General features: G+C 40.7%; 1 protein-coding gene across 2 annotated transcripts; it reads left to right on the top strand.

Moving 5' to 3' along the window:
* Positions 1-55,313: 55,313 nt before the first annotated feature.
* SLC2A13 (solute carrier family 2 member 13) lies at positions 55,314-211,315 on the top strand. 2 transcript variants are annotated; one of them, XM_082774947.1, is made up of 11 exons: positions 55,314-56,421; positions 85,773-85,932; positions 91,881-92,089; positions 124,734-124,842; positions 166,097-166,260; positions 170,480-170,600; positions 181,205-181,330; positions 203,446-203,567; positions 203,700-203,852; positions 204,997-205,125; positions 207,644-211,315. In XM_082774947.1, the coding sequence occupies exons 1-11, from the start codon at positions 55,866-55,868 to the stop codon at positions 207,661-207,663; spliced, it is 1,869 nt and encodes a 622-aa protein (XP_082631073.1). In that variant the 5' UTR covers positions 55,314-55,865; the 3' UTR covers positions 207,664-211,315. The 2 variants fall into 2 exon arrangements, with proteins under 2 accessions (XP_082631073.1, XP_082631072.1); XM_082774946.1 differs by having other exon boundaries at positions 204,997-211,315.
* The last annotated feature ends 31,878 nt before the right edge of the window (positions 211,316-243,193 follow it).

Here is a 243,193-nt window from a genome sequence, read left to right as displayed (position 1 = left end):
AATGTCACTTGTGAGTTTTAGAATCTCTGCAGCTGTAAGGTACAAGTAGTGATATTGATAAAAGTTGTATTAATACGACTTCCAAATCATACTCTTAAACTGAATTTGTGGCTGCTTTGACCATTCAGCAGAGCTTCCTTCTGGATGCGCTGCTGCTCTGGACTTCTTTGCAGCATATTTTAAATAAGAATGCACCAATACAGGTTATGTATTGGTGTTTCAGTGGATAAAAGTGGAATAAAGTTGTGGATTTCCTGAAGGAAAATTGCAGACACCAAGCCCTTCTCCTAAAATAAGTTGGGTTCTCTATGTCCTTGATGCAGACCTCATGAATGTGCTGCATTTGGAGCGTTGTGTGTGTCAGTTTTTTTCGGGTCATTTCTCACCCAAACACTTTCAGCTGTTTATCAGATTTCAGGCCCAGGTATTAGGTAGCTAAGTGGAAAGAGGAAGCAGAGATTACAGTTAAAACGTAAACTTGATTTATACTTTCAAAGATTTTTTGTTTGTTTGTTTCTCAAGAGATCTGAAGTGCAGTTCTTCTGTATGTCCTATTTGTGTACCAAGGGGTTTTGTTGTCACTCCACCTCCCTTGTAATTCCCTACATTTCAGGCAATCTTCACTTCCAAACTCTCGTATTTACTTGAGTGTTCTTTTCATGGTGGGGTGTGTGGTTTGTGTGGTTTTTAGTTTTTTTGTTTTTAAGAAATTCAGAATTGTCACGCCTGGCTCTATCTTGAGGCTGAGTGCTTTAGGCCTACAAGAGTTATTTCCCCTTTTTGTTTTCAGTGAGATTGGCAGCTATCTGCCCTGTATTTATCCTCTCCCACGTGGATGGGGCTACTAATATTCATTAAGTAATATATCATCTCTGCTGTGTCAGATATGAGCAGATAACGTAGCACATTAACATAGAGACTAATACATTGTTCCACCTCCAGTTTTTGCATTCCTGCATCAGCTGGAAAATTACGTGGCCCCAGACAGCCCTGGAGATCTGACACTCTAGTTTGAACAAGCTCGGCAGTTGTGGAATCGATGGGATAACCACGGTTTTAGTTCACCCTGCTTTTTCTTTCCTGCTGTAGGTTACGAGCACCTTGGGGCACCACAGAACTACGTGCAACATTAAAATTAAATTGGAGACTGAAATTGTGGGTTTTAGAATTTGTGACAATGTGAGTGCTTGGATTTGGCCTTGACCATTGCCTTTTAAACACATATATTAGGAATTCTGCTCTTATTTGTCACCTAATTTCAATGGAAAGAATAGCAACCTGATCATACTGGTCACCCCAAAGCTGTGGGGCTGCATTTCCCAGCTGGTGTGTCTGAACCCTGCTCTTTCTCCTGTGACTCAGCCCAGCTTCAGCTGTAGTTAGTTACCTCCTCTACATTTTGGGACTGATTGCCTCTGGGAGGCTGGGGCTCCTTAGGGATGGGGCTGGGAGTAGTCATGTTGGTGAATGCACCTGGTGAGAGCTTGTTCAGGTGGGATCCAGGTGTCTGTTGGGCAGATTTCTTTTCTGGACAATGCATCCAGGTGGCTGAAAGGCAGACCCAGGGTCTGATGCGGGGCTGTGTAACAGGGGGCCTGATGCGCAGCTGGCAAGTTGCTGAAAAGAACTTCACCAATGCAGATGTAAAACCTGCCAAATATAGTAGAAGAAAGCAAAAAATGTTTGTCTGCTCTGTGTCGGGTGGGTAATTTCCTGTAAGAAGCAAGTAGCCGTTTCCTTATTTTGTTTGTAGGTGGAGCTATAACTGAAAAAGAGAAGACCAGATCAGTGGAGAAATTTTTTTTGCATGTGAGCTTGAATCTCAATTTCATTGTAAAATGGGTTGTCATGGACCAAACTGCAAGTGTGCATGTTGGGGATGTATTCCTGGACTGATCAAGTCTAAGCTGTTACCCGTAGAGTGGGATATGCTACCCTGGCTTGTGTTTCTTCCTCATTCTGTGTCTGTGGCAAGAAAAATTTGGCTGTGAGAGCACAGGCATTAAGACTTATGTCATACATCAGCCCACTTCTCATGTGGTGTTCCTCTGCGGGCACTGCCCTGTGTTCCTCTGGTCCTGTCCTTTGGCTGTGGCTTCAACAAGCACGCGATGGCATGCCAGGTCCTCCCTGTGCCTCCTGAGAGCCTGCTGCTGCCCTTCAGTGCAGTGCTTCTGTCCTGGGCTGAACAGAGGCACTGTGCACTTGTGTGAATTAAATTATTTCAGCTGTTTCAGAAATTTTCATCTCAGAAGACTGGGAAATGAGAATACCAGGCTTTGTAGTTGGTCTGACTTTTGTGCAACCGTGTCTGTGGTGGCCTGTGCAACTTCTTGATTTTGTCCTGTAGCTTCCCAGAAGCCACAGGCCTGAGTAGGCAAAGCATTGTGTAACCTGTACGCTGGTTTGGTTTTCAGTGTAGCCTGACAAGTCGACACACCTCCTTGCATCTGCTCACAGACCTTGCGCCTTCCTCGGTCTTATCTTTCCTAGGTGTCAGCAGCAGCAGTGATAGCAGCCGCGTGTCCGAAGCCTGGAACAATGGAGCTGGTAATTGCAATGATTTCGAGAGGCATCTTGCAGAAAGCACAAATGGGAAAGTCAGCAGAGGATACACCAGGAAAATGTGATGTCCTGTGCAGGCCAAAAGAGATGTGCATCACATAGGCTATATAGCCATTTCCCTAAAATGGGAATGGTTGGTCTGGTTTAGAATATAATAGTTTTATTTTTTTTTTTTTTACCCTGTCAAGCAGAATATAAAGCCTGTGAAAATGGTACCACAAATACCGCAGATAAACTGTGGGAAGTGACTAGCAAAGATGGATTTCCTTTGAGTGTTAAATTACACTTAAAGTCAAAAAAAAAAAAAAAAAAAATCTTAACTGTGGGAAAAAAATATATTTTAGAGCAAACTGACTTGTGCTTTCATCCTAGGTCAGCTGTGCAGTGTGGGTAGAAGAGATTTGGCTTGGGGAAGACATTTTTCTTCTCCTGGAGGAAATCCAGTAAGTATGGCAACAAAGTTCTTTTTAATGAAGTCCAGCTGTAATAACCAAAATTGCATTTATTTTTTTAGTCATCTGATTCTTGGTGGCATTCACCATTGGAGTTAGTTTGGCTAAATCACTTCTGGATCCTAGTGTCAGAGTGACGGAGCATCGGCCAAGCGTCATCGACTCATGTTTCTTGGCTAAATATGTTTGCACCCTGATATTTTGCTATACAGCAAGGGTGCCTGTAGATGAAGTGCTTTGAGATGCTTTAGCACTGATACAGACTGTGATACAGGTGATAGGAGACCTGCTTCCAGCAGTGATCCAGCTGGTTCTTTAGTCACTCTTTGCGTTTATGTTCTGGGGTGTGGCCACAATTTTGTGCAGAGTGTTTAAAACAAAACAGTGACAACAAAACCAGACAAAAACCAAGGGACCCAAATGTTAAAGTACATGTTAACAATTTCATCAGGGTGCACACAAATGACAAGGTTTCAGTCTCTACCTTGTTGCTCAGGAAATCCTAATATCCTTAATTAGCCCATCTTTTCCCAGAAAAAAGCAGCTAGCTATGGTTTTGGGCAGCCACCTTGAAGAATATTCTGATCTGTGCCTCAGCTGCGTATCTGCCGAGGACTACGTGGGACACTGGATGCAGAGCGAGACATGAAGCCATGGTTCCTGCAGATATTTTCTGGTTGCTGTTTCTTCTAGGCTGTTGCCAGCGTTTTGCAGTTGTGTGTTGCCTGGCCGCAGTGATGCCTCAGGAACGTGCGGTGAGACTTGAAGCTCTCCAAGATCCCTTTGGAGATCTGATGCAAGCTGCGGTGTGGCTGCGCCTCTGATGTGGTTACGTGCAGAGTGCATGTCGGGGCTGTGACCCGTCTGCACCTTCTCATCCTCTCAGAGCTGCCATCTTTCAAAGGGAGCTGATAAATGTGTGCCTGGTGGATGCCCGGGTAGGCATCTTGGGGAATTGCTGGGCGTGTCGCTGTGACCTGGCAGAGAGAGCTAAGGAGTACGGAATTAATTCCACTGAAGAGGATAATCTGTTCCCTCAGGGCAGTGTGACACCTGAATAATAACGTAGGCATCTAAATTGTAGCTGAAGTCATTTTCAGAGTTGTTGGTGTGCTTGGTTCACTGAGTCAGAGTGGGCTGGGCTGTGGTTTAGGCATTGCTGCAGGCAGAGTCAGGAGCAGTGACCAGCATCTGCCCTAGCAAAGCAACAAGGAAGTTTCTTACCACGATGGTACGTTTCTTGGGCTCGTGCTTTTGGGCAGTGACTTGTGACAGAGCAAAGTATGGAGCAAAGATGCAGATACACTACGACTCTTGCAATCAAGCTTGAGTCCACTAAGCAAAAATGTGTATATTCTTCCAGGCTTTGCGGAAGAAATCTTAAGTCAGGTTTTCCATGAGTCTCAACTAAGGCTTTCTGCTCTTTTCTCTAAAGCAGAATTTCTTGTTGGCCACAGGCTGTAACTCCAGATCAGCTGGGCTTCTTATTTAATATAACAATTTCCATGGCCTTGTCACCCAATGTGTAATGAATAATTATGCTTTCTCGCAATTTATGTAATGTCACGCAGAAATAAAGGATGCACTGAACCATAGAGCAACTTCCTAAATTAATGCAATGATAGATTTGAGCCTACTGTAATTGATCCTTGTTTTAACTTTACACAGTGGTTGATTTAGGATAGGAATTCAGAAAACATGCAGAAAGGTCATCTGTCTTGCTTGTACCTGAGAGCACAGGGTGGTAACCCCTTCAAAATCTCAGGTCCTGGTTTGTGATGGCCAGAAGCAAAGATTTTTAAGGAGCCATTGCCAAAAAGCCAATGCCTGCACAGTGAAACTTTGACTTTGGAATCCTGCTCCTTACAAATGTAGATAAACAATTCTTTATTTTCTGCTGATTGCCTAGACCTGTGCCCATGTAATCTATTTCTCTTCTGACTTACATCTGGAATAAAAATAGTGATGTTTGCTTGGAATTCTTACTGATTATTGGGTTATTGTGTCTTTACTGTACGAAGTTCTCTCTGGGGACCTCCAACCTGAACCTCTCCTCTTCCCTACAGGCCTGTGTGGCTTGGCTACGGAGAAAGTTTTGGAAGAGGTCCACCAACGGAGAGAATGGATCTTCTTCCCCACCTGTAGAAACCAGTGTCTGAGGTATCAAGGAAAGTGTCCTTCTGTGAAAGGAACACAGAGTGGGAACACGGCCTGTGCTGCCCTGTGGTTTTGCCAACGTGATGGTGCAGAGGATGGGAGAGAAAAGGACGGAAAACTGAGGCGGACACTTAAAAGCATTGTTACACGAGTTGTGAATAAAAACAAAGGGGCGGGAAATGGGGTTGTGTGAGAAACGTGCTGCTCCAAATGACACAGGGCAGTACTTAGAGTGGGCTGGTCCCCAGGGAAACGGCTCTGTGCCACTTAGCACGCAACACATGGAATCTTTTGGAGGAACTTTCCAAGTGATGTCACCACCCCGGATGTCATTCTGAAGCAACGCGTCTGATGGGGACCAAGTTCTGTGGTGCACAGCCTATCCTAAGCTGCAGTTGGAATCTCAAGCTGTCATCTCAGCTTGACTGGCTCCTGAAGTTGGAAGTATGCAGAAAAAAATCACCCTTTTTTGCCGTAAGGTCTAGTCTGTGGTGGTTTGCAAAGGGGTTTTGTGCCCTGGCAGGAATACGCTGAGGTAGTTTTCTGGCAATGCGATGTAGTTTGGGAAGTTGTCTTGCCCTCTTATGCATCTGCAACCTCCTCCCTTCATCGAGAGGAGACATCATGAAGCTTGAAGCTACGAATCTCTCATGCAGAATATGAGCCCCACAAAGTCTTGGAGGGGGTACGTCTGAATGCAAAACTCATCTTTAGGACCCAAGCAAGACATTAAGCTCTTTCTTCTAATAGGAGCATGAGTTTTTCTGCCTGGAACACGATTCAACAGAGCAATCAACCATTTCTTTAGCTTTGAAGATGCGGAAATGGATGCTGGGTTAAAAAGAACCAGCTCCCAGCCTGTCTCTAAGAACAATTGCTTAGGGCCAAAATCTGAGTTTCCTTTCTGTTACATGAAGGTCCAAAGAGACTCCTCCTCCCTTCTCAGTTGAGTTCGGTGCTGCCTAGTCTTAAGATTTTCAGTACTCAGTGGTACTCTGTACTCTGTGTGTACCTCAGACCCTCATATTTTGAGAGGGATTGCACTCCCCCTAAATAATATGGGAATCCCGTTTTTCTGTCTCAAGGGGGAACAGTGTAATCATTGCAGATTGTGGTTGTAATCAATTGCCATGTAAATTAAGGCCATGCAAGTACCTTGTAGTGTTTCATCTTCCCTTTCATTTGTAGTCTGGTTGCTCCTAAATATTACGTATCGGGTGAAATGTCCTAAGAAAACATTACTTTTTAATTTGAACAACCATCTTTTTTTTCCACACACCCCCCCCCCCAAGTCTGCCAGGAGCTGACATGGTAGAAAGATGTGCTTTTCTCTTTCATTCTCGTGAAGTTAGAGGCAGTGCCAATTTAGACTGCGACTGAGGCTCTGCAACGATGCAAGTCTATCTTACTACTTCAAATTCAGTGATGCTACCTGAGTGTCCATTAATAAACTTTCAAGGATTCAACCAATTTAAAGCTTTTGGACAATGACAATCATTTGAAAACATTCCTACAGGTTTATTTTCTTCATTTACATTTGTTTGCTCTCTCCATCCCATTCAAAGCAGTCAGGACTGGCTTGCTTCTCTCTTCTCTGGAAATTTGCACTAGGACCCGTTGTTAGAATCAGAATCCTGTTCTAAGAGCATGATGAAAAATGTTGCACTCCAAGTTGGAAATTGGAGAGGAAAATGTTCCTGTAGACGTAAGAATTGTACTCAAACAGCTGATTACACTTTTTCTTACCCCTTAACAGATACTTACACCTTTTAACTTTAAACCTGAGAAGCAACGGGTAGTTTCCACGTTTCCCTTGAGGATTTTGTACTCTTTGGTATTTTGCTTCTCTACAAACAGTTCAAAATTTTAAAGTCATGTTGTCAGTCATACACCCAAACAACCTTGCACGGCATTACATGTTCCCACCCCGCAGCCCACCCCCAGACAGGTCAAGTCCTGAAGGCAAGACCAGACAAGTAAATAATGTGAACATATAAAACTAACTTGTGAATACATTATGTTTTGGCAGTTTATGATGCTATGTTTTCTCTTCTGTTCAGTGGCAGACCATAGGTGATAAGCTGCTGTTTTTTCCAAGCTGGAAGCATTAATGAAATGTGCTGGAGTTCCAGATGTCTCTTGGTATAGTTATACTGGGTGGCACAGACAGCTGCTGAAGAGCTAACAATATTTGACCACGGGAAGTTTTTTTTATTCTCATGATTAAATGGTAGTCAAATCTGCAGTGCACATGACTGTATGACTAGTGGCTGAGCAAAGCTTCTAGTTAGGTTGTCTTTCTGGAAGCAGCTTGTAATGGCAAGATCTTTGATCTCTTGGTTCACGTCATCGTGGAATACACAGAACAGAACTTCTCCTGTGTGCAGCAACCACCAGAGGTTGCTTTCACTTCTGCGCAGACAGAACTGGTGCTGGTGGTGGGTTGCAGTCTGCCACTCTGCTGATCTAAATTTGTTTTTGTGAAATCCATAGGGGAGTCAGCAAAGTAAAGACAACTGCTTGTGTTGTCATGCTTTACTCATCAGTCATCAGTGTGGCCACCTGACCTCTTGTGACAGTTGAACTGATTCTTTTACTTCTGTTTATTAATAATTTGCATGACACTCTCATCCTGACTTTCTCACATGCAAGAAAAGGAAATTGTTTTGAAGGCTAACTTTTCTCTGATATTGTAGTGATACTTTTCCAATACTGAGAACTGTTGTAATTCCCACACATTTAATCAGACAATGTGGCGTTGTGACTTCAGCTGCTTTTTCACTGTGCTTAGGTTTTAGTTGTATGTAAAATGGATCAGGAGGCTTCTTTTTGGCCTTCTGTTTGTATGTGCTTATTTCAGATTAAAACACTGCTCTTACTTCACTGCCCAGACAATATTCAACAGTAATTAGTCTAAAAATCAGAGAACACTGGAGACTGGAAGAGACTCCTAGAGACTGTTAAGTCCACCCTGCTGTTCGGAGCAGGGTCACTTAGTGTGGGAGGCTCAGGTCTGTCTCCAGTTGGGTTTTGAATATCTTCATGGACTGCCCATTTGGCCACTCTCCCATGAAGTATTTTTTTCTTCTTCTTAAATGACATTTCCTGTATTTCAGTTTGTGCCAGCATGCATAACTGAGAAGAGTCTCTCCTTACTTGCCCCTGTACACATGGATAAGATTCCCCTGGAGCTTTCTCACCATGACGCTTCTCAGGATAGATCCCAATACTTTTTCATGTGTGCATCTTCCCCCTGCCACACTGAGTTCCAGTCTTGCCCATCTTCAGTTGAGTGGTTCTGCTTTTGGCTTGAATATTCCTATCTCTATGTCTCTTATCTTTGTCCTGATTGTTGCTGTCTTCTCATTCCTTCCCAGCAGGGAAAAGTAGGACTTAATGAATGAATTCTAGGAGTAAATGTGATTACAGACACTTTCTTAAAAAAATTATATGCTAATGTATAGTGTTTTGGTGAGCACGAGCTAAGAATGAAGTAGCTGTTATAGCCTTTGGCATTGCATACTAAGAAAGCATTAAACTTTGCTGTATAAGCAACCAAATAAAGTCCACAAGGCATATCACCTTTAAACAGCCAGCTTTCCTATCCACCTCTACATTCTTGTGCCTCCAGTGTGAAATCCATGGCAAAAATCTCATTTGGCTTTTCTGTATGCATTCTGTCATAGGACAATATAACCCTACCCTGCTTCTCAGCTTCTGGCCACAGGCATGAAGCACTGGTGCTGGGTTTTGTCTGGGATCTGTTCACAACACATTGTGCACTTCCAGCCTTTATACCTGTAATGCTTTTCCACATAGGCCTTGCACTGATCACAGCAATAAATATAACCTGTTTTGTAGTAGCAAAGGCCTCGTTCCCTTGTGAATATTCCTCAGGCCTGCCTAGAGACCTCAGCTGCTCCTCATACGTCTTCCCCTCTAGGCCCTTCGCCATCTTTGTAGCCTGTCTCTGGACAGTGAGGTTAGGAAGGGAACAAAGTCTAGAGCTCCACTTAGACTATGAGTGCAAAGGAGCCAGCAAGAGACTTCCAAAGAGGGGTTGAGGCTTCCAAAAGACCTCTCCCCTGAGAGCTGTTTTGCCTAGGTGAGGGCTGGAGGCCGAAGCTGTGAAAAAGGGTAGAGTTAGGAGCAAGGCTCCTCCAGCTCCTCATGGTGTGGGCTGAGAAATGCTGCTATGGAAAGGGTTGGGCTGCCAACAGGCCTCCCAATGAGAATGGTTTTGTTGGGGCTGTTGCTGGGATTCTTGGCTTAGTGCTCTGGCTGTGCCAGTCCTTAGGGTTAGGACCGGGAGAGAGACAAAGCCTGGAGCTTCAGCTGGAGGAGGGCTGCCAAGGGACTCCTGTATGAAGGGGCAGGCTGCCAGCAACCCCCACCCCTGAGGAGCTTTGTGTCTGGGTTATGACTGGCCTCTGAGCCTAAGGCTCAGCCCAGTCCTAGGGTTAGATTTAAAAATGAAATCCAACTTGGAGCTCCAGATTAGGGTTGTAAAGGGACTGTTTGCCTTCTGTTATTAGTTATTTCTGATGGTTCTTCTGCAAGTCATTTTGCTGCCTTGGTTGCTTTTTTTCATCTTGGCTACGTTCATTATCATGTTTGTCGTAGAATTTCCCACTTTGTTTGAATTCAGTCTGTCCTTGATGTCACTCATCTCAGGCCTGCTCTTGCCATCAGCTGTGTGGTAGTTTCCTCGTTTCTTTCTGACTGTGCTATTGACACTGCCATGGGTGTTTAATGATCCTTATCTTTGTGATAAGAGATTAGGAAATGCAGACAGGTGGTGGGTCAGTTGTGCAGACTGTTGCCGTGTGATATAAATATATTTTGGAATTGGAGCTTCACCATTTTGACAGAAGAGGGAGACGGTATGCAAGGGAAGGCTCTACAGGCTGTTGGAAAGGCCTTGCTGGAGAGGCAGGTGATTTTATGAAGCAGTTGTTCTTCTATTTGAACTGTTTCTAGTGCTTTCATCTTCCTGCTCTCCTGTTTCCTTCTTTGCAGTGCTTTACATCACTGGCAAGCCTTCAGAGGCTGCATGAGGTATTACGTGGGGACTCTCCTTTGCAAACTCTTTCAGACCAAGTGCAGTCTTGGGTCCATTTTTCCACTTTCAGTTTTGTCTCGTCATACTTTCCCTAGAGAGGAATGAAAATTTAATTACAGGAGGCCTCATAACCACCTTTTCTGTTTTTGAAGTCTGCTTTGAAAAGCCCATGCAAATTTATCACTGAAGGCCCAGTATTGTGAATAAATACCTTTCCTTGTGCTACATTCCTGTTCTGTATGTATTAAGCTCTGTGATCGGAAAGGAGGTGTTGTTATTTGAATGACAGAAAATACTCAGGGCCTGTTCAGAAATGAGATGAGTTCTTTGATTGCCTCCTGGCCAAAATGGTTCATCTGCTTTTATCTCTTAGTCAGCAGGGACTCGGGTGTTAATGGAATCACTGCCTCAGAAAGTAGTGTTGGGGCAGGTATTCTACCTCAGACTAAAAGATGGGATTTTCAGCTTATGTTTTAGTCATCAGGGGCTTTGGGTTTTAAATATGGATGAAGTACTGTTCGTGAGCCTGTGCCTGTTCTCTGCTGTCTGTACAGAAGGCTTGTCATCACCACAGCCTCTCTTTGTTCAAGCAGTTTCAAAAAGGTGCTAGATATTCAATGTTTTTATGCAAGTGTCATTTGGTTCCTTCCTTAAGGGCAGCTTAAGAGTGTTTCATGTGCATGTTTCAGAAAGGACTGATACTCTTATTAAAAATGCTGAATATTTTCATAGTATGGTATAACGAAGGTCAGATTTTATTTGTGCACATATTATATATCTTAAATTGGGGTGACACCTAGTGGTGGGCATATTTATAATACAGGAATAAACAGTGGTATACATTCTATGGATCCTTTTCTTGTGGTTTCTCTAAGTTAAGGCTTCTTGAAACTATGTTTTTATCAAAAGAGGCCAGAGCAGACCTGGGTTTGATTAAAAGAGGGGCTGTCCCTGGAATTCCTGCCCTCCACTCTCCTGAAATTCCTGTCTTCCTCCTGCATGCTTTTCCCTTCTGGCATCCTTTGGGGTGCGCTGCTTTGCCATCTATTGCCAGATCTCTACGTTAATGGAACAGATCAGACTATGGTAGTACTTCATATAAGTTTTCCTGCTCTTTCTTGTTGAACAGCTGATGATGCCCTTTGTGTCTCTAATTTAGAAACTGAAGGAGATGTTCAGGATGTTTTCTGTCAGTATCCAGCTGATTAAACAGTCTGTGTTAAAGAGGTGAAGCTTTCACTTGATCAGACCCTTAAGGAAAAAAAGTCTGTTTTTTAAGGGGGTGTAATATAAAGCCTAAATCCCTGGGCACGGGCTTCGAGAGTATCTTGAAGAGGGCTGGGGGGAGGAGGGTTAAGGCCAGTTGATCCAGAGGGAACAGCTGATCTGGGGGAGATGTAGCATACTGATAATGTGCTTGCAAAGGGCCACAGGTTTAAAAAAGTAGGTCCCCACAGCTGGGAATCAAACAGCACTGACAGCTGTTAATCTGATGGGTAGGGGAGAATGATCAATGGAAAGAGACCACCTGTTTGCCAACGACAAGTGAATGGGCACAGCACTCAGTTCTGATTTCCAGGTGATTGTCTATCCATGAGGGCAAATTCCTCCAATAAATAGCAAAGTGATTTGTTGGTTTCTTCCTCAGGCTGGATCCAGTGGTGTTGGTAGCAAGCTCAGGATCCACTGTGTCAGTTCAACAGCTCTGCCCAAGTTGCTTCATCAGCAGGGAGAGGTGATAGTAGTAAGCAATGCAAGTAACACAGCATCCATCTATGGCTCTCGTTATGAATCATCTCCTACACTGTTGTGATAAACTGCTTGAAGCATCTTCAGATAACCCCAGTTACCCAGAGAGGCATTAGCAAAGCCAATCCACAAAGACAAACAAATAAAAAAATCACAAACATCATGTTGCCTGTAACTGTAGAGGAGCATAGAGACAATAAATTTTCTCTGAGTGATTCCAAATGCTGAGATGACAGGGACTGGCTAAGAAGGCAGGATTACATTATGGGGGTGGGATAAGTCCAACATCAGTGCCAATAAGGACCTTCGATCTCAAGTCAGTCACTTTTCTTTATGAATAACTAGGACTCCTGTAATGACTAAAGATATTCTGCATTTCTTCTTTACCATTCTGTGACTATTTCTGTTCTCAAGCATGCAAGTTTCAGGCATTGTTGCTTAAATAAATTTATGAATTGCATGACAAGTGTGAATGTACTGAATATCTTCAATGTGTAGTGACAGTGCTTGAAGTTTGGTTAGGTGAGGGCATTGTGTCCTTCCCATCCAAACAAGCTCTCTGAAGTACGTCAAGTGATCTTCAATGGAAAGGAATTTTTGGCCACTTACCCATGTTTATATATTGAAGCTTACTGGTGTTGATTTTGGTGCAAGTTTTTGGCCTTTAATTTCTAGTAAAAAAGAAACTTGAGTTCTTAATTCCAAGTTGTACCTTGAATTTTGTTGAAAAAATCAGTCTGGGTTTTCCGAGCATTATGTAAATAACAAAGCAAGCAGAGCTTTCAGGGAAAGGTGGACATCTTTTCTTTGATCTGTATTTTTCAAATGGTTGTATTGTGGTCTGGTGGCTATTAACAACTTTTCATCTAGATGACGTGGTAGCACATCAGTCCTTCCTATGAAGGAAGAAGCAGCTGTAGTTAGAAGCTTGAGCTGTAAAGACTTGATCCCTTGATCACTGGAACAGGTTTAGTTCCAGTTCAAAATTTTGCTGTATTTCCCAAATTACTTACCATATCAAATGCATTTATGATATATTTTACATATATTTATATTTTATTTGTGTAACAGTATAATGCTAGAATTGAGTAATATTTTAATTTTGTTGCACAACTTCTGTAATTCTTAATTTGTGTTGCCATTAATAAATTGGGCTGAAACGGGGAGTGAAAGGGAATGATCCTCTGGTTTAACCCAAGTCTAATTTTCAAAACATAAGTTAGCATCCGTCTTTTTCTATAAAGATGGACACTGTATATTTTCTGCAGCTTAAGTTATGCTGTTAGTTTTTCCAAATGGACTTATTTGCTTGGAATTTTGTTTTGAGTTACAGGCAAATTCTAAAATCTTTTCCCTTAAGTACAGCTTAAGATCAGATCATGTCAGATAAGTATGGGGAGGCTTGAAGTTCATCTCAAATTATTTGAATAACAGTAATGTGAAAGTCCTCATCTACAAAAAGCAAAAAATTAAATTTCTTTCACTAGCGAATTAAGCATATTCAAGGCCTGTGCTGATATCAAAAAATTATAATGGTGCTATCAGGTACTGCGATGGAGCATGGAACTGACCTGAAATGTGTTGCTGAATGTCAGCTTCCTAATGGTGCGTCTCCAGTTGGTGTGGATAACTGATGGTCACGCTGAAACCGTATTGCACCTAGCAGAACACAATATAAAGTAAGGCAGTAAATGCATTGCCAAGTGAGCAGTGATGCTCAACACGCTGTCACCAACACCAAATACATAAACAGAGCACACCTACGTACATGTAGTTCTATACTGCTTGTGGTGCTGTGGAAGCCTTTGTCATCTATTTGTACTGGCTGATGTTATGTTGGCAGTAAGGTAAAAGCCATGAGAGGGTTAGTCCCATATGTCAGCTAATGTTCACCGGTGTGTCAATTCCTCCATGCTCCTCCTTTCCAAGGAGGTTAAGTGTGTCCAAGTGCTCCTGGGGAAGGCAGCAAAGCCTTTGGCTCAGGGTGCTTCCAGTAGCACAGCTGCTTGCTGTAATGGGCATTTAATCTCAATGTTATCGCAGGAGTGGGGGTCAGCTTTCTGGCAGGCTTCCTACTGCATCAGTTGGTGATGTTTCAACTCTGGGAAAGAAGGGGTATGATTTTACTTATTTTCACAGAATCACAGAATTTCTAGGTTGGAAGAGACCTCCAAGATCACCGAGTCCAACCTCTGACCAAACACTAACCAGTCCTCCACTAAACCATATCCCTAAGCTCTACATCTAAACGTCTTTTGAAGACTTCCAGGGATGGTGACTCCACCACTTCCCTGGGCAGCCTGTTCCAATGCCTCACAACCCTTTCGGTAAAGAAGTCCTTCCTAATATCCAACCTAAACCTCCCCTGGCGCAACTTAAGCCCATTCCCTCTTGTCCTGTCACCAGGCATGTGGGAGAACAGGCCAACCCCCACCTCGCTACAGCCTCCTTTAAGGTACCTGTAGAGAGCAATAAGGTCGCCCCTGAGCCTTCTCTTCTCCAGGCTGAACAAGCCCAGCTCCCTCAGCTGCTCTTCATAAGCCTTGTTCTCCAGACCCCTCTCCTTTTTCTTTTACTTAGTGTTGCAGGTGTAACCGAACATTTCTTGGAGCTGATCCATCATTCACTTTGGTCACCAAATAACACTCGACATCATGTGCAGTGTTGGTTGCCTACCCCAGTAGTGGGCCTGTCCAGCTACCCACAGCAGGGCCTCTTTTGTGGCTATGTCTTTAATGGAGGAAAATAAATAATAAACATTTATTAGGGGAAAATATTAATTTAAACTGCATCTTGGCTGAGTTTTTAAATAGAAAAGAAAATGAGGACCCCGTATGTGCTGTTCATTGCCCTGCCTAGTTGGACACGGTGATGTCTCAGGAGAAAGTGTCCCCAAGTCCTGGTCCAGGTGGTGTCTGGGGGTAGCCAACAGCGTGGAAGGACCAACGAGGTTTGGTACTGTGGAAACTTTGCGCAGAGGAGAGGGAGGCAAGCCTGCTGGGAGGATGGCATTCCTTGCAGAGGGCTGGAACAATGTCATGTCAGGGCCACGTCGCCCTTCCCTGCCGTGGTCTTAGATGAGTGATCACAATCAGGTGCTGCTAGTCTACTGGGAGGTGTCTCTGCCTATGGTGGAGGGCTGGAGTTAGATGATTTTAAGGTCCCTTCCAACCCAAACCATTCTATGATTCTATGAAGTACCTTCCCTTAAGAGTGAGAGAACATAGAGGTTTTCCTCATACTACCACCCATGCCCCCCTTAGAAACAGCAAGCCTAGATTTCATCTATTTTCAGGCATATTTTAATGCACAAAGCTAAGCGGTGAAGTCCACCTGTAGGCTGCCTGAGATGTTTCTTTGAAATTGCTTGAATAATTAATCTTGTGTCTTTTAACATCCCTGGTGCAGAAGGAATGTCTCTGTATAAAAGAATACTGCGCTGGTGGCGTTGTCTCCTGGGTAGTCAGCCAGCAGTCCCACACAACGTGAACTGCAGCACTTCATTTCTCAGTCACAAGCACTGTATTTAATAGTGTTATATCTCAGCTGGTTTTGTCTGCTGCACAGCTTGAAGAGAATCTCATACGAAATACTCATAGACTTCAGTTACTAATCAAAGCTCAGCAATTTCCCTGAAGGGTTTATAGTTGGGTATTTGATACCTTGCATTTCACATTTTGAGCAGGTCTGTCATCCTTCTTTCTCCACAGGATAAATTAAGATTTGGTTCCTGCAAATATATTCTACAATAAGACTTTTAATTTCTTAAGATCTTTGTAGTCTGTGAAGTAGGACCTATTCTTGTGGCTATATGGCATCAATGTGCTGTTCCTATGCGTCCCAAGGCTAAAATCAGTCCCTGGTTAGGTGCATGAGTTGGAGTGTAGTGACAGGAAGGAACACTTAGGAACTGCAGGAGTATTCCAGCTGTTTGTGTTGTCAATATGTTGGTGCAACTGTGCTCTCAGTAAGATAAACCCTCATAGCAACTCTCAGATAACACCTCATTTTTCATTCCCAGAATAATTTTAATCCTGACAATATTTGTCTAGTGCTGGAGAGCATCTTACATAGCAGCCACATCACCACATTCCTCTCTTCCCACAACAAAAAGTTCTGTTGCTCTCTTAAGGCTCATTTCCTAAGGACAAATCTCCTACATACATGTTCTAATAAAGGAGTTCAGTGCCATCCTCAGACTAAAAATTCCTGGCCTTTCAATAGTTACTTGCATTTCATTTCCCATCTTTCAGCATTCATGCACACTAGGACATCTGCCCTGCCCATGTACTTTTGGATTCTCTTGTTTCATGATAAAATCTGGGTCAAAATGATCATGAGTAAAGATTTTGCACCTAAAAGATAAGTATAAATTGACAGAACTTCTTAAAGTGTCAGTGAGGCAGAAATAAATGACATTTTATATTCTATTGAAATACTGATGAAAGTCACTGAACAAAACATTCAGTTTTTAAACTTACTTCATGTTAGTGGCTGGCACACTTTAGTAAGTCTTAATTCCACTTATGTTATACTCCAGGTCTTAGTATCATTTCTCAGGTCTGCGTACCTTGGTGCTAGTCATCTGAATTCCATCTGAATTTGCAGCCAGGCAACAGTTCCTTGGTCCAATCTTGCTGAATAGCATTGCTGATCAATCTGTCACTGGTTTCCGTATATTGTGCAGTCTTTAAGTTGGTCCTTCTTGGTAGGGAAGTTGTTTTGCTCACTTCTTTTTGTCATGCATCAAATTAAAGCCTTGTTTTGCACTGGTTTTGTGCAGGTTCTTGCAGTTGTAGTTCACTAATTCACTTCTCCCACAAAATAGTGGATAGCATGTGGTGTGTCGCTGGGTTGACCATGACTAAGAAGTCATTGAAGCTGAGAGTTAATTTTAATACTCATTAGCTGAAATGATTTCAGCACTACTTTATTGGAAGAACATTTCTTTATGTGAGGATATTGCTTGCTCCTATTGAAATAACATTAAATTTCCCTTTATTGCTGTTATAGCTGTCCTTTTCTGCCTCTAATCATATTGGTAGGAAATGGCTGTAGATAAGTCTTGTTCTTATTTGGTCAATTATGCTTTGATTTAGTGTTTTATATGGGTAAAAAATAAAGTGCTTTGAGCTATTTTGAAGTGTGTGCACTGGAAGGTTTTAAATTCAGCCAATTTTGGTATATCCTATTTTCTGTTTCTGTCTGGATATCATTCAAGGTTTTTACTGTGCAATTACATTAGATTTTTGGCTTTGGACAGAGCCATAAAGTGAGACTGAAGCATTTTGTAACAAAGCCAGCTCCTCCAAAATATCTGTTACAGAGCTAGTTTAATTTAAGAAACTGTAATTAGCTGTCTTTTTCATCATTCTGGTGCAAATGGAAATTTTTGATAATTAAGTATAAAATGCAGAATATTTGTAGTGGAACATTGACTACAGACAGATCCAGATCTGGATCGTAACACGTGTGAATCTGATCAATTTTCCTGTTAGCATTCAGGAACTTCTCAGAATTCAACTTGATTTTATGACTTATCACAGACGAAGTGCTTTTTATCCAGCAGTGTTTGTAAGTAGTTTATTTCAGGTATATCATCACCCAAATCAAACTGCAGGCAGTAATTTGCTCTGACACTGGCAAAAAGACAACAAATATTAAAGTAATTGGATCTAAATCGCAGGTTGTAACCTTTATATGTAATAGTATAAAAATATTTATAATAATACTGTATGCACACATCTATACGTCCTGAGATGAGTTGTGACACACGGATTCTGACCTTGCCTCTCCAGACTGAGGTTTCCAAAATCATTTTGTCAATTAGGGCTTGTGTCAGTGAAAGAGATCCTCTTACAGGGTATGAGTTCACCCTTCTTTGTCCCAAAGCTCCAGCTCTCAAAGGCCAGCCCAGATGTAGCTTGAACATAGCTCAAGGTTTGGTTGCTGTTAGATCTTTTGCTTTGAAGAAGCCTTTGACACTGCTGCTAGGTAGGATACACACAGTACAGTCTCCCTTCTGTGTATCTGTGCTTGGCCAACCTGTGCCTGAAAGCAGGTTTTTATACACTCTGGCCAGGAAGTGACCTTCTGACAGACTCACAGGCTCTCAGAGGGACCTAACCCTTTCAGTTGCTTTTCCTCATGCCAATGAAATAGTGCCAACATTTGCAAATGTTCTTGCTGTTTTGTAATTATTCCCTGGCCGTTTTGATGCTGCGTTTTGTCTGTCTGCCATAGCTTCACACCTTCTTTGAATACAAGAAACCGAACAAAAGCTCTGTGATGTAGCACTTCTCCATATTTCCCCTGTGGCCTTCTCACTGGGCTGCCTTCCCAGGTGGCTTTTTGCTCTCATGGACAGACAGGATGAAGATGAGATGATTTTTTTTGGAAAGGATTTGGATCCACGGTGGTGGTGTGGGCTGGTCTTCTCATACTCTGCCAGGCGCTTGGCTGTATACCTGCGTATCCTGTGGATCTTCGTAGTGCTGTCTTATCAGCTCAGCTCATGAATAGGTGCTAGTGTAGAAATTTGGCCCTCCATTACAAAGGGCGTGGGGGGAAAGTCCTTCTCCCTCACCACAGCTTTTTTTCTGTAGTGATTATATTTTTATTAAACTTTATTTGAGGTGGAGGAGGCAAAAGAAAGCTGTCATCATGAAACCCCAGGCACCGATTTCCAAACTCACACACAAAATGTGGTTTAGAAATTATACATGCGTTGAGATGACTTTTTAATTGCTCTCTTGAGACATCTGGGGGGTTCTACCCTGCCAGCTTCATTCTGAATTACAGCTCAGCTGAAGGGTTATGCCTGAGGACTGAGAGCTCTAGACGTTCACATGATGGATATGGCTTGGACCTCACCCATTTTCTCTGGCATAGCTCTTACAAAAGTAAGACACCACCTAAATGGAAAGGGTGGTGGCATCAGTCTCACAGCCGGAGGACACATTGTGCAGCAGTGAGATGTTCATTGCCTCACCAAAATTTATCCTTGTTCCAGTCCTCCAGTATTCACTCTGGTTTTAAACTTGGAAAGCATGCGCCTTAACTTGTTAGGGTTAAATCAATGTGTAACAGATGTCTTTGCTGCTGCCCATGAAACCTAGTTACAGCCATAGCTGTTTGCACAAATACTGAACTAACAGTCCAAATTATCTAAGTCTATATAAAAGCCATACATTCAATAAGTTCACTCAAATACACATACAAGAATAAGCTCAGAATTCAAGTTTTATGTTTAAAACATCCAGGGCTATTAGAACAGTTAAAAAAAATATGGTGGTAATTTGCCATTATCATTGTTTGTCAGAGTGCTTCTCGTCAGGAATTTAAAAAAATAGCTAAAAGTTTGCTTTTGATAAAAAGCAACAATGATAATTTCAATTTGCTAACTGAAGATTTCATAAATGAGACTCAAAAATGTGCCGTGTTCCTATATGCCCATTATCCTGTTAGAGCAGAGAAGTCTGACAAGAAAGTTGATGCGATTCAATCTCATTCACTAGCCTTACTACACTCCCTGCAATAATCCTTGTATTTAATGTTCAGTCTTGCACTGTTTTTTCCCATTTCCTCTGCAAATGTCACGGAGGTTAACCTGGGGTTTTGTTTTAAGCATGGTTCTGTTTTGTGAATGTCCTTTTTGTGTTTCACTTCTTGTGTTAGACCTGTAAGTGTTCATTAGGGCACAAACGCTCAGCATGTGCACTCCTTAGATGTTGCTGAAAATAATGTGAGTATTGCTTCCTGTTATTGCCATAAAATGTTGATCTATCTTTGGAAAATCAGTCATTGCATCAATGGCATGCATCATATATTTGATGTCAGGCCTGCGTTTCTTGCTGATGAATATGCCTTTGAGTAATGTGCACTTGTTTTGGAGGTATACCATGGAAATCTAGTTGCTGCTGTTCTGTGCTAACGTGCTGTTTTTTTTCAGGCCCCAATTGCTTTGGCAAACAGTGAAAGCATAGAACTGAGGAAGGTAACAGTCTGAAAATGTAAGGTGATGCACCGGGGCTGAGGCAATCCCAAACACAAATATAGCCAGGGTGGAGAATGTATTGAGACCAGCTCTAAAGAGAAGGACCTGGGGCAGCTGGTTGATGAGAAGCTCAACATGAGCCAGCAGTGCGTACTTGTAGCTCAGAAGGCCAGCCATGCCCTGGGCTGCATCAAAACAAGCATGACCATCTGGTCAAGGGATGTGGTTGTACCCATCTACTCTGCTCTTGTGAGATCCCACCTGGAGCCCTGTGTTCAGCTCTGAGATCCCCAGCATAAGAAGGACATGGATCTGTTGGATTGAGTCCAGAGGAGGGCCACAAGGGTGATCAGAGGGCTGGAGCATCTCTCTTATGAAGAGAGGCTGAGGGAGTTGGGGTTGTTCAGCCAGTGCCTAAAGGGGGCCTGCAGGAAAGCTGGGGAGGGACTCCTTGTCAGGGGAAGTAGGGATAGGACAAGTGGGAATGGTTTTAAACTAAAAGAGGGGAGATTTAGATTAGATGTTAGAAGAAAAATCTTTACTCGGAGATGGTGAGGACCTGGCACAGGTTGCCCAGAGATGCTGTGGCTGCCCCATCCCTGGAAGTGTTTAAGGCCAGGCTGGATGGGGCTTTGGGCAACCTGGTCTGGTGAAAAGTGGGGTTGGAACTGGGTGATCTTTAAGTTCCCTTCCAACTCAAACGATTGTATGAAATTAAGCTAAATATCCAGAGAACTTGAAGCAAATTTATTCACAGCTGCCCAAAGCAGAAGAGCACACCTGGTACTGGGATCAGATCACAATTAACACTGCCCTGCAACTCAGAATTAGTTATGCATATTGCAGTAGGGCCAGCATATATTCCTGTTAAAGGTCCTTCTAACCCAAAGCATTCTGTGAATGTGGAATTCTTATATGAGCAGAGCATCCTTTCTTGTAGAGCCATGATAAGCAATTTTTGAGTGTTTGCCACATTTTAAGCAAACCCAATATTGTTATTGACAAGAGTAGCCAGCATTTTTGTAAGTGATACTTGACTTTTTTGCTGTGGTATAGTCCAGGAGTTTTCATGAATACATTCCCAAAAATCTGAAGGCTTTTTGCCATCTTCTTTATGAAAATAATAAGTAACAGTTAATAACATTTCTTCTCTCATCTTTGGTGCATCTATGCTGATAAAAAAGGACTATAATATATGTTTTTTTCTGTATGGAGAGGCAAAAAATTACTCAGACTTTGCATGTACACACTTTACTGTACACATGCTGGAAAAGTTATCGTAGCTGTAATTTTTGTTTCCATGGTCTTGTACATCACCCCTGTGGCAGTGACTTATCTCATGAATGGTTAAAACATTTTCTGTAGATGCTACTTGTTTCTCTCTTTGCAGCTGTTGTTTCTGTCACAAGAGTCCTTTTCACTGCCTTGTGTAGAAATGTTTCTCTTCCCAGGCTTATTCACAGCTCTAAAGCCATCATGCTCCATTGTGAGGCTCAGTAGATGCAATTAACATCATCTTCTCTCTCAGCAACATCCTTTTTTGTACTCTTTTCTTGAGCTGTTCATCACTAAATGGTTATGTTAATGTATAATCTGTGGTATGCTGACATCCTGAACATTTTATAATTGGTCCTCCCATCTCAAGGAGAACATAGTAGGACTGGAAAAGTTCTAATAGGTGGCTGGTTTTCTGACAGCGATCAAGGAATGAAATTATTTCTGTACAAGGATTCAGCAAACTATTCCTCAGCCATACTGTCTGGTCCAGAAAAGAGAACTGATCTGGGTTACAAGCGCATAAAATTGTGAATAGCACACACTGTGTAGGGAACTTCTGTCCTTTTTCTGTGCAAGAATTAGTGGGTGTCAAATGAAACTAGCCAGTAGTATGTCCAAAACAAATGCAAAAGATAATTCTTCATAACATGCTGTTCAGCTGTAGAACTGCTCATCGCAGGGCATTGTAGACGCTAAAGATTTACTTGTTTTCCAGAAATGATTTGATTAAATCATGGAGGAAAAATGTCAGTGACCAACTTAAATACAAAGATTCACTTCTGCCTGAGGAAGTCCCAGAGGTGCTAATTCCTGGAAGTAAGCTGAAGCTTGGACTGAGCTGCTCAGATCAAACCTTGACATCTGGCAGTCTGTTCCCACTTGCTTGTGCAGTGCTATAATCTGGCACTCAAGGTTTTAATTTCATCTGCTGTGCAAATGCTGGGGAGAAGTTTGTCCTGAAATACCTGTGCAGCTGAGGAAATGGAAGGCATCACCAAAATGAGAAATAGTCCTGATGGTTCAATGAGACTAAGAAATGTGGAAACCAAAGAAATGGGGTATAGAGCCTGGCTTCATCTTTGCAGCCTCCCTTCAGGTATTTATTTACATTGGTCAGATCCCCTTGAGCATCCTCTTCTCGAGGCTGGCCAGTCTTAGCTCTCTCAGGATTTCCTCATATGTGAGGTGCTCCAGTCCCTTCATCACGTCAGTGACCTTTGACTGGATTCTTTTCTGTAGCTTCATGTATCTCTTGAACTGGGGAGCCCAAAACTGGATGTGGTATTTTAGTTGTAGCTCCACCAGTGCTGAGCAGAGGGGAATGAACAACTCTTGACTTGTTGGCAACATTCCTCCTATGGAAACCCAAGATACCATTAGCCCTTTTTGTAAGAAGGGCACATTACTGAGCCATTAATTAAGCTAAAGAGACCTTTTGGATCTGAAATGCCAATAGCATCAATGATATCTATGCACTGGGTGCAAAATCATATCAGTACAAAAGATGGATGTTTTTGCTAGTAGTACAGAAGCTGTCGCTGGTACAGAATATATATATTTCCACATGAAATATATATTTATATATATATAAATATATTTCTGTGAGAAATATATTTGCAGTTGAATTCAGAACGTGTGGCTCAGCACTTGCAGCCTTTTTCTGATCCTTGCTTCCTGGAGACTCGGTGTTATTTATAGAAAACTTCCAAGATTTCTCCTAGCAAGGCTAATTTCCTGCCTATGCCAGAATAGTAGAGGTGGTATATGGTAGCTTTGTAGTTTGCTAATGGTTTCATGCGGACATGTTCTGCTTATTGCCCCTTCTCCAGAGCTAATGAATAGTTAAATACAGCAGTCAGCTGAAGAGACATGATTCTATCTATTCTAATTAGAGCTATTTCCCTTCAATGATTGTATGGATCTTGGACATAATCTTTAGCAGCTGTAGCAGTGGTACATGCAGCCTCATGGGAGAGTTTTTATGCCTGTCTAGGAGACAGATCCTAGAGGGTCTAATGTCTCAGGTAGTGATGGGTGGGCAACATCTCTGACTGCAGATAGAATAGTTCTTAAAATATTAAAATATTTCTTTTTCCTGTTCTCCTTTCCCTGCACATGCATTGTTCAACTGTGTATCCCAGTCTCTACCTATATGTTGTTAACTCACTGAATTCTTCCTTCTCAACCCAGAAAATATTTGTATCAAAGTCATTAAACAAAACACAATTAAACAAATATTACTATTAATCCAAGGCAAAATGGAAGCAGCTAGCAGCTTGGTGACATGGCAGTGAACACCACAGTCTGGAAAAGTAGGGAAAAATAATTAAACTACATAAATATCAAGCAGGAGTTTGCAGTAACTTAATGTGTTCTTTGTCTTCTGTGCAAAAGAAAAAAAGTGAACATATCCAGACTCCTACTAGTGACTGAACAGAATCTGATTATATAATTTTTATATAATTTATATTAAAATTATATATATATATATATAATTTTATATATTTTTTTCAGCAAATATAATTTGAAAAAAATGGTATTGTGGCTGCTCTGTATAGCATAGACCGATTGAGACATGATCTAGTCAATGCCAAAAGCTGGCAAATGCCAGCAGCTACTTAATATGAAATGCTCCACCTCTCACCCAGACACGCATTTTTTTTCCACACAGATGTTAACAGCAATCAATAACAAGTTATGGCATTATAAAAATTGAACTTAAATGAAATTGTTGATGAAAAAGCAAGTTGGAACACATTCAAGGCTATGTTGTCTATCATGAAGGTTTTATCTTTTATGCTGCTCTGAAATATATTTTATATTATTCATGCTCTTGCAGTATTTCTGTCAACCTGCTGTGGTGTTACATGATTTTCGACAAGTTTGTGCTGCCACCTCTGTGCCATATTGCACACCACATGTCAGGATAAACCTTGCAGCGATGATGCTCTGGAATGTAATTGGTTATTAGAAGATGAAGCCAAGATGTTTGGGCCAGCCTCTATCTGAAATGAAAGGCTAGAAACAGCTCTGTCTTCTAAGTTGAAGCAGGAAACAAGCAACACTGGAACACAATCAGTGCTTCCCCAAGGCTCAACCTTGGGTCCGGTGCTGTTCAATAATTTTATCAGTGATCTGGCTGATGATACTAAACAGGGAGGTGCTATTGACTCTCCTGAGGGATGAGAGGCCTTGCAGAGGGATCTAGATAGATGGGAGCATTGAGCCATCAGCAATGACGTGAAATTTAACACGAACAAATGACAGTTTATGCACTTGGTACTCTCTTCCTAGAGAGGTCATTGATGCCCCATGCCTGTCAGTGCTTGAGACAGTTGAAAAGCTCTAAATGATAGGTTTTAAGTTTGGGTCAGCCCCAAAGTATTCTGACAGTTGGACTCGATGATCTTTGTAGGTCCCTTCCAACTGAAGCCTATTTTATTCTAGTCTAGTCTAGTCGAAATCTAAGGAGTATGAGATTACTGATAGTGGCTAAAAATGGCAGACACATAACAGGTTGTACTGGTGCTGAGCAGTTCAAGTTGGAGTGGGTCTAATGGCAAAAATGTGGTGATAATGCTGAAACTGATACAGAAGTCAAGAAATGGTGTCAAAAACACTGGTAGTTCATCAGGTAGAGGTCCTGGTTGTTAGTGAATGCATCGGTAGCTAACATAGAGAAGAGATGGTAGCCACCACAGAGAACCCTCACAGTTGGGTTATTTAGCTAGATTTGTATGCATGAAGCGTGGTGTTGCCAGCTGCAGCATGTTTGATTTCAAAGGACGGTGCAATGACATGCTGGAAGGAAAGGCTGTCCTCTTCTGCTCATCAGCAGGCTTCAAGTGCAGCTCTGGACTTAGAGAAGAGGTTTTATTACCAGAGTCTCTGTCTAAGCTCTCTAATCCCTATTCCCTGCCAAAACCAAACTCAACACAGAAATCTGTTCAGACAGATGGAGGCAGACTGTCATTTTATACAGTTTTATACTGTTGATATTCTGAGCATTATCCTTTGACCTGCCTGCAAACAGCTCACTTCATCTTTCCCCTTCTTAAATTCCCCTGCCCCAATTCAGTTTTGTGTGACAACACTGAAAACTGAAACCACAAAGTGATTCTAATCCTCTCCCTCCAGCTTTTGCTCAGGGTCCCAAGCATCTGACACATTTGAAATCTTTCTTTAAAGAAGTGTGCTTTCTCTGCTTCCTCAGCTCTGCTAGCGCTGCTCCCACAGGGGCGTTCAGCTGGCAAAACAAGAATTTGCATCACCCGTTGACATGTGTTAACTCCTTCCTGACTTCACAGAGGATGGCCATGATCCTCCAGATGCTGAAGAACTGGGTCCACAAGTGTGAAATCTGTAGGTTGTTAGAATTGTGGGATATATCCACTGACTCCAAGGTGCATGAAGGAGGGCACATTTGGCATAGAGGGCTGGCTTCTCTTAGGCAGGTATTTTTAGGACTATTGGAGAAGTGTAGCTGTGATCGTGTCTCTTCAGGGTAGCTGAGCTTGAATTTGTAGATGTTTGTCAAATTAACTACTTCAGGGACTCTCGGCAGAGCAGATGCTAACTTCAGGCACACCATTCCTCACTGTCATTCTATTCAAGTACAGAATCACAGAATCATCCAGGTTGGAAGAGACCTCAAGATCATCGAGTCCAACCTCTGACCTAACGCTAACAAATCCTCCACTAAACCATATAACTGAGCTCTACATCTAAACGTCTTTTAAAGACCTCCAAAATGGCAGAGTTGGCTCCAGTTTTGGTCATGAATTCCTCAACATAACTGACAGAATATTTCTGAGATCACGCATCGCTGTGTGGACACTGGGGTGATCCTTGGATTTTCAGTTCTTCGTCACTATAAGCTCCTCTCTGAGGAGGTGACGGCTGCTGCTAGCAGAATGCCTCCAAGCATGGAATCCACCCAGAACTGTGACTTGCAAGCATCTGTGTCAGCTTTCTGCTTTCAAGTCAAAAATGGTGACTCCTGAGAGTCGTGTTCTGTAGTTACTAGGATGTTACCAGAGTTATTTGTATCTGCCTTCCTGAAAAGCAGATCAATGTGTAGCAACATTACTAATGGCAAAGAGTCACAATCGGTGAAAATTTCTTGGAGCTTAGATGGACAGGTTTTCTTCTGAACACCCAGGTACATCATGTGGTTCTCACAAAACATCCTTTGCTGGTTTTAGTCAATAGAATTTATTGCCAGTACGTTTTAATGTTCCTTCAGTTCCCAAAGTCATAATTCATGGTCACAGTATCAATTGCTTCTCATTTCCTGAATAGCACTGATATTTTTTTGCTGAATTCCATTAAAAAATGTAGCTATCCACTGCAGGGCTCCATTGGTCAGCATCAGTTTGCTTCATTCTCTTATTAACAAATCATTCTCTAAAACAGATGAAATATCTGTCACCCGTCTTATCTGATAGAGAGAAGTTAAAGGGTACACTACAGGATCAGAGTTTTACCAACATGTACATGGATGCTTCAGTCTTCTAAATGATTCCCAGCTGTCTCGGATACCCACAGAGTTTGGAGCCTGTGGATGTTTAACTTGAACATCAGTGTCACTGTGAAGGGATTATCTAGGCTGGTAGATAATGCTCAATTTGTAACTAACGGGGTTGTATTCTGCACGAGAACATCTAGCTGGAGCCTCTTCAGCTGGGAAATACTGGTTCTCAGCACCTCCAATTGATATAATAAACATAACCTCAACTTTATTTATTTATTTATTTATTTATTTATTTATTTATTTATTTATTTATGTGAATGAGACAACAAATCTCACCACTGGAGTTTTACCTGGTTAGCAAAGGCGGGTGGTTGCTGCTCCTTGATGCATCACTGCTGTGGGAGCACAGCAATCGCTTCTCCTGTGCTGACACCTGCATGTGCGACAAAGAGAGGAGCAGGACTGAGGAATGGCTGTGGTCTGGGGATTCTGGATCTTTCTGTTGGCCCCTGACTTTGCTGGACTGTCTCATGTAAATAGACCTGGTTTCTGGGCAGGTCACTTGGCTGTTCAGTTATGGTGGTATTTATATTTTTTTTTATGCAAGGTATTTTTTTATGTAAGGTGGTGTAGTTGGGAAAGTCCATGAAACTTTTCCACTGTGTAGTTTCTTAACTGCAAATTACATAACGAGGGATGTCTCCCTTTTTGGGACCAACACCTTGTCTGCACACACTGTTTTCTCAGTCAATATGTGAGCTTCTTGTTCTTCAGCTGTTCACTGAGAGAGCTTTAGGTGCTTTTGTGGCTGTTCCATGGGCTCTGCTGGCTCAATCCATCTCGAGCTCATGCCCTTCCTATTTCCTTCTTCATTGGCCAGATTCAAGAACTCCTTTAATTGTTTTGCATTTGGTCAGAGTCAGCTAATTGTAGGCAAACTCCTTGGCTTTGTCATGGATATGTGAAAACACAGGCAAAGGACAGTTCCCAAGTGCCATTTTTGGTGGGAGAAGACTATTTAGCTGTAGGGGCATGAGCTGTATGGTGCTACTAGCCCTCAGGGCCAGAGAATTGGTCCTGGCCTTTTTTAGTACCTCATGTCTGCACAGGCCATTTGTTCAACTTCACTATTTCTTTACCCACAGATCTCTGTAGCGATGTCTTCTGGCTCTGACTGTAGGCAGAAATATAAATATCATCTCCTCAGGACTGGCAGAATTCTTTATGGATTTCACAGACGTCAGTTACTAATGCCAACTGGAGAGTTCTTACCCTTCAGGGTACAAACTGCACCCGGAGCTGAGCCCCTCAGACTATCGTGATTTTTTTTTTTCTTTCTATTTTTTTGAAATAGAAATGTCTATATTTTAGAATTTCAGAGTTATGTGCAAATGGATCTTCGCTTGGTGGCATTGACCTGTGATTAAAAACAGCAGCGATTTCCTTTAGGAAACTACCTGAGGGCCTGCTGCAGAACTTTTGTATATTTGGGGAAGCAGCCACATTTAGGGCTGGGGTAATTGGCGTTCACCCAGTCCCTGGAAGTTTGCCATCATGAGCTCAGCTGACAAATGCAGACACAACTCAAGGTCCTGAAGATGGTCAAGGCAGTGGCGGTGTCTAAGTGAATGCCTGTGTGATAGTGTTAGAAGGGGATGCACAATATCTGCCAAGCCTTACACTGGTGTTTGAACTTTGGACAGGCTGGTATCTGTGCCTGGAAAAGAGGATCTTGGTTTTACCTTTCTGGTTGAAAGGTGATCGCATGGCTCGTAGAAGGCAATGGTAACTCTTATTTCCAGCAGTACTGTATCCTGGGAGATGGTTTGTTATTGGTGAACAGTGAATGCTAGGTTCTGTGGTATCCAGAAAGCTGTTGTGCTCCTGCTGTTGTTCACCCTGTATGTATACATCAACTGTTCCCATCAGAAAGAGAACCACAATGGCTCAGGTGAGCTTGCCAGCCACAGCAGTACCACATACCTGAATGGGCAGCTCAATGTCCTGCTTAACCTGGAGTAAAAACAAGGGTCTGTGGGGCAATCCTCGTGATACATCTGTAGGAAAAGCCAGACCAACAAACTAGGGAGAAAAGATTATCAGAGGTTCTCTGACAGGAGCACAAGGAGCAAATGCAGTGGATGTGGAGGCATCAAGAGCAGCACATGCAGATGCCATTGTAAGGAGTGCTACACAAGGGTAGGAGCCATCCTTAAGGCACCTGTTACTGGGATATAAACGGGCAAATAGTGCATTCAGTGCATAATTTGTAATAAGGAAGTATGTAGGTGAGGAGATCTAAGATCCCAGAATGGATACTGAGACCTCCAAGTGCAGTGTGGATGTGATGGAGTAGATGTGCTCTGCTTTGTACTGCCTGGCTGCAGAAGGGAAACTGCTCCCCTGGGAAGATGTTTTTGTCCACGTAAATGTGACCTGAGGTAACTGTAATGCAGTTTCTGGTACCTAACCACACACAGCTTAAATATGCATTGCTACTAAGTTAAAGACGTTTTATTAAAAGCCACGTGTAAAGAAAAGCAAGAGGTACCGATACAATTTGATCTGCAGGAGGTTTTTTTTTGGTTTTGTTTTGGTTTTCTGTTTTTAACTCTAGCAATAAACCATATGTTTCTGTGGTATGGATAGATTTCATACCTTTTAGGTAAAAATCTACATTGACAAACCCAATGAACCAGGTCTACCTTAGCAGCAATTATGTGGTAATTAGTCCCTTTTTTGGGAACAATCAGAGCTCCTCCTAGTGCCTTTGGAGGAATACTGTAGGAGGAGCTGTACCGATTACGCTCAAAATACCTTGTAATTTTCACAGAAATAAAAAGTAATTAGAAGCTTGTCTTAGTGTTCTCATTATCTAAGCTGAGAACTGTTTCAGGGCTAGGATTTTAATTGGAAAATGATTGGAAAGCTTTCCCATAAGAACCATTCCTTTTTTCTTTGTATCCCTACACCTTTACAAGATGACTGTATAAACAGATTTTAGAATGCTTATTTTTTATGATCCCACTGCTAGGGAAAACAATTACTCCTCTGCTTTATTATTGTCAGGCAACTAAGAGGGCTACAAAAGCCTTTACATTTTCATGATGAGACTGTTTAAAATTACACATCAGCATGGGTAATTATTTTCAGTTTATATTATATTTTCAAAACAGATGTAAACTATAAAGGATACTAGCCAATTAATTGTAACTGGAATCTAAGCTTTGTATGACAGTAAATCAAAACAAAAGGTAATTCTTCTAACTCACTTTATTTTATAGTCGCTTTCTTCCTAGATTTTGAATTGTTTTTTAAAGCAAAATTTTACTATACTGAAGACTTACAAACAGTATGTAAGTAAAACTTCTGTAATATGAGAACACTGAGATTTTCCACAATTTTGTAAACATAATTATATTAAAGTTTTATGTGATATAGTCAAAGCACAATGTCAAGGTCAGTTTGGGAAGTTCCACTTTTTCCTTGTGAAGGCAGGAAACATATCAATAATTACTTTGGTCATGTTAAATTTACGCTACTACCAGGAGGCAGCAGCAATTGCTTTTGGTTTGATGCAAAATCACATTTAGGTGAAGTAGCATGTGGGCTTCAGTCAGGTGAAAATCTTGGCATTTGTTGGCTGAAATGTTCTGGAGCTTGATCAAAAAATCTGGCATGCCATTGGGTACTTTGACTGACAGTGTGGTAGAACTATTCAGCTTTAGGAAACCAAGACGGTTGGGCAATTCAGATTAGCTGAAAGAATAAAAGCATTTGGAAAGATTTAGCTTCTCAGGAGTATTGACTGGTTTTGTTTCCTTTTAGGTGCAAATTGAGGACATCTAGATAGCTGAGTGTAATTGTTTAGACATTTTCACCATGACTTCATCATCCCAATCCACACTTTTCTACTTTCCTGTAATCTTGTGAGAGCAGTTTTGAAAAGCATGTAATTATTCATTCTTGAGAGAACAGAGGATGCAGGGCTCTTGATGAGTTAGTGGACTCATTAGGACAGTAACAAATTATACTAATGAGTGGGGTACCTGCTGTCAAGTGTGATGCAGCACCTGGTGCTGGAGGCCTGTTGAGCATGGGATGAAGTTTGACTTTCATTTTTTTTCAGCTTGTTATAAAGTTGGCTTCAGAGATGACTTGGATGGTTAGTACATTGAAAGGATTGTGCTTATGGCACTAAGGACATCAAATTGTTTTCAGAGCCTGTTATTCTTCTTGCTGCTGAAGAAGCACCATTGATATCTAGGACCATTTTAGGTTGGTATAATAAAATCTTGCTTACCTAGGGAGGTAAAGAATGGGAAACTCTAAGTCTTGTAACCTTTGAGTGCTATCTCATTTTCTCCCCTTACCACTCACTGGTAAGCCTCTGGTAAGCCTTCCTAGCCTTTGGAAGGAGCCCAAAATTGACCTGGATTATGCAGTCCTGGACCAAACTCAGCAAGAAGAGAAAGCATCTGCTTTGTAAGTTACTGCAGAGATGGCATATTAAAAGTGCATGTCTCCAAGATGTGTCTGTTTGATTGATGGTAGTGTTCATGGCCATGTCTGTCCAAGCAGGATTATTTTACTTGCCAAACTAGTCTGGTAATGAAACAACAGATTTATCATGGAGAAAAGAGTCTACTAATAATAGGCAAGTGGTTTTGCTTCTTAAGGTGATTTCACCAGGACATTGAAGAATATTTAAGAGAAAGAAAATATACTTCTTAATGCTTTAATTTACAATATTTTCAGATGATTGTTTGTAATTACTCTTTTTGAGGAAGAGTAAGAGGTTTTCAGTTTTGGAAGTAGTTCTTCATTTTCTTTCTTTCTCTTTCTTTTTTTTTTTTTTTTTTTTTTTTAAGAAAAAAATGAAAGCAAAAGTCCTTCTGCTTTTGCAAAGTGACTGGTTACAAGAACTGACATACGAGTTATACTGCAGAACGGGTTGAACACTGAATATAGATAGCTGGCAACTCCTACTCAGGCATGCTTTGAAGCTGCATGTGGGCCCTTTTGCTGTTGGGAGGGTTAAAAGAAGACTAAATCTGCAGCCTTTCCGTTCAGATTCTTATTCAGTACTGGGCATTGCAGGATATATTGTCAGCTTCCTCCCTACCATCCCATTAATGAGAATCTGTAACAGAAGCTCCTCAATCTTATTTGATCAGAAGTGGACAGGTTGAGTCCTGGTACCAATCTACACAACTTGTACCTACACAAAACTCAGATAACTCCAGGTGTTAATTTTTATCTGTGTTTCCTTAAGTGAGTTTTTCCTTTGCTGGTTGTGCAATTACTTACTGGCCAAGCGTTATTTGTCCTGCTGGGCTGAAAAGCAGATTTTAATACGATGCAGAGCACAGAAAGTATGCTGCCTAAGCAATGAGCTGATGATAACATCTTCATCATTACCAATTGCACCATTTGTGTAGGAGATAACAATTGGTTTGGCTGAGTGAACTGAGATATTTCTGAACTGACTTGGACATAATTTTTGAAAGATGTCTGTTGGCTTGCAATAGTTTTATCTGAGACAACAATCAATCACAGTTGAAATTAGAGCCATATATCTCAAGCATACATTGAAATTCTGCATCTCTTGAATCTGAAGCTGTCGTAATTCTAAATAGTTTTATAACCTTCCTGTTTGAATTGTGGTTCAATGCTGACCATTGTAAAAGCAATCACTTCTCAGTAGATATAATGACAGTATTCCTATATTTGGGCATCCACTTCACTCCTATCTGCGTTTGCTTAGGACTTTCTCTGTTTCCTTGCAAGCTCATGCTTTCTGACCATTGCCACTTGAACTATTTCTGTATCTGTTGGCAGGTGTGCCTTTTGATTAAGTGAATGGAAATAAAATAGATCAACCTTATGCTGTGAAAGACTCCAGTACTTGCAGACACATTATATCTGTCATGTTTAGAATGATGGTTTATATAAGTATTGAGAGGAAAGCAACACTTCCATTTCATTTTTTTTTTATTTTATTTTTTTCCCATCAATTTAAAGTCTGATTCAAGGATATTTGAAGTATATATGCTGATGGAGTTTTAGTTGTATACTATAAAAGATCTCAGATAATGAAGCCCATACTTTTGCATAGGATTTGTTGGACAGGGAACAGTGAGGTGTTTACAACGCATTAGCACAACATATTAAATTCTGAAGTACAACATTTCTTTCAGGTAATTTTTATTGCATAATTTCAATGGTGGCTTTTTGGATCCTATATAAATAGCATTCTTATCAGGTCAAATTCAGATCATTAATAGTCACATAAGACCTTTTTGATTGTTGTTGTTATAGTGCTGTTACACTGAAATTCCCTTTCAGTGAAGAATTTTTTTTCCAAAATCCAACCTAAACCTCCCCTGGCACTTGAGGCCTTTTCTTCTTTTCTTACCACTTGGTGCCTGGGAGAAGAGCCCAATCCCCACCTTGCCATAGCCTCCTTTAAAGTAATTGCACAGAGCAATAAGGTCTCCCCTGAGCCTCCTTTTCTCCAGACTAAACAACCCCAGCTCCCTCAGCCACTTCTCGTAAAACTTGTTCTCTAGACCTTTCACCAGTTTTTGTTGCCCTTCTCTGGACACGCTTCATCACCTCGATGTCCTTCCTGTAGTGAGGGGCCCAAAACTGAACACAGGACTCGAGGTGCAGCCTCACCAGAGCCATGTACAGGGGGACAATCACCTCCCTGGTCCTGCTGGCCACACTGTTTCTGTCACAAGCCAGGATGCTGTTGGCCTTCTCGGCCACCTGAGCACTCTGCTGGCTCATATTCAGCTGACTATTGACCAGTACCCCCAGGTCCCTTTCCTCCTGGCAGCTTTCCAGCCACTCTTCCCCATCCTGTAGTGCTATGTGGGGTTGTTGTGCCCCAGGTGCAGGACCAGCGCCTTGGCCTTGTTGAACCTCATGCAGTTGGCCTCGGCCCATCGGTCCAGCCTCTCCAGATCCCTCTGCAGAGCCCTCCTACTCTCAAGCAGATCAACATTTGAGCCTAACTTGGTGTCATCTGCAAACTTACTGAGGGTGCCCTTGATCCCCTTGTCCATAAAAGATAAAGATATCAAAGAGAATTGGCCCCAGCACTGAGTCCTGAGGGGACACCACTAGTGACTGGCCTTCAGCTGGATTTAATCCTATTCACCTTTGAATGGACTAAAACTTTGTCATAAATTTTCTTTGCTACTACTGCTATGGAAAACTTATTTCCTAACTGTATTCTCTGGATGCTTAAAATTATCCTAAAATGTGTCAGTGGCAGAAGAAAATCCATTCAACAACAGCCGGTGAAAATCTAAAAGCTGTTTTATGCTAGATGTTGCCCACATCAGTTAGTATACCAGAAGTGTGAAACTAGGCTTGAATCATCTTGTAGTCTTGATTAGACAATGATTTTATTTATTTATTTATTATTATTATTTTCCATGTACTAAACTGTTCTGGAGTAAGATGGAAAAGACTTGTGCTGCATACATAATTCCTGTGCATTTAAACTAGCTCAGGCTATGACTGTGCATTAAAAAGTAGTCAACAAAATATATTATATTTCAGTTTTCTTTAGTTTGCCACTTCAACTTCTGAAAAGCTAGTCGCTTTCTTGCTGACCAACTAGGTTTATAAGCTGTTAAACTTTTTAAAACTTTTAAAAAGTGTTTGTTTTCTTGCACAGCCATTTCTGTAGCTTTAAAATCTTAGTTTGTATCTGTTATTCTTAATTTCCATGTGAATAAAATGAAGTCTTGAGGCTTTCTCAAAGCCAGTATGTGACAATACCGTAGTATTGTATAAATATGAAGTGACTGGATTAGCAGAGAATGTTAGTACCAGGAAACTTTCTGGAAGATGAAGTGCTTGTTGGCTTGGTCTCCTACTACCAAGCAAAATGTGTTTGGAAAGCATATGGTGCTCCGTGTTAAATTACTGAGGGCTGGGCTGTTTGTCACAGCAGGCATTGCTCTGTCAGGACTCAGGTGCACCTCTTGGTTCACGTACTAAGAATTTTTCCTAATCTTCTGTTCAGACAAGTCAACTGTAAAATTAACCTTTCCATCTGACACTGAGCTTAAAGGAAAACATACTTCTTCGGGGTTAGTAGATACCGTGCTTAATCTCCATTGTTCCAAGTAGCTCTGGCAGTGACTAAGCCCACTTTGCTTCAGAACTGATGATTAACATTCCCTGCAAAGGTGAGTTTCCAGATGTGGCCAACCTAGCAACAACAGAAAACAAGTTCTTCAATAATAATTAATAATATAAGTAATTTGGGAGGAATTCCTGGGCGGTTTGAGATAAATAAGTAATGAGATTGGATTAAAGATCTGGGTTCTGTTTCATTATGTTTTATTTTTGAGATTAACCTTCTTTTGTCAGTCTTTGTCTCTATTTTTATTACCTTTTATGTCATGTGTTTTTTATGGTACTTATAAAAGTTAGTGATTGATAAACTTTACCAGACAGTGAAATACAAATTCAGTTCAATATACAATATAATACATTACATGTTTATAAACATATTTCTGTGACTCTAAATTCAGTTAAAAAGACGTTAAAAAGCCAGACAAGTCTCTGGGCACAAAGGAAATGCATCAGAGGATGAGCTGGCCTTATAAACTTGCAAATATAGTTGCATTAGGCTGAGCTAATCACTGCTGAGGCAAATGAGCACCAGACTCCAAATACTAATAGTAGGTTCTGGCCATAGCCTGTGGTTCAGCCACAGGGGGAAATCTCATTATTTGGGGTTGGCAGCCCGGGACCTGTGGCTGCCAAGTCTGAAAAAGGAGAAACAACTACTAAAAATGGGAATCTGAGAAAGAATTTAGAAATACACAAACAAAAATCAAACCCAAACAAGCCCTACTGGATGAGGGAACGGACTCTTGGAATAACACTTGTGTGTGGCTTAGGGCTAAGAACAGAAGGTTCCCCTTGTGTTTATACTAAGTCTTTGCCAAAAGCCTGAGTAAAAGGACTAGATTTGGTTGAAAGAGCATGTCAGCCACTTGCTCATACTTAAACAAAAGAGGTCAAGGAGAAATTGATACAGCCTAGTGAGATGAGGAGGGGGCAGTGTCAAGTAGTACATTGGGGGTGATGTTGCTACAATATATTTCACAGTGACATTAACATGTCTTTCACCACTGATTTGTCTTGAGCAGCATAAGCAACCCTGAATGACAGCTTAGTCCATTTTTCTTGTTGCACAGATTAAATTCCTTAATATAATTTCAGAAAAAGGTTGAGGTTAAGAAAGCCACAGGCAAGCATTTGAGGACTTGCTATCTGCCCTGATGCAGTATTTTCTCAGGTACTTAAAAAAAAAAAAAAAAAAAAAAAAAAAAGAGGGAAAGAAAAGAAAAAAGAAGTGGTGTAGTGGTGTTTATCAAAAACAATCCTGAATACAAATGCTGTCATCATATTGTGTACATCATTGATCCTTGGTTGGTAAGTAAGGTTATTGTTGCACAGTAGTTGTGGTGGTGTTATACTTGGGAAGGCCAAAGTCTATAGGGAAAGGCAATGTATATAGGAAGAAATGTTATCTCTGTGTTATTAATGTACATATTATTCATTTTATCTTTATTTTAACCAATTAATAGAACATTGAAATTGGGCCCAATTTTCTGACTGTACCACCGCACAGCATGCTTTATCCTGTTTCAAATTATGACCATTTTGAAACTTGTGGGGTTTTGCTCACCCCAGCCTCCAGTGCCCTGCATAAGTCAAATATACAATTATCTCCCAAATCATGCTCTTTGCTAAGCTTGTGCCCCTGTCAGTTCAGTGATTTTCTGTATAAAGTCCCTGAAGTTGTCTGTTTGGTGGAAGAGGATTAAGCTCCTGTTGTGAACATCTGAGTTCCTTCCTCAAGGTCTGCAAGAGCAAAGGCTTTCCCTATTTATAGGATAGTCCTACATGTTCAGGGAGTGGTCTGTAGCTCTTGTATTGAAGCATTTGGTGGATAAGTTTTGCATTTGGCTTTTCCTCCACCTTTATGATTTTGTAAGCCTGGCTCATGTGCCTTCTCAGCATTTTTGGTTCTTCTTGCAAAGCAGCTGATCTCTCTTTCATCATTTTAGTTGCCCTTTTGTGTTATTTCCCTAACTCTGCTATTTCCTTCCTGAGATGGGGGGAGTAGGGCTGCAAATGAGTCTTAAGATGAGGGCTCAGCAAGGATTTTCACAGAGACAGAACAGTGCCCTCCCTTGCTTTAAGTGCCTTCTAAGCACTTCTTCTTCTTGCCTTCTGTGGAAGTGACAAACTTCATCATCAGCTGTTCAGTGCTGCGAGGTGCAACCCCTATCCCAGCCATTTTCCTGGTGCATCTTCCAGATCTTTAGGTCATGTCATGTACTCCCCAGAAGCACCCTGGGGACAGTTCTGACACCTGCAGGTGAATCTTGCTTCTTTTAGACAGCTGCAAATAGGGCTTACTCCTCTTAACAACTGGAGGCTGACTGCCCTTCCCCATGGTGTGGTTAGTGACCAGGATGATCTCCTGATGTGTTTGTGGTGCCCACCAAGCTGATGTCTCATTCCCCCTTGTCAGCAGGACAGGGAGAGAAAACCTGATGAAAAAAACTTGTGGGTCTGCTGCTCCTTCATGGTCACTCTCTGCCCCTGCTCCATGTGGGGTCCCTCCCACGGGATGCCGTCCTTCCCAAACTGAGCCTTCAGGGGCTGCCCACAGGCAGCAGCTCTTCAGGAACTGCTCCCACACGGCTCCGTACCACGGGGTCCATCCCCCAGGAGCAAACTGCTCCAGCACGGGTCCCCACAGGCGGCAGCTCCCCCCAGACCCCTGCTCCTGCGTGGGCTCCTCTCCATGGGCTGCAGCCTCCTCCAGGCCACATCCACCTGCTCCGCCGGGGGCTCCTCCACCCATGGGGGGGCTGCAGCGTGGAGATCTGCTCCATGTGGGACCCATGGGCTGCAGGGGGACAGCCTGCTCCACCAGGGGCCTCTCCACAGGCCACAGGGGAATTTCCACTCTGGCACCTGGAGCACATTCTGCCCTCCTGTCCTGACCTTGGTGTCTGCAGGGCTGTTTCTCACTCTTCTCTCCAAGCTGTTGCCAAATATTTTTTTTATCCTTTCTAAATCTGCTCTCCCAGAGGCCCAACCACCATCACTCACTGGCTCGGCTCTGGCCTGTGGCGGGTCCCTTTGGAGCCGTCTGGAGCTGGCTCTGATCTGACATGGGGCAGCTGCTGGGCTCTGCCCCCAGGGGCCACCCCTGCAGCCCGCACCCAGCCATCCCTGTTGCTACCAAAACCTCCCCACATAAACTCAATAAGGGTTATGCTGGCACAGACCAGGGGCACAGGGTAGGACCCTTCAGAATCCTGTTTGGGATGGCCCTTGCCCACATAGGGGCTGCTCACACTGCTGGGTAGGGAGGAAAATTTCCCATTTCTAGCAATGAAGGTTTGGCTGTACATCAGCTCCCACCATTTATTTTGATTTCCAGATTTTCTTTCATGAAATGTTCAATTCGTTTGCATCACAGGCTGTTTACCACATTAGCAATTCACTGTAATACCAATTTCTTTCGAAACTGTCAGATTTTGAGAAGTAACTGGTAGGAGTAAAACAGTTTACGTGACCAGAAAATGAAACCTACTCAGTCATTTCTGCAAGATTTTCGTTAAAATTTACTCACAAAGAGCTATGGATATTTTATTTAGAAGAGAATTGTATTCCCAGAGCCATATTGCTGGGTAGTGAGGCTGTACTTCTCAGTGGGGCTGATAAGGAGTCCCTGAGACTCCTCGTCCCAGATGGTCCTTGGTGTTCTTTCTCCCCCACTCCCTGCCATGGTCCAGTTCTGTTTGTGTCAGAGGCACATAGGCAAATGCTCCTTTATGGAGGCAGACACTGAGAATGGTACCCATTTCATTGTGGGTACTGCTGCTGTGGAATTTCAACATAAATTTCCCTAAATGTGATGGGAACAGAGGGTGTGAACGCATCTTAAAATGCATTGTTTTGGTTCCAATTTATTTTGAGGATGGGCACTCAGAAGCTGCATCTGTGCTGGGCCCCATGTGGTACCTCTGTGACTCAAAAGCATTATTACTATTGTTCATGTCATTTCAGTTCTAAGTTTCCTGATTTTCTTGAGTTTCTTCTCAGTTTGCCAGGCAACTACATCTGCAAGGTGAAGTCTGCTTTCTGATTGCTGACTATTAACCAGGTTGTTGCTCACGATCCCAGCTGCATCTAAAGTGCTACTGCAGATTGCTTTGAAGAAGGACCCTCATTATGAAACCTACCTTCTCTCAGGAAAAAAAAAAAAAATAAAATAAAATAAAAAAAGCTCCCAAGAATGTTGTCTGGGCCCATATTTGCCACCATTACAGGAATGTACTAAAATATGGGCTGCTGACAGATGCTGCTATTGGCCCCATCTTCTGTCCTAAGAGGCACACTTGAGCTGGTGCCAAAGAAGCTACTGGCTCCTTGGGATTTTGGAAAGTCTGTCCAGAATTAACTGTAACTTGTGACTTTGGTCTTTCAGTCCTTGGGGAAATAAAGAGCTGAGGCCTCTTTCTCTGAATGGGTGTAGCATCTTGTGCAGCCAAGCCGAAGGTTGAGCTGAGGAACTCATGTTGTTCTGTAGCAGAGCTCATGCAGATACTGGCTAGCTGATAGAGAAAGGGCTACTGTCCATATGGTCTGCACAAATGAGCACAAAATAAACCTGTAGCAACTGACAGTACAATAAAATTGCAAAAGATGCCCCAGACATGTACAGACATTTTACTCAGATGCCTATGCATGCCTGGATGGGATGATAGTTCTTTCATGGAGCATGTACTGGGGGTTACTAATGATGTTAGCTCTCACCAGAACATCTAGCCTACTTTACACAGGCATTTCCATCTCAATGGAAATCAAACCCATCCTTTGCTTTCATAGGGCCCCTTCAACAGAAATGCTCATATTAATATAGCAAATGGCAAAAGACTGGGTCTCAAGATATACTGCAAAGGAAAAGCGTGCAGGGACTCCTGGTAGGAGATGCAAACCCTGGTCTGAATACACCGAGCTGATGCACTGCATGTGTCACCACAAATGCCTCCATGGGACATTTACCTGTAGTGAATCAACTACTGGCTCCTGTGAGACCTTGTTGGGATGCCCTCATCAGTAGTCTTTCCTGTGTTTCCAGGATGCTGGGCTGTGAGGCATTTGCACTGTTGCCGCCTCTCTATTTCTCTGGGCTCCCAATGCTCAGAAGATGAGGCAATCAGAAAGCACAGTGTACCATTTGGGGGTGAAATGGGCAATCCATGTCTAGTGTGGCATTCTTTAGAGGAAAAAATATTTGAGAAGTCTTTTTCTCAGTATTTTATCCCTTGAGAAAAAAATATTCCATTGGAAATGGAGGAAGGAACATGTCTTTTCTTTCATACATGTTTTTTGTTTTTATGTAGGTCACCATTCATAGACTCTGCACATTAGTCAAGAGCCTGTTTTTCTTCCTAAGGCATTTTTGTAGCTATGTGATGTGAGCAGTAGCTGTGTCTGTCATCCCTACACAGAAGGTGGAAACACCTACAAGGCACAAGGAAGCTTTTGGATGCGTGGTAGGTATCGGGTCTACAGCCTGAGGCTGACAAGGACTAGTTGTCACTAGTAACTCCCTATAAGAAGCTAAGCAAGACTGAGAAAAGGTAGCATGTGAACTGTAAGTTCAGCAAAGTGCTTGCTCCAAATAGCTGGAGAGAGCGCAAACAAGACAGATGGTGTTCATCTGTGAGATCTCCTTGTTTGAGATGTTTTGGGATGATGATAAACCACCCTCAAAAGTAGAGTTAGAAATCATCTGCCCTAAAAGAGATTAAACAACAGCAGGTCTTCCTACAAGAAAGAGTTCTATGGTTTGAAATAGATTCCTCAGCTTTTCTGCAAGAGCCAGATATGTCTGTCTTCTGAACACACTGTAAAACCTGCTTCAGGAGGTTAGGAAGTGCATTTATGTGACGTGAAGATGCTTTTCTTTGTATTGGGTGGGTAGAGTTCTCTGATGTCTGAATATTTGTTATTGGGGAGTCTTTGCTTAAGTACTGGCTGGACAGAAGGTCATCCTATTGACTTCGGTGTAAATGTAATGCTTGTATGTTCAAATGCTAAACGTTTTAGAACATTTATTAAGGAAGGGAAAGGAAGAGGAGTGCAGATGGGGAAGACTGGTATCAAGAAAAGATCTAAGAACCAGTGTTGCCTTTTCTTTAAGAATCTCTCTCAACTCCTCGGTTTGTAACAGGTTTTTGATATCCATCAGGGGAGATACACCGGGCTTCAGAAGCATTTCTTCTGCATAGCACAGAATTCTGATCAGCATTTGCGCAACTGTAAGCCGCTAATTGCTATCTCCTTTCACTCTCTTTCAGTCCTCAGGATAATTTTAGCAACTGCACAGGAATGCTCTATTTTGCACAAGCATGAAGCGTCCCTTGTTCCCAGCCCACCAGCCACAGCAGCTGTGCTGAATAAGTTGCAGGATAATGTGTGAAATGTGTCTCCTTTAAGGTAAAGGATATAGAATATAGTTATAGGATGTCCCTTTTACCTTCAATTCCAAACTTATAAGTAGGTCCCACGTCTGTTGGCTACCTGCCTGTGGGTCCTATTTTGAGCTGTCTCACTCCAGGCTCTGGGAAGCAGTGGGAACTCCAAACTAAGCTGCTACACTAGCAGCCAGCCAGCACAGGTAATTTGAAGGCTGTCAGCTGTGGTGGTAGAGGTTCAAGGCAACAAATCTTAATGCTGATTCCTGACAACAAAAATGTTGCATCTGAATTTAGCACTCTTTTTTACTCTTCTACTTGAAATATCTGTTTTAAAAGGTGAAGTGGAGCACACATGGGAAAGATTTAGGTGCATCTTGTTGGACACGATGGTATTATATTCAGTGTATGTCTTATCACAGTTTTTTCAATAAAGTCCTTAATTCCTACATGTCATCTAGAAATATAAGTAGTGGGGAAAAATGTGTATGCATGAAGAAATACATCCATGTGTATTGCATGAAAGCTGTGTCATTGCCCACAATTATGCCAGAAAGATAAATAATAAGCTGTAAAATAGATCTTCCAATATGAAATATAAGAAGTGTGGTCTCTTCAGCTCTGAAGGTGATTGATGATGTTACATAAATGCTTACATGTGGGAATGAGAAATGAAAAACCTCAGTAAGCAGTGGAGAAAAGTGTGTATACGTGAATAAATACCTCCATGTGTATTGAATGAAAGCTGTGTCACTGCCCACAATTAAAGCCTGAAAAATAAATAAGAAGCTGTAAAATAAATCTTCCAATATGAAACATAAGAAGTGTGGTCTTCAGCTGTGAAGGTGATTGATGATGTTGCATAAATGCTTACATGTGAAAATGAGAAGTGACAAACCTCAGTGCTTTCAAGAAAAGCAGAATAGCTTCAAGGTGAAGTTTCCACGAAGCTGTGATTTGGAAGGTGGGGATTTCCACACGCCAGGTAAATTTGCTGATATGCCCAGAGCCACATCCAGCCTTGCTTCACCTTACACTTCTTATTCTTCATACACTGCAATATTCAATAAGCTCTTAATGCTTTTTTAATTCACTAATATTCTATAAATTCCAGCAACTGGCATAAACTAGGTTAGTTTTTGTTTTAAGATCAAAATCTCCATAAGGCATCGACAGATGTTGATATCAAAATAGCAGCTGTAGAGAACCACATTCTTGCATTAAACTAGGAAACAAAATGTTGTTGTTGAGAGTTAGTGGTATGTTTGTGTCAATATTATTAGACAGAATGAATATTAACTCTTACTGCCAAAACTTCATAACCACTTTTCTCCAGATCTGTGTGCCATTTTCCAAGTGTCACATGCGATGGATTGCAGCACACAGGGTCTATAGCAGTTTCCATGTTTGAAACTCCTTATGAAACAGTTTGCAGAACTTAGCTGATAAAGCTGCTGACTCTTTTGGGTTTGTTTTAGCAGCCTGGGATGCTGGAGGATAATTAGGTTTATATTTGCCCTACAGCTTTTTGTTTAGAAATCCCAGAAGAGACTGACTTCCATCACAACCTAGAGTATTGCTTAACATCAAAAGTAGTGGTAAATTTAAAAGCACTGGTCAGATGAACTTCAGTGATAGGTTTAGACCAATAAGTAGGTTCAGACAGGGAGATCATAACAGCAAGAATGAATGCAGGTTATCGGAGAGAAGCTAACTGGTGCTTTCATCAGCCAACTTCAGTTAAGGAAAGCCAGAAGCGTCCTACCACATGCTGCAGCTACAGGAACGTGTGACCTCAGGTACCAAAACTGCCTCCACTTTACTGCCACCTTCTCTTCCCTTGGTCCTGGCAGTTTCAGTCCCATCTGAAGGATGTCTGGATAATGCTATTTTCCAGCCATTTGGGGAATTATACAGCAATACACTCTTTTTTGGGGGGTCTTGTTCTTTTTGTTTCAGGGCCCCAAGCATGCTCCCCACTCCTGGGGTTGTGTGTCTGTGCGTGAGGTGAAGGTGCTGCTGAGTGACCCTGGTGCTGGTGAACTGTGTGAGGAAGAGCTGTGTGAAGAAGAGCTATGTGAGGAGTAGCTGTGTGAGGAAGAGCTGTGAGAAGCAGCCTCTTCACTCAGCAGCTGTGCTTCAGCTCAGGCCCCGGCCCATTTGGCCGTGCCCATGCCTGGCCCCGTACCCTCTTTGTCTGCACCCTGAGCACAGACTCGACTCCCTGGCACAACCAGCCCCATTAGCCCCATGTTATAAAAGGTCAATCCTCTTTTCAAAACGGAGCTGTACTCCATCTTGCTATATGTGACTTCTGCCCCTGTGGTTACTCGCCACAGAAAGTTCTTGCTGTAGACCTTGTTGAGACACTATACGTTGTAACTGTTATCCGCATGTAAGAGTAATGCTGTCTTATCTAGTTTTCTTTGGTGAATGTCTATTTTATGAAACAACGTAATACTTTCCTTTAAAGCAACATACTCTTTGGTACATTATTGTTTTCAGGGGTATTTTTGAACATTTACAAGCTTCACTTGAAAATTCAGAGCTTTTTTCTTGCTGGATAGCACGTACAAGCAAGCCTGACCCTTTAACTATTTATATATAATAAGTAGAATCCCTTGAACCCATTGTGACCTCTAGGTTGATTTTTTTTAAAGGATTCACCCCCAAGATAAATTCATGTTGCAGAACACAACTGGTGTGGCAGTTTGCTGCTGTACCACCACTGCTTACAACAGATGTAGTCCATTATGCTACGAAAGTGTTTTACTCTGTTTCATCAAAACCAGACAGTTTGGGGACACAACGTTCTTAATGATTGAATAGGAAGGAAATAATAAATGATTCTTCTGGCACAGGAGAATGTGAGGTCCAGCTGTTACCATCTTCAGTATATATATATGAAAGAGTTTATATTGCCTGCATGAAGTTGTTCTTTATCAAACGACTTGGGTAAGTGCAATAAAATGGAAGGCTGTAAGCCAAAGAGTGGTGCAGATGTGCTACTGAATTGTCAAGAATTCAGTGGTACCTGGGCTACCAGTTCAACACGGCTTTCATTAATGCAATATTCAGCACTACACTAGCAAAACCTGTGCTTTTGAATGACAACGCAGCCTGAAGAGATCTCTTGGGTGGCTAGGTGTACCACAACCTGCTCTAGTTCAGATACATATTCTTGAAGCTGCTGCAATGTGTGGTGCATAGGTACTCTCAATTCTTCAGTTAAAGTTGTTCAATTCTTCCCATTGGAAATAAGACACAGTTCTAACTTCATTAGACTGCAGTTTGTCACTTATCTCAGTCTGCTTTTTTTTTTTTTTTTTTTTTTTCTTATGGTAAATAACTAAATAACGGTAATTTTTTCTAAGGAATAAATGATGAAAGAACATATTGGTTTGACCACATCAGTAACAAAATATCCAATTCTTATTCTTTGTATTGAGAAGACCCACAATCTCATTGCTTTGGACTCAGGAGACAATGATTGCTGGGAAGCAGAGGGGCTTGGATTCGAATGTCTGTTTTGTGATTTCTAAAAAGAGACATTAAAACCTTCTGGAAACAAACAAACAAAACAAAACAAGAAAACAAACAGGTTGGGAAGCAGATCTCAGTAGAGACTTGTGAGAGAGTCTCAGCTGTTCAGAAAATGAAGCTGAAGTGAATATGCCCCACTCTGGAAATGCTGGTCTCAAGCAGACATTTGTACTGGCCTTGAACAGCAGGTCTCCCTTTGTGCCCTTCTTAGCTTATTTGATTTCTTGAAGGGTTGGATGGAGTCTGTCTAGAATGGAAAGTCCATCCCTTTCATCGAAGGGGAGACTTAACTCGCTAAATGACCAGCAATTAGAAAATAAAAACAGGATAACGTGGTGATTCTTAAAATTGCATCACATTAGAAAGATGGTCTGAACTGAGGTGCCCAGAGAACAGCAGCTTAACCTTGTGGGCATCTCAGGAGCTGTAGGTAGCATCCAGAAGAGTTGCAGCGGCATACCCAATTTAATCAGGAATAGAAGCAGGTCCCATCCCAGGGTGCCCATTGGAAACATGTTTGGGTCTGGTGGGTGGTGATGCTAGGCAGCATCAGGAAGATCCCAATGGTGGCAGCTGACATGGCCACAAAGAAGGTAACACCCTGGAGGAAAGAATATTGCTACACTTGTAACTCCCTCCTTCCCCCCATCCCCAACAAATCAATGCTCTATTTAAAAAGATTTATTTTCTTTCATTAGTAAATCTTTTCCTCAGGAATCTTAAACATCTGGAAGGATCCTTCCCTCATCTCCTCTCTTACCCTAAATCTCATACACTTTCTTTGATGTCTGTTGGTGAACCCTATTTTGCAACTAGTTATGAGAATCTGATGACTAAAAACGTACTTTTTTTTTTTTTTTTTTGTCCTTTCACATAACTCCCAAAGCAATGGCTGATGCAGAAATTTCAAGCGACAAGCACTGATGTATTAATACTAAGGAAAGTTCCAGGGTAATTTGTGACACTACAGTGCCCTGCCTCTCTTCCCTGTTCCCCTTTTATGGATAAATTTGAGGAATCATCATGCCTGTAAGAAATAATCCGTCTCCCAGCCTACCTACCTTCCCCTCTTTCTCTCTGGTGGGCAATAAAAAGGACTGTGCAGCTAACATAACAGCAAACTGCTCGCGTTATATATCATCTCCATTTTCACTATATCTAGACTTACAGGGCAGGATCTGTTTCCTAAGATTGCTGTTTGCTCAAAAACCTAACATTGTTTTGAGGCTCTGCTGGCCCCAAAGCACAATGTAATATACACAGCAAGATTATCAGGGAAAATAGAAAGATCGCTGTGCTGCTGAAGTAATTTTTCCTGTTCAAAGAGAGCTGGTCAACACAGCAGTTTCTCTAAGTGTGCTGCTTGGAGGAATAGGAGAAAATACATTGAGAGAGGACATTTGTGTGTGGAGGGCAGCAGCCAGCCTGGTCTGCAGGGACCAAAGCAGGGAGCAAGGCTTGGAGGATGTGAGCTGCAGGTGAGGGAAGGTGTCTGTCATGAGGAGGCTGAACGCTGTGCAGGAGCCAGAGGCCAGTTCACAGCCATTTTCATGGGGGACAAGCTCGTCCTGGCCTCATCTGTGTGTCCATGATGAATGACATAGTTGCAGAAATGCAAGCCTTTCCTGGTTTGGTGGCCACTTGCCGTCCTCCAGCAGCAAGGGAGGGCTGGAACTGCCAGGGAACCGGGCCCGCCTGCATCTTCTAGTGATTGCAGCCTTTGGGCATGGGTTGAAACCTCAGGGCACTAATGCTTTTGCTGAGGCAGGCTAAGTTGGCAAAGGCTGATTTCAGAGAAAGAAGGCTACACGTAGAAGAGAAGCCCATCCATTCCCCTCGTCCCCACCTCACAGAGAGGCTGGGTGAGGATAAACCTTTTGGAGAGCAAGCAGCTGTGTTATGTCCTGCAAAGGGCCTCCTCCACAAGAAGCTTGGGCAGGATCCTGCCAGAGAATCACCTGCAGGTCTGGGTATGGGGCTGAGGCTTGGAGACAGACCAAGAAAAAAAATAATAATATCAAGGCTCATGCTTCCTGCAAGGAAACCTGGTAAAGGTCTGTCTTGTGCTTCAGTGGAAGTTCCTGTTAACAAATAGCAGCTCCTTGATGCACTGCTTCTCTGTCAGACTACAAATGAGGCAACTGGGACTTCAAAACAATGTCAATCTCAAAAGTGAGAGGGAGCACAGGGAGAGATAGTGTCATAAAAAGGATTGCTCGTTTACTCCTTTTCTTCCAAATATCATTAATGTTCTGAATTTTTGTCTTAAAAGCGGCTGCTTGATGATCTCCTGACCTAACCCAGCTGGAACCAGTGTCTAAAACTTAGATTTCCATCTGGTTACTCTCTGCGTCTTTTTTTTCCTGTCTGTCTCTTTCTCCATCTTCACTGCTTGAAAGTTTCCAAAAGGCTACAAACCTATTTATGTATTTGATTCTGACTTTTCTCTACTGTACTGCAATTTTTGCTTCCCCTGCCAATTTATTCTCTTCTGTTTCACTCTTTTTTTTTTTTTCTTTCTTTTTTTTCTTTTTTTTTCTTTCTTTCCTCTCACTTATTTTATGCTATCTGCTGTGGTGCTATTAAAGCTAACACTGGTTCTCTCCCATTCTCTGATCTCTAGTTGCCAGTTTTGAAGAGCTGAGCATTAAGAATAAAAGGACAGCATCACTTCATGATTTGTCATTGGTGCAGAGCAACAGCCACCCCGTTGTTCACAGAACTGTATTTTTATGTTAGTGGTTAATACATTCACTGTCATGTTCCTCGACTAGTTCTTATTCACCTGTTTACTGTTAGATAAATATAGACCAGTTAAATTCCCACTACTTAATTAGGTGTTTTCCTCTGAAATTAAAGTTTTCATAAGGATTAGCATACAGTTGCAGAACTGCAACAAATAAAATGGAAGTTGTGTAGTCTTGATTGATAAGAGTAAGCACACATTTCAACTAGCCCAACCTCTCACACTTTCTTAATCTGTTTATAGTCTCATGATCTTCTTGTGAAGATTATCAGTCTCACTGCACAACTCAAAATGTAATCCTTCAATGTGTTGTCTCCCCATGCCCTTACATTTACATACCTCCGTGTGAGCTTTTGGCTGTGTTTCACAGAATCACAGAATCATTAGGATTGGAAAAACCCTCCGAGATCACCTGGCCCAACCACCCCCTGCCACCAATGCCACCACTAACCCATGTCCCCAAGCACCACGTCCAACCTCTCCTTGAACACCCCCAGGGACGGTGACTCCACCACCTCCCTGGGCAACCCGTCCCAGTGCCTGACTGCTCTTTCTGAGCAGAAATGGCTCCTCGTTGCCAGCCTGTACCTCCCCTGGCACAACTTGAGGCCATTCCCTCTGGTCCTGTCACCAGTTCCCTGGGAGAAGAGGCCGACCCCCAGCTCCCCACAGCTTCCTTTCAGGTAGCTGTAGAGAGCAATAAGGTCTGCCCTGAGCCTCCTCTGCTCCAGACCAAATACCCCCAGTGTCCTCAGCCGCTCCTCACAGGATTTGTGCTCCAGGCCCTTCACCAGCTTCATAGCCCTGCTCTGGACATGCTCCAGGGCCTCAATGTCCTTCCTGTAGTGAGGATTTCCTCATCCTTAGGATAAGTAGTTTCCTTAGGATGTATTCAGGATACCTGCGCTATTGATTAGCAGTAGTTACGTGCTGTTTCTGTGCTAACTGCACAGTTAGAGTCACCTAAATTTGTCATTGTCAGAGCTGGAAGCTGCACGTATCCTACACTGCATTGCTAATTTCTTAGAGTGAGACTGAATACTAAATCATCTTTATTACCTCATATATTTCAAATTAGCATATTAATAAATAAAATGCATATTGCTTTATTTCTCCACTGACAATACCATATGTTGCTTTCTGTAAGCCAAGACCTCACATTTATGTCTGTATTACGAGGCTGAGCCTCTCAGGGACCTAATTGTTTTCCATAGTAAATGTGTTAGCACAGGCAGCATGCCCAGTTGCCTACATTGAGGTGGGTTTTCACACCATCTGCTTTAAGCGTGTAAGCAGAAATGAAGAGGCAGGAGCTACAGCTCCCTACATGGTCAGCAGAGAGGGTCTTTGACCCTGTTAAATGAAACAGTTCACCCCAGCCTCCATTTCGGAGCAAACCACTCAGCTCTGAGACAAAACCTGGGGATGGGTTGCTGCAGGGACCATCCCTGCAAGCAGTGGGAATGTGACTGCAGCAGTCGTGGTTCCCTGCCTCGCACAGCCCTCCAGCATGGGCCCAGGACCCCTCGTGCCACTACACCCGTGGTGCCCAACAACCACCTCTTACATGGAAAGAAAAGCTGTCTTCTTACCCAGGACACTCCTTCAGATCAATGTCCCAGGGATAACATATACCCTGGTGGCCAGGTGCATAATTTGCAGCTGTAGAGGGAGGCAGGTGTGCAATTTTTCCATAATTAATGAAAACAGACCGCTACCTTTGAAGGACTCTAGAAAGAGACCCTATGGGTTCAACTCCCACCCCTCCTCTTTCACCTAGAGTACCAGGCCAGAAGTGCCTCCTAGATGTGTCTGTGGCCACCTGGCAGGGCCAGATTGTAAGCAGGAGTCCCCACCGAGCCCAGAGAGGCTTTCTGAGAACCAGAGGTGTCATTCTGCAGTGAGTATCAGCGACTGTTCAACGCTTCCTACTGACAGCATTAACCTGCCCATGAGATTAGCATATACGCAATATCGGTTGCTTTGAAGGGGTCAAGAATCACCCGTAATGTAATTTTCATGAGTGGTTAAATTCATGTTTAAAAATATCACTCTGGCAGGTGTGATGCTTGTCAGGGAATTTGTTAAAATTTCTAGAGGGAGTTCCATAAAACAGTTCACAGAGGACCTACTTAAAAAGTGCAGCGGATTTTAATGCCGTCAGTCTAACAAATTAGTCCAATAGATTAAAAAAGATGCCTATCTGCAGTGGTGAAAGAAGGACTTTTGAAGTACAGGCACAGAAAGAAATAAGCAAGGAGGCAGATAAAAGTCTCAGCTTGCTGCTGTTCCAGCCTGTTTCCCCACCACGGAAAGTGCTGGCTTTCATCTTTCATGTGCCAGGATGATGTTCTGGCTCCTATCAGTCCATTTTAAGCACCCTACGTGTCTACTTTGCCTTTGCGCAAGGAATTCATGTGGTCCAATTTCCTTTTCAAACTTGCTTATCCCCCATTGTACAGTTCCGTCAAAGAAAAACCACCAAACACGTTGTGACTGATTCGCCATCTGTCAGATCCGGAGGCTACGACCAACTCACTGAGTCAGTAACTGAATTCCTCCCAGCCTCTTTTCGGTTTCATTTGCAAACCTGGGATACAGCAGTCCTGTACAGCATCCTGCTCGGCGGTGATGTTATGTCAGGGCCGATAGCAGAGGCAGCTCATAGCCTGCTGCTTAAAAAATGCGGTTTCCACTTCGTGGGACTCTAATTTGAAGCTTGGATTTTACTCTGATGGGGTGGGAGCTTATAAGGCAGTGAACTCATACGGGGTCAGCCGCTACTTTTTATAGGAATGCAGAACAGTGTGGAGTGATCCATAAGCCTAAAAGCCTTTCCAATTTATTTTTTGGTTTTATTTCATTAACTGATGGACTACTGATGCGCCAGTCTGACATAACCTGTGGGAGGATTTGGTTTAGAAGTACTGTCTACCTTTTAGAGAGATAGGTCCTCAGAAATCAAATTTGTTCAGTGGCCAACAGAATCAAGGGCTTTTTACTAAAACTGACATTTTTGCATGTGGTTCTCTTTTTCCTGCCCGTGTCTTTCCTAGGTGATAGAGATGATCATCTTCAAACAAGAGCTGGTTACTGTATGATCCCAAGAACCTGTGTTTGTTGAGAGATGAGCTGCTGTTCTGGGCCCACCTGCAGCTCTTGAAGAGGTTTCTTGTTGGCAGACAGAGGAGCCATTCCATGTTGACATGTATTAGGTTGAAGACATGGTGTATTGAGAGCAGTGCTTCTCTTGTATCTTGTGGAAGTCCTTGATTTTTATGCTGCCAGGTGTTGTAACTACATAGCTACAACTTCTGGAGGGTAACAATGACTTGATAAGGATGGTAAGCCATCATTTCAAGTACATGAATGTAAAAATTCCCAAACTGTGCAATAGTAAAAGACTCCCTCCCCCTCCATTTTGCACGGCCACTGCCTTTCAGCATACGTGGGGCTGCTTTTTGAGGCAGTGCATGCAAGTGGGCTGGCCACGTCTCACCCTGGGAAGCCTGCAGAGAGCTCAGTGCACAGCCATCGGTGCACCAGGGCCTCAGACCCACGCAGGGCACACTTGGGTTTAGCAGCACTCTTACACATGTTGCTGCTGACTATCAGAGGCTGTTTCAGTCAAATCTTGCTAGTTCTTTCTTTTGACAGCCAAAGGCAGGAAGGAACTGTTCTCCTGCCAAAAATCCCGTCCCCACTCTACAGCATGAAAAAGCTGGAGGTCTTAAAAATAGCCAGAAAAATTTAACTTCAGAAAACACGTGTCTCTTACAATTGCGTTTTCAATGGGTCTGAAGTGGGTTTGCTGGGATTTATATATTTAGCATGAAAGAGAGAGCAATTATGCAAAATATGAGCTCAAATGATTACTTTGGTAAAGTTATATGGAATTAAAAAAGCTTATGGTGTGAAGTCTTCGGCAGCCATAGCTCCAGTGCTGCCAGCGCTGCCTGTCAGGCAAGGAACGTGTCATCCCACAGTTCTGTCAGCTTCATCCTGCACTCACCATCCACTGCTAATACTGCAGCTCCTCTCACTTGCTCAGCAAATTATTTCCAACACTTGACCAGTAGGATTAAATGTGCGGTGTCAGTAGGTTCCTTACTAATAACTTCTGACTTTAATTTTGAAAGGGTTTTACAGAGGATGTCTGTAGTGTTGCCCCAGATTCAGGTAACTGAGGTGGAAGGTAAATTATTGGCCTAAAGGCATCCTGCACACCAGGACACCCAGAAATTTAAAAGAGTAAATTTAAAATGTGAAAGAGTTAAATGGAAGAGAATGTAAATGAAGAGTGACTTTTCTTCAACTATTGATGTTGGGAACATAAAGGAGAACCCAAAGCAGGCACGAGAAGGAAAACTGTGTTTGATTTTTTGAGAGGTAAGGGTAGATTCAGATAAGTGAACAAAATGAGTGTGTCAAAAGGGTGGAAATGGCTGGACAAGGAATGCTGTATGAGGATCACAAAACTGTTCTTCTTTCCAAAGAAACCAAAGAACGTTGCAAGAACAGGAGGATTTTGGAACAAATGAAGTTTTAAGGCAATACACAGTTTATTTCAGATTATATTTATTCTTAAGTTCCTATTTACATTCTCCGTTTTTCTTTTTTAAACTACAGCCTTCCTTACAGTCCCAGCCCTCTGTAACCAACACATATTCACAAATTCAACCAACTGATGTGATTGAATCAGGATCAGGATTTGTGCCTTGTCAGAGGGCCGACTTGTAAGAAGGTACCCAACTACATTCCTTGGCAAACTGGCAATGTGTCATTCTGTGTTCAGAAGATTTCTGAACCTTGAGAACTACATACAAACATAGAAAATGTGTAAGAGAGGGTTTTGACATTACTAGCAGTGAACAACAAAAGATCATTGCTTTTCCCGTGTTAAAGACATTAGATAAACTGCTACTGGAAACAGTATTTGCTAATTTATTTATTTTCTTTTTCTTTTTCATTTTTAGCTAGGTGATTTCCCTCAGACCAATGCAGTGATAGATATCTCTAAACTTATGTAGCAACTCTGCTGATAGCAAAATATTGTGAATATCAGAGGGGGTTTCCCATCACAGTTTAAGGCATCGTAACCTAAAGAACATGAAAGTAGTTTTGGAGCCCAAAAACTCAAGGAGTTGCACGCTGTATTGCTAAAGCTTGCATGAGGCTAAAGACCAGCTGCCTACCCTCAAAGCATTGACTGAGATGGAAAGAATCCTTTACCTCAGGATCTTTTTTTTTTTTTTTTTAAATGCACTGTCTGCTTCATGTACAAAATATAACCAGCATTGAGAAGGCAGAACCTTCTCCTGCCACAGTCAGATCATCTTCTACCTCGATGTCCACGTAGCTCCATGGCTTTACATTCTTGCACAGCAACCCAATTTCTGCTAAGAAGCCATCTTTTTAAGATGGGTTCTTTTTTTTTAAGACCACCATCTTTTTTTTAAGACCACCTACAGTCTTCTTGGGAGGTGCGAGAGACATTTAAATCCTCTTGGGATGAAGCAAACCCATGATTCAGGTGTCCTGCTTCCTAGGTGAACCATTAGGCTGTAAAATAAAAAACCTACTGAATCTCACTGTGCATCTTGGCTGGATTGAAATAGCCAGGAGATTTAGGCACTGATCCACCTGCTTTTGAATGCCAATAAATCCTGAGACAGCAGCTAACTCCCAGATATTCAGGCCTTGGGGAGTTCTGGGCCATGTACTAACAATATATAAGCAGTAAAATCCTGTAATTATTCCTACTGTATGCTGAAATGGAAAAAATCATGTGGGGGTTTATTAAAGCTGGACAAGTTCTTTGACCTAGTTCACAACATGACCTTGCAAACAGTTGTGCAAACACACCTTGAAGGGAGGGATGAACCGGTGCAGCAAGTCTTGAACAGTCTTACAATTAAACATTTACTCTCCTGAAAGAATAACGTGGCTAAAATCCACACAAATCCTTCTTTGGATCTGACCCCCACATCTTAGATTACTAATCACACCCATGACATATTGCACTACTGTGAAATCATTTATAAGGCAGCTGCTATCACGAAATCCAGGTGCTACGGAGAGATGATCACAGTAATGAAAATCTACACACAAGACAAACAAATCCTCCCTCTTTCTCATGCAGTCACCCTTTAGTGTAGTGTATCCTGCAGCTGAACTTCTTTGTTGTGTTTCTTCAGGGAATACTTTCAAGAGAGAAGCTTGACAGCATGATCTGAAGAGAAATATGTCTATTTTTGATTGTGTTGGGCCAGCCATGGAAAAAAAAAAAAAAAAGCTTTTTTTGTTAGCTCTCTTGAGTCCCTATTGACTATAATGTACAGAATGCCTCCAGCTTCTGAGATGGCTGTTAAAAAGACAGGTTGTTTTTGTGACAGCCAGCTGCTGTGACAATATGCTATGAGAGTATTCCTTCTAGCTGGCTGGGGATTTGGTGTGAATATTTTCTGTTTAATGCACTGTGTCCCACATTTTATAGTTGGGCCTTGCACATACAAGTATTGAGTGCTGTGCTTCTTGGGTGCGTCGGGAGGTTTCTGGAACATTACAGATCTCTCCACTGGTGGCATTTTAGAAATGTGAGCCAGTCTGCTCCTGGAGAGCTCCCGGACCTGAGGGGGTGAGAGTTTCTTGCAGCATGCCTTTATTCCTGATCCTACAGCTTGGATGGGCTGCCTGGGTCTTGCTTGAGTGCTGGGCTGGGCTGTAACAGGCTGTAAAGGAATAAGGAACGCTCTGTGGCAATTACACCATATCATCCAAATCTCGATTAAAAGCATCAGAATGTTAACATGTAATTCTTACCTAGGTTTCTCAAAAGTGGAAGCTGACCTATTATATTTAAAAATCCTCTGCCACATCTGTCACTAACTGGATTCACTGCATAGACAGCTGTGCGTATCTTGTGTTTAGCAGCCAGAGCTAAACCTGGATGGAGCACAGAGCACCAGCCTTTCACAGCTTGCCTCAAAAAGGCAGAGGCAAAGCACAGACATGGTTGCATGCAGCAGGCCCTGTAGGACTCTGCTCCCCTTCTCAGTTAATAACTGATGTGGCTGTGACTAGTACTGCTCACAAGGTGTGGGCTGAGAAGTGCTGATCCGGTTATTACCAAAACTTTCCATCTATGGGCCAGGCTCGTTACGATGACCTTTACAGAAGACATTTTAGTCAGTAGGAAAATTGTGTTTATTTATTTCAATACGTGCCGTTGGATCAGGCCTCAGGAATGAAGCACATCTGGTGATATTCTGCTATGACTTCTGTCAAGGTTTGCCTTGCACCTAGGAGGCTCTGCCATGGGTATTGGCCGGCAAAGGCTCCCGTTTCCTCTGAAGGAAACACGCACTTTTATTTCATGTACTCTCCACCAGGAGGCACAGTTTTCCTACCAAACCACTGGAAAAAAAAGATTAAAAAAATGAGTTATTCCACTGTATTCCGTCTGATTTAAACCTTCATCTTTATCCCGGTGAGAACCCCAAATAAAAACGCTTGAAGATGGGATTACCAAAACGCTGCGCTTTCATTTTTGCGAATAAACATGAAAAAATCCCTAAGATTTTTTATTTTTTCTTCCTCTTTCACGCTAACAAATCTGTTCCTCTTTGACACTAAGGATTGCCCTAGATCTCCCCCCCACCACACACACACGCACACACTTTGACCACTCGGCGCTTTACAACACCACAGGTTTTGTAAAAAAAAAAAACAACTCTCAATTTAGCTCCACAAACGGCCGACTTTATTGATTTTAACCGCGGCTCCCCAGCGGGGGCTCCGTGAGGCGGAGGCACCGGCGGACCGGCGCTCGGCAGCGGGTCCGAAAGGCGCGGCGGGGAGGGCGACAAAATGGCCGGGCGGCGGGACGGGGCGCCTCACGGGGCGGCTTCTCCCCGTCGGACCGGCCATGAGGGCGATGATGGGGGTGAGGGAGGCGCTGGGCGGCGCCATGGCGGCTCTCAGTGCGCGGGCGCGGCCCCGGGCGGCTGCGCGGAGCGGCGAGGGGCGGCCCCTGGCTCCCTCCGGGCCGCGCTGGCCGCTGTCCCCGCCCGCCCCCGCCTCCAGCTCCGCCCGGGCGCTGGGAGCGGCGGCAACTTCCTCTCAAGTGTGGCTATGCGACCCGGCTGAGCGCTGGCCCGGGAGGGGCGGGCAGGGCCAGCACCGCCACCACCGGCAGCAGCCCCTCCAGCCACCGCCGCAGCAGCCCGGCAGCCGCCCGCCCGCCTCCCCCGTCCCCGCTGCCCTGCCCCCGGGCGGGGCGGGACCCGCGGCGGCCGTCCCATGTCCCGCAAGGCCAGCGACAATGTGGAGTACACGCTGCGGAGCCTGAGCAACCTGATGGGCGAGAAGCGGCGGCGGCAGCAGGCGGAGGGGGCCGCCGGCTCGGCGGCGGCGGCTGCTGCGGGCGAGCGGAGCCTGATCGCCGCCGAGTCGTGCTCCAGCCTCAACAGCGCGGCGTCGGGCGCCGAGCTGGAGCGGGCGGCTCGGCGGCAGTTCCAGCAGGACGAGACCCCCGGCTTCGTCTACGTGGTGTCGGTGTTCTCCGCCCTGGGGGGCTTCCTTTTCGGCTACGACACCGGCGTGGTGTCGGGGGCCCTGCTGCTCCTCAAGCGGGAGCTCAACCTGGACGCCCTGTGGCAGGAGCTGCTGGTCTCCAGCACGGTGGGCGCCGCCGCTCTCTCCGCCCTGGCCGGCGGCGTCCTCAACGGGCTGTGCGGCCGCCGGCCCTGCATCCTGCTGGCCAGCGGCCTCTTCACGGCGGGGGCTGGCGTGCTGGCAGCCGCCCGCGACAAGGAGACCCTGCTGGGGGGACGAGTGGTGGTGGGACTGGGCATCGGTGAGTGGCCGACCCGCCGGGACCCCCCCTTACGGGCTGCTTGCGGGGCGCCGAGGTGGACGCTGTGGGGTTTTGGGGGGTTCCTCCGGGGTGCTGTGGGGTTTTGGGGAGGCTGCTGGAGGAGGGGGGGGTCCCCATCTCTGACGGTCCAGCCCGGGGGGTCACGCCGTAAGGTGGGTTTGAGGGGGGCTGAAAGCATGCCCGGCTTTCTTGGCCCTAAATACCTCTCGTCCCGCTCCCTGCGTGGCTGTAGATGCTATGGGGCACCCAGGGGATGCTGTGGGGACAAAATCAGGTAGTAGCGGTGAGGCAGCAGCCTCTCTTCAAAGACATCTGCTTTGGGAGGCTTTGGGCTTTGTTAAGGACATCAGAACACGCTCACCTGTACCCGTTGTGTAACTCACAAGGAGTTGATTCTGCTAAAACTTTCGCTCTACTTGTCCCAGAGAGCTTGAAGCGATGGGGAGCATTTCCTCCGAGCTTTCAGACTCCTTTCTGCTCCGAGTAAATCCTAAATATCCCCAGGATTTTGGTTGCTCTTCAGCTGCCTCCCAGTCAGGCTGTAGTTTGGGTGATATTCATCATCAGGGAGAGGCACTGTGAGGGTGTTTAAAGTCCTTGCAATATAGTATCTAAAAAAAAAGAAAGGAAAAAAAGAAGTAAATCTGTCTGGTTACAGCCTTGCAGCCCTCCCTATCTAAAAGCATGAGGACAAGTTAAGAATTAGACTGGTTTCCTCTAGTTAACTGTGTTCAGCTCCTTAACCATTGAATGATTTTTTTGAATCCTCTGGCATGCTGTAAACACGCTAGCTGGGATGCAGCTCGTAGTCTTATTAAGGAAAGAAGTTAGTGAGTCATAATAAAGGCTGTCGGAAATAAAATCGGCTCCGTCCTCAGAAGGGCTCCTGCTGGTTTTCCTGTGCCGTAAGGGACATCTTTCACTTGCGGTTTTCCTACCCCAAACTGGGGGCTTAGTTCTTCCTTTTTTTTTTTTTTTTTTTTTTTTAAGTGCTAACCCCCTTACCCCCTTTATACTTTAAATCCAGGCTTCAGACTGCCAAATGTTGATAACCTCTATAACGCTTAGGAGACAAGAAAACAGAATTATGATGTCAGGGGGCAGAATGGGTTCTTTGAGGGTGTCCTTATGTTTAGTGGTAGCTACTGAAATACCAAATGGGACCCTCTTGTGCACTTAAAAAGCTTCTCATGTTATTTGTTGATCATAACCAGTTACATTGACATCTTTGGAGGTGGACGGAGTGGAGAGGAAAGGGGATGGTTTGCTTGACTTTTGTGAATGTATGTCTCAGCAGGGTGCATGGGCCTGTTTGAATTGTTTTATGGTGGCGCAAATAAATGCCAGTGGTGTCCTCTGAGGGATGTCAGGCTCGGTGCTTAATGTATAAAATATCACAGTGGAAAGTGGGAGCTAAGGGGTTGCTGTTTTGTAGAGCCAAGGACCTCATGTGTGGCCTGGGGAGAGAGATCTCTGTTCCCTACACACATCAGGGAGAGAGGTGGTTGCTTGCTGGGGTCTGGAAAGCTGATGTAAGGACCGGGAACAGTCCTGAGAATTTTGGAGCACAAAGACACTAATTTATATACAATAATTAAAAAAAAAGTGCTATTTCCTCCTTTTTATCAGAGGTTGCTCTTCTTTCTGTGTGGTAGAGCTCATGGCTGAAAACAAAGCATTGCCTTAGAGTGCTGTCACTGAAACACCACAAGAGTCAAATCCTAATCAGATTTATTTTACAAAAGAAAAAATTGGGGTTGAAAACTGTTCTCATGCAGCAAACGGCGTTCACCGTTGTTAAATGCTGCACTAAATCCTCCACCAGAGGGAGCCTGGATAATTTCATGAAGGCGTTAGAAACTGAAGGAACTTTTAACCAGTTTTTTTTTTCTCTCTCTCCTTTGGCTGCCAACAGCAAGCAAGAGCCTCCTAGCCCTGGTTTAAGGAGATCCCTCGGTGAAGCGTCGCTTCGGTTGCAGTGCCAGCTGCTGAAATGCAGAGGCAGGAAGGGGTAGGGGCAGGAAATAAACTGCAAATCAGTAAAAACTGTTGTGTATAATTTGAGAAGTTTTCGAAGTCTTTCTTGTAGCACTCTATGAATTGCCCAACAAGAGTTGCACTCCATACGTGTGCATTTATTTACTGAGCTACTGTGTTACGTGCGGTACTGGGGAGCTCTGAAAGTAGATGGAGTGAGTGGTGGTTGCCTGTGTGACTTTGTTCAGCCCTATCTGGTACAGCGTGGATCTGTGCTGATTGTGTCTGTGGGAGAAAGCGGGCTTTTTTCCTGCGGCTGTGATTTAGAAAGGGCTGTGGTTAAACTGAAGGATGAAAACCACAGGGCATGGGCTGAAATGATCAACATCTCTCACCTGTCTTCTCCATTTCTTACCATTTTCCACAGAGCTATTTGTAGACAGAAGAGCTCTCCTTTTCTCCCCAGCACTTAGAGAAGATATTTCTGGAAAATAAAGACCTTCTCTCAAGGACAAACAGAGTCCTCATATATTGCATATTGCAAGTGTTGAGCAGGTCTTTATGGCTGGAAGCAGTCATGTTGTGTTGTTCCTTCCCTTCCCCCCAGTTGTAAATTCAGAATATATGGAATGCCAGAAATGGAAACCACATCCAGCATGATGAGTGAGCTAATAAGCTGAGGTCTCTTCAAGTCTGTTTTTTTAAATGCAAAGTTCAAGAAATGCAGTGGGTGAATGTCCATCCCAGGCTGAAGTTCTTCAGAAAATTTGCAGTAAAACAGATCAGGAGCAAGGCTGCAGCCATCATTCCCTGCTTCCCAAGCAGCTCTGATGTCCCTGACTCTTCAGGAATTTGGCTGAGCCTGCTCTCAGGAATGTAACATTTGGAGGGATGTTCGTTACAAAAAACGTGGGCGAAAGGCAAACATTTGAAAAATTGGATCGCAGGGGCTTGGTAGTGCTTCGTGTGAGCTTAGCTGGGAAGAACTGCGTCGGTATGGAGCATACTTGGACCTTTTGCATCTGATAATGCAAAGTTAAGTGCGCAGCTGATGAGTGTGGGTGTTGGCATGGTGTTTCAGGTAGCCTGCTGCCCAGATCAGGCTTTCAAAAAAAACTTAGATACCAGCTGTGGAAGCTGTTGAAGCTACCCAGAGTTTAGGAAGTGGCAGAATTAAGCTCACTTGTGCAGTATTGGTTGCTGTCATAATGTACAATCATCAGTTGCATGATTAGATTCCCCTGCCTCGTTCAGCATGCGGAATAGCTGGTACACAATTAATGAGCAGCTCCTCAGCATTTTCTCTTGCTCAGTGCATAGCTTGCTGTTCGGGGCGTATCTTTGCAATGCAAGCCCACTGAGCAAGGAAGCTCACTGCTTGCTTGCTATCCAAAATGTCTAGCATTTGTTTTACATGCTGTATTTGACCATGGCATAGATAGTGTTCCTGGAGCATCTTTTTATTGTGTATGTAGGTCACTTCCCGAGCAGAGGTAACAAGGATCTATGCAGAACCGGGCAGGAGGGGAAATGGCTGGCATATGGTGCAGGGCTCCCCTGATGGGACTGGCTCCTGCTGACGTAGGGCCAGGAGCAAATAAAAGTAACGGAGTATAACTAAAGTGCTTGCATCAGGTAAACACAGCTCTATATTATTTTTACAGTGGTTAAAAAAAAAAAAAAGTGAGCCCTGTCATATGTGGTAGTCCAGATGATGTGGAAGTATTGGAAAATAACCAGTGCGATCAAGATGAGGGAATGCTTTTTGTTGTTTTACTTCTGAAGTGTACTACAGAGCTTTTTTCAGGTGTGTGTTTTTCTCTTGGAAAATTGCAGGTTAATCTCCTCTTCTTCCCCCCCTCCATCCTGCCATGGGAAGCTTGAAATCTTCAGTCTGTTTTTATGAGTGGACTTCAACCAGTTTTAAAGGAGTTTATTTCTTGGTACATTTTGGAGGAGAAATACACCCTCAGCTCCCAAATACATTGTGGCAGAGGCCTGTAATTTTCGATCCAGAGATTCACAGGCTGTTTTTTGACTCTGGAGACAATGGTTTGTAAGTATAAGGTTGCCGTGGGGATGGTGGGGAGTGGCAGACAAGCGGCCTTGCTGCTGGGATGGGCTCCGTGCCGCCACTGACCAGAGATGCTCCTCCGAGTTTCCAGGCTCCGTAGCTGCCTAAATTCCTGTGTGTGCTCAGGAGCTGGCTCTGTGCATCATAAAAGCTCGATCTGTTGGCTCTTGGGCAAGAAGATCTGGTTCATTACTGGAAGGGTGCGTTAGCTTCTGCCTGCAGCTGCGATCTTGCAGAGTACCAGGGATATATTAGGATGAAAAACCTTATCTTTTGAAGTCCTCTAATGCTGTGTGCTCTGGAGCCTATGCACAGTGCTGCGATGTGCAGCAAGCACTGGCTCTGCTTCTCTTTGGTTAGATGCTGCATTGTTGGTGGTGTAATACCAAAAAACCAGCAATTTATACATAAATATTGCCTCCTTTGGCAAATATTTGGAGACCATTTCAGAATAAGGCTGTATACACAGTGAGTTATAGCTAAGAGAATGTTTGGTTCTTATCTTTTGGTTCTTCCAGAAATTGTTTAAAGTTATAAGGGTGTTTCCTGTGTGTGCATGTGTTTCTTTTCCTTTGGGGCTTTTTGTTGTTGTTTTTATCTAATCGAAAGAAAAATAATAAAAATCCCATACTTCATAAACCTTGAAATTGAGGCATGGAAATCTCGTAAAATAACTTTCCCTGTACTTGGTTAAACTGCTACTCTGCTATCAAGGCATATTCCCTGCTGTATTTTAACTATTTTTTGTTCATGCTGAAACAACACATCCAGTTCATACGTTGCATAAATTGCAACTTCTGTGGTACTCTTACTCTTCGTAAGAAAGGCAGCTTGAAGGAAACTTACGGGGTTAAACACAAGTATTTCCTTACGTGTCTTGAAAAACCCACACGGATACCCACAGGTGACCGTATTTCCAAAATGCCTTGCTTGCTGCAGGAAGAAGAGGATGGTGCCATCCACTTACCAAGTGTGATGGTGTTAAATCATTTGGCTGCAGCTCTTGGCTTTAAGTAACTTGTTTGGCTGAAGCCTGTACCCAGCCCCATCGCAAGAGGTACAACGGAGGGCATCTGAGGACAGCCCAAGCAGCAGATTTCAAATGCTAGCCGCTGACTTCTGCTACGAGCCCTTAGAATATGCACTTCATTTTTATTCTGAGCATACTAGTATGTACTTACTCAGTTGCATCCTGAGAAGTGATGGGAAAAAAAAATAGAAATACTGAAAGTGGGTGCTGAAACAGTTTTCTTAATGATTTTTTTCTTATTTAATTATCAGTATTTGTATGTTCTTAAATGTTGTTGTTTTTTTTTCCTTTTTTTTTTTTTTTCTTAATATATTTATAGAATATGTTGGATTTCTAGGTATGTTAGTTTCTTTTAAAATGGGGCATTTTAGAAATCTTAGGGATTGTTCCATCAAAGTACGGTGAGCTTTTGTGTTTCAGGAAGCCCCGAAAATCAATTATTTCTACCTAGAATGGCTGAACTCAAACCAGACCACTGTGACTGTGGTACCGTGGAAATGTAACGGGCCTCATGAACAGTTTTGTCGTATGTGGTGAAGAGCTGAGTTTTTATCAACTACTGTACAGTTGGTGTGAAGCTCCTGAAGAGGCCAGATCCTGTGGGACACTCGCTGCTGAAGGCCTAAAACCATTGACCACTGAAATGCAGGAGAGTTTTCCTTTCAGTTTCTTTACGTGATGGTTATGCCTATGGACAAAGAGCAAGGCAAGCAGTAGTGAATGTGTTGTGGAGATCTCGGGCAACACAGCTCTGGATGAGGGTTGCAATCATTTCACAACTGTAGCTAACCTGTCCTTCTGTAGGTCTTACATTGTAACTTGAGTGTAAAATGCATTTTGCTTATGATATTTGGAGAAGAAATCAAGATTTTAAAAACCCACCTTTCTTTTCTCTCCATTCCTGACCTTCCTGTGTTTTGTGGGAGGCTTTAGGTAAGTGTTTCTATTAAGAATTCAGTCAAAGTGCATGCCTCTTCTGAAGGTGAGTTTTTCACATGTGGTTTCTCGCTCTGAGTAGTTGTATACCCAGTCACTGAAGTTGGGTTTCTCAGCTCAGGGACTTGGTGCCTTCTTCCTTTGCAAGTCACGTTCACTTACATCAGTGAAACGTGTGTGCTGTTCTCTCAGCCCCTGGCTTGGCTGCACGTGGGCCATGATCAGCTTTGAGCTGTGCCCTTAGTAAATGTGTTCCCTCCTCTTTTTAGGCTCTTATTTAGCTGGCTTTCATTTAAATAGCAAGGATGTTAAAAGCCTTTGTCTTCTGCAGCGGGGTTATATAGTCTTGCTTTTCACTCCTGGTGTCCTCCCCTTCAAGCAGCATCTCCTTGCCACCCGTGCCCAGGGATCGCTCCCATGCCAATTTGCTTAGGAGCAAAGTTTTCTTCTTTTTGTGTGGCTGTTGGGTTAGGAGGCTCAGACACTGAAGCAGTTGTGAGGATTGAAAAAGAAAAAAAAAAAAGAGTATTTATTGATACAGCCTTGTCCTTTAGTGATCCCTCAAGCACCCTCTCCATCCTCCCCAGAGGTGGGTTTTCCAGCTGCTTATATCCAGGAGCAGTCACCCCAGCTCTCCTGGTTGAACTCTTCTCCCCCTGCTCTTGATTTCTCTGTGTAATTTGTCTGCTGAGTCCAGGGAGTACCTCTCTGGAGCAGGTTTTCCCTCTGTGGCTGATCCGAAAGGCTTTTTGGCCCTCATTAGAGCTGATGTTTTCCAGCAGCACCTGGCAGCAGCCTCAGAGCTCGTCGTTCACTAGCGAGCATTTCACATCAGGGAGTGCTCGCGCTCCTGAGTCCTGAGGCATTTCGGGCAGGCTCCCCCGCCCCGCTGGTCCCTGAGGTCTGCAGCATGGGGACTGAAAGGTCCTCTGCAAGACCCAGCAGCCTGAAGGGAGAAGCAGGGCTTCCCCAGGAGGCACTTTCAGGCCTCAGGTCTGGGCCTTTTTGGTCTCTTTTCATATGTTTGAGAAGCCCTGAACTTCCACGGGGCTCCTGCCAAGCAGGAGCGTTGAGGGGCTCTCTGATGTAACAAGCAGCCAGCTGAGCACCTGCAGCTAGGTAAGTATGAAAGTGATGGTTGATCTAGGCACACGCACACAGAAGTCAGAAACGGTGGCAGACCTGCTGTGCAGAACAAAATTTGTGCCCAAAATGAGATTCACCTGGCAGTAGCCCATATTTTCATAGTCTAGACAAACTTAAATATTCTACGAAATCTACACTCTCAGTGGCAGCCGTAAGGCAACAGTTTCCAATCTTTTTCAGAAGTGGGAATTTTCTGCAGGCTAACCTTTTCTGTCTTGGGCAGAAACATGGAGTTACAGCCCTTCTGTTTCCAAAATCTCATTTGGCTTGGGGCATCATGTGCATGATTTTCTCCACTGTAGCTTCTGCTGTGAGCTTTCAGGAAGGCAAAGCCAGCAGCTGTGGTTGTAGTGAGCCCATGGACGTAATCGCTTTGGAAAAGGAAGGTTGAGTTTTAGGAACATCTTTGTGCGTGGCCATGAATCTTCTGCTGTCTTGTCCTGATTTGGAAGCCCAGTCCAATGAGTTTCAAATTGAAAAGGACTGAGAGCATGCCTGGTATCACACACCTCGTATTGCCCGTACGATCTGGATTGCAGTCTTGCAGTAAATTGGGAACATGTTCCAGCAAGTGCAGCCATGAGTGAAACTCATCCGAAGAGATCACTGGCACGTGTCAATAGAAAAAGGACTTTAATTTCTGATTGCTCTTGAGAAATTCTCCATTCTGCAAATACTCAATCTGTACGAGAATGACAACAAGGCCCTACAATTCCTTGAAAAATCTACTTGCAAATCTTTCTCATATTAGTTTTCTATCCATGTATCTTTCATTATTCATAACAGGTCTAGTTCTCAAATTTCTTGGCCAGGATTTTCAGCCAAGAAGACAAAAATAAAACAAAAGAATATATATATATATATATATATATATATATTGAAAACTAGCCCCACCAGGGCTGTCTGGAGTGCCCTGAGAAATCCTAAGGGAACAACTTCCTCCATGAACATGGAGAAGCTGGATATCCTTCCATATTATTACCACTTTTTTTTTTTTTTTATTTTTTTTTATCTTGCTTAGTAACTTCTGGTAGTTTTCTAGGTATATTTTCATAGTTGTAGCACTCCTGCTCTCGGTTTACCAGGTATGACCTTTGAACTTATACATAACTGAAGATGTCAACAGCTTGAAATTTAAGCCTGTCTTGGACTGACTGCACCATTAATGAGTAGGGGTGTGTAGGATTTTTTTTTTTGTTTTCAACCTGCTGGTTGATCTCTATAGTTTCTGTCTCACCGTTTTCTTCTCTTCATGCTGATAAAGTCATGAAAACCTGTAGGTGACCCTAATGAAGTGTCATTTAATGACTGTTACAGTGGCTGATGCATTGCTATCAGGTTAGTGCTGCAATTCTGAAGCTATAGGTTGCATTGATTGTAATCAAACAGAAAAATTTACTAGGTATTGGTAGTACTTGAAAATGATGGTAGTCATCCTGGTTTGTGCCCTGCTCCGAGCTGCCTATAAGGTTTCCTTATAGGTGCTTAGAAATGTTTGGAGGGAAAAGCTAATAAATATGTTTAATAAATGACTTACTCCTGATGAGCTTTTTTTTATATATATAGATACAAAAGGAGAACTGGTAGAAAACTAAGCATGTTAGTGAGGGCTGTGGTAGTGAAGCTGGAGCAGCTTTGGAAATCCAGAAATAAAACTGAAGCATGGAGCTGCTTGTGTGATGTGCTGGAAGGTTTTTGCTGTCGGTCTGAACATCTGTCTGAATTGCAGTAGGGAGCACTGAAAATGAGGAGCCTATGGTCTTGGATAGACGGTGAAGAGAGACCCACGAGGAGGATTCAGGATTCTGAAGTTAGATGCTTCGAGTCAGAGGCAGTGCCACTGTGGAGTCTACCTACTTGTGGAACGTATAAGAATAGGAGAGAAACGCTTTGTTAACATTTTTTTTTTTTTTTGTATAATGAAGTTTCAGGTCAATGTGCTACATTCATAAATCTTAAGCCAGTTAGGAATAACTGCCTGATTGTTATTTCTACCTTAATTTTCTGTTTATAGATGTATATTTAGGAAGTTTTGTTTAATCTGTGAAGCTAAGGAGAAAAAAAAAAAAACAACAAGGGAAGTTGCCACTAAATACTTGCTCCCTTGATTTGGCTGGTGAATTTTTTTAGGGTTGCTGTGATGGATCCTGGCAGCCTGACATCCAGGCAGGGTGGTGTGGCAGGAGATGAATGAGGCCACCAGGAGCATGGAGGACGTACAGGCAGACACCAAACCCTTGTACTTCAAGCACGCGCTTCAGCAAATATTTACATAAAAGTGACCTTTTTTATTTGTTTACAGGTCCTTGATTACTGGACTGTTGAGGTCAGTAGTAGCTATATCAGCGCAGGAATGGGGAATCTGCCTGAGGGGAAAAGGTAAGTCCAGTTTTATTCACTACTGAGCTCACCAGCTGAGAGTTTTGCCTCACAGGCTCCCTGCTGCTGCATTAATCATAGGTGCTGCTGACCTCACCAGTCCAGTTCACATTGGATCAGCTCGGATGGAAAGTCAGAGACATCTGGACAACAGCTTCAGGATCTTGAAGAAAGGGGTGGAAAAGGCAAAATGTCGCGCATAGACATTCAGGATGTTTTTAGCCCAGGGATTTGGTCACTGTGGTAACATTTAGAGCCAAATACCAGGGTCTGGTTTTGTGCTGTGTATTGTTCTTGAGTAGGAGGAGGAATTGGGCACAGAAAGTAGATTCTTTCTATTGTAATGATTAACTGGAACGTTCCTGGGAAAAATTATTGGTGTGTGTAGCAGAAATCAGCACAGGAGCTCTCACATAGTGTAGAGCATCACACAAATAACACCGACTTCTCTTTGGTTTCTCTCTTCTAGTAAACGGGAACGTGCTTACTAAATTATCTGAAAGCTTGGCTAGAAAGGTGCTATTTATCCTAAAATTCTGGCTTCAGGGGAGGGCTGCCTACACCTGTACACTCTTTGTAATTACCTCTGCGTGTCCTAATGTCCTGAAGGTTCAGTGCTTCCCTCCTCTCCTGCTCCAAGCCTGCCGTTTTAGTAGGGGAGGACAAACAAAATGTTAACATGATCAACAGCTTGTGTGCTTCTCCTTCTGCAAAGGCTTTGGTTTTAATGTATAATTTTTAGGTCAAGCTCTGTTGTTGTTTTTGCTTTCATTTGTGTCTGCTGGTGGTGACTTGTAAAATAAGGAAAGATGCAGCTCGTGCTTTGGCTTTGATTCTGCTTGTCCCCACCTATTTCTGAATCTTTATTCCCTGGAGCCAAAAGCTGCCTGTTGTATCACTCTGCAGGGCCTCTCCCTGACTCAAAGTTAATTGCTTTGCCTGACACCCAAGTGCTATCTGGGTGATTAATCATTATCCTCTTAGATGTGGAGTGCTCCCTTGCTCAGAAGGAAATGCTGCTCTGAGCTAACACACACAGCAGTGCAGAAAAGATTTTACTTGGTAACTTAAGACCAGCAGGGCTTTCTCCTCGGTAATATCAATCGTATCTTTAGCAAGATCTGAGCCACCTGTTTAGAATACTTATGTTTAGTGTATTCAGAAGTTAATTCTGAGCAATTTGCCCTATAGTAGTGAAACTTCTTCGGCACCTTGTGTGTTTTCTGTTTTTCCTTACCTAGAATCTTAACCTGTTTTGGGCTAGTTTAGTAGTCAGCCAGATGCTCACGGTCATATGCTGCCTTACATCTTTTGTCTATGAATATGGACATCTTTTGTCCATGAGTGGACATCTTTTGTCCATGAGTGTGGATTTGTGTGTGTGAATGTTTTCATTGGATGCTTTGCTGAGGTGTAAGTACTCATGGCTGTGGGCTGGCTGGCTGAGGGCAAGCATGCCCTGCTTGTTAGCCTGCTGTCTTTTGTGTGGATTCTGCTTTTCTTCCTCTTTCCAGGGTACCTGAAGTGAAACTACATGCTAGGTGTGATGAGGACTTCTTATGGACCACTACACAGTAAAAATACTCAGCTTTTCCATTTATCTCTGTCTTGTTGCCAAAGCTTCTTTATCGCCAAGTTTTGCCAATGAGGGAACTTCATTTGGACGGGGATAAAAGGGAACCGTGCCTGCTATGTTGGCCTGTAGAAGGGAGAACTGGAAGTGTGAGTGTTGAAGCAGCAATAATTGTACGTCAGTAACCCATCTGCCAACTCTGTATTTCCTGGCCTACGTTGGTGAGAAGGGATCTGTGGTCCAGGTGTCCTAGGCAGTCATGTTGGGAGGCCAGAATCCAGACATCCAGAGAAGCCTCTGTGCCAGCATGCACAGGAAGGATCAAGGCATGGTATGCAATGACATTGGGGGATATTCTAATTAGGAATTGGTTGTGTTTCTGTGGTAGGAAAAAAGTGTAATGGAAGGAGGCTATGCAAAAGGATAACATAAACCACTTGTGCAGGTGGTCAGAGTGATTGCTTCGGGGATGTATTCCACAGCTGGGCTCTGGAGGACAGAAGGTATGAAGAGCTGCTTTGGGGTATGGAGCAGTTTTTTGCTTCTTCAGATTTTTCTGTAGTGGTAGCATATGTTTCTTGGCCTAATTCTTTCCCCTTTGTTAATTTTTTATCACGTAGGGATGTATGTTTTTTGGCTTAGATAACGTGGAGGTCTAACACCTACAGAGAGTAACTGGTTTTCATCAGAGCCGTGGCAGTGAGTAAGAGAGAACTTCAAGAGGCCTAATTCAGCACTCCTTCACCAGCCCTCAGCCGGCGTGATTCCACTGTCATTACTGCCACATTAATTACTTTGTCTCACGATCTTGATAAACTACTAATTAGTACAGTACTTTACAGGAGATGTGAATCTGCTCATCAGGTAATCGCAGGTTCTTAGGAAAGTAAGGTAGATACGGATGTCACACTGAGCTACAGCTGAAAAATACAACTTCAGAAAGAATTGTTAGGGAAGTTTCTAAGACTTTTAAGTTGGTATTTGAAGATGAAGTGTGTAATATTTCTTTGGAAATGCTTACATTTGTCTTCTATGACATTTTGCTTGCGGAAATGCTGTTTCTTGCTTAAACTAAATGATTCAGTAAGTTGCAGTAAAACATGAAAAAAAAGCCTGTGTGCTTACTTCTCAGTCTTGTGTAAATATGTTCCCAGTGTAGCTGAATCATTCAGAAGCAATATATTTCTCGTTTTGGTTTAGATTTCTATTTGTTATGTGTTATCAGCACTAAAATACATGTCTCCCTAAAGCAGTAATGGACCGGGAAGTGTTCGGTCTGCTGTGTCTCCTTTACACCATTGCTCTGGATTGGATTTCAATTTGCATTGTCACAAAAATACATACAACCCTGAAGCAATAATAGACTGAAATGTGTTTGGTCTGCTGCATTTCATTTTCACAACTGCTTTGTGTGTTCTGTGCTCTGGAAATTTGTCCTGTTATGGGATCTATAGCCATCTAAGTTTTCTAAGTCATAAAAAATTTTGCCAGTGCAAATGCCAGCTTGGGTTGCCTGTCTTAAGAGCTGGAACCCACCCAGTGATGCTGCGTGCTGTAGCAGCAATAAATCCTGAAAAAGAAACATATTTCATGCTGATGCAAAGGACAAGAGACATATGCCCTTGAACTCATCAACTCATCTTTGCAATATTTCATGTTGTGGCAAGATGTTGTGCAGTGTCATACAGTTTTATGGTCTTGAGGTTGAATTACAACAAGCCGTGTGTTATGTTAAATAAATACACATAGACAGCTGTTTTAATTTGGCACTTAGTAAGCTGGTGAACTTAAGGCTTGCAATAAGAAAATGCCTGTTATACTGCTGAAAGGCCTCACTTGTGCTTTGCGAGACCCCAAATGTCAAATGTACTGGCATTTGTGAAGTGAACATGAGATTGGTCTGTAACTCCTGGATCTGTTGCTGCCTGGTGACCTGACTTCAAAGTAATAGTGGCACTTTGTGCCTTCAGGTGCCATTCTGTAAGGTGGGGCTGATTGATGTTTGCTTGCATTTTTGGAAGGCATTCTGGGAACTGCAGGTGAACGACACCTTATTTAAAAACTAAAAATAATAAAAAGAAATCTGTAATTCCATCAGTGATGATCTGTTCAACATTATGATTTATGTGAATGCACTTTGTAGATTTTCCATTTCTCAGACTTCTCCTACAGTCAGACCTCTTCTCTCTGGCTTCCTCTCCGTCCCATGTGTTTGGCAGGCAGTACCCCCAGTGGCAGTAGTCAGTGCTGTGCCTGGTGATGCCTGATGCTCTAGCTCTTACTGAAATGCTTTTAAATTATTTATTGCAAATCTTACAATTACTGGTTGTTATATAATTCCCACTTGGCTCTGTAACTGTGTGCTGTTCTGTTTAACTGGAAACACAAAGCATGTGTTCATTGATACATATACAAATTGTCAGATACTTGTCATTGCTCAGAAAAGATACCTTAAATCAACTCAGGTCTATAAAAATGTTTTTAAGATGCATCTCAGTGGAGTTACGTAGATTGTAATTTCCAGAATTTAACCTGACATGCTGTATCATTAACTGCTGTAATTCTTCAATTACTCCCATGAGCCTTTTCTATTCCTTACAAGCAGTCAGCACAAGATTCATTAAAGGACTTTGCTACTGAATGCTTGTGGTACTTTCCAGCTAAGCTTGAGTTTTTCTGCTGTGGTGTGCTGAAACAGTACGTGAAGGGTCTGTACGTCTTGGCAATTAAAATCCCTTTAAGCTAAGAAAGGAGAGCAACATAATCTCAGAGCGAGCGGATGAACGTGGATGTAAACTTGACCGTGTTGGAAAGGTGGGTCACGCTGCACCTGAAGGTAACGAGCAGTAGGCATCTGCAGTGCTGAAAGCAGCTGCTCTGCATTGGAAACAGATCCTGGGAAGTTTTTCTTGTCACAGTACTGCAGGAGGTCACAGGCATTAAGGACTGGGGTTCTACTATTAAAGGAGTCATCTTCAGTCCAAGAGTAGCAGCATGCTGCTAGAACAGAGACTTCCTTCAGGCCTTATCTACATATAAACCTGTCAGCAGCAGCTTTGCAGTGGATTATAAAACTGTTTTTATAGGGAAAAGACTCTGGTATTTTATTAGTTTCTTACTGTGTACAAATATAAATGGTATTAACTGGGAAGGTAGGAGAGGGTAATAAGGAATTCAGAAATCCAGTCACCCATGAGCTGTTTGGTCCTTTGTTGCCAGTTCTTGGTGCTTTATTAGAAGCTCTCATGACTGGTTTCTTTCCTACTCACAGTTACTCTTCGTGCTCAGTTTAATGAGTTCTTCTCCAGTAGATAATTAATTCTGCCTCCTGATGTTGCCCTTTTTGCAGTATTGTTAGCAATCTGTACTGTTTTGATTTGGGGGAAAAAAAACAAAACAGAGATGTTTGAAAAAATGTAAAGCAATTTTTCCACATTTGAATGAAAATTCAATTATCTGTAGCTAGATTTTGCTATAATTGATGTTCCAGTTAGATCTTGCTTTATGAAAACTTTAATTAAAAGATCAGGTGAAATATGACTAGGTTATAGGGAAAAAGAAGATGAGACACAATCAGTACTTCATAGAGTTACCTCACAAAGAGCTCGGCAAGGACTCAGAGCTCCCTCTCTGCTCTAGTGTTAGGACTGTCAGTTGTCCTCAAATATGAAAATTTCTTCATAACTTTTCTCTGCAAAGGCAGAGTAATGATGCAAGTGCAGAGCTTGTGAAGTTTGTATTTCAGAGAGATCCTGGCCTCAGTCGTTTTTCTTGGTGGTGGTTTGTGGCAGGAGTGTTTTCATTTAAGACTTGAACCTGACATTAGAATGTCTTCCCCCTGCAAAAGAGAAAGTGGCTTTATTTTTACCTGTAAAGCTTTCAGTTTTCAGGACAATCTGTGTATCAGCAGAAGCAGGCACGAAGGAGGTTCATAAAATTAACAAGAGACTGTAGCAGCTGTGATTCAGAGTACAAAAAAGATGAGGCACTTAAGGCTGAAAGTTGGCACACTTAAAGAGGAGCACGTTTCGTTGTCTGTTTAGTCATCTTACGACTTACAGTGATGTATTACAACTGGAGCAGGACAATTCACAGGAAGAGTGGATTTTGTCTTAACAAGGATATTTACTGCATCTGTGTTAACAGGAATGAGATTCTGTCAGATTCGCCATGTTGAATGACAACTCTTAATTCTTAAAGCTGCTGCTTTTCCCTTCCCTGCTGCCCACATCCAGTAAGGAGGACACTGCCAGATGAGAGAATCGGTACAGTGCTCAGTGTTGCAGAGGGCATTTTGGATACCTATCTTTACTTCCTTTTCATCGTTAGGGAGCCTGAGTTTCCAGGGTCTTGTAACAATTAACAAAACTTACTGAGGTCATTAGGATGCCTGCTCACCTTTGACTGCAGGCTGGCTTCCAGCCCTGTCTTAATTCTCCACCACTAACGTGCCCTGAGCACAAACACGGGGAAGGGAAGAGCCTCTCTGTGGGGGTGGCCCAGGAACTGTGCTCCTCATGCTGTGAGCTGGTGTTTTGCATCCTTGTCCTCTGAGCACTATTATTAACAAGCTCTGCAAGGTTCAATTTTAAATAAAGCAATCCTGTTAGCAGGATTACATCTGCTGCTTGGAAGATGTCTGTCCATCAGGATGTGTCTAAGAGACTGCAAGTTGTCAGAAGCTGAAAGCCGTGAAGGTAACATCTCCCAGGCTTTCCTGGGATTTTCTGTCTACCACCAGTCTCTCCCTCAAGGCCTGGAGGCTTGTTTTTAGGAAGCTCTTTGGCAGTCCACTGCCCTAAGAAATTACTGCCAAATTTTCTCCCCGCCTGCTCCTGATTAGTTTTGAGACTCCTCAGCTTTTGCCCTTTAGATGTTGATAATGGAGTAGCTGATCTGTTCCTTTTTTCCCTTCAGCGCTTGACAGCTCTTGTTTGTCATCTTCTGTGGATACAGCAGCCTCATTTTTCACATGTAACATCTCTCTTTTGCCAGCACAAGCAACCAAGGGAAGTAAATGCACACCAAAACAGGCTGAAGTACCCTTGTATTCCTTGACAGCTTGAGTGAATCATCACCTCGCCCTGCAGTTGTGACTGCTGGTCTAGACCATCACAAGCCACTTCTAGGAGTAAGCCTGCGGGGCCTGAGGAAGTTCAGCACTGGTTTGATGAAATTTCCATCTAATGAGGACACTTCAGTGCAAGGTCCTTGTAGCGGCCAAAATCCTTTCTGGGACTTAACCACATTACGTGGGAGATCCTCACCTGGGGTTCTCCATCTTGTCAGGTCCATCTCCTGTTACAGTCACATTTCACGGGCACCAGGCAACTGTAATTGAAATGGGAAGCTCCAGACCCTGGGGAGGACTTGCCTGGCAGCTAGGTATTTGACAGGCCACTTCTCATAAAGCAAGGAAATGTGCAGTGCCTGGACTATAAACTCACGGTGTTGACTTAACCTGTGTATACTGGGAACACCCTTGTTCTCCCTAGCATGCAAAACCTGTAGTTATCTTGAGGAAGAAGTTTTACATTGATTTCTATCCCCCCACACCAATGTTCAGTGTTGCAAATGAAGACACCATTTTTTTTTTTTTCTGTACGGTCAAAAATGTGTTTTATTATTTCTACATGGATCACTTGTTTTAAATGTAGCACATAGACACAACACTGTGAATGAAATATCTACCACAGAAAGAAAAAACATTCACTGTGACATATTTTCATGACAATGATACTTATGCTTACATTCACAAATGCATTATACTTGCATTATAATGATATAATTGAAACTTATTTTTGAAAATTGTGTTTTAGGTTGTTAAAGGCTAGAAAGGCTTTTTTTCTTTTTTTTTTTTCTTTTTTTTTCTCTTCAGAGTAATAGCTATAAAGCCCTGTAACTGATACCTGTCTTCCTAGAAATGATCCTGTGTCTTGCATAACTGGGTAACTAAATACAGTAATTTGTGTTAAAATATGGTTTTCTTCATTGATAGTTGTGATGTATTTACGTGTTGTAGACAAAGAATTACTGGGAATGTAAACTAGACAGAGTATTTTTATAAATATTCTGGCTTTCCAGAATAGTGTGTGAACACATTCAATGTTACTCCATAATTTTTCTCTAAAATACTAAGTTTGCAATGAAATTACTCTTTCTAGATTTGTTTTTGAAATTAATGACAAGTGGTTACTAAGAAACCACATTCTTTTCTTCATCTTAAGCTACGTGTTTGGAGTCCATTGCTGGATTTTCAGTTAACTGAGTGAAACCTAAAGCAGTGAACAGAAAAGTTAACCGGCTCAATTGTTTTAATAATTGCTCTTGTAGAAACAGACAGAGTTAAAACCAAGTTATTTCTTAGTTGAAGATGTAGGGCTTCCAGTTTAAGTTAAAGGCATGCTTCTCAAGTTCAGCTTCTGACGCTTGCCTCGTTTGTTTTAAATATCACTTCCCTTAGAGTTGGGTAAAGCTGGGTACTTCCATAAGTTGGATAAAGCATCACTTTACTAGGACAGAAAAAGTGGCTTATAAACAGAAGTGCAAAGTTGGAAATGGGTAAAAGGGGTATTCATTTACTGTGTAACTTCCAAATCCTAACCTTGTCCTCTAAAAATAAAATTTATCTGCACAGAAAATCTTCCCTAAGCCTTGAAATGTTCAACTGCTGTTGTCGTGGGGTTGTGTGTATGTAGGTTTTCTTCTTGTGTGTTTTTTTTTTTTTTTTTTTTTTTTTTTAAACAAACATGTAAGGATTGCACTGTTTTAATGCTGGCTTTCTAGCATAAATGAATGGTTATGCAGATGGGTTCTGCCAAGTCTTTCAGGGTCACTCTAAGGCAATGCTTCCTGGCTGAAAGTTGCTGTTTGCTGGGCTGAGTCAGCAGAACCAGCTGGACGTCTGCTCTGTTCCTGCTTGTGCTGATCCCGTGCCTTAGCACAAGGCCACGTCAGCCACCAGATGACAAGGCCAGAGTGGGAAAGGAGCTGCTCGGGTGCAGATCCACATCCTGATCCTCTGCCTTGCTGGGAGGGGAGGAGCGGCTGGCTGAGGAAGCAGCTCCTTATCTCTCCCTGTGCCTTGGCCATGCTCACCTGCCTGTTTTTCCCAGATATAAGTGAGCAGCTGTACTATGCAAGCTCTGCACATGCTAACAGAAGTCTATAGCAAAGCACTGCTGATACCAATTGCTATTTATTAAAACTTAAAGCTTCGCTTTCAAAACAATGAAATAAAGTCTGTCTTATGTGTTTATACAAGCCATCATAAGGAAAACTATGCTGTATTTCTGGTTTTTAAGTGGAAGAAAAATAAAATGCTCTTATTTTCCTTACGTGAAAAGCTCAGTACTATGGCTAAAAAAGAAAAGTTTCACTGAGTTGTAAGTAAATATATGCTGCTTCACTGTTTCACAATGAAGTATTTTCCACAGCTTAAGTTCACAGAGTCTGTCTACCTCAGTGCTTTTAGTAGTTTGTTTGTTTTTTTAATAGCTTTTTAGGGCTAATAGTCTTGTTTTCTTTTAATGGTTCTGAAACATACTTCATCACAATTTTTGGTACGGTACCTGTCAGGTGTAGAGAACCATAGCAAATCCAGTATTGAAAATCAGTGATACTCTCTTCCCTGCCTATGTGCATATATGTATATTTTTTGAAAGAGCTTTTCTTCCCCTTTGGGTTTCATAGAAATGCTGTTCCAGAAATAACAAATCTATTCCTGCCTGGTTCATTGTAGAAAAAAAAAAGAGAAAATCCATTTCAATGTTGAAAACTTCAAATTATTAAATACATATTGATAGCTCTGTAAGTGACCCCAAAAAAGACATATCACAGAATCATGGAATAGCTTAGACTGGAAGGGGCCTTAAAGCCCACCCAGTGCCACCCTCTGCCATGGGCAGGGACACCTCCCACCAGCCCAGGTTGCCCAAAGCCCCATCCAGCCTGGCCTTGAACACCTCTAGGGATGGGGCATCCACAGCTTCTCTGGGCAGCCTGTGCCAGTGCCTCACCACCCTCTGAGTGAAGAATTTCTTCCTTATATCTAATCTAAATCTCCCCTCTTTTAGTTTAAAGCCATTCTCCCTTGTCCTATCGCTACACCCCCTGACAAAGAGTCCCTCCCCAGCTTTCCTGCAGGGCCCCTTTAGGCACTGGCAGGCTCCTGTAAGGTCTCCCTGGAGCCTTCTCTTCTCCAGGCTGAACAACCCCAACTCCCTCAGCCTCTCTTCACAGGAGAGGTGCTCCAGCCCTGTGATCATCCTCATTGCCCTCCTCTGGACTCAATCCAACAGATCCATGTCCTTCTTGTGCTGGGGATCTCAGAGCTGAACACAGGGCTCCAGGTGGGGTCTTATGAGAGCAGAGCAGAGGGGCACAATCCCCTCCCTTGCCTTGCTGGCAGTGCTGCTGTTGATGCAGCCCAGCACATGGTTGGCTTTCTGGGCTGCAAGCACACGTTGCCTACTCATGTTGAGCTTCTCATCCACCAACACCCCCAGGGCCTTCTCCTCAGGGCTGCTCTCAATCCATCTTTGCCCAACCTGTGTTTGTGCTGGGGATTGCCCTGGCCCAGCTGCAGGGCCTTGCACTTGGCCTTGTTGAACCTCATGAGGTGCACACAGGCCTGTATTTTGTCTGCATTTAATTAAATCCCAGTCTCTCCTGACTTTGACACTCACACTAAATTTTCTCTTTACATCTTTTTGGACTAATGTAACATTGAATAATCTTAAAGTGACTTTGGATAAAATATATATGTTTAAATTTATGCCCCAAAGGAACTGTTCTATAGTACTAACGTTGAGGCTGAGGTTGAATGGGAACCCTGTAATTGAAGTGGTTTCAGTGCTTTTAAATATTAATTTTCATCTGACCTTAAAAACTTTCTCACTCCTATTTGCTTTTGTGAAAAATTCCCTTCCTCCTATTGTGAAAATTGTATTTTCCCCCTCTAGCTCTCCTACGTATTCTCTAGCTGTCCACTGATTGTGGCATGTCTTGTATTGCCTTCAGCATGCAGATGGTAGTTGATAGAACTGAATGCTTGCAGTTCTCTGGCTGTGGATAATATTTACTCTATGTGAGTTATAAAAGCCACTAAAGATTCCTGCAAATTTTTATGTCTGATTTCAGGTTTAATTTTTATTTTAGTAAGCTAAGTAACAAACTGAACAAACTAGGTTTTATTTTCATAAACTTTCGTGCTCTAGCCTGTAAATGGTAGGCTTTTTTCAATCTTGCCTGAAGTGTCTTGGCTCATTTTTTCCCCATTTTGTAACCATTTGAATAGTTCCTGTGATGAATAGTTCCTTCATGATTACTGGGTTTGTTAGATAGTCGTGTGTCTGCTATGATAGGTGGTTTCTTTATACTATTCTTGCCATATACCACCCTGGAGATGTTAGAGAAAGATCTTAGCACTTTTGTTACACAAGAGTTGTACTCGGCATCTCTCTCTTTTTTTTTTTTTTTCCTCTCTCTTTTTCTTTTTTCCAAAGATTTGGGTTTGCATCTGTAGCTTTTGATCAAAGGAGAGTTTATGCATGTGATGCAATTCACAAAGATTAATGGTATCTCAATTGGTTTTGCATTTACAATATGACAGTTGTGGTTATTTCTAGTGGCACACTTATTATTTTATCTTTTTATCTTATTTTTTTTTCTTTCTGAATAATGATTCTATGTTCCTGATCCCTACTGATATCCATGACAATGATGAGTCTTCAAGTGGACAGCAGAAAGAGTTATTCATTCTGTCTCATTAAGATAAGGTTGCTGTATACAGTTGAAACGATATCAGTTAGGTAAGAGTTTCATTTATTTTCCTTCAGATTCTTTAGGGAATTGGACTCCTTCCAAGTTGGACGCTATATAACAACACAGGTTTTTGGCACTAATAATAATAGTCAGTCTGGTTTGGGTCAGTGTCTGGATAAGAACATAAGCGTCAGCAACAACTTTGTGTATTAGATGTTCAACAATACAGTTTCTCTAAGATGAAACAGCTCATTCTGCTTGGATAAATTAGTGTTTAAGTAAAGTACAAGACTTTGGTGAAGTCTGCTGACGTTAGACCCCACGTCTAGAGGAGCTGCGCTTAAATCTGCTGGTTACTGAGATTTGTGTTCTCACAGATTAATGTGCTTTCAGTGCTAGTGTTTTGTCCCACTGAGCTGACGTATTTCAGAGCTCTGCTGTAGCTGAGTTCTGCCAAACATCCTTGATACAACTTCCAGTAACCATTTTTAACTGCTGTTAATGCCTTTACTAGATACGTGTGGTGGGTGGAGAGCTTAGGTATTAGTGGGGACATGAGCCTTTCCCTGATATTTGCTCTCAAATAAGAGCTGTTTCAATGAAGATTTTAGCTTTATCTGCTAGGCAAGTGGTTAGTGTACTAGAACAGTGTACAAATGTGCTGCTTTCTCAAATATTTCCCATTAGCTTGTTTAATGAGGCACTCTAATATCCCCTCAGGCTGACTGTCATTACTGAAAACTGAAGTGTTAACTGTAACAAGGACTCTACAAGACTACAGAAAGGCTTAATTTTTGTTTTGGTGAATTCTTATAATTGGTGATGACTTTACAATATGCTTCAGAGCTGCCTGTAGAATAAAGGTTGGTGACTGTTCCAGCTCACATATGTGTTTTTGAAAGCTAATGGTCTTTTAGAATAAATACCCTTTGTGGTTAAAACGTGTCCTTCGTTAATGATAGACATCCTTCTTCCCACAAACTACTTAAATGGTTCTTCTTGAGGCTGACAATCAAGAATATAGGATTACTGTGGAACTCACTGCTACTTTCACAAAGTTAATGTGTTTCCTGCCCTTATCCCTTTGAATATTACTACTCAGATGCGAGAAATGTTCTGAAATTATGTAATGACAAGAGTGCCCTTCTTGTCAGAAACGAAGTATCAACCTTATACTGTAATTTGTGGGAATACTGCAGAAAGAAAATTATTGATGAAAGTGTCTGTATAATCTGATCTACTTCTGGAATCAGTAATGTTTAAAGACATTAAATTTAAATTGTATGTCCAGTGTCCAAGACATAAGAAGTTTATCAGATTTCCTATTTAATTAAAATCAAAACATTTCACCCACCTTGAATTCCTATTCCAACTTTCTCATAGCATAACATCTTTTCAGCTGTTTATTAATATTTCATTGCTGATTCTCTTCTCCATGAACTCACTTCTTTATCAAGTGGCCTCCACAAATCCTCCATCTGGGGAGCCATTTGCTACAGCTGCTTGGAACCCTTACAAGTAGCATAAACCACCACAGGCAGCTTCTTAATGAAGCGAAATTTAAAGTTACTTGCATTAAAGTTTAACATTTTAATGAAAATTTGCTCTTGACAGTTCATCTTAAGATATGTGATAGAGAATATTTTAACCAAGATAAGAGTTATGTTTTTTTTAACTATCTCAGTGCACCTTTATATGTCAGCGAAGCATGCCTTCCCAGTGAATGAGGCATTCCCTCCTGAAATGAAATGTTTCAGTAATTTCTGTTTCTGCTTATTTATTTGGAACCTCTAACAACAGAAATTTCTGTAATGAGCTCTGACTGTTCTTTGATGTTAATGGAGATTAATGGCTCTACTACTGGACTGTGAGAGCACTGAAACAGGATGGAATATCTTTGCTATTTGTATTTTTTTTTTTGTGATTCACGTCCTGATTTTAGTTTGGAAGTAGATGGTGTGGTGTCCCAAGGTGGTTTAGGCCAATCTCTGTTACCATGCGTGGTTCTGCCAATGGGGCCAGTACAGGCTTTGGATCTTGTGGTGAACTATTTAAGGGAGCTTAGTGGTATAAAAGCCTGTGTGGGCAGGGGGATACCCACACATGGTAACAGAGCTGGTTTACCAGTGGGTTCAGTTGTGTTGGTGCAAAGGATTGGTACAAGCTGGTGGGAAGGAGAGACAGAATGACAAAATGACACACAGGCACCAATTCCTGTAAGGGTTTCCTTAGTGCTTCATATTAATGATCAGCCTTTTTTATTCCCCAAGCACGAAAGGCTGACAATTATGAGTTGTGGGATGTGTTGTTTCTTTGTTTTATGAACCTTTTTGGTAATCAATACAGCAACACCAAAAAAATTGCCAAGAATCCTTCCCAATCCTTCCCAGTATTTTTGCTGCTGCTGAAGCTGGTTATTTGTTGATGCTGTTGAAATGATAGACACTTACATCCCTGGTACCTTAGAGCTTTTTTATTACGTTAGGAGTAAAAGTGCATCTCATTCAATATCCTGTCTCCAGCTTTTGTTGCTCATCTGTTGTTTATATGACGCACCTTCCCTCCTGTCTGCTAGATATGATTTGAGCTGTAGTGGAAGTCCTAGTTGTTACAGGATATGTTTATAATGTATTTATCTGATCTTGAAAAAAAAAAAAAGCCTAAGTTACTCCATCTCCGTAGTATTTTTTTTTTATGAACAAGAGCTTGGATTTTGTTTTTATTCTTTTTGTTTTGCTACATTAATCTAATTTCTTAAAATACATAATTAATCATTCTAATTATCTTGGGGCTTCTCCTTCACGACCTTTTTACGGAATCTCGGAGTGGTTGGGGTTGGAAGGGACCTCTGGGGATCATCTGGTCCAAAGACAGACACCCAGAACAAGTTGCACAGGATGGCACCAGGCAGGTTTTGAATATCTCCAGAGGAGGAGACTCCACAGCCTCTCTGGGCAGCCTGTTCCAGTGCTCTGTCACCCTCACAGTAAAGAAATGCCCCCTTATATTTAGCTGGAAGTTCCTGTGCTTCAGTTTGTGCCCATTGCCTCTTGTCCTCTCACTGGGCACAACTGAAAAGAGACTGGTCCCGTTGTCTTGATGCCCTCCCGTCAGATACTTATACACATTGATCAGAGTCCCTCTCAGCCTTCTCTTCTCCAAGCTAAACAGGCCCAGCTGTCTCAAACTGTCCTCATATGACAAGTGCTCCAGTCCTCTAATCATCTCTGTAGCCCTCGTCTGGACTCACTCCAGTAGCTCCATGTCCCCCTTGTACTGGGGAGCCCCAAACTGGACACACTACTCCAGGTGAGGCCTCACCAGGGCTGAGTAGATCACCAGGGGGAGGATCACCTCCCTTGACCTGCTGGCAACACTCTTCGTAATGCACCCCAGGATACTGTTAAACCTTCTTGACCACAAGGGCACACTGCTGGCTCATGGTCAGCCTGCTGTCCACCAGGGCTTCCAGCTCCCTCTCTGCAGAGCTGCTCTCTGCAGGTCAGCCCCCAGCCTGTGCTTGGGGTTATTCCTCCCTAGGTGCAGGACCCTGCATTTGCCTTTGCTGAACTTCATGAGGTTCCTCTCAGCCCTTTCCTCCAGCCTGTGGAGGTCCCTCTGAGCGGCAGCAGAGCCCTCAGGTGTGTCAGCCGCTCCTCCCAGGTTTGTGTCAGCAGCCTTGCTGAGGGTGTGCCAGATCACTGATGAGTAAGTTGAACAAGACTGGACCCAGTACAGACCCCTGGGGCACACCAAAAGCTACAGGCCTCCAACTAGTCTGCACTGCTGACCACAGCCCCCTGAGCTCTGCCATCCAGCCAGTTCTCAGTCCACCTCGTGGTCCACTCGTCCATCCCACACTTCCTCTCATCTCCCCTCATCTACCCAAGCCAGCCATCCCATCATTTCTAACTCTCCTGTCAGTAAGTTTGTTGACTTCATTCCTGAACTTCGTAATGAACTCTTTAAAATGCGTATGTGCTCATACTGAAAATACCTTTCTGGATGGTAATGGGATTCTAAGATGCCTTTTCACACCTGGTTTCTATTGATTGTCTTAAAATTGGGCTGTGTGCTCTCTCTCGTCTCTGCTTTGCAGTGGTAAATCTGCAGATTATAGTAGCAGTTCTAGTAATTAGTGTCATAAGTGACTATTTTAGAAGTGGAAAATACATTTAATATGATGATTTCAGTCCATCAAGTCATCTGACGTTTCCTGTACAATAATTAGCTGCATCTTGTGGTTTAAATTTAAAGAACCTTCAATTACATTTTTTCTGAACCATATTCTTTACCGAGGTCAGGAGGCTAATGCCTTGGTTACTCCAGTGGATAAAGATTGGGGTTTCTGCTGTCCCTTCTCAGATTTTGTAGCTGTGGCACACAATGTAGAGCTTATAGTTTCTCTGACAGACTTCCAGTTAATTGTTTTCATTTTCTTTTCCTCACATCTTGTCACTTATCAGCTTTATTAGTTAGGTAGTAATATACTTGCCTGCAGCAAGGATCTTTTATTTGGTGTGAGCACTTTAACAGTGAGAGCATATTAGAAAATGTCATCTAAGTGTAAATGAAAGCATTCTCATATGAAAGATAAAGAAAAGATTACATTGCAGCCATATTTACTTTGCAAGGAAAGCTGTTCTTTGCTTTCAAATTTGATTAATAACTGTCCATTAAAATAACTACATAATGAATACTGGTTATGTATTTTAGATGTTTTTATAGTTGATTAACATTTAACTCGCTCTCCTAGACTGTAGCGGGTCTTCAGTTGAAAAAGAAAAATCTGCAGAATGCATTCTGAGGTGGCTGAAAGCAAAACTGTAGTGTGAATAATGTTATCAAATCTAAAATATTGCTTTTTTTCCTTTAAAGTGGTATGAATTCTTCCTTAATTTGGTTTGTGTCAGAATAGCATATATATATATTATTTCTCTCTCTCTATATATATATTTCTTGGTGATTTTTTTTTTTAGAAATAACTTTGCTTCTGTGTATGGGTGCTGGCTGGATGGCAGCCAGTCAAACTGGGGAGGCTTTCCTAATCACCTCCCCCCATCTCCTGAAACCGGCTGCTCTCTGTTTCAGGCTCAGAGATGAGATATTTTTTTTCTGCTGAACTGAGTTTTCAGTTTCGATGTTTTGAACCTGTAGGTTTTGGGAAACCCAGCAGAGGCAGTAAGGTCAGAGAACAAGGCAAGGCAGCAACGGTGTGAAGAGTGTCACGGGGAGAAAGCTCATGTGGAAGCTGCAGAATCACAGAATCGTGCTGGTTGGAGATCATACACCCACAAAGATGGTTAAAGAGTAATAAAGCATAGGCTCCTAGGATGGTTTGGGTTGGAACGGACCTTTAAAGCCCTCCTAGTTCCAACCTGCTGCCATGGGCTGGGACACCTTGCCCTAGACGAGCAAGGTCCTGGGCCAGCTGCACCAGATGATCTCCAAAATTTCCTGTCAACCTAAACAATTCTATGCGATCCTGAGCTACTACTCTTAACTCCGTAGGTTTTTCTAAGAAATCACGTGCTGTTCATTGCAGGTTTGAAAAGAAATCCTTACAACTGTTGTGTTAATGCCAGCTGCATACCTGCAGTCCCTGGGTGGCTTGTGACTGGCCTGCTGCGTGTGTGCGGGCTCCCCTCTTCCCTGCTAAGTCCTGTAGCCATTAACTTTCTGGCGAGATCACAGCAGAAACAGTGAACCTGCTGCTCTCAGCTCTTGTTCAAGACACTTCACAAAGGTGTTTTAAACTTCGCACGACCCTTATGTTACAGCAACAGGCTTTAGGTTTTCAGTAAATGGCGAGTGTTGCCCACAGCTATCAGTGGTTCCAGCAGTGCTCCAGGGCTGACGGTGTGCTCCAGCTCTGGCCCTAACTGTTGGTGCTCTGTTCAGTGGCACGGCTCTGCTTTTGGGATGCCTCAGAAGCAGATTTGGCTGGTGTAATTTGAACAAGATTTCTCTGCAGATCCAGTGTAAAATCAACCATCAGAAAGAACTGAATGGACTAAAATGCCCCTCAAGTATGAGTGTGTAAAAGGTAGCTTTTTTACAGGTTATCTATTCTTCTTGATTGTGCATGTCCCTCTAGCTACTTTCCAGTAAAATCCGTGTACAGACCTTGCCATCGTTATCTCTTGAAGTAGCTTCACTGGAGGGTTATTTCAGAAGTAGCCTTCTTGGGAATGGTGTTATTTTTCTAAAGCTTTTAATGATACCCGTATTTGCAAGCCATGGGGAGGGTGAATACTCAGGACTGACTTCCAGTAGCTTCCAAGAGAAAGATGTAAGGCCGGTTTTCTTCTTGTCCCTTGAAAGAGGGAAGCAGAACAATATTTCTCTCCCCAGTCCATATTGCAAGACCAAATCCTGTTTCTGTACCTGCAGCCTCCTTGTTGGCAGAACTTGGTCTCCTACATCATTCCTGCTGCTCTGAATTCAATCACCTTTCATTTCCGTGTCACTCTCGTAGTCAGCGGGGAAGGTGGTTATGGCCCATCTGATTAAATAGCCACTGGCAGGCAAAGTGTTTTCTTTCCAGCTTTGAGGCATTGTGGCTTTTCAGTGAGGATTGCTCTGAGTAGAGTAGTGGAGAGAAAAATATAAATGGACTCAAAAAAAAAAAAATCCAACCAAACAACCAAAAAACTGAAACCCTCCAGAGATATCAGACATCTCTAGTCCATGAATTGTCAAACCTGGTGATTACTGGAAACCCATTTAGCGTGCTGCTTGGTGCTTCTTCTACTGCCGAGCCTTTCCTAGGTCTCTGTGGCTGGTCCTTGGTTGATGGTTTTTGTTTTGAGAAAGCAGATGTACTCCTACGCTTTCCTGTAATGGCATTTCCATTATATGTGTGCTATCTCCATTGCTGCAATTGTAATTAGTGAAAACACTGATGTGAAAGATGCAAGAGAAACATCCCTAATGGTGAGGCGTGTTTGAAAATTTGCTTCTATATCGCAAGAGGCCATCTGAATGCTTTTCTCTGTGGTGCCTTCTGGTTCACTTTGAAAAAAGGTTGAATAAATTTTTAATGTTTTTTTTTTTCTTTTTCTTTTTTTTTTCTTCTGACATTTTATGTGTTTTTTTTGTTGTTGTATGTGGGTTGCTGAGTCAATAGCAGCAGGAGGCACCGGTGTGTCCCAGGAGCTCTGCCGGGAAGTGGGCTATCGCACGGAGCGGCTGCTGCAAGCATCTCCCTATCAGAACAAAAAATCTTCTGATGCTGTTTTATTATTAAACAATTTGTATTCCTCGCTCGAGCTCTGGGAGGCTCCAGCAGCTCTGTCAGGCTAACCTTGTTGCTGCAGGGGGTTTTGTGCTCTTAGTCTGGTGAGCCAGCTGGGCAGTGGGCGCCTGCTTAACCCTCCGCCAAGTATTCACGCCACGAGGCTTTTCTGCCACTGTGTGTGGTGGAAACCATCCCTGTGCTTCAGGAACCTGTGCACCCAGTGAGGCGACCCCAGCTTGTGGGGTGGCGTTGGCCTGTGCTGGTGGAGGCGGTGGGGCTGCCTCGGGGAGGATGAGCGAGGGGAAGTGTTGTCCCCACTGCTGGTCAGGTTGCGTTCACTCTACTGAGGTGGTATCTCAAGTGGCTTCAGGAGAAATGGGCTTCTGAGTGCATGCCGCCAACATATTTCCATTTTTTTACCAAAAAAATGTTATATATATATAGTTGGATGTCGCTCTTGGTTCTTCTAATGAAAAAGGAATACAAACTTCCTTTAAATGAGCATGAATTTGTTGGTGGATATGGCACCCATCGTGTGCTGTGCTCAGCTCTGCTCTTTATACGTCACCGGACATCTGTTCTTACGGCTCGTGTATGCGTGCGTGTGTTTGTCTTCCACGTGGGCATTTCTGTCTTTGGCACAAGTGGCTCATTTAGAGCCAGCCCTACATTCACAAAAATTATTGCCAATATCAAGACAGAAGAAAAGACATCCGTGCTTTAGCTTCAGTCCTTGCCTCCTTATGGTGGTAGAACTTTTAGTATGGTGTTTGGGGTAGTTTTAAACTCCAGAAAAGTCCAGAAATAATCGATTCTGTGTAGCAATAACAGAGCTGAGAACTCTTTGCGTCTTTTGATGTAAAACCTTTATCTAGCCACTTTCTGTTAAATATGCTTACTGGGATCATAGCTTCTTGTTATCTCAAAACTGTAAATATATTTATGTATTTTATTTAACTTCAGTGTACACACAGTGTGAATTAGTGACTTATTCCTTGCATTGTTGCGTTAATCCTTGAACTTGGGATGCAGTCACTAGCAGCCAGTGTGTGTGCCCATTTGCTCTGGATTTTCTTCTGGAGTTCATTAGGTGTATTTTCTTCCTTGTCATCTTCTGGAACCTGGACAATCCCAATCTTAGTATTTCACGACAAAAAAGGATGTAATATCTCTTTCAGTTTCATAAATGCAATTTGCTTTATTCTTGTAGGTGTAGCATCTATGACAGTGCCCGTGTACATCGCAGAAGTTGCTCCACCACACTTAAGAGGCAGATTAGTCACCATTAACACTCTGTTCATCACCGGAGGGCAGTTTTTCGCAAGTGTCGTGGACGGACTCTTCAGCTACCTCGCGAAGGACGGATGGAGGTTTGTGCGTCTTCACTGCTATAAGGAAAACTGGTGTAGTTATGATTTGGGCAAGGCTAGGTAAATAATTGAAGGAACGTTTAGTGGTTGACAGCTATCGTAATTTGTGTTAGTTAAATAGAGTTCACATAAAAACTGGTAAAACTGCATACTGAAATGGGACTTTAATAATTAACTTTTGCTAAATGATGTACAATGGTAAGCTTTCACTTAAGCTTAACATTCACAGTATGTTTAGGTTTTCTGACTTAACTAAACTCTAAAATGGATGAGCAATAAATATGCATCAACAAGCTTGTATGATTGTCATGACGTTTATAAAAGTAGCTCGCCTTTTGCATTTAGAATAATTACATCCTGATTTTTCAAAAGGCAAATTTCCAGTGATTGTGGTGCTGCGTGCACAAAATAGAGGTGTAGACTGAATATTCTTAACTTGAGCAGTAGCAATCTAATGAGAAATGGAATGACAGATACTGTAGTATACCTTTATAGTTAAAAGTTTGGGTTATATAGAATAATAGGAATCTCTTTTACTCTACTTTCTGGATGTGTTCTTTGTATAGACATTGCTCAGTGATTCTGGACTGCACCTACCTTCTTTATGCTGGTGTGTCATTTGAGTGATTAGACATTTCTGTGGCTCAGTATTTTACTTGCAGTGCTGATGTGAAAAAATCATTAAGAGAACTGTGTGGGAGGAATAACTTATACTACACATTCCAGCTTCTGGAAACTTGTGCTTAATTATGTGTGCTGTTCTCTTGAAAGTCTCTTGGGAAAGAGGTGCATGTTGCTGTAAGGTCTTCAATTTCTGTTTGCTACAGCCTGGAATTGTTTTGCTATTTGAAAATCGTAATTTGAATGATCCTCCAACCTTCAAAAAGCTTGCAAATTAAATATTATTATTTTCACTGGCTTCTGATGGAGCTGAATAAGGAGAAATCCTTAGGTGGACTCATGTTTGTTGTTGAAGTTATGAACAATTCATCAGGGACTTGGTATTCAGAAGTGCTTAGAAGCTGATCTTTCTTTAGTATGTAGAGAAATATGCATTAAAACAAAAGTAATGTTTTCATGATGAATCTACAGGTTAGTCTGTGTATGTCTGAAGATTAAAGAAGTTTGAGGAGTTTGCGTTTTGTCCATACAATTGCTTCCTTTGCCTCTTATGTAAAAAGATGCCATATTTTGACCTGAAGAAAAAAAAAAGTCACTTCATGCTGATTTTATTTAATATAGTCAATTCTAGTTCTGCTTTTTGCTTTCTGAAAATGCATTGTATACTCTAGCTGAAATGGAAATAGCATTTCACATTTTCACTTGACGCTTCTGATGACCTTTTTATTGCTATGCATCCGCATGCTTCCACAGACCACGTGTCCGGTTATGGAGGATTGAGAAACAGCCTTCACTGAAAGAAATGTTTTATAGGATTGTTAGTAGTTGTCCTAGTTTTATAGGATGGTTAATCCCTTATTGCAACTAATGAAATACAGTCAGTTTTTAGAAAGGGTAATCATGATATGCACTAATGCATGTCCAAGTAAAATAAACTGAAGTATTTGACCCCCAATGCCAATTGTCCCAGTTGTTGTGTTGTTATTTTAAATTCACTTTTAGCTTAACTAATTTGCTAACATAGGTCCCTGTGCATGGAGCTGGGTGTTGACAAATGGACAGGAAAGATATTTACTTAGAAATGGAGCTCTGGGTCACTGTTACTGTTACAAATGTCTGTGTGCTTTCTCTTTGGGCAGATTTTTGGGGGTTTTGTTTACCTCACGGGTTAGGGTTTTAGCAGGGGAAAGCTTTTGTGGATGTATCTGTGTTTTTTTCCCTTCAGTGGGCTGATACATATGAGATAGGGATGTGTCTGAAATCCGTATGTTTCAGTAAATGCCACCATATTGGAAGAAAAATCCACGTAAACACAGTATCCAACAAGTATTGATCTTATTGGAGCTGTTCAGATAAATTAAAATCTGCTAGCCTGAATTTTTCATCTAGAAAAGAGGGAGTTGTGTGCGAGGCCAGTGGTGAAGGGGAAGGAAATGTTACAGCTTTCAAGGTAGTAGAAATAAATTGTGGAAAGCTAAGAATGGATCTACTGTGCATTCTGAATCATAGAAAAAAATGCGTTGGAAGGTACTCCAGGGTCTCAAGGCTAATTTACAGCTCTTCAAGCAGGGTTAGCATCAAAGTTAAATCAGGTTGGATTAATTTACTCAGGTCTTTGTCCAGCTGATTTTTGAAAATCTCCACAGGTAGCCATTTCCACTTCTCAGGACAACTCACTGATGTTCGATCACTCTTACTGTGAAGAATTGTTTTTCCTCAGCTTTGATCTGAATTTTTCTTGTTGCAATGTGTGATTATTGGCTCTTGGCCTTCCACAGTGTACATCTGAGAAGTGTCTGTCTTCATCTCCTCCATGAGCTCCTTTTCACATGTGAAAGATGCAATTACATCCCCCCTCGATTTTCTCTTCTCTGAGCAGCACAGACTAGGTTCCCTCAGCCTCTTTCCTCGTGTGTTCCTGTTGCTTTTTCGTCTTATTGATCCTTTGCTGAGCTATCCCTGGTTTGTAGCTCACTCTCATGTTGGTGGTCCCAGTCTTCTGCATGTGGCGTGGTGCTTTGAGTAATGAGGAGTAATTGTTTTTGCAGCCTGCTGGCTCACACTGGATATCTTTTGCTAATGCAATAACGCTGTGTCTTATGTACATGCCAAGCACTGTTCTGCAGGACTGAGCCGAGCTAAATGAGGTGAAACTGTTGAAGATGCTTTGGGCAGAAGCTGAGGCTGGGCTCATGGTGAGGTATGCAGGGATGCTCAGCTGCAGTGCTGGAGCTGTTGTTTGGGGGTTGCTTATTCTTCTGTCCTCAGCTAGTTTACTGCAACCTGAGGCTGAGCAGAGAAGTGTACAGATGGTCTGTCACCTGGAAAGAGTGGCCAACGTGCACATGGCGAGACATCCCAGATGTTCACTCCTGAGTCATCCCGTAGAAGAAGGAAAATTACAGCAATTATCGTAGCTGTTAGTGACTGAATGGCTGTGCATTGGAGTGCAACAAAAACCAAGAAGGAACTTTACTTCTGGTTGGTCTTGGAAATGCAGGATATTAAATTAAAAACAAACAAAAGAAAACAAATATTTAACCTGACTCTTATGTCAGGTTAGCTTTATAAACCTTGGTAATGCCATCTTAATAGTATTGCAGCAGTATGTCTCGGAAGGAGAAATGCTACAGCAGCCTTATTAAATTTCATGCTGGATTTTTTCAGGTCTGCTAGACATCTGGCTTCGAATGCAAAGTCTTGTACTCTGTATAGAAAAGAACTATATTAGATTTCTGAAGGCTGGCTCACTGCATGTAATGTCCAAAATTGCCTGCTTTTACTCTAAATTGGTTATATCAAAGTTGCTTGATCTGAAAATTGCAATGACTCGTGAACTTGCAGTGGATGTATGCTCTTAACTGAACATTTTCCTCCTGCCCTGCTCCTTGTACTCCACTTTGACCAGAAACATGTCAATTGGAAACTGACTGTAGTGACTGAGCTCTTTGCTCATCTTTTCTATCTTGTTTGTGATAAACAATCCAATAGAGTCCAACTGGTAGTTTTAACAGGCTAGATCTAGCTTTCACGAGCCTCCATTGAATTTATTTTTTTTTCCTTCCTAAGATGATTGCAGGTACCCAACTGCTTAATTTTGGAGGTTCTGCTGCACTTAAGGGAGTGAAGGGCTTTGGAGGAACAGAAATGGGGTAATTTGAGTGTAAAGGACTATATCTGTTTACTTAGATGTACCAAGAGATCTTCTTGCTTGCAGTTTGGCAGAATGCAGCAATTGTGCTTTTAATTTCTATGGCTTTGGTCTCCCTGTCATCTGAAATAGAAGAGGCTTTCTGAATGGCACACTAATACAGATATTGAATATACTGTTTGTTGAGTTCCAGCGGTGTATATATTAAAGGGATTCTGTATACAGCTTCCAAAAAACTGTTTGTGGAGAGGGAGGAGCATAGGAAGAAATGAGGACATTGATGAATGAGAACATTAGTGAATGAGGGATGAGAACATTAGTGACACTTGTTAGATATGGTGGCTGACGACTGCTTAACTAATAGTCCTTCCACAAGCTTTGCATTTTGAATTTATTTTCTTTTTCCTGTTTTCATTTAAAAAAAAAACAAAAAACAAAAACTAACAATGAACTGTATCATTTTTAAAATGCTAGAAAATGAATGACTTGTTTACAGTTTTATTTCCAGACCAAGATGTACTGGTATGACCTTTGGAAATTTTTGCCCAGTTTAGGACAAACTTGAGGGCTTGGCTTGGGGATGGGAAGGCTGGCCTTACATGCACGTTATCCAGGGATGGCCATATTCTTTACATTGCGTTTTGTGTGTTTGTCTGTTTTTTTTTTTTTTTTTTTTTTTTTCCTCCCCATTCTCCATTTTTTCTGCCCTGTTATATTACTCATGGTTTTCTTTGTTAGATCTGCAAATATTATTCTAAGTCTTTTTCCATTTTCACCCAAAATGCATTTGGACTTGTTAAATATGGCTCATGTGGCTCATTGTCCCAAAACTAGGTTTTTGTTAATGGTTGTGTTCTCTCTCCTACTCTGTTGACAACCTCACTGCATAGCAAGCTTATGAAGACATCCATGGGAGAGAATTCAGAACCATTGGTGTGAAAACGTGTACTGAGGATAAAAGAGGAGCTAGAGGAGAGCTTTGCTAATCCCCCTCATTTCCTGATTGATCTTAAGGTGTGAACTTATTTATGAGTACAAGCTGCCCCAATATTCAGTCTGAGGGCTGGTTTCTGGAGGTGCTGTAATGGTTGGAACAGCTGATGTGAAACTTGTGTTGTTTGCAATAATGCACAGGTGACACCAGCTCCATTTAAGGACTTTAATGGAAGCCAAAATAATGTGTCTAGCACAAATGGTTTATCAGATGTAGGGAAAAAGATTTAAAAAGCGGAACAAAATTACATGGTATTCCGTAATTCTTGTTATTGAAGGAATACAAAAATGTGAAGTGGGTGGATCAGAACCACCCATGAAAGATGGGGGTACGCTCATCTTCCACAGCCTTTCGCCCTGCTTTAGTCTGAGCAAACTGTGGTGTCTCTGGGTGTTGTCATAGGTGTCAGTGCTGGCTCCTGGAAGCGCAGCTCTCCTGCCAGAGGTAATTCTCTGCTGAACAGAGAACTGGCATTAATGCTGTCTGTAGTAAAATCCCTCTGGGCACCTAAAATGCTGTTTTGATTTAAAACAACAGTGCAGCTGCCTGAAGATTTAGGAGAGAGATCTGAAAGATCTAGTGTAAATGGATGCAGTGCTGGTTAAATGAACTTTTTTCAGTGTTTCTGTCTCCAGTCAGAAACAGGCATCTCCTTACACAAGAGGCTTATTCCCTGGCAATGCGTATCTGTATACACGTACTTACTGATCAAATTAAGCATTTAGGGCTGGCTGGTTTGGAGTTTATCATTTTTTATACGTCTGTAAAACAATTAGCAGGATTTCAGTCTCATTTTTGTCATCAGCAGCACCCAGCTGTTCTCTCTGTCTTTGCTTTCTTATTCTGTTATTCTTTTCTTATATTTTCATAAAAGGGTTTATCAGTTTTGAAACCACTGGAATGTTTGAGTTTTTATTTAGCCTGATTGAATGTCCTCTGAAGCAGTGGCTGTTGGGTCAGAGACAGCAGAACATTCAGCCCGTCCTGAGACACACTGGAACCGAAAGCGAAGGTCTTGTTTTCTACAGTACTGGAAGAATAGGATTCATGCCTGCTTAATTTCTGGCAATAAAGAATATGAAGGGAGGAGGTTTGGTCTTGAGCTCGTCTACGCAAGTCTTCTCGTAGCACGCTTCTGTAGCCAAATATGATAAGTTTGTTTTTTTGTTTATTTATTTCCAGGTACATGCTGGGGCTTTCAGCCGTGCCGGCAGTTATACAGTTTTTTGGTTTCCTGTTTCTTCCTGAAAGTCCCCGATGGTTGATACAGAAAGGCCAGACTCAGAGAGCACGGAGGATTCTGTCTCAGATGCGCGGCAACCAGGCAATCGATGAGGAGTATGACAGCATCAAAAACAACATTGAAGAAGAAGAAAAAGAAGTTGGAGCAGGTATGCTGAATGCTTGTTCGCATCTCTGTGTATCAGTGAGGAGCTAAAAATCAGACAAAATGGTCAAGCTGTAGACTGTGAGAACTGGATTGTTTGCTTTTCTTGACAATAATGCTTTTATTTGAAATATTTCATATACTGGTAATTTCTGAGGTGAGCAGATGTTTTTATAGTCCTACAGTTTTAAATTTAGTTCTGATTTTTTTAAACGAGGAAGAAGTAAAGTTGTGTAGGATTCTAAGTTTATACTAGCTACAGCTATGTGAGAATTGCATTCAGAAAATTACTCAGTTTAAGAGTGCACATCTTGAAGAGTGGAAATAAAATGAAGTTTGGTTTCTTTCCTCAGTGGAAAAGACCAAACAGCCATTAGGGAGATCAGAAGGCATTTTACATTTATTCACATTACTCATTTATCCAGAGTTTATATTCTGGCTGATGATAATTCCAGGTAAGCAGACTTTGGAAAGATTTACAAACCTAGTCATGTAATATAGAAATCATTTTTCAGTGAAGGCAACTTCTGAAGTCTTTTAGGTCTGCCCAAGAGAACGAAGCATCTAAATCAAATACTTTTGCACTGTTTTTGGATTCTTATGCCATAATTGCTCAGAACTTTCTGTGTACTTCAGTATGTATTTGTGAAGCAAGACTACCATTCCATTGACTATTTTTATTTTTTGTCTACTAAATATTTTTTCTTTGCTATGTTCTGGAACTGTTAGGGTAGGAATCTTAAGTCTGTGAAGTAAGACTTGCCTTAGTTCTTGCTTCCTTAAATGTTGATAGCATGGTTCTGTAACTTCTCAGAGATAGCGGAAAGAAAAATGCAAGTTATTTTACAGCTGTAGGAATTGAGATTTGACATCTGATAGTACCTAATGTCATTGCCTCATTGTAAGCTCTAAGGCCAAACTCAGTAAATGAATACTTACTTATCTGGAAAAAGTTATTTGGTGCATTCTAGTGACAAGATTTTTAAAGTATTCATCACTGATTTGAAGTAAAGCTGGATTTTTCTCCCATTATGTTTTTGAAGCTTTTGGATGCTTTTTTTTTTTTTTAATTATTATTATTTTATTATTTTCTTTTTATTTTTGAATCTTCATCGGGGAAAAAAAGTAAGTTTCTTGAAGTCAATTTGATGAAGAGCTTTAGTGGATTTTCATAGAACAGGTTGGGTCCTGTTCCAAGGTTCTTGGTCATAGTAGTCATTGGGCTGTTTGATTCCAGGGAGAGCCATTTAATGTCTGGTATTAAAGTTTTTTCTGCATTGTAGAAATAAAAGGAGCAGGTGTTTGACCCATTCTGTTCTGTATTTGTAGTCCTTGGGCTACACAGTGTGGCATTCATATTCTCTCTCTCTCCTCATTCTGCTGTTTCACTATTTGCAAATTAAATATATTTTTGTTGTAAGACTGCAGTAGGACTGACTCCAGCTCAGTTATTAAATCAGTCCTCAGTACAGCCATAACTTGGACTGGCACACTAGATATGAGGCTTTCTGGTCTCTTGATTCTTTTCCAAAACACATTGTCTTGCTGGAGTTTAGATAAGTCAAGCACATTCCCATGGAAAAGCTTGATTACAGAGAAATCAGCATTTTCATTGTAGGCAATCCAGAGCTTCATCATCAAATGGCATTAAAAAGTGAAGGTAATTATGAGTATGTGCTGTCCCACTTGTTATAAATGCTTAGGAAATAGACATATTAGATAGTTAAGGTCACTCTTGATTTTGATAATAACTTGATTGTAATTGCACTTCATCCCATTTCAGCCATAGTCTTCATTTTTGTCAAAAGGTATGTTGTATGTCAGCATCAAGACATAGGTTGCTATTGTTACCTGTCTGTGACTTCCACGTGGTATTTACAAGCAGTGTTAAATTGTAATTAATTTAATTTCTTGAGGCATTACCTGGTTAGTCAGTATTGAATTTGGTATGTGTGGTACAGGAGTACCACAATGTGTGGTACACGTTGCTGTTCAACGTGGAATATGTGCAATTCAACAAAATACAACTTTGTAGATCAAAAATCATCCTGCTTACTTTTAGGTAATAGAGTCTGTTCCTTTCTGTCACTTTCTCTCTTGAAAAAGAACAGATTTTCATTAACTGATACATAAACATCTTTGCCAGTTCGTCAGGGCATCACTTTCTAATTGAAAACAAGCCTGTGTTTGACTCCTTCTCTACAAGGGAGTAACAGAATGCAACCAAAACATATTGTCCAGTCCCACACTAAAAACTGTAAAGCCTTTTATAACTGTTTCATCAGCTATTCTTGTCACTGAAATAATGAATCACAGGGGAGCCTCGTCTGTGTTGCTTAAGCTACTTCTCAAAAGGTTTAGTTTTAATGTCTGTCATAATACCAGAGTTTTTCATTGCAGTTTCCATATGGTCATCAAGCAGCTTCTGTAAAAAGGAAAAATGTCTTGAGCAACAACTTTGGTTTCAGAAGTCTTTGGTGACGATACTGCTTAGCAGTTTATATTTTAGCATTTCAGGTTGGTATCAGGAAGAGAATGCATCTTTGTGACACTTTCCCTGTGAGTGGTTATGCAAAGGCATTGCATTTGCACAAGACAAGTTGAACCTTGGTCAAGTCCAATTGATCAGCATATTTAAACACCTTCTCAGATGTCAGGACTGTAGTGCAAGAGAGGGCTCAGGCGTGATTCTTCCCTCCTAATCCTAGATGTTTAACAGATGTCCAACATTCAAAGAAAATCATGGAAAAGTATCAATTTGTATTACCTTTTTTTGGATGAAAGCACCTGTAAGTTGCTTGTTTTTTCCACACGCCCCACTTGTGTCAGTCTTGACCTGTGATGTGCCAGGATGCCTGGTATTTCACACAAAATCAGTAGTGATGAGTATAGTACTAACTTAACATCCTGACAAAATAAATATCATTTGCATTAAGACTAGACTTTTATTTCTGTGTAGATAAAGTGTGTGTAGCCACGGATCATAATTACCCAAGGAGAGCAGTGTAACCTCCCCCAGCCCTATTTAGTCCACATTTCTCAAATTACGGTTGAGACTCTTGACCTTCTCCGCTCAGGTGGACCTTTCCGTTTTATAGTCTGTTTTTAAGCATATAAGAGAGTCAACTTCTGATCGTGAAGATGTTTTTGCATGTTATGCTTTGTAATTCTCTCCATGTAAAAGTTGTGCTGGGCTTAGTGGTGTGTGGAACAGTGCTGCTTCCGTTGAAGTCTACTAAGTGATTTAGAAAATTCATCATTGCACTGTGGTATTGTTTAACCTGCCATTCTGTGTCCGTACCAGAATGTTCTGTAATTCTGTATTATTTTTTTTGAGACCAAGAACAATGTATTCATACCACTCTTACCCTTTTACTCCTGCAGTATTCACTTGCTTTACTTCTTTACTGAATTTGCCATCGGATCAGTGAGTCAGTCTCCTTTTTTAGGTTTTGTATTTCCCTGCAGGAGATAAATGTGTTGTCATATAAAGGAAAAATCACCTCATTACCATTAGTTTTCAGCTTATACCTTTATCCAGTTAACTGTCAGTTAAAATAGGATGTTATCAGGGAAGAGAGCTGTCCCCTCAGTTCTTCCTGGCTACAGTATATTTATATTTCTTTCAACTTTCCTTCGTAAATAATATTTTAACTTGTCAGTATTTCTGCCTATGGCTTTGGCTGCAACCATTTGACACTTGCCTCTCTAGGGAGATACTGGAAGCTTTCATTATTTTCAGTCTTAATCGTAATATTCTCCTTGCTTCTGGGAGTCCTTTTTATCCTATGCAATTGTCTGACATGCCTGGAATTCAAAAGGATATAGACATGCTTATTGTTATTGGATGTCAGCTAGAATCTATTTAATGAAAGTTGGTAATGCTGTGATGCTCTCGTAGGGTTCTGCAGAGCTCTGAACCATTCCAGCTCTAGGGACGCCAATCCTTATTTAAAATGAATCCCTCATTCGTGGGAACGAGTGGCTGCTGTTACCTGTAACCAAGAAATTAGGTGGAAGTCTTTCAGGCAAAAGGAATAAAAGAGTTCAGCCAAGGACATGTCCAAGAAGACCCCAAATCCCATATGGTTGATTGTCATATCAGCCAGAAATTCTTGCTTGTGACAATGCCAATGCAAGGGTCAGATCTGGGTTGGTTTTGACTTTAGATTTCGTGGGGAGTATGGCCAGCTCGTGAGGTACTAGAAAGGAATGGCCTCGTTCCATTCTCTTATTTTAACTGGTTGAGCAGCAGAATTATTTCCTTGTCTGTTCTTTTAAGAACAGAAATTCTTCTTGTGTGGGGGCACGTCTTCACTGGAATTTGTTTTGTTTTTACTTGAAGCCATAAAAACAATCTCCTGGCTAATTTAAAATTTAGATAATGCAGGCAAGTAAAACATGGAGACATTTGATCTCGTGAAAGTACACTAACTCAATTCAGGGTATGATCAGATAATGAGGAAAAGCCTTCTACAGAAATCACCAAGGAATATTGAAAGTATGAATTACTGTACTAAACAATTGATAAAGACAGATAAAAAGCTTTTCTGGTTCCCCTTTTATCCTTAAAGCCTTTTAAAAGGCTGGCTAATTCTCAGAAGTATGACCTTTGAAAAATCTATAAAGTCTATATGAGTCTATAAAAAAAAAACAACATTTTTTTTTTCCTGCCATACCTAGAAATGTAGTACTATATGTTAAAAATAATAGTTCATTTCTGGTAAGTTAGAGCTCTGTTCATCCCTTCAGGTTGCGGATGTAGCCAAGAGTTTGTGAATTCCTGTGTGCTTTGAGGGACCCCTACAGAGTTTATACCTGGCAGGACGTTTGGAGTTGACCTTGCTTGAGTGGCTCGTAGCCAAAACCAATCCCTTCGTCCATCAATGTGCAATGGGTTTTCAATGTGCCTACATAAATTAAACAGTTACCTGGAAATGGGCATTAATTGCCTCTGAAGTTAAGCTATTTTAGGGTAGACTGCTCAGGTGGACATACTGGAACAAATTCTTTACCTGAGCTTCAAGCAGATTTTGTATAGCAGAGTCCTAAAGGGAAGGGAAAAATGGAACTGCATGAAACTGCATGAAAGCTTAGAGAACCATTATAAGGGAAGAGGGTTGTTGTTCTGTTTTTTTTTTTTTTTTCTTTTTTTTTTTTTCTTTTTTCTTTTTTCTTTTTTCTTCTTTTTTTTTTTTTTTCCCCATTTCAGATTCATTCTGAAGTTTCTGGAAGTAAAATTAACTTTCCATTGGCAGCGTTGTTATCTTTGTATTAGTCCGGGGGTTCTGCAGCTTACAGAAAATCAAAGCTGGAAGTCTGAAAACTGAGAAATCTTCCTTTTCATCTCTGTAGTTGAAAAATATATTTGCACCTAATTATTTTGTTTTAGGCCAAATGACATTATTCACAGATTGAAGCTGAATTTGCAGATGTTTGGGTGGTATTAACTGCTGCTCTTCATCTCAGGTAGCCTGTGGGCCTGGGAGTCTGAAAGCAGATCTGGGTGCTGCTCCAAATCCGAGTGCCTCGCTGGACGCAGCTGCTCCCTGGGTTTTGCTTAGGAACTGTTTAGGAACAGGTTTAGGATCAGGTATTTTGTTTAGAAACAGGAACAGTTTTTGTTAGGAACTGGGGCTTTGGAGGAAGTAGTGCTTAGCTGTATAATTTGACTGGTTATTAAAAGTTTGCTTTATAATAGAATAAACTTCAAACAACATTTGTGACTGCACAGCAGTTCCTCCCCTGTTGGTGCAGGTGAAACACACAAAAGCAGGGTGGCGCGGGGTAAGTTTTATTTTAATGAAGCTGCACGGAAAGATTCCTGGAGGAAGTGAACTCAGAAGATTTGGGGAGAACATTCTTGGTCAGTAAAAAGAAAAATGGGTGTGCACTGAATGGGTGATAGTAAAGGAACAAAGCAATCAGAAAATACTAGAAATAATAATAATAATAAAATAAAGAAAGAAAGAGAGATGTGGAGGTGCTGGTTATTGTACTGCTGGATGGAAAGCCTGTTCATAAGAGTACTAAGGCTGGTTTCTTACCCAGTACAGAAATGTGAGAAAAACTAAATGGTGGGAGACACCTATAAGCTGTCTGTAAGACACAAGTTGGGCTTTTCAGTCTGAGGAAGTGAGGCGGGCCAGAGAAAGAAGCCTGTAGTGGTGAAGGGTGGCGTGGGATGTTAATGATGGGTAGGATGAATGGGCAGCACATGTGTTTGTAAAGGAAAGTTACAACACTTGGCTCAAGGCTTAAGGCTCCTGGCAATGCACCAGCCGTGCCAGCCATGGCCTCCCAATAACATCACCTTCATCTTTGGACTGGATGGAAAATAACTGATGGAGGAGTGCTGGAGCTATCAGCTGAGCATGGGGAGCCATCAGGCTGCTGGGCACGCCAGCTTTGCCAGAAACAGGAAGCATCGTGTCAAATTCCCTGGGTATACTTCCATGAGGGATGGGCACACACCATGCTAAGAGCAGAATTCAAGAGCTCACTTAATTTAAAAAATAAAATTAAATGTATGTATATATTCACCGTTTCCCTGCTGGATCCAGCATCTGGTCTGAATCCGCACTTCTGAGCTGGATGCTCCAGCTTGAGCTGCCTGTTTATGTGCGTCAGGGATTTGGACAAAATACACAGAGTTGTGTGAAATTGTTAATGGGCGTAGTGGAAAACTTGTTTTTAGGCTGCTAAGGAATAATTATAACACTTCACTAAGCTTAGTAATATGATTAATTATGTAGCTCTTAGAGCAGGGTCTGTAACAGAATTTGGAGACAATCTTGTAGCTTCTCTGCTCCCTGACCTTGTCAAGATGAGTGGAAGCTCTAAAATGGATTTAATGGTTTTAATAACAACACAACCATGTGAATACCACAAACAAGTAGCTGAGCAAAGTTAAACTGTTGATGCCATTTTAGCCTTCTCAGTGTGATCATTACAATCACTAAAAATTATTACTAATATTAAAATTGCTTTTCAGTGTGGTAGGAACCAAGAAGGTGCAGGGCTGACTCTTCCTCCACTGCTGCCACTGAGGTGAAGGGTTTGGTGCAAGGGTGGAATTTGGTACCCCTCATTGGATGTCAGCAACTCTTCAACAGCAGTAGCTTTTCTTAGGGTCTGTGGACCCTAACATGAATGCAGTGTTTGCACAACCTGTTGAAACTGAAGTCCTTTGTTAATAGGAAGAAGCCATTGGGGAGCAAAAAGGGTTTAAAACTGTTTGACTCCATTCCTTTTATGTAACTCCATATCATACTTATCTAATCTTTATTCTCTTTGGACACCTTCACCAAAACATTGTCTGTGATTTTGTCCAATGCTAATCTCTGCCTGGCTTTTTATCACAACAGCATTTTGTTGGGTTGTTTTTTTTGGGTTATTTTGGGGGATTTTTTTAAAATCTCTTCTGTTTTCAAGATCCTTTATTCTGCTCTTCTTCCTGAGGGGTTTGATTCAAAGTAAGCACCTATCCTTCCATGTCTCCTGATAGTTAATACAAAATATTCATGCAGTGAGCATTTTGGTAAATCTTGTCAACCAATTTGAAGTCTATCATGACTGTCATGCTGCAATGTGGTGTGGGTTGTGTTTCCTTTGACTGAAGATGGATTAAAAAAAAAAAAAAAAAGAATAGCTTAAAGTAGTTGGCTGTTGTGTTGCTGCTGTGACTCACAGGCTATGCATTTTGAGTCCTCCCTTAAATAATTTTGAGCTTTCCCTATGTCCAGAAGGCAAGCTGCTGGAATTTTGTCCTTCTGAAAATGCATGAAAAATGATACAGTGCTTCTATGCTGACTATTTGATCAGAATATAGATTTAGATCCAGTGTTTTTACCCAGTAAATAAAAAGAAGCTTCTCCTTTTATTTTATGAGCCAATTCGGAGCCATCGGTGTGTCAGCCTTGACTCAGAAGCAAGGTGCTGGGAAGGAAGGAGCAGGATTCCTCTCTGCATTATTTCATTCCTGAATAGGAAGGGGGAGCACCACCTTCTTCTTTTGTCACCTGGATGAATGAGGCCGTGGGCTTACTCTTTTCATGGGCTGTTTTTTGGCAGTAAAGCGCTTTCTAGGAAGCGTATTGTGCTACTGGAGCCTTTTGTGTGCCAAGATATTGTTGGCCTCCTGGAAAATGTCAGCGCAGATTAGGGGGTTTTGTATATGGTTGAAGCGCGTGTGTCTGGTAACTAATGCAGCGTGAATAATTCACAATGAATAATTTGTCTAATTAATTTAGACTTCCTTTCTGCTTGTCAGTTGTCTGTGGGGAAACTGCAGTTTCCTGAGACATATTTGTTTGGGAAGTGTTACAGTGCTTTGGAATTTTTCTGTGTGAAGCTGTAACAAATGCAGTGAATACTTAACATTTTCAGTATAAACTCTTTGGAGATTGTGTTTTTGACAAATATTAAGCTGTGTTTCAGTCATGTTCTAGAAATGCCTTTACAAAGAAAACTCTAAATTGCTCAATTACCAAACCGAAATTTCTTAGAAGAATCAGCAAGACTGTGATTTCCTCTTCCCTGTGTTTTCAGGTTTCTGTTTTGTTAAAAAAAAAACACAACCAAACCCAGTTCCTTGGGGAACTTTCCTGCTCTGGCACTCTGAAATGAAGAATGGTCTCCAGAAGTCATTAGCACTCCTTTAGCACTCTCTTTTTTTTCCAGGAAACCACTGTCCTGGTAAATTTCTCTCCCTCGGTCCTCTGAGGAAAGGGTCATCCCAGTGCTCTAGAAGTCATCAAATTGTGTGCGTTCTTTTCCACCGAACATTCAGAGATAGACGCTGCATTTCTGTGTAATGGTCATTTTCAACTTTTTTGTCCTGATTCTGGACACACTTCTGTATTTCTGTTTCTGTAGAATAAGAAATAATGTTTTCAAAAACAATATAGTTCCCTGTCTAAGTATACTCAAATATTTGCCAAAAGTCATACGGAAAATGTTTTTCTCTAGTCAATGTAAGTGATCTGACCATGCAGCTGTAGTGATCGATGAATGAAGAAATCATTTTTCCTAATATTGTGAGTTTCTTTGGTTACAGAATACGTTTAAGTGTCTTAGAAAAATGTCTCCTTTTCCCTGCCATGCTTAGCGTGCATCCAATTCACCCATACAGAGTCAATTTTAGGCTAATATTTCACATCATCAAACCTAGTACGTTATTATTTTTCCCCTCTCCTGTTGCAATTCTTGTAGAATTGCTAGCAGAATGCCAAAAGTTCAAGTAGCTGGATTGCTTGTAATTACTTCTCTATGTTTAACTGAACATGCTGCATGTTTATTCTGTCCTTTAATAATGAAACAGGCATTTTTGCTGTAAAACAGGGTAGCCTGGACCCGCCGGCAGCTCTGCTGGTGGCAGCCACATGGTTTCTGTGGGGCTGTGTTTGTGTCCCCAGTCCCATGGGAATTGGGGTGTGAGGGCTTCCAGGCACTTCTTTGCTCTGACACCTTGCAGAACACTTCTTCAGGGCAGAAAGAAGGTTGTAGGTCTTTGTTTTGGTACTTAAACTGCATGAATATATGCATACACACATAAATATACACACATGTATTTTCAGAGTGCTGAAAACCTTTCATTTCTGTCTGCATTCTCCATGGCATCAGTGGTTATAAAGAGGACAAAAATAGTTTTCTTCAGTGTGTTTTGACCTGTTTGCCATCGTTTATTGAAAATGGAGAAGTTTAATTGCAAATATTGAATCTAATGGTGTGCAACTGCTCTAAGCATCAAATTATTATTGAAGCAGAAGTCATCTAAAGCATACTTGAAATTCGATTGAAGAACATAAATAATTCTAAAAAAAATCTGTCCTTTTGTGATGATATGCAGTGGATTGCACTAGTTTGATTTCATTTATATATAAATGCATAAATATATTATAAAACACAAAATACATGCAATTTTCATTGCAGTTGAGGTGGATCTCACTTAAGAGAGTGCAAGTATGGCTATAGATGGATAAATTATAATACCTTCTGTAGTGTATGATATGGAAAGTAGCCTACTGGCTCCGAGCCAGTAGACCTCCTTTTTAGTTAAAGCAAATATACGTTTCTATGGCAATAAAATCAAATTTAAAATGTAGGTGGTTCTGACTGTTGCTAGTCTAAAATGAAGGTGGCAGTTGCAGAATAGTTCATTCCATAGCCAAAGGAAAATAATATTTCTATTAAAGAAAAATTGATCTAAATTGCCCCATACTTGACTTTAAAAATTTTGGAATTGTAAGCTCTTCCTGGTATTTATTTCTTTCCCCATTAAATTCTCTTTCTTTCTTTTCACTATCTAGGAAAAATAGGACTCTGCATATAAATGTTATACAAATCTTTTGTTATTTTCAAATAGATTTAAACTTCAGTGGTGATTTGTATTACCTTTTCATCTTTCATGTGTGTTGGGACTTTAAATTTTTAATGTTTTGTTAAGTGGTGATTATTTTTAGTGGTACTTGGAGACAAGAGGCTTAAGAGCCTTGGAAAGGAAGATAAATTAAAGCAATATTTACCAAAGAACAGCAGATTGGCGGGGTGGGTAGGGGATCACAGGCTGCAAATAAATATAAGAAATGTTTATCCTACTCTAATTGCAGCGCGGGATAACAATGGAAGAGGTCTGAGACACCATTTCATCTCTAGATTGGATTGTTGTGAGCTTTACATGCCTAAAACCCCGCTGAAGCACATTCCCAGAGGAATGATCCATTGTGGAATATCCAAATACCACCTATTCATAAACAAGTGACCTCAAATTAATCATCCTGCCCCCATCCGTCATAGCTGGTGTCCTTCAAGCTGTTTGGTTGTTTGGTCTCCAGGTCTTCTGAAAATTGGTAGGACAGACTATAGGAGTCTGAGGACTCCTTATTTTTTTTATATATATTTTTTAATAAAGGAGTATGGGCAGCTTATTTCATGTGTAAGATGATGTTTGAAGTCCAAATTTGCAGTTATTTAAGCATAGCGCGTGCATCTGTAAAAACCAAATGGTATCTTGTTGGTCACTCACACTGATGTGTCGTGGGCCCTAACAGACCCAGACCTTGTCAAACACCAGAAACGTTCACGTGCACTCAGCAGGGTGGGAGCGTGTGGTAAAAACCGGATCCTTCAGTTGATCTTAACATCAGATTTTACGAAATCTTCTTTTGCCACAATAGGCAAGAGTTTCTCAAAGTTATAACCTGAGAATACTTAATGTGTAAATAGCAACTTAAATTTGCAGAGTTTCTGGTATTATCCATGAGGGGCACACTCATTTCCCTCCTTGCAGTAGGTCCTCACGTGGTTGTCCTTGGTAATTCATGTAACTGCGGTTAACTACTCAGTGTCAAAGACAGCGAATGAAATATAGCAAATAATGTAAATAGTTGAGATATAAGGAAAGGGATTTGGGTTGCTGGGCTGTCAGTGAATCTGCTAGTGTTGGTGCATTAATAGGGAAAAACTGCCCAGCTTTATATAAATCTGTGTATAAATGGAACAAATTATGGATAATGAATAATCTTAGGCGCCTGCAAGTAATATATGTACCCCCGTGCTGCATAATGATAGTGTTTTAAAATATTTCTTGACATAAAGTATTAGTTGATGTAAATCCCTGAAATAAACAAAAAGGGACATTTTAAAATATAGCTTAAATTTATTCTATGTTTGAATAAACAACCCAGCAGCATTACAAAGGAGTTACGGGGTGAGGGTTTTTTTGGTTGTTGTTTAGTTATTTTGAGGCAAATAATTTGTATTTTACCAATTTGGGAAGGTTGCTCAGTTTAGCATTTTGTTTTCAGCCAAGAAACGTTCCCCACCATCTGCAGCCAAATGGTCTTTGGTGCTTTGTATGCCCTGGCTCCACGTACAAACCATCAGCTGCTCCGTGTAGCCCCCCAAAACAGGGCTGGGGGCTGTCATGACATTCTCTGTACAGGTGCGGGCAGATACTTGAACAAGCGAGCTCTGGAAAACCTTCACGGGCCTTTCATGGATGCAGCTGCAGTTTCCTAGACTGTGCAATTTATGGTATGCCAGGAGATATGACATGACAAAAGAACTTTAAAATACGGGCTTCTGATATGCTTTGAGTTTACAGGTTTTTTTCTTCTTATCTGCTGAAACTGGTTTTCAAACTCCACTGAGGGTTATTCTGAAATGTAGTTTTAATAAGCTTGCACTCTTCTGCCCTGCTGATAAACTTTTGTTCCTTTCTTCCCTAACTCTAGTAGAGATAAATTAACCTGAAAAAAATTGTACATGCCTTTTTGTATTTTTGATAGGAACCTCATGAAGGGCTGTCTTCAATTTTAGCATAGCAGTTTCAAAGCAGTTTTCATTTATCATGACTTGGATAATTTAAAACAATCCTCTTTTCCCTCCGTGGCTCTTCTTAAATGCATTAATTTTGTTTGGTGATAAAATTTCCCCTCTATGTTCTTCAACCGCTTGCAAATTTGGATGTTGGTTTATGCTGGTGTCAGTATTAGACCTAATTTTTGTTTACATTTAGAAATAATGAAATTGAGACATTAGTGTTACATTAGACAAATTGTGAGAGATTTCTAATTGTAAAATATAACCATTGCAAGCTACTAATCAATTTTGTGTAAATCCTGCCCAGCATCATACTCAAAGTGTAGTATTTTGTTGCCGTGGTGATGAGCACAGTAGGGTTTTCTTCAGGATTCTTTCCAGCAGCTTACGATAATTGAAATGGCTACAGAGAGAAAAAGTATCAGCTCCAGCCTGAGATGCATCGAGAGTATAAGCCTTCGACGACATAAAACTATTTTTACTCTATGTTACCATTAGGAATGCAGTTGTAGAAATGCATCCCAAACTTTACCTGTGGGGTAAACTTGGATTTAACACTTAGACTAATTCAAGAACATTTAAAATGTACTTGTTCAACTGGAAAAAACAACAACAACAACAAAACCCACAACATTGCTAGAGACTTAAAGGATTTAATAATGCAAACTGCAAACCTTTGTCCATTATTGAGAATCTGCATGGTTGTCATTTTTTGTTTGTGCTTTTTTTTTTTGTTTGCTTGTTTTTTTGCTTGTTTATTTATTTTCTCTTCAGTGATTTGTTCTTCTGTGTTGATAAAGCAGACAACAAAAGATACATCTTATCAGGGCTGCATATAGTTTTTCTGTGTCTGTAATATTTCTTAGCAAAAATTTGCAAAAAATATCTACTACTGCAGTAACTATATTACTCCTGTGCTAATACATCACAAACTTCTTGTGTGCTTGGTAAAATAACTTAAGTAACTTGTAATTTCCCCCAAACAAGATTTTTTTTTTTTTTTAAACACAAACAAACCATCTATTGTTGAACTGTAAAAATTGCAATGTGTTCCTGCACTGCTGGGAAGCACAGCATGGAACTAAACTCCATAAAAGCTCCAGCTTTCATTTCTCATTCAAAGCTCACTTTCTCCTCTTTTCCACCATTTGAAGCATTTTGGGCAGGAGCCTATAAGGTGGACTGAAGATAAAGGCTTCAGTTCCTCTGATAACTTCCCCACTATTAAGATGCTAGTTGCTGGAGAGCTCAAGATCAATTCACTGTTTTACAGAAAGAATAGCTGAGGTGGTCTGACTTAATTTCTGGCAGAACTGAGAACAGACCCAAGGTACCAAGTGCTTTGCCTACAGCATCTTTCTGAGCCACAACACAGTTCCCATGCGGTATGTGCCACCTGTGAAATGCGCGTCTGCCATTTACTATTCAGTTTGTTACTTGGCATCTCCTAGTGATAATAAATCTGCTGCTAGAGGATTATTCTCGTCGCACTTCGTAAAGGTATGTATGGACCCGAGAGGCTGCAAACAGATGGTTGCACTATTTTTAATTACCAAAATACATGTGTTGGTAACACCAAAAGAACATTCAGCAGTAATATTAGAAGGACATGTAGAAGCAAAGAGAAGCATTTACACATTTGTGGAAGTGAAAGAAGTAAGTTGCCTGTAATTTTGCTTACGTGTTTATTCCTGTAATTCCATTAGTCTCGTCTTGATCCAGCAGACACAAACAGCAAAAAAACAGGAAGAGTAAAGGAAGATCATCAACTTACATGATATTTTACCCAAGTAGTCTTCCAGTTTCTGATCATTTGAGGTTTATCACCCATGAAATTGTCTGATCTCCCCACGCACACTTTTAGTATGTTAAGCATACTTAAACTTTAACTACAGACCGGCCACAGAGTGATTAATCATGGTTTTAATTCTGTTACTTTCTGTTTTACGCTGAGTTTTCTTTCAGCTTTTCAGGAGATGTTCTTGTGCATTTAGATGTGTGGTTTTCAGGTTTACTGTCTGAAGTAGGAAATGCCCTACTACAGAAGGTGTGCAACTCTTGTTCTCAATAACCGTGTTTTCAAAACCCATAATGGAATGAAGTGCAGCTATTCCCATTCTGAAGAGAGAAAATGGGATGGATTTTCACCAGAGGAAGTTTTGAAGGATCCTGTGAGGCTTGTAGGGGGATTCATGTCCCACAGCTACCCATGGCAACACTATACCATCCTCAAAATGTTATGCTAAATTACATGAGTACCTATCTGCACCCTGGGGTGAGGGGACAGCAGATGTCAGCCATGGGTGGAACTTTTCAGAAGCTTTAGGCATGAGTATTGACAAAGCTGACTTGGTACTGACACTGCTGTCAAACGTACCAAAATGTGTGGTGCTAAAACAAGCAAGTATTCAGGCTTTTATTCCATAGCTTATCGCATCTTGGTCCTTGAATACATTTCCACTTCCTAAAGGATGATATTCTTTTGTATATCCTTCCTGGAAGGTTGGTTGGAATATTTTGTATGTGTGTAAAATGACGACAAAGTATTGCTGACTTGTACCATTGGATCCCAGTGGATCCTGGATGTGTGTGGGGAGGATTTCTGTGTGGTCTATAGGTATCAAGTAGACAAACACGAAACATTCAGCAAATATGGTGCTGTGAAACAGGGTTTTAGAGATATCTGCTTGAAGCCTGGTGCCTGGCTTGTGCTTTCACCAAGCTTGGAGTAGCATGTTGCTTTTCTTTTGAGCTGTTCAGAAACCTTACGCCGTCAGTGGAGCCTGTTCCTGTGCTCTCATTACACAAGCTGAGCTGCCATGTGCAGACACACAGTATCCCTCTCACAGTCTCTTTAAAAATTAATACAAAGCAACACGAACAAGAAATTTGAAAATGATTACAAAAAAATTGTACCTCCTAGCAAACTAGGGTAGTGCATCCCCAAAGACAGATGTGGACAGGCAATCTATGCACATTACATCTTGACTGGTTCGAAGGTGAAACATCCATTTGTATGAAAAGCTGTCTAGTCAAAACTGTAGTCAAAAATTAAAGCCCTGATGCTTTTTTGAAGTACAGGCCCCCTGAAAAATGAGCTTTGGGCAGTGCTTATTGTCCTAGAGCTTTTAGTTGGTTCATATTTTCTTCATTTTCTTAACCTGCTTTTATTGCTTCTTGAGATCTACCATTGTCTGTTGATTTCCCTAATTCTTGTGGTACCTTCTGGGGATAGATGCTTCTTTCTTCTTCTATTATAATGCTGTTTCAGTAGCAATGGCTAATGAATTGGTATCCACAAGGAATACTTAAGAAAAATTGAACAGAGACTTGATGATTGCAACTACAGGTTTTGCAATACTTGAGGGAAATCAGGATTGAAATTTTGACCATGTTTACTGTTGGTCTATGTCTGTCTTGTCAGCCTGCCTTAAATGAATTTTCTCTTATTTTATAGCCTGTTTACTAAAGTTGTCACATCTAGAAAGATACAATGTCTTGCGAGCTAGTCCTTGGAAGAAAATATCCTAAACTTTTCCTATATGTCAGCAAGAAGTTGGGATCATCTCTGGTGATGGATATTTCATACTTTCAGTGATGGTGTTATTCCATCAGGTGGCATTTGCAATAAAACAATTTCCATTAGTGCAGTGCGTCACTTGTGAGCCCGTGGCTCTGTGGTGCATCTCAGCAATGTCCTACCCAGAGCTCATGTACTTTCCAAAGGATCCATTTGGAAGCTTTGTATGTGCTATTTTCATTAAAGTGTCGTGACACTGGAATGAAAAACAAACTTGGGGCTGGTAAAGCCACAGCTGAAGCTTCCCCAGTAATTCTGAGAATCTAAAATATCAGTGAGAACAACTGACTGTGAGAAAGAGCTGTGAGAAAGAAGAAGAAAATTGCTTTCTTACTTGTTAGGACGGTCGTGTTGTAACGATGCTGGTTGTTCTCCCCCCAGATATACATTATTCATAAATTCTGTCCAAACCCCTTGGCCTAACCGTGTCCAGAAAGGTTTGTTACTTCTGGGGGCAAACAAGACCAACAGAGGCACGTCTTCAGTGTACCTGGAAGGGTTGGCTGAAACGTTCATTTTGAGTGCCTGTCTGCATACATTTACCCTTTTCTTCAAGTCTTGAAACTGAATATGTCCATTGAATGTAAGAAAGATTCTTTTAAAGTATATTCTATGGATATATTTTCCTCTGTTTTGTATATAAAACATGAAGTGCATTTTAAGGAGCAACTGAATTATTTGTATAGTTCATTCTGAGAAGTCTTGCATTATTCACTTTACTTTTTCCTTTGATTTCAAACCACTGGCATCACTGCAGTGTTCTCAGAGAAAACACGAACAAGCAAAAATTCATAAACATTTGTTCCGCTCTTATTAACTGAAAAGCCGTTGTCATGCCGTGATTAATTTTGGTTTTCTGCTCTTTGGTATCTACATGTGTTTGAGGCATGTTTTCCAATTGATATCAGACGTGAACAGTCAAAAGTGTCACTGTTTCAGCAACAGATTAATGTCAGGTTACCTTTTTAAGTATTTATTTCCATGCATGTAAAGTAAGGGGGAATGTTGGAGACCCAGATGTTACATCTGCATCACGCTGCTCAGGAGCTGAATTACTGAGGTTGTTTTCGGTGTTTTTGACCTAGCACTGCCAAGTCCACCATTAAACCATACCACTAAGCTTTACATCAGCATGTTTTTGAAGGCCTTATTTACTATTTGAATGTTATACAGCTTGTTTGTGGAAAAATTACAACTGGTACAGTCTTTGGAGTTGGCCCTTGCGATGAAATGTCATAAGGGCCTATGGGAGCCATAGGCCAAGGACCAACTAATGGGAGTTGGTATCATCAGCAAGTTTGGACATTATAAAGCAAATACCCAGATTTTGGGAGGAACAAAGTGTAAGTAGGGTGTGGTGTTAGGCAGGCTATTAAGAGACCTGACTTTCAGTAAGAAATCAGCTAACAAACACCCAGTGCAGGGATCAGTCCCGTAGAGCTTTGTGGGAAGTTCAGCCTCACCTTGCACAGAGGAGAGGGCTCTCTGGTGTTCGTTTGGTATGCTGCTGATCTGAAATGGTTACATAAAGCTTGATGTCTCTTTCTTAGGTGGAGCTCAGTGTTTTTGCTGTTGGTATGTCAAACACAGTTGCTTCTGGGAGCTTCTCCTTGCCCAAGGCCTGGGAAGCCGCGTATCACGTCGGTGACATTTCTGATCATTGCTTCTGTCCGCTGAGAGTAGAGAAGCCTCCCACTTCAAATCAGTGTCATGGCAATGCCATCTATCAAGACGTGAATGGCAGAGCAAAATACTGCTCTTCTCAATCACGGGATTGAATTGCTGTCCTTTGCTGGGGAAGGTCACTTGTTTCAAATCTGAATTCCTGTACTGTAGCAGAACGGGGTGACGCTGCTTTAATTTTCTCTATGCTTAGCCTCACAGGTTGGTTTGCCAAGTGAATTAGCTGGAAGAATCAATGCAAAAAACGTTCAGCCTCCCTTTCCCTATAAATAGCATCACTTATCACATCTTTTGAGGCTTGCACTTCCCCTGTAAAATCATGTTTCTCCGAATCTGTGGTGGAGGGTCTGAGTGCCCGTCAGCAGGCTGCAGCAGGGGGTGGCTGGGTGTTCCTGAGGTAAACCCTTCTCCATCAAGCAGCAGAGGACAGGTCCCTCATCCTTGCTTCTTCTCCCTTAGTTCACTGAGAAAGGTGAGTTACAGCCTAGCTTCAGGGTTTCTCACAGGAAACTGTGGGCTATTCTTTAGCAATAAGTAATATTAGACCACTAAGTAATATCAGACCACTTCCATATCTTGCTTTATAGATGATGTAGTGTGTCGTGTTTCTACGAAACGCTCTGTTTGGCCCCCCGGGTGTGACTGTCACCTGGATAGCCTCGTCAGCCCTCTGCTGCCCATCTGAGCAGAACTGGCTGCTGGTGGACAGTCCCGTGCCTGGCCGAGGGAGAAGCAGGAGCAGCCTTCCTCCTCACAGGTCTTCAGCACACCCGAAAACACCTACTGTGAGTGCCCTGGTGGGTTCATGCAGGGGAGAGACCTGTTGTGCTCTGTGGCACATCTAAGAGTTTTCTCCTAAGCATTCTCATCTATAGACAGCAGCAAATTGTTTTCTTTAAAACTACCTCTTTGAGAAGATCTGTTTTTGTTGTTCTTTCTTTTGATAAATTATATCCAGAGTCACAGCCCCAAGTTTCTGCTTTCCTTCTCCACTCATACCTCATACCCAGCTTCTTTAAAAATCTTGTGTTTTTTCTTTTTCTTAATGCTGCAAAGGTTGGTTTGAGATCAGGGGAAGAACCACACCGCCTGCCGATGTCAGACAGTTGCTCTCTGTCAGGCTCCTGCCTTGCAGAAGGTGTGTGCGGGTCAGGCCAAAGCTGTGGTGGTGTTTAAAAGCAGAAAGTACAGAGTGATTCGTGTTTGGTGTGAGGGCTTGGATCTGAAAGCTTTAGATTTAAAATGCACTTAAATTGTGGCCTTCCCTGAGGTTTGGGCTATGGAGACACATCTCAGTAACATCGCATTAATCTCTTTGGTATCTAAATTCACGTTGGCTTAGGGATGATAATATGCACCTAATTTTGTTCCTAATGCACAAGATTGGGTTGACATTTGACCTGAAAGCTTACTTTTAATTTCCAACAACTTTTAGCAGCAATATGGTATACACTCCTTTAAATTGATTTTTAAAAGCGAAAACCTGCTTATTCAACTTTTCCATACCTCTTCTGACAGATTTATTTTAAAATCTAAAGTCTCTTCCTTTTGGTTGTCCTGAAAATCCAGGATGCAGGCAAAGGGCTTAGGACATAATCAGCTATCAGAGCTTGCCTTTACTGTGCCCCCTAAAGCCCCACCACACATTTTTTATTGTTACTTCCTAAACTTGTCTAGTAAAAAGACATAGAGCCCTGCGGGAGGGCATAGGACCTTAAAATTATGTTGCAAAAACAAAACAAAACAAAAACCAATTATTCTGGAGGGAAAAAAAAATCTGCTTCTTGCCAAAAAATGCCAGCAATAATGGTCAAGGACCTGCGTTGACTCTCAGCTTTTAGTAATAGAGGGGAAGAAAAAAAAGTAAAAAAGCTCAAGCCCATAGGCAGCTGCTGCAAAATTTATTTCATTGAGCTAGCATTACAAAATACTGAATTAATTTTGTCGTAGACTTCTAAAATAATTTTGAATAAAACCTAATAGTTTACAGGAGCAGCTCATTGCTTTTTTCCTGGTTTGGTTTTATGCAAAACCATTCCAGTTGCTGTCAGCTGCTAAAAGATGCATTGACTACATCTGCATTTATGTTTCGTCTCTGAACGGCGGTGTAGCTCTGCAGTGAGTCTCTTCTCGTCTCCCATCGTCACCCCATGTACTGCCTGTTTGGATGGTGAGGCAGTATTAGGGCCCATGGAAAAAATGCTTTTGGGGGACCAAAACAAGAGGTCCACTCCAGGGATACCCTCAGTGTTCTCTGACCCTCTTGGAGATGTGAATGCTCAAATCAATGACAGGGTCTCTGGCAGCTTCTAACGGCCCGAGTGGCAATACTCTGCCTCGGGGACCAGACTATACCCATTCTAGCAGAAAACCTACAAATCATGGGCTGTGTACATTGATGGGCCTTGGCTTCAGACTGCTTCAACCTGATGATCCCCACCTGCTGCTTGCATGACTTGCTGAGATGCACATGGCCATGCCTGCTTCTTAAACCGTGTGTTGCCCAGTGGAATTAATTTTCTTTGTAAATGAGTGAACTGTTTCATTAAAGCATGTTGTATAACAGTGTACAGGGAAGTCATTAACTTTTTAAAGCAATTGGGGTTGGTTGGGTTATATGTATCCGCCCCTTTTGCCAATCAAAGTTAGCACTTCTCCAAAGAGGGAAGGACCTCACAGTATTGTCTCTCCTTAAGGAAATTCCTCTTCTTGGTGGAGGAATTGATCTCAAAGCTGCCCTGCTGTGCCCAAACTTTCCATCCCAAGTCTTGCTGCTTACTCTTGATGTTGGCTGTGGATTTACAATCGAGTAATGTTTGGTAACACAAGTGATTCGTTTGTGTTTTATTGTGTCAGATGCAGAAATAGAGACACACAGATAGCATGTCTCGGTGTTACTCTGCATTTTTTACTATATTTGATCTTAAACATCCACCATTTCCTTCAGGTGAATGTTAAGTGCTTGAATGAGAATTCCTTCATGCATTCATAGCTTGGTAATTAGGCAAAATACTTATGGAAATTGGTTTATGACTACAGGCATATTGGCTTTTTCTTTCTCTGTTGGCGTTTCTACGTAAAATTACCAATGGCTAGTGTGGAGTACCTTAGTGGTCTCCAAAATAGAAAACATCCTCTGCTTGTCTGGTTGTCCAAAGTAAACGTGAAGTTGTGAGCTCATCAAAGATGGTGTTATTTCTGTGTTGTAAGCTTGATTTTTCCATTCAGTTCATACTTATTTAATTTTATATTTGCCTTTTTTCCCCATGTGTTGTAGTCAGGTTGTTCTTACTTCCACTGTCCACTTTCTCTGCTTGTCTGCTGGTGTCTTCATCTCAGCTGTGTCAGTAGAGAATGTCTATAGATATATCTACAGGGGAGAACATAGATAGCTGTATATAGGTAGAGAATGGAATTAGTTTCTCGGCTAGCTGCACAGCTTGTGTGATCAGAATCAGAGATGTTTCTCAGTGACTAAGTGGCAGCTCAGAGAAAGCCAGCAAATATGAGGTCAGTGAATGGAGATATTTGGAAATCCACCATGAAACGTAGGTGGTCCAAACGCTGCAGCTTTCTTCCAGCTTTGCTCTCCCTCTGGTTTTGTTTACAAGTTTTCCCCCGGACTTCCTGCCCAAGAATTTTTCCTTTCAGCCTGCTTAATAGGTTGGTGACAGTTGGCAGAAGGCACAGTTGGGCAATGATGCTCTTTCTGTGAAACATGAAAATATTTTCCTGGTATCCATATAAAGATGCAGATGCTTCTTATATCTAACACTGGAAATGAACTTTCGTTATTTCCTGACGCAATCTGAAGCCAACCATGCTGCTGTAAATCCTAATGTTTTGAAGCAGATTTGCTGACACCTTCATGTTTGTCAGCCCCTGAAGCTGATAAATTCTAACTGCAGTAATAGGAGTAGGTTTTTTGATATTTTTTTTTTTTTTGGTTTACAGGAATTAATACTGCTCTTTTTAGAGCTTGTCTTTAAAGCATCTGTTTCTTCTAACAAGGTGTGTTGCCTCTAGGAAGAAGTTAAGCATCCCGGAGTTATTCTTTATTCTTTAAGTTACTCTTTATTATAGAGGACATGCATGGCTGCGTGAACTCCTGCCCCTTCTCTGAACCACAACCTGATCACAGTCTGTGAAGTTTGCCCTGGAGCTATGAAGATTAGCAAGGTTACCTGAAATTCCAGCCACACTAGCGATACTTTTTTCCTGAAAAAAAAAAGAAAGGAAAGTAAGGAAAACCTGGGGAAACTGAGATGTTATTCAGTATCTGCTAGTTGCTGAGCCCATGCTTTCACTGGGATGTTGTGAATCACTGTGGGAAGTTTGTCCGGCTTCATGCTTAGCTTTAGCTAGTGCATGTATGCATCTGAAGCCCTGGATAAGAATTTGTACTGGTCCTATAATCGACTTCTCCCTTAGCCCAGTTGAGGCTCTTATTGCCTTTAAGAATGGAGTTTAAGTCATTTTGAAATAGCGTTGCAGCTGAGAATGCTTGCTGCGTTTATGCAAGTCATAATCTTAACGTTGAAACCCTAAAAATGTCAGTGAGCTTGTAATGTGGATATTTTTTCACTAGGCATTCCTTCCGAACTCCAGCAGACTTGGTCTGGAACTTGAACAGACCAAAAATATTTGAATAGCACATTTTAATAGCATCTTCTTTGTGCAAGAATTAGCCTGAAGTGTGTTTTCCCGTATTTTTTATATATAAAATATATGTATTGATTTTGCTGTATGTGTCCTGACATTGCCATTGCTGCTAGCTCTGTTTCCATCCTTGCTCTTTTGTCTCCCTGCAAAAAAAAGAGCATTAACAAATGAAATTAGGAGGGAGCCGAATGTGACATGTTCCCATGTAGCATCTTTGAGGACAGCTGGGATGCTCAGGAAGCAGGTTGCTGGCACAGATGTATAGACACAGGGACATGGCTTTGGGGAATTAGAGCTTAGAAAAAAACAAAAACCAAAGGAAGCTGAAGAGATTTTTTGTTTGTTTGTTTGTTTTTAGTAGATCGTTATGCTTTTTGTAGTATAATAGCAATTTTCTTTTGTTGGTCAGAGGGTGGATATAGACCAGCTCAAAGCAAAGTATTGTTTTCCTTCAAATCCATTTTTTACTTATTTTTAATTTAGTATTCACTGGTAACCAGAGCACGTTCCTTTGTGTTGTCTAGTGGTGCAGGGCGGTTCAAGCTGTGCAGGGGAGTTTTGCTCTCGTTTGGAGCTGAAAACCAGAGCACTGGTGCACGGGGACAGGGTGAGCCCTGATTCTTCTTGACCTTCAGCCGTGAAACAGGGAGTCAGATAAACAGACTTCAGTTCTGTGAGAGTGCTCCCACCCCCGTGCTGAAAACAAACCCATAATTTTTACGTAGTGCTTTAAATAGAAGTTGGACGTTTCTATTCCTTAAAATAGTGTGGAAGTGAATCAAAGCAGCCTCTGTTCTAGATGTTCTTCCAGTATGGACACATCTGTGCCTATCCCACTAACCAGGGCTTGATGTGGCCTCCGAGGACTGCAGCAGGACGACCCTTCCCCAGGCAGGACTCTGCACGAAGCTGAGCAGTACCCGATGGTGGGAAGAGGCAGGCGACCTCTGTGCCTGCTCCCTTGGTCAGCACGGCCCCAAGAATGCAGCTCTAGGATGATCTCTGGTGCTTTGGAGATGCTGCCCTTGCACCAGAGAAATGGGGGCAAAATCAACTCTTTCCAAACAAAATCATCTCTTCCCCGTAACTCCTCTGGATTTGTGGTAGTGTCTCTACCAGCTCTCCTGCTACCACACCCGTGTCCTTCTGAAATATCTCTGCATGTCCTGGGAGTCAAAAATATGCTGGTGAAACTCTGTACTGTAACCACTAACTAAAACCTCACATCGATCTTTTGATGTGCGGTGGCTTTCTCAGCCCTTTGTTCTTCTTTGGAAAAATGATATTAGACATCACTCTGTGATAAGCTGGGTTGCTTTTACTGTGATAATGTTTTGTGGGCAAAATCACACAATCACAGAATATCCTGACTTGGAAGGGAGCCACAGGGATAACCGACTCCAACTCCTGGCTCCACACAGGACCACCCCAAAACCAGACCATGTGTCTGAGAGCGCTGTCCAAACACTCCTTGAACTGTGGCATGCTTGGGGCTGTTCCCACTTCCCTGGGGAGCCCTTCCCAGTGCCCAAGCAACAACTGGAAGCTGTAGTCCTACAGCAGGTAGGTGAGGTGTGTGCACGCTGCCTTTTGGAGGGGAGCATTCTCAGTACAAACTCTGCCCTCCCCTCTCCTTGCCTGGGTGGGCTTGGAGATCACTCAGTCTTCCTGCATCTCCTACTGAGTGTGGGGTAGTGTGACTCCTTGGTAGTTACATCAAAACACATGTATGTTTTTTGAAACATCCCAGTTTTCCTGTGAGCCTCACGTTTGTTCTCACTGGCTTGCAAGTCACGGCGTGCAATGCTTGCTCTCAGTAAATCCTGGTGCTCCTTTTCCTTTTTCTTCTGAGACAATAATCCTCTTGTGACAAATTTAGAATTGGTATTTTAATATTTTTTATTGGTACCTATAGTGGAAAAAAAGAAATGTCTTTCAGTGGAAACTGAAGTGGCTCAGATCACTGCAAATGTCTGAGAAATGTCCCTTTGCTTAAATGTGCCCCTTTGGAATGGCAGCTCTGTTGAGGCTTGGACCCGCTCTTAAAGGTTTTGTTTTACTGGTGTGATTGGAGCCGTGTTCCCTAGGGCCAGCTGTAAGCTGCTGCATCAGAAACACAGGTTAAAAAGGTGACATCTGTCAAAACTTAAAGTTTCACCTTAAAATTCTAAAACAGAGCTCAGCACAGGAGCAGGACAGCAAACAGATGAAAACATTTTCTGCACAATATCTATCATTTGGATATTATTCTTTATTTCAACTTGCTGAGGGTATGAAAGCAGGATGAAAACCTACCTACTGAAATTCACGAGGAAATCTCAGCATTCCTGTATCCTTTTGAAAAATAGGCCCCAGGTTTTGAAATAGTTTAATAAAATCTTTATGATCTTGCTTTTTATCTGCTAGATCTGCAAAGCTGCATAGGAGCAATGAGAAGGAGCAATGAGCATGCTCACATGATTTTATCTTGTAAGACAAGCAAGCATTAATATACACAGTTATATACACAGTTAATTACGTATGATTTAGATTGATACATATATTGATTTTTTTGAAGGAAAAAACATGCTTTACTGGGGAAGAGTTATCAAGTATCATCTTACACTCCACTGGATTTTCAAGATTTTTTTTAAGAACTGCCCTTTAAAGTATTTTATATGTATAAGGAAACTTCCTATAAACATGGCATTTAGGCAATGCCATTCTGTCTCCTTTATGCTGAAAATGATCAGAGGGGTTTCCACTCAGTATAAGCTAAGCAGCTCTCAGGTTTCATGTTGTTCATAGTATGTGAGGGACCTTGAAGTGTCTGTTACATAATATTAATTCTATTTTCCCTAAAAACAGAATCATGACATGAGAAGATACCTTTTGCCTGCTGTTCTGTGCAGCATTATCATATATTTTCTTTAATTCTGTTTTATCTATGAGCCTTTGTTCGGTGATTCAGTCCCAGCTGATGATACAGGACATCTGCACGTAAGGTTTCAAAATTACTTTTAAGAAACATTTTAATGAAAGCAAGACCCACAGTATGTTCTCCTATTAACCAACAGGCAAAAAATATTTCAGCTGTCCAAACAATTGCATATAGATCCAGCTACTTGCTGCCAGTCTCACTGACCTTAGCAAAAACTGCTCTTGGAGGCATTCTCTGAAGTTTTTTGCAGAGGAAAGATCTTGTTAATGCTGGAAACCAGAATTAACAACAGTTAATTTCCAATTAATCTGGAAACTGTGTGGTGGATGTACATTAAAAACAATCCGTGAATCTTTCTGGATGAAATTTGTTGCTACCACTGACAGCATTATGAAATAAATGAGAAAAGGTTCCTAATCTGGCTCTCCATAGAGTCTTTTTTGTGCAAAATAAACTGCCTCCATGCTGGTTTTGTATTGATGCTAATGATTATATCTGATGCGAGATTGTCAAGAGTCATACTTTGTTGTGAAGTACTTTATTATGTCTGAAACTCCAGAGTGGCTCAAATTTAATTCGCATAGGCTGTATGTGAATCCTCCAGAAATTGGAAGATTTGAAAACTGTCATGAACGTCAGCTTTTCGTAATCTTTGGTTCTCATGATAAAAATACTTCTTAAGATCATAGCCCAAGAGATTGCTATCTGTTCTCTGTGTTTTTAATTGCAAATTATTACTAGTTCAGCCAGTGACAATACTTAAGCAGGTAGTTGGTTTGGATTTGCTGCTCCTGTGAGATCTAATCTGCAGTAGCAAAAACTTGGCTCTCTTCTCTTCTCTTCTCTTCTCTTCTCTTCTCTTCTCTTCTCTTCTCTTCTCTTCTCTTCTCTTCTCTTCTCTTCTCTTCTCTTCTCTTCTCTTCTCTTCTCTTCTCTTCTCTTCTCTTCTCTTCTCTTCTCTTCTCTTCTCTTCTCTTCTCTTCTCTTCTCTTCTCTTCTCTTCACTAACGTTATCTGAACTTTAAAAAGAGAAAAAAAATACAGTAGTTTTTCAGATAAATCGCACAGATAAATCCCTTTTTCCCCTTTTAAGGAGAAGGTCTAAACTAAATACACTATTAAGACAGTAAGCAAAAGAACAAGCGTGCAACAGATCGTATCCAAAAGTTCCCATTGAGACTTTCATTGAGCTCCAGAATTCTTTTTCCAGTTCTACTAAATTTCCTTTTTTTTTTTTTCCTTCCCTCCAGGAAGTGTCTCCCTGTGTTTAATTTGTTTGGAGTGCAAGGAATGGAAATCTATTTCCACTGTTAAAAACACTGATCTAGGGCGGGAAGGCGAATATTTCATTTGGAAACAAAGGACAGAGGATAAGGGGGGGGGGGGGGAAAGGCAAAACCCTAACATCTTGAACATCTTGGCAGAAAAATTTGCCAAAAATGTAAGGCTTGAATTGTGCCATGTTGGAAACAAAATACAATATCAGTATGAGTGTTAATACAGTAACAGCTGGAAAGATCAACTTGATAGTAGATTACTGATTAGGTTAGAGGGAACTCTGAGTCATCAGCTTTTCTTGTGCTTTTTTAATTAAAAAGTAAATAAATCACTCTCGAAACTGTCCTCACTGCAATTTTCTTCTAAGTGTTTTTCCTTGACTTGAACTGAAAGAAAAAAAGCTTTCCATTTCCAGATTGATAAACGCTCTGTGCTACCATTCATTAGGTGATGAGAGTGTGGAGTGGGAAGATCTTCAGGCTGTTAAAATGCTTGGCTCCTTTCGATTATGCCTGCGTAAGTCTAGGTACATCATCTTATCTTTCCTCATCTGCTTTCTCCAGCTGTGAGGATCGTGTTCCCATTTCCTATGTAAAGCACTTCTGGAGCAGACTATGAAAAGAAAACCACACTGCAGGCTGTGGGTATGTCCAAGTCATCCTTAATGCCTTTATTTCCAAGGTACTTATCAAGACAGAAGCAAACCATAATGTGACACTTGCTTTTCTTTGTCCCTACCCCAGTCTTCCTACCAAATAAACAGGAAAAAAAAACATCTCACTGCCCTCCTCCACAGGTTTTGACAGTACCAGGCTCTGGTCCAGCCCCATGGTCATCACCTCTCTTTGGTCATCGTGAGCACTTCTCTCAGCTCCCATTGGCATCATGTAAATGGTGCTGTTACCTGCTTTGCCATGCTTTCTCCAGTTTGAACAGATTTCATTACAGTGGGATCTGTTTTTTATAAAGAACATGTAATACAGAGCCAAAATGAACTTTTTTTTTTTTTGCTTCCCAACTTTTGACTGCCTCTCATCCTATTCAAAGGCATTCTTAACTGCTGCTTTCTTTGTGCCAGTACTCAGTCATATAGATTTTCCATCACTAGAGCTTTATGTCAAAGAATGTGTTATCAAGGGAAAGATGTTTTTTTTTATTCCTTTTACAAATAGAAGAAAATTGCTTTGTTTTCATGATTCCCAGAAGACTAACAACTTTTTGTCAAAACAAAAAGAAAAAAAAAATCTTTGTTCTGAGTGTTTCTGTATGGATTAAAAAGATAATTTAGAGGGACCATTTATTTGAAATCTATGTTTCCTGAGCAAGGAAAAAACCTCTTTCAATTCAAATAGGCATGGAAAAACTCCTTGCATTCCTTAACTTTAGAACCAAAAAGATTGTGTCTAATATACTTTTATTTTCTATTAGAGCAGGCTCTGTTGTTATACCATTGGATGTTTTCGCTGTGGAAAACCTAAAAATCCTAAGAATCAGAATTTCAGAATCCTAAGAATCAAGAATTTCTCATTCTTGGCTGATGGGTGACTGACATAAAAAAGACTCAAACAAGCAACCTTTTGAGCTTTCTCAAAGGAACAGAGAACTGTATGGACTAGGAAGCTTCCTCTAGTGCTGCAAGTTATTCTTCTGATGCTAGTAGAAATGTAAAATAGTGGGGAAGAGCTTAGTTTGTAAGTACAATTGTTTTTTATCTGTTCAGGATAAATAATGCAGTTTTGATCTCAAAACTATGTAAGCTATTTCCTAATTTGGTCGATTTTACAAAAGGGAAAAATGAATGAAGTTGATACTTTTAGAAATAATAATAGGCTAGTGAAGGGGAAGAGTGTTTGCTTTAGTATATCACACCTGTGATAGCTCTGGGTCTTAAGCAGAGGAATGTTTTCCAGCTGATGCAGAGATAGCAGGGCTAGAAGCTGCCTTTCTGTAAGGAAAGGCCAAACAAGAGGAGTGGTTCCTGCATCAGTGATCTGCTATCCACATCACCAGCCTTCCGTTTCTGTCTGTAGACCAGTTCTTTGAAGGCGTGTCTGGATGGAAGAGAAGGTATCGACTAATTTTAGGATGAGAATGGGTTTGCAAAACCAATTTGTAGGGTGAGCTTAACTGATGCTAAACCTGGTGCTTGGTAAGCCTGCTTTTTCAGAAACACTCCTTTACAGCAAGAACACAAAATGCTGGCAGGAGCCCTAGGTAGCTTTAAGCTGTTGCTACAAGCTGTCACCTCGATTGGTTGGCAAAAGGGTATTCAAACCTGTAAATGGCTTTGGCACAGTTCAGTCTCTCGTCATAGTTTCCTGCATGAGGAATTTTGCCAAGTACTGCACTAATAAGTTGAGGGGCTGGGGCATCACAAGGTTTCCAGGCACCAGATGCCTGCTCGCATTTGCTGAGGGATTTTCAGGTTGGCTTTATGTCTATCTACTCTATTTTTTTTTTCCCCTGGAATTATACGTAGCATATTTTCAGGAGGAGATGCTAAGAAATCATTAGTATCCATTCTTCTACTTTTATCTTTCATTATTTAAAATCCTTTTAGAACTAGGACTTGTTGGTTTTGTTGGTTTTGACAAGTCTCTAGATGATGTAGTTGGCAGTGGATCACACCCAAACTCCTATGGTTTCCATGCTATCCCTTTTCCCTACAGATGAAAACCAGAAAGCCTTCCCCAGTGATTCAGAACGTCTGAACCAAGTTTACTTACAGGTAATACCTAACAACAAGAAGACCAGCTAAAATATAAGAAGCTGGTGTTAAAAGTTTCAGGTAACTAACACAGTGTAACATTTGGAAAGCATGGCTCACCTTCTGAGTGCATAATAATTTGTTGAGAACAGCTTCTCCCCATCTTGGTTTATCTCAGCATAAGCAAAGAGGTCATCCTTGGGTTGTTGGTTTGTTTTGTTGTTTTGAATGCAAAACCAAACTCCCCAATCTTACTGTTGTTTCTTTTTTCCCCCTTTTTCTTACAAGGATGAATGTCTGGTTAGCTAGAAAGCTTAGACAAGCTCAGAAAAAGCCAGTTTGAACACAGCAGTCGTTCATGCAGTTTCACCTCTACAACAGCAGTATCCCAATTTTCCCATTACTCTCTATCAGTTGCTGCCATTTTGCACTTTCACTAGAGAAAAAAAAAAAAAAAAAAGCTTCAGCTGGCTTTTACTAGAGCGTATTTTGCAGATAAAGTAATTATCTGAAGGCACAGTACAAAAAAGCAAATCTAGTCTCATTAAATTAATGATGACTTTAGTAGGTCTCATCCTTTTGACTTCATTTTTATTCGTAGTGTAGAAGGAGAAAAACAAACACCTCAGTGGTTTCTCAAGTTCAAGCGCAGGAATGTGCCTAAATCTCCTAGCTAAGGAGAAGACAATAGCTTGAAGGCAGAAGTATCATGAACAAAAAATACTGACTTTTGGAGATAAAGATCTATTTTTTCCACTGTAAAAATTGCCAAATGTTTTTTGTTGTTGTTTTTATTCCATTTTTTAATTTCTCTATTTTGTTGCTTTGTGCTATTTTAGTCTATTGTAATAAGAGGAAATATAGCAGTTATCAGAAACTATTGAACTACATTTTTTTGAACTACAGTTTTAGTTTTCAAAAGATGTATTTTCAGTAGAAAAATGTGTTTCATTCTGAAAACTTTTGCATCCTTCAGTTTAGAAGCATCCTCTGTTTGGAACAACCATGATTGCTTAGTTTCAAGATGGCTGTAGTAAATGAGCACAGCACAAGATGGATGGTGGGATTGAAGACAGGAAAATGCAAAAATAGTTTAGATAGTTTTAAGGCCAGGTATTTTTAAGAAAAATTTTAAAACCTTTCTATTTCAAAAAACAGACACTTTATAGTCCAAGTCCTTTGATTTTTTTAGCTAAGTTTGAAAAGCGCCTTTAATATAGAGATAATGATTTCTTTTATGTCTTTCAGTCTGTTTATTGGTTTGTAGACCTGAATTTTATGAAAGAAAACCCTTTAATTTTGTGTATGCCTATTCATATGTGCAGTTGCTGTGATACAGATTTGCACTGAAACTTTTTAATCTCTGACATAAACCAATATGCTGATTTTAACATCGTGGTTCTGATGCAGTTAGTCAGAAATCTGATTAAAAAAAAAAAAAGCCACAAATACTTAGTGAATTTAGGTGACTGGATGCTGGAAAGGTCTAGGCAGACTTCAATAAATGGTCTCACACTTTTCTGCAGTGACCCACTTCAGCCATACAAACCCAGTTTTGCAATTAAGTTTTGCGGAGAGTTCATGACTCCCTCTGAGTTGCAAGCCATTGTCTGGGAACAGCTGCTTTAATTTCGAGCTATTCATTTCAATGCCTTCTTTCTAATTGTTTTGTACAATGCCTTATTGTGAAGAGAGTTTCATGTAACTTTCATTGAATAGCTGATGGATCGGGAATTGTTAAAAACCTTGCATCAGTTCCTTGTGAAACTTCTGCCTCCTTTCCTACCAACCCCTGCTGTAGAGTTCCAGCTCATTCAACAAGCCTCATTGTTGGGTCAAGATTTAGGTGAGCTGTGTAAGGTCTTCTAAAGATAAAGACAGTTTTTAAGCTTGATTAAGGAATTTATAAGAAGTTTATGAAGAACAGATGATGTGTCATAGGCATTCACCAGCCAGGGTTCATGACAGATGCTGCAGAATCCATTGTGGACCAAGAGTTTTAAGCCCAAAGCCTTCATCCTCAAGTGGGATGCAGAGCATGGAAAGCTGACGGCTGATATTAGTGAATTATGCTTGAGAGATGCATTTATTAGATTTTTTTTTTCTGTGTAAAGCTTGTAGTGGAGGAGAAATCTGAGAGTATGTGTGAGCTGTGGACGGTTCCTAGCTAGCAGCAAATGTTTTTTTGTCCTGCTACCAAGGAAATGCCACTTTGACTCCTGAACCCTTTGATAGAGTTGTTTGCCCAGCAGTGCCATGCATCTTGTATGAGAAAATCTTACCTTGCTTGAGGTTGGCTCTGTTTATCAGTAACTTGATTTCACTCACACAGAGAGATGTTTTGGAGGTCATGCTGCACCTATACGGCAGGACCTGTCCGAAATCAAAACTCATTGTGTGTAAGTTGTTCTTTGCTAACAGACCAGTAATGGTTTTTATTTTGAATCAATACACGTAATATTTTCTGTATGTTCAGGGAGGACTTCAATGAAAATGTAAAAGTGTAGCCATAAAATACATGTATAGATCCTCTTCACCTCCAGTTACAACTTGTGTTAAGCTTTTTTTTTTTTTAAATTTTGATGGCAACTATTTTGCCTTGTATGTATTGTCATCTAGTTAGGTGTTCTGGGTATGTATATCAGGTGTGATAAGATGTATAAAAGCTAGAACATATTCTTGTGAACTGTTCTGACCCAAACAACAAACTAAGCAGAAAGAAATGCAAGTAAGTAGTAGAGACAAAAAATTATTTTTGCCTGGTTTTGTATAGTTTTCTGTATTAATTTTTTTAAGGATACTTTAAAAATTTAAAAGTTGCAGAGAAGAAAACTTTCTCTGTTTGCCACAAATGTTTGGCTTTCTCTTCAGTAATAAAGTGTTTTCTGACTTTTGAGTCATACCAATGCTACCAAAGGTATGGATCAAGTTTAATTATTTTATGCTCCCTCTACTGGCCTTACAGCTGTGCAGCATAGACCTCGCCCACACCTTAAAAATACCCAAACTTGCAACAGTTTTTTGGAAATTGAGAGAACATTGGTGGGACACATATTTATCAGTGTGATTCAGCTTTGAGCAGTATGTAATGGCATTTCTGAAGTAACCCTTCAGTTAACAGTGGGAACTTTTAGAAAAGGAACAAAAATGATATTTTGTGATAACTTTGAGTACATTCAGCTACAACAGATGTGCAATCTGTTGGTACGATATAGGAGAGCTGTGCATCTACCATCAATTACACTGTACGTTGTGTCCAAAAATTGTTTCATTTTTTTGCTTGAGCTTCATGAAAATCATCTTAACGTAGTACAACATGGAAAAGCAGAACTGAACTGAAAAAGTTGTTCAAAAATAAGTGAAATAGCCCAAACTTGTTTGAAGCTAAGGTGCAAAACCTGTTGTGCCTGGGAACGTTGTCTTGATAGAGATCACTTAAGAACTATTACGTATTCTTTTTTGTTTTGTTTTGTTTTGTTTGTTTGTTTTTGAAGCTGGACCTGTGATCTGCAGAATGCTAACATACCCTCCAACTCGAAGAGCCTTAATTGTGGGTTGTGGTCTGCAGATGTTTCAACAACTGTCAGGGATTAACACCGTCATGTATGTATTTACTGCTTGCTTCTCTTTTAAAAATACTTTTAAAATATTTTTTCTAAAAGTCAATTAGACCAATAGCAGTTGTAGATGGGCTTCTGGACAAATTTTGAAATGTGAAAAATTGAGTGTGAGAGCTGGAATGCTGGTTTTAAATCTGGATATTGGTATATTTGGTATCTCAGAAAATTGGTATGAGAAGATGCCTGTGTAAGGATAAACATTTATATAGAGATGACAGTGCAAACTACTGAGTGACATTATTATATTTTAGGCTTTACAGTTAAAGCTATGCAAGTGTAGATAAGAAAGTACTCTTATGGCTTGAATTTGTGTGCAAATAGATCAAAATACTATGAGGGCTGGACTGTTGACCATGTAAATGGGATGGAAAATTACTGTGAAGTGCTAAAGGAGGTAAGATGCTGAGGCAAGAAGCATTTGCCATTATTCTATGTTCTATTACGTGTACGAAGACTCAGCAAATGTAGAGGTGAAGAAGAATATATTGGGTTTTCTGATAAGCTGTCAGCTCACATGAGGAGTCGCTTTTGATAAATGTGCAGTGCACAAGACCTAGTTTAAGATGAAATTACTGCTGAGCTATCCTACAAAAGTAGCCATAACAAATGATTTCCATATTGGTTTAAGAGCAAGTGTAAAATGTATTGCAGTAACGTCTTATGGAGAGAACTACAGCTAAATGAGGAAGATAGTTAGGAAACAGTTATAATGAACAGGTAAAATAATAAAGCTTTTAGTGGTATCAAGAGCTACCATATTAAATATTAGAGTAAATATCTACCATCTATCATAAGGGGAAAAAAATACAGTATTGTTAAACTGCAAATAAGGGAAATCTGTAACACACTTTATAAAGAGGGACTTTATACAGTAGAAATTGTAACCCAAAGTGGAAAACAGGAGAGTGAATAGCTGCTAAGTTAAATGTGAAAAACAGAGGACAGGCACAGAAGGAGCTTTGAGGACATCTTCAAGCTCGTCAGAACCAAAAGACCCAAGAGGGTTTCAAGATCTAGTATGGATCAAGGCTCTGTGAGAACAGTAGCAGAAGATAAATCTGCAGAAGCCAATCTTAAAAGACTCCTTTTGCATCTGTGTCAGTTATGGAAGGTATATCAAAGTTCCCACACTGGAGCTTACACGCTGGAGCTTGCAGAAGGTCTGCTTCAAATTGAAGTGTCAGGGGAAGAAATTTTAGAATAAGCTGATTAAAATGAATTATAACAAATTGCCTGGTCTAATCAGCCTACACCCAACAAGTCTGGACTACTTCAAATACGTAGTCAAAAAGAATTTGGAAATGTAGCTTACTCTGTGTGAAGCTGCAGCCCAGAAAGTTTTATTTCTGTCCATATCAAAATTAAAACTGTATTAAAATCAAAAGAGAAGATGTGTTTGTAAATATGAAAAAAAAAGAAGTACATAGGGAAAGTAAAATAATAAAGAAGAGCCAACACGGTTGTTGTAGACTGACTATAACTTGCAAGTCTGTTGGATAGGAGTTGCCAGAGTTTATTGAAGAAACCAGTGGTCAAGAAAGTAAGAGAAAAGTCTTGGTTTAAGAAACAAAGCTAAGAAATAAAGGATAAGAATGAAATATCAGTTATCACAATGAAGGAAAGTCAGGAGTAGGATCCTGCAGGGATCTATGTGGAAGTCTTTACTATTCAGCATTTTGAAGTCAGTGAAAGGGGCTAAACAGCAAAAATCAGCTTGTACTCATACACTATTCAGAAGATGAAAATCCCCAAATCTGTGAAAATGAACAGCTGTGGGAAGATGATACAAAATAACAGATTAATAAAATGGCAAAAGCGTTAACTTTTTAATACTATTCAATAATGCTTACAGGAGGGGGCTGGCTAGAGATCTTGAAGCTGAATATAGCTCTGTACAAACACCACGATGATATCCATGACCAGGCTGGAACAGTGCAAACAGTCGTCAATGTCGTTTTTTAAAATATTGATAAACCAGGTTGTATGTGGAGAGAGAGACCCAGCATTTGAACAGGATGGTTGGAACTCTGCAGCTTGGAAGAGAAATAAGCTCAGAAGAAATGCATGATATATAAAACTGCTAATGTTGCGCAGAAGTTGGGGAGGATATGGTTATTCATTATTTCTTATAACATAGTTTTGTTGACTCCTGGTTCTTACCCAGCAGTTGGTTTAAAATAAACAGAAGGAAACATTTTTTCATGCAGTTCATAATTATATAGTGGAACTCATTGCCACAGGATGTTACAGATGCCAAAAGTAGAAATAAGTTTACAAGGTAATTGGGGAACCTGATATAATAAACATTGTTAAAGTATTAGTAAACATGATGTGGATGCAACCTCTGGCCAAGGACAATCCTTCTCCTGTTTTGGTTCTTACTACTTTAGGGATCTTTATTAGGCTAGAACCAAAAATTGACAGTTCACAAGTCTTATGACACCAGTAGGTTGACTCTGCTTATTTTTACCTTCATGTGTTGTAAAATCTCAAACTACTTTCTCTGTAGGAGGTTCTACAAATAGTTTGGAATTGACCTAATTCGCTCTCGAATGTGTAGGAGGACAGAATTGCAATTATAAAACATAGCGGAATCTTAACTTCAAAATAAGAAAATGCCTATAATAAACACGTGAAGGCACTGTTGTTAAAGGGCTGCCTTGTAAACCATTTCAATTATCCAGTATTTTTCAATAATCCAATATAAGTACAATTCTGGTTATCAGGTATGCAGGATGAACATTCTCCTATGAAAGGAGATTTTTCAAATATAAATAATCTGCTGTCTGTTGACGATTTACTTGCATAGAAGTTGATGATTGGTTTTTAACACAGTAATTAAGTGGTACCTTACAGAACTGTCAGGTTGCATTAACTCTCTAAGCACTGTTTTCCTCACCATAACATTTGGTTCTGTCATTCTGGAATTGCTGTTTTGTAGCAGCAGGAAAATGGATGTTGTAGGGTTGTGTGGATGTCACTGGTTTTGCAAACTCACTTACCAAAATGTGTTGATCACCAAAATTGTTTGGATGGTTATTGTTCACTTAAATTTTTGGTGCTACTGAGAATCCTATTTTCTTCTACACCCCTTTGTAGGCTGCAAGAGAAGGGGCAGGTAACTCTGACTTGTTTTTGGCAACCTTTCCCTTGCAGAGAATTTAGCAGCCTCCACTTTTCCCCTTTGCCTTTACAAATTTCCATGGGACTCTTCTGCACTGTGACCAGTTAAGCTGGCAGTGTCTATAATGGGCCCCAACTTGTTCTGATCTTTTGACTTGGGGCATTCCATTACTTCTGATGCAGAAGAATTCATTAAATCTTGTATTTTAATATAAGAAGGAAAGGCCAGAGGAATGGTTTGTGTGGGTCTGGAAAATTCAATTAAAAAAAATAATAAATCAAATCACAAAGCAGGACAGAGAAATGAAAATAGAAGGAAGAAAGCGGTTGTAGAATAATTTAATACTTCCCCAAATTGCACATGCTTTACTGAATAGCTCTTCTATTTAAGAAATCACAAATTTTAATTTAAAAACTGTGGGTGCTAGAGGCAGGGAGTTATATAGAGAAATTTTGCAGGGGTCTAAAAATAGTCACCAACTGTTCCCAGGAGTAGAAGAGATCCTAAAAAGCAGTGGAAAAACAAAGAAAAAAAAACCCACAAACTAAAACACATGGAGTCAACAATAAAAATCTAGAGTTTCAGTACTTAAGGGTTAATTTTCTGGTTAAAAATTGGGTACAAGTAGTGGACCCAGTGAAAGCAACGAAGTCCATGTGTAGCTGGATGTCCATTGAGAATGGTGAAAGGAGAACTGCGGTAAGAATTCTTGAGGTCTGTGCTCTTGCCATGCTGTTTTGCAATAAAATGATTTAGTTTTTGCACAGAAAAAGTTTCATATTGTATCAGCCCTGTATGTGCACGAGATCCAACCGTGAGGAGCCGCGGTGCTGAACGAGATGTTATTGAAATGGTGAGGACTGTGTGCAGAGCAACCTCTGCATCGAGGGGGTGGATCTAAAACGGAAGCAAAATGTAAAAATAGGCTAAGGAGCGTGTGTCTCTCATGGGAACAAATTCTAGCATGATAAATTTAGTCAATAAAAGAATAAAGCACAGTGACCTATTGATTTGATTCTATTTTATTTTTTTTTCCCCTAAGAACAAGGATACCACTGCTGTTAGAAGGCCTGAAGTAGAAGAAATGTTTCCTTTTTGTCCTGGCTTTTGCCAGTTTAACTGACCTGTAAGAGATAAAGTCACACAATTTTAGACAAGCATCTCTAACACTGCTGCAAGCAGGTCTGAAATGGTTTAACTTTTCCCTTCCTTATCATTTTGGTATTTTCTCATCTTGAAAACAGAAGCTCACTCTTTCAAGCCTAGATTGACAAATCTCCCTGTATACTGGAAAGGGCTCTGGGAAGGAAGTTATGGTCCAGGATAGCAAGTTAGCTATTTAATAGGGACATATCCAAGAATTGTGTTGAAACAGTGGTAGGCAGGTGTTTTCAAGCCCACTGTGATCTGTAGTTAGAACATTGGAGAAGAAGATCATTTTATGGTAAAACTGCAAGCTCAAATTTCCCATTAGTTCCATCTTAAAAATAATAATAATTAAAAAAAAAAGGCAGAAAATCACATTTTTGGAGTGGGAAAGAGAGGGGGCTTGAAAGATCTGGCTATTTCAGATTGTCTGGTGAAAACCCTCAATAGAGTACATCGGCGTTTCAGCTATATTCTCAAATCCCAGCAGGACTGTGACTTCTGAAAACATTTCTGATACTGTGCAGCTTTATTGCAGTCAAGAAAAAAAAAAATCACAGGCAAGAAAGCTTTTTGGAAAAATCCTGAGTGATCTTGAATGCTAAGTGGTAATTTAGCCATAATTGGAGACAGTTCAGTATTGTCTTGTCAGAATGGCATGTAGGTATTGTTGCCTGTGCTGGAGTTAGTGCTGCTCTTTTTGGGGCTGACCGATGTGCTTTCACGCAGGCTGCCTGTGCCCTCAAGACTCTCTGTCTGAGATAAGAGACAGCTGGATCATCTTAATTAATTCTGTTCTCACCAAACTTAAAGAAAAGTGGACTTGATGAAAGCCAAACAAAATAATTTGTTCTGCAGTTGAGTCAGTAAGCTTGATGTGATGTTAATTTAGTCATTTGCTATTATCTTTTCACACTGCATTAGAAAAGCTTTCTGTAACAGGAACGTGGTGTAATGTATTGACGGAGAGAGTTTATGGCCTTCAGCATTTTTATTAACATTTAAGTTCGTGTTTTTGCTGGTGTATGTGATCTGTTTTTCCTAGTTAATAAAATGATTTTTTTTTATTAAGATATCCTTGCATCTCCTAAAAGTTAAGTGAATCCACATGTAAAATTTATTCATGTCTGGATTTGGTCCACAGATGCTTTTGAGCTTTACCAGGCTTTTTTTTTTTTTTTCCCCCCTAATCTGTGCAAGCAAACAAAAGAACATCAACAACAACAAAAAAAGAGATGTTTAAAAAAAAAAGCAACTTTCTCCAGCTGGCAAGAAATAGGGAGTGGAAGAAAATGCTACATGGAGAAGGGAAAAAGCTCAGAGGAATGAGAGGAGAAGAAGCTGGAGAAAAGAAAGGAGAAGACAAAAGAGGACAAGAGGAGGTTATATAACAAGCGGAAATTGAAGGTTTGAAGATACGTTAAGAATATTAAAAACAATTAACAGGAGAAGTGAATGAATACCATACTGAATGTAAATGAGGGAGCGAGAGAAAAGGAGTGAGACTGGAAAGAAGCCAGGATACTTCTGAATCGTAATGGATGCTAGTGAGGAGTTTAATGGAGTCAAAGAACATTTCCCAGCAGTTTTAATAGTCAGGTTTATTGTGCAGCAATTACAAGCTTAGACCTGCAAGGAGCTGTAAACCTCAGCCCCTGGTAGCCGCAGTGAGCCCCAGGCATCAGTCACCTCTGCCTAGCATCACGCCCCAGCAGGAGCTTGCTCCCTGTGCTGCTGCCCCTGGGGACGGCTGCCTGGACACAGCAATGTGATTTAACCCTCAGAGGGATTGGGAAAGTCAAAATTGAGTAACTCTGCTTTGGATTCCAGTTCTTAAACTTCTTTTTAAAAATAAAATACTGAGTAGGTAGCATAGGACAGAGGCTCCAGATAAACCCTTGGTATTTTGGTTGGAGATCATTGAAAAGTGTCTTGTCAAATGGTACTTATATAGGATGTCTCATGAATTACAGCAAAAGTAGTAGCAACCTGCTTTTCTCCTTCAACTTCAGCAACCATAGATAGATTTATAATCTAAAAAGTAAATTATTTATGAACTATACCAGACTTATAATTAATAAATTGGTTATTGAAAGGAGGCTTTGCCAGACCACTGACTCTTGATCTGTGCATTGGAAAATTGTCGGCATCTGTAAACAGGTTGTACTGGAAAAATATAACAGTGGGTCACATTTTTCTTGTGGTTTGTAGCTAAGCATTGATTTTAAGGTTGTATAAATTTCTTATTGTGTTCTCTGGTTGTGCATTTTAAAATGAAATCCAGAAAGTAGCATACTTAAAACAGCTTTAAAAATGTTAAAATATTGTCCAAGTTGCACAGCATTTATTAAAGAACAATATATCTTTTATTGAGGTCTCCATTTAGATTTAAATTGGGTGACAGGAACGTTTAAGCAGATTGCCATGTAACCTTTTATTTTGTATGGCCAGTTGACCTCTTATACCCAACAGTGATCTAAATCTTACAGAAGAGAGGGGCAATTGCATTAATGTTTTTAAAACACAGACTTTGTAATGTTGTCAAGACATTTTTGAGAAGTTCTGGCAATTGACAAGTCTAGCTGTCTCTGACTCCAGCACAGTAAGCTGCTACTTGCTCAGTTTTTTACCTTTCGATATTATTTTGTGAATAATATTTCTCACTTATATCTTTCTCTTAAATATAGCATTTTCCCCTTAGGCTTTAGAAGGTGTTCAATAAAAACAAAAGACAGCTTATGTTGCAGGCCCACTTGCTTTTTGGATAATAATCCTCTAAATATTTTATTGAGTTTTGATAAATACTTGCATTTATTTTTATTTTTGAGAAGCAACCCTTCATTTTACAGGGTTATCCTTTCTTCATATTGAAAGATGCTTTATATAGTACTGCATGCAAGCTCATAATTAAAAAAAACTTCAGTGGAGAAATGAGATGCATCTTTAGAAAATGACTGGTATAGTATCTAGCTGCTTTTCAGATAGTTTTGGGAAAAAAACGTTCAAGTCTAGCCCAGCACTCTAGGGAAGGTGATTGTCCTGTTATACCAAATGCCTCTGTTATACCTGCTATACAGAAATAATTAATTTATAACATGTCTTCAGAGGAAAAAATTTAGCTAATAAAGAAATTTCATATTGCTCAGAGTAAAATGTTCCAAATGAGTGTTTATGGAAGCAGCCTGTACCAGTTTTATAGTACTTGAAGGAAAATGAACCCCTAACTCTGGTGTTTTAAAAGGTTTGCACATTCTGCAACCACTTTTCCATACAAAAGTACTATTATCACAGCTGAGCTTGTTTCCTTTTAAATAAAGGAAGCAATAAATATATATATTAAATAAACATATATATATGTGTATATAAACATTAAGGAGGGAGCTTCAAACACCTGATACCATCTTGTCCTTATCAGACACTGGATTCTTGCATTAAAAAACAACAACAACAACAAAACAGACTGTTACAAGTTTTCCAAGCCCTGGAACTTAGATTTTTTTGTTTGTTTGTTTTTGTTTTTTTGTTTTTTTTCCTCCTTGAGCTTCTCCAGGAGAAGCCCCACCATCATTTCTCTGCCCCCTGCCCTGAAGTCATCTCTGTTTCTGCCTTGTGAGGGGAGTAAACCTGATAGGAGGTGGCTGAAACACACAGATGTGTTGGTGACGGGATGCCAACAGCTGTGCCCAGGAATTAAAAAACAAGCAAATAAACAACAAGCCAGCCAGCTAAGGAAAACTCCAGCAGGTCTGATAATAAAATTAACTCTTTCCTTGAGCGAGAGGATGCTGGAATGGGGGGAAAAGCTGGAGCTGCCTCCTACTTAAATCTGGAACGTGACTTGAGCACCCTGCTGGTATCTGGAAAGGGAAGAAAAACCCTGATTCAGGAAGGCAGTTCAGTAAACTTGAAATTTTGTAAGTTTCTCATGATATTGCTGAAGTTTTTTGACACAGAAGTATCACCTTCTGTGTCAGGAGATGACTCCTGCGCTTTACAAGTTCTGTTTATAGATAGAGTAAAATGCTTTTTTGGATTATTCTTGAGTGTCCTTTGCTGGAGATGGCCTGTGTCACCCCATGCTGTGTGAGTACGACCACGTGCACATCTCAGCAGCTTAAGGGTTTAGTGGTTTAGCTCGAAAGGCAGTAATTTATCAGCTGAAATAACTGCGAGAGTTTGCTTGGGATACCAGTCAGAGAGTAAATCTGCATAAAAGAGCAACAAAAAATGTCACCTGTGAGGCAGTGTTGATAGCACCAAAAACCACACTCCACTCAGTTTCAAATTAAAAATAACATTGAACAGAATATGGATCTTCCTTCTCCTGTTGTGCTGACCTTGTGTGGTGATGAGAAACTAGGCTGAATCGGTTTGCAAGTATAGATTTACCACTCACTGTAAAGCAAGCAAGCAGAAACCTGTGGCTTGGGTTATTTGGGCAGCGCCCTGCACGGGGCTGCAAGGCTCCCTCTCAGGTGGGAGCCTCTCGCCACTCGTGCTACTTCGTGTGCGTTTCGTGTTTTCCTTCCTTTTGAAATAGGAAAGAAAAACTGCACCTTTAAGCCATTAAAAGGAAGAAAAAAGATGCAAAACAAACCAGCGAATCGTGATGGAGCTGTTAACTAGATGAAAGCTGTAAGATGTTTGTCTCATTTAAGAAGCCGCTTGCTTTGCCAATTTAACTAGCCAAGGCTTTTGGGAGACGGCTTTTAAGGATGCGTCATTGTCCTAAGTCTTGGAGATCAAAGAATGAGTAATTCAGACATACGAGTTTTCAAGGGACGTGTACCGGAGAGATCAGGGAAGTAGTTCGAGAGGTTATATAATGGGCATAATGGGATGAAATTAAGAAAAGTAAAATCTGGAATGATTATCAGAACATGCTTTAGTTCTTGGAGATATTACACTGAGAGTGTCTCTTAGGCAAAGGAGGAAACATTCATCATTTCTAACTGCTTGAACTGGTACATTCTCTATTGTATTTGAAATAACATTTTCTTTTTTGGTGTTTGAATGAGCAGCTCTGTAATAGAAGGTAAATGCAAGTTCATGTTAAACAAGTTTCCTTTATCATAAACTTTTACAACCTTTCCCAATAATTCTCTTAAGCTATACACATATTATAAAAACAAAAAGAAACCTAAGCAAACTTATAAAATAATAATAAAAAAAATCTTAGACTGCCAAGAGGTCGATCTTGCCAAGCCTCAGTCTTGATCTTGAGGCTGATGTTTATTTGTATTATAATTTTTCTCACATTTAAAAAACAAAGAATGAAAAAAACTTTAACTGGAGGGGAAGCAGGTTCAGGGTACTATAACGTGTACTTAACTATAGATTTTCAGCCTGTTTTGAAACATTGGATTTTTTTTTTTCCATTTCATAAATCTTTAAATACTTTTTTTTTTTTTCTGATTTCTCTGTTGCTGAACATGTTTGTTTACTTCTTCCCCAAAGCTGGACCTTTAACTTCATGAGTTAAAGAACTGCAATGTAAAATCTTTTCCTTTTTTTTTTTTTTTTTTCCTTTTTTTCCTTACTTTTTTGACTAGTGTCTTGGGTTATTAGCTAGAAGGATTTTTTCTTTTTAATAAAATCTGATCAGCAGGGACTATGTGCACAAGGACACATCTCCCCCTGTGCTTCCCCAGCTTTTCATAAAAATTAATATAATTTTCAGTGCTAGACTAGCCAGAATGTTAAGATGTTTTTATCAAAACACTGCAAAACAACTAACCGTTGTGCTACAAGGGCTTTTTTGTTGTTGTTTTGCCTTTATATATATATATATATATATTTTTTTTTTTTTTTTTTTAAATGATAGATGATAAAAATCTTTTCCGATAGTTCTCTAGGATGTGAAACCATATTTGAAGAAGGATTGGCACTTTGGAGAAAACTCAAAACCAAAGTATTTCTTTAAAGAAGAAATGTACTCAAAATGATATTTTCTAGCATTTCTTTTGTTGTTATTGAAGGTTTTGTCTTCAGTAGATTTTTTTCCCCCCATTTTTTTTTCTGCTTTGGGATTCTACTCTTCCTTTTGCCTTTTGTGAAATCATAATGCTATTTGATTTCTATCTGTTGCCTTGGTAATAACTCTCGTGTCACAAAGTCGGTATTAACTTCACTGCAGGACCATACAGGAGGAAATATATGAACTGCATGGGTGGGAGCAAAGTCTTTGTTGGAACATATGGCTTGGGTTATTAGCAATTATGGTAAAACAGTTACCTGGAGTAAAACGGCTTTGTTTTACTTCTTGTCTATATGTGGTGTAGCTGTTGAGAAGTCTGTTAAATGCATCTCACTCATGCTGCTCATATGTAAAGCCAAGTAATGAAATGAAGTCAGAGTAGCAATGTTGTTTATAAATCATTCATGAACGAATGCTGGAGGAGGCTCCCTAAATAGTAATACTGGTTTGTTTGTTTGCTTGTTTGTTTTAATGTATTATTTGTCTGGATAGCTTCTGGAGAACTGTTCTGTCTTGACAGTTTCTCTTGTAAAAATTCCCTTCTTATGCAGTTATTAATGTATAGTAGGCATAATTTTGTTGAATTGTATGTATGTTTCTGGTATCTCTATCAATTCTTTGGTTTTGAGACCAGGAAATCAGGTAGCAATCAGCGACCAATTTAATTCAGTTTTCCTTAAGGTACAGTAGGGGGAGAACATTTTGTTTATGTCCTGGGTGGCTCACTTGTGAAAACAAGGACATGTATTACTCAAATGTATTCTTAGCAATAATAAAGTGTCTACTTAAACAGAAAACAAGGAATAATACATGCGAAAGAATTCAAAACTCACAACGCAACACACCTTGAGAAGATACAAAATTAAACTATAAAAGGTCACCTGATTAGATGCTGCCCAATACCCCAACACAAAAGCCTCAGTGAAATATATTACCGATCCCATTCAAACGCAGAGTAAGAGATATGATGCCCTTTAGATCTGTTTATTCACCTTTACTTTAAGGGCACAGAAATCAGCCCTGTAAATTGGATTCTTTGGAGTCTGTCAATAGGAGTTAAATCACTGCAGTCTACTCAAAATGCTTTATGCAACAGAGGTTGAGAGACAGAACAAAGATATATATATATATATTCACACTGAAAGGTTATGCTCAATGCAAGAAGTTACCATAAATGGAAATAGTCCAGAAATGGATATAAATTAAAAAAAAAAAGGAGAAAAAGGCAAGAAAAAGTGACATTTAAAGGCTAATCAAGACGCTGTTATTGTGAGAAGTCTGCAAAAGAAAGATTATTGTGATCAAAATAGCCCATGCAGAAGGTGTGGTATGGAGTGCAGTCACCAAATCGAAAGAAAAATAAGAAAGCACTGAAGAGACTCTTAATTTAGTGTGGTGAGGAAGAATGTAAAGCCAGTGAGGGAAATAAGTCATAACAGGGAGAGTGTTAACGAGGAGAGCCCAGGGCATAAGCGAGGGTGTCAGGACCCAGAAACGAAATGGAAATGTGCTTCCTGCATTTGTTTTCCAGTAGTTTCTTTGAAGATCACGGGTTAGCAGAGCTGGAGGGAAATCTGATGGGTGCAAGCTGAGTTGGATCCACTCCAGGTGAGGAGAGGAGACTCACCTCTGATGGCTTAACATGGTTGTTTTTTTTTCAGAGTAATAACAGGCCTATGGGAGGTAATAATACTTTAGTTAATGCATTCTGAACTTTTTCAGAAAGAGCAAGATCGTTTTGTAGTATTGTATTTCCTTTCAGTAGTTACTTGTACATCGCATCCTCCCAAAGGCATGTTTTACAGATGTCTTGGAAAACAGCAAAAAGTTGCAAGACTAAGTTGTCAGCACAATTTCAAGCATTTTCAATAAGTTTAATTATTCTTTACATTTTGTAAAGGAAAAGAAGAGCACATAAATAGCATACTGCTGATTCAAACTTCTGTTTTCTGAAGGCTCCTTTTTCACCTAAACTATTTTTTTTTTTTTTTTGGTCAGGATTATGCATGGAAGGTGCTTTAGAAACTATTTCTAGAAGAAGGGGAAGGGGGACAAAAATAATCATTTAAGACGATTTGGGCTTTCTTACCCATACTCAACTTCTTACTTAGTTATATTATTTCTGCTCTATGTTTGTAGACTGAGAAAAGAGATGAGAAAGCTTGAACTATTAAACTTTATAAGGTGACAACAGTTTTCAACTTCAGGTCTTTAAGTCATAGGTGTAGCATCAGAGTAATTAATTTGTTTTTTAAGAATTGAGAAAAACTCTAAGGAAAAAATTAGATTCTCGTTAGTTTTTTCAGTTTGTTACTTTCAAGGCAAATTGTCAGAAGTCACACAAGACAGAGTGGAGTCGCTGTGTGCATTGCAAATGTATCCTCAATGAGCCAGAATGGGAAAGACAACCATGATGTCAGGTGGAAAACGAGGCAAGTTGTGGCTTTCCTCCTGGTTTTTCTGGTCTACCTCATGAGAAAAGACAACCATTTGTCACATATGCTTTAATCCCTCAAATGTTACCCTTTCTACTGGCTTTTCCAATATTAAGAATTAGATCTGTCAGTGCTCTAAAGAAATACTTGTTGCCTCTTTATGTGGATAAGAGAGGGAAGCAGACAGAAGTACTGTTTCATTGCTTTTGCAGCAAGGGCTGTTAGGAGCCAGGTAAGATCTCAGTAAAACTTGGACCAATTTGGCTATTTTTTAAGCAAAGTTTTGAATGTAACCTTTTAAAAAATCTCCTTACATCCTACATCTGAGCCTTTAATAGGGTTGGAGAACAAGGGAGAAGAGACTGCAACCGTAGTTTAGTGCTGTAGTGAGATACAAAGTCCTGAAAGAAATCATAGCAGTGTGCAGCATCAGCAGCTCCCTTCCATTTGCACACAAGAACAGAAGATAAGGGATCTTAAAAGAATGAGAAGTGTAAAGTTTGTTTGCTAGTGATGATCCCTTTTCAATTTCACGTTCCAAAAATCTTAGATTTTTCAACAACCATTTTAATTTTAATATTCAAGAATCAAATTTCCATTTTTCTGTTAAGTTGGGATATATGCTGATATATATGATATATGCTGTTTGTTTGCCGAGGAAATAAAAGATGGGATACAGGCTGATGTTTTTTCTGATGCATGTAAGGAGAGTGGCTTATTATTGAAATAGGACAGCTTTTAAGAGAAACACATACTCATTCTGAGTCATTTTCCATTCTTTCTTTTCATACAGTTTCATATAACGATAGAGAAATAATCATCATGTTTAAGCATTTATAATTTGAAAATTGTCAAATACAAAACTGTTCTCTTTTTCTGTCTCATTTGCTTTATTAGAGTTTTAAATAAGTAAAATTATCAAGGCTTAATTCACTGTATTTTCCAGGGTATATAGTCCTACTTTGAATGCTTATATCTTACAGCAAAGAACAATTCTGGGGGGAGGTTCTTGTCACACTGTGAAAAATGAACACGAGCACTGCCAGAATTCTGAACAGAGGCAGGAACAGGATGTTCTCGTGGTAACATGGATATATAATATTATTGAGTGTATGGATATCTGGGACACAAGCTCTGCAAGATACTGGTCAGGTCTCTACAGGCATTTGGATCTCACTGTTTGTTTCCTGATTTATGACATTTTTTAGCTTAAACTAACCATAAAATAATTTTAATTCTCATATGGTTGGTTTCATGGAATCATAGAATCATTGAGGTTGGAAAAGGCCTTCAAGATCCTCAAGTCCAACCATCAACTTGACCTACTGAGTCCCATCATTAAACGATGTCCCTGAGAGCCATGTCCATGTGTCTTTTAAATACCTCTAGGGATGGGGACTCCACCACTTCCCACAGCAGCCCATTCCAATGCTCACGCTCTCCATGAAGAACTTTTTCCTGATGTCCAATCTGGACCTCCCCTGGTACAACTTGAGCCCATTTCCTCATGTCCTATCACTTGCCACTTGCGAAGAGTCTGTCTGTCTAAAAAGTCTGGACTGATTGCCTCTTCTTGGAGCATCTCTGCAAAAGATTTGGCTGTCCAATGCTGTCTTCAGTTGTGCTTGGGCAACTGCAGTGACTTTTCCTGACGTGGCTGTATGTTATGCCACCATCTATGGAAACTCTTCAGTGGAGAAATGCTTATTTACCAGATAGTAAGTAAAGGTGAGCAGTTTGAGATGGTGAACTCCTGTCCAGTTCTGGAAATCTTTGTTCTCTTAATAGCGTAATATGCTACTGGAAGCAATTGGTGTGACAGGGAGACTGGACAATGCTAGAGAAGGACCTAACAGTAGAGAACAAGAGTGAAAAAAGAAGTACAGAAAGAGAGAAGAAAAACATTTTAGCTGAGGTGGGCAGTGCTTGGAAAGGTACTGCAAAGTGTCTGTTGGAACGAGAAATGAATTCCCTCGCTAGAGGCCTAGCTTGCTTGCCCTTCCTCTCCACAGAACAGGAGCCATGTTGAGGTTGTTGCCTTATGAAAGCTGAGCAAGTAGCTCTGAGTCATTTGTGGCAGCATTTTGGCTTTGTCTTTTGAGAATATAATGGAGCAAATGGCTGTGCTAAAGAGAAGGAAAGATGCTGGTATAAAACTTCTTTCTCAGGTAGCCACACTAGTATATACATACTCTTGAAAGCATTTTTAAGCACATTTTCTAACTTAAACTAGTAACTTACTGCACTTCCATAAAATGACAGCTTTTAGCTTCCTGTGACGTGTTTGTAATGTGCACTAGTATTCACATGGTGATAAGATTTCATATTTTTGAGCTTCTCTAACTCAGCTATGAGGCTCAGTTTGGCTTGTTTGTACCTTGGAAGAAATCGTGGGTCAGCTCCAGTAAAGCTCTTGGTGCCCCTGAGCCTTCCAGCATTGGGTTGGTCAGGGTGGCTGGTGCAGGATGACTGCCTCAGCTGGGCAGCTCTGAGGTCCACCATTCATCTTGCAGTATCAAAGCTGATGTGTGCCTCATCTTTGCTGCAAACCAGCTTTTGGCTTTTGCTAACAACATTATCTTGTAGCAATCCCATGCTTTGCTGCATGATAGACTGTCATGTACGGAAACTCTAGGAGTAAATGTAGCATCCACGTTTTAACATTTTAAATGATGTAAGTATGTCTTAGGTTCTGCATATTAGCTTATTTTTGTTGTACCTATATATAGTTATGAGGAGGGTATTGGCAGCTGATGTTTGTTGTCTTTCTGAACTAGACGTTTTCCGCGGAGTTGAAATAATTTGCCTGTTTGGGGATTTATCCTGGTTTCATATAAGACATTTTCCTTTCCTAACAGAAAAAAATTCGTTGTCTGGAACAAATTAACTGCCATTCAAGGACTAATTTCTTCCTTCATGGCAGAAATTCCTTCCTCCATGGTACTGCTCTTCAGGCTGACTGCCACCCTCACTGTCACAGGCACTCCCCGGGGACTTGAGATCAGAACCACATCTGTTGCTCTGAGTCACAACTTCATCCCATCTAGCGGGGTTTCAGTGTTCATTACACTAATTAACAATCAAGTAGAGCAATATGACATGGCTTGGCTGTTTTAACATATCAGTTAGCTTTCTGGAAAATTCAAGGTATCAACTAATTTCTCTGTCTAAATAAATGGTTATATGCAGGATTTTAAACATGCATGTATTTCATGAAAGGAAAAAGTAGATGGCTGCCTGGTATAATCTTGCTTGTGCTGTAAGCATCTAAACGCAGCAAAACCTTAATTTGTGGAAGGGAATGGGCAGGCAAAAACCGCTCTATAAAGGGCAGTAACTCTTTCCCTATGTGAAATTAGAGGTATTGTGAGAAGAGATGAGTGAAAGGGAGAGAATGGGAGCAAACCATAATGCTTACATTAGTTTTTCTCCTTAAAATAGCAGAACAACAACATCAGCACTGAAACTTCATAGTGGCACTGTGTTTTTCACTTTTAAGAGTGGACTGCCCACCAGTTTGTCCTCACCTCTACCTAGACACCTACACTGCTTTACTTAGACACCTGTAGTTCTTCTCAAAATAACAACACCTAATTATATTGTGTTCATAAATAATTATAATTTGTATATATAATAACTCTATCAACAGATAAATGTTATAATTCTGTTGGCTCTTTTGTATCCACAAGAATACAAGTTATGTATCTGAAGTCTGCAGGCTGCTCCTATCTCTGGGTAATTCTAGAGGTACTAGAAACTGATAAGAAATTTTAGGCTAAAGATAAATGAATAGTACATGGACTATTTCTGGGTAGAGAAAGGATGAAGACATGGCAGTTTTAAAATAAGCTATTATTCTGTAGTATCTAGATTGAATCGGCTTTATTTTTGCAATGTATGGGTAAAAGCATAAACATGCAAAGCATTCATATCTTACATATTGCTGATACGGATAAAGGTGCTTTATATGTTTATCTGCTTGCAGTGTTTGCAAATAAAATTTATTTACAAAATTTATGTTAGATATGGTAAATTCAAGAATCCTTGTATATCTAAGACAAATTTAACTAATTATTAGTCTTCATTGAGGGAATCAGGGTGTGGTGGTTTTACCGTGCTGGGCAGCTAAACCCCACAACCGCTCTCTCACTCCCCCTCCTTTAGATGAGGAGGGGGAGAAGTAAAGCAAAGAACAACTCACGGGTTGAGATAAGGATAATTTAATTAAAGGGAAATAATTATAATAATTAAATAAAGACTACCATGAACTAAACAATTTAACTAAGGGGAAATAAAAGGGAAAGGGGAAAAAGGGAGGAAAACAAACAAACAAAATAAATGAAAGCTATATGGAAGTGCAGAGGAAAGAAATTACTCTCTACTTCCCACAAATGAGCGATGATTGACCACGTCCTTGAAGCAAGGCCTCAACGCACGCAGCCGGTGTTCCAGAGGAGGACCGACATCTCCTCAACGAGAGCCCACCCCTCCCCTCTTCTTCCTGTTTCCACCTTTTATTGCTGAGTGTGACACCACATGGTATGGAATATCCCTTTGATTGGTTTAGGTCAGCTGCCCTAGTGATGTTTCTCTCCTCACTTTTTTGCCCACCCCCTAGGAGGGTTAGAGAAAGGCCCAATGCTGTGCCACTGCTGCTCAGCAGTAGACACAACACTGGTGTGATAACACTGCTGTTCCAGCTACAAGTACAGAGTACGGCACTGAATGGGCTGCTGCCGGGAAAGTTAACATTCCAGCCAGACCCAGTACACAGGGACATTGTACTGATGTCCTGAGAGCTTGGGAAGTTTTACTAGCTTTTGGAAAAGACTGAAAAATTGTCTTACTGGGTGGTGAGAAGGCATTAGAACAAACATTTCTCAATCCATCACTGCTCTAGAGGTTTGGTTCTGCAGTCTTCTGAACCCATGTTCTCTGTCCCTCTTGCCTGACCACTGACTTGGAGAGCATGGCCTTTGCTTGGGAAACCTGATCCCACAAATAAGGTGGCACCTTCCCCAAGAGCAGTAAGGAAGGCTTGTTTTCTAATTCTCCTGCTAAGTGTTATCCAGAAAAGGACAACATATCAAATAATAGTAATATTTTGTTACTTGCTCAACAAAGTAAACTTATTTTTCTGTGAATTACACAGTAATTTACTTTGTGTCCTTGTGACACAACCTTTGAGGAAAATTTCTTCCAATGCACATCTGCAAATATTTGTGAAGAACACTGAAGAGAGGCATACTCTAACGGCAAAAGGCACAATTATTTGCTATATGCATGCTACTACTTGTTATATTTTGAATACTGTTAATTTTTTGAACATGGTACCTACGTAGACAGGTCTGCCCAGTAAGTATTCAAGATTTTTTTTTCCCATCTATTTAAATGTGTTGTCTCTCTTTTTTTTTTTTTTTTTTTTTAATGCCCCTCCATGTGAGAGCACAATTAGCAAAAGTGAATATTTAGTATTCATTTATTTCAGAAGCTGTATTTGTATCATACACTTTTGTCTTTGATTTTCTCTGGTCTCGCATTATGTGGCAGTCTCTTTATGCCTATAATAAATGTTGACAACTCCCAGCTCAGCAGTTATTCCCATTGAATGCAGGCTGTGACATCACTCAGATTTCTGAGTGCCAGCATGAGATAAGGGCTTGAATGAAAAGCAGCTGGCTTAAGGGTTGTTTGGAGAAAATGTTACCGAGCCTGGTGAGGGGCAGCAACCAGCCGGAAGGAGGAGCAGCATGTCAGCAGTAACCTTCAGGAGATGCCCAAACCTTCAGCACTCAAAGACAAAGCAAACATCGTTTTGGCTTCTCTCAGAGGTAATTCTGATAAAAAGCTGTTGCTCAGCCAGTGAGAAGTGGTGCTCGCTTCTTTCCAACATGATGGTGTGGCAGTGATCCAGGCATTCAGCCACTGCTGCTGTATGTTTGGATGAAGAGGAGCACAGTGAGCTCCAGCTTATGCCATGCACATGTCTCTAGCTTCTTAACTCATCCCAGTGGCACAGCAGCTTGCTGTAGCCTCTGGGCTAGTTGTAGTCACACCTTTGCTTTACTTTCTGCTTGCTTCTTGAAGAAAGGACAAAGTTGTCAGGCAGATAAGCTGGGTAGCTGCACAGTGGACCACTCAAGAGAATTGATCAAAATCTCTTCTTGAAATAAGGCAAAGAAACCCTCTCAAAGCAAGAGCAGCAGAGGCCGGTGGTGTCGGCATGCTGACACTGCTGCACGGCGGAGAGGAGTGGCACTTTCTCATTATCTCATCACTCCCCATCTGCCAGCATCCATTTGTAGGTTGTGGTTTTTTTCTTCCTTTTTTTTTTTTTTTTTTTCTCTTCTCTTTTTGCCTTGTGTTCGCTTTGCAAGCTTTCTCAGAGAGGTCATTTAATTGTTCTGTATTCATATAGCACTTAGCACACCAAGTCCTTTCCAGTGGGGGTGACAGACATTTAGTAATGCCAGCAACCTTTGGGAATGAGCCTATTCTGCAGTTCATTTCTGATGGGGTCATTTTGCAGGCAGTTCTCTCATAAGTAATTATTTTTATCCCACTGTAGAATTTGATGTTCTGATTTACCTCTTTCGCCTTACCCCTAATGTGCACTGGTGGAAAGCCTGCTCTGTTTTGGTTGAGTTTTCCCATCCGGAGAGAAGTCCGTAGTCTTGTGCAGGCTGGGGGATGACCTGCTGGAGAGGAGTTCAGTGGAGAAGGACCTGGAGGTCCTGGTTCATGACAGGTTGGCAATGAGCGAGCAGTGTGCCCTGATGGTCAAGAAGGCCCATGGGATCGTGGGGTGCATTAAAAGGAGTGTGGCCAGCAGGAGGTCAAGGGAGGTGATCCTCCCCCTCTACTCTGCCCCGGTCAGGCCTCACCTGGAGTACTGTGTCCAGTTCTGGTACAAAAAAGACAGGGATCTCCTGGAAAGAGTCCAGCGGAAGGCCAAAAAGATGATACGGGGCCTGGAGCATCTCCCCTGTGAGGAAAGGCTGAGAGACCTGGGTCTGTTCAGCCTGGAGAAAAGAAGACTGAGAGGGGATCTTATTAATGTGTATAAATACCTGAGGTGTGGGAGACAAAGAGATTTGGCCAACCTCTGTTCAGTGGTTTGTGGGGATAGGACAAGGGGCAATGGCCACAAAACAGAGCCCAGGAAGTTCCTCACTAACATGCAAAAGAACTTCTTCACGGTGAGGGTGACGGAGCACTGGGCCAGGCTGCCCAGGGAGGTTTTGGGGTCTCCTTCTCTGGAGCTATTCAAGGCCCGTCTGGACGCCTACCTGGGCAGCCTGCTGTAGGGAACCTGCTTTGGCAGGGGGGTTGGACCCGATGATCTCTGGAGGTCCCTTCCAACCCCTACAATTGATTCTGTGATTCTGTGAAATGGTCACAGGCAGCAACTACCCGCTTCTCTGCCATAAGTACCTCATGCCTCTAGCAAAAGCAGCCTTCCCTCTTAAAGAAAAACAAAGGTAGATAGTCCTCTCTATCTGTTGTGGGAAGGAAAATGAGCTTTACTGATTATATAGGACACTCTTTTTAATAAATAAAGTTGAAATTTAAAATTATTTGTGAAAAGATGTTCAGATGTCACCCTTCTTTGCCAGTACAGACATAGACGGATGGTAGGTGCAGGTCAGTGTTGGTGTCTGAGTGTACTGTAGTTAGCAAAGCTCAGTTTAATTTATAACCCCAAATTATTTGTCACTGTACTTCAGTGTGCTTTATTTTACAATGTTTAAGTGAAGAACATGACTGTCTAGTATTAGATCTGAGAATTTGTCAATTCAGATTTGATAAGAATTTACTGGCCTCTCCAGTGTGCCATCTTATATTAAATACTGTGTGTTTCTTATAACACCTTGATAATCTGGGTAGTTTGCCAGGCAGCGCTAATTACAACAGCAGTTGCAGAAGTGCTATCGATCTTCTCAGAGTTGAAGTGAGGTATGGATCAGCGGTCAGCCCTGTGAAGAGTGCCAGGCTCTCCCCGCCACAGGAGCCACAGACCTGCTGAAACCCTGATGGTCACCGTGACATGGTGACAGCAGCATCCAGTGCTGGGTGATGCAGGCAGGTGGGGAGAGTCCAAGGCTGAGGCTCAGACAGAGAGGAAATGGTAAAATTATAAACAAAATTGTGAAAATGTAGTAGGTGTATTGTAGAAGTAGAAAATGAAATGGCAACTTAGCTTTAAGAGATCACCCTTGCGGAAGCTTTGTTTAAAGATGTGTGTTAGCATCACTTTACAGTCTTGGAAATAAGATATTACAGGTTCATGTCATTGTTGGAGGCACTGTTGTGAGGGGTAGTGTAGCTGCATGCGTGTAGAGGAGTCTTGCTGCTGTATTTACATATATTCCTCTCTTGGCAAGGATCCCCAGACAGCCTTTGTTTCAGTAAATCAAACTGGATTTTTTAGACATACCTTACTTGGGTTAATCCTGGATGTTTTTCTTGATGCAATAACTAAATTCTGGGATGGAATTAAGAGAAATATACTCAACATAATTTTTAATCTAAAATTCATTGAAATGGCAATATTCAGAAAGAGTGGGAATTAGCACTAGAAGGCCAATGCAAAAAAAAATGTGTGATGCCTTGCAAAGTGAAGGAAGAAAGCAAAAAGGCATTAGCTGAAAGAAAAAAAAAATATGAAGGAGATTGCACATCACCCTCTGAGCAATGTAAGACTGAATAAAAAGCCAGGAAGAGTGAAGACAAAAGGAGCAATCAGTAGGGAAAAACAGGCAGAAGCACAAGCAAGATTTGAGATGAATAGGGGAGTTTTAGCATGCTGCTGCTATATGCTGCTGTTAACTTCTGCTATATTGGCATGGGAAATATTCTGAACAAATATGAACGGGGCTTGTATCTTATTAAAGGTTTCTTTATATAAGATAGTAGCAGACCTTTGAATTTTTGAGGGATTGCTTTACATCCCACATTTTGCTAACTTTTTAACTTTTTTATTGTCAGCCAGCCATGGTTTGGCTGGCCTGTGTGCGACTTAGCGGTTGCCGTCCAGCTGATTTTACTTTTTAATATCATTTGAAACACTCCAAAGCACAAAAGGTGGGCTATGACAAAACAACGGCAATCAGATTGTAATTGACGGGAAGGCAGATATAACAAGAAAAGCCATCTTTCCTTTGTGCAGAGATATTTTGGGTAGAAATGAATAGAACAAAGGCAGCATCATCCTGCTGGTCACTGAGTCACCTGCTGACGAATATAACTCTGTCACACCTTAAAAAAAATAAAAAGATATTTAAAAAATAGTAGCTGAGTGAGAAACTAAGTTATCTGATCCTAGGCCATACAGCAATCTGGTGGCACTTGCATCTGATAAACGTGGTACAAAGTTTTGCTAGAAGTGGTTTGCTTCAAGGATTGCAGGCCATCTCTGAGCAAGTGACCCAAATGATGGTTATATGGCCAGGACAATCAGTGCAAAAAAGTGGGAACATGTGTGTACAGATTACCCCTCACCTGGATTTCTCCCTCAAAGAAAGGAAAAATTTGTTTGTGGACAATTCTGCTTGCAAAGATTTTTGCTTTTCCCTTGAAATTGAACTAGAATTAGAGCTTGCCCCATAAGTCAGGCATCTGCTCAGTTCATTCTTCTTCTGCTTTGTATTTTTGTAAATCTCCATTTTTTATTTGCCTTTTTCTTCTCTTCTTATAAATGAAGCCTTGCAATAAGCACTAGGAATTTGGAAGTGAATGTCCTCAGGCAAGAAGACCTTTCCTTTGTGTCAATGAAACTCACAGAAATTTCATTTACGGGATGTTTTTTCTCCTATCAATTTCACTATTCCTGCCAATCTTGGATTAATTTATCTTGGCTACTTCCAGAAGAAAAGGACTTTTATTCCAGTGCTATTTCTGGAGACCTCCTTAGCAGACCAACAAGGGCTGTGCAATAAGGATACACAGCCACAGTCCTCAATTGGCTGAAGTGGAATATTTTGCGGAATAGTAAATCATCTGTCTTGCACGTTGTGAGGGCAGTCATCTTCCATCACCTGGGCTGTCAGGTCTGGATGCAGTTTTCATTCAAGGTTGCTATTTCTAAAAGGACCTTTGGGAAGAACTGACTTTGTCTGAAAGCTGATGCCTGGTGCCCTGTAATTGCTACTTCATTAAGATATTTCAGTTCAAATTCTTGTATGCCCCTAAGTTCTGGATGCCTGTCATGGAGAGTCTCAAATGTAAATTTTTGTTCAATGTGACATTTTTGAGCAAAATCCCAGTTGCGAGATTTAAATTAAAGTTGTCAGGAAGACTGGTTTTCTCTGGAGACCTTAACAAGGCTTCTGATAACAGAGTTTCAACCTTATTCTCACTTGAATTTTACACAATTCTCTTATTTTGTCAGAAGAAATCTTTCATTCCGATTTCCATGTAACCTGTTCTAATAAGGAACGATAAGTATTTGCCAGATAACCAGATCACTAAAACCTACTGAGTGAAATGTGAATATAAACCTAAATAAATTTGTTTAGACATTACAGTTCACAAGCAGTGCACAGATGATCATAAAACTGCTTATTAAACACACACACAAGAAAAAAAGAAAAAAGAAAAAAGAAGGAAGAATTAAAGTTATTCATCAAAGTGATTTTGGGCATTCTTGTAATGCATTTTTGCTGTTCATTTTCTTAGACAATACTCAAACTGGTAGAATACTTTTCTGAAAATGCTGTAAGTGAATTACCTTCGTCTATAGAAGAAAACTCAGGGAATATCATGCAGTTTGATATTTACTACATTATTAACATAGAACCCTAAAGATTGTTCTACACAAATCTTGTGCAGACTGCCGTTTGTTTTTACCGGCTGAGTGTGCCTGAGTGTTAAAAAGGGTGTATAAAACCAATTTCTGTGTAAAACACAATTCATTTTATGAATAAGGTGATTGCATAGTCATCTTCATTCTTTGTTGTTCATGCTGTAACAATTGGACTTTTTTTTTCGTTCCCTGAGTCCATAAATTTGAATGTTCAACTTCTCTGGATTTCTGCATCCATTGTTTTATATTTTAAGTATTTGGTAGTGTTTAAAGAAAGAAAGAAGAAGAAAAAAACGTGAGCAATGACTGGTGTGTCATTTACTGGAATTCTTGAAAGGGTATTTCTTCTTCCCCAACCTAGTTATGGCTGAATCATAGAGAATTCCAGAAAGAGAAAACATTTTATCCATTAACAGCAAGCTTTTCTAATTGCATATGAATATAAGAAAACATAGAATTGTTTCACCAAATAGTGGGAAAACCAGGAAATTTTGTAGTAGCCAGCCTTTAGCATGATAGAACTTATTTGTATTACTGTTATGTTTTAAAAGCTCATTTGGGGAGCAAGACAGTGCTGTGCTGTGTGGTGTAGAATTATAGAGCAAAAGGATAGCTGTTTTTTCAAGAGATTGCAATTAAAAATTAGGATAAAATAATAGCCAAATAGAGAGCAAGTAGTGCAAGCTAATAAAGGAAAATTGACTAAAAGTATGAAGAATAATTGGATGAAGTGGGATAAATAGGCTATAATGCATTGATTTAACAAAGAAAAATCAAGCTGTAGATCAACCAGATGCTATTCTTTGAATAAATAACTGTTTTTACTAAAATGAGAAAAAGCTGAAAATTTCATTTATCTGGATACCACCCATGTTTTGATTATTGTTCATGTGAAAAAATTGTAATTGAGCTTCAGTTCAAGGGTAGGTGGCTTTGTTCAAGAACCGTAAGATAAGTAAAGGTCTAAGCAAAGATGATGTGACAGAAGGCTGTGAGAAAAGGTACTGCACTGGAAAGAGTAATTAATCTTGCCTTATTTAGCATTCCTGTTGTAGACCTTAGTGCCAAAGGTTTCATTTTGCCAATAAAATTGAAGCAAAATTAGGATTTATTGCCACTGGCAATAAATACAGGCTATAAATGAGAAGGCAGTTCCTAACCTCTGGAAGAGGATGGCTGTAGAGCACAATGTAAGGTGGAGCTTAACTGGTTTTATGACGTGTATTGTGGTTTCCTGCAGTAGCACAGGATTGATTTAGGAGTTTTACTCTAGTCCTTTCTTTTAGATAAATCTCAAGAAGGTTAGAAATGGTACTCACATGTCTTTAATGCCTGACTGTGAAAATGATGGAGCAGCCTTTAGCTGTTGAGTTAACTTGTACTGAGTTCAAATCCCTGAATAATACAAGTTAAGAGGAAGATGTAGAGGCCATTTGGTCCACCTTGCTGTTCCAAGTAGAGTTACCTTCAAAGATAGATTGGGTTGCTCAGGGTTTAGTCCAGATGAGATTTTAAGGTGTCTAAGAATGGCTGTTCTATGGCCTTTCTGGGCAACCCCTTTTGGGGCTTAAACATTCTTGTGGTGGAGAACTTTTCCCCCTTATTTTAACTGAAATTTTACTTCTTGCAACTTGTGGTAATTGCTTCTAGTCCTTCCAATATGGGAAGAGATTTACTGAGCTGGTAACCCTGCCTAGGTTGTGGATGATACTGATGAGATCCCCCGTAACATTGTCTTCTCCAGGCTACACAAGACTCTCAGGTCTTTTTCTGTTTTAAAGCAGTGTTAGAGCTCAAAGGGGATAACTTCCTACAGTAAGATGCAGCAGGCTGGCTGCATTTGAGTTTTGATTTTCATCACTATTATTATTATTGTTGTAAATGTGCACCTGATCCAGTGGAGCAGAAGCAACATGGGAAATCCCAGGGCCCTGCCATCATACCAATTTATGTGTAATTAATCTTTCTTATGGAAGCATTTTCTGCTCAACTGAAGCCCTGTGTCCTGCCATTGGCTGCGGGTTGTATAACCCAATGTGCTTCTGTTAGTTTGGTACATAGCATTGATTTCCAGTAAGGTAGCACAATGATGGATCTAAGATTAGTTCTGTATTCAAGCTATGATTAGGTTAATTTTATATTAAATTATGGAATTAATACACAATTAAATAAAAGTAATTATTCTTCCTCATATCTTCACTCAATTCCTTTAATTAAGAAAGAATACCTTAGTTTTTCTTCAGTTTGCTTTCATGAATAGTGTTTGCCGAGCGCTGGGCTTGGTGCTGACATTACCAGTGTACCCTTTTGAAGCATTGCTCAAGTGCTCATCGCTAGGGCACATCAGTGTTAAAGTTTTTGTGAGTATTACTGCAAGTTGTGTTCAAAACAGAGCCGGTCCCCTCATTCTTTCTTTGCACAAGAGGCTCTGTGCATGGCATGGAAGATGATCTTGGCAGTACACTTTTATGGAAGAGTCTGGAAGTCAGCAAAAGACAGTTTCAGCTCCTTAACAATCTAAAAGATAGCTCCAGGTTTTGTTTTCATTGCCCTGAAAAACAACCCCACTCTTCACCCCCTTTTCCAGAGTACTGTTGCTGTTCAGCCTATTCCTAAACTGTAGCACAGACCTCCGTAGGGTGCTTCTGGTGAGTGTTAGGACAACGGATGAATACCTACCTTTGTTTCCTTTCTCTTTTCCAAGGGTTTTCAAGTATTATCCACATATGAATGCTCTCATGAGAGGTGTGGGAAATATATTTTAAAAGCTTTTGCAGAGGAGGAACAAATATAAAGGAGTGAAATGACATTTCCAAGGTTACAAAGTCAGAGAGCTGGGATTAAAATTTAGATTTTTGATCTTGGCCTTGAGTTCAAATGATGAACTCTAAGGTACAGAGAACATAAATTGTATGTATTTGCTATCCTTGCACATGGAATAATTGGTCTGAATAGTGTGAGCTGCCAGGGATTTAAAACTTGGCAGCTTAATTAGTTGTGACGAGGAAATGATAAACATGAAAGTGATCTTCACCCAGAGGCAACAAAGGAAAACAGACAGCTGATATGGAAAGTGTTTGTTTGAAGCATTTAAACCCAAAGACCATTCTCTATCCTTCCTCTACTAGGTGTTCACAAGTAACAGTGACTACTTCAGAGATAAGTTAAGCACAGTTTCAAAAGGAACTCAAAAATATCCAGCATAGAATCTTTAACAAAAATCCATTATTTCTTGGTCTTGTGTCAGAAATTTTCACACAATTTTATCTTTTAATTCAAAGTATATTTAAATTTTATATATAGCATACAGCATCTATCTATCTATCTATAGCATAGTAAATGGTGAATACCGAACTGTGTACGTGGTATAAAGAGTAAAGTCTCTCCTATATGGGTAAGTAATTCATATATAGGAACATTTAAAAAGTTGTCTATATAAATTTAAAGGAGAATTTGCCTGCGGAATGTAAGTATACAGCGTATAATGTGCTCCAGAGGTTATCAGACAAGTTTATTGCCCAACATATGGTTCATAGATTAAAAGGTAACTATTCTACACAGTAGAGAATCTTGGTCTTTATTGCATTAGTTTTCGCAGAGCTTTATATAGCTTTAATAATGTCGATGTGGTACTTAATTGCCACATCTCATACTGAAGAACAGAGCAATGTGTTTGGCCTTTTACATAGGTAGCACATTCACAAGCACTGCCTTGCTTTCATTGTGCAGGCTATGTAGAAATATACGTTCCCAAAATAGCCATTCAGTGTTTTTCGAAGTGCAGTTTTATTTTTCACAGTACATTAGAAACGAGGCCTATTTCCTAGCTGCTTTAACTTTTTCATTGCATCCTCAGAGTAATGCTGGTTATACTTAGCATTTATGAATGGCTGCTGGTGGGGAAGTCGCAAACCTCACAGCAGTAGGGAAACATAGCTGCGCCCACATAACAATTAAGAAAGTACAATTTAAGAGCTAAACCCGTGGTGGAATGAGTAAATTCAATTTCCTCAGGTAAAATTTCTGGGTTCTGCACATTGAAGGTAAGCAGACCGTAGGGTCTGTGCAGGGGATCTGCTAAAGCCAATGGCTTGAGCAGAGGACCAACAAGCCATGCTGTAGGAGATGGCAAGGGGACAAATAGCTCCCTCCAGAGTGGGGTGATACTTGCCTCCTCTTATAGTTTTCAGGCATGAATTTCCATCTAGAGTGAGGTGTCTGACCTGGGGCAGGTCTTTCTCCAAAGAGGTCAGCAAGGTCACTTTAAGGTGCAGTAGGGCTTGGTGATTTGGGCACATAATGCACCAGATGGTGCAAATTTTTTTTAAATAAACTCAGCTTGAGAGGGCAATTCTCTAGAGATTCTCAAGGCAAGCTTGTTCTGGGTCTTCCCAGCTGGTGATATTATGCTTTGTATAAAACTTTTTGGCTTGGGAGATAGAATCCAGTACTTCTCACCTGTGCTGTGAGCAGAGCATCTCCACAGAGCAAATGGAGGGCTGGAGCATGGGTGGGAAGAGGTTTAACCAAAATCTTAGGTTAGAGCAGAAGAAATTGAGAACGATGTTTTGCTTCTTTATTGGAAGAAAAGCAGAACCGCTTACTTGGGATGCTCACAGACTGCTTTGTAGTAAGTGAGAGGTAAAAAACGGGGTTGTATGGACCTAGCTCTTGAAGAAGAAATTTTAAAAGCAGCAGCTGGAGGATGCATGCAGGTAGATTAATCATTCAGACATCAGAAATCAAAACCTTTGGTTTTCTGATTGTCATTTATGTGCTGTGTTAATGTTATTTCAATTGTTAATGTTATTTCAGTGGTATTATCCATCCTGAACATGAAAGGAAAAAAAGTCTGTATATTGATGATGTCACTCTAAGGAATTTTCCTGGGGTCTGCCATGATTTTTCCTTTCTCTGCTGGAACAGATGGGATGAAAGACAACAGAAAAGACTGAGATGGAAGCAGACACTGCCAAATTAATATTCACACTGCACACATTTAAGTTTGCTGTGCAATTAATTTTGTTTTCTAAGGAAGGAGAAAATACAAGTCTGTTGAGATCTAGACTATGTGCAGCGTATGTCTGAAATATATTACAGATGTAATATTTGATTGTATGAATATTAAAACCTGAGACTGGATTTAGAAATCTCAATTAAAGCACCACGAGTGGCATGAATGTTAAAGGTGTTGAACAGTTGCAGTTTCATGGTATTTGGTGCTAGAAACCTCCAAACATATAAATTCCTGGGTGCAGATGTAGAATGGTCAGCAGAGGTTGTTGGCTTTGGATATTTTTGCCATAACCTGTCTTCCAGAAAAGGACCTGATCTGCCACCACAAGCAGTGAGCTGAGATGGTGTCACAGCAGAGTTACTCTTTCTGGTTTGTTTTTTAAACAGTCCTGGAATGAGTGTTGATAATATGGGTGCATCTGTGTGTTTGAGCCCAGGGAAGACTTTTGTGCCAGTTATTTCCCAGAATTTATTTTTTTCTTACATAGGACATATGCTCAAAATTGTTACTAGTAAGGGCAGTGTGCCCAGTAGTGAGTGCAGCTCTGGTGCTCTCATACGCACATATGCATGCTGTTACTCCTCATTGCTCAGCGTGGAGTTTTCCCTGAATGGCTGTGGGATTGGTGCCAATAATTTTTTTTAAGTTTTATTGAGTGGTGCTGTAATAGACTAATTCAGAACGAGAAGAAAAGTGTGCATTTACTGTAAAGTTCTCAAAGTAGGTTTCTGCCTTTTATTCCAACATCACTGGGGGTGTGTGTTAGGGTGACCACGGTGGCTTTAAGAGCTCCTCCGTAGCAATATAGCAATGCTGGATGCTTGGGAGTTCCTTTTTTCTTTTCTTCCTGATCCAAAGAAACCCAAAGCCTCTACGGTAGTTAAGTTAGACTTGCCATGGTTTTGGAGCTGTCTAGCTGTTCTGTGCTCAAGAGCAGCATCGTCTCTGGCCACCTGTCCCTGATAGTTGTTATGTTAGGGCGAGGAGGAAGGAAGCTGAAGAGCACTTGCTGGCTTCATCAGTTTTAAAATTGATGCTGGTATCAAGGTCAGCGACCTCAGAAAGAAAGGAGGCTTAATACAGCACTAAGTGACTGATTTCTACAAAACAGACAAGACTTAGATTTAAAATTTCTCAGGAGATCTGTGTTAGATGGTCAGTCAGGTTCTTACAATAAATAAATAAACAGCTTGTTATCCACAAAGGCTTTATTATGGCCATCTGGAGTTTTTCTTGCTGATTGGAAGATATTGCAATGACCCATTGATTATTTTAGACCAATTTTTTGATTCTTAGTAAGAATTCATTGCAATCATTCTCGTGGGCTGAGTTCTAAAAATGTTAAGCTGTGCAAGATAAACATTATTAATGCAACAGCTTTTAATTAAAATTCAAAAGGATAGAATATTAATAAGATTTCACATATGAACTAATACTTGTAGTGTCACTGGAATACTAACTATTTTTTTATGCCATAGACAAATTATTTTGATCATTTGTGTGATTTCAATATGGAAATGGAGTTCCACATGTGGAGGATTGAGGTTTTTAATGAAGACATTTACAGATTTGGGAGATGTACAAAGATACCTCGTTTCTGGTGCTGTATGAATACTTAAAACTGTGAATTTTTAGATTCATAATGTTTTAAAACACATGTGCAAGATGAAGCACTCAGAAATGAGATGGCAGAAATAATCAACTGTGCAAGGAATGGGATGGAAGGATGGTAAGAGAGCAGGATCCTGACAGAGCTTCTGGGAGGTGGGAGAAGTGGCAGGAGCTGGCCTGAGCCTGGTGGCAGCAGGATACGTGGGCAGAAAGCAGGAATCAGTCACAGAGTAAATGGGCCTGAACCAGAGGGTAATGTGAAATAATGTGATCCCATCTGTAAAGATTGCATCATATTTCATTACACCATAAAAGGCTGAATTAATGGCGAAATAGCCGTTTTGTGGCTGGAAGATTCATTTATTTAATGTGTATTCTCCAGCTTATAAGTACATACCACCCGCCTTCGCTGTGTGGGTGCAGCAACATCTACAGAGTGTGCAGTACTGTGTTCTGTGAGTAATTGGCAGAAAATGGTAGATTCATCATTTGTGAGCTCCTAGCTCTACCTAATCACTCTGCATCAGCTGCATTCTCCCAAGCAGCAATGTGCTTGTGTCCTTCTACAAGAAGACCCATGAATGTATATTAATGAGTTTGTCATGGAGGGGAATATTGGGGCTGATGTCATGCATCTCAGCCAAGGAAAGGGCTATTTTTAAGCTGACATTGTTTTGCAGTTCGTCTGTGTATATATTGAAGTTATGATTGTAAATACATTGTTGTAATTAAAAAAAAAAAAAAAAAAAAAAAAGGAAATAAAGTTCAGATACTCCAGCTTCTATCTACCAGGGAGGTAACTTATGGCAGTTATGTCAGTGCTATCTAATGTAGTGTAAAATGGTTTCCACAGGAGGCTCCACCAGCTGAGGTAACTAGAGCCACCCTAGATGAAGCTCCACAGAGTACGCATAGGGAATCTGACTCTGCTAGGAGGTGAAAGAAAGCATTAGAGCTGCAGCATTTTGAAGATGTACTATCTGAAAAGAAGCACTGTGAACGTGGAGTAGCACTTTGCCATGCTAATCCTCTTTTTTCTTAACTGAAAAATGACTGAAAGGTCAGATTCTATAAGGAACATTAAAATTATGTATTTTTTAACACTTTGTGATGCATTTATTAATATACTGTTTTCCTTCTGTGTTTTCCTTTTTACCTTCCCTTCCCTTCCCTTCCCATTTTTTTTTAATATTGTTAATGCTCTGTACATTTAGCAAGTCTATTGATTTTAATGAGGACTGATTTGTTTTTCTGGATCCCAGACACCTTATGGCAGGCACTAGTGCTTTCCAGCATTAGAATATCCTACAATATTAAACATAATTTAAATTAAATTGAAGTTATCAGAATAAATGAGTAATTGAATGAGGTAGTTTTTGTGAAATACCTGGGGGATTTTCATTCCCTGCTCTTATACTTATTAATTTGCAGAGAGCACTTATCTGCAGTGAGACTCTGGAGTGTCATTATTCTGGTCCAGGTAGCACTGGGGGATGACTGCAAATCCTCATCTGTCTTTCTCCTCTTCCCAAAAGCCTTGGTGGTCTACATTTATGAAATAGGGATGATGGTGGTGATTCCCCTTCATAAGGGTTCTGTTGAAGTTAGGCACTTATACATTGAGTGAAAGTACCAAAGACAAGATGACAATGTTGACATTTTGCTCTTCATTGCAGTGCTAAGCTATAGGTATTACAGAGAGCAGCCTATTCATTCTATTCTGGAAACTACATCTGTATTTTGGGAAGAGGAGGAAGGTCAAGACTTTGTTGCTCCTGGTGCTTTCATTTAATTTCCAGCACTGCCTGAGCTGGAAACTTCGGTTTAACTCTGTCGTTAAATTCAACCCATTTCTTTAATGGGTTTGACTGCAGGCTTCTGTCCTCAAATTTACAGAGCACTCTGTCAATTACAGACTTAGGTTGAGGGTCGGTATTTTATTTTTTTTCCTTTTAAATAGTAGTCTGAAATCCTTGTATCTTACCATTTTTCTGTTATGAAGAAGAAAACAATTTCCCTCCCTGTAGTTTCTCATGGTGACGTCTGTGCAAGACCCACATAAAAGGGGGTGATAACTGAGTTTAAAAAGTGTGGCTGTGTGCAGAGATGCACCTGGTGCAGCAGGGTGAATAAGCATAAAAATGGAAATGGGTTTTCCCCAATCTCACAGCAGATACTGCAACAGTATTTTAAAATGACCCAATAGCTGTGTGACAGAATCCCATTAAATTAGGAAAGTGAATGCTCCTTTGTGTATCCTGGTGATCTTAAGCCTCTGAAGGCATTTTTAATCCCTGTCAAACACTGGTACTTTCACTTTGCTTAATAGCTATATACTTTAGTCTCTTTACACACTAAAAAAATAAAAAATAAAAAATCCAGTGTTTTTTTAACATAATTAAATGGTAATCCTTAAAACCTTTGTGTGCCTTGCCTGTGCATAGCATGTGGTGAATCAGAGAACCTAATGGATGATGTAAAGAGTTTTCTATCAAACAGGACCAAATTTTAAGGATTTTTATCATCAAAATTAACTTTTTTTTTTTTTTTTTTTTTTAATAAGACAGTCACTATGTCATTTCACTCTATGCTGAAAGCATTCGTAACACAGTGCACTATTACTGCTAAACAGGGAATTCAAAGATGTAATTACAATACGTAAGTATACAATGGCACTCCCCCAGCTTGCCTCCCAGGCACTGTTTTTGAAAATCAAGTACAGACTTTTGGAAAATACAGCAGCCTTTTCCTTCAAGCGCTCTTTAAGTCTTTGGCAGCCTGTAAATCAGAAGAATCTGCTATGAACTGGAGGACTTAAGTATGATTTCAGGATCTGATTCATAGATATTTTGGCTTTTAATACTGACAGTAAAGGATGCCCATGTGTTTCCAGCAGTCCTGTATCATAGCTTAAGTCCAGTTGCCTTTGGGGCTAAAGAGCTGGAAGGGTCTTACTGACATAGAATCGTGGAGTCATTTCGGTTGGGAGAGATCTTCAGGATCACCAAGTCCAGCCATCAACCTGACCTACCAAGTCCCATCACTAAACCATGTCCCTTACTTCCACGTCCACATATCTCTTACATACCTCCAGGGATGGGGACTCCACCACTTCCCATGGCAGCCTCTTCCAATGCTTGACCACTCTCTCCACAAGGTGTGGTCAAGCACTTCTACAATCAATGCACCGACACCCAGTGCATTGATTATAAAAGACTTTTTGTTTCTTCATTGTCATACACGCACGTCTCATCTCTGCCACAAGAGATGCCAGCGACGTGCACAAAACAGCAAAAGTGTCATAATTGATTGAAATGATTGTTAGGCAACTTTTGGAAGACAACAATAGATATGACAAGATGTCCTCTGCTGCCCTGCTGAAGTGATTGATTCATCATGGGAGGATGTGTTGTGGTTGAGAATAAATTAGCCACAAAGTTTGTAAACGTAGGTATATAATTGTGTGTCAAACAATATGTATTCAAACTTGCAATATTTTCTTGTGTAAATATCATTTTTCATATTCTCTGTGATTTTCAAATGCAGAAGATGAAACTAGATTTACTGATAGTTATGAGACATGGTAACTTTTATTATTTAGAGGACAGCAGTGTCTTGCAGGAGGTACCAGCAACTGAAACTGCATTGTGCAGAGCAGAACCTCGAGATAAGTTAATCCTGTTATTTTGGGTGCTGCCAGCCTGCAGTACAGCACAAGTGTGGGTCGTGAGGTACTTTTTCAAAACAGGAATTGAAGGAAGACAGTGTACATGCTAAAGAGGGAAGCAATCAAGTCGTGTCATTTCATGCAAGAGGTTTTCAGCATAATTTTAAAAATCAACTAAGAGGATGAGTAAAAAGTTTACAATCAGGTTGGATCAGAGGAGAGCAGAGACTGTGAGGGAATCATACAAGACCTGACAGAACTGATGTGGGTGGGCAAATTCACCCCCATCTGTCACTGTATAGCCCACCATATGGGCTGCCAAGGGGTTGTCGAGGTTTTTCGGTATTCCCTTTTCAACTTAAGAGGTGATGTTTTGATGCTTTAAGAATTAAATGGCTTTTCCTTGTGGTTTTGTGCCATGATCTGAACTATTTGATATACTAATATTATGGTTGTTGAATTAGGAATACACTGATAATGAGTAGGAGTTCAGTGACAAAAAAACACTGGTGGAAGGTCTCAACAGGAGGAAGATGGGAATATCAAATGGGAGGAGCAGAAAACCAGAGTATCACCTCTCAGTAGTTAAATTCTTGAAAGTAGATTCAGTTTAATAGCAGAGTACAAGGTTATAAATCTTCAGGTCTAAGAGAATTTTTGTAGAAATCTGGATATCACCAGTTGGAAATGGAGAGGAGAGGCTTGCTCTTTTAGTCATCATTCTGTCCTACTGCTATGTTGGTATTGCTAAATGTCTATATTGGGAGAGCTGATCCAAGAGGTATTAGGAAGCATTGCTATAACCATGTTACAGTGCTTCTTGCTATATGTTTATCGACATCCTCATTAAAAAAAAAAAATTAAAAGTAAAAAATGGTGCAATATGGAGCTAAAAGGGAGTTCAGGAAGACTGGAGAACTCATCTTCCAAAAGGAGACTAAGTAGCTCACTTAACCTAGCAGAAAGGTGTTTGAGAAATTATGATTGCTTTTTAAAATCAGAGAATAAACATCTCAGAGGAAGAAAATCTCTTCATTTTTTATGACGATCTTGGCACATGAATGAATGTATGTGTGACCTTGCCATGAAAAAAATTGTAAGTTAGAAGAAGTTTTTATCAACCAAAAATTTGAGATGTCTCAAACCTTTTTTCATTAGGATTATCAGGGACAGGAAAAGTCAATTTATTTGAAGATGGAACAGTTTTATTTCATTAAAAGCTATTATTGTGAGGTGGTTAGCTGTACATTCAAGGGGTTCAATGACCAAAGAGGTCTCTTACAGGCATGTCACTTTGTTCTTTTGAAGTGTATGATTAAAAAAAACCAACACCACACCTTGCTTACAGAAAGTAAATGTTTTAATGACTATAAGAGGAGTGTTTGATAACATTGGATAGTTGTATATCTCATTTTGATAAAGAAACAAAGGAGGAAATAATATTTTTCCCAACTTACTTGAGTTTCTGTAACCTAAATGAGCCATTGATCTGTTGCATAGAAAAGACCAAAGGGAAATTACTTTTTAAGGAATCTAAAGGCTGTAAACTGATTAACACAGTAGTCCTGGGAATGGCGATGAATCAAAGTGATGAAATGGATTTTTACAGCCTTTGTGATCAGCTTTATTACATGCCTAATGTCAAAGATGAGGTTAGATCTTATCCTTTCTGTGACTTTCCATTTTCATTATTCATAGCCAAAAGAAATTCAGCATCTGAAACATTTTGTCTGACAAAGGCAATTCCCACTGAAAGCTGTGTCTGCGTTCATGTGTTTTGTAATATCAGTGCTGCTGTTGATATTAATACTACTAGCTTTATTATAGGAATGCAAAAAGGAGCCAACCAAACCAGTGTCTAATTGTGCAAAGCAATGTTTCAAAATCACAGCATGGTTGAGCCCAGAAGGGACCTCAGGAGGTCATCTGGCCCAACCCCCTGCTCCAGCAGGGACGTTTAAAAAGCAAGGTAAGGGATTAGACAGACATGATAGGAAATGTAGCAGAGTTTGAATACCTACCCAGGTCTCCAGACTGGTGTCCATGATTGCTCTGAGTGCAGCCTCTGCATGTGAGTGGAAACTGCTGCATCTCCCCTGTCACTGCCATGGGACGTGAAATTGGGAGGTAGAATCACATAATCCAACACGCCAATTATATCAATAAATGCTGCCATATTGCTTTGCAGTCCTTATTTCAAACAAGTCTAACCAAGGAATATTGTTTGTTTCTGCAGCACCTTGCCAATGTGCCTGTTTCCCTTCTCCAGGCTTCACATGGTGCTTAGCAGGGCCGTAGCATCCCTCCTGCCTGAGAGCTGCCACGCTGGGAACATATGCTGTCTCTGGCTCCTTCCAGATATACCAGCTTCTTCCTATCTTGTTTTCATTTCCATTACTTTGACATCTCATTTCCCATATGCTGCCCTTGCTTTCTCCTGCTGTTTCTGTAAGTTCATCTGCACAGATGAGTTGCCACAGTTTAACACATTGGTGAAGCTGTCGTAATCCTGCGGGCTTTTAGTGATGAAAATGGAAGCTTAAACTTTCTAGATTAACCCTTTTTCATAACATAGGTCTAAACAAGTGGGAGAGGCAAATGCAAGTGTGCTGTTCCATAAGCCTGCTTTGCTCTAGAAGTTGTTCTCTAGCTCATACAGCCCATCTTTCACTAACCTGCAGTTACTCCATATGCTTGGCCTCTTTCCAGTAGCAATAATTCCAATGGGAGTTTCTTGGCTTGTGCTTGCTCTTTCTTTAACGCCTCTGAATATTCAGAAATGCCAGACATGATATGATTATTGGGCTCAAGCTGCACACAAAAGAGGAAGGCAGGTACATTTGTAGGGTTAAAAACAGTTAATAACAGTAGCACTATTGCTCAAGTTCATTTTCAGTATTCAACAAAAGTGTATCATGGACAAAGTCACATCAGGTCTTTGAGTCAGTGGAGTGATTCAGGACCTGCATTTGGAAGCCTGTGGTCTTCCCCCACCTCCTTCCCCTGCAGCGAGCAGCATGTGGGATGCTAAGCCAGCCCCAGCCATGTGTTTATTGCTGCAGAGATTCTGTGTGGCACATGATGGCTATCCCAGTTGTTGGGCTGTTGCAGTTCAGGTTAGCAACGTGTAAAACCATCTTGATGTGTTGTCACCTGAAGGTGAAATGTTATGGATGGCTTTACCTGTTCTCCTAATCTTTGTCCAGATGTATATAGTCAAAGCATGCATCAGAACAGGCTGTCTTGGAGAACGTTACGGCTGTAGTTACAGGGATGTGTGATGGTCTGCAATAGGAAGAAGACACAGAATAAGTCAGAACATTTGAAATTTGAGTTAAACACTGTTGTTTGAATCAATGTGAATTAGCATTAGACCCTCAGTTCTTCTGACAGGTTGGTATCTGTCCAAATGGTGACAAGCATCCTGATTGGCATTGGCATAGTCCCATAGCAATGAGCTACCTGGCTGGGCAGATTGCTCCATGGCTCCTTGCAGCACTTACACGGCCAGCCTGCAAGTGTCCACACCAGAAATGGTGGACCTGCCACCTCCCCCCTGAACCTTTCACCACTTAGAAGTCAGCTGGGGAGCAAGACTTTGTATGAATGCTGTAAATAAAACACAGCTATTTTTTAAAAATAACTGCACTTTGTCTTCTGCTTGGCAGCACAGGTCACTCTTGTTGGGGCTGTAGCCAAAAGGAGGTTTTGACAGCCCTGGGTGTGACAGCACAGCTGTGTGGGGCAGGGGATGCTGCAGTGCCCTCACTGTGTTGTCTATGCAGCGCTGCAGCCTGGTGCCTGGTCCAGTGCAGTGCCTGTGCTGGAAATCATCAAACTTGGTGGCAATAAGCTTTAGGATTCCCTAAAGAGAGAAAGAAGAGAAACAATGTCAAGGTGTAGAAGCAAGACCATTTTGTAAATGTGGGTTGGCTTTGTTATGATTACTTTTCTTTCTCTTAGTCCGGTAGTTGTGACATTAAACGACCTGATAGAGCACAAGGAGAGGTCATGCACAATTGCAGAAAAAGAGTGTGTACATCTGTTGAAATTGCCACCATTTTGGAACTCCTTCAACATTTAATTATTTGTTTCTTGGCTCTGGCACTACTTGCCATTTCGCTTTGTGTTATTTCAACTGAGTTGCAAAAAAGATGGAGGGATTCATTATCTCTGGGGACTGTTTTTCTTGGACCGAGTAGTTTGAGTAGTTGGACAGTGATTTCCAAAGTATTGTGCTAGAAAAATTCAACAAGCCCTTGCAAACCAGTGCCAGGGTATTATATCTTCATTTTCTTAAAAGCAACAATGTAAAATAAATGCTTTTAAGATGTTGAAAGGTACTTCTAGGTTATTTAGATTTATTCATTAATTCTAGAAGAATGACAAATTCTGTCCAAAAAAGCTGACATCATTAGACAGAAACTTTGTCAGGTATAACAGATGGGCTGGAGCAGCCCCTCCTGAAAGATTGGGGCAATCAAAGCTGTGATGCAGACAACCTGGCAGCTTATCCACAAGCTTTTTTTGGTTTTGATTGAGAGCTCCCAAGCCTGGCATGATCTCCTCTGCTGCTGAATGAGCTGACCTGGGGCCTGATGTGTTTCGAATCATCTAAAGACCTGCTCAAAGGGGGCATTCTCCATTTCTGCAAACATTAGACATAGTCACTTTATAAAAATCCTGACTCTTTACAGGAGGCGAGGGAGGAAAGTGAGGGCGATAATTTGCTTCAAATCTATACTGCGCATTTTCAGTATAAATATGTCATAGAAAGATTAGTCTGGGTATTCTTTGCTGTGGAAATGCCTCAGTTGTTTTTTTGTTCTTGATAGAGCAACATTATAGTTTTGACATCCTTGCGGATGATCCATATTAAAATATTTTATATTTATCTGACTCAGCTACTTCGTGTGGTTTTGTAATTGTGTTTATCTGTTTTGAAAGATAAAGATAAAGCTTTAAAATTCCAAGGAGATGCACGTGCTTTTGTCATTTTCTTTACATTTTAGAAAATAAATTAGGGCTGCCAAACTTTGTCACTGACATTGCATTCCCCATAGGAGCTGCCGTATTTACTGTGGTTGTATAATATCACAGCCTGACCTTTTTCTACCACACAGTTTTTCTCCCTGTCAGGAAGAAATTAAAAAGACTGCACTAATAGGCCGTTAGGGCTGCACAGGTTGGTATTAAAAATGTTCGTATTTAGTGCTTATCATAATCTATGCGAGTATTCTTCTAAATTTTGGAAATTGGATTGCTATGCCATAATAAACATCTCCAGTGTTGCCCAGCAGCCAAGCTGTGTTAGCGTGTCATTTGGATTTTCAGTTTATAAATTCCTCTGTTTTGTTTTCCTCAGAAGTGAAATATGTTGTTTATTTATGGATAAACGGTGAACTTCTAGCTGAGAATATATAACCAGCGGGTGCAAAAAGCAACTTAGAGCTGCGTTGGATGTGGAAGGTGCCTGTTTGTATGGGTCTGGAAGTAGACCGACACGCTTTCAAGTGATTCTTTACTCTTTGCTTTTTTAACTATCTAGTATCAACGCACTATGCAGTGCTGCTGACGACTGGCAATTTCTGGCTTCACAGTATAGAACTGGATTTTGAGAAGATTTAGATGTGTAGAGTTAAAAGTGGCTGCATGAAGCCTTGTCTGGTTGAAGTAAATAGGAGTCTCATAGCAGGTGTCAGCGGGCCAAGTCTTGACATTTGTTGTTATTTTTCTACCTATAAGAAGAAAAAGAAAAGCAGTATTAGGAGATCAGAGACTGCCTGGATGCTTTTGGTGACTGGAGTAGTGCAGTATGATGTAAGTTTTGACAAGCAGTTAGCAATTTAATTTAGAGAGCCTTAAGAAGCGAGGGCGCATGAACATTAGCATTTTAATTCCAATCACGTCTATGCTTCGTGAATCTCCATCTCCCCAAGATTCACACCGCTGCAGTGATCCCGGAGGATGCAATTCTTTGTTTCAGACAAAACGAGCATGGAAGAGATGTTCCAGCGACTAGAAGGCAGGTCATCCACGGAGCCAGGCCTAAAACATGAGGACGTGGAGACGCCAAGTCCTCAGTGCCAGCAGCTTCACTCTGGGGATCCTCTCCTGCTGCACCCCAGGAGTTGCTTGTATAGCCTCAAATGACAGCATTGGTGAGGAAGAGGAGCTGAGGAAGGGAACCAAGAGGAGCTAAAGACCTTGTCCCAGCATACAGGGCAGTTAGTAACATCCAGCCATCGGTGTCATAATTTATGACTGGTAGTATCTCAACTGACTCAGGTGCTTTCACAAGCAGTCAGCTGAACCTGTTGTACATCATGGGCATGTCCATCATGTCCATCATCGTCCATCACTGGTCTGAAATAAAAATGTTTTATGCTTAGTGGTCCCCATGTTTTTTATGCTAAAATTTCCAAGGGCAACACATCTGGGCTTTAAGACAATGGGGTGGCATTTAAAGCAAGCTGCATTTTGAGCAAGGGAAAAAAAGAAACCCAAGCTTTGACATTTCTGATGGTTATTACTGCGTGAAACCAATGGGCTGTTAGGTATGTGAGGGATTGAATATTCAGTATTGCAGACGGCACAAATTAACAGAACAAGATGGAAAGTGCTTATGCAACACGAACAAAGCTATTTGCGTGTTTTCCTGAAGGTTTATTGAGCTCTCCCTGAGAACACAGGCACAATATCTGTATTCATCTGATCTCTGTGAAAAACAATAGAAGGCTTCCTTTTTTTTATATTTTCTTTTCATTTTGTTCATTTGAGTTATTTATGAGTTCCCGTTTGTGTGGAATGGTGGATTCATTTTAAAATTAAACAGAAACTTCTGTCAAACTCTCCTGTTTGGTGCAGATTCACATTCCTGCAATGTGGTGCTAACGCATTTCAAAACGATCATGTTCTGGCTAGACAGAAGTAATGCAGTGGAGAGTGTCAGGCAAGCTGGCGGCAGGGCATTTAAGCTGCAAAACCTAAAACCGGGAGTCTGGGAGGATTGCTTGCAACGTGTTGGATGCCATAGATTAGTTCTGTGTGACCTTTAATGAGAGTGAAAACATATTCAATTTTTGAGCTGTCTTTCCCTAGACAGTACACTGAGTGCTGAAATCCCACGTTTTGGCAGAAAGAAAATAGAGCACAAAGCAGTGGCTGTGTGGATTTATTTAAATTAAAAATGCAAACCCCATTTCTAGCAGAACGTGACTGACCATTGGAAATACAAACAGCCAAGGCAATGGCAATTCGCCTCTTGATGTCCTTCAGCCAAAACTTCAGTCGAGCACAAGTTGTGCCTTGGTGATGTCTGATTTCCCAGAGTAATTGGGTGTCAGTGTGGGGCTACATATGCAGGAGGTCACACTTGATATTTGTTATTTGTTTTGATTTACAGTCAGGAAGTACAATATGAGCCAAGTTCAAATCAGCGGTGTCTGTCTTACAGGTACTACAGTGCTACCATTTTGCAGATGTCGGGAGTTCAAGACGACAGGCTGGCGATCTGGCTGGCCGCCCTCACAGCCTTTATAAACTTCATTTTCACTCTCGTGGGAGTCTGGCTTGTTGAAAGGATGGGTCGCCGGAAACTCACGCTTGGCAGCTTAACAGGTGAGTGCTTCGTGAGTGAATTGGATAGGCCTCATGGTAACACGAATAAAATGAAGATAAAGTTTCAAGTGCTAATTTTATCAAAGTAATCCTCTTCAAACTAATGATGTTGACCCCTGTCTCCTTGCTGAAATCCTGTAGGTTTTCAAGAACAGTAATACAGTACCACTGCTAAGAGCTAGTTATAAAAATAGAGGTTTAGCATCTTATTTTTTCATGTGCAGTTTCTTTTTCAAGCTATGTTTGATAATGCCTTTACTTAGCTTTTTATACTTTTTTGTTTGTTTTGGTGTAAGGAATCAAATGCTTGGAACTTCACAGCTGGTTAGTTTTTAGATCTCATGTACATCTGCGATATGCAATTTCTGGCTCATTAATGTGAATTCAGAACATTTTATTAAGAACTACTGGAGAAAGCATATCACACAACCATCAAAGTATTTTTTAAAAAGTAAAGCAGTTCTTTGCAGTTAGTTCAAATGCAATACAGTCAGTGCATTACCTGCATTCATGTGACTGTAATTGGTCTCTTGCATGAGGGACAAAATCACAGAATTCTGAATTTCTGCATTTTGTCCAAATATTCAAACACTGTAACTCGGTGATGCAGCCACCTGTTAGGAGCTGGAAGGGCAGAGCTAGCAGTCTTGCCTGCACTCAGCAGCATCCTGTTGCTTACCTGGCCCATGCCCTTCTAAGTGCCCGTTCTGGCTGAAGCACGTCCCTGGCCCTGGCTGAACATCTGAAAAGCTCATCAGCTTGCCATTGATGTCACATGGCAGAGGGGGGACCACCTGCCAGGCCGCTGCCCATCTGCAGACCCCTAGGGACAGCAGCCAGTCTGCGCTCACAGCGGTGGAATGCATTTGTGTAGGCCCAACGCTGGCTGCAGTGTTGTCTGTGGTTCAAACAGTTGCCCAAATTGGTGAATTAAAAGATGCACTTTGGAGTCACTTTGGTGTTTTTAAGTTATTTTGTACCTGTATTTGATACCATCTTGATTTGGAGTTGAGAATCCAAAAGTGTTTTTAGGTTCCTGAACTTGTGATCTGAGTTCAGAAATGTGGTCACAACAGGAGAGTAGTCCTATACAGACTCCTGTACCATTCCCTGTACTCAACACCTTTTCCCTGTGGTACATGTGTGTTTTCATGTCTTTCTGGGGAGTGCAAGCCTCATGACATTCTCCCTAGACTTGTTTTGTGGGTGCTGCCTCTCGTTTATACTCTGTTGGAATGCAGTATTTACACATTAGGCCCTCATACCTCATATGTGTGGCCAGCCCCTCAGGGGTTCATTGCTTATCTGGAACCATCATATAGGTTTCATTTCCACACAGACTTTCCATAGAATCTCAGAACTCCTTGCTTTCTGACTCTCATTGACATATTCAAAGGTTATAAGCTTGAAATGTAGATGCTAATGTGTCTTGTAAAGCATGAGTCATGGAACAGATGAGAAGATAGAAATAAGGCACAGAACGAACAAAGGAGAATAATGCAGTTAAAGGTCATTTGTTTATGATATCTGGACACAAAGTAATTATTAATAACATCCATGTTCCTTGTTCTGTGGTCAGTGGCCCACTGTCACTCTGCAGCATCTCTTGATCCATGCTGTGTTCTTACAGTGCTCTTCATCCTATGGTCCCTGCTTTAGGAAAATAAGACATGAATAATAACAATAATGAAATCATGTCATCTCTCTGTGCTATTTAGAGGGCTTTTTTTTTATGCAAGGGTTGACACAGACTTAGGTTGTGGTGAGTATGATGTGCTTTACTCAGCAAAAGGGCTAAAATGATAATTACTGAATCTGCTGATGGATTTGTTTTCAATAGTGAGTTTTCTCATGTGATAAACTTATATTTTAATGCCCTATTTTGGTCTGTGTTTCTAAGGAAATTGACCTTCACATGGAGTTATTACACCGGCTATTTTTCTGGTCTTTGGACAAGCTGTATATGCTCCAATTTCCCATTATATAAAACAAGGGCAAAACTACTACCTTTGCCGGCTGCTACAAGTTTATCCTGGAAACAGTTCTTCATCTTTCTTTTCCTCTTTTTCTTTCTTCAGAGTTGTTCATTGGGAAATGTGGAGAGTTTGGCACAACTGCAGTACCCATTTTATTTGTGTTTTCCTTTTACTCCTTCAGCAACTGGCAATTTGAAAGCATGGTGCTAGTTGGGCATTTGTCAATTTTTATCTCTGTTTGTAGCAGAGAGGATCTAAACTACCTTTGGGTAGTTTATTTATTTATTTACCTTTTTTTTCATCTTAGTTAATGGCATACTGTAATTGTATGTTTTTGTTAATCTTAGACAAACTTTCCACAGAATGACAACATATAATAAGCTTCATTTACCAGTTTTATATACTCTGTACTTTTCCGAAGAAATAAAACATTTGCAGAGGGACTGTAACTGCGTGCTAGTGTGTTTGTTTAACTTGAAAGACAGACAAGGCATATTTAGAATGAATATAAATAAGATTATAGGTCCCGTCTAAATATATGTTGCGATCTGGTTTATGGCATTTTGAAAGTACAGTAAATACAGAAAGTACAGTAGATCTAGTACAATATCATGCAGGCAATATCATTCCTGCCCAGAAAGCTAGGATTGTCAGCATGCCTAGCAGTCATAGCAGTACAAAACCCAATTTAAAATAAATTGAAATTACATATTATGGTGGATAGGTGCTTTCTCACAAGTAGTTTGTAACTGAGTTTAAGATCTTAGTTGTCTCTGTCTAGGTAAATGTGTGGTCCAATAATCTTCAGTTCATGCATATTCATGCCTATTAGCCATGGCTGCTGCACAGACACATTCATGGTATCTTGGTGCTTAAGATATTATTTATTCCTCAGAAAAAAATAATCATACACTTGATGGGTTTGCCTGCTAGGAAACTTATGTTTTTCCCTTTAAGAGCATCATCCCTGACCCAGCCCCAAAACTGCCAAAACAGTAAAAACCAACAAGTAAAAAACATGTACAAGAATGAATAATTTCTTAAAGAGTGGCAAGAGTGATATGCTATATTTTTAATGCAGTGGCATTTTTAAAGATTTGTAGAGATGCATTTCTGAGAATTTCTAACATACAGAGCAAAGGGTTGCTGAGGAGTATTTTTAATTAAATAAAGCATTCTTCATTTGCCCTTAACCATTAAGCTATGTCATTGCACATTTCTAAATGTGTGCAGCCTTCCAACTGGGACGTACGTGAGTCTATTTTTGTGTGGTAAGGGAAACGTCATTAAATAATCAGAAACTAACTTACAAATGAAGTTATAGCTAGTTTCATATTTTTAGTGTTGTTTGTCTGTACATCAGGATATACACGGTCTGTGGGACCTCCCAAAATATGCCACATAAGTAGCAAGTATACAAATAGATATAGGGGATAGAATTAGATGCCTCATCCTGTAGCAAATGTAGATGTAAATGTTTCAAGATGTCCAAGTTTGGGTTAGCTGCAATACTCATAGTGATAAATTATATTAATTTCATTAAAACGATACAGCATATTGTGTGTGTGTGACAAATCAGGTAGAAAAACTATGTAATGCTCTAGTAATGACCTGTTTTACAAAGTATGAATCCTGTCCATGCACAAGGAATTTGCTGGAGTCAGGAGCCCCCCCCTAAGGAGGGGGCTCTTCTCTCGCAGATTTGTTATGTGTGCTGTTTGAAACAAGAAATTCAGAAATTGCAGTTGCACATTTTGGTGGCATTTGTATGAAAAGTCAAATTTCTCTCATTTCACAAAGGCAGGAAGAGTTGATGAAACAGCTGATGCTATTTTCTATTTTACAGGAAAGCCTGCGAGTCTGGTAGTGGGAGGAAGTGTGATGATTTAAACGTTGCTATTAAATTTTACCTTTACAGCATTATTTTCAACACTGGAGAAGAATATATCAGTTCATTCATGCAGTCTTCAATTCCACATGCCACAAAATAGTATTGACCTGTTAATTTAATATCTGGACATTAAACTGAATGTACTTGACTTTAATATCTAACCCGTTTCAAGATGGGGATGTAGCAAAGGGTATTTTTCTTAGATTCTCATCACAACTGCTCAGCATAATTGCAAATGCTGTATGCATAATAATGGGGTGCCTTGCTTTCCCGAGCATAGCTCGGTTCAATAGAGAATTATTTCATGTTCTCTGGAGAGGAGTATCACATTGTTCTTTATCTGTATTTTTAGGTACTGCTGTAGCACTCATTATCCTAGCTTCGGGATTTTTGCTATCAGCTCAGGTCTCGCCAAGAGTTACACTTAATCCACCAGATCCTTCACATCAAAACTCTACCTGCACAAAATACAGGTGAGATTTCATGATCATTCATCCAGTCTTCTTGAAGATTTTTTTCCAGTTAATTGGGTATTACAACTTCATGCAAGTAATGGAATTCTCACAGTCCAGTACAAGGGACTAAGTTAAATACCTAAAGTTAAAATCTTTACTTTCTTCAATAGAGAAAATTAGATTCTTTCCTTAAATGCTCTGAATAATCCCTTGGAGTTTCTTGGATTAAATAAGGCAGTTAAGCACCAGACTACACACTTGAGATCTCCTCTGCTATATCAGACCTGCTACAGTTTATAGCAGACACAGTTTGGAATATTTTAAAAGTAACTTGTAAAATATACATGCTGTTATTAGTCCACTCATAGATTTGTCATATATAACAGCTATGAACTGGTCAAAAAGATGTTTTCCTTGCCTTTTGTTTTACTGAGAAAAATAATAAGAATAATAAATCTTTAGAACAATGGTAGTTACAAGCAAATGTGATTTTTGGACCTTTTTTTTTCTACAGTGGGTAAAACATTGCTTTTGTATACAGTTGTGGTTTTAAATAATATTACTTCTAAGGTGTTAGGAACGTGCTGTTTTCTATATTTTGTGTGTTTTTATTCTTGTGTGAGTGCTCTTATGCTGGAAAACACCAGTGCCCTAACTGAGAGAAGAGTGGCTACATGGCTGAAGAAATTTTTATTTGTGTTCAAAATCTGTCTAGCATGTGCTGGTTGTAGACATAAATATCAAGAAATGAGCAGTAGGCATCTAGTTTCTTGGAGGTATTAGTTAGAAATATGGTTCATGGCTTCACATATGACAGAACATTGTCTCTAAGGAGGTGAAATTTTACAGACCCTGGGAAGGGGATGGAAGGTCTTCAAAAGAGTGTAAACAGATGCTAATAACTCCAACATTAGATACTACCAGATACGAGAATTGCAACTTGCAAAAACTATGTTTTTCCTTCTTTTCCACTGCAGTGTCACCTATATTGCTATTTTTGAGATGTGCCTATTCATCTTCCTCAAATGGCGAGCAAAATAATTAAAGGATGAAAAGGTGGAAAAAGCTTTCAAATGTTCTTGTTTAAGAATAAGATGATGTTAATAGCAAGATGTCAAAAGGATTTGCCTAGGACTTAAGTTAACTGTTTGGATGGGATGTCTGTAGACAGCTGATGCACCATTTTCAGAACTCATTATTTGATATCTAATGAACATAGGTGACTATATAACCTGAAACAGTATATAAAACTGCATAGAAGAAACATGACTAGTTCATCTTAAGGAGTATAGAAAATTATTTGACACAATTTTCATTTTCCAGTTAAACACAGCTAGTCAAATTTGGATTCACTATGGCTTGCTCAGCATGTTCTTCTGGACAAAGCCATGAAAAATTAAAGCAATTAGTTCTAGAGAAGGCATGTTACTTAATTAGTTATTGGAATGCTTTAGTCTGTCATGATTTCTGACATGGAAGAGAGCAAAAGCAGATATGGTAGAAAATCAAATGGTCTAACAAAGAGCAATAAAATAATTTAAATATTTTCATTTGGGAGTATTTTGAAAAAGAAAGAATTCTCTTAGTTTAAAGATAAAAGTGAACGTGTAGGGGGAGTTAAGTTAATGGCAGTGGCCTCTTGCTTTTTTATCCATGTTTTAGCTCACTTTGGTGTAACTGCTGGTATCTTACATTGCTTAGCACTATACCTTGCAAGCCTTGAAGAGGTCTCAGAAATCTCTAAACATGCATGCAGCATGGCCAGCTCAGAATATGGGGATGTTTCTAACTATAACTTTCCTTTGTCTCTGCCAAAACGTATTTACAAGTTAAAAAGAACATTGTCAAAATGTATTTTGCTGACAGAAGTTTTGGTGATACTGTGCGGAGTAAAAATGCTTTGTATGTTTGCAGATCTGTTGGGTTAGAGTAAGCGTGGGTGTCCATAATGGAAGCCTCAGAGCTACTACAAACAGTCTGTTTGTTTGTTGTTCCCTTGATCCGTATTCCTCTGCACAGATTAATTTCTGCTGCTGGAATAACAATGAAGATAGAACAGACTGACAAATGAAGAACACAGCCACTGTTCTGACAAATGCACCCAGGGTTTGAATACTACCTTCTGAAAGAGCCGTGCCATGCAAACAGATATGTGTTGTGTTTTTTTTTTTTTTTTCAGAAAACAAACCAATAAGACACATTGCGAATATCAGGTAAAACATTTTCACTTGGTGTAAAGAGGTGAAATATCATAGATGAGCAACAGTCAAAAAATAATATGTATATCCATGAAAAAATCAAATGTAATCCTTATTCGTAAGGACATCATGGAAGTAACGCAAATCCAGCAGGATCCTTGAGCAGTGAAAGTCTCTTTGCATCCTCACAGGTGGACCTGGGTGGGTGTCTCACTGTGGAAAAGCAAGGTGAACACTCTCACATGTACCACCCTTAAATAAAACTTAATTTTGGCACTCAACCCGGGTAAGGTACAGGTGTTTGCAGTGTGTGACCACGTTTCTTTGATCTTTATTCACTAGAACAGCTGCGGTCTGTTATCCTTAAAAGGATACCTGTGGTCCCTTATCCTCAAAGCCATAAAGAAATTCAGAGGTAAATTCAGGAGTACAAAACAGCACAATTCCAAAATTTGCCATCTGAGAAATTAAGAGATGAGTTGGCTATTCCAGTTGTTTTCCCATCTGCTCAAAGCTCCATAAACATGTTTCTTTTTTTATGTGGGATTTGCCTGCTTCTAGAAAGAGGTCAAGTCTAGGGGACATGCAGTAACCATGTTCTGGCTTTTCCCAATCTTCAACAAATCAAAGGTGTGACCATCCACACCTTGCTTTGGGAAAATGATCCATTTTTGGACAGTAGCCATCATCCCATTTCCTCGTATTCTTGGTCTTTTTGTCTTCTTTCATTCAAGTGTCTATCTCTTTTACTGTACCTCTTCAGATTTGGTCAGCTGTGCAAGACATAACGTGAACTTGTGCTGCATAAGTAATGCTGCGATGTGGGAATGGTATCTTCTGCACTGATCTCAGGTTAACCCTGAGTCTCATACCCTAGGGAAATGATACCTGTACAGAACTTCCTCAGGTTCCTTCCCCATCTGATTGTCTTCAGAGTTCGACTAAAACAATCCAGGCAGCAGCAGCTGGTCTGGGCACACAAGGCTTCTCTTGTTTGTTTTTGAATTAGTCACCCTCACATGGTTCGTGTTCCTGAGCTCATTGACCACGTACTTGCACACCACTGAGATGAAGGCACCAGTGCTTAGTGCTGATACACATCATATTCGAGGAAGCTAATAGGCAGAAATAGGTATTTTCTTTATGAATTTAGCAAAAATGTTTTATAATGACCAGGAATGAAAAGTTCAGCCCAGAAACTAAAACTGGTTTTACTGTGTTAAATAGCTTTAATATACATCAAGTAAATAAATACTCTACTAATAATGCATTTAAGATAGAGAGAGTGAGTATATTAGCTATTGTACTTTATTTTTCCTAGTTAACTCATTAAAAATCTGAGTTATCTGCCAACTGGACATCAGGATTCTTCATGCTGTTGCTATATCACAGAAGCAGTATTTTTTATAATATGATTCTCATTTTATGTTTCCAGTGTCAAAGTGGCTGATCTACTGGTCATTCTGATAACTCAGGATTGCAATAATAAGTATAGTAATGTGTTACTGCTATTAAGTTCAGAAGATTATGAATATGTAAAGAGAGAAACTTTTCAGAATAATTTTGCTAGCTCTTAGGAAATGTAATTAAGATTCTGATAGACAGTTTATGCTGTAGAACTGTAGAGTGATCTCAATATAGTCATGAAATTTATTAAGTAGATAGTAAGGATATATCGGTTGGTGATGCTTTTCCTTTTGCTGGTGTCTTATTCCTGTCAATCAAAACTTGTCATTTAAAGTAAAAATCATAAGGAACAGGCAGCACTATGTCAGTTACATGCACCTTTAATTTGAATGGAATTTGAGGAAAAAACTCCCCTAATTAACTTAAATACAAAAATCTGAAGGGTTACTCATCTAAAGTATAAATTCAGAAAAAAAAAAAATCTAAGACGGATGATTGATACTTATGTACAAGTAGATCAGGATGCTTTTTATGGACTGTCAGCATCAGCACACAGTCTGCTGTCAAGGTGCTTATGGTACTAGAGATGTAGCCGTGAGGACCTAAGCACTTAACCAACGTGAGGTTTGTAGAGAGCAGTTTCCTCTACTGGAGTATTGTAGGTAGGAAAAATGGATGAGCCACTGGAGTACTCCTCAAGCCTAAAGCAGAAGCAGCAAGCACCAAGAAGCTGAGAACAGTTGCTCTGTTTAAATCATCTTGCTTATTTCAGGCGTGAGAGTTCTGGAAAAGAGGGTTTTAAGGAAGGTTTGGAGAGAACTAATGTATTCAGATGTGGCTGGCATATCAAGAAGAGTAAGTATTTAAAACTCATCTGAAAGTTTTCTTAGGAACAGGTCACTAAGGAACAGTCTCAGTGGACTAGGTGGAGCAGGAGCCTGATCTGAAGATGCGAGGCGTTGATTGTACAGGAATGTAACTGGGACTTAGATCTGTTCAAATAGCTGTGTGGTGAGATACAGAACGGCACGCAGAGTGTGAGTCTTGTGATTATAAAAGGTAGCTTTTCCCAATGGGCATCATTGATCAGAAACACACATTACCTAAAGGATTGTCAGTAGAGCCCAGCAAACAAGCTTTTGTAGTTTGGTTTCTTGCAGTTGCAGTAAAGTGCTCCTGAAGTCCTGCTGGGTTTTTCTCATTCTATGTTAAATATCATAGTTCCTGTGTCCCAGATATGACAGCTTGAAGTAGTATCTTGCAGTTCCCAGGCATTTTAACTACTTAAAGCATCCCCCATATACTTTGCAGAGTGATATTTAATCAGAATTTAATGGTTAGTGTTGGAAGCAACACAGGAATCATCAGGAGAATAAGGAAGTACTTGATTTCATGCATGAGGTGCAGTGAAGCACGTGCAAACAGCACTAGACCTCAAACACAAGCATGAGACTGTTTTGAACAAGGTCCTAATAGCTAACTGAATTGGAGTTTGTGTATAAAAATTAAGTAGGGAAGGTAGAGGATTGTGTGCATAACCAATTCTGAGAGCAAAGAGTAAGCACGAGGGCATGCCAGGTAAGATCAAAGATCCATCTAGCCTAGAACACGTTTCCCGTGTGACAAACAGCAAGCTGGGAAGAGTAGGAAAGAGCACAATCAAAGTGACATTGCCTTCCAGCCCGTGGTGATTTGCAGCTTGTGTTCTCTTTGGTGGCATTTGCTAATCCTCAAAAGATACTGCAAGGCCCTTCTGTCCCTACATCAGGCATTTCCTGCCTAAGATGATATTTTATGTAGAACTGCCACAGTTCTACGAGGAAAACCTTGTTCAGAATTATGAAAACTTGCATCATGCAGAGCAGGAGCGGTGGGTTCGGCAGGCACTCAACAGTGCAACTTCTTTTATGGAGAAGACAGTTGGTGAAGGCACTTGCAAAATGTCTTACATGTTGTGAGTATATCAAGTTTTCACACCTAGCTACTACTTCACATACACAGGCTGACTGTGCAGCATGTGCTCAGTGCGACTGATGAATCCGATACAAGTGGAAAGAACACATCACCATGAAACATCCTTCTTTGTGAATGTCTTCTTACTCTGAGAGGCTCTTCTTGCTACCCATGTAGCACGATATTAGGAAATTCTGGGAAAGAACTATGTGGTCCACAATATATTACCAAGCTCAGTTTGTATTTCCGTAAGTGGATGATAGGAATATATTAATACAGTTTCCATAACTGGATAACAAAATGCATAAGGCAAAGTTGAAGGTTCCTAGAAGTGAGGCAAAAGTGAAAATTGATAAATGCTTGAAATTAACAATTCAGAAATCAAGGTTCAGCCTAAAAAATATACAATAATCTGACAGAAAGAGCAGCAGCACTTACAGAACAAAGGCATTGGACAAAGGTCTCTTACTACTAAAGCACTCAACAAAAAGTGGCAAGGTGCAATTTGCAGCTCAAATTAAGAGACCCCTGAGAATTGCAGGAAAGCTGTATTTACAAGGTCATTTTACAAATGTAGAGCACAAAACACAATGGCAATCCAAATGTAAGTGTGGAGTATTCTAAACAGCAGGGGCAGAAGCAATTGTGAACCTTTCATTGGCATCTGGAGGGTCACTTCAGCAGGACAGATTTTATTCAGTCTTTTTAGAGACTGCACCAGAGGCTACTAAGCTGCACTGTTAGGAAGCAAGGAAACCAAAATTTCAGTATCAGGCCAGATGGGTCCACTTAGCCGATTAATAATACATCTGTACACTTCAGTTCTCTCTGAAAGAGGAAGGAATTGTCATCTTTGGGATCAACCTGTAGCCTCAGAAAATGTTTGCAGGGCAGCCTGCTCCAGAGCGATGCACCCTGAAAGCTGGCGGTGCTCGGGCTGACAAGAAATTGCCAGCACTTGAAGTTAGTGCTGTCAGGCTTTTTAAATGTCAGATATTCCCAGCTGGTCAGATGAAAAGAATATAAGAGCCTTGACTGAGTTGGCAGCCAGAGTGGGGAATTGCAGGCTTGGGGATATCTACTCTCCTAACTGTCCATCACTTTATCAGTAAACGTGCTCTGATAATGAAGCAGGATCCCAGAAATCCCATTCTGTGGCACTTCCCAGTACTTTGAGGGGCCGGGATACTGAGGCTTCTGTTCTGTAGACTTCGTTCAGCTGAGCTGCAAAGAAGCTGGACATCTTGGGACCTCTGGAGCCTTCTCTATTTGTTGTTCCTCCTCTCCACAGGCTGAAGCACCTGTCTAGACACTTGCCTTCTTGTGTTGCCTAGGAGCCCAGCTGTGAGGGAGCCAGGCACATTGTAAAACCTTCCTGCTGCAATGCTGCCTGGTTTCATCAAAATCAAATCATCTCTGCCAGATATTTCAGTCCTGATGAATTGACAGGCTGATTGAGAACCATCCTGTCTGGGAATTTTCAGCTGGCTCTTGACAAAGGAACCTGTTTGCAAGGCACTACCTCGTAACCTTAACATGGGTATCAATATTTCAGTGCAAAGAGCAAGGAACGCATTTCCTTCCTATAATTGCATGCAAATATCCTTCTTAACATAGACATCGTGGATTATTCTGGTATGGACCTTTCAATGCCGTAATGGATCTGCAGTGTACATTTGAATACATAGCAGTATTTCTATTTTCTGTTTCATTATTCTGACATATAGTGGGCATATCTGGGTAGCACTGATAAGAAGGTACATTTCAGGACAGGAAGGAGATCTGTAGTTGATAGTTACATATCAGTAAGTATTATATTGTGCATTTCTTTCCCTGGTATATTGTGCATCCTGATTTGTCTACATCACTCTGAGCATATATGTAAGAATATGTGACCAAGGTCAAATTGACTAAATATTTCTATTTAGCAAATACATGTAGGAATGGGGCTTAAGTGAAGAAGAGCTTAAGCCTCAAACTAATACATGTTTTATTTCCACTTTAATTTTTGGAGAAAGAGATTTAGAGCAAGCAGCTTCAGCACATTATTTTTTTTCTTTGTTTTTAAATTGCTTATTTTTCAAAAAACAACATTCCCTGCTTATTTCAGTCTGTGTCTCCAGCAGCCATTGCTCATTATTAACTGATACAGATTTGTTTACTTTTTTATGAAACAGTTGTGTTGATTCTATGTTGGAATTTTGGAGGAAAGAAACCCATTGTTCTCCATCTTGGAAAGAAATGATGACAATCTGCCTTGTCAAATCAACATAAAAAATTGATATCAGTGCTAAAACAGAGCACGGAAGAAAGCTGGATTGTATGGACAGCAACAACCTCGCCGAAATCTGCTGGGAGTTAGATTTGGAAGTGCTTTAAGTCTTAATGTATATTAACATCTAGGTTTGTTTCCTCTGACATAAATTGGTCTTGTCTTCTGAAGCCAAATCCTGAACTCCCTATATTGCTAATGATAAAAAAATCCTAACATAAGTGTAAAGGGTTTTTTAAATATTTGTCATTTGACTTTCAGTCTGAAAGACAAGCTTCAGAAAAGCTGTGGAAAATAATCAAATTGTGAAAAATAATAATTTTAAATTACTTTAGCTGTTATGAGTAGCTGTGACCTCCGACATTTGGCATCACATGAAATGCAGCAACCTTTATTAAGTCGAACGCCAACTGCAAGACACAGTTGTGCATACTCAATAAAGCCTGAGTTGCAGCTGAACTAACAACCCTATAGACAGACACTGGGATCAATAGTCAGATTTTTTGATTTTTTACTGGACTACCGGGTGGGAAAGGAGGAATAAATGAGATTCCTTCTACTTCACAATTGACTGGTTACCAGTACCCAGCTCTGTATGTGGTTTTATGGAATTATCAGTAAAGTGAGCCCAGTAGGACACAGTAAAGAGTGCACAGTTTAGCGTGCAGTGTTCAGAAGTGGCTGCTTTCCGTGCCAGGAAGGCGTGCTGCATGTACTAGCAACCTGAATCTTTTTAGGAATTCATGTTGTTAAAAGATACTTTGATATACAGCATAACTTGGTTGGAAGGTGTTTTACGATATGAAAATCACATATTAGCATAAATTACCATCAAATATAAAATAGATTATTAAAAATTTATGAAATAAAAAAATACATTTTTTTTTATGTGCTGTCTTCTGTACCTGTCAACTGTGTTGCTCGCTGTCCATTGCTGTCCTAATATTGATTAATGAAATGCAATGAAGTTTCTCTAATATAATATTGGAGTGGTCCTTTCCTTTCATAGTTGATAATTGTGGTTATATTTTTCTCATCTATGCTTGTGAGAGAAGAAAGAAATGCTTACTACTGTCAGATATGATCAACTTCTGCATGAATGTTTTGTTTCATCTCCATTATAAAAAATTATTTCTGCAGTTTATAGCTCTATTAATAAGAGCTAATGTAATGCAGTTTTTCCAATTAAAAAGAAAAAAAAAAAAAAAAAGAGCAAGCTTTCCAAACCTGGATTTGATCTCTCATTTATGGAAGAGGGAGGTATACTTAAAATACATTTAGTTTCTGAAGAGCAGACAATCTGGAAATTCTGCAATAATTTGATAATTTAGAAAGCTTCAGTGTTAAAGAGTACAACATTCTTAGACTGCAGAAAAGTGGGAAAATGCACGGTTCAAAGGAATACATTGTTTTTAATGCTTTCCTAGACTCTTTCTTGCCAACTACCATACAAACTGACCTTATTATCCCACTTTTAGAAACATCTTAGTAAGGAAAGTTGAAATGTCTAGATGTCAAATGTGCTTTCAGACTTTTAAAATCTGTATAATCTGCTTTTCTGATTTAGTTTCTTGTGACTTCATTATGCAGTTACTTTTACTTTTGCTAATAACAGTATAGTTACTTAAGCAGATTATTTCTTTGTTCACTGAGTCATTGTTATAGATGCACACTCAGAATTATTAGGATTATTTCATTGGGTTTGTTGTTACACGTATACATTTTGAAGGTATTTTGGTCACCTTAATTATACATTTCCAGATAATATATTTCAAAGTTTAATTTTAATTTAAAATTTACAAGTTTGCTCCAGGTTATAAAGTTTCTTATGCTTTTATTTTTAACTCCTAAAGTTGTCCCTCAGAATTTATGAGGGACTTTACTGATGAGAGTGTATCTCCAAGTCTCAGATGGCTTCTTGGAAGCTAAACACCCAGGTAGTTTAACCACAGTAGCAATGGTCTTGAGCATCTGCAAGATCTGTGGACGATTGTGCCAGAAGCTTTCAGATAACTCACACTGTATGAAGAGTTTTGGAATGTCTTCATAGTTCACATGCTCGAATCCCACTCCATTTGAGGTAGGTCTTAGACTGATACCTAAGTGAAATATCTGTAGGGCTTTTGGCAGCTAAGCTCCCAGTAGGGTCAGTGGGGACATGGTCAATGGAGTCTGAAGAAGTTTACTGCCTTGTCACTTGAGTCAGTCGCAAGACTGCACTGACCAAACTTTGCCTAAAATGTAAGCATTTCTTCCTCTTTGAGAACCCCAAGGCAATCTGAGACACCTGCATGGAGCTGGCAAGTATGAAGCGCAGGAATGATCTTCAAGAGCACTGTTCACTGCCATGAAGGGCAGGCAGGATGTATTTTTGGGCACTAGATGCCTGTATGTGAATTGACTGCACTCTGTCCGTTAAATATAATGGGAATTCAGTGCCTGAGTTCTCACACGGAGGCGCATGGTGTCATAATTTCAAACTGACTCCCACATCCATATGTGCCCAAATCCTGCTGTTGTTTTTTAAATTAAAATTCATTCTTTGGGTGAATTCTCCTGCAGCCTGATCAAGATTCATTGGGAGCTTTGCAACTGGGCTCACCCTTTGCCAAAACGTGGTACAGAAGATGGAGAAAGCTATTTGTATTCTGTTTTGGGTAGTTTCTATTATCTTGTCTCCAACACTGACAGCTTGACTATGTGCATCCCAGGAATGATTAGGTGGTGCTCTTGGCTTTGACACGTACAAATAAATAAAGTCTTCCTAAAGTATTTATTTCTTTCTCTTTCAGTTATTGTAATGGATGTATGTTAGATCCAGACTGTGGTCTCTGCTACAAACTGAATAAATCAAGTGTTGTCGAGTCCTCGTGCATCCCTGTTGATAAAGATTCTACAATGAAAGCAGCTTGGGGCAGGTATGTCACTTTTCAAGATTTTCTGGTCTTATGATCTACTGACTGTGTATTTTGCACTATTGAGTACACTTTTAAACACAAAATGTTACTCTTAGGATATTCTGGAAGAAATCCTTAGCTATGTAAAGGATGGGTAATTACATTCTAACAAATATTCTAAATAAAAGCCTTGACCCTGGTGTGTGCAGCCAGCTCTGCCCCTTAGAAAGTATGGCAAAAGTGTACTAGCAATTAGTTAAATTAACTTTTCCCTAAGGTTTCCATTCATTTGAAGTGGCATGTTCCCTAGATATACATCTAAAGCCTTCTGAGTTAATTTTCTTTTAAAATGCTTTAATTAAGCTACACTTTTAATATTGGCCTAATAAGGAAAACTAATTACTCTGCTGAAGAATCTAAAATTATAAAAATCTGAAAAGTACAAATTGCCAAAAGCATGCTTTGCAGGCACAGATTTCTGTACTGGGCTTAAAGTGAGCATCGTGGTGTACGTTGCACTTGGGGTGTACAAATGTGTGAATTCACAGAAAAAAAGCTCCAACATAACTGCAAAATATATCACACCTCTTTTTCTTAGGCAGCACAATGATTCCCTGTGAAGTCACAGCAGTTTTCAGGTTTTCCAAAATACTGACTGTTCTTAAGAAATAACTTTGTGAGATGGATTGAAGTCCCATAAGGGCTTTCTTTATCAATACTTTAAACTTGATCAGGGCTAAGATATTTTAAAGAATGGTTGAATGCCATAAATGAATCGTGTAATTATTGCTGATAAATGTTTAATTACTGCTGATAAAACCTTATCTATGCCACCTGCGCATCATAAACATACTTGGGAAATATGCAAAAGTTTGTGTGGTAGTTTGGGCTTTTTTTTCATATGTGTTTCTCAGAAGTAAATTCCAAGTATCTTAGTGGTAGTGAGTCATATTGGGCAGAATTTGGAAGGTATGGAGATATCCACTAATTGTAAAATTGTTAATTAAAAATTACTCTAAAATTGCCCTCATTTTGGTTTCAATACTGTTAGGGTGTTATGCCTCGTGGCTCATTCTATATGCAGAAGAGGGTAGTTTGTGTCCTTCGTAATCCTATTTTAAAAGTACTGGGATCATTTTGTGGCAATTACTCTTTGTTAATAAGTAGCTGTGAAGACTACAATAGCTCATCCCTCTTGCATATTCTGTGACTGTCTTCAGTTGTACATACCTTGCATATTACCTAGTACCCTGATGTGCTCAGCAGCACTTGGACTCTCACGTTTGTCTAGTAACAAATGTCTTCATCAACATTCATTTCATATATGCTGTAGTTTTGAGTACTATGTCTATACTTAGCAAAATCATAAAAGCATGCGCTATGACATAAATGGAAGCATAAACTTGTTACGGATAGTTGATTGATAGAGTCAAACTTTATTTATTAAGCAGTCTTATATAACATGTAGTAAATGTAGGCATCAGAAATCCTTTTATATTCATGATTCAGTCTCACAGCTCCTTGTTGTACAGCCTATTGGAGCAAGTTAGATAGGAAAGAAGAAATACTTCCATTTCAAATTGCAGATTTAAGTATTTACATCTTGTACAATAATTCCATAGTATAAGGACCTTGTTCAAAGTCTTTCAAGCAAAAACTCTACACTTTTAAATTTGTTATATTGGTAGTCATTAGAGTAAAATTCCTGCCTCGAGAAATAAATTCAATGAAATAACTGTATTTCTTTCTCCAAAGAGTATGTGTTCATCCCCATTTCTAGTGTTTAATTCATGAATTTCTAATCTTGTCTCCACCTGGTCTGTGTAATCAGGAAGTTTTCTAGCAAGCTGGTCCTTCAAGCTGTGAAATAGCACCAGGTGGTACCTTCTGTTCCACACCCTGTGGGACAGGCATGCATTTTCCCTCCTTCTCCTCCTTGCAAATACGTGTACTTCTACATAATAGTCCACAGGTCTTGACTTACAAGGGTTCACATCAACATATCCCTCCCTTCTGGTTCCTCAAATGCTGACTCTGCTTCACAGCAAAATCAGTCCCACAAAGAGGATTTCTTCTCCAACCAAGAGGACTGCAGCAGGGAAAACCACGTAGTTACATTTTCATTTGTTCTGAGCAGCAGGGATCTGTGTCCTTCTGCCAGCACAGGGAGAACAAGTGCCTAAGGCAAACCAACTGCACTGGTGAAGAAGTTACGACTGCGCCGATGCTAGATATTGCAACCCCTTCATTTCAGAGTTATGTTGTCACAAGCTAGATTTACAGCAGCGGGTATTTAAAAATACATGGCATTTTTATGATCAGAAACTAATTTAATGGTTTAAAAGATGATTTTCTGACTTGTGAACATCTGCTACACATACAGGGCCACATGCAGCCTCTTTGTATTTTGCCTCCTGTGTATTTTGCTGGTTTAATGCCATCCAGGGTTGGCTGAATGTGTCTTAATGTCTTAAAACCTCCAGAATTAATTCTGGCCAATTTCTTTGGCCAGAAATTTTGCCGAGGGGAGGAGGAAGACCTGGGCTATTTGTCTCGGATCTGTTGGACCTCAGTTTGCCTGGGTATTAGCAGAAGCAGCAGCTCTGGCCGCCTTCCATGCTGTGGGAGGTTCAGAGAAATGGCTTCTACTGCACTCGTGTTAATGGTGCCATGCGGTGCGTTTCTCTGCTGCTGTGCTCGAGCCTGCTTTATTCTTTTCATGCTGGAAAGATGGGAGCTGCAGCCATGGACAGGTGCATATGGTCACATCATATGATGTATGTACAGCCACATAACTGCACCCATCGTAACCCCAACCACACTGACATGCACTCAGGGGCTTGTCTGTTCCTGGTGTGTAACCCACCAGCCAGGTGAGAAGTGCTCAGAGGCACCAGGAGAGATCTCGTTGTATTTTTCACAGCACTCTACAGCCTCACAAGCTGACAGAGAAAGCCCTTCTGTTTGTGTGTTTATAGCTTTGCTCTTCCCAGTTGATCCCAAGGTACTTCCATAACGCTGACATAACAGGCAATGTTTTGACTGTTATCTTAAAATACAGTAATGCTTTTTTATTTGCAAGAAGTTTCCCCAGTGCCAGCCTTGTGTACTAGACACCACCTCTATTTTTTTTGTTGTTGTTGTTAATCATATTTATTCAGTTACAGTATGTTCTAAATTGAGAAGTTATGGAGAAGAGGAGGGGAAAGGAAGGAAGGGAAAAGGAGGGGAAAGAGCAGAGATTTCAGCCTCCTGTGGCTGCCAACAAGGCTGTTTATGTTGCTGTGGGTTGTCATAGGAACCAAGGGAGACAATTAGACCATCCAAATGTTTTTCAAGAAGAATATAGCATTTTGGTTCTTTTGAATATAGAGAACTCCGTGGCCAGCAGTGGCCCCAGGGGAGGAAGGATGCCATGGAAATAGTGTGAGAATAAATCAGACCAAGTCCAAGCCTGGCCTTGAAGCAGCACGGGTAGTGCAAAACTGGTACACTTGCGAGATCATACACGTAAGGCAAAGAGAAGAGATTTTTTTTTGTTGTTGTTATTTAATCGGTTACATAAGCCTGACTCTCACACTGGGATAACACACAGAGGAGCATCTTGTCTGCCTCACCGGCACAGTCAGTGCTTCGCAGCCCGTGGCATCACTGAATCAGTTAACAAACAACGGCTGACGTGCAAACCTGGCTGCCTCCAGCTCTGCCCAGGGACATATAAAGGATGGTTTCAAGACAGTAAGCGAGAATATCCTTAAATTATTCACTTTGTAATAAAAGGAGAAGAGCTGCATCTTCTCTCTCGGTGTTATTTGAGGTTCTGTGTTGGGACTTTGTTTTCCGAGGTCTGCAAAAGTTTGTGTTTGGCAGTTCTGGACAGCTGGCAGTTCTGTTCTCTTCATGAACATCGTATTATAAAATCCCCACAGAGCTGATAAAAAAAGCATTATCTTGGTGTTACAGATGGGGATGCGATGGGAAAATTGCAATACACAGCTCGGGTGGCACAGCAGAGGTCATAAGCAGAGTCAGCTCTTAGTCAGTGCTGAATGTGGAGGAGATTGCATTCAATTCTGCACTTCCACAGCATAAACCAGGATCTAGTTCTTCCCCACAACTTCAATTACTCCCCCAGTGCTCTCAGAAACCTTGAAACTTCTCCCTGTGTGTAATTGCAATAACCCTAGAGGCCAGCCAAGAGTGCTCTGGAAGAAACTTTAAATGACATTAATATTCTTACAGCTGAATGAATGACCGTGGAAGGAAAGGAGCTACTAATAGTGCCTTGACATGACATTAACCTTGACATGAGGATATTGTCAGGACCACAGTAGGCCCGCCACTGCGAGCTAAAAGGCTCTCATGAGTGACTCTGAGCAATCTCCCTCTGGGGAGAAAGATGTTGACTTTATACAGTAAACAATGATGAAGAAATAATAACATCATCTGCAGATCAGAGGCGAGCCTAGAAGCCATCCTGTCCACAAAATTAGCTGGCAGGTCTCCACAGTCCCCTGAGGAGGACGACTGGGAGCAGAAATCTATAAAGGGAGAAGAGCTGAGTGATTTGCTTTCTTCTGCCATTTTTATTAACTTCGTTAGGGGAACATCTTCCTGCCACGGGAGTTTAATGGTTGATGGAGAATCTGGCTTTTGCAAATATAAAATTCTCCTCGCCGAGGACATTGGGTATGGAGGTGAAATATGAGCACCAGGGCCTGTTGCTCACGTCCATCATTTTTTGCATAGCTGTGCCTCAGAAACCTGTTCTGGGGAAAACTGGGCTTAAACTGCATGGGCAATGCAAGGCAGCTGATGTGGCAGCTAAACCCTTCAGGAGAGTTTCCACCACAGGAATGTGCCTCATGGCCTCAGCATTCGAGCCTGGACGCTGACTAGATTCCAGTGGTTTACAAGAAAAAAGAGGAGTTCATTAGCTGGGTTCTCAGACCACAGCCTGGTTTATGTCCACTGGGGGACGTGCCAATCTGTCACAGCCTTGTAAATATTCTGGAGAGTTTTAAATCCATACTGAGCTGCCTGTTGTCTAATCCATAGCAGATGAGAGTGATAGAAGTTATTAGAATGCTTTTTTCTTTGGATCAATGATAGATTTTTTCTGGAAATATCAGGTTCCTTTAGCTGCTTAAGTGAAGAGACGTGAATAAGTTCCTTATACTCGTGTTGCTAGTTGCTATCTTTTGCAGATGCTTTTGCAGTGAGACAAGTCCATTAGCAAAAGTTGCTGTGACTGCTTTACTAATACCAAAAATATGTGTGTGTCTTCGCTCAGTTAAAGACTGAGACCCTATTTTCAGGACTTGGTTGGGCGGGGAGGTACAAACCTCTCCTGTTCCCATGGGCAGGCTGGCACCAGGGAGCGCTCCAAGGATGAAGAACTCCTCTGTCCATGTGTAGACATTGCTTCTTCTGTGATGCAGGAGGGGCTGGTGAAAGATTTTATTGCTGAAGTGACTATTTGGAATCTTTCTAAAATGGTATGGAAAAGCATTACCAAATTCACCAGCAATTAGAAGAGAAACTCGTATTTCTCTTACAAAGTCTTCAGAATGATAAAGATTATGCATAGGATTGTGGTTCTCACATTTGTAAAGTAGAAATGTGATAGAGGGAGTAAATTGCTTCAGGGAACTGGCAATATCTACAGAATATTTACATCTGTGTGTACATCAGCATTGCTGAGAAGAGCTGTCATCATAACCAGTAGTCTTAGTAAAATTTCTGTCTGGACCATGCTAAATGTTTACTAAATTGAAATACTCATCACCGCACTGGGAGCCAGAACACAGAATCCCCCCCCTCTCCCTCCAGGTATCATTTAAGAAAGAAAAACAAAATAGTTGCAGTTTCAAATAGAATTAAATTCTGATTACAGTCACCATTTGCCAGTAAGGATGGAAGTGTGGAACAGCAGGGCTTCGGCACACGGTGCTCTTTGTCCTCTTTGATTAGGAGGACATCCTTCAGGGTAATAATGCCTAATGTAAGCTAGGGAGGTGTGTGGAAACAGAAATGAAAGAAAGGTCTGAAACTGATTACAGTCTTTGTCGGCGGAAAATCTAAGAACAAGGTCTTTTCTGAGAGGGGGAAACTGGCGTAATCACCGTGGTTATGTGGGATGGAGAGGGGTGATTCCTGAGAGCTGGGGAGGCAGAGGAGGAACTTCAGAAATCTTGTGTGCTTATTTTAATGCTAATGGCCAAGGGCAAATAGGAAGAACAGGATAAGGTGATGCAGAATATTGCGTCCTCAGCCGCAGATGAAGCCTGTGCTCTCGGTGACACAGGAGCAGGTAGCAAAATGGATTCAATTTTAATGTTCTGATCCTCTCAGCCACTCTTCCCCCTCAAATCTTTAAGGCACTGTGTTTTTAAGGTCTTTTAAAAGGAAATTATTACATGGTGGGCCTGATAACTTTGATCAGATCTTTTTAAGCATTTAAAAATATGGTGAAATCTAAATATCTACTTAAATAATTTAAATGAGGTTGGACTATTGTTGCAACCCTAACAGAAGATTCAATCCTTTGATGATTCTTTTTAATGTTGGGGGAGCATTTTTTTATAATCTCACTTTATGAAATTATAAGATTTTTGACTGCATCTAATGCCTGAACAATTAAGGTCCTTTGTATATTGCATCTGTATCTTAGGTCTGAAATAACAAGTGGAGCTACATGATAATCTAAACCGAAACTGTTTATGTTCCTTTAGGGTAATTACTTGGGAATTACTATTAATAGCTCCTACTCATTACATCTACTCAACCAATGGCAAATTCTGGATGCAGGAAAGGAAGGACAAAATCCACGCCTCGTCAGTCCTGTTGTGAAGTTCTGATTCTGGAAGCATTTAGTTTATTTGCTGAAGAAAATGTTTATTTGTTGGAGACATCCAGCACAAAATAAGATTTTAAAGCAGGTCTGCTTAGTTTGAAATGCCATTTGGACATTTGTTCTCTACCTGCTTGTAGATATTGCAGGTCGCTGGTGAACCCTGCTTCCAGATCTGAGTCTATATTACTATTTAAGAGGCATTTTGAAAGAAAAACAAGGAAGAGACAGATCCTGACAGCTGTCTGGGTTAGTTGCTGTAGCTACTACTCAAATGGCAAAGCACTGAGGCTACTGGAATGGAAAAGCAAAAGTGGCCCCTGTGCTAAACCATTCCCAAATGCTGCTTTATGTCAGTAAAAAATGTGTTACAGCTATTTAAATGGAAAATATGTTTGAGTCACTGCTCTTCACTGCTTGAAAGTGGTCCAAGGAAGAAGATGCTGCAGCGTCTAAAATCTGAATTCATATCCTGTTGAAGTAAAAAGCATTCTGGTTATTCCAGCCATTCGCTGGCTGAGATGGGACTAGAAGGGAAATAATCTTGTTTCCCATTTAAAAAGCTTTCAGTTGACAAAGGAGATAGATAGGATAGGAAAGGGAAGAAAAAGCATGCCAACATCCATGAGAGAATTGCCAGTCTCATGACAAGGTGCTTAGACTATAGGGATAATTCCTGCAGCCTCTTTCTCGCCCTCTCACAAAACGTACATTGGGGGAAAGGATCTTTTCTCGACTGTAGGAGCCTGCTGCTAATTAGCTTCTTCAGCTGCTCGTCTTTGCAGGGGCAGATGGAAAGGCCTTGCCTCACCCTGCTGCCTCTCCTGGGAGCACAGCAGGGAGCTGCCCCTGGGAGAGGGCTGGGAAGTTCCCCTTCTGCCTTGGAGCCAGAGCAAAAGGGCAAGAGCTTCAAGTTTTGAAGCACGTGGATTATTATAGTTATATTTTTTTTTCTGAGAGAGGAATACTGCCAGTAGAGGTTTTTCTTGTGTATTCACTAATGACTCTGAAATTCAGATTTAAATAAAAATCCTCAGTGAAAATTGTCTCAACAGATTTTTTAGGTTATTACACTCTGAATTGAATTTAATAAATATAATTTTTCTTTTTTTTTCTTTTTTTCTCTCTCTTTTTTTTTTTTTCTTCTTTCTTTTGAGGAAAAAGACCGTTTTAAAGGCTGATTTCTTGGGGAATTTTATTGATAAAGAACATTCACCAGGGTCAAAAACAGCTCTCCTCACAGGAGCTTATACCTTTAACAGCATGCAAAGTCCTTATTTTACCCACCTTTATTCCATAATAAGTAATTCTTCAGCAATCACATCATCTGATATAGTAGAACTGTGATCTCTTCCCTTCTTTTCATAATATGAAAGCTTATTCAGAGGATTTTATTTTTTTTTCTTTTGGGGGAAAATAAATTAACACATTGCTACGTTAGGGATGTTGAATAATTCAGGATGCTTGATGATTTTAATTCATATAAATTATTGTATGTGCTGTCTGCATGTGTGGGTCATTTCCTTGAGAAGGTACCATCACTCCTTCCGTGGCACCAGATGAGCCAGAGTTATCGATTCATTTGATTTAAAGTTGCGACCTTACTTTAACCCGCCGTATCTGTTAATACAGCTAGGAAATGGGCAGTCTGCTAGAGAGCAGGTCGTGCTGCTGAGCAGTGGCACTTCTGGCTTGTAGGCTGTTTGGACTATTTTTTCCCCTTGGCTTTCCACCCCTCTCACGATAGCTTTGCACAGATGATGGTCAGAGAATCATAGAATTGCTCAGGTTGGAAAAGACCTCAAAGATCATCAAGTCCAACCTTTAACCCAGTTGATGAGAGAGAAGTCTGAGGTTTTGCATGATTATTTACTCCTTAAGACCTGGGATTAGAGTGATGTATATGCCCATTTACCACACTTTCTTGGTAAAATAACCGCTGTTAAAAAGCACTTATTTATGTAAAGTTCATTTTATCTGTCAGAGGCCAAGGAAAATAGGAATTATTTTGATTTCTGCTAAGTTCTTCTACTGTCAGATACCAGCATTTGAATTTAATGTAATAATGAGAGCCTCGGTATGCAACGTTTATGAACATCATAAGCTAGAGAAAGTGTAACCTTTTATAGTTTCTGTATTTTATAAAATTCCTTGCATTTGCCATAGGTATTGTACCCACATGCACAACTCAAAGCAGAGTGACACTGTATGTTAAATGGCTGCTCTCACAAATGGGATGTAAAATAATTGCCTTGTTATAAGTGGTCTGTGGGTATTTTTTTAAAAATCTCCTTGGGGCTCCATTTTCAGTTACAGAATTAATGATTTCCAGAGCATTGACCAGGACTGACAGCTGAGGAATCATTCTTCATATAGCTCCCTTGGTTAATTTAATTGAGACCCTCCCCAGTACCCCCTGTATGGAAGGGATGTGCTGCCTGCTTTTACCTTATGAAGCTGCATTTTCTCTGAGTTTTTTAGGGCAAAGACATTGCCACCTACTGGCATCAGGGAAAAGCTAGTTTTAAAAAATGCTCTTCCACAATTTATTTAAGGAAAGAACACAAGGTCTTCGTTTCCTAGTCTAGATGGATTTTGATTGTACTGGCAGAAAAACTGCTGCTGGCAATAGTTAAAATGCAAGACTTGCTTCTAAATTATGGTTACAGCAATTGAACGTAACAGTTCAGTACTTCAGCTGCAGGTTGGACAAAACATTATTACCAGAACTATTAACATGTAATTTTTCCACATATATGTCAGTAACTAGAAACAAAATAAAGTGTGGAAGTGCTAAAAAAGGCATGCTAATACACGTAATACTGATCTGTGTTTTAAGCTTTTTGTCCTTACTTTTTTGTCCTTCTGCCCAGGTTTAACAAAAGAGCAGATTCAGAAAAGTATTTTTACCCTTCTGCTTTTCTCTTCAGTGGAAATTTCAGAAGGATAAAAATTTTATGTGCTAGATCTGTAACTCAGTATAATTTTGCCAGCATTTCCCACCTGTGGGTTTGGGGTAGGATTTTTTATTTATTTGACAGCAAAGTCTCACCGCTCACTTCTAACTTCATATACCAAATCTCAACACAAAAGCATATTTTTCACAATTCTTTTGCACATCTAAAATTTTGGGGTAACTAGAAGCAATATGATTTTTTCTGTCTCTTTATTGCTTGCTGGAGTGTTTAGAAGCATTCAGAAAGATAAGATTATAACACTGAAATAGAACCTATTTCATTTGGAGGTGAACCTCCAGTCAATATTTCTGTCAAGTCACGTTCAGACTGAGTTACAACACCCTGGCTTTCTTTGTCTTTGGTCTTTTCTGACCAGGGTCTTAGATTTACTGTAGGCAACTCTAACTGAAGAGATACTTTTAAGGTGTTGACGGCATTCATCTGAACAATACTGCTGGTATTGCTGACACACTGTGAACAGCACAAACGTGAACGAAGAGTACTTGTAAGTGCAAGGAAGATGAAGAAGTGTGGGTGGGATTTGTCTTACTCAGCTTCAGATGTCTGAAATGTTGACCTTGATCTCTCTTGTGGCACCTTGACTGATGGAATAAAAGATGCTGGTCCATATTGTTCTTTCTGTGCAGCTGGCCTTTGCCTGTGTTTTATAGAACAGACTTTGTTCCATCGTGCTAGCAATTCTTCCACACTATTCTGTTAATATTTTAAAGGAGAAGTTTTAAGAGAGTATCACAGATTAGTCATTGCTTTTGATATTTTTATTAATATTTAAGCGTAACCCTTTTGCACAGAGATTAAAAATCCTTCCCCTCTCCCTCTTCTCCTCTAAACTCAGAGCTGGGCCCTGTGCTTAGCCCGTGCCAGCATGACTTACCAAGGCAATCTGTCCTCGTACAAAGTAGGAAAGAGGGGTCTGCTCACAGAAGCACCAGTAACCAGGAACTTGTAACCAGAAGAACTTTACAATTCTAATTATGAGGGAAATTAAATGTAAAATTGGATGGAAAAAAAAAAAAAAAACAACAAAAAACCGCAAATGAGATTAAATATCATGCAGGGATTTATTTGATAGTAAACTTGCATGAAATTCTAAAATGCTGCATTTTATATCCTAATTCTCATATCAATTTCCTTCAGTAATTAAGTATTAATGCTGCAAGGTGATAGAATTGAAGAGACTAACTGCTTTTACATATGGAAGCAGAAACCAGGAATTCCTGAGCTCTGTGACCCTGTTTCTGTCAGTAATTCCATACAGAGCCCTGTGCATGCTCCCTCAGCTCCCAAAAACCTGCAAAACCAGTGATGACTCCAAATATCCACAAGACAAAAAACGTGTGGCAGGAGCAGCAGAAGCGCCCCAGGGTAAGACAGACAGCACTGAGTTTGCGCAGCAGAGAAATATCTGATGTGCTTTTCTATCACAGACACTGAGATACATACAGGCCCTGCTTTTCTGAGCACCATTTTCCTGAAGGAGCTGGAACAGAATAAAGCCTGCCTGTCTGCAGGCACCAGTAGGTACCAAATAATAACGTGGGACAGGCCAGTGGAGAGTGCCCAAATCTGCTTGTTTTCAGGTAGAAACCACAGCATGGTGTAGTTTCGCACCAGGACCCCGCTGGGGTGTCAGACAGCCTTCTTCCAACTCAAAATTATCGCTCCCACATCATTAATGAGCAGCTCATTTCTGAGAAGTAAGGGAAGCCAGTAACAGCTGGATGAACGCACGTGTGAGCGCTCCTTGCTGGAGCAGTTCTTCTAGAAGTGAGCTTTTTCTGTATAGCCCCAGGAACTCACTGGGCAAGCTGTGAAGCATCTTCAGGGGTCACAAGGAGTCCGTGAGTCTTTCCCAACCCTCACTATGGCCAGGAATGAATAAACAGTTCACTTGGTCTACAGACTGCCTCCACAACACCTTTTAGCTGTTGTGGTGCACAGATAGCTTTGTGCTCCTGTTAATACTAAAAATTGTGAGTGATTGTCCCCTTGTACGTGGCACTGGTGAGACTGCACCCTGAGTACTGCATTCAGCTTTGGGTCCCCTTGTTACAGGGAGGATGTTGAGTGTGTGCAGATACGAGCATCAAAGCTGGTGAAGGGACTTGAAAATAAGATGTATGAGGAGTGACTGAAGGAACTGGGGTTGTTTAGTCTGGAGAAGTGAAGGCTGAGGGGAGAACCTCATTGCTCTCTGTAGAGAGCAACCACCTGAGAGGAGGTTGCAGCAAGGAGTGTGTCTGTCTCCTTCCTCAGGTGACAAAGGATAGGACATGAAGAAGCTGTCACAGGCTGTACCAGGAGAGGTTTAGATAGGACGTTAAGGAAAATTCTTCATGGAGAGGGTGGTCAAACACTGGAGTGGGCTGCCCAGGGAAGTGGTGGAGCTGTCATCTCTGGAGATATTTGTGAGATGTGTGGACGTGGCACTTGGGGACATGGTTTAGTAGGACTTGGACTTGGTTGGACTTGGTAGGTCAGGTTGATGGTTGGACTTGGTGATCTTGAAGGTCTTTTCCAAACTAAACGATTCTGTGGTTCCCAGGTGCTTTTTCTCAGGGCTATGACCATGAGAAGAGATATTTCTTTTCAGTCCTGACTGCTCTGAGCAGGACCAGAAGGGCTAGGGGGGCTAGTGGCAGTCATCAAGGTGGCAGCAGCTCAGGTCCCACCAGCTGTTTCATGTGCAAATCATGATGTGAGCCCCAACCCCATCTCACACATCACTTCTCTCGCGTCCTGTCACCATCCAGCCCTGCACAACAGTACGTGGTGCTTAAGATGCTCTACCAGAGGGGCTTGCCTCATCATACTGAGTTCTTCACTCCATTCACAGGAAGCAACCTGTATTGCTTCCACTGTATTTACCCAAACTGAGCATTTCACTTTGTCTAAACATTATTTTCTATTTGCACCCCGGTGAAGTTCTTCAAAACTTGATGATATTTGGATGAAAGAATTAGTGAAAACTACAGCATTTAGTACATGAAATTCTTCAGTATAAGACTGAGGACCAAACTAAAGATTTCTCTCTTACTGGATCTTGCTCCTTGTCGAGATCAGCTTAGACCATTTTAAATATAGCACTGGAATCTGGGAGGCTTCATAACTTGGCTATGGTACTGTGCTGGATGGAGCACATTTCTCTGTGAAGTGGTTGAAGTCCTCATGCACATCATTAGTTTGGAAGCTGCAAGAAATGGTAGAATCTGTCATAATGGAGCAATAGTGATAAAAGATTTGGGTTAGTCGAGTTGTTCAATCAAAAATTCATGGAGACAGGTAAAATTCTCATGTACCAGCAGGCACAGTCTCTTGCAGATGCAGAAGCTTTAGCAGCAAGATATGCCTGTCAATAAATGGGACAAAACCAATGTTTACATGAATATATTTCAGTAAGGATTGCCAAACAGGTTAGTGCTGTGAGAACAAGTTTTGTTCTATAAATTAAAAAGCAGGAAAAATTACTGAAGGCCTTGGTCTTTAAAGTAAACAAATGTCAATGACTGTGAATCATTAGAGTATGTACATGAAAGGGGAAAAAGGACAAAAATCTTATATTGTCCACTGTCTCAGCCATACCTGAAACAGCGCACTCTTTAGTTGATTCATTTTCATACTCCTTTTTTTAGCTTTCAAATACACAGATTGATCTTTAAAGTTGCAAAAATATGTTATTTTCTCTTCTTACGAAAGCATTTAGCAGATGTGGGCTTTGCTTCTTCTATAGTGTCACCTTTCTGCAACTTTGACCTTGTGTGACATCCAGGGTCAGTGAAGCTTTGTTTGGTATTTTGGAGAAATATTTTCTGCAGCTAAATATCAGCATATCAAGCTAATAAGTGAGTCATACATCTGGGAAAAAGCTCTTCAGAGTGTATATATTTTTTTAAAGAAACAAAAGCATCTCTATGTGACTACAAAGAAAAAAAAAAGTATCTTTAAATAATTTACTAAGTTTTATGAAGAATTTATCCCAAAATAATTACCAGATAATACTCTTGTTTATTGATTGTATACACTGGCATTTGATTCTCCATCTTAAGAGTCATCTCTCCTTACTGTAGGTGTCACTGAACCTTACTTTTCCAAACCCTAAAAATAGTCTTCTGGGTATACATAAGAATACATTTGTGTCATGGCTTCCTAACTTGAGAATACCACATCTGATTTTTACAGCTATGATTTCAACCTGTGAATCCCTTAGCTGGGTGTTACCCAAGCCTTCTGCCTGATGTTTAAGCCTTAGACTTGTATATATATATATGTATATCCAATATATATATATATTATAGACTGGATCTCTGTACACTCAGTTTGTGTGGTAATATATTTAGATATTTGAGTTTTATATTTAAAGTATTGTTTTAAGATGTGCATTGTCTATAAATGCATATTTAAACATATTTATAAGCCTTTTTCTGCAAGAAAGTGCAAAAAAGCCTTTAAAAAGCACAAAATGTTGATTTATGATCTTTCTGTTAATTTTTTTTTCTCCTTCATTGTTGTCTCTTGACTGAGCAGCTACTTTTGTACCATCAGTTATTTGGTACCTGAAAGTGTCTGATGTTTAGAAATACAGGATATTACCGTATTTTGAAACTCTGACCTATTATGTAATGACTGAAGTCATTGAAATGAGCACAGGTAGAAATGCATGAAGGACAGTGATGTTAAGCTAAGATGCTTATACTCAAATCTAATTAAGAGTTTGCATTTTGATCAGGTTTTAATTTTAATTCTGTCCATTAAAATTCTGCAGGCATGACTGCAGGTTGTTTAGGTGAACAGATGATGATTATTTTCCATAGTTGTTGTATGAGCCCCCACAAGTTTATGCATTATTAATGTAATATTTGAATTATTTATGATTTGTTCATGACAGAATTATGAAACCATACGATTTAATTATTGCTAGTTAACTTTAATTTATGCTGGGGGAAACTGAGTGTGTCCGATCAGGATCAGAATTAGGACGAGAAGGGGGCACTCTCTTGAACACAGGTACGTCAGATGCTTCCTGACAATTTTATTACCATCTGTTACTTCAGAATAGTGGAAAAAAGTTCAGGAAGAAAACGAAATCAAATATATATGGTGTGGTTAAGGTAATCATGTGTCCTGTAACAAAAAATGTGTGTTCACATATTTCTGTTCCTAGTTTTTAAGTGTGCCATATCTGAGACTGGCTTATGGGTGTACCTACCCAATGCTACCAGCTGCTGCGGTATCTCAGCTGGGAGGGCTTTAACATCAGATATAAGCCATTTTCCCTTGTCCTGTTTGAGTCTGTGTGTCAAGGCAAGGAGAGCAGAGCAGATGATGAGAGAAGCATGCCTGACAACGGTGCAGTAGGTACCAAGGGTCTGCCTCTCTCTGTCCCCGGTAGATGTGATGGAAAATGAAGCTTGAAGCAGCTGTGGCCTGAAAGCAATGTGGGACAATTGTAGCCAGCAGCCTGGAGGAGGCCAGCAGAGCTCAGAAGACAGCACTGTGGTGTAAATGAAGTCTAAAGGAAGTCTAAATGAAGTCTAAAGTAAGTTGAACTTTGAAAGGATAGGAATGGGATTGCAATATTAAAGAGAACCTCCAGTCCCAAAACAAATCCAAAACTGAACATCTGTCATCAGGCATTGAGTTATTTAATCACAAAAAGCTGCTGGCTTAGACCAGCAGCTAACAAAGCACCCAAATGGATACTGCCATACAGCCGAGCTGCTTCCTTTGGCAAAAGATGCAGGACCTGTGCTGCCCACCCTCGGCTCAGAAGTAGTCACACAAATACTGAAACAGCCAGCATGGCAAACAGTTAAAAACCCTCTTCGTGTGATGAATACGGGAGAGTTATTTCTCATGGGAAAAAATTGGTCCTGTTTTCAGTCATTTGGTAGTCTCAGTCTATTCACATTGAAGAATAGCTCTGACATTCTCTTTACTGGACAGCTTCAGATGCAGTTGCAAAGCAAAAAATTCTCAGTTGGGGAAAATGCAAATGTTTGAATTAGAAGTCCTTAACATTTTTTTTTTTTTTTTTTTTTTTTTTTTTTTTTTTGCACATATGTATTAAAAGCATGTGCTTCTGTGTCTAGGTGGTCAGAAACAGGTAAATCAGTACTGAATCTGATGCAGGTGTGCTTTCTGACAAGACCAAGAGGCATGAGGGAAAGCAGTTATGTCTTAGAAATATTTCTGTGAAGTAGTTATTTCAGTAAGGTCTTCTGCTTCAATAAATATTAAGTATTTTTTTTTTACCTTAACAGTGTGTATGAGTTACAGTGAAAAACTCCTTATGATTGATTTTAGATTTTAGCAGTCTGTAGGGTCTCAGTCTCTTTGTAAGAAAGAAGTCAAATGAATGATCAGAAGACAACAGCCAATACGGAAAGAGGTGGTCATGGTGAATAACTGATGGTTATTTCTATATCTGTTAGCTGTCTCCACACAGATCTGTACGAAATATTCATTTAAATGTAAAACACTATTAGAAATTCCCATCCTATAGCACACAATAAAGAAGGCTTTTCTGAATTCTTTGGCTCTGAAATGTGCAAAGTGACCAGGCTTCTCTATTATTTTTTCAGTTGATCTTTGAATATTTGCTTTCAGTCTCCCAGATGCAGAATAAGAAGTGCCAGTCATTCAGCCCAAGGAGAACATCCTTCTATTGGCATTGTGCTAGCCATAGTAGCTGCTCCTAAACATACTTGGCATGGAATGCATTGCATGGAGAAAGAAATTACTTTTTTTATGCAATATAAGATTTTTTAGATATTTTGGACAGTGGCAATTACTGCAGCTATTGTCCAATTAAATCGCTGTGGTTTCAGTTCTTTGTTCAAGTTCTGCTCACTGCTCTACATGCTTAACTGACAGATCCTATAGCAGTGGGCTTCACAGTGATAAAGACAGTTTTTCACTGATGGGCAAACTCATTTGACAGGAGCTTTCTTGCAGTAAACTGAACTGCATTTCCAAGACTTCAGACTGCATGTTAATGTTTTAAAAAATCATTTCCAGTGTTAGCAAATGGCTGCAATAAATGTCCCGAAATGCTGATGATATTTTTATGTAATGAAGGTTAAGTAATGTCTAGGTGAATACTATTAAATTCTATGAGTACATTTTTCAAGGCTGCATCTGTTTTATGCTTTTCTGTCTGTTTTTTTCAACTGCCATCATTTGTCATAAGAAGTTTCACCTGCATATTTTTAGCAACATTTGTTTTAATGAGTGAGTTAGTTCTCCATGTCAACTACAAAGTCAAAGCACTGGATGCAAACTTGTCCAGAGAGTCATGGATCTCCAGTGTCTCTTCTCTGAAGCACAGCGTCCAGTAACTAGGGGACCCTGAGGCAGTTTTGATTCAGCTATTAGTTGTTTCAAAGTTAATTTATTGTTTGCCTTTAGGAAAGAGTTACACTGTTTGAGACTTCAGATAGCATCTTGCCATATATGTGTATATATATACAGATAAATAAAATTAGGTGCTGTAAGGAGCAGAACTTTTTCTTCAAATCAGAATATACTGATTTATAGTGAAACTATACCCTACAGTTTCACTGGTTTCTATGGATTATGCTATTGTCACTTTTTTCCATATTGGTGGATTAGAGAAGCCAGATGAATGAACCTGTAGCTGTGAACTCCCCTGACTCTAGAGCCAGTGAATATTAATTCCAGGCACATCTTGGATCAACCTGAGCCCAAGCTTCACCTGATGGACACTATAGAGGCAGTTTCCAAAATTCTCCTTAGTTACTTGTCTGACTAATATGAAATTATTACACAATTAAACTGTAACCATACTAAATTATCTCCTTTAAGTAATTTAAAGATAGAGGTCTGTTCAGACAACTCAAGATCTTCAGCAGAGACAGAGAAACTGTAAGAACTAACCCAAATGTCAAGGAACAGATTCTTCCACTAGTAATTGCTTGTGGAAAAATAATTTTAGTTTTCCTCAAACATCTTTCATAAAAACCTTTCGTAGTCCTAGAACCTGTTACTCTTAACTAGGTCTGTTTTCTGCTCTGTCCTTTCCATGACCAGATTTCTGCTGAAAAGCTGAGTCTATAAGCTTGACATAAATTTATATTGTTCATTTTGACTGACTGACATGATATAAAAGTCAGCACCCTACACAAGGAGGGTTTTTTTTAATCTCTTTCACAGAGATTTTTTAAAATCCCTTGAATTGGTGTTACACCAGAGACTAAGTTGATAAATTGTCAATTATCTTCATCTTGATAACCCAGACACAAAAGTCTGACATAATAACAGCCCTTAAGTAATTTTACTCCTGTTGGAACAAAGAAATAGCAGATTAGTAAAACTGTGAATTAGATCTAAATTCTTTATGTATCATCAGACCCCGATGTTAAAATTTATCTCAGAGCAGGATGTGTAATTTTGAAATAAGCCTGCTCTAACAAGCTTTTTAGGGATATGAATGATAACGCTAGTGATTTTCTTTAGAAGTAATTTATTTCCATAGACTGATTTGATTTGAATTTTGACCTTTTAGGATTTTTAGATCTAAATCCATTTAAGATGCTTCTGAAGGGCATAAAAGACAATGAGAAGTCGGTAACCTTCATATTAAAAATATATGAACTGTTCAGAATGAAACATTTAATTCCAACAAAAGCCATATCTTTAGAGACACAGTCCTCACTCTGCAGCAAAGTAAAAATTAATGGAATTTTGACAAGAAAATCAGCTTTCCTGTGCTGTGCTAACATGGCCTTTGCTACATAACATCTAACAGTTTCCCTAGTTTGTAGTTTTCTATGTTGTACTTGAGAATTATTCTACTTCTAAATTGGCTCAAGTATTAGGATAATTTAGACTGATTATCAAGGAATTGGTCTTATCCTGTTTCATCCTCTTATTATTAACAATAACATCTTAGACAACCTGCAACAACCCTTCTTTCACCTTTTTAATGTGCTGTATAAAAGTAATTTAGGAGTTGAGGTTCAAGGCTTTAGATCTTCTGAACTACAGGCTGCGTCTGAGAAAGGATGGATTCTGTGACTGTGAAACCAAATATATAGTGCATATAATGTAGAAATCTGCTGCTGTTCTGATTTATTTCCAGTCAGTAGAATTGTTCACATCAAATGTCAGAAAGTTGGGTTTTCACTAATTATGACAGATGAGCTTCTTAAATTGTCTGGGGAAAATACATAATGAAAGAAATTCATGGTAAAGATTTTCAACGTAATTCTGTCGTGTTTTCACTTTGGCAGTAATTTCAGAGGAAATGATGTGGTCTTTCTTTACAGTTTGTACTAATTACCCAGAACATTTTATTTACACACTCCTTGGGGTGGTACCTGACTGCATAATTTCACATGTGAGTTCTTTACATGGAGTTTTCTCTGTGCTTTTCAGCTGGTGAAGAGATCAGTAGCTTCTTGACTGCTTTCTATCATAAATGCTCCCTTAATACAGAACCAAATTCAGAATTTTATCTGATATTATACAGCCATTATTAATGTATTTGTTAGCAAAATAATAGCAGTTGTAGGACTGCTAGTGCAGCAAGAATTAGCACAGTGACAGTGCCTAAGTAAATCCTTAGACATGTAGTCTTGGCGATGTACTATTTTTCTACATATCCAGAACTACAAAACTCCAGCAAATGCAGATATCTTTGCTTTTATTCCGTGTACCATCCTATTTTGCTACCAAAGGATAAGCAAAGCAGAGAAGCTTATTGCTGCAAGGTTTCTGTTAAATCTAGTCTTCAGTGCTATTTTTCCTGTTTCAATGTCCTGAATCTGCTTTCTTGCAACTGAATTTCCTCTCAGTTGCTGTCAGACAGCAGAGAAGTCAGTGGCTTCAGCAATAGGAGGCTTTAGAGACATCTGTTTTTCCTTTATGTACTTTGTGTTCCACTTTGTCGAAAGTAGGACACATCTGGGAGAGGTAGTGGGGGAAAGAAACATCCAGACCTCCCTGCGGTTGTGTCCGTATGAATCAGCAGGTTGGTTTGCACTGATAGAGATGGATGCAAGATAATAAACCAAGTACGTCTTTGTTTACAGCAACATTTGAGAGAAAGCGTGAGTCTCTTCTCTGAGGAGCTGCCGATCTGGCTGGACCAACTGGAGAAACCAATTTCAGCATCAAGACATTTTAAAATGCTAATCAGCTTGTATTCATTACCAAACACCTGCAAATGAAATTAGAGTACCAGCAAAGAAGCAAATGTGCAGTTGTACAAATGTGTGACATTGAGCAATCCTGTGGTTTCGCAGTGGTGCAGATACAGAGCAGGCTGGGATGGAAGGCGGCAATGCCATCTCCAGGGGTTAAGTAATTAATCTTGCAGACATTGTTTTCTTAATGTGTAAGGAATTGCTGGCTTAAACAGAGGAATAGTTCTCCAGCACAGTTCAGTCTTCTGTATCTGAGACATGGCGCAAAAGTGATTTAAGCCATCTGTGATGAGAGAAATGTAGGGCAGTATTGAAGTGTCAGGTGGACGCCAACAGGGAGTGATCCCGGCCTAGCTGTCATAACATAAAAGAGACGCCAAGCTAAGCTGTGAAAGCGCAAAGTGACATAAGAAAGAACCTGGGGCAATACAGAGAAGCACAATGAAGAAATAACAAGGCTGGCAGTTGTACTTTTGGCTGAGAGGTAGTGAAAATATCAGATTTGGCAGCTGCCAGCATCTTAGGCTGCTGAGTGATCTGGTGGCCAGGTGGCAGCTGAGGCCACGGGCCTGTTGTACTCGGGCTTGAGGGACATCTTTTGAGGGGTGTTTGGTTGAACTCTGTTGTCCATGTATTATTCACCCCCAAACTGTATCTGTGTGTGTTGAATGAGATAATTGCAAGGGTTTGTCTGTGGTTTTGGACATGGATTTTTTCCAGGATTTCTTGGTTTAACCTCCCTTTTAAGTGTATTTGAATCCTGGATTTCCAGCTGTCCTGAAACTGGGTTTAGGACTTCATAGTGGTGTTCTGCTTTAAATGTTGTTTTATGGGTACATTCGTGCCAACATGAGCATGGTTTCTGCCCCAGAACACGTGGTGGGTTGGCCACCAGTGCTCACTAGCATGAGCTCAGCCTGGGGCCAGCTGGTTGTTGCAGAACAGAAAAGTTGGAGAGGAAATGTTTGGTTGGAACTTGCTTTTGAAAGTCAACTGCAGTGGTCGGTCCCCTGAAGCATTTCAGGGTGTCTTTGCTCTCCCATCTCACTTTTCATTGTCCAGCTATCATTTATCACCCATTGCAGGCTTCATTCCAGTTTTTGTGCAGATGAGAGGGTATATCCTTCACATACATACTCAGCTAATCTGGAAATTGTAGTCCAGGCAGATGTTCAGCGCTCTGTGATTTCTGCTCCTCAAGTAAATAACATGGTTTGCATATGAAAGGGAGGTGTCTGCCTAAGTCTGCTCTCCCAGAAGTGCACATTTTTTCAGCTGTAGCAATTGATGTGATTGCAGCTGAAGTTTCTCTAGTTACAGCAATAACTTGTCCATTTAGACAAATGCTAATTTTCAAAACTGAGATTTATAACAAAAAGATTAAGTTGCAAGTATCCCTTTAAAATATAATATATTGTTAGCAGTCAGATGAAAATACATGATTTTATATCTATTCCTAGAAATATGCAATTTCTGCATAGTCCTGGCAATGAAATCACTTTTTCTTTTAGTAGCTCAGGCACTGTTTACTTCTGTTTATTCTCGTTTTTACTTTCTAGTTAGAAATACTGCCGCCTTCTTAATTATTTCACTGTGAAGAAAAAAAAAGTTTATTTCTCTTTTCTGTACAACTTCACTTGGCTGTGGCACACTCCATAGACTTTACTCGTTACACCCACCATGCACTGCGTACAGCTCGTCAGTGACTAACGGTGACTAACTTTCATTTGACCTAAATTCTTGCATCTTGAGCTCAAAGTCCTGCTGCTGCAGCTCTTGCTGCGCTGTGTGATACTCATGTGAACAGCCTCATTGGCTTTGGTATGACTGCTGGCTTAGTAAAGACGATGCATTTGAAGGAGTAGATACAGGTCAAATGTTTAAATTCAGGAGTGTGCTACTGGGTGCTCTTCCTAAGGCCACACAATCAAGCACAATGTTATCTGTAAGGCACAGGAAAAAGTACATTTCTGAATGTAGTATTTGGCTCAAAAGTTCTTGATAAAACAGGGTGGAGCTTTGCTCTCTTAATTTCACACTTGTCAGCTTTCCATACGATGTTATGTGCCATGTTTATTTTGAGATGTCATCTATTTCCCTGAAAATTCTTTAATACTGGATCTTATTGTTATTTTTCAGGTGTTCCAATGAAACTGTATTCAAAAAGGAAGATTTGTTTTGGGCATACAATTTCTGCCCCACTCCGTACTCTTGGACAGCACTTCTGGGCCTTATTTTGTACTTGATTTTCTTTGCACCTGGTAAGCAAACATTTGTTTTTGCGCATAAGTGTAAAAAATTATAAAGGTAAAATGTCAAATGGTGAGGCTACGCATTAAACTTGCTCTTCAGTCCAGCCATTAAGTTGAGGTTGATCTTTCTTTAATTCTTAGGGATGGGTCCCATGCCCTGGACTGTCAATTCTGAAATCTACCCACTTTGGGCTAGAAGTACAGGAAACGCGTGCTCATCTGGAGTCAACTGGGTTTTCAACGTGCTCGTGTCACTGACCTTTCTGCATACAGCTGAATATCTGACATACTATGGTAAGAAACAGTGTGTGTCCATGGGTGCTGTGCTGGCACTGGTGCATAGATTTTCTTCTGTTTGGGTTCTGGGACTCAAAGTTGTTTTTGCAGTAAAATTCCAACTGTGAACGCAGTGTTCTCAGCTAACTGTGGTCTAGTAAAACCAGAGACCTGATATGACCTGCCTGGAGTTTGATCCTGCTTTCATAAGAAACATTTCTTTCTGTCCTTGAAGGAAAATCTAGAAAGTTGCATAAAGCAGAGAAGCTGGAAAAAAAAAATACATTTTGGCTTGGTGAAAAATGCTGTCTTCCACTTAAAAAGACAGCATCAGCAATTTTCCATTTCACGATGGCATCCAAGGCCATTATTAGATGGTCCTTGCAGAAACAGCCGTGTAGCTGAAGATGCTATCGTCCTGCTCCCAGCTGTTGATTAAGTCCTGTCTGCTGAAGCCTGTGGAGAGATGGTCAGATTACTGCTCAGCCACTCCAGTACGAGTCATTTAAATTACATTAAGTTGCTACTGAGTTTTTGTGCCCTTCATAACATTACTAGTGCAGAGCCTTTCAGCAGCACTTGTCATTCCTTAGAGTCTTTGGTCTGGAAACAAATGGCAGGTAAATGTTTCTTGGTCCTTCAGTCCTTTCTCTGTCCCTCTAGTTGAGGTGGGTAGCAGGGGGGGATGAGCTCTTTCTCACTGCCAGTTTTCTTTGCAGAGGAATTATAAGTAATAATTAGATGTCAGAGTCACAAACATTGTTTTAATCCTGTTTCTTTTTTGCTGAAACTTCTCATCTTTGGCAGTTGTCTTAGTGATTCCTTTGCTGTTAAGAATAACTAAGAAAGTTCTTGTCTTCCATATCTGCTTTTTTTATTGGCTATGCACTAGTTGCTGTTTATCTTAACAGCAGAATGACTTGCCAAAAAAAGGACGAGTCTTCTCTTCCATATTAAATTAAATTGCTTTTGTTAATTGTTGCAGTGATGTAGTAAAGCAGTCTTCTACACCCACAGCCAAGCAGCTCGTGGTGTCCCCCCCTTTGCTCTTACATGCCCCTTTGATATCCACAGCCTGCTGCTTCTGCCGTTCCCCTGCGCGGAGGCAGAGGAGGGGATGGGATGTTCTGTAACTGACTGTGCGTACTGTTTTACATTGCAGGAGCCTTCTTCCTCTACGCAGGGTTTGCCGGCTTGGGACTCGTTTTCATCTATGGCTGCCTTCCTGAGACTAAAGGGAAAAAACTAGAGGAAATTGAATCTTTGTTTGAAAACAGGCTATGTACATGTGGTATGTCAGATTCTGATGAAGGGAGGTATATTGAGTATATTCGGGTGAAGGGAAGTAATTACCATCTTTCTGACAATGATGCTTCTGATGTGGAATAATTTTCAGCTGCTGATGTATTTAATCATTTAAAAGCCTTCTGGGGGAAAAGCAGCTCTCTGGTGACCTCACTGCCCTGCTTCTGGTCTGGTTCTCCTTTCTACTGTCTAGTTAAAAATGCCTTCATGTTCAAAAACACTCCGTTTGGGAGGAAATCAATATGCTCATGTTTTCTTGATAACAAAAAGCAATGGCTTCCAACAGAGACTAAATTCCACGATTATATAAATCAACCAGGTGTGTGCAATCCCACACCATCACAAGGTATTTCGTACAGTGCACTGTACCAGGTGAATATAGAAGGCTATATAGGTGATCGGTGGTTGTCCTTATCTTCAATACTGACAAAAATTAAAATCATGCAGTAGCTAATCAGAAAGTAGCCAACATCTGTCCGATCCCCATCCCATAGCAGCCTAGCAAATAGCTCTGCTATGTAACACAACGAATGATGCTGCTGTAATGGTAACCATTTAAAAGGTTTATCTGATCATGAAACTACAAATATCTGATGTGTCTATCAGAGGGAACATTGCCCAAATTTACCCCAACAGAATTGCGTTTGTGTTCATTTGAGATAACGAGTAGAGAGCCATAGTCACCTAGGCGGTGTCTAACTAGGGTGGCATTGAGGCTGTGTTATCCCAGGCCGTCTGGCCACTGCTGCTCTTTGAGGACACACTACGATCAGTAGTTGGTGTTTGTGAGATACACTGCCAAAAATAACATCCCAGTAGCAGGAAAACAGAGCTAAGCATGTGGCCGCGTGTACAAATGAGCTGGTGCATATTGCTATGGACAACACAGAGGCTGCAGTTAGTTGGAAATGAACGATTTTTGTTTTCCTTTTTCGCATTTGAACATTTGGGTTTGTGCCTAGTTTTGAACACAAAATTTCATGAGCTAAAAGATATAGAAGGAGGGGAGAGGTTTTCTGCTGCAAAATGCACAGTGGTCATCCCTCCTGTGCCTTTTGCTCATGAATAATCATATTGCCTTCAGTTTATCTTCATATATGCAGAGTAAGTGAATCCCAGCACATTTTTCCTTCAAATGCCCTTAGTCAACCAGTGTCTTGCTGGATCTAAAGAAAAATATTCGTGTTGGGCAGAAGCCTACATCTCATATTAATTGCCTTACTGAAGCATTGCAAAACTGTCAAGAAAATGTCAGGCACAAAAATCAACTTGGCTGCCTTTAGCATGGTAATGAAAATATTAATGGCATTTTATTCACCTGCCATGATTGCTTGCCTTGGCAAATTGAATTTTATGCAGCTACATAAAAATACTGTTTTTTTCCTTCTCCTGTTTCCTTTCACTGCTTTAATTCTTCAGAGATGTGAGTTTGAAAGCATCGAAAACTCAAATTTTTATCTTTGAAACATTTGCTTCATGAAAGAATGTGGAAAGCTTCCTCTGCCTGTGGGCTGCTCCCCATTTATTTGGTAAAAATACCTTTATTTTTATTTTTTTTAAGATTAAATTGTTGGGTTCTCTAGCTTTTATAGATATGTTTTGTGCACTTTTTAAGGTTGAAAAATATTTTGAGGGTAGGAGTACTGTCAAAATGAAACTGGACATTTGTTACTAAGTTATTTTTATTGGGTAATCTGTGGGGTTTCATTGTAATGATGAAGTCTGACACTACACTATCTGATCTTATACAGGGGGGTTTCTTACTCGAATTATTGAATTTCAGTGATTGGATATATTTTGGGTTAATTTCTTTTTTACTTCGTTTATCACAGAAGTATTTTTAGAAAGAGAACATTTTAGAGCATCCTTCTGTAACTTGACTGGGAAAAAAAGGGGAAAGCAGAGCAGGCAGGGGGAACTGCAAATGAGTCGTTGCGAGGAGCTGACTGACCTTGAGCCTCCCTCCCCTTGGTGGCGAGGGGGCTGCACTTCGAAGCCCTCGATCTTCCCTCTCCCATAAGCGCACAGTGCTTCGCGCCTTGCATGCACTCTTCAGAGCCTCCACCGAAGGTGCAGTACCTAACAGGAGAAAAGGGGTGCTTGGCACAGACAAAAAAAAAAAATCAGGGTGAATTCAGGGTGAAAACCCATGTGCTGGAAGACCCTTCTTCAGAGCAGTTTTATTGTCCAGAACAGCACGTGAAGAGGTGTTTAACGCCCGCCCTGTGCTCACCTGGTGCCCTACACAGAGACAGATTTCAGTGGGCCTTTACTGGCATTTCAGAAGAGGGCCTTACAGCTCTGATCCCCCCAAACGACCCCACGCCTCACGCTGCAGGTCCCTTGGTGGAAGTGGTTTGCGCTCCTGGTTCCAGCGCTTACCCCCTGCTCAGCTGTGCTCATGTCCACAGGCAGAGGAAACCACAGCATTTCCGTGGCATAACCGAAACAAAGTCCCCATAAAGATCGCTGGCACAAGATCAGCCTCTTTTTATTTCTTTCAGGCAGTGCTGGGGCTTTCTAGCAGCAGCAGACCATCTTTCTTTGCCAGCATTGTTCCACAGATGTTCTCAAAAGTAGCATGGGATTGTGTGCGGCGCTAGGCTCATTTTCTCACACCAAATCAGTCTCACTGGAAGCAGTTTTCTGAAATTTTGCATCCCGTGCCCTTTTTCTGGAGGCAAAGCGATCGAAACACAACCATTTTGTTCATCACCAGTTGCTACTGGTTATGAGGGTGCAAAAAATATCGGCTTCTTTGCTGTCACCCGTTTCCCACCTGCAAAGAGTTGGGTTAAAGTCTTCCTCCTAGGGTTGTGTCCTGGTTTTGGCTAGTTCCAGCAACTAGGAAGAAAATTAACTCCATCCCAGCCAAAAGCAGGACAACAAAGGTTGCTTTACACAAAGAAAACATTCCACACCTTAGAAATACCCAACCTGGCACCAAGCATTATGTATCATAAAAATGAGGTCAAATACTTGAAATTAATCTTACACAATTAGGGTTTTATTTTTAGAATCTGTGAACATTTATAATGTATGGAGAAAATTAAATAAATGTTTCTATTTTGCAAAGATTTTTTATATTTGTGCATATTTTAAGTTTTAAGAGATTTTGCTAGGGGTAGACGTAGTAACATTCCAGACAAAAGAATAAAAAGCTGAATAATTTCTTAGATTTATGAAGTAGCATAAATAGTGTGTCTAAGCACAATATCATTCTATTGAAAGCTTTCTGCAGAAGATGTGAAATGGTTTCTTCACAAGGACTGCACATTTCATTCAGGTATTCTGTGCATCAGGAGTGCTGGCTTAATGATGCTGGTAGAGCTTTGCATGAATCCGGTCTTGGTTGCGCACAGCAATTTGAGATATTTTAGTAGTTCTGATTCTTTACAGGTTTTGGCCTAAGAGGAGCATAAAAGAAACAATTCCTGATGCACTTCTAATCTTTTAAAATTTAATTCACCTATACTAGTTTATTAACCATGTTAAATCGTTAAGTGTTGGGGTGGGCGGTGAGGTAATTTACAACTAATTTCTTCCCCTTGTCGCTTTGTTGATCAAAATCAGGCTTTAAAAGGCGGAACAAACCTGTTTTGAAAATAAACATAAAACAAATCAAGCCCCTAGGACTCATTCGGAGGGCTGAAGTTGCACTATTGCATGCACCTCAGATTGCTCCCAAACTTTTGAAACCCAGCGAGCTGCAGTGACAGCCCCGTCAGACATCTTGTGACAAGAGAGGATACGTCCTAAGGAGCGTTGTTCCAGCGCTGATTTATTTTTGTGAGAGTTGGAAAAAGCAGCATTTCACCAGAGTGGGAGTTAGGGTGGGGAGTGGGGAAGGAAGAAATGATGCATTGACAGCTCCACAAAGTCATGTTTGAGTAGGGACGGGTGCCAGAGCCGAAAGGAGCTGTCAGTGACCTCCCTCCTGTGAGGCAGAAGGACCAGGGGACCCAGAGGTGGGGCCTGGAGAGCAGGTGCTCAGCACAGGTGGTCCTGTGGATGGGAATGGGGATGGGCAGACCAAGGGGAGGAAGGGGGTGAGGACACGGCAATAGAGTTTGCAAAGCTAATGCTTAGTTTCCTTTGTGAAATCTCTTTTGCCCTTTCAAGTCCTCCGATTGGGCCTCAGGAGAAGGTTTGATGTTGAGGGCAGCTGCAAGGCCCCAGCCCTGAGCGAGGGTCTTCCCTTTGGACACGAGGGTGTTGGGTGCCATTCCACGGGCTAATTAAAGCTAGACCATGTGCTCCTCAGCTTTATACCCAACTTCCCATGTCTCAATGTTAACACTACACCAACATGGTCGTCTGGGAAGTCTACTTGGACTTGCCGAAGAGGCTCTGTTAGCCAAACATTGCTAGGCAAGGAAGGGGCAGAGTCTTTGTTGTACAGAGGTCTCAGAGTAGAAATAAAGACAGAAGAGCGGGTTCTGCGAAGCACTTTAAAGAGTAAGATATCTGTGCACTTTTTCAGAGGTAGTCAAGCTAACCAAAACCCATTCCTCTGCATTGGGAAGAAAATAGAGCTTTGTGTACCAGGCCAGAAGCAGATAATTCCACAATATGTGCTTTATGGCAAAATGTGTTTTTATTGCGGGTAACATTTACAGCTTACATGTAGCTGCTGCCTATCAAGTGACTCGATTGTTCTCTGGATTTTAACAAGTCACATTTTTGTGCAAAAATCTTAGTGGTTTTCTATCGATCTTCATCGCCTTGTGTACAGTACAGTTAAGCATAATCCACAAAGTGGTCTAGGTTGTGGCAGTGTTAAAAACGTCAGCACAGTAAAATCTAGGTGAACATTGTTAAAGAAATATTGTTGTTTGTGATACTGGGGGTAAAAACTCCTTAAAGGCAACTATATTATAGATTTTAAAAGTCTGAAAAAAAATGGCAGTTCTTATCTATTTTGTGTATGTTTTCATATAGAGGAGGAGTTTTTTATGTGCCAATAACCATCACTGTAGTGTTTTGTAAATGGGTGTTAATGGTGTTCCAGAGTTCTGTATATGAGCATATACTTTAGCCACGATGACCTGTTAGTGTGAACCAGCGGCATGTTTTTAATCTTATCCATGCCTCTCCTTGGAGGCGTTCACTTGTCAGCTTCAGTAGAGCTCATGCACACCAGGGGAAGCTGGACCAGAATCAGGCCTCAAGAACCCAGAGATCACCCAGATCCCTCACGTTGTTCCTACTCGGTGTGTTACATCTGAATGACCTGGTTTGTGTAATTATAAAGCTTCAACTATGGTTCAGTTACACTCTTCAGTCCTGCTAAGATACAATTTTTCAAAATTTGGTTTTCCATTTCATCGCATTTGTATAAATAAGGGGAGCGTTGATGAATTACGAATAATGTCCATGTATTTCTAAAGGAAACAGTTTAACGTCAGCGTTAAAGTAAAGGCAAATTTCTCTTGCTGCCTTAAACATTACACAGACTTCGGAGAGGACTGAATGTATGAATTCTGCAGGAGAAACTTCATCTGGCAGGTGGGATGCTCGGCAGGGAAAGAAGTGCCGTGTTTCTGTGGTGCTGGGGCTCCAGCCTCACCTTACACCGCAGCTCCTGCCTAGCACATGCCTGCCATCTGTGTGATGTTAAGTATTTGAGTAGTACCCATGAAATTGTTAGAATTATTATTCTTGAAATTCTTCATGTGCTCGGGTGTCCTGCTGGTCCGGGGCATAGCTGGGAATTGGCACGAGTCGTGTGTCTGCTTTTCATCTGGAATCTCACAACCCTACAAAAGCATCAACCGGATCTTTCTGCAGCAAATTCCATTCAAGGTTTTTGGGGACATTATTGGAGACCAAATTGATAGAAATAAATACTTTTGTGTTCAGTAATAACATGCATATGGTGCCATCAGGACACATGGTATGGTGTTCAGTACAAAACAGGTTTTGGCAAAACTAATTGTCAGGTTGTCCAAGTTATTTCTTAACAATGTCGAGCGTGCCATTTCCTTTTGCAACCAGTCAAGCCTATAATGTATGAAAGTGTTGTACATTTTCTGAAACTTCAGTGATGTATGATTATTTAATTGACTTCTCTTCTGATTGCTTTAATGAAGTTTGGTCTTTACATAAAAGTAAATATCTTCAAAGAATTGTCAGTGCCAGAAGTGTAAATGAACAAAATAAAAGGTGAGATACTTAATTACAGAATCTTTCTCAATGCTTTATTTGTGTGGGTACTCAGGTCACCTTTTAGAGATGGAAAATGGCATTGCCCAGAAAAATGAGCTAAAACAGGCTATGGGCTTGCCTGAGATAAGTGAAGGAGAAGAATAATTTTCAATATGATTGGTGTAGTCTTAAATAATATGTTTTAAGCCAGAGAGAGACTGGCACACTGGGACGGAGTTACTAAAGGCTGTAATTAACCACAGCTCACACTGAGCGGCAGATGACAAGTACCAAGGTGAAGGATGACCAGGGAAATGGGGTTTATGCACTTCTTTGAAAAGCCTTCTGTGGCCTTTCACAGGCACGGGTGGCCCAAGTGTCTCCTTAACACACCACTGGAACAGCAAACTCCAGCATGGGGCTGGGGCTGGAGGGGGCTCTGCTCACTACTACCGCATCCTGACATCCACCAACAGGGGTTCAGTGTCCTCTACCCAAACACAAAGCAGTTTTCTGGCAGCAGTTTGTGCATTCAGACTTGATTACCAATGGGGGAAAGGGCAGAAACAGATTGTTTCTAGCTCTGTGTGTTTTATTAAGAAAATTGAGTGAAGACCCTCGTGGGAGATCCTCTAGATGAAGTGGAAATGGGTCCTGCTCCTCCCTGCTGTGTCCACCCACTATTGAGCCCTTGGGAAGTTCAGCATCACCCCTGACAAAGCTGTGTGGCCTTTTGGTCCCTTGCAGAGGGCTCCCCACCCCTGGTGGGGAGATGGAGGCACAAGGAGAGCGCTGGGCAGGCCGCTATCGGTGCTGGATCTTATCTCCGGGACGGGGAGAGGAGGCTAATCAGTTACTCTGACAGGTTATGTTTTTAGGTTTCTGGCCGATAGTGCTTGTAAAGGTGACGGATGGCTGCTGTTCGGATTACTTGTCACCAAAACCACACATTGCTTTGTGGGGTAATGAAAAGCTGGTGGCCCTGCTGTCAAACACTCTGGTTTTTGCTTTCTTCATGCCGGCTACTCTCACAAAGCAATTACTGATAGATCTAATCCTGCTGACGTGATTATGGGCTGATCTGCATCCAGCAGCACTTGCTCCCAAATTTTTGTCAGCTTTTTAGGATCTGGCCCCTGGACATCACAGCTGGGTGCTGCCACATCTGCACCAAGGCCACCCCCCGGGTGCTGTGAGGCCTTTGCTGCGGGCCTGGCACCATGGGCCTGCTTTGGGGCTGCTGCAGGTGGGAGGAAGCACCAGCAGGAATTAAAGACGGTGAAACGTAACAACCCTGCCTTGCTGATCATGGTGGTGGCCAGCGCAGTGGCGCTGAGCTGTTTGGAGAGAGATCTTGGTGACTGCCCCCCAGCACCATCCCTCCAGCTGCCCCACAGCCCCCTGAGGGCTCCCCGTGGTAGGGATGAGAGGGCTCCAGAGGTCAGGATTTGGTTTGGTTAGTTGTTTTTTTAGGACACATTTGGGTCTGGGTTTCAGGAGGATACAAGCAGCCATTTGCTTGGCACACAAGCGAGCCCTTTGACTTAGCTAGCACACTGATCTGGGGGACGTTGATACCCCCTGGAAGTGCTAACAGAATCTGTAATGCTGAAAAATCAAAGCAGGGCATCTCACGCGGCTCTGTAAGATGTGCAGGGTAGGCATGGAGAAAGAAGTCCTGCATTCAGCAGCCCTGTCACGCGTTCAGACCAGCACCATGCGGGGTGCGTTTCGTCACAAGAACAGGGCCAGGTGGCTGCCCCCACAGCAGGGTGAGGCTTTTCCAGCCCCCGGGGAATCCAGGTGTGAGAAGGACAAACGAATGCCCCCTTCCAGCAAAGCACTGAGCCATTTGCCCGTCCCCGGTGGAAATTTGGGTCGGGGAGATCCAAGTCTGAGGGAGTGAGGAGCATTTTGGGGCCCATCAGGGCTGGAGGTGCAGGAGCAGGCTGAAGGGGCTGGGTTAGTGGAGATGAAGCCCTGATGTGAAACTGAGACCGGCTCAGGTTGCCGAGGAAACGAGGGTGGAAAGAGCAGATCCCAAACAGGGGCTGGAGGAAGGAAGCAGGTGGGGAAGGAAGTGGGGTGGGGGCTACAAGGGAAGGCCGGCAGTGTGACAGCACGGGGACACGGCGCCATGGAGAATATGTGGCTCCCCCCTTCTTTCTCCATCACAGCCCCCAGCTCTCAGGCTGTAGGGACAGCAGGGACAGGGCAGCGTGGGGCTGGGGTGCAGCTGCCACCACACCACGGCACACAGAGGTTTGCCAGAGCCCAGGAGGGGCAGATCGAAGGCATCGGAGCCTTGTAGTCCCTGCATTAGCTCCCTGTGCTGCCTCCTCCATGCAGTAATCAGGTTTCCTTTTCAATCTCCTTCTGATAAACAGATTGAACAGGCTAAATCTCTCTGTACCGTGTGTTTTTATCTAGACTTCAGATTTCCATAAGCTTGTTCTTCTCTATTTATTTTATTCTCTCTTTTTTTTTTTTTTTTTTTTTTTTTTTTGACATTTTTTGGGCACGGCAGCATTTGGTCAGCGCTTAATCTCCCAAAGCCACACACATACAGAGGATTGTCCCTGGCTTCCCCTTTGCACTGGGACAGGGAGGGCCCTCAGCACCCCATGCCAGCCCTGCCAGCACCTCCAGCCATCCTCCTGCACAGCAGTGAGTGTGTTTTGGTGCATTTTGTTTAAATGGAGCCAAACATTATCATTTGCTCATAGCCTGTTTCCATGTTGCCACTTGCTTGGCATCACAACAGAAGAGGAGGTTCCTTGTCAGCCCCACAACGTGTCACCCTGCTAACACAAGATGACTTCTCCATCCCCAAAGTGGCTGGCAGCGAGTGGCCTCATCCCTGCTGGGAAGTGATGCTCTGGAGTAAGCCTTGCTGCTAAATTGGTGCTTGGTTTAATCTTTTCACTGCAGGATGGCATCAACCCCCATCTGAGTGCTGTCCTGTTTTGTCCAGGATGTCTGATGTGACAGCGTGCCCCATTCCCGGGCTGCCACAAGACATGGCTGCAGCCAGAGCCACTCTCTGATGCCACACAGCTTCTTCTGCACTGTCCTCTGGCCTTTGGGGTACCTTTGGGGCAGGGGGAGGTGGCTGCAGAGTTGGGCTGGCACCTGCATCCCTTCAGCTCTCCTCTCACAGGCAGGGACCAAGGCTAGGAGTGGTGGGAAGGAATTAAGGGCAAGCAAAGTTTTCATAAGCTGGGTGGAGGATGACTGCCACCCCCAGCCTGGCAGTGGATGGGACAGCTTTTAAATGCTCTCCATATGTCACGTTACGTTATGGTGGGTGGGAGCCACAGGGAGGTGCTGAGGGCATTGGTGTGGTTTATTCCTCCCTGGGTGCCTGGTGATCGCAGCTGCTGCAGCCCAAAGCTCAACTCCAGCTGGCCCCGATCCGAACAGGGCTTGGGTGAGCTCGCACAACCACAGCTGGTTTGGAAATGTTTTAATCTGACCCTCAAATAGTACAACAGCACCCTTGCAGCCTCCTGCCTTACCTTCTCTGATGTCTTCTGGAGGAGCATTCCCCATCCCCTTGCACCCACCTGATATACCAGCACCTCTGCAGCCATCTGGGTGCTGCACCTGAGCTCCCCGTAGGCTGCTGTGGCTAGGTGAGAGGGAGGGAGGATGGTGTTTGGCTCACAGAGTCGTGCGACCTTTCTGGAGCTCAGCATCACCAGCCCTGGAGAAGCCAGCTCTGACTCAGACTGTCACCTCCAACCTGTCAGAGGACGGTAGCAGAAATGCCATTTGATTTGTTGGGGACGGAGGAGGATTTGGATGCAGAGAGTTAATGCTTTTTCCAGAAAACCTCATTCTTCCTAAATCAGCTCTGTGCTAAAACCCTTAAAAAGCCAATTCACAAACACTTTCCACCTGAGAAATAATCACTTGTATGAAGACTTTAAGCTTCTCATTTCTCACAATGATAATCCTTCACAAAAATGAAATCAGGATTTCTACAAAGTTCGTGGAGGCTGTTGGCAAAACAATGCCACACTGCCTGAGGAACACAATGAAGGTCCTGGTGGCATTTGCCCAGAAAACTTTGTCTGAATCCTTACCTTGCACGCTACTGTAATTAGAGTTGATTTGATAAGAAAAACAGGTTACCAGCTGCACATGAAAACTGCTCAGGACTGAAGCTTGGGGTAATATTTTCAGTAAGAGAAGCTGTCTTTCCATCCATATTTATTTGTAAATGTTCAAGCACCAATACAACAAATTAACAAATTAATTTTGGTTAATTACAGGTACACTTCTGTCCTTTTCCCCAGCAAAACTCATTTTGTAACTGATTCTCACTGAAAGCAGTTAAACAACGTACATTCCTGTGGCTTCCCCAGAGGCTCATCACTCTTCTAGCAAGATTACTATGGATGAAAAAGGAGCAGCTCTGTGTCTGTCCTTGCCTCAGAGAAAGCTTGTGGTGACGGGATGTGTGTGATGGGTGATGGTCATAGTACTGGTGGCTAAATAGCACCAACTGCTCAAATGTCACCTGAAGGAATCAGGGTTGGAGGCTGCCACTCCAGACAGAGGAGACTCCTGCCAAACCGAGCTCAGCTCTTTCCAAAAGTCACAAGAAATCAGAGGTGAAAGAAAGCTCCTGAGCGCAGTGGGAGACTGACACTGAGATAAGGAGGAGGCATGGTGCTCTTCTAATGCAATAACAGTCACATAAATACTTTAAAATACTCCTCCAGTGGCTTAAAAGAACATGCTGGTTTATTTATCATCATTGCCAGCACACATACCGCTACAGAGATAGTTTTTATCCTTGCGTTTGGTTTGTAATCACAGGTAAAAAATTGCAAAGCAATTGGATTTTATAGGCTCTCAGCCAAAGACTTTGGAACATGATGGTCTGCTTTGATTGACATAACCCAAGTGCTGCATTACCATGTTAGAGAGAAGTGTGCGACTCTTGCATGCAGTCAGAAAATTTGTGTCTGGCTCCAAGCTGCATATTTTCAGCCCTTACTGGGAAATGGTGCAATCCAGCCTGAGACCTGGCTGATTTTAAAAGCTTCTCTACGGTGGCATCAGTGCAGTGGAGAAAATAAGCTACAGCCAGTAAGAGGCTCTAAATTGTGTGAGATGTGAGAAGTAACTTACTGAGGAGGTGTTGCTTCCTTTGAAACACCTGCACTGGTCCATGCAGTGCTACCAGTCCTCCTCTCCCAGCTCAGACCTGCCGTCTTTGCCCAGTAGGTTCACTGGAACAGACAGGGAATCTGCCTCGCCCTGCAGATCAGATGTATCTGCCCGAATTGCGGTAGCTTCACTCACTGCAAGACTCAGCCAGGTGATGTACAGGGTGTAGCTGGGACAATGCTTGCCTTGGAGATGTCCTAATTCCAGCCATCAGGCTCGTGTGGCACAGTCTGAGCAAGTTTCATAACGCTGAGTGAACAACTGCGCCTCACAAAATACTGGTAACTGCTGAGCTTTCAGCAAATCACGAGCATTATTCAGATAAATTATACCCCCTGTGAAGAAGATGATCATTGCAGTTTCAGCTAAAGAAATGACTAGGGAGCTTGCTTTGACAATAAATTGAGGCAACCTAAAAAAGAAAATCCGCTTATGTCAAGCCTTAGGAAGTGGGCGGTGAATTGGCTAAATGATAGTTCCACATTTCAGAAGTCCGGCTGTGAAGCCACTTCCTGTGTATGCAATTTTTATGTATAAAAGACAATGCTATTTTCTTCAAAGTGAAGAAAAGTCCACTGACATTTCCGAGAGATGCTATTTTTAACATAGTGTAGCTATAAACCTGCAAACTGTTCAGCAGTGAAGATTGCCTTTTTGGTTTCAAATATAAAACCCAGAAGAAAACACAGCCGTTGGCTTGATGATGAGAACTGAGACAAAGAATGGTGAAGGAACTTTTCAGTGCTGGATGATACACATCCCAACATCCACAAGACCTTTCATTACAAAAAGTAGAAATAAAAGAAACAGACCTGCAGTGTGTAAGGACTAGCCTGAAACATAGCTTACATGCATTTATGGAAGGATGTATGGAAATATAAGCAGAAGGTGTCAGCAACACAGCGAGTCATCTTTACTAGGAACTATTTTAAATGGAAAGAATATAACCTAGAAACAATATTATCAGGAAATTTTATTTGTTATTTGAACCTTCAAACGAATACTGTAATAAGGAAAAAAAATCATTTCATATTTTCAACCTGCTGGCAAAACACACAAACACATAAAAGATTTGTCAGTATTAACAGTCAGTATTAACAGTATTAACAGAGACTAATCAATAGACTGCTGTGGAAGGAAGGTTAAGCATTTGGGTTTGTTGTTGTTGTTTGTTTGTTTTGTTAAAAAATAATAAATTAGTTCCTTTAAAAGTACCTTTTATTTTATGTGTGCAGATCTGCATTTTCTGTGTCACTTTTATGTTTTCGTTTTTATATTTAGTACAAACATAGGGCAAAGGCTAGTTTGCCTGTTAAAATGGGTAAAAATCAGACAGTAGTTCTGAACTAAGAGTCATGTGTCTTGAAGTGAAATTGAATCTCTCCACTACCTTCCTGAGAAGCAAAATCATCCTCAAAACACACAATCCTACAGGTATATGGTGGGAAAGCAAATCTAGTTCCTAAGGTTTATGTTCAATAAGCTGTTGTAAAATCATTGTCAACAGTCGGAGACTTACAGAAATCCATAGTTGGAGAAGGTAGATAGAGATCCAAAGTAAGTAATAATGTATAAGTAACAACAATAAGTTATAACAACAATATTTTGTCTAGCCAGGCTAGAAAAATCAAGATATGACAACTAAATTAGACCTACTGAGAACAAGACAAACTTGGACGTTTTATTTCAGTATCCCTTACAGGCCATTCTATTTGCTCACTGCTTTTCTCTCTCCTTCATGACATCGATGTAGTTCAGAACCTCTAGAGTTGTTTTGTCTGCCAAACTCAGATACTCGGCTTCAGAAGAAAACGCTGCCTTTCCTGCTGCGCTGCCTGTGCCTGCAGGCTGCATTGCCTCATGCTCTGGCATTTTGTGCCCTCCAGTGGTGCCGGGAGGAGGGAGCCCCTCGGGGCTGCGGGCAGACAGGAGGGAGCTCCCACAGCTGCACACCCGCACGGTGTCACACTGGGTGGCAACATCCACCCTCCCTGCTTCTGGGGCACAGCTCTCAGTCTGTGACCAACCATCACGCCTTGTACTGGCACTGACGTGCTCTTTTTTACGGGTTTGGTGTAAGGAGCCGCCCTCACCTGGGGCAGCCTGGTCTTTATTTGCCTCCTCTGTGGCATGTGAAGTCGTGTGTTTCTGCTGAAGATGGTTGTCTTCCGCCCTGGTCAAACTCCTGCAGTGCTGGAGAGGCTCAGGTCCACTGTGAGGGGCCTTGGGGGTCTCTTTGCTTGCTGAGCCGGAGGTGTTGGCATTGCCTGTCTGGTAACACCGTTTGTCCACATACTTCTTCTTGGCTGTGTCTTCCTCTTCAGACTGTATGAACAGAACTGTGTGAGTAACTGTTAAAGCAGTTCCATAACTAAGTTAACAATCAACCCCCAATTACGTTATGAAATAGACTGAAAGGCCAGAAGTGTCTGTTGGGTTTTTGTGTTCTTCCTGCCGGAGTGTGCGCCTGGCCTTTGTTGGAAAGAAGGTGGGTAAGGTGGATCTTTCCTGTCATGCAGATTTTTTTATTTATATATTATGGCCTTTTTTGTTTAGTACTGGCTGAAAAAACACACAGTGTCAAATCCTCCTCCCTTACTGGCACTTAAAGGCAGCAACACCCCAAGGAAGAAAGCAGAAGCTTGCTTAGCATCTTTCCACAGTTGGGTTATTGTAATTCCACTAGGCTCGGTATTGTCAAGAGACCAGACCACGGGGCTGTTTAACTACTTAGGAAAATTTACATCTAATCATTTCTTGTTTCGCTCACATATGAAGTTGCCTTGTACAAAACAAAACCATAAATAAGATTCCAGCTGCAACCACCCTTAGATGTGCCCAGACATACAGATATCATTCAAATGAGCCCCTGTAAACTCATCAGGGAGCAGCGCTCACCATGTCAGGACTAGAGCTGAAGCAGCTTTCTGTCTGTCTTGGCGAGTAGCTGGGTGAGGGGCTGCTGAGTGGTGACTCTACATCTGAAATTTGAGCTCAAACACAAAGAAAAGTTACTCACGAAATATTCCCCAAACATCCAACTCCCAAGCGCAGAATGCAGAATTAAGCATAACTACTACTTCTGAAGCAGCTTTAAGATACCGTTTCAGGAATAACATGCTAGCAAGGTCAGTCTGGGATACGGCAAGAGTCAATTCTCCTTCTCTCGAGACAGCACATCACAGCAGAATGTGCGAGGCGGGTGGCCCAAAGCTAAAGCTAAACTGCTAATCTGCACTGGCAGCAGCCTTGTGCTACCCAAGAGGAGGGGTTCTGCAGGGCAGGGGAATGGATTGAATACAGCAGAAACCTTGCAGACATTGGCTACCGTACAAGTTATGTGGGCTTATGCTCATGTTTTTCGCTCAGAGGACCCTGAGAGGTCTTCTGCTCTGAAATACAGCCAGCACGGCTGACCCATACAGCTACTGAGGGAGCAAAAAGGATGGGGGATCTCTCTGCTGACTCCCCTCACCCCGTGCACATGTTGAACTGCACAGCGTAGTCTGGTGGAAGAGACTACAGACTGGTAAAGGCTAGACTAGTAAAATGAAACAAAACTTTCATGAGCTTATTAAATAATATAAAAGGCTTGTCCAAGATTTTTTTTTCCCACCAGTGGAGATCTTCAGGAATAGAAAGGAAGACAATGTCTGGCATTTACTTGGCCCTGTTACAAGACGGTGATGTTTCTGGAGTTGTGATGTTCAGCTCAACACACCTGACCTCTCTCATGGATTTATTCATTTATTTTGAAGCTAGCCCTACTTTCAGAGCTGGCTTTTCAGTTTAGGGGACAAATTTGGAGGATATGGGACAATGAAAAAATACGTGGCTAATACTCACCAGAAAGAAGGCAATCTGAATTTCTCTCTTCAGGAAAAAGCTAATACTTAGTTACCTGGTAATGGTCTCTATACAGTGCTGCATGAATCAAAAATAGGAACCTGCATCAAATGAAACCCCTACAAAGATGAAAACACTTCTCCCTGGCTTTAAAAGTAAGTTTCAGTTTCATTTATAGAGAAAATTTTGATTTTTGACTTAATAATATATAAATGGTACTAACCTTTCTTCATCTTGTGAAGGTTTGAACTCACTCCCAACTTACATTCTTCCTCTTGTGCTGTTGCAAACTTTTGAAAACAGGCATTAATAGCGAGGGCTCAGTTGGTTCAGTACCTCAGGTTAGGTGAGGAACCTTCTGTTTCTCTATTACATAAAGGACTCCCTGCAGATTATGCTAAGGGGTACAAAACCCCTGAGCAACACCATATCCACCTGAGTGACTGCTACAGGCAAAATGTCTACAGATTTTATATGTATGATGGCATAGGGCTCCACTATAATACTGAGGGATCCTGCATATAACCTCTGTACCCTGCCACGGAATCAGACCTTAGGGTAAAGAGTAACTTCTATAATGCATTTCAGGCATCAGCTTAGGGGTGAATCAAACCATGTAAATTAGGGACCTGAAAGGACTGGCTGAACCATTTAACTGGAAGCTGTTCTTTCTGGACTCCTCATATAAAGCAAGAAGATTCCAAGTAAATTAATTCAGAGAAGCTAAATTCAGTTTCTAACTGCTGTGGGTATTCCTTCTTCACCCCAAATGAATGGTGCAAGCACTTTAGTAGTAGGTAACACCAAAAAAAAAAAAATCTTTAAAAAGTTACCTCTTCAAATCCAAAGAGCTGATTCTGTTTCCAGACTGCTTCTTTCACAGGCTCATCTCTGAGGGATGCAAACATGAGTTCTCTGAAAAGTGATTTCCCCCGTAGTTTTAATTGTTTTCTGAAATAAAGTCACTACTGCTGACTTCTTTGCATTCAATTTTTGTTTTGTCTTTGGTAATCATGAAATGTTTCCCACAACTGAGATAATTCAATTAAGTTATGAACCTGAGATTTTACACCAAGTTTTTTTGTTTTGGTTTGGTTTGTTTTGGTTTGGTTTGTTTGTTTGTTTTGTTTTTGTTTTTTAACAAATTTCACTTTTGTTACAATCTAAAATATATTATGAGATGACTGAAGACAGCACTGCTTTGTTATGTATCTGTCTGTGACAAAACTATCTTGATGAAAAAAGCAGGGCACTCACATGTGTTAACTTTGGCCGAGGGAAGACACTAATTTCCTTTGTAGTCAGTGAAAGGAGACAAGGTCTTTTAGAGAACAAAATCACAACAGTTTCACTGCAGGGAATCTTCCTCTTTAGTTATTACAGACAGATGTACAAAGGGCTTACATGCACGTAAGTTTATTCACATTTCTCACTATTATTTTCACTGGAATAGGCCTTCAGTAATATTGTGTAGAATTATGCCTTCAGGTCCTCTTAGCCAGGGTTTCTGCAATTCAGCAAGATGTCTGCAGTTGTCACTAGTTAATAGATGGACTATTTTTACTGCACTCACCTTTTGTTTAGTGAATAGTTCTGCACATTCTCCTTTAAGTTGGTCTGCTGATCATGATAATAAGCAAACATCTCTATAATCAAAAATAAATCTTGTTTTAAAAATGCAGTAGCATAAATACAATTTGAAAATATCTACTGTCAGTTTCTAAAAGTAATTGATTTAAAATTAAACTGCGGCACCACAAAGATTCATAACCTGTTTTAGGTCAGAGCAGACACACCTACATATATATATATATATATATATATATATATATATAAAAGTGTGTCTAAAAGAATAAAACATAGAACATATGACCCTAAAATGCTGACACTCACCACTTTTTTCAAATATCGAAGGCTCTTCTTTGTTTCCAGATGGTACAAAGTAGTGCTGTCCCTCATGACAGTCCTGCAGGTGGGTTTTATGAAATCTGCCCTTCTGGTAGCTTGCAAGTGATGCATTGTTATTTTTACACAAAACCTGTTCTGGAGCTGTGAAAATGCCTTTCAGGTGTCTGTCTATGGATTTGTTTTGGGCTTTAATTGCAGGATGAGCTTCTCCAGTATCGTAAGTATAATCTCTGTTGGTCATTTGATTTCTGTCTTCAAGATCAATTAAAAAATTGGGAGTACTGCTTTGGTTAACAAAAGGATTAAAATGCCTTGTGGAAGGAGTATTATGGATTGATTGGTTCTCATCTTCAAACAGTGCCAGAAAGGGACAATCACTTTCATGCTGGGGAGCTTTCAGTTCTGTGGTTTCTTTCATGACACCAAACAATGGTTCTTTTATTCCTTCACTGTTTTCTGATTCTTTACTGGTCATTATCACTGGATTTTTCCTGGCAGAATTCATATAGTCCAGCCTTTGGGGGAAGGGAATTAAAAAAAAATAGTTTGTGTAGTATATAAATTAACAAAATGCTAACTGCTAACACTACAAATGATCAACTTGATAAAAAAATTTCAGACTTCGCTTCTCAACACACTTGCTTCTGTCCTGAGTGTACGTTATTTCCACTGAAAGAGTGCCTGTATTTCATTTCCATGTTAAAGTAAGGCTGATTTAAACAGAGTTCTGTTTTATGTTATCTCCATACATGCTAAGACATGGAGCATATCCTTGAGAAGGAAACTGTGATTTATAAAATCAGCCACAGTATGTCACTGCTGCTCCACTCAACTGACCAAAGAAGTCCACTCTGAATTTAAAAAAAAAAAAAAAAGAAAAAAGAAAAAGAAAAAGAAGAAAAAGAAGAGGTAGACAGCTTCTTCAGTTCATAAAACGTTTATTCTTCAAGACTACAGTTCACTCTTGCACTGAAAGCCCATTACAAGATCTGAGCATTGCTTAATTCCTGGTCTCTTCAGCAAGACAACCTTTTTTTTTGTAATTGAGGTCTGTAATCCTAATTAAGCACAAAGGTTTTCTACTCTACAGTCAGGAGGCCAGTCAGGCATTTTGTTTTGCCCATACTTCCCTCCCCCACTTCTGGTAGTAGTGGTTTTGAAGAATGCTATCATGTTTATCATTAGTGTGAAAGCTATCATGCTTTCACTTATTTGGATATTAATTTAACATTTTGTCACTTCTTTCTAGGTTTGATCTCTTGCCTGACATTTCAGAAAATCTGAGTGAAGAGTTAAGAGATTTATATATGCAGAGAATTAGCAGAAATGGCCATGGGCATTCAAAACATGCCTTTTATTAGAATAAAACAAAAATGATCATAAAAAGACAATGCTATCAGTGGAACTTGAAAATTGAAATGTGGTAACGTAAAAACTTATTAAAGAAAAAACTTATTAAAGAATGTCTTGATCAGAAAATACTTGGAACTGGAAAAAGATCCTAGAGAACTTAAGGGAGAAAGTGCACATGAATCAGTTGTAAAAGACTAAACATAATACGGTTTGTATGTAGAGAAGGTTGGATACAACTGAGGAAGGTAAAAACATTTTGTGGAGCAATTCCAGCTGAACATTTTGTAATACTAAGTAAAAGATAATAGTAGATGAGGAAACGGCTAAGCACTACTCAGAGTGAAAGACTTATTTTTACAAGACACCTACAATTTTTAGTTAATATTTAATGAACTTGAGGGTTCACAGCTCTCAGATGTGTGCACATCTATTCCATCAGCAGTATGCTACAATTATGTTAAATGCTTGTTTAAGTTTATACTTTTCACATACTGTGAAAGATACGTCCTTCCCAGGAGAGTTGACAGCTACTAAGGTAAAGGAATTTATTGATATAATGGGTGAAAAGCAAAACAAAACAAAACAAAACAAACAAGCAAGCAAAAAAGCAAACAAACAAACAACAACAACAAAACACAAGGAAAGCACACGGAAATGGAGTTGAAGAACTGTTGGAAAGGAGATTTCACATTGTCAGTGAGCCATGAGTGGGTGGAGGACTGTGAGAGGTGCCGTGACTGAGGAGAGTGCAGACCTGAGGGCCTGTGGAGAAATGAAAAGGGAGATGTAGGCAATGTAAGATTATGTAGGGCTTTAACATCAAGGTATTCATCAGGAAGTCACCAAGACATACAGCAAGGTGAGCATTGTCCTAACTTTAGGTTTTGCTGGGGAAAGCTAAGAGGAGCTAGGAAAATTGAGAAAGTTAGGGTGGTTAAGACTGGAAACTGCTGTGTCCATCGAGGTATTGTGGTCAGTGGGCTACCCAGCGCATTGACCCCCCAGGCAAAGAGAGTGCAGATACTTCAGGAACTGCAGAGTAGTGTATGGTCTTTTTATGGCTCTCTCCAGAGACTGATAGGAACTTTCAGTCAGAAAGCAGACTTACTGAATAGAAAGAATAAAAGAAAATTAGCCTTGTAAGATGCCTAGATACAAAGAAATAACGCCTAGAAAGAAACTGTTCAGTGAAATAAACTGTTCAGTACCAATGACTCTGGCCCTAAACCCTCTGTGATTAAAAGATTTTTAATCAGCAAATGTAAAGAGAAAGCAATTCTAGATTTCTGTCTATTCTTTTAGAAACAAACTATGTTTCTCATTAAAGTATTTATGAATCAATTCTAAATTCTAGCTATAGTAGAATATATAGAATATATGTAGAATATATAGTAGAATCACATATGAAAGAGAAGGGGAGTAAATCTTTTTGCTCCTGGAATCCCAAATATAAACAGTGGAGGTGGAAAAGTTGCTCAATTGCTACAACATCAAGGTCATCAGAAAAGCTCTTGCAACAGTGCCCAGAACTAATGAGAGTGGCAGCTGCTCCCCTCTCCTTGGCCTGTCAGTGAATCCATGCTTCTGGATGAATTGGGAAATACCATTCTGTTTACAACATTGCAAAAATTAGACCGTGGTTCCAAGAACCTACCAAAATCACAGTTTGCTGCCTCTCTGCAAATCTAAACAGCTTTGTATGTTCGGTCTTCTCATTTAATTTTACTTTCTATTTTAAAAGCACTAAAAATATGTGAAAAATCAAGTAACAGTAAGTTTCAGGTATTGCCCTTACTTACTTCACTGTGATTTTTGCTCTCTCTAATATCAGATCACTGCCTACCTGTGCACTGGCTCAAACAGCTCTGGAGGCACTGTATCAGACTTCCTTAAAATACACTGGCTCAGGTGTTTTGAAAGCCAAGGGTCTTGATCCGAAATAATTCCTGGCTGAGAAAATGATCAAAACTGTCAAACTCTGAATTTATAGAATAGTTATAGCATTTTAAACTTTAAAGTTGGGTTTGCAAACAATATACCTGATTTCCAACTGTTTTTACTCCTTTTTATCTTCACAGTAAAGGCCAAAACATTACAGCCCAACTGAGTTCCAGACAGTTCATACTTTTCTGTATTCACATATCACTGCTAGCATGCAAAATGCCCTTTTAAGCATCCCATGCTCCCATAATATCGGCAAGCTGGATAGACTGGAAAAAGCTGACATTCCACCGAAGGTCACAGAATCACGGAATGCTGTTGTGTGGATGGGATCTCAAGAGATACCTAATCCAACCTTCTGTTCAAAGCAGGGACAGCTTCAAGGCTAGTCCAGATTGCTCAGGATTGCTCAGGATTGAGACTCCACAGCCTCCTTAGATGACCTATTTTGGTGTTCAGCTATTTTTGTGACATTTTTTTACTATAGAAGCAGAATTTCCATTTTTTAAACCTGTGACTTTTATTTCTTGTCATTTCACTGTGCACCTCTTACTCTGTGCTGTCTGTAACTCTGTTTAGATTCTGGAAGACAGAGTCTGATTTCCTACCTCATCCCCTTATAGCTTTCTCTCTCCCAAGCTATACAAACCCTCTTTGCTCAGTCACTCTCAGGTCCTTCTCTGCAAAGCTGCTGCCTACTCAGTCAGTCCCCCACCCACACAGATGTGTGGGGTTATTTCTTTTGAGGTTCAGGAAGTTCCGTTTGTCTGTGTTGAACTTTATGAAGTCTTTTTTGGCCTTCTGCAAGTCAAGAGCCCTCTGAGCAGCAGCCCTCCAACTGTAATGACCACTCTGTCAATTCGGTGTCATTTATGAACCCTCTGAGATGCTGAGGGTGCATTCTGTCCCATTATCCAAATTGCTGATGAAGATATATCAGACTTGCTATTAAATCCTGGGCATCCCTGCCAGTTGCCAACTAGACATAAAATAATTGTCTTTACAATTATTTTGAGCATGATGGTACAGGCAGTTTTTTACCCAACTTATCATCCACTCCTCTGGCTGATACCGCCCCACTTTTGCTACAAGGATCCCACGAGGTAAACTTTGTCAAAAGCCTTCCTAAAGTCAAAGTAAGTAATCACTGCTGACCCTTATCCATAGAGCTAGTCATTTCATCACAGTTAATCAGATTTGTCAGGCACAGCATGGCCAAGGGAAATGTATGCTGGCTGTTCTCAGTCACCTTCTTGTTCTTCATGCAACTTGAAATGACCTCCAGGAGGTCTGGTTCTGTAACAGGTGAGGGATAGAGGTGAGCTGAAGATCTAGAACTTTCCTGGATCGTGCTTGTCTTCTTTGCACATGGGCATAACTTTTGTGTATTTCTTACCGCTGAGAAGCTGTCCTGGTCACCACAGTCTTTCAGAGATAACGGGCATCTGCCCTGCAGTGATGGCAGCCATCTCCCTTAGTATACTTAGATGCGCCTTGTCCAGTCCCAGGCATTTGTTTGTGTCCAGTTTACTAAGGATTCCTTAACCTGTTGCTTCACTGCTGTTTTGTATGTCTCTCTCCAACACTGGGCTTGAAAACGTGTCAGAGAGCAGACCTTGCCAGAAAAGACTGAAGCAAAGTAGGTCTTGATTGCCTCAGACTTCTCCATGTCCTTTGTCAGTAGGTCATCGATTCTGTTTAGCAGTGGACAGCATTTTCTTTGGTTTTCTTTTGCTGATGACAGAGCTATAGAAGTTCTTGTTTCCTTAGGCCATGGGATCACCTGTGATCATACGACGCCCATTTATACTAACGGTACATTCAAGAAAGCTGTATTTATAACTGTAATAATATACTTCAGGTTTCTTCAAGCAATGTTACAAGCCAGAAATGAAAGTCAGCCACAGTATGTGGCTAACTTCCTTCCTGCAGATATCAGCAACACTGAGAGTTCAGCAAATATAGGCTCAAATTGAGGCTGTTTCACGCCACTAGAAGAAATATATACACAGAAATGTATACACAGAATAACCATTGCCACTAGCCTACAAGAAATGTTGCTTGTTCGTAACTAGCTTCAACATTACACTAATTCTATACCCCAAATAAATGAAATTTATTTTAAAATAATTCTGAGGAAATGAAAAATATTAATCAAACCTGGTTTTGCTGCTTATCTTCATAGGTCTCTTCCCAAGGGTTGCCCATTAAGTTTGTATTGAAATTTTCTTCTGAAAACTGTGCACAGTTGGAGGACCAAAAAACAGAAGGGGACAATGGACAGGTGCTAAAAGCTGTTGTTATGCTGTCTTCATGTTCCATACCAGAGTCAGCATAAGATAGTTCTGTTACTTGTGGTAACTAGATAAAAGATAGCAAAGAGATTTAATTTATTTAAGCCTATTTTGATCTAAGCATAAAATTCAAAAAGATCAAACCTTTCTATACCTTTTACATCTCTTTCCACATATGAAAAAAAAAAGACAAAAAAATCATGTATTCTGATATGATTTTTTAATTAAAAACATAAAGTAGTAAGTGTTTATTTTAGGAAAACACTTAAGTACCTACTGAAGTTGAAGCATGCACACAAATGTTATCCTGAGGGCAGATGGGTATAAATACAGTTTTAGCTTTAGGTAAATGACCTGTTGAATTGGTTCTTAAGTAGAAAATTAAACTTATTTCACTCCAGTATGAAGAAAACTCCAGCATGTTGTGAGACCAACGATGCTATCTCAAGCACAGGAGAAATTTGAAGAAAAAAAATCATTAAATGCTTCTGCAACCATGGCTACATGGAAGCACTGCCTGTAATCCAGTTTATTCAGTGAAAGCTATACAAGAAACTAGTGCAATGCAAAAGCTTTGTACATAACCTGCACAAAATCCTTGTGCCACCAGTTTCTAGAAAGCTAAATTATGAGTATTATGGCCCCTTTTTCTGCCTAATAAAGCAGATATAACACAATTATTTTAATGGGATACACTTTACCTCATAAAACTTTTTAAAACATTTTATTTCAATAAACATGATTTAGCCTTTATTCTTTGGTCCATACATTAATTTCTGTGTGTGCACTGCATGTGTTTTGATGAAATGATATAAACCTGTTCATTCTGGTAGTGTCTGGGGAGAAACTTAGCTGTCATTTTGATTCCTTATTCCTGGACACATTGAATTTGAAATATGGCCTCTATATCTTCAAGCATCAGAAGAAAAAGGGTAGTAAAAGAAGGCTGACTTAATGCGATATCCAAAAAGGCAGTGGCACCTCATGGTGATCTTGGTTGAAACACATTAGACAGATAAATTTTCACCCCTGCTAAGCAAGTCTTCCCCACTCAAGAGGAACTAGGAACACATCTATCTTTCTATCAGAAGATGGCTTGGCAGCATGAAAGGGCAAAGAAGATATGGAACAGTACTGAGTGAGCTTTTTTTTTTTTTTTTTTGCAATTGCTCTCTGCTCAGAATCCTTTCTGATATAAGCAGCAGGAGTCAGTGGAGCTATATTATCAAGCAAGCTTGAGTAATATAAACTATCTTCTAACTTTTTTTTTTTTTTTAACGCAGCATTGGAATTTATCATTAACAAATCCTGATTTTAATATAGAAAATGCACTTTAACCTCAATAAGAGTGTGAACTTCCCAGTTGTATCCACTGAGACTTGTACATAAGTTTCTCTTAAAGACTCACTTCTGCATATACTTCTCACATTTCATCAATTTATGTTATGCATATTGTATTTAATTTACCTAATCTTGGCCTCAGTTACTTTCCCATAATTTCTGTCCTTTGCAACTAGTTAGAGCATTACTTAGAGCATTCTTGAGTATTTTTGGATTGCCTAAAACAAGTTGAGCTTTTCATTATATATGTGAGAAAAAGAAGGAATAAGTATAAAACATGACTGTGAAATAACATATCATTGTAGACTTAAGGAAGAAGCCTTCACATGTATTCATGAGATTTGATCACTGAAAAAATCACTTAAAAATACAGTTATTAGTACATATTTTTACTTTGACATCAGTGAAAACAATAAACTTACATCATGCTGGTATTTTCCCTTCTCTAAGAGATGCTTCCTTCTGCTGTCCAATACTTGCTCTTGTAACCTTGTAAAATTAATAAAAACAGCCCATGAAATATGAGATTTGTAAGATTAAAGCATCCTAACTAGAGTATTAATTTCAAAGAAATTTAACAATATTTTTCCAGATGTCTACAAAGGGCTTGATTTTAAGCAGATTTGACCATAAAGTCCATGAATCAGTCACATAAGGGTGTCTGAAATGAATCGGAAAATGCTGTAAGTGGAAGATGCTGTTTGAATAGTCTGCTCTGTGAGATACACTTAGCGCATGAACAATCTGACATGAGTCAAGATGTATATGTATATATTTAAATCACTCAGCTTCATGTTTTGAATTTACATGTTTCTTTATTCTCTCACTATAGGAGTATCACTGGAATGTCAGAAGGTGTCATGAAACTTCTTTGTCTTAGAATACTATATTTATGCTTACTTAATACCCCAAATATACATTTTTTCAGTCCTTTCAAGGCAGGACACACATGAGCATAAGCATAAAAGAGATCAATCAGTTAATCAAATGCTCAGGAGATTGGTCAGTTTCAGATCAGTCTTTCTCTCCACACTCCTGTGCTATAGTACTGGCCTAGACCTCTTCTCCCAGTTATCCAGTTGCTCCCAAAGTGACACCCTTCCATTCATGTTAATATATACACAAAAAATAGATCATTACCAGGTTTATTTTCCTCTGCACTGCAATGGTAACTCCTTTTAATTTTTTAGAAAGCAGATGAAAGTACATCATGAAACATCTTTTTCAGAACTTCAGTGTAGCTTAACTACTGCCTGTTTTATACAAGTACCTGTTCTGGATGAGGTCTAAGTTTTCTGTGTATTGTTTATGCAGCGGTGACTTGGGAAGCTCTAGATTGTACCTTCTAACAGGAGCTTTTAAGTCTCCAGTGATATCAATGTGAACTGGCTTCTTCTGGTTCACTGTAATGAAAACATTTATAATGTCAGCACTGGACTTGGAGAAAGGCAATCTATTTAAAGCCCCCCCCCCCCCCCCCCCCTTTTTTTTTTTTTCTTTCTTTATTACTAGCAATATAAGAGCTCTATTCTATATGTTAGCATAGCATAAAATTATTTATGGTCAACTGTGGTGTATGAACAGGCTCTTTTGCCCGGCTCAGTCACCTCCTAATATTTATAAGCACAGAAAAGCAAGTGCTTCCCAGTCTAGTCTATGAATATCTTACAGAGGATAAGAGGTAGGACTTAAGTTTTAGGTATTTTTTTAGGATCTTAATAACAGATTTTAAGTTCTCTGTCAGTTCTCTGGGTAGAACTGAAAGACTATTCCAAATGAAAAAAAAAAGAAAAAAGGTTATTAATCAGGCAGTGGAATACAAATGGAGACCCATTTAATGACAAAATGAAAAATAAATGGTTATAGGTTAAAATTAATGAATGGAATGAGGAAGATGCATAAGAGTACAAGGCTTTAAAGGTGAAATAGGTAGTAGCCCAGGTTATTTGGTTCCTGGAAATATAATTTGGCCCTGATTTTTTATTCAGTCATTATTTTCATATTTACTCATAATTTCAACATTTTATTTTATTTTATTAATGCAATGGAAAAAGAACTGAAATAATAGTAGTAATAATAAAGGATAACTGATTGGGTTAAGTGTGAGGTCAGAACACTGTATACTAAACTCACCAGTGCTGTCTTTTTTGGTTGATATTTGGTTAACAACATATAGATTGAGAAGATCTAAACTGACCGCTGAACTTTTAGGAGATGATGTTTCCAGAAGCTTCATCTTTGATTTAAGTCTCTTCTTTTCAAAGAATTCCTTTTTTTAAAAAAAAGACAGAACAAGTTTTTGACAGAAACTTCATAACACTTTAGCAGTATATATAATTATATTGAAAAAAATCCTAATAATAAAAACACATGATTAAATCTCTCGAAATTCACACACTCTGTCTATATAATTTAGTTTATTTTTATTAACTTGAAAAAGATTGCTATTTTAATTTGGTCATATTCAAAATAAATCTAAATAAATAAATAAATAAATAAATAAAGTATCATATAATATATATATAACATGTTTATTATATATGTATATAAATATATATTTTGAATAAAGTCAAAGTATGATCATTAAAAGTGTTTCTTTAAAATAAAAGACATATCAAAATCCTGCAAGGAAAAAGTCTTTAAAAAAATTAAACCTGAGCTTTTTAGGCAGCTTATAAATGAATAGGCAAACAAATCAGCAAGATATCGTACATGTGGTCATCTATATTGAAACAAACAGTGTATTGTTCTCTAAACTTGTCTTCCTTGGCACAATAAATAAGGTCTCGTGACAGAGAGAGAGAGAAAGTAAAGAAGAAAAACCTCTAAATTAAACCTCTAAATTACTGAATCACCTCTAAATTACTGAATTATTATTAATTGTGTAACAGTAATTACAAACTTACCATTGGGTTCACTAATTTAGTACTAAACACCACTGTGTGCAACAATTTAGTACTAAATTACTTGGATCCTTTCCTGTTTTCTCTCCTACTCTGAAGCAAACTGCATAGCTGTAAATGATGCAGCTTAGGCCAATGACTCCCTGAGAAAACAAGTATTTTGAGTACTCACAGGCCTTCAGGAGACTAGGCAATGATCTCAATGATCTCTCACTGTCTCTTAGGTGGAGAGTTTTCATTTCAGAGACTGGCTCCATACCATCAGCCTGTTATTTCTCCTCCTGTACATGCCAGTCCATCTGCTCTGGGCATTGGATGGTACCAACTTTGACAGTGGGGTTTCCATTCCCTATAATGTTCTCTTTTTTTCCCAGCTGCTGAGGAGAAAACTGATTTCTCCTACTACAGTTATAACTATCTTCTTGTACTGTTTTGTTCCCCTTCCACGTTTGAAATGTATTCTGCTAAGCCAGATATAAATACATAAATTTGATTCTATTATTGCACGTTCAGATTTAAAATACAAATAAGTTGGCCTACTTTTGTGAGTGCCAGAATAAATACATCAATGAACCTAACATTCTTTTATGTAGCACAGAAAAAACTGCTGTGTATACGTGTTAGGCTAGCTGACCATGTGGTTGTCGCCGTGAGGCTCGAAACAATCCTGTGTGTCAGCACATACCACCAAAATATAGTAACAGAAGTAATTCAGTAAAACTTAAATTGGGCACATTCATGTATTCATTCATGCCTTCTCCTACTCCCTCCTCTTCCTGCTGGAATTCAGTGTAGTAAACCTAGGAAATTAATTCTGTTCTAAAAGCTAAGCACAGTCAGGCAAACAGGTTACAAGTGTTACACTACCTTTTACTACATTACCTTTTGCTTTCTCCTTTCCTGCTTTAATATGATTCTGCTCCTGAAAGATGCAAATAATTATTCTTTTAATTGTAAAAGTGTAATCTTGAGTCATGGCCTGAGTTACACATCAATGTTATTAAGAATTTTGGGCACAAATTATCCTGTTCTGTTACAATGGATCAAACCTTCAGGTAGTAAAGTCAATATAACTCTGTTGAAGTCACTTGGACTGATTCTGATTTACTCTGGAAAGGTTATCAAATATATTGATAATTCAGAAGGAAAAGCTTTTAGGCATTTAACCTGTAATGCAAGAAATCATGAATTCTTAATTTCGTAAAACATTACATAAAATCTACATCGATATATTTAATTCTTCTCATTTCCTACGTCATGCTGCAACACAGTTACAAAAGCACATTAGCAAAGAAAGCAAAGGAACACAGCACAACTTCCTATCTTTCAGAACTTTACAGCATACTGTGAACATTTTGTTTGTAATAAAAATAAATAAGATTGTTACTACAAGTTTCATTGAGCTGCTGTTGTTTGTGCTGTACAGGAGACAGGTATACTTTAAAATACATGTATCGCTTGTTAAGCATAGTTTTAAATTGATTGGTTGCAGGACGCTGCATAAAATAGGAGCTCTGGGTCACTATTGTGAACGTGGTGAATACAGCTGCAATGTTTATGTCAATAGGATTAGCACTTTTATTTGAGAACTAGAAGCCCAAAGGCTATAGTCTTCAGGGGGTAAAGAGGTGGGGAGGGGACACAGCTGGGACAGCTGACCCAAAATGACCATGCCATATGGTGTCAATAAAAGGCTGGAGAAAGGAGGAGGAGGGGGACATTTGTTATGAAGGTGTTTCTCTTCCAAAGCAACTGCTACTTGTGCTGAGGCCCTGCTTCCTAGGAAGTGGCTGGACATCGTTTGCTGATGGGAAGTAGAGAATATTATATTTTCTTTTGCTTCCACATATGACCTTTTCTTTCATGAAACTGCTTTTATCTCAACCCACAATTTTTTTCCATTGGATTTTCTACCCCTGTCCAGCTGAGGAGGGGGAGTGAGAGGAAGGCTTGGTGGACACCTGGTGGCCAGCCAAGATTGACCCACCACAGCAGCTTTCAGAAACTTCATTTTTCTGGAAAGCCTTATTTTGCGTAAAGCCTTATTTTAGTTTGATTCTATATATACTGTCAGGATGACTACAAAATGGTGCTTAGCAAAGCTACTTTCAAATGTTGACAGAACCTGTGAGGTTTAAATTTCTAATAGATAGGCAGGTGTTTTGGCACCCAATGAAACTGAATATTTATTCAATAATTGAACATACTTGTTTTTTAATGTTACCAGTCTACTGGTGATTATTTTAATATTTCAGTGATTCTGAAATATGCCCTGTTGTGAGGGGGCATGGGGCCTGCCACACACCCCATGGCCATGTGGGTCTCTGAACGGACACTAGGCCTGAAACGCAGAGCTCCACTTCTCCAACGGGAGCCATTTCTGGCAGCTCTTGATATTTCACTCACCGGCTGCCTCCGACCCAGTTCATTTTCAGCCACAGAGGAAGCAGAAGAGGCTGCTCTGTGCAGGGCTGGGGATGGGGAGGGCAGGCAATGGCCCCCACAGGGATGATGTGCCGCCCGCCTGGGTGCGCAGGGCCCACTGGTGGCGGCCTCCTCCCCGGTGGCAACAGGGCAGCCTTCCATGCTCCCAGGCTGCCCAGTGCCAGCAGAGAGGAAGGAGAGGGTGCCACAGGGACAGACAGCAGGAGGAGAAGGACAGGGATGAGCTCTGCCTGCTGCCACCATTCCTCTACCACGGACCCCTTTCCTCTACCGCTTCCATTTCCATACAGGCCGCTGACAGAAACCACTGCCCCTTTGTGGGGGAGTCACAGTCCTCTCGCTGTACCACGTGCATCAAATTCGCAGCTGTTGGAGGGGGTTACACAGCTGCTGATGTTGTGGTGCCACAGCTACAATTGGCATCATCTGTAGGGCAGGAGGTAAGCACCCTTCTTCCCACCCTACCACCCTCTGGTATTTTGGGGATGAGGTGGGAATCAGTGAGTATTTGTTACTAGCAGGCACCCTCCTCCTTGAAGCAACTTGCTGCCACTTACAAAACAACCATTACGATTTGATATAAATATTTTCCTGAGGTGTTCCTTTGCTGAGATATCTTCCGCTTAACGTTTTTGAGGTGTCAATGCTGGATAGCCATTGGTACAACAATGTGTGGAGTGCTCAGAGAGATTTAAGGAGCTTACTATTAAATATGACCAAAGCTTTTTCTTTCTTTTAATTTTAATAAGAGTTTATAGAACCCATGGTTATAGGATTAGGAAAGTGAAAACGTCTTCTTCTTCTTTAAAATATTACCAATTAAACTGAATAAAGTTATTGGACAGAATGTTTTTTGTTTATTGTGATATCCCAGATATTTATGATTAACATGATTTTTTTTTTCTTGTAGCACTCTACATTAAAATTTTCAGTGTAAAATATACATCTGAAGTGTTTGCATGTACGCGCAACTCGACAGCTACTATGACAGATGACACTGGAAGATTAAACTCATTTGATTACTTGAAATAATCCTTTCCATTTTGTTTGTATTTCCACCTAGTGTAAATATTTAACTTGTTAATACTATTTCTAAAAGACAGTTTCAGGTGTGGCGTAATCAAATCCCTTTTACATTTGTTTTTCTAACATAGTATTGATATTTTCTGTGCCACCCTTACTTTTTTTTCTTCCACAGCATTATCTGGATTTAAAGCACTACACTTTTCTTTCTGTGTGATTTCTTGAATCTGGTAAGTAACAGAAGCAGAATCCAGGAAAAGTGATGTGGCAGCTTCAGACAGGTATATTTTAATGCAAAATTAATTTCTGCAGATAAAGCTAAAAAAAAAAAAAAAAAATTAGAATGGTTGTAAAACAAAGAATTATTTATTTCTTCATTGAAGGCAAAGTAAACTGTGAGGTAAGACCTGAGACACATATGGCTAAACGCTGCACCTTGACTGTCAACATTAGAAAATTACAAGAGTTGATTGAGTTTGGGAGTGATGCAATACTTTCAAAAAACTGCAGAACATTATTTTTAAAAGGTCACAATAATGAGGTTCATGGAGCCTAATAACTGCTCTGGGAAGTGAAGTAAACAAAGAACAAGTAGAGTTCTTCAGTGTTTCAGGAACTGAAGTATTAGGAAGAAAAGACCCTTGAAGATTTCCCGTATTTCTAACTTTTTAACAAAAACTTTCTAACTTTTTAACTCTTCAATATAACTAGATCTCGTGTTTCTTTGTTAAGAAAGTATTATGCAGCATTTTCTTTGGAGCAGCTTTCCAGCTGTTGCTAAAATAAAGCAGCTACAGTCCTACAACACTTGAGTCTTCTTCTCTGACCTGCTGCTTCATTATCAGATCAGCTCTAGTTAAAAGCAATGTTGCAAAGCTGTCCAAACCAGTGTACTATCTGATGGAAGACCATGTTTCATCAGGAAGGCTTGTGTTGAAAGATTGACCATGCAACTTTTGGCACCCACCTTTGACTAAATCCTCACTGAACTTCTGTATAATCAAATAAGACACAGGGAGTCTTCCAATGGATGACTCAAAGCATGTTTTAGGCTCTTACACTGTCCCAACACCCAGAGAGAAAACAGCATTTCAGTTAGATAAATGAAGTGAAACTGCATCACGTGAAAGTGTGTTCTGCAGCCCACAGCATTATCATATCCTGAAGATTTGGATACTCTTCTTTCCCTAAGCAGGATAGTCTTTCAATCTTTCCCTTGAGTGACCTGACACTGCTTATACAAAATTTGGAGAGAGTGAGAGAGAAGAAAGATGTCTTTCTAAATAATTTATTTGAATTATCTCCACATGGTTCTTGTGTATCTTTATGAATCTTGCATTGTAACATTACTAGTGTCCCAGCTTAATGCTGATTATAAGAAAAGGATTACTAAGCAGATAAATGTGTAGTAACAATAAAAGAACAACAACAGTAAAAACCAGCACTGGGATTCTTATAGTGAAGTTCAAATGGTATTATGATGAGGGGATTATGTTTCACAGTATGAGCCCTCAAGATGAAGCGCAGTCGGTCCTTGGCTCGACGTAGAACAATGCACAAGAACTGGTTCAGAGTCTCACAGGGGAATCCCCACTTCATAAAAAAACAACATTCCTACAAGGAGCAACAAAGGCCAAAGAATCCTCTACAGTTGTGCTAAACTCCAGTAAGGGAACAATGTGAAGCTTGTTAAAAAGAAATTAGGGGCGAGAGCTAAAAGAATTAAATTCTTACATGTGGCTAGGAGAAAGCTGAAGGATACCAGACTTGTAGAAAAGAAGCTGTTCAAACCACAACAAAAAGCTATCCCACATTCAAAAGAAGGGAACCTAAACTTTGATAAACACAAAAATATAATTAGGCCAAGAAGAGTTGGGCAACAACAAAACACTGAACTACCAGATAATTCTTCCTACACTCCAAACGAGCAAAAACCTGTTAGAAAGTCTGTAGGGACAGTTGATGGCCATAGTACAAAATAAAAGCTCGGGGAGACATGGATGTTAAAGAAAAGTTAAGTTAGATTTTACAATGGTATTCATAAATGAGGAAACTGGGAAGAACTTTATGGAGGAATCCTTTCTAGAGAACTTAGCAGAGGAACTGGTCAACGTGGAAATAACAATAGGAGAGGACAATAAGACATAATGAACACTAGCATAGCACCAAGACAAAATGGTATTCATTACATATACAGCAGCGTGTAATGAGCCAGCTAAAACTCGGTTTTAGAGACAAGAGGCTAGAAAACGTGAAACAATTAAAAAACAAACAAAAAGATTCTGGGCCAATCCAGAAAAATGCATCTGTATCACAAAAAATAGCAGAAACTATAATATAGGCCAACATGTGAAGAGCCAGCATATGGCTTCTGGGTTTAGAAGTGTTGCCTTATACACATGTAGGAAAGAGTAATTGCTATAGCCTTGATGGACTTTTTAAGGAAAAATCTGAACGTTTTAAGAAAGAAGCTGTGAAATAATGGGGAAGGTCCTGCCATTGGCAGAAAGAATAGTAGAGGGAATATTTAGTTACATCCATGCACTCAGGGGCTGGGAAGAGGGTGGGGATATGGGACGCAGGCTGACAAACTCTTGAGTGGTATAGAAAAGTTAGAGAGAGGGGGCTCTGTTATTGAATGCCTCTTCCAGAATAGGTATGGGTGGCCATGAAATGGAGCTTGTGGGAGCCGGGGTCCAAACAAACAGAAAGTTTGTTCTTCACATATGGGATAGTAGAGCTGAGGGAATACTTACCAGGGGATGTTATTATTTATGGAATAGTTTATAGGAGCTCAAGAGAGACTCAAAAAGCACAAGAGTGGAATATTTAATAGTAAAAACCTCACAGTCTCATGAAATTCACACAGCTAAAAATGGTCAGAGGTTGTTAGAGTATGAAGCTGGAGGAGAGGGCAGCACCACGTGTAATTACAATTCCTCCTCTTCCTTGGGTATCTGCTTAGAGCTATTGATAGAGACAGAATACTGTGTTAGGTGGAGCACTGGTCTGAACCAGCTTGTGTATTGTTAATACATAGAAGTCTCCCAAATATGTGTTAATAAACAAATTACAGCAGACAATCTTTCTGTTGTCCTGTGTACCAGCTGCACCCCCCTAAGATAAATTCTAGAGGCATGACGAAAGGATGGCAGCAAATGTAGTATTTGAGATGCGTGAGTGGGATAGATTATTTTTGTGGATTCAATCCTGCCTGCACCTTTGCAGAGCAGAACAAGATAAGCAATATAACCACTGCTGAATGATACCAGTTACATGATTTTACCACTTATACCTGTACTTGGCACGTAGCTGAAGTGTTTACAATGCACTTGAGCAAAGGTTTGATACAGAAATGTGAGCATTTTCTCAGATGATCTGAGAATGGAAACCTTTAGAGCTGTAAAGCAAAAAATGAAAAACATAAATAAGATATATGAGACTTTGAAGGCTTTGAAGAGCACAATTGTGTTCTTCTGGAATTGCTGGGTTCAGCTGAGTTAGCTGGATGAGATAAGAAATAAATTTAACAAAAGAAGTATGTCTAAAAAATTCAGATGTCAAAGTTTCTATGTATTAAAGCCTTAGTATTAAATGTGTAATTCTTCGTTTGGTGTCATTAGTCAGCAGTTCACTGTGATTGGGGCAGCTGACCCTGACCCTCGATATCCTTGGCCTTTTCCCTCTCTATCTCTCTCTACTGGGAAAATGACTTGTTTACACTTCTTTCTAGAGGCATATTCTGTCCAGAATCAGGCTGTTCTCATTAATTGGAACTGTGTGCAATCGGTCCGCTATGGATTACGCTGTCAGCCAGACGACTCAAATCCTTTATGGATAAATTCTCATAACTTTCAAGTCATGCAGGATTTAAATCTACAGCACCAAGCATGTATCTCCCTGGAGACAGACTAAGGGGTAGAGACTACTCATGCAGTAATTTGCACTCCCCATTTGCACCATCGCTGTGGTGCCTACACTCAAACCACAAACAGCCATCAAGCAACAGAGCAGGACCATACCTTTCCTCTGTCCCCTCTTGCCATAACACATCTCGGACCAGCCTGGATACAACACTGCCCGATTAGGAGCAGAAGAGTTGGAACCAGCAGCTCAGTAGGATCAGGTCAGCCTAACCGCAGGGACGCTTCTTCAGCGAGCTCCCACATCTGTCACATTAAAATTGAAGCTTTTTGCTCAGCTTAGATCTCCAGATCCCAAACAAGTTGCAGCGTCTGGATATTCTACCAGGGTATATGACTACAGCCAATGTTACGCCAAGCTGGCATAATAAGCAGTCACCTTCTGCTGCTGCAATTTTAAAATCAAATGTCACGTCTTGTCCCCGTTTCTGGATGAAAAGGCCTGTTTGGTCATTGGTTTGCCGCGATGATGCAAACTAAATCTCTAGGTGTATTTCCATCGTTATGTAAGTGATTACAGTAAAGTCAACAGAAACTTTGGAAGCGCTTCAGTTTGGTATTTACTTGAGTAAGGGTTTGCACGAGTGTCCTCTGCTGAAATCGGCTCTAATTGAGGCCTACTACTCCCACACCAGTATGTAGCCATACAGCTCAAAATTCAAGAAAAAAATCCAGAAGTTCTCAGCTCACCATATTAGAGTATACTACACAGGGTATTTTTAAAACTATTTACTGTTCAGTGTTAGTACAAAATTGAAAACAATGGACACTGCATGGATTCACATTTTCACATGTATTTCATCCACCTATAAACAGCTACGTACTTTATTCATGTTCCACATGTGTTTAAATATCTCAAATAGCAATGATACAAAATCTGTAATTTTTATCTTATTTTTTCAGTACCTTTATTCCACTTTGTATCTCCTTATTGCACACTGGGTAACTCTGTAAGTAGTGAGGAAAATCCAGTTTACTGCCAAGACTGATGTTATAGCCATTGGACCTTGTGGTAGGAGTATGTACGTCATCCGGTAAAGGGCATTTTGCTTCAAAAATTGCACATTTTAATTTTTCAAACATTAAATCAAAAGTATTAAAAAGTGATCATTGGGTAACCTAGATGAGATCTTACATGACCTGCATGTTCCAATGCCTCTATCTCCACAGCAGTCACAAAACCCTGTATGAAGTGGTGGTGTAGGAGCCAATGGGCATAAAACCAGAGAAAAAAGAGGCATCAGTGTTGCTGTGATTACATGCTGGTTCCCACTTGTTCAAATATTCATGGAGATTAGTCAGCCTGATATGCATTGTTTCCATTTCTGCTCCAAAGAAAGTGGTTGCATCCAAGCACAAATCGTTTCTATATACAGTGACTCTGTTACTTTGATTATCACAGAAGCACTGTTTGGATAATAATTTTATTTGTGTAGTTGGGAGTAGAATTATGGCACTCTGTTCTGCTGGAAATTGTCTTAATGAAAAATTATTACAGAATACTAAAAAATAATAAAAATAGAATAAAATCCTCTTATCTTCTCAGTTATTGGTTCCTATATTCAGAACTTCAGGTTTTTTTTAAATGTGTTTGCTTAAAACTAACCACGACTAAAATGACAATCATTTGGCATTAAGAAAAAACATCTAGTTCCCCTTAAGAGAGGAGAAAAAAGATATTCTGGTTCTGCTACCAACTTCCCTCCAAACCCCCAGCCTCAGTTACTCAAAGTACTTGATTGTGCTTACCTTTAACAGTTTTTAAATAAATTCAGTAGAAATTGTGGAGGTAACCGAGAACTGATCACTACACCAATATTGCGGCATCTCTGGTTGTTGTTTTTTTTCAGTAAGAAATTTCAGTGAGAAATTTTATTATGCCTAAAAATAGTAAAATTGCTGCCTTCACCACTACAAAAAACTCTACCAGCTAAGGCCATGTTCCGCACAAAGGAGTTTGTCTATGGATTACAGAGCAGGACTGTGGCAAAGAAAAAGCCTGGAGGCAGCAAGAACAGAAGAAAGGGTGTACTTAAAACAAGTTTGGCCTTTTCTCCATACTTTCATCAAAGGAAGGAAATACATTGCTTTTATTGACTGAAACACTGCAGTCAGATGTGCTTTACCTAAATGTTCCCAAAGATCTGACTGTGGGTGTACGTCTGCACTTGCAGCTCTGTTACCAAGTCATCAGAAGATCTTGTGGAGCAAAAGGTCAGCAGATATGCAGAACTGAGAAAGATCTGTGAACTTTCCCCTTGCTAAGAAAATGCTGGAGTAATGAAATATTGCAAATAACTGTGGTTTGGCAACACAGCCCTAAGAGCATGCTGTGATACACACAAACCAGAATGGGAAGTCTGGAGATCAAGATTAAAAAATAAGAAATCCTAAACAAGACGATTTCTTAGCCACTGTATCTTGCCAATATCTTCCTGTCCTGAAAACCCTTTTTACTTTACTGACGAAGTAATCAGCAGCGAAACCAGGCCTACTTTTATTTAGAAACTGAAAGTTAGCTGTACTGCTCTAGTTCAGATGTTGACATCTTCCTGGCTTTGAATTATGCTTTAAAAAAATAAAAGGACCTCTATCCAGATCAGTAGCCTGTCCAGACAGAATCCCAGAATGGTTGAGGTTGGAAGGGACCTCTGGAGACCACCAGGTCTTATCCCCCGCCAAGCAGAGCCACCTAGAGCACCATTTTCCTCACCAGCAGAAATTCTGTTAAGTCCCAGGATTACTCCACATCTTCTTGACCTAACTTTTCAGTCCACTGTGGACACGATTTGGGCAGCCTCCCACGGAAGAAGCGAGCAATGGATGTTACATGGTCATGTCTTGCTGGCCTTGGCATGCTGGGTGTTTTGGATGGCACCTGGAGGTTATGATAAGCAAAGCTGTCTCTCTCAAACCAAAGATACTATTTCTTCACCCCGAAGCTTGCCTTACTATCTAAACATCATCATTGTACTCTGTCCAAAGAGGGCTGTTTTATATCAGTAATGAGACTTAATTTAACTCTGCGTGTGCTGAGTCACAGCGAGGTTACGTGGCCTCACAGTGCATGCCTGGGGGAAGGCTGGACTCCTCTGAATGCCTGTAGCATGTTTTCTGAACCTGCTTGTCTCCCACATCTTAAATGATGCTTTGTGATATACCGGTAGATGCAGTCACTTCATTTTTAAAGCGTGAAGAACACAAAGTCATTTTTTAAGTACTCTGATCTCTCTTTAAAGACTCTGATCTTCCCTCAGTGCCTTCAGATACACCACCTTAACCAAACAGGTGAAGCAGCAACGGTAAGGAATTTGGGAGCGAGAAAATACAAACCAACAAACAACTGCCCTTACTGCCAACCCCTTGGCATGGCTGCGGCCAGCTCCCGTGGCCAGACACCACACCAAAGGGCTGAGGGCAGCTGGTTCCATCTCCTAGCACTGCCACAGCCTGACACCGCTCTCCCTTAGCCCTGAGGTGAGGGAAGGCACAGCGGGGAGCCTGGCGAGCTCCCTCCGATACTGCAGGGCTCCCTGCGTGCTTCCCCCTGTACTTGGCTCTGGTGAAGCTGCACCTCGAGTACTGTGTTCAGTTTTGGGCCCCTCGCTACAAGAAGGACATGGAGGTGCTCAAGCGAGTCCAGAGAAGGACAACAAAGCTGGTGAGGGGTCTGGAGAACAAGGCTTATGAGGCGCAGCTGAGGGAGCTGGGGTTGTTCAGCCTGGAGAAGAGGAGGCTCAGGGGCGACC

This window comes from Aythya marila (assembly GCF_965140915.1).
Source record: "Aythya marila genome assembly, chromosome: 1".
NCBI classification, from domain to species: domain Eukaryota; kingdom Metazoa; phylum Chordata; class Aves; order Anseriformes; family Anatidae; genus Aythya; species Aythya marila.
Note: the sequence above shows the minus strand (reverse complement) of the source record. Positions and strands in the feature narration are given on the sequence as shown.

Bases quoted from the DNA above. Each gene is read 5' to 3' on its own strand.
- SLC2A13 (XM_082774946.1), top strand. From the start codon at position 55,866: ATGTCCCGCAAGGCCAGCGACAATGTGGAGTACACGCTGCGGAGCCTG. The intron at 124,843-166,096 runs GTATGTATTTAC...TCTGTCTTACAG, and splicing joins TCAGGGATTAACACCGTCAT to GTACTACAGTGCTACCATTT. The intron at 166,261-170,479 runs GTGAGTGCTTCG...CTGTATTTTTAG, and splicing joins CACGCTTGGCAGCTTAACAG to GTACTGCTGTAGCACTCATT.